Here is a 212,887-nt window from a genome sequence, read left to right on the forward strand (position 1 = left end):
AGCTTTTAACTGTCATGAGAGGGACATCACACATCACAAGAAGGGATGAAATAGTGTTTCTTATGCTAAGTGTTGCTGCTGGTCATCCAGCAACCTGAACTGAAGCTTTCTTTGGAGTTTGCGATGTGCTGGAATTACTTGTTCAAAGCCAGAGCTGGGAACCACTGCTCTGTTGATTTGGTGACGCATTCAGTGTTTTACTAGTGTTGGATGCTAACAAGTGAGGTACAAACATCAAGGTATTGTAGAACTGAGTCAATCTTATTCCATTTCTGTTGCTATGTCAACAATTGTTAAAAAAAACGCTTTGCGTCACTTCATTCCTGCTCAGAGTACCCCAGCTGAGCTTGGTGAGCGTCGTCTTCTGGGTTTCTGTTCTCACTGCAGTAAGTAGCACTCAGCAGAAGAGAGCAACAGGAAGCAGAGGACACCAATATCTTCACCTCTGCTTTGGCTTCTCCTTTTTTATTTTGGGCTCCTCTGCTTTTGACTGGTCCTGATGTCATTGCTGCACGAAGGGGAGGGAAGGGCCTGGCCTGGTTTGCCATGGGCCAAGAGCTCTGACCTGGTTCAGTGCCCTTCCTGGGAACGAGGAGGGTGAAGTGGAAGGAACAAGTAATGAACTGTCTCATATTTCTCCAGTGCGAGGCAGCTGGGAGCTGCAGCACAATCATTGCTGAACACCACAGCCAGATTTATTGACTGTCCCACATAAATACATAATCACGGGAACAATGAACACAGCATGATGACGATGCAGCGGTGCTGCAGAAAAGAACTGGAGGTTATTGTGAATGACAAATTGAACTCAAGTCCACAATGTCATCCTGTTGCGAAAAAAACTAACATTGCTAGGGTGTATAAACAGGAATGTCACGTGTAGGACATGTGAAGAAATTCTCCTGCCCCCCCTTCAGCACTGGTTAGGCCTCCAGTCTCGCACACTGTGTTCCCGGAGGCGAGTGGATCAGCTGGAGGAGATCCAGCGGGAAGCAAAAGAAAGCTCTAGAAGTACAACCTATGGGAAAACAATTGATCTCAGTCCTCTCATTTGACAGAACAGGTGCCTGTTAACAACCTGCAAGCTTGTTAATAGAGGGATGTCTTGATAACTCGCAAACTTGTAAAAAGCTGCTGTCAAGAGGAGGGGAATATTTTGTTCTCCACAAAAAATTTAATGAAATATAACAAGGGAAAGTGCAGAGTCTTGCATCTGGGTAGGAACAACCCCAGTTTCCAGTATAGATTGGGGAATGACCTATTAGAGAGCAATGTAGGGGACAGGGACCTGGGGGTCCTGGGGACAGCAGGGTGACCATGAGCCAGCACTGGGCCCTTGTGGCCAGGAAGGGCAATGGGACCTGGGGGGGATTAGAAGGGGGTGGTCAGTAGGTCAGAGAGGTTCTCCTGCCCCTCTGCTCTGCCCTGGGGAGACCTCATCTGGAATATTGTGTCCAGTTCTGGGCCCCTCAGTTCCAGAAGGACAGGGAACTGCTGGAGAGAGTCCAGCGCAGGGCAACAAAGACGATTGAGGGAGTGGAGCATCTCCCTTATGAGGAAAGGCTGAGGGAGCTGGGGCTCTTTAGTTTGGAGGAGACTGAGGGGTGAGCTCATCAATGTTTATAAATATATAAAGGGTGGGTGTCACGAGGATGGAGCCAGGCTCTTCTTGGTGACAACCAACAGTAAGACAAGGGGTAATGGGTTCAAGCTGGAACACAAGAGGTTCCACTTAAATTTGAGAAGAAACTTCTTCCCAGTGAGGGTAACAGAACACTGGCCCAGGCTGCCCAGGGAGGCTGTGGAGTCTCCTTCTCTGCAGACGTTCAAACCCGCCTGGACGCCTTCCTGTGTAACCTCATCTGGGTGTTCCTGCTCCGGCGGGGGATTGCACTGGATGAGCTTTCGAGGTCCCTTCCAATCTCTGGCATTCTGTGATTCTGTGATTCTGTGATCTGCTGTTGGCATGGTCAGGAAGCAGTGAGCTTAGCTTGAAGCAAAAGGGATGTGATTTAGGGACCCTCCAAAAAAAGGTAATACACATACATGGGCTCAACCACTTTGTAAGGAGATGAGCAGTTGTTGCTAGAGCAGACTGGTTGGGCAGAGGGTGGGTCTCCATCACCGGGGATCAAATTCAGCCATGAAAAGGGCTGGTCTGGCTGGTATGAGAGAGGCCGGTGCCTCGTGCTGCCCACTCTGCTCAGTGCAAGCTCATGGCATTGGCTTGCCCCGCGAAGCCCCCATGCCCCTTTCCGTCCCATCCCCATCGGCTGGTCGCTGTCCCTGTGGCTTCAAGGCCACAGGGGACAAGCTGCCTTAACACAGCATGCAACAGCTCGAGCCTCTGAAGTCATAACTCAAAGACAGGGCATGCACTTACATCATGTTTACCTGCATGTAAGCAAAATGCAAGGCTGGAAAAGGTGTTTCTCTCCACTATGCCTGTACTCAGGGGCCACTAAAGGTCACACTTTGTGGAGCATTCCCCATAGCAGCTGTAACAGGGCCTGCAAGTCTTTTGTTGTGGCTGTTTGGCCTGGAGCTCAACAGTGCTTCCAACTACCCACAAACCTGGAGAGCACTGTGTGTCTCTCAGCATGTTTGCAGGAGACCTGGTGCCCAGGCTGAGCGTGCAAGGGCCATCACAGCTGCTGGAATGGTCCATGGCAGGGGCGAGCAATCTGGATTGCCCAGCACAGCTGGTATCAGGCTGCAGCACTGCATTTGCAGACGTGGGTATCATGGGCAGCCCACAAGATGCCATGGTCATGAAAGCATTTGGGTTTTATGTTCCCTAGTTTTCTTGACAGAGGGAAAATGCAATTGTAGGAGATAGTGCTCATTAAGGCAGGTTATTAATGCAGCTGTTCTCAGCCTGGCCCAGGGCCTGCAGAAGAGAGCTCTGCCAGAAGCCTGGACAGCATCTCTGTCCCTACCACAGTGCCCTGCATCCCAGCACGGGGTGACCCACCTTGTCCCGCTTTGAGCTGATTTTCTGCTGTGACTGTGCAAAGAGATCACAGATGCTATCCTCCATTTCAGGTGAATGCTGGGCAATTGAGATTGCTGGAGGCACAGCCACCACCATGGTTTGATCAGACACTCGTGCAGATATATGTAGGTTTGGCACAGCAGCCCTGTCTGCACTGCAATGCAGGTTTAACTGTGGGTATGTGCATTTTCAGAGTGCTCATGTGAGCTGACCAGTAACAGACAAGGCTTGTCCCCTGCATTTCAGGAAACCTGCTGCAGTGTTATAAATATGCTGTGGGAACTGCTAAACAGTCTCAAAATTCGTAAGAGCCAAGGAGGCTTCATGGCTGTCTGCTCATCTGAATGAGAGATTAACAATGAATTGACTTAAAAAAAAAAAAAAAAGGAAAATCACATATTTGGTCATTAAAAGCTGATTCAACTGGAAATGCAGAGACCAAATAGAGATTAGGCTACATGCATATTTGTGGATACCAGCCCTGTACTGGTTGGGGCTGTATTCGTGTCAGAAAGGAGCAGAGAGAAATTGGTGAAAATAAAAGCAAGATGTGAGGAGGTAACTAATAAAGTGATTTGTTATTGACCCTGGTGGATTTTTGTGCAGAGTACCAGTTGGGTGTCTGTCCCTGGAGCAGTGCACCCAGCATGGGGGTGCAGGGTGCATGGACAGAACTCCACCAGTGCTTGTCCTGCCTGCGGCCTGAGACACAGGTTTGTCAGTGTAGCGGTGCTTGAGCCTGTGCTCCACTCAAGCAGCCGTTTGTCAGCCCTGCCTTGTGACTGTGGCTGGTCCTGGAAGAGGGGACTGCTTCCTCTTGCTGGCTTGGCCTCTGTTCACAGAAATGAGACTCTGGGCAGTCCTAGTACCATAGGAAGGCAGTACCGAAAAAACATTGAAGCCATCACCAGTTTCTCCTTTCACTGGGAGGAGACAAAAATCAATTGCTCAAGCTACACAAGAGAGAGGGAGCTGAAGAGGTATGCAACACGATGTTTAACATCTTCGTAAGTGATCTCGGTGATGGGATCAAGTGTACCCTGATGATGTCTGCTGACAACACCAAAGTGAGTGGACGCTTTGGAAGGGAGAGCTACCCTGCAGGATGACCTGCACAGGCTGGAAGAGTGGGCTGACAAGAACCTTATGAAGTTCAACAAGGACAAGTGTCAGGTCTTGCACTTTGGAAAACATAATCCTGAAGTGTGGCACAGACCAGGATCTGCCTGTCTGGGGAGCAGCTCTGTGGAAGAGGACCTGGGGGTTCTGGTGGACAAAAAGCTCAATACGAGTGACCAGTGGCTGCTGTGGCAAAGGCAGCTGACGGGATGCTGGCCTGCATCAGCCAGGGCATCAGCAGCAGAGACAAAGGTCATTATCACTCTACTCAGTGCTTGTCAGGCCATACCTGGAATACTGTGTTCAGTTTTGGTCCCCGCTATACAAAAAATATGTGGACAGGCTGGAGAGGGTGCAGAGAAGGGCCACCAAGATGATCAAAGGACTGGGACGTTGCCATATGAGGAAAGGCTGAAAGAACTGGGCTTTTTTAGCCTTGAGAAAAGAAGGTTTAGGGGAGACCTCATCACCACGCTCCAGTATTTAAAGAGTGGCTACAAAGAAGATGGAGACTCCTTTTTTACAAGGAGACACGTGGAAAAGATGAGGGGTACTGGGTACAAGTTACTCCTGGGGAGACTCCGGTTGGACAAAAGAGGGAAATTTTTCGTGATGAGAACAATCAGCCATTGGAATAATCTCCCCAGGGAAGTGGTGGATTCCCCTACATTGGACACTTTTAAGATTTAGCTGGTCAGGGTGCTGGGCCAGCTCGTTTGGACCACATGATCCTTGTGGTCTGTTCCAACCCTGGTTCTAAGATACCTGTGGGAGAGAACTGCTGAGATGCAGGGGCAAACTGCAGGAGGGACACTCGTCAGGGCTGGTGGGGCACAGGGGTCCTGAGCCAGGACAGCCCGCTGCCTTGCTGGCAGAACTGCCTCCTGCAGGGTAGGGCCACCTCTGTCACCGCCCCGTACAAGGGGTGGCCTGGCCGTATTTATGGAATGTGAAGTGCTGAGCTATGTGCTCATGTTTCAGCCCTGGGAGGGTCTGTGCACCACAAGGTGGGGTGCTGCAGATGCCATGTGAGAGCACCCAGAGAAGGACTGGAGTCATGCCAAGAGAGGAGAAAGGCATAGTAAAGCAGGAGAAAGCCACTGACCTTGTCAGACACTACTGTCCTCCGTTCGCTTCTGTCTAGCTTCTCAGCCTTATGTAACTGTGTCTGCCTATGTCTCCAGAGCCACATTTTTTTCTCTTGGCAGCGGCTCCCACCATGCCCTCCCCTGAACCCCACTGCTGTGCGCAGTATTATGGGTAGAGCTCTGGTTGCATCATCTTCAGGGCTGTTGCTAGACAGAACATGCAGCATCGTCCTTGAGGCCTCCCAATGCCACATTAACCCTGGCAGGGCTGCTGTGTGGCAGGAGATGGTCCCAGCTGGGGGAAGTGAGAAAATAACCCAAAGGTACTTGGAGAGGCACTGCATTAACTTCTGAAGGTTGCTCATGTCAGGCTTCACTGAAAAGAAGAAAGAAAATAGTCTGGAAACGTGCAGCTCTCAGCAGAAGAGAGTTCAAGCAGCTTCAATACAAGATGTTTCTCTGTGAAGTGTTTTTGAAAGGTGCTGCTCCTTGTCCAAAGTCCCCGGGGGGTGGGTGCTGTGGGCCTGGGGACCCTGGCCGGACCCACTGGCTGCACCGACTCCCTCCCAGCCCCTCTCTCCAGCTCCCAGTCCCTGGCCCCATAGTGGCCTCTGCCGTGCCCATCGCAGCACTGTGGTCAACACCAGCTCATGACTTCAGCAGCATCACCCCAGCCCCAGTGCTGAGGACAGGGCTGCTGCTTGCCCTGGGGAGGGGCAGCCTCATTGCTGGCAGCGTTGTGAGCATGGATTGACCATAAGTGGCCCTTTCTCCTCTCATGCGGGAGTGGGTGTAAACGGACAAAATTCACAGTGACCACTGGCCTCTGCAATGAAGGTGTCAGTAGTTTGTTTGCAGGAAGATTAGCAGGATCCCTCCTGTCCCTGAGCAACTCTGATCTCCGGCCATTTGCTGCCAAGGCAGTAAGGGAAGACATGGAGCAGCCCTTGGAAGAGAGGGAGGGTGCAGATGCCTCTCTTGTTTATCCCAGGCCTGCAGGAGCCAAGGGACAGGAAGGCATAGATTTCACATCACTTAGCATCACAGAGCCTTCTGGGAATGGTGTCATTTGTACTTTGCAGTACCGTCACAGAGGGAGGAATTGCATCATTTCTGTTTGCTGCCAAAACTATGAGTTTGCTTGGGCCTTGCAGCAATCAAGAAAAAAAAAGAAAAAAACCCAGACCCATGGCAACTTGAGCTTCCTTTAACCCTTCAGGTCCTGGTGCCTCCAACACACCACCTGGGGAAGTGCTTGCCTCCCTTCAGCCTGCAGAGGAACATGTCTCAGATTGTTGTGATGCCAAAAATGGTCCTTTCTGAGCTGGTGCACTGTGAGCCCAGAGCCTTTGAGATCAGGACAGACTGATGCATTCTGCAGGCTTTGCGGTCCATCAATCCACTCTTGGTGTGTTGTAAGGTGCTAGGGCTGGTCTCTGCGCAGATTTCCCCCTCCCAGTCCTTGAGGACTGAGGGAAGCGGTGCAAAAGGATGTCAGCCCAGGACCGCTGGGAAGCCAAGCTGTGTCCCTCTGCGGGCTGCCCCCAGAAAGAGTTAATGGGCAGGAATGTTCCAGGTGTTTGAAGTGAACACAGTTGCAATGAGGAGGAGAGGATAGTTTTGGGTGGGGAGAGCAGCCCTCTCTGTGAGCCAATGGCTAAACGATTCAGTCCCAACGCCCAGTTTTGGGGCTTATTTCATGAGCAAGATTTGGCAGGAACTTCTTCGCAAGTGGATTTGTCCTGGATGAAAAGTAGGGACTGGGCCGCCAAGCTTGTTGGTGTTTCCCTCTCTGTGCTGTAGAAGGTAAAGTACTATGCTCTGGTACCTGGCTTCTTTTAGGGGGAGAAGTAGAGAGGTCTTCCTGGACTGCTACATTGAAGGCATCCATTGTGGCTGGGTCTGCTTCTCCCCTGTGCATGAGAACTGTATTGCAGGGTGGTGGGAAGGTGATAGAAAGGAAACCCAGAAAGTATTAGCAGCAGAGAAGATGAAGTCTTGCTTTGTGACCCCCTTAGATCAGCCTGAGTTGCTTTAAATAGGTTAATGAGGTACTGCTGGCAGAGTAACTGCAGCAGCATGGGGCATCTCTAGGTGCAAACTTCAGTGAAGCAGTGAGAGATTTGTTCGGATGGGAAATCCTGCCTGATCCGTGCAATGTGACAACCCTTGCAGTTCAGTCACTGCAGCAAGGAACGAGTAGCTGTGTTGTGATCATCTGCAAACACAGGGCTAAGTAACTACCATAAGAAAAGGCCACTGTTCACTGAATTGCCTTTCAGTGGAGCAGAGAAATAGGGCAGGACGGAAAGCGTAAGCAGTTTATGGCAGGATTACATGATAGTGTGCCAGTATCAGCAAGAATGGGCTTGGTGGCTCAGGAGGTCTCTGCCTGCCGTGTCTCTAACCTTCTGCAGGTGGAGAGCCGAGTCAGCAGCAGTTCGTAAGTCAGGCCTTTGCTGGCTGGGCCTGGCTTGTGCTTTGGCTATACGTGCTGGTGTGTGTAAGTCACTTTTTTGCATGCTTTGGGGACTAGAAGGCAGCTGTTGCTCTGCCTTGCCTTGCTTGTTACCCAGCCTTGGGTAGGACTGCAGGCCCTTTGCCTGGGGCACTGCGACCTCCCTGATTTCCCTCGTGGCCATACCAGCCTGGCTCCATTTTCTAAGCACTGCCTTTTAATCTAGGCCAGCAGATGTGTTGCTCTGCTGACAGAGGCAAGAGTCTGTAACCTATACCCTGCCACTGCCCAGCGCGTCCTGATAACGTTGGACCAGAACTACCTTTTTAGCATTTAGATTTGATTTAAACTGTGCTGCATTTCTGTCTGCAGACTGAGGGGACGTTCCAGATGTGAACACACATAGTGGGCTGATCCTTGTGGTTGCAGCTTGAGGTGTGCAAGTTGAGAGGTGGTGGGGAGGAGGAGGTGACAGAAGTCAGTGGAAGACTGAATCTGCAGTCCAGCAGTGACTACAACAGCCTGCTGGCTTTAGCAGGGCTGCTCCTCCTCAGCGCAGCAAGTCCATGCTAGGCAGTGGTGCAGCTAGCACAGAGGTGTCTTTATCTTTCTCACTTACGTGTGGAGTTTCACTTCATCCTGGGCCTGAATATGTCCTTAGTTGCTTCTGCTGACTGGGTTGTCCTTTAGGCAGTAGGTAGGGTCTGTAGCTTTTGGAAGTTTTACTTTTGGAGAGTTATAGGCTGTGTCCCCAAATGGGCAGAACCCTTGTTTGTCATGCGTTAACTAAGCCCAGGAAATCCACCTCACACTGACAGCTCTCAGGATGGACTCATACCTGATCCAAGTGGATGGCCATGGAGATCATGCCCCTGTGCTGGATGTTCATCTCAAGACCAATGGGAACAGCATATCACTGGGGAAGGTGAAGGGCCGGAAGCCAAGATGGGCTGTCAGGGCTTCTGAAACGTCAAAGAAGACTTTCAATCCTGTCCGAGCCATCGTAGACACCATGAAGGTGGAGCCCAACCCAAAGAAAGCTATGATCTCCTTGTCCTTAGGTGAGCATAGTGCTGTGGCTGAAGCCTCCAGGCAGTGGGGTCGACTGTGTGGCTGGCAGATTGCAGGGCTCTGAAGCACAAAGCTTGTGCAAACACCCAGGGATAGGCCAGACAACCACACAGCTCTGTGCCTGTCACAGATCAGTGAGAACTTTACTATTTTTCAATCTTTGAAAAGGAGACCCGACGGTCTTTGGAAACCTTCCCACAAATGATGAGGTCACACGGGCTGTGAAGGAGGTTTTGGACTCGGGACGTTACAATGGCTATGCTCCATCTGTTGGTAAGTTGACAAAGCTTTCCTGAGAGAATAGGATGAAGGCGTGTGCCAGCTCCTACAGCACCGCAGGTATACGGAGCCTACGGTCATCTTTCCTGCAGCTGCCCTCACCAATAGTCCCGTGAGCACACAAGCATGTGCATCCTCCATGTAGACCTGAGTGCCCTTTCTGCATGATCTGTTTGAGGTCCAGAGCCTCCTGCAGAAGCCATGTTCACCTCCCAGCGGCCACTAGAGCAGGCAGGGTTTCAGGCACCCAGATGGGCTCAGGATTGTGTATCCCTGCCATGGGTTCCAGCCAAGTTCCTTTCTGGTTTGCTTTGACCAGGATTCCCCTTGGGCTTCCTGACTTCACAGACAATATGAGCCTGGTTTGCAGTTGGTGCAAAAAGCAGGTACTGACCGTAGCTCACACCCACCTCACAGTGCACTCCCCGTGGTGACAGGGAGGGCTGCTCCTGTGCCATCACTGGACGCTGAAGGCTGTGTGAGAGCACTTGGCTTCCTGCAGGGTCAGAGCAGCTCCCTGGCGACCCCATGTCCTGCTCCTGTCAATTCTGTGCCCAGGACATGCTGGGGCTGGAGCCCGCCGCCCTGCCCAGGGCCTACCCCTGCACTTGGCCCGCCTGGCCCAGCCTCGGGCATGCACAGCGCTTGGCCTGAGGCAGGACCGCCACGCTGGGACTGTGTCACTGTCAAATGCGCTTCCCCTGGCTGGGTGGCAGCTGTGAGCCTTGTGCTGCCAAGAAAAGAGAAACAGTCTGTAAAAAACCTCCCTTGCATGTTTGGCTCCTCTTTCCCCAGGCTACCAGTCGTGCCGGGAAGCGGTGGCCACCCACTACAGCTGCCCAGAGGCACCACTGGAGGCCCAGGTACCGGTGCCCAGCACAGGCCCTCCCATGGCAGCGCAGCGGTGCTGCTGCCCCCTGCCACGCCACACCTGCCCCGGCTCCCTCCCCTGCCTGGCTGTGGGACGTGGGCTGTGGACAGTCCATGGCCTTGTCCCTCAGCGGCCTCCTGCTGCTCTCATCCCCTGCCCCAAGCCCTTCTCCTGCACCCTCCTCAGGAGGAGGCTGAGCTCCCCAGCTGTTGGAGGTTTAACATCTTCAGTCAGGCTCTGCATTTCTCTTTCTGGCTGAGAAGCTCTTACCTGGCAGAGCCTGGGCATTATGTCACTCCCATGTGGCTGGGGCACCTCAGAGTGCCTGTGCTTTCTGCTGACTCCCATGTGCTCTTTGCAGGATGTCATCTTAACAAGTGGCTGCAGCCAGGCCATAGAGCTTGCCTTGGCAGTGCTGGCCAACCCTGGCCAGAACATCCTGGTGCCACGGCCCGGCTTCTCCCTCTACAAGACTCTGGCATTGTCTATGGGGATTGAGGTCAAACTCTACAACCTCTTGGTAAGTGATGGCAGGCCTGGAAGCAGCAGCTCTGACATTTCTGCTTCTCAGAAATACCCTGGCCCTGCCTGGGAAGTGGGTGAAGATGACCTGAGCAACCCTGGGCACCCTGTCACACCCCACCCTGTGTGGCAAGCCCAGTTCATCAGGTGTTACTTCCTCTTCTCTTCACTAGCCAGAAAAGTCCTGGGAAATTGATTTGGAGCACTTGGAGTCTCTGGTGGATGAGAAGACAGCTTGCCTCATTGTGAACAACCCATCGAACCCCTGTGGCTCTGTGTTCAGCAAGAGCCACCTCCAGAAGATCCTGGCAGGTAAGCCCACCCGTGTGCATCTGTGGCATGGTTGCAGTCTAGTGTCTGACCATATTTCCAATGTCTCTATCACTGCAGCACCACAGCCCAGGGCTTTGCTTCTCTTCTCATGGCTGACTCCAGCCCAGGAAGCAGGGCTTGCTCAGTGTGAAGGTATTGCCTTATGTGGGCAAGTATATGCAGAGCATGTGTCTTGCTCTTCCCCAAATGCTCTGTGTGCCTTGGACTGCTTATTTCTCCACTCTTGCTCTGTAGAGGGAGAGTGTTCACAGTGAGTCCCGTGCTTCCTGAGCCCTGGCCTGTCAGTGGGAGGGCTGTGCTGCCTGCCCACACAAGTGAGAGCAGAACCAGGCTCAGCCAGGGCAGGGATCTCCAGTGACTGAGCTCTCTGAATGAACAGCCTGTAGGAGGAAGACAGGGACTCTCTACCCTGGGACAGTGCTTCCCTCAGAGCCTGGCCAAGCCCTGCAGCAAAGGGCAAGTCTGCTTGCATGGCAGATGCAGGCTGGCCAGGCTGAATGCCTTCTCTCCCACAGTGGCGTCTAGACAGTGCGTGCCCATCCTTGCTGATGAGATCTACGGAGACATGGTGAGTGTCAGTTGCAGTTCTTTGCACGCCTGTGCTGTCTGTCCTTTCTGATGCACTTGCCCTTTGGCCATGGCAGCAGGGTCACCAACAGCTCCACTCCTGTACTGTGCCTGGGTCCATGTCTGGAGCTCCCAGTCCTCTGGTGTGCAGTCCTGGGGGTACCTCTCATGTCCAACTCCTTTCTTATTCCCAACAGCTCGCTTTCATGTGAGTGCACTTAACCATGTTCATACCTTGAAGCTGGGAGCTTTCACCATCAATTTCCTATCACTTCCCTGCCTCCCTTCTTCTTGTGCCTCATGCACACTACCACAGTTCTCACAATAAGAGTCAGGGACAGCCCTAACACTGCCTTCTGTCACAGGTGTTTGCTGACTGCAAATACGAACCCATTGCAACTCTCAGCACCAACGTGCCAATCTTGTCCTGTGGTGGCTTGGCAAAGCGGTGGCTAGTCCCTGGCTGGCGGATGGGCTGGATCCTAATTCATGACAGGAGAGACATCTTTGGTAATGAGGTGAGAACTGTTGAGTGTTACTGTCATGGCAACAGACCTGCAGTGTCTCAGTGTGTAGATCACTAGGGCTTTAACTGATACAGGCATGTACTGCTTTTTGCTGTCATATGGGTGTCAACCAATTGCTTACATCCATTTCTGCACCTCTAGGATTTTAATGTCCCTTCCTTACTCCATCTACCCCTATACATGGCTGCCTACCCACATCTACACTGTAACACACTCCTTGTCCCGCTGCTCATTCATATATTTCTTGTCCTTTTTGTGTATTTATAATTCCTTCTCTTCTCAAATAGCTCCAGTGTGCACTGAAAGTATTGCATGGCTTATCCAGCATGTGGAGTCCATGTGTGGTCTCCATGTGTTCTTATATGGCTTTGCTTTAAAGTAAGTACAAAGCACCTTGCAGTGCTGCAAGTGCTTTACCTGGCTGTTCAGCTATGCTAACAAGAACAACCATCTACTGCAGTGACCTTTCCACCTAGAGGGCTTTCTGCAGACGAAGGAGACCTCGTCTCTTTAGCGGAAGAGCTAATGTTGATTGTCCCTACCTGGCTTTGAAAGTGTTGATTGTGGGCCCAAACCTAAGGGAAATGCGAAGCAGTATTTGGAACAGCTTTGGCTTTATTTGTGTTAGCTATATTCCAGCCTGGTTTGAGGCAGACTGGGAAGCTCCAAAGGCTGTCTCTGTTGGCATTACAATCTGCAACTGAGGAACAGAGAATGGCACTGTAAATAGTCTGCAAATACCTGGCATACAGTGAAGCAAACGTTCACTGTTACTCTACATGCTCACTGAAGGGAGGGGTGCAAACAGCTGTAGAAATAAAGTAGGCCTTGGAGCTGTCCCTTCCTGCAGGGAAGCACAGTCTGACCTGCAAATATCGCCATGTTTTTTCAGATCAGGGATGGCCTTGTAAGACTGAGTCAAAGGATCCTAGGACCCTGTACCATTGTCCAAGGAGCACTGGAACGTATTTTGCACCGAACACCCCCTGAGTTCTACCACAACACCCTCAGTATCCTCAAGGTAAACAGGCTGTAACAGGTCAGCACAGTGTTCTTCATTGATTGTTTGGAGGGAGTCGTATCTCTCTAGCTCGTCATCCCTCCCCACCCTGCTTCAAGGTGCAGTTCTGTCTGTGATGAGGAGAGCCCAACAAATCCAGTTCCAGCAGAAGTCTTGGTAACTGGGGCAGAAATATTGGCTGTGATAGGTTTCAGGCAGCCCAGCCCTGCAGCTGGAGCTGGTGACCCTGGGTCGGGATGTTTGGCACTGACTTGCTGAACTCAGCTCAGTCACACTGCTGTACTCAAGGCCATGATCACCCATTCTGTTTGCATTCATCGTCCCTTTATTTGCAGTGGGCAAACCTGTTTATAGTCTGGTCCAGAGCTTGGCTTCCATTCACTGAGCCACTTCCTGGAATTTCTCCTGTTTTGAAACTTTTCCTTTCTGCTTTTCAGTCCAATGCTGACCTTTGTTATGCTGCTTTATCAGCTATCCCTGGCCTCCAGCCTGTCCGTCCTGCTGGAGCCATGTACCTCATGGTAAGTGTGGAGAGAGACACGCCATTTCTAGATCATCGACACTCACAGCAGGTCTTGTTGCCAGTGCTTGTCAATGGTTTCAGATTGGCGCTTGGCACCAGGTCTCAGTGACCATGCATTTCCACAGTGCCCGGTGTGCAAGCTGCATCCTTTGGTCACTTTAGAAAGCCAGAATGTGTTGTGCACTTCTCACGTGGCAGAGGCTGGTACATTTCACCCACTTGCTCCTGCACAGTACTTAATGACTCGTACTTTGCAAGACAATGTTGTTTTACCTGGATTTTAGCCTGCTGGCAATGGGAAGTCCCCCACACCACAAGTCAGATTATCATACCTCCTGCTGAAGATACAGCCTTCTTCCTACTAGCATGTCTGTCTTCTGCCTATGCTGTTGCCTCTTTTTCTGCCTTCTCCCATAGCTGTTGTTTTTTTAACTTTTTATGATGTGGTGAAATTTCCTTTTTAATTTCAACAAGCTCAAGTGAGACATCTAAGTCTCTTAAGTTTAACACATTTTTAATCTTTTTTTTTTTTGTCTCATACTGTCTCCAGTTTTTCTTCAGCTTTTAAAAATGTGCACCCACAACTGGAGAAAATGGCAATATCGATCTCGTTCATGTTCTATAGATAATTCTTTATCAGTTGACCCTGTTTCCAATCTTACCCAGAGGTACAAAAGTCATTCTGCTTATGCTCTTTGTGTAGAGGCACAGCTTTCACACCTATTGTATTTCTGCAGTATCTGAGCACTTACTTCAAATTAAATCATCTGGTAAAACTTTTCTACCACTGGATCTTTCACAGCTTCTGCATGCAAACTATCTCTCCCCTGGCTTAAGGATAGTTTCATGAGATGCTTAAAATAATCTTTGGTTCTAAACAAATGGCCAGGATATCACTGTCCTTATGTGATAAAGGGACAGCCTCCTTCTTTCCAAATACAGACCAGAAACATTTATTGAACGTTTCAGCATTTCCATGTCATTTTACCAATTATATCATCCTAGAATGGTTTATTTTGTTTGTGATATTCTAGACCTTGCATTTTTTTTTTAAATCAAAACATCAGTTTGTCGTTTTCTTACTGTATGGATTTCTTGCATGACATAATTATTAATGCATATGGACTAGAGTTCTCTCTCGACCTATTTTTCAATATCTTATTTATTCCTTTTCACTTCTAATTAGTTACTGTATCTTTGTCATCAGCTTTTTTACTAAACTAAAATTCCAGCTTTAGGTAGTCAACGAATACTTCTTAAAGAAGCCCCAGTTTTCATGTATATGTTTCCGTTTGTGTCTTACATTCCAGTCAGCCCAAATCGTGAGCAAAAATTGAGGGTAGACAGCTGCATGTGGATAAGCAGGGCCACTGCAGATAATTTTGGTGCCCTTGGTTGCCATGTTACATCCCTCCATTGCAGGTTGAGATCGAGATGGAGCATTTCCCCGAGTTTGAAAATGATGTGGAGTTCACTGAGCGACTCATCTCGGAGCAGTCTGTGTTCTGCTTGCCAGCCACGGTGAGCCTGGCACCGGGAGCCGTGGAGCCAAAGCACCGGGAGGGAAGCACAGGGGTTTGGAGCCAAAGCACCGGGAGGGAAGCACAGGGGTTTGGAGCCAAAGCACCGGGAGGGAAGCACAGGGGTTTGGAGCCAAAGCACCGGGAGGGAAGCACAGGGGTTTGGAGCCTTTAGCTCTGGTTACCTGCTGGGAGTTGTGTGTGCAGTGTCCATGGACCTTGGATACTCTCCAGCCCTCTCCTAGCTCCCTACAGCCCATTCCCTGGGTTCTGTGTAGTCAGTACAGAGTCCTGTCACCCTTTGTAAGGGTCTACAGAGATGGAGACGAGACATTTGCTTGGAACAGAAAAACAATCTAAGGGAGCAAGAGCCCAGCCCTGCTGTCCTCCAGTCTGTCCTACCCTGGCCATCTTCACTTGCTGACACAACATGTGACCCCAGGGCAGGGCTGTGAAACTACAGCACTTGTCCTAGGTAATGTCAGCTTCATCCTTTCTCCTTTCAGTGCTTTGAGTACCCAAACTTTTTCCGTGTGGTGATCACTGTGCCTGAGGAGATGATCTTGGAGGCCTGCAGCCGCATTCAGGAGTTCTGTGAGATGCACTATCAGGGTGCTGAGGGGGCCCAGGATCTGGAGTGTGACAAGTAGCCACAGCTAGCCTCCTGCCTCTGCCAGGCTAGACCTCGTGTGAGGCAGCAGCCAGCCAGGCGGGTCTGCTTCTAGCCAGCCCCACAGCCCCTGCCTGCAAGCAGCTGCTGTCCTGCTGCATCCCTCTTTGTGCACCATAGGCCCCTCAGCACTCTGGGAAGAAGCAGCCACTTCTCTCTCCTCCTCCACTGCAGCTTGCACACCCTCTGGCATCCAGTGCCTGTGGTCTCCGTGTGCTCTGCATTTGCACCCTGTGTTGGTCCCCACTGCCTGTGACCCAGCTGCAGGCAGGGGCACATGCTGCTCCTGTGCCAGGCCCCATGGGGCCAGCAGCTCCTGTGCAGGCTGCGCATCCCCCTGGGGACAGGAGAAGGCCGCTGTCTCGGAGGACAAGAGAAAAGTACCCACCTCTCACTGACCTGTGTTACCTTAGGAGGCCAGAACTCTTTATACCAAACCCTTTGTGTGACAAAGGGACTAAGTTATTGTGACTTTTTTTTTATTAATAAACATTCTGACATGTTGAGTGTCTGCACTGTGTTCCTGTTGCAGCTGGTCTGGCGTGGTCACTCTGCGGGTCACTGTTGCTCAGCGCACGGTGCTGCAGTGGCCCAGGCTTGCTCTGCCTTCAGCTGGCTGCCCGGGGCCTGCCCTGTCCCTGCGGGACAGGGTGCTGGTGCCTCCCAGCCCCAAAGGTACCCGCCAGGCCCTGAGGGCAGGATGGGCCCGGCACAGACCGGAGCTGGTCGCTCCTGCCCTGCTGATGCCCCAGGAGTCTCGTTGCGCTGGCCCGGCCCTTCTTCTGGCTGCAGATGCCCCTTGGCCTTCACAGGACCCCCAGCCCCTGGCAGAGCAGCGGGTGCTGTGCCCACTGCTGTGGGCAGGCGCTGCCCCTGCTCCCGAGCCAGCCGTGCCTGGTTCTGGTGCTCAGGCTGGGGCAGTAGCTGTTTCCTGGTGCAGCAGTGAGGAAGGGAGTGGCACCCCATGAAATGCTTGCTGTGTGGGGTGTTTGTGACATGTCAGAAGTGGCAAGGTTACTGATAAAGCTCCGTGAGTAATAAGAAACTGGTGGCCTGGTGTCTGCTCATTTTGTGGAAAGAGGAGTGCCTGTGCAGTCACGAGGAGATAGTGCCCATTGGAGCACCTGTTCTGGTGAGCTGCTCAAGGAGCCATTTCTACAGCTGACAGTGGGGCGACTTACGGAGTGCCCTGCATCGTCACCTGCAACTCTCTTCACCTGTCCTCCTGCAGAATCGGGATCCACAGGTAACCCTGCCTCCCCACTCACAGGAAAAGTGAGCTAGCTCTAGATGACGCCCTCTTAGATGCCTTGCTGGGTTCTGTAAACATCTCATTGCCTCCCTTTCCCCTGCCCAGAACAAAGTCTGGGTACCAGTACTCCATTAGAGGAAAGTTATCTATATGAGAAAGCAGTGTATGAAAAGGCTGTGAACACATCGGCTGAGTGTCCCTGCTACATCCTTTCCCCTTAAAGAAAACAATCCCAGGGCAAAAAGAAAGATGGAGAAGCTGGGGCTATGGGTGAATGGTAGATGGCTTCAGAGATTTTATGCCATTAGACTTCCAAATAGAGCTAAATAACCTGAGCTGCTTTAGATAAAACATTGACAAATAATAAGTAGGGTGGTGTGTGAGGGGTCTGTTGGGCCAGGAGATCTTTACAGCATGACATTGATGCATTGTTACACTATCTTGCATCTACTACAGCTGTGGAGTTTCATCTGTCTCCTTGAACTCTTCTCCCAGTGTCTTGTGTTCTGTGGCTTTAATTCCCATTACTAATTAATAGTTCCTGGTTTTAGAGAAAGCTCCTGGTTTCAGATGACTCTCCCTTCATGGACCCTTCCTTTCAGACTTCCGTCAGAAATGTCTGTTAACATACAAATATTCTGCAATGATTAACAGCGTTCTGTTTCTTCTTAGGCCACCAGCATTTGGCCAGGGACACTAAGAGAGCCAGAGATATAAGCATATATATAGTTAATAAACCTCAAGATATTTAGATTTCTCAAGGCCACATCCTCTATTGCCGTCTTTTGCCAACATAATACTGCGTTTTGACCACACCTAGCTTTTCCCTGCTGCAATAGCAAAGTAGCTATTGCATGAACTATGAACGTGCTAACATAATTTTTCAGGTGTTGTACTAACAGATGCTCGGCGTCACAGTGTGGGTGTAGCCCAGAGAACCCTGGCAGCCATACAAACTAGCCTAAGCTGGTGTTCGGAGGTTCTCTGTGCCAAAGAAAGCCCCTTCAGCACAGACCAGGGAAGAAGCCAAGACACAGGTCTGGAGCTGCTCTTCCTCAGATGTTCCGACAAGGTTTGCAGTGGTCTGGCAGAACCCCTATAGTGCCTTTATGGCTGATCTGCAGCCATCCTCCCTGTTTCAGCTGGGGAGCTCCAGCTGCATACCCTGAATCACAGAATCACAGAATGTTAGGGATTGGAAGGGACCTCGAAGCAGGCTTGCAGTGTGCTTCTCCTCTTCCCTGCACTGTCTGGACTGGCCGTGTTTAGGAGTGGGGTGACCTACCCCAGACGAGGGCACCTAGGCAGTGAGGCAACCTCCTGCCTAGTGCTTTCCTTGGGAAAGGAATTTCTCAGCTCACAGGCAAATGCAGGTGAAACGCACAACTCCTCACCCTCCAAAGGGGCTGGCAACAGGGCCCAACCCAGCAGGGCAAACTGAGGCGCTGTGGGCAGGCTGGGCCAGGCCACACCTGCCAGCAGCGAGGCCACCAGGTGCCTCAGGAGCCTGGGGGCAGCTCTGGCCCTGGCCTCGCCCGCTCTCTCCCGGCAGCCTCGACTCCCCCGAAGGGCTGCAGCCTAGAACAGTCCCTGGATGTCTTCCTGCCGTGGGGCTGTGGCTCTTGGCCTTGAGACCCTGTCTGAGCCTGCCCGCTCTCCACTAGCACGTAGCCAGAGGGTGGCAGGAAGGCGGTCTGGATGGTCAGGGAAGCCCAGCCTGCCAGGGACCTCAGGTGAGACTCGATCATCGCTTGGGAGCGGGCGGAGGGCCCCAGGGAAAGCTGTCTGTGCAAAGCTGCTTTGTAGGTGAGGGCTGGCACCTAACCTCGCTTTCCAGGGACATGCAGGCCTGCCAGAGGCCAGATGAGTTGACCTTCGCTGGTGGCATTATCCATGAGGGCTGGAGGAAGGAAATACTTGGTGCATGGCAAAGGGAGGCATGGATAGGCTCGTACGAGGAGGAGAAGTGGCCAGGGAGATACTGTGGGTGGAAGAAGAGGAGGCAGCAGTGGGCTGGAACAAAATACCTTCTTGAGGTGAGTGGGAGGGATTTTTTTCAAACCAGACTGTGAAAGGGTAGAGGAGCTCTGGAGAAGAAGGAAGGCTCAGCACGGGCAAAGTCTTGCTGTTGACAGGACAGCCTCAGCAGAGTTCCAGTAGCTGGAAGGCACCTAAAAGCTGGCATGTATTGTCTTCCATTAGCTTATGTGACTTGGGTCAGCGTTCCCTGAAGCCTTGCCAGAGCTAACAGGTGCTGTAAATAGGTCTGAATGATTCATCTCCCAGATGACTGACAGAAGTAGTTGCTGCTAGCATGGAGTCACCTATGCTCTAGTACATTGTGTGGACTGTGCCAGCTTCGGTTCATACTTAGCGCTGCTGTTCCTCTGGTTGGTTGTTTTTTGTTGTGGTTTGTTGTTTGGTTGTTTGGTTTGTTTTGTGTTTGTTGTTGTTGTGGCTTTTTTCTTCTTCTTTTTCGTTGTTTGAGGGTTTTTTGGTTTTTATTTGCTTGTTTTTCTCCTTTTCCACAGTGAAAGTGGAAAAAATAGCTTCGTCTGAAGAATATTTTAAACCTATTGCTATGCATAACCTCAGATTTTGTTTCCACACATGTAAAGGTTTTCACATGCAGATTCAGTTGCCCAGTTTATAACATGTTTTGCAAATTTGCAGTTTCTAGATATTGCCTTTATACATTAATCACACTCTCTTCTTTGCTGTTGGTCTTACCAACCTCTCTGGTCCAGTGTGTTTCATAGAGCATTTTCTGAATGACAACAGAAAAATTCCTTGCTTGTAAGGGTAACTTAGCTCTTTTGTAGAACTATTTACAGAGATACTGCAGCTGCAACCAGGGTGGCAGAGGGAGGGAGTCAGCCACCATCCTCACACTTGGCTGCTGCAACTTTGGGTCCTCCTGTGCCAGTTTAGACAAGTCTATTTACCTCAGACTGCTTCTAAATCAAAATAATAACTATAAAATTTATCTCAAACACAATGGAAAGGCCATAGCAACACGAGTGCAGGAGCACACTAGCCTGCCCTTGGAAAGATGTCTCACATAGACATCACATCATCTTTCCTTGTTCTGGAAGCCACAGGGGGCAAGTTTCGCTCTGGCTCAGGAGGAAGTTGCTCTAACTGGAATTTAGCATACACATTACACCTCTGCTCCTACGGCTTCTGGTGCTTGCCTGACTGTTGCATTTCCTTTCCATCCTCTACAAATGATATTTTCTAAAGCGACCAGAGTGACTGTATACAGCATCCCTGCCAGAAAAGCTCTTTCCAAAAGTCAGAGTTCCGCTCTGTTCCCTTCATCCCTTCGAAAGTGATGAGCCACTGACATACAGGTGACTTTTTTTTTTTTATGATTACTGTTAAGTTTCTTTGCTGCAAGGAACAGGGTTTTCCCTGTGCGTTTCAAAATGCAAAAATGCAGCAGTACTTAAAATCAGGTGATCAGTACAGTAGATCATGCATGGACCTTATGTGAGTAGCCACACTGTAGGTTCCTGTCACACTCAATCTTGCAGAGCCATAAACTTCCATTTTTCCTTTACAGTTTCAGTGGTGCCAGCTGGAAAACACATAAACTTTCTCTGCTTTGAAAAGGAGATTTCTTTCTGTGGCAAGGATTCACCAGGGCACAGTCACCGCATTGACTTTTATGGCAGCTCCCTGATGTCATAACTTTGGGGTGCAGGAAATGTGAGCCATCCCATCATGTGCCTCTTTCAGGTGAATTGCGACACGAGGAACTAACTGATCCCTCTAAATAAATATTTACAGACACATGAGAGAGACTTATAGTCTTCTAAATCTGCCTTTCTCCCAGGAAGGCAAGAAAGACTGGCAGCGTATCGGTTTTTGTGTTTGAGAGTCCAAATGCTTTTCCAAGGTCAAAGCTGTGATCTGAGCCAAACAGGACATTACAAGGTAGCAAACTTGCCTTCAAATTTTAGAAGACAATGCCCCCTCTCATCTCTGCCTGGAATCCTGTCAGTGAATAAACATTGCCGTCTCCAAAGGAGGGTGTTCCCAATGGCAGGGCTTATGAGACAGACGAGTTGAAGTACTGAAAAACAGCAGGGATGCAGAACGTGTGAAGGGCTTTGATCAGTCGGAGTCCCGCTGTACGTCGCACAGGGTTGTGATCTATCTTTCACGTGACAGATGGCTCCAGGGTTCATATTCCTCCTCTGACTTAGTGGTGCGGGGTCCTTCTGCAATCAGTGGAAAGAGAGAGAGATTCCGCAGCGCGATTCCCATGAGCTGCTTCAGATATCAGCCCAGCGTAGGACGAATTGTATTCTGCACGGCATACAAGAGCAGATGCTAAAATCCTGTATGGCTTAGACTGTGAATAGGGAGAAATTACTCATTGTCTCTTTTGGTAAAAAATGGTGGTATTACTAAATACGGGTTTTATATGCCAGTTCAAAACAGGTGGAAGTAATTCTCAAAACATGCAGCCAAACATATTCTCATTGCCAGGCAATACTTTTGATGCCAAAAGTATCTGTGAGTTTAAAACATGATTGGACAAGTGAATAGAAAAAAATCTAGGTGCTGTGAAATGTGAAGACAAGCTTGATCTCAACTGATTTCAGACAGCTTCAGACTCTCAAACATCACCACCCGCTTGCCACAGCAAAGAGAAAGAAACAGGAACTTCTAGGGCATCACTCACTAGCTTATTTTGGACGCCTGCATTCAGAGAGGTGAATCATGTGCTGCAGAGCCCGCTGCAGGCAAGGGAAGCACCTAGGGAGGAAAATGTCCCTCTCGTTCGCTTCCCTGGGCCCCTGTTCTAGATGATGGCAGAAGACGGGGCAGGGGGTTGGTCAAATCTTTCCGCTGAGCAGGTTCCACTGCTCTAGGCTTGCCTGTTCTCTCATCAGAATGTCAGACGCTCCCTCAGGGAGGTAGTCTTCTCCAGCGTCAGCACTGAGGAGTCACCTCTAGTGCGTTCCTCTGACGCTAGTGCTGCTGCTGTGCTGGGGCAGGCGTGCTCTGAGCACAGCACACATTGCTTGCTTCTGCAGGGCATGAGAAATGGAAAGTCTGGCTGTGTGGGCCGTTCACAGGGTTCACTAGTCCCCGGTCCCCAGAAAAGATCTTTAATCATGGAAGGAGGGCAGAAAGCAGAAATGTGATCAGCCATCGTGTGAGGCGGAGGCAAGGTGTACAAGGCCAGGTGATACGTGGGTGACAGACATGGAGCACAGGCTGACTGCCATATGCTTCATAAAGCTGATGAGTCAGACATACAGGGTGAATGATGCCCTTTGTTCAGGAGGCAGAGGATTCCTCCTTCACTTTCCACAATGTGCAGGTCCCAAGAAATGCATTGTGTCCTCCCAAGCCTCATCTCCAAAGAAGGGTACGTTCTCCTCCCAGTGCAACTACTCGTGCCACAGAGGCTGCCTTCTGGAAAGCTCAGAACTTGGGAACTGTGCAACTGAAAAAAATTGCTCAGGCCTGTGACTAGAGGACTGTACAGCAGCATTCAACGCTGTCATGAAGCCGGTGCCAAAGGACCAGCATGTCTTGGGCAAAGTGCATACAGGTGGAACAGTGGTTTTGATACGTTTCTGTTCGTGCCTCTGTTGGTAAGGGAGGAATAGGGCTTCAGGAAGAGAGCTGCTCAAGTGGTGTGACCTTTACAAATTAGCTTTGTAATACTTAGTGACATACAGGTAATCCTTCCTGCAAAGGGCATCAGTGCAAGGCATAGGAACATGTAGCTGAAATCCAGGTTGCACAGAACATTGCATGGTTCTCTTTGCAGGGCCCTGCTGGGACCACTGCCAGCTTCTCACCTTGTTTCCCAGCCCAGGGTTACCAGGGCTTGACCCTCTGTTTGCAATGCAACAAGTGAAAAGGAACGTGACCTGCCCATTCAGGTTGTCCCTCCTGCTGGAAGGACCAGCCTTGCCCAGATTTTTTGCTTCTGCTCTCTCCTATGCTCCACTTGTCCTCAGAGCAGCTCAGTTTGATCCTTGGGGACAGGGGACACCATCAAGAGAAGGTCTATACCTCTCTAGCTGGTGTGACAGGCATGATGAGACCTGGAATAGGAATGATCCAAAGCGATTGTCTCTGCACAGTTGCAGGGCGCCGTGCTTTTCTCTTGAGCCCAGTGCTGCTCTGCTTCACTGCCTTACCTGGCACGGCCCCACTGAGCTCCAGCACCCTCGTGAATCATTAACAGGCCAAGTCCAGCTGCTCCTTTCACAGCTTCTCCTTTCATACAGTTTTCTTTCCCAGCCCCTAAATGTTTAACTCAAGCAAGGCAGATACAGAAAAGAGTCAAAAAGACTTAATGTGAATCTGCATCTGCTCACAACACAGCAACCAGCCAGAGCAATGGTAGGTGAATACGCACCATCTCTGCACTCCTGGTGGGCAAGGTGGTCCCCTTGCAACAAGGGTTCCTGTTCGTCCTTTGCTTGGACAGTCCATAGACATCCCTGTTCATCCTTTTATGGAGAGCAATCTCTGTGGGACCTTGCAATGGGACTTATAATGAAAGCAACTCTAAGCCTCCTTCATGAACTTCCTGGCCCAGCTCCTTCACTAACAGTGTTTGACCATTTGTGCCACTGCAAGAAACTGCCATTCCTGTGCTTTGCTGCCTAGTGCAGGGTGGAGTTCTCTAGTTTAAGGCCGGTCAAAGTAGGCGGGCACTGCAGAGTAGTCAATCTTAGAGCCGGGACATACACAAATGAAGGGGAGAGGAGGGGGCAGGCACGGGTATAGGTAAGAGCAGGGTATATCTGTCTATGAGAGGGTGGAGTGCCAGTGTGTGAACGCACAGCTGTTTGCGTGGCTGCCCGGAGGAGCGTACAACACAGCAGTGTACACGTGTGAGGGCAGCTTTGCTTGAACTAGGTCTGATGGTGCTTCAAGAGACCTTGTTAAGGTGAGATTTTTCAACCATTTATTGGTATCTGGTGTGGATGCTCTGGAGCCCAGAACTGTATTCACTGCTTGTGCTCAGGAGCCTGAACTGGGAGATAATTTTTATAAAATATTGTAAACATTTGGGTGTCAGGTAATTGCTACACGATTCCTTCTGCAGGCAGAAGCTGTTGGTCTGGCTTAGGTGGTAGGTCCTAATTCTCCAGAGTGTCTTCTCAGTGCTCCTTCTCTGTACTTCCTGCTAATGACAATCACCCCATCTGTTCTCCTCTGAATGGGCAGATGCTGCTTCTAATTCTGCAGAAGCTGATCAAGCCAAATTGAAAAAGAGTTTGATAAAACTATGGGCAACCATCAGTGCCATGGAAGACCAGTGTCTGGTGCTTCTGTGGCACCAGATCCTCTTTGCTACACTTCTGCCACCACAGCAGTGAGGGATCTTTGCAGCTCTGGAGAGCTTCCCTGGACTTGCAGAGCACTCAGCCTGTGCAGCATGAGGTATTTTGGGCTGTACTGTCCCCCACTCCTCAGACACATGCAGGTTCAACAGCCCTGTACCTGGGGACATCCCACCCATGCTCAGCATGTGTCAGGTGGGTATGTCTCCCTGGGGCTGCTTACTGCTTTCTGTAATGCTCTTTCTTTGCCAGGATCAAGTTTTTCTAAGACCCCTACGTGTTTCTGGAAAAGCGTAAAACTCTGCTCATGTTTTTGGAGACCCTAGCTGCTCAGACAGGCAGATCCCAATCTTTGCATTCTTGCAGGTGTGCTGTGGGAGACTCTAACGTGGTGGCACTGGACTGTCGTATTTTCCAGTAGTTTCTCTTCTTCATCCTTAGTGCCTTGAGATTGTCCGTGTTCGTTCTGCTCTCAGCCAAATCCTGGCTCATCTCTGTGCCAGCAGACAGTAACTGTGCGCCTTTTTTATTCCACAGCTGAGTTTGTCTCAGTCATTCTGGGCTGATCTCTACTCTGCAGCTCTGTGAGGGCTCATGTTTCACTTTTGCTGTATGAAATGAACTGAATCACTTGTGATTCTTGATGTTTGAAGTAGGGAAAATATGGTTAAGCATAAGACCTTATCCCAGCTGCCATGATCGAGAGATACAGTGGTGAAAAATAAGGTTATGTAATTAGTATTTCTTTCATACTAGGAAATCTCTGATAGAACCTCTACCTCTGCTGCCCCTCTGTTCCACCTCACCAGACACACACAACTAATTTCAGTCCTCCTCTCCCTGTGGGACAGGCTGGTCAGGGCGACAACCGTCACTACTTCTTGTGTAAGAGTGAAGAAGCTGTTGAGGCTGCGGCCTCACGTGAGGCCATTTCTCAGGAAAACACCGAGATCAGTCACAAGGATGGTCTGCATACCCTGTGACACGTCTTAAACATCCAGCCGTCCCACCCTGGTTTGATTCAAGATAAAAGCACACACTTTCTTCCCAAAACCCCTGAATCCATTCTCTTTGACTCAGAGTATTCACAAACAGATTTCTAGAGAAATAATAATTTATGTGGTTTTATATCTGCCTAGGTATCTTAGTGCCAGTGTTCGTGTCTGCTAAACAGAGTTTTTCTCAAGTGAGAGCTTCTGGCTACAGTCCAGGAACTCTGTTGGGAGTTATAATAATGATATTAATGGTGCTGGATAGATGTGATATTATCTAAGTTCATTTGGAAGCCAGGACTTTTGGTAAACACTGCTGTATTCATTTTCAAGGAGGAAGCTGATATATGACATTTTTACAACAGTCTTTGCAGCTCTTCCTAGGCTTGGTGCAAATGTTGACCCGAATCCTCATCAGACCTGAACGCTACAGTCCATTTGTATAATCAAAAAAATCAGTGGGCTTCTTGTCCAGGAGACCAGAAGCATGTGGTCCCTCACTAAATGCACAGCTCCATCCTTGCAAGACGTTACTAAAATAAAAATCATATTGTGGTAGCAACAACCAGGCTTCTCTGTTGGGCTGGGCATTTTCCTGGCTCTGAGAAATTATAGTTGCTGCCTTATAAACCCTAAGCTAAAAACAACTGCCCAGCAGGTAGATTAGATAAATAAGCCAATGTATGCGTATGTGCTGGAAGGAAAGATGAGTACCATTCCTAGTTGGTTAGCAGCAGTGACTGTACCTGGAAATCTAAACATCAGTGCTACAGGAACTGAAACCATGGGAGGAGGCACCTCCTTGTAAATTAGTCTGAAAGCTTCGCTGCAGAGGGAAATTGGGACAGGACCTAAGGAGGTTGGGGGAACCTTGACTGGTAACATTCATGCATTGCCATGGACCCAGAAGATAACATGGCAAGCGCAGAAGCGGTGTCTGGGCTGTGGCCAGTTTGGCGCACTTGGTACCTCTGCTGCCTGACCAGAGAGGCAGCTGCTCTGTGTGGGCACGGCCGCCTGAATTCAGCGCAGTCGTGGGCTGCACAAAAGCAGCATACAAAGCTGTAGAGACCTGGGCCTCTGCTGCTCTGTCCAGAACTTCCAGCCTGCCCTGGCGGCCCTGCGCTCCGTCCTGTTTGGCTGTGGAAGCACCTGTAAGGATTGACTGCGACTGAGAACCAGTGAGGTGTTTTCATTTCAGTGCACCCGGTGACACGTGAAGGAGTCGTGCTGGCCAGAGCCACCTGTGTCACTGCACGGCGGAACCCCATCCTGGCGGCGGTGGCGGGGAACGCCCCGCGCCCTGCGGGGCCTGCGCCGCCCCGGGAGCCGGCCCCAGGGGCAGCCCTGGTCAGGGCACGGCCGGGGAGGAGAGGAGGGCGCACAGAGAGCAGCAGTTCGCAGAACATACTTTAACGTACTTTTAAAAGTCAAGGGAATCCTTTCTGCCTCAGATCCCATCCCTGACACGTACTTCCCGCAGATTTCTGTGCCAGCTGGTGCTCAGGCTATGAATTGTCCTCAGGCAGCACAATGGACAATTTCCAATAGCGAAGTCATCCTCAACAGGCACAATAGAGGTTTAGAGCGAGAAACAATGAGCAGGCTTTGGGCAGACCTTTGAGCTGGACTAACACATGTTGTGCCTCTTCTCATAAAAGGCCTACATGATGAGTGTGGTTGGAGGGAGGAGAGTCTTTAAAAAGGAATTAAGCTAAGAAAGCGGTTAGTTTTAGTTAAGCCTGCCTGCCCAAAGATGGAGGAGATAAACCCTCATGGGCCTTTCTACTAAAATTGCCTCTGATGTTCTGATGGTGGAGGAGATATTGTTGTCCTTTGATTTATTACAGTGCCAAATGACTTCCTTTTGTGTTTGAGTTTTTGCCTGGAATGACAAAAAATGTTTCCTGAAATTCCAAAAAGAGTATAAGCAAAAGAAATGGAAACCTACGTTGTATTTTTACAGCATTCTGGCATAAAAATAATTGTAAACAGTGGTCAAAACAGGAGCTTAAAAGTAATGATGTGGAACTGTTGAATTCTCCACAAAACCTGTTCCATCTTTCCTCCATAAAAATTGCCAGAATAATGTCTGCAGGGATTTTGTACACTGAGTACGTGTTTGTGTGCACTGACTTATTTCAATACACTGAACTAACTCTTAAAACTTTGATAAAAGTGCAGACAAGCTTTTGAGTGATCTTCTAGGACTACGTTAGAATGGCTTACTGACAAACAGTGCTTTTGTCCCAGAAAACTTTCAGCCCTGTGGTGTTTACGTCCTTTCTAAAGACACCTTGGGCTGTGGTTGTCACAATATCACCAGTAGTGAGGCAGCTTTCCAAAACCCTTAGTGTGCGGGGGGGAATGGCAGGAGCCTGATTCACCACATTCTGCTTTCTTCATGGTGCTGTGATGCTGAACTTCCCCTGTCTCTGCAGGTCCCTTGCAACCATGGTGAAGTCTAGAAGGGTGCGGGTGCTTCTGATCCTGGTGGTTCTGTTCTTCCTTCTGATCTACTTTCTACCCTGCAGCAACGATGCCCTCACGGAAGAAAAACCTTCTCCAGTCCACATCCTCATTCTCTCCTCCTGGCGGTCAGGATCTTCCTTCACTGGACAAATCTTCAGCCAGCACCCCAGCGTCTTCTACCTGATGGAGCCTGCGTGGCACGTGTGGGTTAAGATGTACCAGAACAGTGCCGAAGTCTTACGCATGGCGGTGCGGGACCTGGTCCGGTCGGTGTTTCTCTGTGACATGTCTGTATTTGATGCTTACATGTCTAGCCAGAAGAAGAAGTCTGATTTATTTCAGTGGGAGTCAAGCCGAGCATTGTGCTCCCCCCCAGCCTGTGACTTGTTCAGTCGCAGTGACATAATCACTGCAGGCAACTGCAGAATAATCTGTGGTGAGTACCCATTCAGCAAGGTGGAGGAAGCCTGTAAAACCTACAGCCATGTTGTCATCAAGGAGGTTCGGTTCTTTGACCTGAAAGTTCTCTACCCTCTTCTCACTGATCCGTCCCTGAACCTCAAAATCATTCACTTGGTACGCGATCCTCGGGCTGTGTTCAGGTCCCGAGAGAATACAGTGGCAAACCTGAAACGTGACAGTAACATTGTTGTGGGGTCCCAGGGCACAAAGGGAGAAATGGGGCCCTACAACACAATGGAAGTGATCTGCAAAAGCCACGCTGAGATTTACAAGGCAGGCAGCCAAGCCATTCCCAGCTTCCTGAAAGATCGCTACCTGCTGGTTCGCTATGAAGACATAGTCAGAGACCCGCTAGCAAGGGTTGCTCAGATGTACAGGTTTGCAGAACTCCATTTCACACCTGAACTTCAGAAGTGGGTGCACAACATCACCCATGGCAAGGGACAGGGAGCACAGGCCTTTGATATTGGGTCCAGAGATGCGCTGAGAGTATCCCAGGCCTGGAGGAAGGCCCTTCCCTTCCAGAAAATAGAGAAAGTGCAGAATTTGTGCAAGGATGCGATGGACTTGCTGGGCTACAGGCTCGTTCAGTCTGAAGAAGAGCAAAAAAATATGTCGCTGGATCTTTTGTTTGCCCAGAACTCCTCTGAGTAACAAATTCTCAAGGCTGAAAAGCTGCTGTCTGCACCTACTCTCTGAAAGCTGCAAAGTGGAGAGCTGTTTACTAAAGCAAAGGAGGACAGAGGTGCATGCATATGTGTGTAAGAGTGTGTGTACAAATGTGCTGTTCAAGGACAAGTAACACAGCAACCCCGACTCATAAGAGCTTTCTTGGCAGCACAGGGTCACTCTCCAAGGCTCCTGGAAGCTTTCTGGAAAGATCCTTTTTTTGTAATGGTTGAGTTTTCAAGCCCAGGTTTGTTTTTTGTTTTGTTTTGTTTTGTTTTGTTTTGTTTTCCTCCATTCTTGTGCCTGGGCATCCAGCCTTGGTGGCAATGTTGGGAAAATGTTTGTGTTCATTTACTATATAACGGAAAAACAGGATAAACCAGCTATAGTTGAAAATAAAAGCTCCTAGGTTTGCATATGGGGATCCATTTCTGGGACTATGCGAGTTCATTTATTTTTCAGCTGAAATAATTCTGTCTTCTGGCTTTCCAAAACAAGAATAGTTGTTCTCCTGGGAGTTCTCACAGTCCACATGTGTTACTGAGAAGGATTCATGTTAAGGTTGAGACTGTAAAGACAAGATAAGGACACAGATTGCATTGGTGTAAGTACTGGAACCGGGAAGATAGGTTAATGGCAGTGGACTCAAGAAGCTGAGAGGATTAATACCAATGAAGTGTAAGATGGAGAAGTCACCAATCAAAGGGACATTTAAAAAATGACTCTGGTATTCCTGTCCGTTGCTTTTCAGCCTGGTGCATGCAATCGGTTCTTCACTGGTAACTTTAGTTATGAAAGGCTAGAATTCATCAATTTCCATGTCTGCTGCCTAACTTGAAAAACAAATGGGAAACACCCAAATTCCAGATAAGAGTTTGCAGACCCAGTATTTCTGCCTCTGGAATTGTCTTTAACTCAAAGCTCTGGCATGCATGTTGCCACATCCTTCCAGGTTTACAAATACTGCTGCTCCAGGCAAAGCTGCGGAAAGGGTGCTCCTGATGCTCCCCGATAGTACAGGAACCTGCTATGAATATGAGAAGCCAAACTGTCTCCAGCGTTTCGGAGGGAATGTAACTATGTCTTTGGTAAGACAAAGTAGAGAAAACAAGTATTTTTATTGGAGGAGAAGGCAGAGCCAGAATGCCCCGAAGCAGAAGTGTATGATATAGTGACATCTCCAGGTCCTGTAAATGGAAAAGTGGACTGAGGAGACCTAGAACCATGTGCCTGCACAAGCAGGAGTGTGGACAGCAGTGCCATTCAGTTCAGAACAGACCAAAGAGGACAACCTTGAGTAAGCTGTGCTCTTTGTGTCATAGTGCCTGTGTGTACTGCGTGAAACAAGCGCACATGGAAAGGGTCTCAGTGTTACACATGTGCTTGCATGGTTCCGCAAAAGTAAAAGCACTGTATGCAGATTCAGAAATTTGTACTGCATGTCTGACTAATTGCTCTGAAAAAGACAAACTCACTCTTAGTGTCACTTAAAATTATAAAAATACCTGATCTTTTTATATTGCAGCCATTTAATGTGTTCTGCCTCTCACTTTGAATTCTAGAGCAGTTTTGGTTAAACAAGACGACACTGAATTGTGAGGTGCTGGTGCTGCTGAGGCACGACCACCACCCAAGCTAGAACAGGAGTTTCTGGCTGCAGGAGGTGACGGGTCTCCTGCTCATGAACCTGGTCATCAGCAGTCCTTGGATTTCAAACCCAACTGGTAAATTTTCTAATTTCTAAAAAAATCCTGCTACTTTATTTGCCATGTTGTCTTGTGCTCTCTCGTTAAGTGCTTCTCTGGTCTTCCACAGAAGTCTCAAGTAACCAGTGTGAGCAGCACGAATGTACCCAATAACTCTCACTTTTTCAGCAGGAATGACCTGTCCAGTGAAACACAGGGTAGTTGAGAGTTTTGGCATTTATTTGGTTACATTGGTTAACTCCCCAGATAATCAGTTGGTGTTTCAGGACAGCAGTTTTCTAAAGTAGCAGTCTCACTGTATCAGGTTATCATTGACTTTCAATAGAATTTGAATTTGGCTTGACATTGGCAATTTCCTGTGTCACCTTATTTTTTTTTGAGTGCCACAGTGCAATAAGGAAAAATCTCAAAATATAATAAAAAAAAAAATTCAAACTTTGGTTTTACGGGCCCATTCTATTTCATTGAAAGAATGAATTCTAGATTTACAGGACTGACTTCAAATAATATTAAAATAGTGGCAATGACTAATAATTTCAGGCTGAAAGATGGGAGTTTTTCAGATTGTGACTGCATACTAGCCATGGTGTTCTCTCAGACATGACTTGGGTGATAGATACCTAAATAAGCTCCGAGCACTCTTTCTTTATCTCCTACTTGAACTATTGCATGTGGCCCCCAAAGCCAGTCTGCTTTTCCCAACTAGACTATATGGTCTGGGGCAAGTGTCGCTTTGTGTGGATTGAGGCTGGGACTCCTCCACCTGTAGACATGCGAGCTGGGGCAGATATTGGTTTTGAAATCAGGAAGCAAGATGTTACTAAACAAACCTTGCAATATTAGCACAGGAGAACATGTGGTGGAAGTGATAATAAAAGTTGAGATGACTCTACGGGCCTGAGGTTTTAACTTACAGATCTTTGTAAATGAGATTGAGTATTACATTGTCACAGTGACCCTTTTTGCCCATTCCCAGTACACAGGGCCACTCTGAGACATCTCACCATTTATTTATGAGACCAAGTGCTTCATCTTCTGGCATGACTGTTACATTCTCACTGTTATCACCTCTGAATGTCTGCTGCTATCCAAAGTTTATTAACAACCACCACAAAAAAGGTAATGACAACTGGCAGACCAGGTTATTAAATGATCATCCTCAACAGTTTGAAGTACGACACATGACAGAGAGCAGGCTGCTACTGTGCACTAATAATGCATTACAAGTTAGAGCATTTAATATGATTCAGTTGGATTTTAGTGCCAACCCTATTCAAAATCCTTTGCACGCAGCGACATACAGGTAGGACTGTCAGCTGGTTTATATCGTAGACACACACTTTAAAGCAAATGTTCAGTGCAAACTTGGTATTGTATAGAACCCTTCTCTTCAACATTTTCTACTTTTAAATGTTTAGTGTACTCAGTATTACCAAAAAAAAAAAATCAAATACAAGCCTTTCATAGAAAAAATATTTTAAAGCATTTCTGAAACTTTAGAATGTTGCATCGTTTTCTATCACATTTGCATTTCTGAAATGACTTTTGTTTTTTTAAATTCTTGCCACAGTCCTAGATCAATCATTCCCCTCTGCTTTGCTAACTTTTCCTAAATGCTACCCGCTTTGCTACATTTTCAGCTCCAAATTTTGCTATCAATTTATTTCTTACACGTTCATCATCTTTTTGCAATTCCAAATCATCCTCTCTGCTCCATATAGGGTACCCATCCAAGCGCTGCCCTGTCTGCAGAAAGTATGAGGTAGTTTCCACTTCACCAGTATTTTTCAGAAAGGCCTGTGTAACAGTGAGCAGGTCCATGCCGAACTTTTCCATGAAGTGCTGCATAGTTTTTACTACTTCTCCCACCACATTAGAAGAAGAGCAAGTGCTTGTTGGTCTTTCTTCCTTTTGTAACTGAGTGTCAGGGAGAGCAAAGTCCTCCGGTCCAGTTTTCAAAACAGAGGCTGCTTCTCCTGGGGACTTTCCATCTCCATCTTGTGTAGAAAGTTCTTCTGAAATGTCTGAAGTGTCACTTCCTGACTAAAAGTAAGAGAAGAGGAGTCATCAATTAGACACGGTATTTTCTGGCAAGCTTCTTTTATTACTGCTACCCAACCACCTTCCACTGTGAGTCTGCAGTACACAAAACCCGCAGAAATTAATAGACATCGTAAAATTCAGTAACTGAAGTGAAGCTGTATGTTAACGAGGGTATACAATATCACGGAGAGGCATAAAATACAAGGGAGAATCTGGACAAACTAGGTATAAAAGGTAAACGTTAATGCAACTACAGGAACATTTTATGCCTGAGTTGATGGGATGATTTCCATTGGCCAATACAGCTTGTGGTGGGACAGTGCTGTCACATTAATTTCCTCAAGTTAATTGGGCAGGGAACCAAACTAAGAAAATATGCAGCAGCAAGGCACCATTTGTCGTAAAACACGTAACTCTTGACTTACATGGAGCTCCCACCCGGCCATAACAGAAGGGATGTTATGGTGTGGAGTCGCTAGAGAAGAACTGAGTCACTGTCGGGCCGTTTTGTGACAAGCAGGGAGGCCTCACCCCGAGCAGGGTCCCCGACACTCACCTCGGCGCTCTCGAACTCCCGGTTCGCTGCCTCGAACAGCCCCGTGCTCTGCGCGGGCTCCTCCGGCCGCGGCGGCTCTGCGGGAACACGCGGGCATCGGCTGCGGGCCGCGCCGGGGCCCGGCGGCCGCGCCGCCCTGCCCGCAGCCCGGCCGCCCCGCAGCCGCGCTGTGCTCGGCTCACCCCCGAGCGGCGGCCGCAGGCTCCGCAGGTAGCGGTCGCGCATGGCCTGCCAGCTGTGCCGCGTCAGCCCGGCCCGCTCCAGCTCCTTCCACAGCGCCCGGCCGCCGGCCCTGGCCGCGCTCCCCCCCCGCACCGCCCGCAGCAGCGCCGCGTCCTCCGCCTCCGTGAAGGCGAGGCGGCCCCGCGGGGAGCCGGCGGCCGAGGCGGGCGGCGCGGCGGGCAGCCGGAAGGGCTCCAGCGGCAGCCGCTGGTTGCGCTCCACGCACTCCGTCACGTACTCGGTGGAGACAGCCCCGCCGGGCGCCGCCTCGCCGGGCTGCGCCAGGAGCACGGCCCCCGGCTCCTGCACGCGGCACAGCCGCCCGCCGCCCGCCAGCACCAGCGGCGCCAGGCGCAGCTTGGCCAGCCCGGGCCGCACGTAGAACCGCATCGGGCTCCCGTCGTCCCACAGGAACAGCGACCGCGACGGCGCCATGGCCGCGCGCCCCCGTCCCGCCGGCGCCGCGCCGGGCGCGCAGGCGCGGCCGCGCCGGAAGGGCGGCTGGAGCTGGAGCCGGGAAGATGGAGGCCGCGGCAGAGCGCGCCGGCGGGGCGGCGGAGACCGAGTCGCGCCTCAGCAAAAAGTGAGGGAGGGTGGGCGGGCAGGCAGGTGGAGCCGCGCCGGGCTGGGGAGGCCAGGCCAGGCGAAGCGGAGCGGAGCCCAGCCGGCGTCCGGCCGACCCGCCGCGTGTGTCCGCCCGGTGACGCCGCGCGCCATGCTGAGCGCCGCCGCCGCGCGGCTCCTCGGCGGGGTCAGCCGGGCCGCGCCCGCGCCGCGGTGGCGCCGGGCGCTCCATGACCAACGCAGGTCGGTGCTTCGCGCTCTGGCTGCGCCCGCCTCTGCTGCTCGTGCAGTCCCGGCCGCGTCGGGAGCCGCGGGAAGCGCCGCGCCGGGCCCGGCCGCCGAGGCCGCCCCGGGCCGCGCCGGGCGTGATTCAGTGCAGGTTGCCTCGTGTCGTGATGTGCTCCGTGGGGCTGCGCGTGTATGGGGCGTGTGTATCAGATGGCCTGCGAAAGGTCCCCGGGCACGTAGGCACTTGTACTCAAGGTCTGTTTATATAATGCTTAATTCAGTTTTAACTTGGGGAATTTGTATCTCGTAGGAGATAAATTAAAAGAGTTAAAAGAAGAAAATGCTTAACATGCTAAAGTATTTCATTAGCTTTCGGGCAGGGTAAGAGAAGTGACAGGGTTATTTGTACAGTGAGCTTTTGGCAGAATCCTGTTGCGTTTCCCTGTAGAAGTATCAAAATAGCTGCTGCATTTGGTTTCCTTCTCTTTTGCAGTGAGCTGAAGAGACGCTTAAAGGCTGAGAGAAAAATAGCCGAAAAAGAGGCCAAGCAGAAAGAGCAAAGTGAAAAACACTCAAATAAGCCTGCCTTGACTTCTGACTCTGAGAATAACGTTGGTGCTGATGAGGAAAGCTTGGATCCAAATGTGAGCATCTGGCTTCATGCTTATTACTGTTCTGAGAATAAATGATTTTTTTATTCAAGGGGAACTACATGGCTAAAGAGGAGAGACTTACGTATTCCTGCATAAGGGCAGCTGTGTTTTATTTTGCAGCCTGTAAAATATTTTCAGTTCCTAACAAAATCGTTTGTTTTTGATTGTTTCCGGTGACAGCAATACTTCAAGATCCGCAGCCATGCAGTCCAGCAGCTGAAGGGCATCAATGAAAACCCCTATCCCCACAAGTTCCATGTCGACTTATCTCTCTCGGATTTTATAGAGAACTACAGTCACCTGCAGCCAGGAGATCACCTGACAGATGTTACAGTGAGAGTAGCAGGTAAGGGCTTATCTGGGATACAGAAATATAGTCTCTTGCTTTGCTAAACCAAGTCTTAGCTGCTTTCAGCGGTGGGGTGGTCTGTTTTCAAATTTTGCTGATCGGCTGTTGCTCGGTCATGAAGTCTGTAGCACTGTTTATTCAGGAAACACCCGTTCAGACTGAGTGGTCCTGTGCAACATCCCTTATAACTACAAGATCAAATTGTGATAAAAATTCCAGGACCCCAAACTCAAATGGTCTTTTGTGCACTGGTATTAATTTTGAGACTTAACTGCTTCTCTTTCACAGTTAGTGATCAAGTTCAGAGCTGATGATCCTTTGTCCGAGTGATGATACTGTGGCTTTTGCCCCTGTATCCTCTGCTAGGGACTCTTTTCCTGATGTCCTGCATGCTTTGATATTTAGGTCGAATCCACGCAAAGCGTGCCTCTGGAGGGAAGCTGATTTTCTATGATCTTCGTGGCGAAGGAGTTAAATTGCAGGTCATGGCAAATTCCAGGTAAGCAGAGGTATTCCCAGTAGCATTCTAAACTGAACTGCAGTCTGGGGCCTAGAGATCTGCATCTGGGCGTTCTATTCCTTCATCTTCTTAGGCTTTTTGTCTATGGGTTGGCTTAGGCAGCCAGGTGATGTTTTGCTTAGGATGTTGTGGTTGGCTTCCCTGCTAGAAGAATCCTCGTTCTAAAGGATTTGGTCTGGGGAGAGACTTGCAGGACAGTTTGGAATGTTGAATTTTAAACAAAACTGCTTACCTGGTTTTTGTAATTACAGGCTCTACAAATCTGAAGAAGAGTATTTCCGTATCAACAACAAGCTGCGTCGTGGGGACATTATTGGTGTAGAGGGGAATCCTGGAAAAACAAAGAAAGGGGAACTAAGTATTATTCCTTATGAAATAACTCTGTTGTCTCCATGCCTGCACATGTTGCCTCATCTTCATTTTGGCCTCAAAGATAAGGTACTTGTCATGACCTTTTATATCCGCTGATGATATCAGTCAACAAAAGAACATTGGTTTTGGTTTGGTATTTTTTTCCTTTGGCAGCACATTTTGTCTAGCTGGTTCTAAAGATATTTGTTCTTTTCAGGAAACTAGGTATCGTCAGAGATACTTGGATTTAATTCTTAATGATTACGTGAGGCAGAAATTTATAACCCGTGCAAAGATCATTACATATATTCGGAGCTTTCTAGATGAGTTGGGCTTCCTTGAGGTGAGACTTCAGCGTTTGTTTCTCTCTGCATACTGAATGTGTTTAGAGCTTTTCGGCTCCAAGAGTGCTTTATATTCAGGCTCTCATGAAAAATATTTACGGAAGTGAAAATAATTACCTCAGCATGGTGTGTTTTATCAGTTTAAAGCCATTTCTTTCCTCTCTTTTTAAAATTAAGACTATTCCTCGGGAAATTTCTATCCAGGTAGTAGTTCAAACTACTGCTGTCCTTTCCACGTTTCAGTAAATCAAGGTGGAAATAACATATTTGAAATGGTGTTTTGCCTCTGGATGTAAATGCAGGTTTTACTTCCTGTAAGTAAAGTTGGTTTTATCATAAGATCTATTGCAGAGTAGCATATGGGAAAATAATACTAGCTCTGCTCTCTGCTGCGTCCAGATTCTTGGTTGTACTTTACAATCAGCAAAATGATTAGAACTTAATGTATCTTATTTACGAGTATTTATCAACTGAATCTGCAAAAGCTGCCAGTGAGAGTTTTTTGAGAGCAGTGGGAATCCGAACCTGTGCTTTGTCGTCTCTCTTGTATGTGTAATTGCTTTAATGTCTTTCTTTGATTTGTATTTGGAAAAAAACCAAAACAAACCAAACCCAAATAATTCTTAATCTAGTACTTACAGATTTTACCGTTCTGATAACTTAATAAAAAAGGACTGTAAGAGTCCTTCTCAATTTATATGAAGTTTTGTTTTGTTATTGGAATAATGGAGTAAGTTAGTTAGGCTTGGTAAGAATGCTGGGAATAAAATAAAAGGCAGAGAAGTCAGCCTACTATATGATAGGGTGCAATCTGAGCAGTGCTCAGTCATACCAGTACTCCATATGGCACAGTGTAGTGTCATGCCAAGAACAGATAATAGCTAATTTTGAGAAAAATTAGCCGAATTGCCATTGTCACTTCCAGGGATGGGGCATCCACAGCTTCTCTGGGCAGCCTGTTCCAGTATCTCACCACACTCATCATGAAATATTTCTTCCTTAGGTCTGGTCTAAACCTGCCTTCTTTCAGTTTAAAAACTTTTGCCCCTTGTCCTGTCACTACAGGCCTTGGTAAAAAGCTTCTCTGTGCCTTTCTTATAAGCCCCCTTTACATATTGAAAGGCTGCAAGAAGGTCATCCCAGAACCTTCTCCTCTGCAGGCCGAACACCCCAGCCGTCCCAGCCTGTCCTCCCAGCAGAGCTGTTCCAGCCACCTGATGGTTTCTGTGGCTCCTCTGGACCTGCCCCAGCACATCCCCCTCTTCCCTGTGCTGGGGACCCCGGAGCTGGATGCGCCGTTCCCGGCGAGGCCTCACCGGAGCGGAGCAGAGGGGGACCCCCTCCTGGACCTGCTGCCGCCCAGGGCACAGTTGGCTTTCTGGCCTGCAGGCGCACTTTGCCGGGTCACGTCCGGTTTTTCTTGCACCAGCAGCCCTAAGCTGTTCTCCGCAGGGCTGCTCCCAACCCCTTCGTTCCCCAGGCTGTACTGACACCGGGGGTGCCCCAGCCCAGCTGCAGGAGCTTGCATTTGGCCTTGTTGAACTTCATTTTCTGCAATGTAGAGATGATTTTGTGACAATGACACAGCCCGCTTCCTGGCTTTGGTAACATGAACTCAGCAGGTTCACATTTATACCAAATACGAATGATTCTTAACGGCAACAAATAGTTGAAGTTATTTGTCTTTAGTGACTGCATGGGGAAAGTGATCTTTAGTTCAGATTTGTTTGCATACAGTGGAATGTCAATAAATGAAATACTGAGGTTTTTTTTATCAAAGATAGCCGTGGTTGGTTGGTTTGTTTGATCTACAGAGTTCTGCTTTGGAAACAGATGAGATGAAAACAGGGCATTGAGGTAGGAGCCTATAAATACTTATGCTACTGTTAAATTATTTTTGTTGTTGTTATTTACAGATTGAAACTCCTATGATGAATGTAATTCCAGGTGGAGCTGTGGCAAAACCTTTTATCACATACCACAATGAACTGGATATGAATTTATATATGAGAATTGCTCCAGAGCTCTACCATAAGGTAAAAATACAAGCCTCTCGTGGCTAAGCCTATATTCTTCAGACTCTTGTGATCTTATTCTAGAAAAATAAATGTAGCTAAAATAAGGATTATTCTTGGAGAAAGGTGGACTCATTGGATTGGAGAAAATGGAATGTATCTTGAACAATATTTGTAAGGTTGCATTGCAGTTGTCTGTGTTTGAGCTCTCTTTAGTTGTTTTTTAAAAGTATGTTTACTGGAATTTCGTTTTGTTTAGATGTTGGTGGTTGGAGGCTTGGACAGAGTATATGAAATTGGACGTCAGTTCCGGAATGAAGGAATTGATTTGACTCACAACCCTGAGTTCACAACTTGTGAATTCTATATGGCTTATGCAGACTACCACGACTTGATGGAAATTACAGAGAAGTTGCTTTCAGGTGACGTCTGCAGTATTAATTTAAAAAGAGTAAGAATCTCTGGAAGAATTGCATATTATGTGGCATACTTTTCTAAACTTCAGATTCCTTTTGTAGGGATGGTGAAACATATTACTGGAGGTTACAAGATCACTTATCATCCAGATGGTCAAGATGGACAGGCCTATGAGATAGATTTTACCCCTCCCTTCCGGCGAATTAGCATGGTGTATGATCTGGAAAAGGTCCTGGGAGTGAAATTTCCGTCAGCTGAGTACTTTGAAACCGAAGGTTAGCTGCTGAGTGTGGATGTACTGTAATTCTTCCTTAACAGAAAGACGGCAAATCGTCTCGAGTTCTGAGCCTGCAGTCTGTCAGCTGCTCCTCTGAGGTGGTACTGGCACTCGGGGTTGCTTTGCTCTGGTTTGTCTGTCACCCAAGACTCCAGAAAGAAGCCTTCGTGCCTTGCGGTCTGTGGCAGGATCTGACTCTTTTGCCTCTTCCTTCGTTTAGTGTATGTGATGCTGTGTGCTCAAGAGGCATCATCTGTGGAGTTCTTGATCTGTTGAAGAGATCCAGCCTTTTATTTCCTATTTTTTCTGTCTTTTCTGCAGTTGACTCTCCATGCCTATGATCATAAGTTAGGAGTATGATTATTTTGGGGGTGTGTGCTGTTTTATTCCTGGAATCCAGAGCTTTAATGAAACAAGTTCATACACTTTTCAGTGATTACCACCCTACCTCCCTCCCCCAAATAATCATGTCCAGCAGTCGTTTGGGATTGTGCCTAACTGCTGTCAAGCTTCTCAAATATAAGATGGCTTACATTGTAGCGTAAACCGAATAAAAGCAAACACTATTTTTGCTCATGTTTTCCACAATGGATGCCATTAAGATCTTATCAATCACTCTGATGCATGTTAAAGGATGCAGAAAGGAAAAAAAAAGTGGTTGCCTTGGTGGCTTTTCTAATTTTTGTCTACAACAATTTCAGAGACTCGCAGATTCTTTGATGACCTTTGTACAGAGAGAAATGTTGAGTGTCCACCTCCCAGGACAACAGCCAGGCTTCTTGACAGAGTAAGTAAAGGTGGCGTTGGTATCATCCTAATGTCTTTGAAGGTCTACCTGTATCAACAGAAGTCTCTTTATAGCAAAAGTTAGCTGCATCTGAGAAAACAAGCTAAAATGCACTTCAGCTATTTCTGTATCACAGCGAGAAAACTTGCTCTGTCAAAGTCTTTTTTTGTGTTGTCTACACCAAAATGCAGTTTACTGATTCCTGATTAATGTAAGTGCTAGAGGATTTTAATTTGATAACTGGTCTCTTGTGCTTAAAGCAGGTCGGCTTTATCTTATGTCAGTTTTGTCTGCGAGATCTGTGCATTTGTATGTACCCTACCAAACTGGCAGGCTTATCATGTAGTTCTTCTATCAACTGTATTGTCTTTTCATTAGTACCCAAAATACTGCCTGATAACTGTTTTTCTGCTGCTTTTCCTATTTGCCGTTGTTGTAATGTCCAAGTTGAATTATGTTATTATGTTTTATACAGGTTTTGCTGTGTCATTTTTTTTATCCAACTAGAACATACGCTCTCTGTTAATGAAGACATTACCGTGATCAGGAATTATTAGTTGAGAAACTTTTCAGTTTTATGGTACCTTATTCAGTAGTGAAGAGAGGGAAGTAGGATGTTTGGGGAGGGCAGTGCTAGGGAAGTGGTGTTGTACTCTATGTAATTGTTTTGCTTTCCGTTTCCCAGTTAGTTGGTGAATTCCTGGAAGTCACTTGTATCAACCCTACATTCATCTGTGATCACCCACAGGTCATGAGTCCTCTAGCAAAATGGTGAGACCACGAGACGCCGTCGCTGTGTAACTCTTTTAAACCCTCTACTCCTATTTTATTAAAAAAGGAAAAAAAAAAATCACATGTGAAAACAGAGATTTTGATGTTGTATGCCAGTTTGTGAATTCTGATACTAGCCAAGACAGACATTGGTTCCTGAGCCGTGAATTCCGTTGTCCAGGGAAGAGGGGCTGGTGCTGCAGCTGTTGCTGCAGAGTGTGGGCAATCCTCCCGAAGTAACGTACGTGCTCTTTGCTTCCATAGAGATGCTTATTGTAAGGCGTGATTGTTTTGTCGTCTCATAGGCATCGCTCTCATCAGGGACTAACGGAACGCTTTGAACTCTTTGTAATGAAGAAAGAAGTGTGCAATGCATACACAGAACTTAATGATCCTTTCCGGCAGCGGCAGCTTTTTGAGGATCAGGCCAAGGTATGGTGTCTTGCTGATAGTGAATCAATGATACAGGCATGTAAGGAACTAATCTTTTCTATGTCTATTCCAAATCTGTCATTAGCCCTTGCTGCTGAATAGGGTTGCTGCTACTTTGAGCGAGTGCTTCTCGCTCAAGTGAAAGCCCGTCATTAAAACCTAATTCCTTTTAAAGATATCTTGCTCTCTAAGAGAGATTCCTTCATCTGTTTCTCACGCAGCTGTCAATACCCCCTTTTCTGGCAGAGGTTAGCAGGAGTGGTACTATGTACCTCTGTATAACCCTCCTTTTACTATTAATTTGCTTGTTTAGGCAAAAGCTGCAGGTGACGATGAAGCCATGTTTATTGATGAAAATTTCTGTACCGCACTGGAGTATGGCCTTCCTCCTACAGCGGGCTGGGGCATGGGAATCGATCGCTTCGCCATGCTCCTTACGGATTCCAATAACATCAAGGTAAATGTTGGAAATGGCAGTGCCTACTGCTAGCTCTGTCAAGAGCAGGGGACGGGGTCCTGCTCAGCGGGCCGTCTCTTCCAGAACAAGTTACGGGCCTGGGGCTGCTCTGGCCGGACGTGCCCGTGGGGTCTCACTCCCCAGGCCACGGCGGCCCTGGCGCCCGCTGACACTGTCCCTGTTCGCAGGAGGTGCTTCTGTTCCCCGCCATGAAGCCGGAAGACAACAAGAAGGAGGAGGCGCAGCCCGGCGCTCCGCCCGAAGGCAGCTCGGTGTGAGCAGCTCGCTGTGAGCGCGGGCCTCAATAAACGCACTGACCGGCGCCTCGTGTCTGCTCTGTGCGCCTGCGCGGGGGGCGGGCGCCTGCGCGGGGGGGGGGCGCCTGCGCGGGAGTGGGCGTGGCCGAGCCGGGCGTCCGCGCCGCGTGTCCGCGCCGCTGCTGCCGCGGGCGCGGGGGGCGCGGCGGTTCTGCCGGGCGGCGGCTCCTCCGTGGCCGCGGCCGCGGCGCCCAGGGCGGTGTGGCGGGCGCCTGAGCACTGCAGCAGCTCGTCCGGGGCGCCGGCAGCCCGGGCTGCGGAGCTGTGCGCGCCCCGGCCGCGGTGGCGGGGAGGCCCGGAGGTCTCGGCATGAGCGCGGCGGCCGCAGGTGCGGGGCAGGGCCCGCACGGGCCGGGGCGCGGTGGGCGCGGTAGCGCTGCGGAGCGTAGCTCGGCAGCCTCACCTGCTGCTGCAGCTGTACGGGCTCCAGCATCGGTGCTTAGTGCGAGTGATCTTGAAAACATCTTATAAATAATCCTGAAAGGGCCGTGGGTACTGGAATCCGGTGCAGGAGGGTGTTGTGCAGAGCAAGGCCGTAGGGTGTGGAGGGACGGGGTGGTTAATCTCTTGTGATGGAATCTAATTCTGTTTAGAATCTGCGATTGCACCAGGAGCCATATGGACAGCTGATGAAATTGCTGAGCTGTGTTACGTGCATTATAAGACCAGACTCCCTAAGCAGGGGAAACCAGATCCAAACAGGGAATGGACTTCACTGGCCGCTGTTGTCAAAGTAGAGTCTGCAACCCAAAGAGAGGGTCTTACTTGCCCAGGAAATCTTCCGGGTAAGAATGAGTTGTGAGGATTGGGGTGGGAGGGGCAAAGAGGAAAGGACGTCAGTCCTCGATGCCTTTTTTTTTTTTTCCCCGCCCCCAAGATACTTTTAAAAATAAAGAACATACACCTCTTCCTGTTCCATTTCTGTCTCCACCCAAGTTTTTTTTGTGATTGTAAAAGCTTTTAGAGTTCCTGTCTAGAAAGAGATGGTTATAGTGAAATGCTGTTCTTCCCAGGCTATAACTAAGAAGGTGAAAACCTGGATTTGGCTGTTCAATAAGTGCTGAAAGTCTAGACAGGACCTGAATTCCTAATGTAAACCCTTGCAAAAGTGTGCTTGGCTACTATTCGAGACAATCCCAGAAAGGTCTCTGTTCACTCTCCTTTAACAGACTGCATTATTACATTGTACGTTTGTGTTAGTTCACCATCATCTTCTTTTCCCTTAGTGGCACTTCCATGTTGTCAGGCAGATTGTGTCCCATGCTTCTTTCTACTGTGTTTGAGGAATCCTACGCCAGTGTCCACTGTGTGCTGCCTGGCCTGGGTTAGCAGTCCTGCTATGGGATCATAGACTTTTCTTAGCACCAGTGCTTCTGCCTGTTAAGTTCAGTTTTCCAGCTGGTAGTGTTTCCTTTCTGGAACGCCACATGCCTTCTTCCCTGTACCTTTCCTTCTACACAATGTTCTGTGTGTTGTTTTACCAGAATGACTGTATGAGAGCAGTGCCTCTGGGGATAGTTTGTTCAGTTAATGTTGTTTCTTTTTTTTAGTAAGGAAGGAAGTTGTTGCTATGGGAACTGGAACAAAATGTATTGGCCAAAACAAAATGAGGAAAAACGGTAAGTAAAATTCAAGAGTAGGCTACCTATGCTACCTTCTTTCTTGCTAGTATTATAAAATCAATGAAAATGTCCAAGGCATTGAGCTCAGACTTGTGGATTGAAGCCAGAAGTGCAAGGCAGACCTCACCTTGTCAAGAAGACAGGCACTTAGGCAGCCAGGGCGGCTGCCCAGGATGTTTGACACACATACTGCCTTGAAGGTGAATAAAGTTTTTATATGTGGAAATGTGTATTTCAGGCTATGAATTTGCATGCCCAAAGAGTTCGTAACTAAAAGCAAAACAAAACATGAACAAAGTAATTATGCTTCAGTCACCTGTTAGAGTCTGGTTTTATTGTGGTCTGATGCAGAAGATTGCTGCTGCTGAGTGAGAGTGGGGCTGACACCAGAAAGGCACTAACAGGCTTTTTCTCCCATACTGTATATTCTGCAGCTAGATAGTTCTAAGTGTTTACAATAAATGCACGGGATAGGTACGTGACTTTAGCTACCATTTATTACCATTTGTCGTAGGAGTTTCCTTGCTCTGCTTGTCTGTTTTCCTATTCAGAATGTATTTCTCTCCTAGGAGAGGGCAGAAGGCACAGTAATTAATGCTGAAAAGTGACTGAGGAGGAAAAGTGTTTGTGAATATGTAGGTACAGGGCTTTCTGCTGCCTTTAGAGTTCAGACAAGGGACAGAGCAAGATAGGAGAAGCAGTTTTGCGTGCATCAGTTTTAGGCTGTTTCATGTTCTGTATAACATCCTTCATATTTAAATGAATTAATGGAGCAAAAGAGAAGAAACTAATTTCTGTATCTTAGATTTTTGTGGATGCTTGTGACAGCCATCTTAGAAGAGTATTAGTATAGACTTTTCTGATTGATGTACAAAAACAGTGATTAAACTGTTGTGCTACTTACAACCTAGGTATTAAGAGTCAAAGTAGAAATTCGACTAGAAAGAAGTAGAGCTAGTTCTTCTCTGTTTGTCTTCAGTGATCTTATGAGAATGTTCATTTATTTTTAAATTAACTTGGCTGGTAAGTCATGTTAATGGTTATCTGTTAGAGAACTTTTAAACTTCTAGAGCTGTTAAAGAAGACTTTTGTCACCTGGTCGTTTATTCCTGAAATAAAAGCTGATCTACAGATCCTGTTCCTTTAGGTGCTGCAACAGGCAGACACTGCAGGAAATTTGAAGATGAGGTGTGTAAATGTGGTAAATATCAGAATTATTTAGAAGAAAAGTAATTTAAATTGTAGGACATAGTGCAACAAGGAACTTGAACCAAAAGCTTAACAAACACTTGAAATTTCCTGGATTTTATGCTTAATCTGAGAATAAAAAGATTTATTGTTAAGAGCAAATGTCAGGAAGGTTTTGAAGGCAGGCAGTGTTTTTCAGCTCAAAGGATTTTAGATACAAGAAGAGTTACAATTTGGTATTTATAATAAATCTCCGACTTGCTGAGGAGTGAAGATTTTTATTTGTGTAGGCTATTGACATCCTTTTGTAGTGACTGGAAGTTTAATCTTGGACTAACCTAATGTCAATGTTAAACCTTCAAATGCTAACAAATCTGGAGAACTGTGATCTGTCAAATCCTGTTTGCTTTGTTCATCTCCTTTTCAGTAACAATGTGTGTTCTCATTTGGTTGTTGCTTTAGGAGACATTCTGAATGACAGTCATGCCGAAATTGTGGCTAAAAGGAGCTTCCAGAGGTGAGGCATGAAGTTCACGTGCTGTTATTCAGTGACACTTGAGGTGGTTTGTTGCAATACAAATGGTTTTGACCTACAGCTGAAATAGCCAGATATTACAGCTTCAGGGATGAGAATGTAGTGAAAGAGACAGTATTACTTCAGTGTAGGCAATGCTTTTTTTCCCTTTGTTAGCAGGAGTTTAACCTCATTTTTACACTTCTAGATGGTGTTAAGGTCCTCTCACAAAAGTTTGTTTCTTCCTCATTCTTGTGGAGCCTCTGTAGGAAGAAGTAGGATCTGATTTCATGTGATGTCAATGCTGCTCTGATGACCAGCTGTCAAGGGCAGCCTTTTTGCCGTTTCCCACATACCACTCCTCTTACTCTCGTGGGATAAGCTGGTTCAAGGAACTGAGCCAGGAAAATTGTAATGCTGCAGGAACGAGGATGTTTCCTGTGGTTCGATGCCACTAACGCGGCTCTTACACAGTCGGATGAGTTGCAGTGCTGGTACAAATACGGAGTGGGAGGAGGGGAACTTAGATGTATGATTTGAGGAGGTAGTTAACGCCACTGAATCCAACACTTTGAGGTTCCAGTGATGTGTTTGTGTTTAGGGAGTATGTTGGATGCCATCTATCTGTGGAAGCATAGCTGATTGGTTCCTCACAGACTTCGTCAGGAAAGAACAGGCACCAGTGGGCATCTAATTTTTGTTGTTTTCCCATGCATCAAAAATGAAATATATGTTTCATGAAAACTTTCTGCCTAACAGGTACCTTCTCCACCAGGTGCAGCTGGCAGCTTCCCATCAGCAATGCAATATCTTTATTCCGGGAACTGAAACTGGGAAATGGAAACTCAAACCAGATATCATGTTTATTTTCTTCTCCAGTCATACCCCATGTGAGTATGCTGGAGTGAACCAATGTCATGGCTCCCGCTTGTAGAATCTTTTCTGCCCCTTGCCTTTCTTAGGTCTCTCTTTGGTCTGGAGTGACAGTGGGGCAATAACTCATGTTACCAGTATGTGCCCTAAGATGTATTGACTGGTCCTCCACAGATACATTTGGCATTTTTAATCTCGCTGGATATGATTAATTAGAACTCAGTAAATCTGATATACTGCTTATTATATAGTGGGATGTTTCTCTTTAAACAATAAAGGCTACTATTTACTCTTCCAGAAACTAACACTTGTCAGAGGTGCTGTCATATCACCTGGTTGCTTTGCTCTATAGGTTGTCTCCTTGGATGCAATTTTTAATAAAAATATTGACATTTACCACAGTTCCTAAAACAAAAACACGCAACCACACAAAAAAAAACCAAACCACAAAACAAGCAAAACCAAAAAAATGAACAAACCAGACAAAAAACCAAATCAGAACAAACAACAACAAAAAGAACCAATACCAAACTCCCCCAAAACAACAAAAAAAGCCTCACTCACAAACCACCACCCCAGCCCAACCCAAAACTTCTTATGGTATGGAATGCAACTTTTCATTTGTCACAGAAAATGCTCTTTGTGTGTTTTTAAAAAAACAGCACCACAAAGATGAGTATCGGCAAAAAGCAGGAATGCATCCTCTTGGTCTACCAGCTTATCAGATGTCTCCGTGTTACCACACTCTTACCAGTGTGGTCTTCAACTCTAAGTTTGTTACCGAGGAAGTCTAAGCACTCTCAAAATATACTTCGTCAGTATCTTGCATAGTGAATTAATTGCTCATACATTTTCGTTATTTTGACGGCATTGCTGAAATATGTTATGATGGTTTTCTCTGTTAATGCAATATGCAAACAGAATCTGCATCTTCAAAGCTAACAGCAAGAATAGCGCCTTGCCTGTGTTTTCCTCATGTGCCTGTCAGGCTTTGTTTGTTTTGAACTGAGCTTCAGAATTTTGGTTTTGAGCTTGTTTTAGTGATACAGATTAAAATTTCCATCCTTATTTAATACGTTATTCTTTAATGATTCTTTTGAGGTTCGTGTGGTTTAGTTAGATCAGACTGGTTTTCTTGCGAGTCTTCAGCTCTGCTTGTAGTCTGTCAAGTGCCTTTGACACCTTTTGCTTTATAATTTTTGTTTTAAATTTTGCTTTTTTGATTATTTCTTGGGTAGAATACAAAACTCTAAATATATATTGGCTCAAATGTCAGTGAAGTCTGATTAATCATTGTACAGGGCGACCTTGTTTGAAAAGTTTGTTCTCATAGTTAAATTTTCCTGATTGCAAATCTATGAAAGCTAATAGTAGCTGTAATATTATTGGTGTGATGTGTTCCAGTCATGAGAGATGTGGGTTTGGCCAATATTGATGTTACTACTTTTGTTCTAGGTGGAGATGCTTCTATTATTCCAATTAGTGAACCAGAGAACCAGCTTTCTAAGCCAGGTGATGCAGCTGTACAATCAGCAGAGCAAAGAAGTAACCGTGATCATTTGGATCCAGAAGATGATAGGAAATCTGAGAACACAGCAAGTAATCATGCAGTCAAGAGAACGAAAACTGATGATGGTTATTTTTCCGTAATCACTGAAGACCTGGCTGTTCAGCAGGTATCTGTGAAACGAGAAGACAACATAGATCCAAAGAGTTACGACTGTTCTGCAGAGGCGCAAACAGCTGATCAGGATGCTGCCGCAGGGAGACCGAAGGTGGTAGATGTTTATAGAACTGGAGCAAAATGTGTCCCCGGAGAGCTGGCTGATGCCCGAGTGCCTGGGCTGGGCTATCACTGTGTGGGGTTATTGCGAGTGAAGCCAGGTCGTGGGGACAGAACGTGCTCCATGTCCTGCAGCGATAAACTGGCTCGCTGGAATGTGTTAGGGTGTCAAGGAGCTCTTCTGATGCATTTCCTGCAGTATCCAGTGTATCTGTCAGCAATTATAGTGGGGAAGTGTCCGTATAGCCAGGAAGCCATGCGGAGAGCAATTATTGAAAGGTAAGTACTCTCCTTTGGGAATCAGATAGCTTGCATGGAGTCAGTGAGTTATGGAAGGCGTCACATCACGCAAATATTGGGACTTTGCACCAAAGGCATTTGCAGAAAATGTGACTTTCTGCAAACTTACATTTTCAGAAAGTAGCCTTGTGTAGTATGGAGAAAAGGTGACTACGGCTGATAGATCGGATGAAGATTCACAAAGAATTTCCGTTAGATTCGGGATCCCCTTGGTTGTCCGTTCACAGAACAATGAGAAGCTATAAGCCAGCCGACTTTTTCTAGAGACCTTCCAGCAGAAAAAGCAGCTGGAAGGACGCAAACTCAGCATAGTGAAGCTTTTTAGTGTAGTGAAGTTGAACTTTTCTTGCCCTCTTCCTGATTTTATTTCCTCAAGCAGGGTCTAGAGAAGTTTTAATTTATTCAGTTATCCATATTCCACAGTGTCATTCTAAGTTCCCTTTTATAGAATTGTGTTGGTGAGCAAAAGCAGCTTTTATTTCTTGCAGGACCGTTCCTAAAATTAAATTTAAAAGCCCCTGTCCATCCTAAAGGCAATCTGACAGAAGTGACTCCAAATGAATGCACAGGTAGTCTTTTGCACTGTGGGAGGGATGTCCTTCTGCTTGTCCTCACAAGCCTTTTTATAACGTAGCATTAAATGAACTTCTTAATTCTTCTGAAGCTTTTGCTGATTTTAGACACGCTGCTTTCAGACTTACTTTCCAGCAAGTAAAAGATGCAGTATTTTAAACTTGCTTTGAAGGGAGTTGTAGTAAAACCAGTTTACTTTCCACTGTCTTCCTAAGCTTGGATCCAAACTTAAACTTTTCCAGGAGGTTAATATTCCATTCAGTGAGTAATGGTAATTTAGGGTAACCACTGTGAGATTATACATGGAACTGTAAGTCTATTTTATATCTTTCTAATATTTGATTATGAACCCTTAGGTTCATAAAACAGTTGTTAATGTAATACGGTTGACCGTGTAAATATTTTAAGATTGTTTTTCATTGTGGTTGCAGAAGTATATTGCAGTTTTTATCCTGTATGCCTTATCTATATTGATAATGCTAGCTTTTAACTAGACCTTTTAAAATCAGTTCATCGTAGTTTTTCTAGGATGGACAAGGTCTTAATAAACTGCGGCTTTTTTTTTAACAAATACTTTTTGGAAGGGAAGAATGCTCCCAAACCTCCTTGTCTCTCTTCTGAAACTCATGTTCAATTCAGTTTTAATGTAAAAGTAACATGCTTTAGATCACAAAGGGAAATTGCAGAAAATCGGCTTGTTTGGGAAGACCAGACTTAAAATTGCTTGCATTTTTCCATGTTTGCTTTAGGTGTCAGCACATCTCATTTTTACCAGATGGTTTTCTCGCTCAGGAGGTTCAGCTGTTGCAGTCGGGTCTTCGATTTGAACACAACCGGCAGGCAATTCAGGAAGTTCAAACTCACAACAAAACAAAACTTGTTCCTTGCAGTGCTGGTGAGTTAACTTGGGCTGGTTGCATAACTGCATGCAAAAGTCCAGATAGAAATTAGGTGGTTTGGGTGGTTTCCTAAAATGGAACATAATTCATTGCCAGTGCTAGAGGCAAAGCGTGGCTTAGAGCACAACTTTAATTTCAGGCCAGAACTTAATTGTTAATAATATTCAGCTCAGCCTCTAGTTCCCTGCAGGGAGTTTTCAGGCTGAATAAACACTTGGTTGATGCCATTAAGAATTTATAATCTAAACAAAGTTGGAAAATAACCAGAGAAAGCAAAGTTCTGAGGGCAATAAGGAGACAAAAATATCAAAAGACTTCTTGTTTCAGTTAGTTTTGCATTCTCTTTGGTAATGAACAGAAGACTTGCCATGCTGAGTTATGCTTGTAATTGCTCCAGAAATCTGTAAATGTAGAAAGAATACAGAGTAGTATAGTGTAAAAGTTTTCATTGATAGAGGTTTTGGACATTGCATTTTTTTGTCATGGCGATGAATGAATATGCAAGTCATGTTGTGATGTGGCAACACGGTCTCATTTGGGGAAAAAAAACCCCAATGGAACTGCCGCAGTGTGTGTGTAGTTAAGCAGTTTCTGTAAACTGAGACGCGCCTGCCTTCTGCTGCTCTGTGCTCCTCTGTCAACTGGAAACAGAACTTACTCTGCTACCATAGAGCTGATGATAAAATAGAGTGGAAACAAAGGGTTCCTTAACGGAATTCAGATTAATTAAATTGGAGTTATTTACAGGTGCCAGGAAAGATTTTGATTCTGTGAGATAGGAAACAAAAGCCATCATTGAAAAATGGTGCTAATTCACTTAGCAAAAAAGATCTGAAGCCAGCTGTGACTAAAGTCCTGTGTATGCGTTTCTTTCTGTACAGTTACTCAGGTGATTCTGTTAAATAAAGATGAGTGATGCTTTATCACACTTTTTTGCATGTATGAATTATGGAAGTTGATTTTTTTCTTGAGGGGGTGAAAAACAGAATAAACTCTGAATTCAGGACTGTTACACTAGGTATAGAAATTTGTTTGATAAGAACATTTCATCTGGCACTTTTGAAAAGAAAAATGTGTTCTGTTTAAGATTTTGAAGATTGCAATAACTGTGACTAAATGAAAGAATAGAAAATGATTTCATTTTTGAGTAAATTTTTACCTGCTTGTCAGAATCTGATATCCTCTGACCAGGTGGTTTCAGATACTTTACGTTTGGAGGGTTTAATGTTTAATACCAGTTGTATGTATTTAACGTTATTTGACTTTACACACAATTTTAATATAGTAGAGTGATACAGCATTGTACCTAAATCACAGTGCAAGTACAGTTTACACTTATGTATGGCAATTGCAGCATACAGTCGAATCAATACAAGTGTTATTAACATAACCAGTCTCCATAATATGGTGTATTTTTTGAGCATCTTGAACAGCAAGATAGCGTCATGAAGGAGGGAAGCTGTGAACATTGTCTTTAGAGTTAATGCACATGCAACTGCTTTGCCTGTTAGGAACGTAGAAATGGGAGAACTTGCGGAACAAAAATTGCCTCAAGGCAGAAGGAGTTAAAGGAACTCTTGGTGAGGCTGTGGGGGACAGATTGGGCATGTCAATCAGTTTTGTGTCTGTTAATATGCTACCTTTTCCAGACAGGATGCACAAAAGAAAGTAGAATCCCCCTAAAAAGGGGAGAATAAGAAAGCTGGAGGCCAAATATTTAGAGGCATGGATTCTTGAAGGACCTGATTAAGATGAAAGTTCTCTATGTGTGTATGTGTATATATATAACTTTTTATTAAACAGAATTTACCAGTTCTTTTAGATACTAGAGTACTGGCCCTAGAGAAACATGGTCCTCTGTATAGTTTGAATTATTTCGGGAAGCAGCATGGTATCCTGCGAGCATATAGAATGAGAGGAACTGTGAAGTTCTGCATTTGTGATGAGAGCACCTCCCTTGTTCCTCAGCTATCAGTTGGAGCGCGGTCCCTGAGCAGCCTCTGGATGTCACTTCGGATGGCGTCCGGCAGGGAACGACAAAGAAGAGGATTGGGAGCCGCCAGAGCAGGTGTGAGAGCGCTGCGATATCTGGATGCATATACCGAATTTGGTAGCATACACGCCTCTGTTAGCTCATGTGATGTGCAGTGCATTGTCAGAGCAGAAAGAAAGCCACGGAGTGGGGAAAAACGGGAAAGGCAGGGAGCGGAGGAAGAGTCAGTGTAAGGACATGTTGGAATGACTGAAGTTGAATTAGGATTAACAAGTTTATCCTATTCTTTGTCACTTTTGATTAAAGAGACCAATGTATATAATGGTGGTGGGGGACTATGATAAATTTTTATTAGAAGACAGCTGATTTACTGATGAAGTTAATAGAACTTCTGCTTTGTATCTTTTGGGTTGGTGGCTATGAAGGAGATGTGTGTGTGTGTTACAGGTCTGGCCAGCTGGTCCGGATGTGTGATTGTTGAGTGTTGCTCTGAAATGTTGACTTTCTGCCTTGAGGTTTGAAAATGTTATGAAATGCTTGCAGCAGATTCCTAACGCAAAACATGTCACTTTTCCAGTTGTTCTCTTGACACCGTGCTCTTTAAGAAACATCATAACCTTCTATCCACTGTTAATGTTTAAAGAAACAGTTACGTATTTTTCTTGTGGTTGAGAGGAATTACTTGTAAACTTCTGCAGACAAATGTCTCCATCTCTCTACACTTTCCTCAGTGTAGGTGAGGTGACCAAAATTATCACTGGTCTGTGGAAGTTCAGCTTGGGGGTTGGGGCCATGTTTTGGTGGTTGGCTGCTTGTATTACCAATTTACCTGTGCCCATATTGTTCATCTTTCCCAGGCTTTCTGGGAGAAAGAATATAATCCTGACATTTTGTTAGCACAGGTGACCTGGGTGACTTAGTGTGTCTTCTGCGACAGGCTTTATGTGCACTGTAGAATATTAGTTTCCGATATGTGGTGTGTAACGTATTCCAGAAAACATGTGAAAGATGAAACAAGCCAACCAACTCCATTTCCTCAGTAGGTTCACACTTGTTACGTAGCAGTATTAAAACTGTAGAGCCATCAGCTAGCTGCCAGTTTGCACAAAACTGTAGGAACTGAATTACTCTTGAGAGATCCTTCTCTGTTTTTACATGTGCTTGATACTCGCTAAAACATTCAAAAATTATTACAGAGCCTACAGGACTGTGTGATTGCAAAGGACTGTTTTCCTTAGGAAATCAGGATTGAAACTACGTCAAGGAATAAGTAAACTGTTTACGCTTTTGTGATAAACAGTTACAAAAGGAGCTTTTATAATGAAAATAAGGAATGTAAAGCCTTTTTGGGAGGGGTGTTTAATAATAAGCAAGACTTGTGTTTCTGCCCTGTTTGTTTTGTCCCCTCGAGGAATCTCAGGGTGATTGGTGGGGGCTGTTGTTTAGGGTTTTTTCCCTCTCAGTATGCTAGATAACAGTAAATATGAAGGAAGGTAAAGCTGACTGACTAAAAGGAATTTGTAAGTAGATGTTTGGTATGTGCTTTTGTTAATGCTTTATTAACTAAAACACCAAAACCTACAATATAAACCCTTGGCAGATTAACATGAGATTTTAGAGCATCTTTGAATGCCAGTTTTGGGGTTCTTAAAGAATGTGCTAGGAAAATAGGAAGGGGTTTTTTAATTCCCCCCCCGCCCAATGCTTCTGGAGAATCAGCTTGGACATGTTGGAGACCTGAACCAGTTGTGAAGACAAGTGTATAAAAATAATTTAATTAAGTAGAGAATATAGCTGGGGCTTTCAAATACAAACTATGCTTTATAAGCAGTTCACCTTGTTGCCTTCTCTTTGAGGAAAGAAAAGGGCTTAAAGCCAACAGAGATGCATATGATACCTTCAAAACACCTTTCAGACTTTGATTCATTATATTTTGTTACGACTCTCTTTGTGTTTAACTGCCCTGCAGCTGTTGATGAATGTGTCCTCGTCACCATTGTGAAAAGGGCAACATCATTCCAGATATTTCTTCTGGTTCTTTTATTTGTTCTGAATAATACAAAGTTAGTTTGTTTGAACGAGCTTTTGAGGTCTTTCTGTGCTTGTTTGATCAGTTCTGGGACTGGTCCTGGCTGAACCTTGCCGTGGTTCTGAGCTGACAGGACAGTGCGCTCTCACACAGGTAACGGCGTGGCGATGTCTAAGTGTTCTCTGCAAACTGACAGTGCTGGCTGGGACAGGGCGGCAGTGCAGCTCTTCGTCAATATGACATTTAAAACAAAAGGAAAAGGCAGCTGGGCAGCTCAGATGGGGTGGGGAAAGATAAATCGTGGAGAACTTTTACACTCTTTGAGAAGTGAACATAATTCTTTTATCAGAAATGTTCAGCTGGGATGTACTGCTGTGAGCTGTAAGAGGCAGTGCATTTCTGATTTCTTTTTTCTGTCAGAATTTGATTTCTTTTTCTTTCTTTCTTTTTTTTTTTTTCCCCATCAGATCCAAGATCTGTAAAGTGGAACTCTTCCATACATTCAAAAAACTGGTGGCAAGTATTTCACAAGAGGATCTACCAGACACTCTCCGGTAAAGACATTTTTGTTATATTTAGAAGACTGATTTGTATCTTAATGAAACTCAAGAATGTTGTGATGATACCAGAATCTGCTCATGAATCTCACCTTAGATGAGTTCATTGTTAAAATTTGATACTTGAAAAATATGGCATGTGCTTGATGGGTTAGGAAGACTCTCTTTTTGGTCTTTTTAATCACCTTCTTGGAGAAATAGCTATCGCATCTCATGCATTAATGATGGGCAGAAGAAATTTCAGGTGGATTGTTTGTGTGGAGTTAAGGTAAGAATTTGTGGCAGCTCATCTCTTCTGAAGGCTTACTGCTTTTCAAAAGGGTAAACACTGTTCCTGACCCAAGGGAGCCTCGTCCCTCTCTTGCACTGGATCTGGTGTCTGTTAGGCACCTCTAAGCCTCTTCAACTTGCCGTCTTGGCAGAAAACTACTTTTTTTTCTTTTTTTCCCCCTCTGAGTTAAAGTGGCAGTGGACAGCTGGGAAGAAGGAGCGCAGAGGGAGATGAGGAGGTAGTGTTTTTTTGAAAACGTGAGCTGTTTATATCAGCTGCCTGCAGCACTGTACCCTTGGTAGTGTTCAAACCCTCCATCCCAAAATTGTCATAGGGTTATTGATATCTGGTTGGTGTTTAATAATTCAATCAAATGCCACTTCACAGAATCACAGAATGGCTGGAGTTGGAAGGAACCTCTGGAGATCATCCAGTCCAACCCACCTTATTTCACAGCAAGGAAGAGTTCAAGGTTAAAAAAAAAAAAAGTATATTTTTTTAGAGAAGTCAAGGCTAAATTTTTTTTTCATCTGAGCGTATGATGGAGTAAGAGCTACTGAGTGAGACTGTGTCGGCTCTTTCTGCAATGCAGATGTTACATAGGTGGAGACTGCCTGGAAAGAGCAGAAAGAAGCTTTTGTCTGAGGAAGCCATACTTGGAGGTTTCTGTTACATTATTAGAAACAAGTTTGGTTTATCAGGCTGAAGTTTCTTGTGGTAATCGTCCAGTCTGGCATTGCATTACATGCATTACGCATTTGTTGGTATTCCAGCCCAAATAGCTACCGTAGAGTGGGGCATAGTTTCATATGTACAGCAACTTATCTCTCACTTTGGTGTAGAGATTGTGAGAAATGTAGAAGGTTCCAAATCCATTGCTTTGCAAGGTTTATTTTCTTTTGGACTCATTTCCAGGTATGGCTTCGCCAGCTCTGGGATGCAATTATACCAGTTGTCAAGCTAATTTAGCTGCTTGTAGCTGCTGATGGGGATGGTCTCTGCTGCTGTTACTGTAGATTGCTGTTTTCTCCCTTTTATCAGTAGCACTTCTCCAACCTCACGGTGAGCCAGTTCAACTAGCTAAGGTGGCAGAAAAGAATTTCCTTGCCTTCTGTGTTTTCTGTTGGACTAATAAGCTGAATTCGCTCATGGAAAGCTAAAACAGATAATAAAACCCGGACAAAGCAAGTAGGAGGGATGTGTGACTGGAAGCAGGGGAGACAGGCCATTTCTGTCTTTCATGGGCCCAAGACATTAAATGAGATTAACTTAGCCGAAGTAAGTGTATCCTGGGTCTTTAATTATTTGTTCTCTCTTGCTTTTGAGTTTTGTGAATTAAAGATTGCAGTTACCTTCTGTGTCTATAGAAGTGTCTCATAACTATTTTGAAGCTCTGATGCCAACATGAGCCATGCTATTGCTGAAATGGTTTCAGCTGGTTCTATAAATAAAGGTGCACTTTCTCCTTAATTCAGTTTTAAATATAAAATTATTAACCTCTTTTGGGTGGGAGTTTGTTCTCTCTTGTTTAGCCATCGTAATTTCCGCAGGATAGAGTGTGAGCTGGTACATTATTGGGTAGGTGACTCATTGTGCTGATCATGTGCTGCTTACATAAAGTCACTTCACCTCAGGGCTTTTCTAGACTCCAGTGGCTTTGTAATTTCCTTTGACTTTTTTGTCCTCTACCGTTTTTCTGTCTGGGCTTCAGCTGACGAGGTCCAGCTGATTCGCAGATGTAGCATCATATCTAGGCTGCACAAACTCTGCTTATACAGTAGAGGTGCTAGCTCACCAGTCAGCTTGTGCAGTTGCTTTCCTTTTGAAGTCTTTACTTTTCCTACTCTTCGCTTAAAAAGCAAAATTAAAAAATGTCTTTGCATTGCTGTTTCCTTCTTCCCTTTCCTTTTTTATAAAATATTGATGTGTGTTCTTCCTTTTTCTTCCTTGCCTCCTTGTAGTCTGGATTTGAGTGGACTTCAGATAAGAAATCACACACCCTCAAATTGTTTCCTCTAAACTCCTGTGTATTTAACTGTTAACCCAGTTTTGTATTTTCTTCACATTCAAATGTATCTTGTTATCTCCTCCCACAAAGGGCCAGCTCTAGTGCTGTGCTGTCACCCAGGTTCCTTTTCCCACTTCGCCCCTAAGTTGCTGCCCTGCCTCTTCTAGTCCATTTTGTGGTCTCTTGCCTCCCATCCTTTCTGCTCCGTCAAGGGCATCTAGTTCTGTAGTCCTTTAAACTTTGCTGAACAACTTGTCGTGGTAGTTGTAGAGTATATTAGGACAAGGGTCATTTGTCACTTAACCCGTCATCTACTGTTGCCCCCTGTCAGACCTGGGATACTGGGGCAGTTAAAGCTTTACGTGGAGCTGGTATACTGATTCTGATGTTCTTTTGTTTTCCTCTTTCCTATGTCTAAAGCTACTTCTCTTGCTTTTTGTGCCTTCCTTTCTCTTTCGTTCATCACTCCTCTCCAGAGAGTCACTGCGGGCAGGGTTAACTTTGCTGGCTCTCCTACAAGGCCAGTTTAGGAATTTGCAGTGGTGTAGCTTAGCTAAGGTGCTAAGCATAACATTCAGCAGTTGCTTTTGTCAGGACTGCGTTCATTTGCTTTCAGCTGAGACTGTGAGAATGAAGTGGTGTTTGGCTGGCATTAGCTACATCTTCACAAAGAACAAGATAGTGCTGTATTGTGCTGTCCCAGTTTCTTTTCTGATAATTCTATGATCTCTGTCTTCTATACCTTACTTAAATTCTCACTCATATCTCTAGCTAGACTATCTAAAATTTTATTTGCTTTTTAATAACCTCTTACCTGCAATACTTCATTCTCTTCTGTTGACTCCCTCTCACATGTTGTTTCATGTTAATGTTTCGAAATTACTGGTACATAAATCCATCTTTTTTTTCTTTTCATGTTTTCTGTGCTCACTGTCAAAAGAATGGTGATGCACTGTTGGTGGTAGTATGGCAAAGGAGGTTTTTTGCATTGTTGCGTGGTTTTTTTTTTCCTTCCCTTCTTGTAGAAAAAAAAGTGCCTCGTTCATCACCTGAGGAAGTGAAAGCTTTCTTTTGCCATATAGTGGTGTGCACCATGCGGGGTCACCAGGCATTGCTGTTTGTGCAAGGTGTGGCTGGCTGTGCAGCCCTTCGTCTGAATCTAAGGGAGAATTTGTAACATAAACCTGCCCTGAGTTTCTTGCTGAGCTCATTAAATGGATGACTGATCTCTGTTATCTTAAATTGCAGTCAGGAGCCATCACAATTGAGATTGTGCTTTCCTTCTCCTTCCCATTCAGTCTGCAGCATGGACGGTTCCCGGGGCACCGAGCTGAGGGGTGGGCTGTTGCACGAGGCCTGTCAGGTGGCTTTAACGTTTAAATATCTAGACTAAAGTATAGGACCTTCACTTGGGCTTCATGTTTAAGATTTTTTTGCCAGTGTTCATTTGTGGAAAACAAAAGGATTCTGCCAGATGACTGCTCAGCATTTCCTGCTGGAATGACTGTGGGTGGTTGTGAGGAAGCGTCAGCCTAATGAAAGCAGCTGTCATGGGACAGGTGCAGTTTCGCTGTTACTGCTGTTCTCCAGTTAAAACAAACCAACCAAACAAACACATTTGCAAAGAATTTTGTTGCAATTTCCTGCTACCTTTTGAATTTTCTTTTTAAAGCTTGTACATTAAACAGTTCCTGTGATAGCCCTACCCCTGCGTAAAGGCCCGCAGGACAGTTAGGTCCTCTGATCTAAAACAACCTTTTCTATATGGCACATCACAGGTGCTTGTTAGGTCGTTGCCAGATTGAAGAGCCTTTTATTAAGTAGTATTTTCTGCCCCATGAAAATACTTATCCAGCATAATTATTTCAAGACTTGATCCTTTTTTTTTTTTCCTAATTACTCTATTGAGCTTCTGTGTGTGTTTGTTTATCTGTTTGTTCTATCTAGCTCTGTGCGACTAGTTTTTTCCACATCTCCGATGACACTGGAAAAAGCCACAAGGCTCAATTTCCAATATTTCAGTAATGTTTTGAAAATCTTGTCTCCCAAGCTAGACATAGCAATATAGTAACAATCTTCCAAACCCTGCAAAACCTTACATTACTGTTAAAGCTTGCTGTATTAGAGTGGAACTCATTGAGTTACCTCACTCTTGTGACTTCGTTCTGTATCTTCTTAACAATTGGCGTCAGTTACAAAGTTCGCCTGTGATGACTGCGTTTTATGTGAAGCATTGAAGAAGATACTAATAGAATCAGGCCAAGCGTGTCTTCCTGGCCCCCTATCACTATGGATTCACAACGTATTTTTATATATTGAAGATCTGTGAGCTTTTGTCCTCTTAGATGCCATTCATTAGTTTTTGTATATGAGTAATGTTTTGGTTGATACCTTGTGCTTATGTCAACGTTCTTCACGTGCAATATGTCTGTAATCTCAAAAGTGCATTATGAGTGGAATGTAAATGTTTGAATATGGGGTTAAAGGCAGATTTGTTGCTGAGAAGAAAGTATTGCTTTTCTTTGCAGGCTGCCTTGCTTGTGAGCCCATTTCTGCTCAGCCTTCTGACCACATGAATGTTTTCAAGCATAATGGTGATTAGTGTAAAGCTTTTTCCAAGAGTGTGATACCTTTCAGAATGAAATCTCTGGATCACCTCTCATGTCTCTAAAATGAGAGTGATTTAAAGACTCACACAGTCTTTAAAATCACTGTCACACAGAGAGTGTGGGGGCAAGATTAAAATAGTAAAGGGAAACACAAAAGGAATGTAGTCAGGCAGACCTGGATAGGTTGGAGATTGTATGATTGTACTGAACTCTGCCTGGGTCAGCAAACTAGTGTTCATTTCTGCCAAAAAAACGTCACAGGTTCTTCATTAATGCTCAGAGCCTTAATGGCCCAACCAAAGCCGAGATACAGTCAAATCATGTCAGGTTTTCAGGCAGATGTACTTTGAATTTGAAGTTATTTTTCTGGTATATGTGTTGAAAATGTCTTAGAAGCTTAATGTGGAAGTTGAGCATGAATTAAATAAATCTGTTTGATTTTGGCAGCTCTTTGAGGAAGCTGTTTAAAATGCAGATTTCTGTTGCATCCACTGTTAAATCCTGTAGTGATGTCTGGTTGGAGAATGAGACCCCAAGAGGCTGCAGTCATGTCTGCTCTTGTAGCTGCTACAGTGGGGTGAAAATACTGAGCTGCTCCTCACTGTCTATCCTGCTTTTGTGCTAGCTGTGCTTTCCCTTACTGTCTGCTGTCACAGTTTCTAAACAAAGGTCTGTTGCAATAATCTAGTTTAGAAAAATCCCATATGTGTTTTAGTTAAATTGAATCAGACTGCCAGATATGAGTTGAAGAGCAGTTGATTTGCTGGCAGATTCAGGAAAAAGAGCAACATTTAGCAAGGAAGAAATGAACAAGCAGGCATTGGAGTCTTTCTCTTGGCTTAGTGGCAGGTGGAATCTATCTATCTGTCTATCTCTCTGGATCTGTATCTATTTATGTGCATCCACAGCAAATGAAAGGAAAGTGGCCGTTTCACCTTTAACAAGATCGAGCCAGTCTAAACATCTGTGTTGTGTAATTATTTTTTGATCTTTGACCATAGAATCATTTAGGTTGGAAAAGACCTTTAAGATCATCAAGTCCAACCATTAACCCAACACTGCCAAGTCCACCACTACCCCATGTCCCTGAGCACTACATCTACGTGTCTTCTAAACCCCTCCAGGGATGGTGACTCCACCACTGCCCTGGGCAGCCTGTTCAATGTCCCACAGCCCCTTCCAGGAAGAAATTTTTCCTACTTTCCAATCTAAACCTCTCCTGGTGCAACTTGAGGCTGTTACCTCTCATCCTATCACTTGTTACTTGGGAAAAGAGACCAACACCAGCCTCACTACAACCTCCTTTCAGGCAGTTCAGAGATCAGAAGGTCTCCCCTCAGCTCCTGTTCTCCAGGCTGAACCCCCCAGGTCCTTCAGCCGCTCCCATCACACTCGTGCTCCAGCCCCTTCCCCACCTCCGTTCCCTTCTCTCAACTCGCTCCAGAACCTCAAAGTCTTTCCTGTTGCAAGGGGCCCAAAACTGCCCCCAGGATTCGAGGTTTGGCCTCCCCAGAGCACAGCACAGGACAGTCACTGCCCTGGGCCTGCTGGCCACACCAGTGCTGGTCCCAGCCAGGATCCTGTGGCCTCTTGGCCACCTGAGCACACGCTGACTCATGTTCAGCCGCTGTCACCAACACCCCCAGGGCCTTTTCTGCCGGGCACTTTCCAGCCGCTCTTCCCCGAGCCTGGAGCATTCATGGGGTTGTGACCCAGGTGCAGGACCTGGGGAGAGGAGGCCTTATCACTCTATATAACTACATCTGCATAAAATCCTAAGTGTGATCTTCTAAGTAAAAGTAGCTGTTTTTTAAAGATGTAAACAGCACCTGATATTAGCTGTTCTATGATAAAAGACAAATGTAAATCATTAGATGCATTTATAATGATGAAGGGCAGGGTCAAAATCTTCAACAAATACATCAGATGCACTTTAAGTGCAAGAAACATGCTAGCATAATAGAGTTTCTTCCCAAAGAATGATTTGGTCGTTATGCTTGAGCATAAGCATGCATATTGCTCCCCAGAGACTCATTTTGAGGTGGAGCAGAAGGTGCAGGTGGTTTGTACCATGTCTTGAAGTACATGTTGAAGTTCCTGGGGTAGAAACAGCTTGCCCATGTTGAGGATTTGGAGCTGGTTGTGGTGGGTTGACCGTCGCACTTTTTGGACCCATGTTGTTTCCCGAATGCTGCTTATGCAAATAATTGCTGGTCTTTTGCCTGTTCAGTGATGCTCCTAAGCCATGATCCACCACTGATAACAGGGTCCTGTGACTGTTCCAACTGGCCAGGTAAAGGAGAGTTGCGGTGGGCCCTTATCTCCCATGTTCAGCAGTGGCATGGACAGGTTCTCCACTCTTGTACCTGCTCAACCTAAGGACTGCAAGATATGTAATATCTCACAGCTTGCTGTGCACGTCACAGTATTCTAGAAATACATTTAGTAGAAGAAGGCTGAATGCCTGAAATACAGCTTCTGATGTTTTTTTTGTGTTTGTTGGGGTTTTTTTGAGAGTGGGGCTGTTGGTGATGATCAGTATTGCCTTTGAGCATGAAATCCTGTTCTGGAAGTTAGCGTGGTGGTTCTCAGGCTTTTTCGGTTATTTGGGTTTTTGGGGTTTTTTTTTTAGATTAGGGTTCCTGTAGTAGTTTGGCTCTTCTTTCTTGATGAAGGTCACATTGCCAGTGATCTTCCCTTCATATTGGGTCGAATGTATAAACATTACGTGCCGCATGTGGCTGACAGACTTTGGCAAAGGGAGATGAAAGAGGCTGGGAAAGGAAAAAAATCTTTATGAAATTGTCTTAGAGGCACTTGTTTTCAGCTACACTAGATCTGAATTTCCCTATTTTGAAAATCGATGGTATAATGCACTCAGCAGAGTGACCAATGGTTCTGCTGAGATTGTGGGGAGCAGGTGCTACATGAGGAAGGGGAACAGAGCACCAAAACTGCTGAGTTCCTTTTGCTTTAGGAAGAAAAAAAAAATTCTCCTTTGTCTGACTTTTTCCCATTATTTTGTGTTGGAAAAGAAAAACTGTCCTGTTCGTCCTTGTCCCTTTGCAGTCAGCGATCTTATCCATTCTTCTAGCAAAATAAGGCTACTTGCACCTAATTCAAAGTTCCTTTCTCTAGCCACCTTTTCCGCTTTGCTTCAACATTTTTTGCTGTCATGGAATCTTTCTGTAACCTGATGTCACACAGTCAAACAGTGACACTTCTGTTGCTGGGGAGTGTGTACAAAGCATGGTACAGGGGTTGCTCTGTTTCCTTTTGTAGGACTGCTGACAGTGTCTAGATAGAGCAGCTCCAGGGCCTGGGCCTCTCCAAGTCTCCCTGGAAGCACAAGAAAATTTCACTTAGTAGCATGAAAGAGCTCATAGGGCATTATCATATTCTTAGATATTTGACTGTTTTTTTCATTTTTTTGATGTTAGATCCAATAAGATAATAGAAATGTTTTCGTTGTTGTACGTTTTCTGTCAGGATGAAGACTCTAGAAACCTACTGGGACTACAAGGAAGCTGCATTAAATTATCAAGAAGCCTGGAAAGTGTTGCGTAGCCAAGCCCTGTCAGGTTGGGTCAAGAATGCCAAGGAATACATGCAGTTCACATGAGAATACGTGCAGCCGTGTAAATCCAGCAGTAAGCCCAGGTGCACAGCAGATATCTCTGCAATTCAAAGGCCAGGAAAAGAAGTCCTCCAGTTCCAGTGCTGTAAGGAGGCAGGAGTGAAAAGGAAAGCAGTTTAGAGAAGTTTTTATTTTGGTTAAGTTGAAGCTCACTTTTTATTGAGATGTAGAAAAGGATCATTGCAGACTTAAAGTCCTGAGCAGCATGAAACAGTATGCCTCTGAAAGAAAGGAAGCAGTGATGTGCTGTCCCCTGTTACCTGAAGATTTGATCTATCTGCCATAGCAATGGAAGTAGTGTCAACCGAAACTGAAGCTATGCTATGGAAGAAAAGCTGTCATTGTAAAATTTTAGTGCTGCTTTTTTCTTCCACTCTTCATAATGTTATGGTTGGTTTTGCATTGCTGGGACAACCCTAATATATAGTAAGTAATATTTTTATAACTCTTGGCTCTCCTTGTCTGGTACCTGGAAGAATTTTCTGTGTCCCCCAGGCCCATTGCTTCTAACTGGAAATACTAGTTCTGTTAAAGGTTTTGTTTTGTTTGTTCGTTTTTTTTTCTGGGAGTCCTTCTTATAAGCTTCTATTTAGTAAATATAGCCACAGTAGAAGCAAAAGAGTGCTGGGCAGAAGGCTGTGTCAAATAATATCCCTTATGATATCCTGTGCATCTCTCTTAATTTCAGGACTTTGTTTCTGTGGGTAGGAAAGAAACCTCCTGAATTACTTGGTTCAAACCTGTCAGTCCTGTGTAATTCCAGGCAAACATTTACCTACTTTGCGGTGTTTTAAGCATTATCCATCCCTCTGTCTCCCCATGATACACAGTTAATTAAAAGCAGAGGTGCCTTAGCCTTTTATGTCACTGTTTCCTGGCAAGTATTTATTAATAGCCTGGCAAAAGTGGAGATGCTTTGGGGGGACTGGCAGTCGTCACTGGCAGTCTTTGCCTTTATGCTTTATTACCAAATAACAGCTGCATGGCGAAAGAGTCAACATTGCCAGCTGGAGGGAAGCAGCAGGTAATCCTCCTTAAACTTTCTGTCCCGATTATTGCTTTCTGTGAGCAAGTTCAGGACTATGTAACTGCTATTGAGCACACTCCCCTTTTGTACTTTTCCTGTTGTAAACTACAATTCATAAAATATTTGGACAAGGCAATGACAGAATGAAAGATGTGGATAATACAGAACTTTAGAATTCTTTAGTGATTTGAGATTTCTGTTCTTCGGTGTCTTACTAGAGTTTTGGATTTGAAAAATGGGCACAGCAGTTCTCCAAACAGCCTTCGCAGTCAACCTGCTGAGCTCCACATGGGACTGAACAGGACGTATCACATTACAGTCTGAGAATTTATTACATCAAATCCTTTTACTTCACACTTGGGTTGATTTGTCAAATAACAGTAGTTCTCTCTTGTTGAAGAAACAACGAAGAACTTGAATAGTGTGTATAAGCCTGTCCTCTCAAATCCAGTACTAACATGCGGAAAGACCAGTTGTATTGGTGAGCAGGGAGTTGTTCTATGTGTTTGTGGAGGGCAGGGGATTATGGAGTACAGTGACTTGCATTAATTGTCAGAGGATGAAAAATGGACAGATGCCATTGCAGACGGGCTACAGGGTGAAGTGCCGAAGAGAAATGGTGGTGGTTATTGTAACTCAGTAAATAGCATTCCAAAGGCAGAGTCCTGTAGCGTACCTAAACAGATACCCAGTGGATTTCCAGGCTCCTGCAATTTGCCTTTGTCCTTCCCTGAAATCTTGCAGAAGCTATACTTTACACATACCTAGTTCTCCTTTGTTAATCAGCAAGGCCTGTGGTGAATCTGCTGACCAGACTGGAATGTTCCCATTTCCTATCCAGCTGCAATATTAAAATGGGTTACATAAGGCTAGTTGTTCTGTAGTCCTGGCATCAGACTGGTTTTCAGATAAGCAGTCATATGATGTAAATTCTTTTAACTCTTTCCTAAAATTTGAGCCTGACTTTTAGGAGAGATTGTTCCTGGTCACATATTCCCATGCATTTGTAAAATACTTGTGAACCATAGACTGCTGCTTTCTGCTACTTGTCAGGTTTAAAAGTAGTTTTAGAGGTACTGAACACTGATACTAACCTCATGTTTTGGATGGAGCTGAGGATATATTTAAGCCTAGAGTGAGTCGATGAATGTTTGAAGAGAGAGAAGGAGCTTTTAGCAAAGCAGTGTTTAAAAGGCTGAGGGGCTAAGCCTGCAGGATCTTATACTCAACTGGATGGCATTTCTGGCATTGAAAATAGGTATTTAAATGCTGCATCCGTTTAATTCCAAAATGCCATGAAATGCTGTAGGCAATACTGAGAAACAGTTCTAAAAATCAGAAGGAAAAAAAGCAGAGGAGAGAACACGATCTCTGCTTTTGGAAGAGGTAGCAAAGCAAACTTCCATCGTTGTCAGCAGACCTTTGGAAGAATTGCCTCTGGAAGGCAGCAGCTGATGTGTTCCAAGCTTGTATCACTCCTTCGTGCTGGAATAGCTGGCACACTGAAAAACAGAGATGGGCAAAGTGTAGGGCGTACGGTAGAATGCAGAGACTGCCACAGGAGAGCAGAGATCAGGGGAGGCGAAGTAGGGAGAATGAAGCGCCCACAGTTATGGTTAATGAGGACAATTAAACAAATGGTAATGGGAGCAGCACCAAGATTTCCAGGGCATGTGTAAAATGCTTTACAGAGCATATTTGTGTTACCCAGATAGGGCCTTGACTTTCCCAGACTCATATGGCGACCCATGGTCCCTATTTGCCAGAACAAAGAAACTGTAATCCTTATTTTGAGGGGGGTGTCTTTAACAGCTTCACAGGAGAAATCATCCTGTTTTCAATCACAGTAGGAAGGCAGAGCATGCTGCCTGGTGTCTTTAAGGAAGTCAAAACCAGGGCGTGGAAACAAGTGTTTTTGTCCAAGTGTAGAAGTAAACAATCTGAGCTGGAGGGTGCAGTTCCATGAGACACCATGCCAGCACCCCACGACCTTTCAAAAAGCGAGGGTTTGATCTTTGCAGTGTGTTGGCACTGCTCACTGATCTCAGTACGTTCAGAGTAAATTGAAGACTATTCAAATTACTGTCTTTGTAGAAAAACAAACAGGCGCCCAAAACAAGGTCCAGCTTTTCACTGGGAGTTAAATCAGCTTTGCAATAAGCCCTGTAAGCACTGGAGGAGGAAGAGCCAGGGCTGTGCTGCTGAGGGCAGGAGGAGACTGAGCCAGGCTTCCTTTGCTTGTTACACACTATTATAATAGCTGGTTATGAAACCGCACCTGGAGAAAATGCGTGAGGTGTGAGTATGGAAATAAAGTGTGAGTTACTTCTGGGAAGCTACTGTTGCTAAGGAGAAAAGAAAGGTGGTGGAGTAAAATGTGGAGCCAAATGCAGTTGAAGGGCCTAGGAGTTCTTTCTCTCAAAGCACAACCATCCCAAGTCTGATAGTGTGATTATGAGAGAGTTGCAGCAGTGGTTTACAGGCGGAAGCAAGATAATTTTGAAGGGACGACCACCTAAATTCATCTAGTACTGATTTAGTTATGTCAGAGATGACATTTCAAATTAGCTTAAAGGTAGGTGATGTACAACTGTTCCTATAGGAACAGTGAATATTTCTTCATTTTCTGTTCGGAGTATAAATTGAAATGCCTTGAAATGTCCTGAAGAGTTAATAGAATGTCAAGATTATATGGGATCCAAATGCTTTTAATAATTTTACAAGAGTGACTGTTCTGTCTAAAGGGATGCATTTCATCTGTGCATTTCAAAAGGACACCTCTTGATGTTTTATTGCCATTTTAAGTGCATCTGCAGATGAAAAGTAAAGTTACTGCTGCGAAACATCGATCCTTGCATTATCTGAAGTTACTTGTATACCTGGGCTCTTAAATCTAAACTAGTAATTGCAGAGATGTTAAAGAGAGTAGTTTGGGGGGCGGAGGTTTAGAGGCTTATGAAGGGTATTTCAAAAGTCACCTCAGTCATAACACTGGGAATAAAACTTCTTCCTCTGTATTGTTTAGATATATCTATGTGCTAGCATGTAAGTAGCTTTATCTGGCAGTTTTAAGTTACATTTCTTACTCTCTTTTTAACTGCTAGCAAAAAATGTTACTTGATAACCATAGATAAACTCTGAAGTTTCCGATTAAAGGAAATGGAATATTTTCCAGTAATAACAGGTAATTAAAAAAATCACAGATGAGACCAGTTTTCTTCATTCTGAATCAAAACTTGTTAAGAATAAACATTAATACTAAATACATGGAAAAGGGGTGGGATGGAAGGAATTAATGACAGAACCAATGACAGAATGTTTGCCAGAGCAGTGCTGTACATTGCAGTGCTATTCCGGACAATGAAAGGATTACTGAACTCAGCAGCACGTGCTCGGAGCAGTAAGCACATGCAGCACTTACTGTGATAAGCCTCAATAGCAGAGTAGTGTCAACATTTCACGAGCTCCTACCTTCTCATTTTGGAGTCCTGCCAGTACCTGTGAATAACTGTACAGCCACACATAATTCTAGGCATAAGGTGACTCCATGGGAATTTCAGTTACTATGAATTTGATTTAAGCTTGGGAAATGATAATTTTCCACTGTGACTGGAAATGTTTTAAAAAAACTAAACCCTGCTGCACCATGTAGTGTGAAATTGAAGTAAAACTTTTATTAGGAATCTAAACTGTAATTAGTGTTTCCTTGCTGGCTTACAAAATTCAAAATGATACTACTTTTCCAGCCCCGTGTTATTTAATATTAAAGCATGAATTCCTGCACTGTGCGATTAGGTGCTTTTTCTGCAGCCCACCCCCCTCATCGTTCAGAGCCTCAGGTTTGCCTCTTTGCCTGCAAGCAGAAGTAGCTGTGTAACTATGGCAAACCCGTTTGGAGGGAAGTTGAGACCCTCACAAACAACAACTCTATTTGGTTTTGTGGCAAAGCCTCTTTATGTTTGCTGTGCTGCTTACATGCTGTGGCAATAATGCTCATAAACGAGAGGAACTGGTCTTGAGTTATTTATCTTGCCTGCATCATTTCTAATTCTAGTCGTCCGCCTCAATTAAGTAGAAGCATAGAACAGTTTGAGTTGGAAGAGACCTTTAAAGTCATCTAGTCCAACTGTCCTGCAGTGAACAGAGACTTCTTCAGCTAGATCAGGTTGCTCAAAGCCCTGTCCAGCCTGGCCTTTAATGTTAACAGGGATGGTGCATCTACAACCTCTCTGGGAAACCTGTTCGTGTTTCACCACTCACTGTAAAAAAAAAAAAAAAAAAATTAGTCTAAATCTACACTCGTTTCAGTTTAAAACGATTAGAAAGTCTGTCTCCATCTTTCTCATATGCCTCTTTTAAGTACGGAAGGGCTGCAATAAGGTCTCCCTTCTCCAGCTCATGTCCAGCTTGTCATCCACTGGTGCCCCCAAGTCCTTCTCTGCAGGGCTGCTCTCAAACCAGGCTGTACTGATCCTGGGGTTGCCCCAGCCCAGGTGCAGGACCTTGCACTTGGCCTTGTTCAACCTCATGACATTTGCATGGGCCCACTTCTCAAGCTTGTTTCAGTCCCTCAGGCGTGTCAGCCGCATCTCTCAGCTGTATAGTTAAGCTGTTCTTCCACATACTTGGTTCTGTTATGTCCTTACAATATCTACAAAATGTTTACTTGGAAAAGACACGCATATTCTGGATGTCATCTCCAAGCATGTGGAGGAAAAGGCGGTTATCAGGAGTAGTCAACATGGATTCCCAAGGGCAAAGCATGCTTGACTGATCTGAAAGCTTTCTATGATGGCACGACTGGCTGGGTAGATGAAGAGAGAGAAGTACATACTGCCCGCCTTGACTTCAGCAAGGATTTTGATGCTGTCTCCCCCGACATCCTCACAGGTAAGCTCAGGAAGTGTGAGTTAGGTGAGTGGACAGTGGGATGGATTGGGAACTGGCTGAATGGCAGAGTCAGAGGGTTGTGATCAGCAGTGCAGTCCGGCTGGAGGCCTGCAGCGAGTGGTGTTCCCCAGGGGTCCGTACTGGGTCCAGTACTCTGACGCTTTTGGTTTTGTAACCTTCAGAGACCTCATCCCTTCCTTGTATCGTCATCCACATACTAAAGGCTGAGAAGCTGTACAGTATGTAGTAAACAATATAAGCGGCTGTATAGTGTCTAGTAAATGTGATGTATAACTTTCTGGTCAAAATGAAGGTAAAGAGATGACAGCACTGCCTGTTTGAGACAGCAATTTTTATTGTACTTGTTTGTTAATTGAGAAAGAGGAACATATTAGCTCAATTCAACACAATCAGCATCTTCCTTCTGCTTAGGATAAGCTAGCAAATCCAGTGTTCCAAATACTAATTTAATGATTTTATTTTTCTTATACACCTCAAAACAGAATAAAAGTGTATTCTTCTTTTCGTGTTTCAGTAGCCCAAGTACTTTATTATTTAATCAATGTCATCAAATGTATCCCTAACACCCCCAAAGGAGTGAGGCTCTGGGAATTCATAGCCATGAGAAAAAAAAATGCACAAAACCCAAACTCTTTTTGATAATTTAACAGTCTAATAAAACAAAAACTATCAATATATTAAGAAACAAATCCAGTTACAAATGCATGTATGTAGAAGGAACTTCTGTGGATATCAGAACAGAAAATGATCAGCTATTTACAAGATACACAGCAGGATGGTATAGTAGGCAAGATCCACCATTCAGAAACCAAATGTGTTCTCTCCACTGTAGGCAACATACAAGAATCCATCCTCATCCTTTTCCTTCTCATAAAGTTGTCCCATAGTTAAGCTTGAAGGAGAAAGAAGAAAAAAATAAGAGAGAAACTGTTTGCTTGGATAATGACAACTGCAGATGGTAACAGAACCTCCCATACACAAAGATTAATAAAAGCTAAAACTTTCAAGTCTGTGTGTAAACTGCAATACAAAAATGATTATAAATGAAGAGCAGCTGACTCCTGAGTTAGCAAAATGATCCTGGGCTCTCTGCAGTGTCTAGGTTTTTGTTACTTTTTCACAAATGCATTTGTCAGAATGTTTCCTTGTTTTATTGAAAGTCACTGAATGTATTTCAGGTTCTGGATCATCCATTATTGATGCTGTGACTAATACCAGGATCAACAGTCTGACACCACTTCCCTTAAATGTAGCTGCATTAACGTCTTGCTTCTTGTGTGAGCAACCTCATTTCTCCCTCCACCTGGTGTAGATGTGAAAGTTCACCTGGTCTCAAGTCTATCAAACTTGTGCTTTTTGGACTGTTTCTTGGAGGTCCAGGTTGTTTTGCAGAGTAAAAGCTTTGTTTTCTGCATTGTTAAAAAGTGATGACTTAACATCCTGCTAGTACCAAAATGCGTGGGCAATAGATTACAAGTTATCCAGAAACTAGTGCTTTTTCAACTGATAAGGTTTTGAATGTTTGATAAAATGAAAATTTTCTTAAACTGAAAAGGCATGTGGCCCTTCAAGTCTTAAGTAGTTGCGGTCTTTAGGGAAATGTCTGTATTTTGAAAACAAAGAGTAACCCAATCAATTACTTGGCCAGTACAACTGCTCCAACCATCTGTCTACAGATGAAACAGGCAGTTGACATCAGTCAGTTGCATAAATGACGCCTCCTCAGCTCACCTTTCTCTGACTCCCCGAGACTGAGAAAAGGCAAGTGAACTGAAAGATGCAGACTGAACATGAGTGACAGAGAAAACGTCTTGGCCTTTTACCCGAGAGAGGAGCTGGGAAGAGTTACAGGCAGTACTTAAAATGGAAGAGAATTGGTGAGAAGTAGATAAACTTCTGGATGAGGAGAGAAGGATGTCATTCGTTAGTGGTCTGTGTAATAAACTCTGCCTACAAGAGGAGCAGAGCCATTAACAGATTTTTGCTCACCTGTTGACAAGTTACCATTTTTGCATTAATATTGAAGGTTCAAAGCCCTATTTTTCCAGGAGAGATGTGACAGCTCATCATGAACATGTGAGATGAGACAATGTGCCCTTTTTTTTTTTCTTTTACTGTTCCTTGCAGTTCTACGGCACTCTTAAGATGATGACATATAGGCATTCCTAGTACTCTTAGAAAAAAGCAAGCAGAAAAAGATGGCTCTCACAGGTCCCTATTGTGTATCACGAAGTAAATAAAAATATTTCTAATTAGTCTGGACAGCTTACCTGGAGAGACTATTACTGCTACACAGGTAAGGATTAAAAAGAATAGTATTGCATCTAAACTGCATAACATCTTGATGTGCTATTTCCTCAAATACTATTGAAGTATATCATATAGAAAGCAGCTGTAGTAGCTGCTTCTGCTGTACATTATTCTGTATGTAACAGACAACAGTGAAACTTATTCCTATATAAAAGCAATGTGAAGAACCTTTGTATAGTCATTTTGTGTTTTGTGTTTATAGAATAATTTTTAAAATAAGTAACAGCAACTACTCCGTAACATCATAATTTCTTTGTGAACTGACAAATATTTTTTCAGAATAATTTACGCTGTTTGCTTTTGACTATTTAACATGGAACTTTTTTTCTACCTTGAAAATGATTATTTTTTTGCCATTCATGATGTAAATGTTCTTGCAGTCAACCAAAGAGATCATAACTCCAAAGCTAACTCTCTTGCCATGGAAGTAAATCAGGATATATTTTGCAGTCACCTTTCATTTCAGCCTAGCTCAACAAATAAGACATTTGTCAAACACATGAGAAAAGAACTTACCATGGTGAGACTAAGATGTAACCAAACACCTCCAAGCACCTCACTAAATAAGCCTCAAAGAGCGGAGTTACTGTCCCTCTGATACGCACAGGCTTGCTGAAATGATTCTGAATAACAAGGGATTATCCCCTCACCTGGACTGTGGGACAGTCTTGTCTACAAAGAGGAATATTGCTTTCTCAGAAGGCAGCTGAATCCTCTTCCTGATGATCCACATGAACTGGGCCACGGTGATGTCAGATGGAACCAAGTACTTCCTCTTGTCAATATCAACAATCTGAGATCCTGAGACCTTCTCCACTATGACCTGTAAAGTGCAGATGTGAAGGTCAGGTTTTTGAATCCTGACCCCAGGATTCAAGGTTCGGCCTCACCAGCGCCGCGTACAGTGGCACAATCACTTCTCTAGTCCTGCTGGCCACACTGTTCCTGATACAAGCCAGGATGCTCTTGGCCTTTTTGGCCACCTGGGCACACGCTGGCTCATGTTCAGTCACTGTCACCAACACCCCCAGGTCCTTTTCCCCCAGGCACTTTCCAGCCGCTCTTCCCCGAGCCTGGAGTGTTCATGGGGTTGTGACCCAAGTGCAGGACCTGGCACTTGGCCTTGTTGAACCTCAGACAACTGGCCTCAGCCCAATGATCCAGCCAGTCCAGATCCCTCTGTATGGCCTTCCCACCCTCCAGCAGATCAACACTCCCACCCAGTTTGGTGTCATCTGCAAACTAAGGGTCCGCTCAATCCCCTCATCCAGATCATTGATAAAGAGATTAAACAGAACTGGCCCCAATACTGAGCCCTGGGGAACACCACTTGTGACTGGCCGCCAACTGGATTTGTCTCCATTCACCACAACTCTTTGGGCCTGCCCCTCAAGCCAGTTCTTTATCCATCACAGATACACCCATCCAGGCCATGAGCTGCAGCTTCTCCAGGAGAATGCCATGGGATACCGTGTCAAAGACTTTACTGAAGTCTAAGTACACGATATGCACAGCCTTTCCCTCATCTACTAGTTGGGTCACCTTGTCATAGAAGGCGATCGAGTTGGTCAAACAGGACCTGCCATTCATAAACCCATGCTGACTGGGCCTGATCACATGGTTCTCTTGTATGCGCTGTGTGATGTTACTCAAGATGATCTGCTCCATGACCTTCCCCTACACCAAGGTTAGACTGACAGGTCTGTAGTTCCCTGGATCCTCCTTCCAGCCCTTCTTGTTGATGTGCGTCATGTTTGCCAACTTTCAGTCAACTATGACCTCCCCAGTTAGCCAAGATTGCTGATAGATTGCTGGGATATAATTGCCATTAGAAGAAAGCAGGACACTGACAACCATAAACATGCCTAGAAAGTGTTTAGATAGTCAGGCACTCTTGTCAATATGCACTGGGGCAGAAGGAGGAATGTTGGATTAGTTAGATGTGTTTGGGCCTCTTCAAAACACCTAAGGCTACAGAAGAGAAGCTGAATTTACTTAGTAGGATCTGATCAAAGAACGGAGGGCAGGATGGAAAACAGCTTATTCACTTTTGCTCTAAGTACTTGGATGAAGCTGGCGCGGTTACTCACCGGGACACGATCAGGGTATTTGGCTCGGATTTTTGCCGACTCGACACATCTGTGCTCTGTGAACAAAACTCGTAATTAGTCGCTGCACAGTAATAGTATCGCCAGCGTCCCAGGCAGAGAGGGCAGTGCCCGCAGGGATCGCGACCGCCTCTCACCGCGCCAGGGGTCTCCGGCCGTTCGGCGAGGCCCTCCCGGGCACCGCGCCACCCTTCGGCCGGGGCCGCGGCCGGCTGTCCGCCCGGACACAGACGAGCGGCTCGGCGAGGCCCCGGGGCAGCGGGGAGGGCAGCGCCCGGCCCGGGCCCACCCTTACCCAGCGCATGGTCCTCCTTGAACATCCACTTCATGGTGCGGGCGGGCGGGAAGCGGAGCCGGCGGCGGCGGGGCCCGGGGGCGCGCGGGGGCTCGTGCCGGGCCTGTCGCTGTCACGGTCCCTGTCACAACAACAACAGCCGCGGCTCGGCAGGCGGGACTTCCGGCTCGTCAGTTCCCTAGCAACCGCCCGAAAGACAGCGGGGCGGGGCTGGAGCATCCGGGCACTCGGTCCCCTGGCGGGTGCGAGGCCACGCGTCGGCCCCGCCCGGGGCGTTCCACGTTGCACCCTGGGCTGCGCCGCCGCGGCGGGGGCCTCTTCTCCGTCCCGCTGCCGTTCTCGGGCGCTGTCCCGCCTCACCGCAGCCGTCGGTCCCGGAATGCAGCGGTACATTCTCATTGGCTGGCGCTCCCGTTCCCCTCCGGCGCCTCGACGTGCTGATAGGCGCGGCGTCCCGTCAGTCTGGCGCCGCGCCGTTGCCGCGGTGAGGGCGGCTGGCGATGGCGGGCGCGGAGCTGTTCTCGCATCCCGCGCTCCGCACGCGCTACCGGGCTGGGCTCTGCTCCGCCGCGGCGCTGGCGCTGCTGCTCATCGCGGTGCTCACGTACGTGCCGCCGCTGCTGCTGGCCTACCGGAGCCACGGTGAGCGCCACCGGCCCCGCGCGGCGCGGCCCGGCCCGGCGCGGTCCTGAGGCTTCGCGCTGTGTCTGCCCGCAGGTTTCTGGCTGAAGCAGAGCGCGTACCGGGAGCAGCCCGCGGTGCGGTTCCGGTACGAGGTGCTCTTCGTGGCCACCCTCGGCCCGGGCCCGGGCAGCGTCTTGGCGTGGAGCACCTTCCCAGCGTTCAACAGGCTCCAGCAGGACCGGCTGCGGGTCCCGCTGCTGTCGGTACGGCTGCCCGAGGCGGCGCGGCGGCGGCGAGACGGCGGGTGGGGGGGCCGGGGGCATGGGGCCGGAGGATGGGGCCGGCAGGGCCTGCGAGCAGGCGGCCTGTCCTGCACTGCTGCCTCGCCTCGTGTCACAGCAACGTTTCCTTGGGACGAGTGATTTTTAACCAGTGCAGTTTTACCCCCACTCAGTGTTACAGAATCATTTAGACTGGAAGACACCGACAAGATCGAGTCAAGCCATTAACCTCACACTACCAAGTCTGCCGCTAAACTGTGTCTCTAAGCACCACTGGTGGTTTGCATGAGCACATCAGTTTACTTTCCTCAAACTAGTTGTCGTCCTGTCCCCCCCGCCATATGGCTCATCATATCTGAATTTTGCAGGGGTTTGTCAGTATCCCCTGGTTTTGAAAGCAGGTGTGTGCGTTCTAAAGCACATAGCCTCTGCGCTGCAGCCCTTGCTCCTTCCAAGATTTCACAGTGGCAGTTATTTTTCTGCATTACCTCTGTTACGAATCCTGTTAATGCTCACAAATAGCTGAAGTACTGGGCGTTTGTGGCATGAAGCGTAGGAAGCCTTGGCTCACAACCACCAACTGGCATACAGAGGCCATTAAGAGGCAGGCTGCAATAGCAAGAGGCAAAAGCCTGACCATCAATCATACATTTGCACAGGATATGGCAGAAGATCCAGCACTAAGGCATGTTTTGTAGCATGCAGGGGAGGTGGTTGGAAGGGCATAGAGCAAAAGAGACCTTGAAGCATCTGATGAGTTTTCCCTCCCTGGGGGGCATATGGGGCATTGTATAACAGACAAAGTTGCAGTCTTCTTGCTTGTGTCTAGTCCTGTGTCTATAAAGTCAAGCAGCTTTTTATTGCTTTCCTGACTATGCAGTTTGTTTGCTTCATTAGTATGTACATACTGCGGTTGTGGATATCCCCTTGGGTTTTACCTCTTTTGTTTTTCTAACAGAAGTTCACATCTTTAAAAAAAATCTTATTCTTTTAGACTAGAGAAGAAGACAAAAATCAAGATGGCAAAATGGATCAGTTGCATTTTAAATTGGAACTTCCACTACAACCTACAGAGCATGTAGTTGGTGTTCAGCTGATTCTACTCTTTTCCTACCAGCTTTATGTGAGCATTTTTAGTTTTGTTTGTTGTGACATATAGACCCACTGTAATATTCCAGTAGTGGTTATGCAAAGGATCGAAGAACCTTTCCACATTTGAAATTCCTATCTAAAATATTTATTTTACTAACAAATATTTAATTTTCTCCTTTTCTGCTGGGTCATTCCTAGTCTAGCTCTGTTGCATATTTTGGTATGTTAGGGGTTTTTTTTTTGAAGCTGTGTATTCCCGTGGGCTATAGAGCAGCATGGAGAGGACAGAAATCCACAACAGTGGATGTCAGTGTGAGTGGCATCAGTAAATAACTGAGAGTCTTGTAGAAGGCAGAAAGATGTGCATCGTTAAATACTGCTGTGTCTTGACATAACCAGATAGTTCTCTGAGGTGGAGGGACAGGCTGTTTCAACAACCTAAAACTCCATAGATTTTGCTTACTTAACTCTTGAAACAATGGTAATCATAAGTTGGGATCTTCTGTATGTTGTAACTGGGAGGGGGAAGAAAGTGTTATAGGGAGAAAAGAAAATTAAATTCTGCTGCCATTGTATCTCAGGTGGCAGTGCAATTAATACCTGAAGCAGTGAGTAAAACACTAGAGCCCACACATGCATCTGAAAGGAGCAGTAGCATAGAGCTGTGTTGGATGCAGCCACACAGAGAAGTTTTACTAGGGAGGTGAAGCTTAATTTATCCAAGAGAGTCTTGCTGATTGCAGATGGACAAGCATAGCAAGTATAACTGTGTGGTGTAGAAAACATTCTTAAACTTATGAAACCCAGAGTAAATACATGGCAGTCCTAAATTTGTGCTGAAGTATTAGGTCAGTGATTAATATCACAGAGTTGCAGTATTTGTAACACCTTTGTTTTACATAAATGTGAAAATTTTTCATTTAGGTGGAGTGCTTGATAAGGGCTAAGGAACTTCCTTGTTTGATCCTTGTTACAGAGCAGGAGTCCTTAGCTGGCTTTGCCTGCTGTTCTAAAGTGTGTCTCCAATGAACGCGTTTGGTCATCTTGCTGCTTTTCACGTGTCATGGCAAGTCAGTTCTTTCTGTCATTAGCCACAGGCTGTTGGACTTCACTGAATTTCCTGTGGAACTTTGTTTGGTTTATAAAGTTAGTTAACTAACAACTAAGGTAGTTCACTTTTTAAAAAAAAATAATTTGCATTTCTTATTTGGTGTTCCCTTGTTTAGACTAATGTGAAAATATGAAACTCATGAGTCAGAAAAAAAAAAAATCCATGCAGAAAATCTGTAGATACAAAGAGGTAGAAAAATTTGTTGTGTTCCCCCCTCCTTAAGTTATTTTTTCTTGTGTTCACCATTTCAGAGAATGTCAACATTTGTGATGCAGAGCATGGCTTTTCTTCAGTTTTTTTCTCCAGTGCCAGGGTCTCAGCTCTTTATGAATGGAGACCTGAAATTGAACCAGAGGCAATTACTTCACCATTGTGGACTGGATACCAGATACAATGTGAGGAAATTTTTTTTCTTTCCCATCAATTTCCCCTTCTCATTGTCCTCCTAGTACCATAGGTGACACCATAATTATTTGTACTTACGCACAGAGTGGACTGTAGAACTTTGGAACTGGTATTTTCTTGTTAGGCTCAAAGGTGGAAGAGGTTATTCTGCCAAGATGGTCAGTCTGATGTTTATGTGCATTCCTTCAAGGGCATGGTTACTTTGCATGGGAAACTCAGCAGAATTACTTTCTTGAAGAGTGGACAAGTAACTCAAGTATCTCCTTGTTCTAATAGGTGTCTGTGGTCAATGGCACAAGTCCTTTTGCGAGTGACTATGATCTAACAAACATAATTGCAGCATATTGGGATAGAAATGGTAAGCCTGAACGTGTAGCTGTGAATCACAGGACAGCAGTAGTTAGCGTATCGGCAGCTGTTCTGTGAGGATTTGAGTTCTGTATGAACACTGAAAAGCCCTTTAACCTGGATGTTTCCTTTCCCCATTTTAGTGACAACAGTCTTTTCAGATCCCAACCCTGTGTGGATGACTGGAAGAGCAACAGATGCACCATTTATCATTAACGCCACTATTCGTTACCCAGTGGAAGTTATCTTATATCCTTTGAAAACTGCATAAACTGTGACATAACTGGGTTGCATTATTTGGCCCTTAACAGTTTTCGTTTGGCCGGTATGTGTTCTTCTAGACTTGCTGCTAAACTTTTCCTTTGTTAGCTAAACAAATGCTATAGGTCTATTTGCCCGTTCCTCCAGTCAGTTCTACTCGCATGACCACTTTTTGTCTTTCTCTAGTGGGAGTCTGTGTTGCTTCTCAGCTGTACTAAACTGGCCTTTGAGACAGTTTCTTAGTGATTCACAGTGAATATCTTTACTAAGTCTTGCTTTGCCTGCTGTCCCAGTCTGTCGTAGATGCCACTAGCAATGTGTGATAACATATTCTATGACCTAAAGCAAATCATTAGAAATCTGTATGCAAGGTAAGGTCACCAAATAATAATCCCCACAGTGGATGTGGCAAATCTATTACAAGCGCAGACAGACATGAAGTTTTTGTTTTCTACAAAATAATTCTTTGTTGTGTTCTTTACTCATTTTCTCAGGCAAGAACAAGCCTGTGTTTAAAACAATCTCTGTGGAGCACATTTCTTACAAAATTTGTTTACTGGCCTGAGTATTACCAATAACTACTTCCTGGTGAGTCGGGGCAAAATAGGCACTCTCCACGTAGCTGGTTGAAATGTATTCTAGGACAGACATTATCTGCAGCCTCTGTTATATGCTACAGTGAAAGGCTTTCAGGGGTTTCTGTGGCTCAAAGGCTTTGTATTTGCTACACAAACTGATATCTTAATGAGTTTTGTGCCTTTCCACCTCCAAGTTTCTTTGCTTCGTTATTGCAGTGATAGTATCAGAAGCTTCTTTGTTAACACACCTTGACTTTCTTTAAATATCAGCCAGGATTTTGGGAAATGATTAAATTTGCCTGGATCCAGTATGTCAGCATTCTCCTTGTCTTTCTTTGGGTGTTTGGTAGGATTAAAATGTTTGTATTCCAGAACCAGGTGTTGACTACAACTCCAATATCGCCAGTTCTGCCGATGTCTCCGGTACTGTCCTACAAACAGCACCAGTCCTGAGGAGATGCCTGAGAACACTTTAAAATAAATGCAGTTCAAAACCAGATACCTGCTTTTATTCTGTAAACACTTTTTACTTCAGAAGAACAGAACTTTGTAAGTATATTCCAAGTATGTTCCGTACATGCTTCCTTTTTAAAATACATGTTCATTCATCTATTTTTTCTGGGAACACTGCTTTGGGACTGAAAATTTTAATGTTTTTGACAGTTTTAAAGAACCACCTAGGTTTTTTTTTTTTTCTGCAACTGAAACACGCTTCAAAAAACAGTAGAAAGCAATAAGGCTGCTTTTTGCATTATCTTAGTTTTGCTAAACATTGAAGACCGGAAATAATATGCTAACAGTAATGATGTAAGCCATTTTTACTGTATTGTAAATTATTTCACTGCTGAGCTAGAGTTCTGTCAAGAGCTTTTTGTTTATGCATTTATGGGCATTATGAAAGGAAAAAAAAAGGCAATGTGAAAAAATGTGTGGATAAGTTAGTGTCAGAGCCACACTTCTGTGACTATTCATGCTCATTGATTCAGTTATTAAATAGGATGATGGATAAATTCAAGGTTGGTGTGAGAAACTGGGTTGTGGGTGATACTGTCTGCAAGGTTTGCACAATCATTTGCTACTGTAGCACGAGACCATTGACTGTGAGTTTGGAATAGTAAAACAGGGAAGCCTAGTATTTGTTTAGAGAAAATGAACAAAAACAACTACCAGAGAAGCTTCAGAGGTCCAAAGCAAGTGAATAATTACTTTTGGAATTTAAATGATAATTTAGAACAGATAAAAATTAAGTCAATTATACCCACCTGGTGAGCACTGAAAGGCTATGTCCCTTAATCTTGATGGGGGGTGGTGGCAGGGAAGATTATTTAATTTTATTTTCTCTTTCTGGGTTTACTTTTAATGCCTGATAAGCTTAAAAGGGAAAACAACTAAGTTTCAGTTGTTTTAAGTTTTGTCGTTAAGATTTCATTCTAACAAAGCAGCGTTACGGCAGGAGAGTCTAAAACAGTTCTAGATGCTAGTTAACAAAATTCTGAGTGTCTTAGTTCTCTTGAACTGTTAGGACATGGTGCAGCTATGAAATGTGAAAAAGCAACTTGTACAGAAGTACCCCATCTTTTGTCCATTGTCCTCTAGAATTCAACATTCTGGCAGTTTGGAGGTCTGCCTATTCCTTTTTCTTTTCTCCTTCTCAAAATGGCCAGCTTCATATTGAACTTCTGTTTAAGCTTATTTTAAACTTTGTAGTCTTGCAGCTTGGATTTCTCCTAATTTATATGTGCTGGGTGGACTCCAGCCTATTCTTGAGTGAAAGTGAAACACTAATGTGGGGAGCCATGTCTTGGTTAGTCAACACATTCTTGTGCTTGTGAAACTTATTTACTTACATGTGAGTTGTAAATTATTGCAAGGAGCATTTGCTGTATACACATACATATATTTTTGTTGTTGTTTCAAGTCTCAAGTTTGTTCTTTGATCTCCAAAGTCTGTACCTGGCAGCCTAGGATTGTATCAGGGTGCACAGAGTCAAAACAACTGTCTACTGCTTTTTAGTGTTTCTAGGCACTACACAGGGTGAATGAAGGGGCTGTGAGCTTGTTTCCCCACTATCTCAAGCTGATGTAGAGCTGGTCTGTTGTAGTCCCAGCTCTTCTCCCTTGCAGTGCTTATAGTGCTTGTGTGACTGTGTGAGTTACTTCAGGGAGTTCACTATGGTGAAGATAATCTTTACCAAATATACTGACTTTTCCAGACAAGTCAGTTTCCTGAATTAATTTGGTGTGTGTCTGCACAAGCATTAGGGTGGGCATAAGAGAGAGAACTCTCTGGGCAGACCACAGAAGCCTATTTTAAGGGTTTGAGCTATTGTACTCACACAAAAAATGGAACGCCTAACAGACCTGCAAGCTGAACAGAAGGCTGTTTAAGGTAGCAACTGGAACATGAAAGAAAATAATGCCAGAAAACAACAATAATACTGGGAGACTCCATTATCTCTATCTCACTTTTCTTTCCTGTTGTATCCTTCCACATTGTTAAAACAAATGACACTGTTCAGAGCAGCAGTTCAGTGAATGCATGTGAGAAAAGAAATGATGAAAGGGTCAGAAAATGCAGAGGAAAATATCCCTATGTTTAACTTTCCTTTAGAATGAAAAAGCTGGAAAAAATCCTCAGCAGTAATTTAAGAGAACTATTCAAGTTAAAAGGTGGAAATCAAAAAGTTAATTGCCTCCATTTCTTTTGAAAGACGTGTATTTCGCAACTGGGATGAGTGCAGTGTTAAAAAAAGCAGTAAAGGCAGATATTATTACAGCAGGGAAAAAACCCTGTTTGTGATACCTCTGCTGTGGTTAACTTACTGGATCACTTTTATATTGACCATGGCTCTTGGTTCATAGTTCTGACTCCTTTTTCAAGCTTGGAGAGGCATGCTACTTCTGTAAATAACCAAGCAATTAAAAAAAAAAAAGGTAAGATTTTACGGCTGGAGCAATAAACTGGAGTACAAGGAAAAAAATACCCAAGAATCCACTGTAACTAGCATTAAAGGCTCTCTATAAGGACTTTTCCTTCAGCAGCAGAAAATGATGTAAAAATACCACTGCAGTCCACTGTGCTGCTACTACACACATCTGTGTACAGATACACCAGAGAGCGACCTAAATGCTGTTCATTGAGGAAGGACGGAGGCAAGTTAACCTGATTTCTCTAAGTGGCTCTGTAAGAGGAAGAAATTACGTAGCTGTTTGAAAGTCCTGTGCCGAAATAAAAGCGGGGGTGCGGACGCCTAAGAGCCATGCTTCAGGCGTTTTTAGGGGTGATGCTCGGGTGAAAGGAACCACCTCAGTGCTTATTTCTGAACTAGCGCAGCAGCTTGCGGGGGGTGGGCAGGACCTTTCGGTTCTCCTCGCCCGACGCGGACAGGATGCGGGGGGGCCGGGCCGGGGGGCCGGCCGGAGGGCGGCGGCGGCTGGCGGTCGTGCCAGGCGGGACCGGGGGGCTGAGGAGGCGCCGCGGAGCGGCCTTGGCCACGGGCCGGACGGCGCAGCCCGCTGGGAGAGGCAGCGGCCCGGCGGCGCTGCACCGGGACAGCCCCGGTGAGGCCGCCGCGGGCGGGGCGGCCTCTGCCGAGCTGCGGCTTTGCCCGGGGATGCTCCGGCTGCGGGGCGGATCGGCTCCTTCCGCGGCTCCTCCCGCGGCTCCTCCCGCGGCTCCTCCCGCTGCTCCGGCGCCTCAGCCACGTCTGAAAGCGGCTCATTGTCTCTCTGGGCAGCTCGGATCCGCGGCCGTGCCGGGAGGCGGCGGGAAGGTACGGGCCGGCCGGGGGGGAGGGTAGTCCCGCAGGGCTCCTGGTCCCTGTCGACGAGGCACGCGATGACAGACCTTTTTTTCGGTATCTAACAACGGTGTTTACAACCGTTTGCAGTACGTTTCAGGGGATGTTTTTAAGCCGTTCGCCTGCGCCCCTGCTCGTGCTGCGGCGGCCGTACGTGCAGCGGCAGCGGCCGTACCTGCTGCTGCGGCCGTACCTGCTGCTGCTGCGGTACCTGCTGCTGCTGCGGCCGTACCTGCTGCTGCTGCGGTACCTGCTGCTGCTGCGGCCGTACCTGCTGCTGCGGCCACACCTGCTGCTGCTGCGGTACCTGCTGCTGCTGCGGCCGTACCTGCTGCTGCTGCGGTACCTGCTGCTGCTGCGGTACCTGCTGCGGCCGTACCTGCTGCTGCTGCGGCCATACCTGCCATACCTGCTGCTGCGGTACCTGCTGCTGCTGCGGTACCTGCTGCTGCGGTACGTGCTGCTGCAGTACGTGCTGCTGCGGCCGTACCTGCTGCTGCGGCCGTACCTGCTGCTGCGGTACCTGCTGCTGCGGTACCTGCTGCTGCGGCCGCCGCAGAGCTGGTGTCGCTCAGTCCCGAGCCGGGCGTTGCTTGACGGGTAGTCAACTGTTGACAGAGGTAAAGCTCGTGAAAAACAGCCTTTTTTCGTCCCTTCTCCCCTCCCGCCCCCGAGAACTTGGCCGATCCGGGTTAAGCTGGATTTGTTTGCTGGAGCTGGTGAAATGGGGTGCTTTGGGTAACATTTCCCGTCATTCTGGGAAAGCTTTTCATTTTTCTGCTACTGTGTTTAACCTGTGTTTTTAGGTGGGAGTGACATACTGGACAAAGAATTTGTCGTTAGTTGCAGCAGTTGCCTCGGTGGGTCACACAGGGCACACCTCAAGCCGTTCGTCCTCAGGCCGTTTGAATTTGGGGACACTATTGTACCAGTGCAGGTGAAGTCTCAAATAAGTGAATAGCATACAGTCACTGTCAGTGTCTCTTTGTCACTCCAGTTTTGCCATCCTTAAAAATAGTAAAAGTTCCTAACAAAAACTGTAACACAGCAGACCTCATTTCTTGAACAGTGGTAATTCTGGTAGATGAAGACATTTTGTGATCTTCAGCTGCATTGCATGGAGAAATAGGTGGTGTAGAGCTATGCCTGAACACTATTATCTAACTCCAAACAATATTAAGGGAAAAAAAAAAGCCCAGTACCTTTTTTTAAAAAATATTTTTTCTGGTCAGATAATGAAATCTATGGTATGTTTAATTGTATTATAAAGTATTTAAGCCTGATGATTACCTGGAAGCAACTCCTCCAGTCTCATTTTCCACTAGATTGTAAAAGGAAGTACATTTTCAAAAGCTGGATTAACGCTATCAGCTGAAATGCTAATATAATGTCAGAATTCAGAATTGCAGAATGGTTGAGGTTGGAAGGGACCTCTGGAGATCATCTAGTCCAGCCCCCCTGCTCACGCAGGGTCACAGAGCAGATCGCACAGGATCCCAGGGGGTTTGAATGTCTCAGAGAAGGAGACTCCACACCCGCTCTGGGCAGCCTGCTCCAGGCTCTGGCACCTCCCAGCAAACAAGTTTCTCCTCCTGTTCACATGGACCCTCCTGTGTTTCAGTCTGTGCCCGTTGCCCCTCACCCTGGCGCTGGGCACCACTGAACAGAGTCTGGTCCATCCTCTTGACATCTACCCTTGAGATATTTGTAAGCGTTGATAAGATCCCCTCTCAGCTTCTCCAGCTGAACAGCCTCAGCTCTCTCAGCCTTTCCTCATAAGATGCTGTAGATCCCTCAGCATCTTTGTAGCTCTTGCTGGACTCCCTCCAGTAATTCCTTGTCCTTCTTAAACTGGGAAGCCCAGAACTGGGCCCAGTGCTGCGGATGTGGCCTCATCAGGCAGAGCAGGGGGGGAAGGCGACCTCTGATGATGTCTGATTACAGTACATGTACTGTACTTTGTACATGTACTGTACTTTTTATTATTTCGGTTGCAGTTTCACTGTTGTATTAAAAAAATTAAGCAGGCCTATTAACTCTTTCAACTCGTTAGCAATGATCAGCTCCTGGAAAGACTTAACTCTTTTTGAAGTACCAGTGGCTATATAGAAGGCACCATCCAAACTGTCTTTTTCTTCCCCAAAGACCAATCTGTCTATTGTTGGTGATACAGTAAGCTTCGCCTTGTTGAAGATGTGTCATTTCTAGCTGTGGAAGAACACTAGAAGGCGACATTTTGTCAGCTGGGTGATTTATAGCAGGAATTACTGGCAATATTGTGCATCTTTCTTGGACCAGCTTTGTCATGTTCCTGCATTTCACTTTTTTGAGCAGCAAACTGTGTTTCTAACGTTAGCTCATAGAAGCCATTCTAGTAGTGGCTGCATTGGTGCGATGTCTTGTAGGTGAACTATGTAGTGAATAAACTTCTCGATAAGGTGTAGTAAACCTTCAGGTGATCTTTGTGTATCATGCTGTGCACAAACATTTTTCTGTTATTTCTATAAAATGCACAATGACATTTACAATTACCATTCTTTTCAGAGTCAGTACTGAGGTGCTTCGTTTTTTTAAATACACAAATGATACTTAAATTCAGCTCATACGATTGCTCTGGAAGTCAGCATTTAGAGTATAACAAGTGTACAGGACAAAGTCATTTTTGGCTAGCAAAAGTTTGAGCACATAATATAGTTGAAGTGATTTCTGTGTCATCTATAGACTTTGGCTTTAAAAGTGCTGCATAACCTGTTTTAAATGGAAGCGTGCTGGAAATCTTCTCAGACGCAAAATGACTGGGGAAGTCTGTGATAAAGACCACTAAGATTCAGTTGCTCAGAAGTCCTTTTAGGGGAGCAGGTACTTGTAATTCTTCTCTCGGTTGTTTTGCGTTATTCCAGCCAGATTTTTCAGTGTTCCTGCAACAGACCCAGACCTGTTTGTTCCGAGGGAGTCTTTCATCCCAGCCCTCTGTCCCAAGCTCAAAAGTGCCCATGTTTCTTTACAGCTCTAATGTGAGGCACTCTCTTTCTACAGCCTTGTTGGCATCCCGGAAAAGAATGAGCAGCTAATAGGAGGGTCTTAGGGTATGTGTGTGGGGGAGTTGTTTGTTTCATTTTGGTTTTTGTGGGTTTGTTTGTTTGGTTTGGCTTGGGTTTTTAGCTATGAAGTAGTAGTAGTAGTAGTAGTAGTAGTAGTAGTAGTAGTAGTAGTAGTAGTAGTAATTATTATTATTATTATTATTATTATTATTATTATTATTATTATTATTATTATTATTATTATTATTATTATTATTTACTAGGTCAGTTCAGGTTGAATTCTGTACTGAAAGGAAGTTCAGTGCTAACCTGCAAAGATCTGGTTACTTGATTCCAATATTACTTGTCTTATGGGACAAATGAAAGTCCCTGAAAAGCAAGAGCTAAATGATCATCTGCTGAACAGTTTATGTCTTTCCTCCTGCATTCTTTTCTACCATTCTGGGTCTGAAAAATGCTCTGTTCAGAAAACAAACTTTCTGGGGTCAATACTACCGCTCACTGTATTTTTACCCTGCCTGGTAAATGGGATAGCTTTCTGTAATGTATCTGGTCTCTTGGCAAGCAATGGCAGACGGTAGTTACCCCCTGCAGCTCAGTATTCTATCAGAGACAGTTTAAGTGATGAAGAAAATCATTGCTCTGTTGGCCAGTTTGTGTAACTAATTTCGTTTGCACAATATGTAAGAATAGTTATTCTGGGGCAGACTCAGGTTCATCTAGTCCAGGATCTTGTTTCCGTTGGTAGACGTTAGCAAACCAGGCCAGTGACACAGCTTGAGTCAGGACTGTCAACTAAACCGTATGTGCAGATGCTTTTCAGATCACATTTGAACATTTGTATTGGCTTGTGAAGAGATGATTCTGTCTCAATAGTTTGTTAGGATTAGACTTGATTATTCTGCTATTAGCAGAGCTCTCCCTGAAGAAATAGTATCACAAAAGCAGCAATACTACTATCACAGAAAAGGAGTGTCATTGTAACTGTTATTAAAATAATTTATGCTTAGCAATATTCATTATGTACAAAAGCATGTATTGTGATACCACTAAATATTGCAGTACTTCAGGCGTCTCAGCTGGGAGGTGTGGAGGGCGCTGGGGTGCTCTGTGCTGCGACTCCGTGTCCCTCACGGGACGTTTTCTGCGTCTCGTGGCTTCCTCGCCACGTCTGGTCTGTGGCTTCCCGGGGAGGTGAGGAGGTGCTTGCTGGAGGGTTTGTCACGGACATGGCAGCTGAAGCGGCAGCAGCGCCAGGACATCGTCCCGTCCGCGTTGCAGCCGGCAGGCCCGCCCGGGGCGCGCGGTGCGGCCGCCGCGGTGGGCGGGGCGGGGCGGGCCCGGCCGCGCGGGGAGCGAGGCTGGAGCCGGGGGCTGTGCGGGGGCGGGGCTGTGCGGGGGCGGGGCTGTGCGGGGCAGGGCTGTGCGGGGCAGGGCGGCGCGGGGGCAGGGCGGCGCGGGGCCAGGGCTGTGCGGGGGCAGGGCTGTGCGGGGGCAGGGCTGTGCGGGGGCAGGGCGGCGCGGGGCCAGGGCTGTGCGGGGGCAGGGCTGTGCGGGGCAGGGCGGCGCGGGGCCAGGGCTGTGCGGGGCAGGGCGGCGCGGGGCCAGGGCTGTGCGGGGGCAGGGCTGTGCGGGGGCAGGGCGGCGCGGGGGCAGGGCTGTGCGGGGGCAGGGCTGTGCGGGGCAGGGCTGTGCGGGGCAGGGCGGCGCGGGGGCAGGGCTGTGCGGGGGCAGGGCTGTGCGGGGCAGGGCTGTGCGGGGCCAGGGCGGCGCGGCCAGCGGTGCAGCTGGGGCTGGTGGAGGTTCGGCCTGCTGCCTCTCTGCGCTGGAGGAGCTGCCGACAGCACCCTCTGGTGGGTCCCGCGGTGGGAAAAAGAGATCAGAAGGAGTAGCCTGGATCGCGAGGTCCTGTCCCTCACCCTTAAGGCAGTAGATTTACAAATATCTATATGTATATAATATTCAGCAGCTTTATGAGAAGGTGATTCTTCAGGGTGTTCAAAACCTGCTTCTACCTCAGCTGACATTTATCGAAAATCGTGAAAGGGCTTGGTGGGTTTTGCACATTAAAGGGGTCTAAGTTAACTGCAGAATGCAGTTGCAAATGGTAAAATGGTATTTACATGGAAATAGAATTACATGTGCCCGATGTGAGAAATGCAGAAATAAAAGGCACCGTTTACAGAGAAAATCCAGTGAACTGGACATGTATTTGGTCTCACGCACTGAAAACTGCACAAGAGAATATTCTTACAGATGCTGCGTTTTTTGGTGTAATTATTCGTTTCTTTTTGGTGTCTACGTGCGTGCATATTCCTTAGAAACATCCCAACTTTTCCAAAAGAGTAGAAGATTAAATACTGAAAATTTGTATCTACTTAGTGCTTTACTTTGATATTGCATTTTTTCTTGTGCTTTATATCATACTGAAGGGTAGACAAATGCTTTAGCTACGGTTATTTTACGTATTATTTGTAGTGCTTATGGTGGACAGACTAGTTCAGACACAAATTAAGGACTAATACTCACGTTAGCTGGTTTTTCGTTGGCACACTATTGTCTGCAACAGTACTTGGGTGGGAATCAGAGCAAGGAGAGGCCCAAGAGGCAGTCCTGGCAGACATGAATTTTAAAAACTGGCTTTTCTTTTGGCATCTACATGTTTTTATTCCTCACTCCCCCGCCCCTCACCAATAAGGTGTGAAGAACGGTTGGCGCTTGCATTTCTGCAGTGATCTTGATTAGAGTGGAGCAGCAGTTCTGCATAGCTAGAGTAGAAACATGTCATTTAAAAACAGTTGTTGGGTCTCTAAAAACTATGTAATGGGTTAGACCGTGAGGGGCTGCAGAATGCAATCTTCATGCAGAAAATGGCTAATGTTTGGCAGACAATAAAAATATCTGAGGTAGTTATGGCTGGCTGGCTTTCAGGCATAGAATCTGTTTCAGGAAAAAGCCTTGAACTAGCAAATGCAACTGCTTTTCCACTTTCGTTTAGATTCTTTCATCACCTCTGTTTGGAGAGGTGTCAGTGCAGCCTGCTGGATTGCTGATAATCCTCACATCGGAGAAACTCATGGATGCTTCTGGTGACGTAATATGCAAAAATTCAGTATTTGAATGAGGCAAATTTTATCTATGAAGAATGGCCATGCTGAATTAAATGAAAGGTTTATCTATCTGTGTGCTGGTTTGACTGAAAGTGAGTTCATTGTCTTCATGCAGTTATAAACTCTTCTTTTTTGCAGCTAGCATGGTTGTTGTTTAGATGTAGTTCAAGAACAATAAGTTAACACCCTGGGGCAAAATTAATATTTTTCTTCAAGTAACTTTCCAGTGGTTTTGAGTTGGAACAAAGAGGATGTCAGAGCTTACTGTTATTGTAGTTGTTGTCTGGGAACCATGGTCTTTCTGAGCTCTCTATCTGCAGGTGTGAGACAGCTGGGAAGAAAGGGGCCATAGATGGGGCAGAGCTTGACTGACATCCAGACTGATCAATGAGAATATTCCATGCCATTAGCATCATGCTTCCTATTTGAGGAGAGTTGAGTTTTCCAGCTGGGGAGACCTGTTGCAGTTCTGCTCCATTTCGATTTGAGTTCCTTTGGCATTTGGCTGTTCTACCGTTTTGCAGTGGGCCTCTGGGCCTTTCTGCCTTCTTGGCTTTTTCTCTCTCTTTCCCCAGGGGACCAGGGGAACCTGTTTGGGACCAGGGTCTCTCTCTGTTCCCAGGACTGGCTGCTCAGTGTGGACAGAGTTCGCAAGGAATTGTATTGAGTATCTTCTATTTCATATTCTCTTCCATTTTATATATATTAGTAGTAGTAGTGACATATTAATCTTATTTTGATATTTTATTAAACTGTGTTTATCTCAGTCCACGAGTTTCTCCCTTCCCTTTCGATTCTCTCCCCTATTTGGGGGGCGAGGGAGGGGGGCGGGCAGTGAGTGAGTGGCTGTCGTGGTTTTGATTGCTAGCTCAGGATAAACCGTAGCAATCTGCCCTTGTGCCTGACAGTAGCAAGTGGTGGATTACTGGGCAAAAACTTAAATAATACAGGAAATGTGATTTCTCCTAGTTTATCTACCAAGTGCAGGTAGATACCTTGAGCCACGTATAGTTTAGGGAATTGCTAGGCCACTGGCTGTAGCCTCATCTTTGAGACTCTTCTTCCATTAATTACTTTCAATTGATATAATAATTTGTTGAACCCTTGTATACGCTTGCTGCCACAGCATTTTGAGGCAGAGTTTCAAATTTTTGTGATGCAGTGTACGAAAAGGTTTTGTCGTAAGTGATCACTTAACTGAATTCTCCTAATTTTCCTGTTTTGAGAAGTTGTGAGAGAGTGTTTTTGCAGTTGCTCTTTCCAGGCCACTTGTTATTTCCCTGTAATGTGAATAGTGACCCAGTAGGCTTAAGAGACTGATGGTAGAGGAGGCCTAGCATAAGTCCACCTGAAAAATCCATGTAAGTGATTTTGTTACATGATTATGCAGTAGATGGTCAAAAGGTATAATAATGATTAAGTTGAAGACCTGCGTGCATAGCCGAAGCTGCATTCTGTTGGCAACTGTGGTCTGGGGCTCCTCCACTCTCTTTCCGTTCTATGCCTTTTTATTCCATACCTTCTTCCAGCTCCAGTGCTGGTCTGTGCTTTGCTGAGTTGTCTCAATGCTAAAAAGCTAGATCAAGAAAAACAAGCAGGTAGCTTTCTTCCAAGCTAGTGGACTGAAACGGCTTGGCAGAGCGTCTAATAAACATTGGGACTATATAAGAGACCCTTAGGGGGCCACGGGTTTCATCCTAGGTGGTGCTATTGCTGTCATACGTCATGGATATTTGCGCAGAGTTAATGAGAATGTGGAACCACTGGAGAAAAGTGCCTTACATCAGTGGGAGCACAACCATAGTTTTAGAGATAAATAGATGCTGTTGCTAAGCTGGAGAAACAGGTTGTATGTTAGAAGTAGGGAACATAAAAAACAGTAAAAAGGCATTTTTAGCTGAGTGGTTATGAACTAGAGTGGATGTAAAGAGTATACAGAACTTTGTGTCCAAAGAAGAGCAACGGAGCTGGGGAAGGGGCTGGAGCACGAGTGTGATGGCAGCGGCTGAGGGAGCTGGGGGTTCAGCTGGAGAACAGGAGCTGAGGGGAGACCTTCTGATCTCTGACCTGCCCGAAAGGAGCTTGGAGCCAGGGGGGGTCGGGCTCTGCTCCCCAGGAACAAGCGCCAGGACCAGAGGAAACAGCCTCAAGTTGCGCCAGGGGAGGTTTAGATTGGAAAGTAGGAAAAATTTCTTCCTGGAAGGGGCTGTGGGACATTGAACAGGCTGCCCAGGGCAGTGCTGGAGTCACCATCCCTGGAGGGGTTTAGAAGACACGTAGATGTAGTGCTCAGGGACATGGGGTAGTGGTGGACTTGGCAGTGTTGGGTTAATGGTTGGACTTGATAATCTTAAAGGTCTTTTCCAACCTAAATGATTCCATGACTCTATATCTTACAAGTGAGAGATGGTACTTTGGGAGAATAACTTCCACCATCAGGTTAGTACCTTACTCATTTGCCTTGCTCTATTTACAACATACTGCATGATACCAAAGATAGATGCTTTTATTGACTCCTTTTCATACTCAGCTCATGGTCTAGTGTTTTTCTTGTCTTACATACAAAGGTTAGTAGCAAAATTGCATTAATTTAATATAGAACACATTTATTTATATCGTGAAGAGAGATCCAGGCAGTGAAAGGAGCCAAAACTGTCCATTTTTACTATCTCTTTCATTTGACCATTTGTTTCAGCTTTTGGTACTAATTAATAGTCTCTTTTCATGTTGCATTAGACTGGCATTAAGACCTTAATGCATTTATTATGTCAAATGAATGTGCATCTGTGTTTGCTATTCTGCATGGTTTACTTTCAAGAGTCCGGAGTGTGTTGATATATGTACCTTTCACTGTAACAAGAAAAAAAATGTCTAAATGTAGCTAGATAGCAAATGCTTATATGTAAAACTCTCAAGGTGATCTTCATACACAAGGATTCTTATTTTCCTAATGCCATGCCTGCTAACATATACTGACTGCTTACAAGTAGAATCTGCAAAAGTGAGAGCACAAAGGGGTAGATGCCAAAAACCTCTCATAAAAAGTTGTGCGGAGTGCCTGTTCCTTGAACTTTGACTTCAAAACAAAACAGAAGTCCATTTGGGGTTGGCATGTCTAAAATTTCCCAAGAGTTACATGCAGACTGATTCTAACTCACAAACAGGTAATTCCTTAAATGCAAACTCAGAGTCTTAAGTCATGGAGTGAATGCGCTCCAGCCCAAAGACACGTCAGCTGCTTTTTCACTTTAACATCTGTAGCCAGATGCGGCTTCAGGTTGTGAATTTTCACCCATCTTCTGCAATTTGGAAAATACAGGGTTGTGCACACGCATCAATCAGAGTAGCGCCCTACTGCCGCCACAGGGTAGAATGCTCACATTAGATAAGAAGATTATTTTTATTTTCGTAGCCACAGTTATTGATGTTCCTATCTACTCTGTTTAAGGGATAGGAGCCCTTGTAATGTCATACTGAAATGGAAATACAGTGGAGCGATTCCGAAAGGTTTTTTCCCTTTGGCAGTATTTACCAGAATTCAAGGTGAGGGCTTTGTATATTTTTTAGATTTTTTTTTTTTCTCCAGCAGTTGACCTACATCAACCCAGGGTTTCCTTCAGCATCAAACATTTGCTCCAAACTTATTTCCTTTGTGATCTTGCCGTCACACATTACTTTCTTTCAGTTTGCAACACCTGTCACCTGCAGATGACCATCTCCCAGTGCCACTGATTAAGGAAGTAAATAGTTCCAAATACATACATGCATATTTTAAGAAAGGTTTTGCTAATGCAAGAGTTTGTGTGGTGTAAATTTTATCATTATTGTGCCATAGGGGCAGTGGTTCACCAGCATTTTCCTTCTCTTTTTCAGCTTCTTTTGTCATTTTTCGTCGATGAGAATGGCAAGGATTCGGATTCCTAGCACAGTCATTATACTTTTTGTTACGGTTCAGACTGGATTCTTACTCTTCATGTATGCCCGGTACAGTAGCTTCATGCCTCAGCCTGAGGAGAAACCATCTCAAGTCCACATCCTCATTCTCTCCTCCTGGCGCTCTGGATCTTCTTTTGTCGGTCAACTTTTCAGCCAGCACCCCAGCGTCTTCTACCTGATGGAGCCTGCGTGGCACGTGTGGGTTACGATGTACCAGAACAGTGCCAAGGTCTTGCACATGGCGGTGCGGGACCTAGTCCGGTCGGTGTTTCTGTGTGACATGTCTGTATTTGATGCTTACATGCCTTGGAAAAGAAACTTATCAGATCTTTTCCAGTGGGCAGTGAGTCGGGCTCTGTGTTCAGCTCCTGCTTGTGACTCCTTTCAGCGTACTGACATAACCAGTGAAATGGCATGCAAGACTCTTTGTGGACGGTACCCGTTCAGCAAGGTGGAGGAAGCCTGTAAAACCTACAGCCATGTTGTCATCAAGGAGGTTCGGTTCTTTGACCTGAAGGTCCTCTACCCACTTCTCACTGATCCATCCCTGAATCTCAAAATTATTCACTTGGTCCGTGACCCCAGGGCAGTCGTCAAGTCACGGGAACAATCTGTCAAAGCATTAGCCCGTGACAATGGGATTGTTCTGAGTACCAATGGCACTAAAGTGGAAGACAGCAAGTACAAAGTAATGCAAGAGATTTGTAGAAGTCATGTCCAGATTTATGAAACAGCTACTCTAAAACCACCTGGTTTCCTTAAAGATCGCTATTTAATGATCCGTTTTGAAGATCTGGTCAGAGATCCATTATCAGAAATCTCAGAAATGTATAAGTTTGCAGATCTTAGTTTGACCCCCACGCTCAAAAGCTGGATCTATAACATCACACATGGACAGGGACCAGGAAAAAAAAAAGAAGCCTTCAAAATCACATCTCGAGATGCGGTTAGTGTTTCACAGGCCTGGAGAAATATTCTTTCCTTCCAAAAAATTAAGAAAATACAGGAAGTTTGTAAAGGTGCTATAAACATGCTTGGCTATCAGCTGGTGGATTCAGAAAAAGAGCAAAGAGATTTGTCATTGGATTTAGTGTTGCCAAGACGACAAAATCAATTCAGTTGGTCATCATTTGATCCAAAGCACTGAGACATTATTTTTGAGAGATCTAGGATGGGGGGAGAGGGTGCAGATGGTTGAGTGTTTGTCTACTGTGCAGCATATGGGTAACTTGAAAATCCTTGGCTGGTGAGTTTAACTATCTTTCTGTCTGTTGGTTTTCTGTAATGGAAGGAGTTTGTTTATTTTTTTTTTTCCTGGAGTTTCCTACACGGCAAAAAGAAACAAACAAAATGCATGAGAAATGCCACAAGATACTTGTCAGGTTGCAAATTTACAGCTGAGCTGTGCTGTTGTCAGCATTGTTTTAAAAACGTAATTTAAGAACTTTCTATTAAAAAATGAATTGTCAAATATGTCTTCATTCATTGATAACAGCTTCTGTTTTCATGCTTTAAATGTTTAACAATTTCAGTTCTTAATTAATATAAATGCAGCAAAGTAGAAACTAACTTTCTTCCACAATCGCTTGACTGTCTTCTTTTGATTTAAAGTTGTTATGCAGTTGTGTATTTTTTTTAGACTTCTCTTGATGTTTAGAATTTTAATATAAAAGTTCTCCAGAAGCTGGGGCAACTGCAGCAGTTCTGTTGTAAAAGGCTTAAGCAGGAGCTTCATTTATTGATAGGTTTCTTAGTGCTTTCCCTGGAACAGCAAAGTTTGCAATCAGATACTTGAATGTGGTGTTGGCACGGAGTGCAAAACAAGATGAAGAAACTTTGAGTGGAGTCACTGTGGAAATAGCTTCTTAATGCCATCCCAGTCGTGCGTTCTAACGCTGCAACACAGAGTAGGCACACGCTGGCTCCTGCAGCATGATCCGTACCTCTCTCTTCAGAACTTCAAGTTGTTAATGAAGATCACTAAGAAATTCAAAGTGCCTTGGAAATCTGCATATTGATTATACTGCTGTATGGAAGTGATCAATTCGAACAACTTTGATTGCAGATATTGACACTTGTGTATGATGTTTTTGTCTGTTGTTGGTTTTTGTTGTTGTTGTTCTTGGTGGTTGGTTGGTTGGTTGGTTGGTTGGGTGGTTGGGTTTTTTTAATACAGCATGTCCCAGGATGGACGGTACATGTTTGATTGATTCCAGATAATCCTGTTAGAGCTAACTGAAGAATATCAGTAGGTGATTGCTTGGGACTCTGAAAGGTCTTAGCTTTCCTTCTCTTGCCTATGTTGAATGAGAAAGTGGATAGGTGAGAGGGCTGTGTGCTCGTCCTTTCTATGTTACATGTTTTTTCATGCCAAGTAAGACAAACAAACACTTCTAACATTGCAGTGTCTGTCTGTGCTGCAGTTTCGCTGAAGTATACCACCTGCCAAAGGCTCCAGACAGCCAAGTGCCTGAGCAGTTAAGTAGCTTGGACTAGCAATGCTCACAATGTGGTTAACAGGCTAAAAACATGTCTAGTTTACATCATAAATATTTCCCTGTCTGTAGTGTTTTGCCCTTGTTCTAGACACTCTGTATGCCATGCTCTGGATAGCCTGGATAACACAAACGCTTGTTGGTACTGCAGTTGGATTAGTGCTCACAGTGTGGCAGGTAGGTTCAGTCGAACTGCAGCTTAGTACAATTCCATGTATCACCTCTTGCATATGGTCACATCTGAATGGTGTCTAAAACCAAGCTTATAAACAGCAACTGTAAAGCGTTGGTGGCGTATCTTACAGTTCTGCTGCACTCGCAAATGAAAGGCAAGTGTTTTAAGCTGTGGACAGAAATTCCTTGGTTTCTCTGTATTGTTTTCTTGCTCATATGTGCTTTGCTTTTTCTTGCATAAAACTGAAGGTTTGGAGGTTGCCTTGTGCAGTTTTTTGTTTAGAATTGCTTGTTGAAGATTTCTCACTCAGGTGTTGTGGTTTATTTGTTAATTTTGTGGGACTCGGTATTTATCAGTAAGGATTTACAGTTTACACATTTACTGCTCAGGGCATAGATTTTAAAATCTAACCTAAGCCATAAGTTGTAAAGCCCCAACAACCATCTGGGTTCTGAGATTTGCAGGTTTTCAGCTGGAGTTCAGGGTTTACAGCTTGTTGTTAAATAAGCACGTCTAAATCCTGAGATAATAAACTTTGGGCTATTGATCCCAGAGAGAAAGGCACTCACACTCCACAAGGTATTGATTAAAATGCCGTTTATCGAACTTAAAGCTAGAAGGAAAAAGAGGTTAGTATAGGTAGTTCTGTGCACTTCAGATGCTGGGAACTCTGATTTGCACAGAACAAGAGGGACCTTGAAAAAAGACACGGCATATTGTGCAGGATCTTCTTAGAATAAAATAATTCTATTCATAAGTTCTGTCGTCTAACAAAAGGATATTCACACGGGAACCTGCTGCTTCACTTTACGATAAAGACATTCAGATGCCATAATCACCAGGGCCAAGTGGAAGCTGCCTGCAGGCTCCTTTGTTACTGTTAGCCAACCAAGTTTATTTTGTTAGCATGGGATATGAACAGCACAACACAGGCTAGAAGGTGAAGCTCTACGTGCAGCATAGTACAGCTCAGGCCTGTACCTCTCAGGTTAATTGTTACGTGGATCACTAGATCCTTGATCACACAAGAGTGTTCTGGTCAGAATCGCTACAGTAACCTTCCAACCACCCAGCGTTCAGCTCTGCTCTCTGATCCAGGATCTCAGTTTGATACGATCCAGACACAACATGCTGGGTCAGACTGCTGAGGTGGTGGGCAACTGGAAAGCCGTGCAAGTTTCCTGCAGAGTCCTAGTGAAGAGGTAGGGGAGAGGAACAAACTGGTGGGGTCACGGGTCTTCTCAAATACCAGAGCTGAATCCTGTCCCCAAAGGAAAAAGCGGGCAGGGGGCTCACAGCTGCTCTGTGACTTGTCTCAGCAAGGCCTGCAGGAGGAGCTGACCCTTCTCCACCAGACTGATGAATGCTGCTCCAGCAATGACTGTGAAGGGGCCACGGGAAGGGTGAGCCCACTGGCATCAAGCACTTCGGCAGACTCACTCCCAGGTATTAGGTGCATCAACTAATTAATAATTGCTTTATTCTTTACACACAGCTATGGGTCCTGTAGTCCTTTTACATTCAGTAAGATGTGCCTGAGGATGATACCTAATTGCTTCTGAGTGGGAGCTGGTCCCAAGGTCTCTTAGACTGGTTTTGGGTCACTGGCCCCAGAGAGCTCCAGAACTGTTCATAGGGGATTTATGGCCACTCCAGGCTGTTGGTGGCGTTTCCCGTTATCCCAGGGGCAGCCAGGTCCCTCCCAGGGCTGCGTGAGGTCCCCAGGCTGCTCCCAGCCTTGCCTGCAGCACCCTGAGATGCCCCTGGTGTGACCGGGGCCTGTGTGCATGGGGCCGGATGACAGGGATTCTGTGTGCCCTATGCCTTCTGCTGTTGATTGGCCGTGCCTCCCAGAGTCATCAGCTTGCCCTGTCATCCTCTGGGCTTTCATTGCCCCTAACAGTTCTCAGTTTGTCCTTTTCCCCTTAAAACTCATTGTTTTTCATTTTTTTGCACCCCACTTCTTCAGCAAGCTGCTCTCAGGAGCCAGGGCACACTCTACTACCCTGGTAGCCCCAGCTGTCCCTGATGGGGCTGGTGGTGATGGTTCCCGTTCCTGACCAGCTACAGATGTGAGTTGGGATGCTGGGGACAGAAAACTCCAAGTGCTGCTAGTGGAACTAACAATCATGGCCCCTCTACATCCAATGTGCTGTAGTTTACAGGGACTGTGCAGCTCAAGGTGGGTGCGCTTGGGTATATTTGGAACAATGGAGCCGCTGCCAGGCATCGCCTGCTGGGACCGGGACTGACTGCAGAGAAGGCGATGTGGGACTGGAGGTTGGTGCTCAGGGCTGATGGAGTCCCTGCAACTGGAAACGTTCTGGGCAATGTGAAACAAGCGGTGGGGAGGCCAGCACACTGTGAGAGAGGGTGCCAAGGGGACGGTGGTGCTCTGTGGATCACCTGTGACTGACTGGTTCAGCTCCTACTCTATGCCAGCCACCCCTTCCCTGCAGCTCTCCAGCGTGATCCTGAGCTGCAAGATGCTTTCTAGTGTCAGCGGGAGTGTTTCCTTTTATACTGAGTGTGTCCAAAGCAGTGTCAGTTTGTCTTAATGTAGTCTCGAATTGCTCAAATCGCTCTGGCTTTTAAAGGATGCCTTGTGTTTCAAGGTGGCCCGTTTCCCCCAAATCCTCCGTTAGCTCAGTTGCTCTCCTGTCCTTTATTCTAACTGAATTCTTCTGCTTTCTTCTGCACTATTTTTTTCAGATGCTGAACTCTAATTTGGAATTTTTGTTTTTCAGAGGGGGAGCTGTGAACGCCTGATGCCCCCTTCTGGGGCTGCGCACAGAGAGCGTGACCCGCCACAGCAGCTGAGAAACACACCGAACACCCTGAGTCTGCATGTGCAATGGGGAAAATAATAAGAAAAAGAAGAATTTTAGGCCCTGGGGAAAGCGAACTCTCCCTGGATGCGCGCAGCTGGAAAGCAAAACGAACCGTATTTTCGTGCATTGAACCAAAAGCATGTTGTGAAAAAGTGCCAAAACCTCTCAAAATTAGGCATTTTGGAAGAGTTTAAGAAAAAAAAAAAAAAACACTTGTCTTACGGACAGGCACACTGCCCCCCTTTTTGGGGCAAATACGGAGTGAAACGCCAGCAGTTGCAGGGGCATTGCTGGGGATGATCCGGTGTGGAGTCTCTGTCGTGGGTCGGTTCTTCAGAGCGAATTCTCCTTTGCGGGTTGTCCCAGGTGAGTCGTCTGCTGTGGGTGGTCCCAGGTGGACCCCCCAGGTGCAGGTCACCCCCACACACGTCCCGTGCCCCCCCCCCCCCGCCCCGCGCACCTTTCTACTCGCACTGCCTCCCGCGTGTCTCTGCCCCTCCCCAAACGATTTCTCTCCAAACGTGCCCCGCGGGCATTTTTTCCCCCGTGAGACGTGTCCCCGCTCCCTCCTCTCTCCTCTCCGGCCCCCCCGTTCCACACTGCCCCCCCGTCGCCCCTTTGCTCGCGGACCCCCGGGGCGCCTGCGCTGCCCCAAAGCGCCCGTTGTCTCCCCCCGTAGCTCTGTCCTCCCCACCCACTCGCTGCTCTGCAGCCCAGCCCCATGGCGGTTGTTTTCCCTGGGAAGCTATATTTCTATTTCTAGTCATACATATTTATGCATATATACACACACACATATGAAATTATTTTTAAGTTTCTATAGATGATATATAGAGAGATACATATATGTATATTTTATATATGTGTGTATATATATATATATATATGCAGATGGAGCATCCGAGGGCTCTAACGGACCGAGAAAAAACTGGAAATGGAAACAGAGATTAAATAGAAGGGAAAGCCGCGCCGGCTGTGCAAATCGCCTGGAGGTTCCAGCGAGTGGGTGGAGAGAACGCGAAGGGCGGTGCAGAGCGGGCCAATCAGGACGCGCGAGAAAGCTGGAGGGGCGGAGCCGAGCGCCGCGCGGGGCAAACGGGGAGGGGTGATGATAGGCGGGGAGAATGGAAATTGACGTGCATAGGCAGCCAATCGGGTTGCGGAAAGGGAGGCGAAGGGGCGGGCAGGAGGGGGCGTGTCCCGCGGGCTTCCCGATGCGCATGCGCAAAGATGGCCGCTGGCAAGCGCGGGCGGCGCTCTCGGCGGCCGTGTGCGCGCCCCGCTCGAGCCCGGAGCGGTCCCGCCGCGCCGCCGTTCGTCGCCGTTTCTGCGCGGCCCCGGTGAGTGCCCGGCCCGGCCGGCTCCGCTGCGGCTCCGCCGCCCCGGAGAGTCGGCTCTGGGAGCCGTGCTTGTGGGGAAAACGGGCCCCAATGGCGCGGTCCTCGCGCGGCTGCGCCCCGAGGAGGGTTCGTGGGGGCGGAACACGGGGAGGAGCAGCCAATGGGACGGCGCGGTGGCGTGGAAAGCAGCCAATCAGAAAAAATGCCGAAAAGGAGCCCGCTAGGGTGTATTTTAGCTCACCGGGAGGATTGGGGGGCCACCTGGGGATAACGTGAATAGAGAAACCTCGATGACATGTAATGGTCAGTGGCAGAAGTTGATTGACGGGAACCTGAGGAATCCAGCCGAGCAGATCCACCGGTCCTAGTAAAGCCAGGGAAACACAGAAAAGAAATGGAGTTTTTAATTGATACTGGAGTATCTTGTTCTATTTTGAACCAGGAAACGATACCCTCAGATAAAGATTTTGTAACTGTAGTGGGAGCTACTGGCCAACAAAAGAAAGCTTTATTTTTACGGCCAATCAAATGTAAGTTAGGAAAACCAGTCGGAATGTATAAGTTCTTCTATATGCCTAGGTCACCAAAACTGTTACTAAGACGAGACCTGTGAAAACAATTGAAAGCAATCATGACATTCAAACGGGGGAAAGTGAGATTCAAGTTAAAAGAGCCGGGATTTTAATTGGCAATGATTCAAACTGACAAGCAAAGCCAAATAGCTCGGGAAATATTGGATCAAGTATTTGCAGGGGTATGGGCTTCGGCAGTTCCTGGTAAATCAAAGAATGCAGAACCAGTGAAAATTAATTTGAAAGCTGGAGCCGGACCAGTCAGAACTAGACCATATCCTCTGAAATTAGAGCATAGAGAAGGGGTAAAAGAAATGACCGGTAACTTTTTGCAGTTTAGGCTGCTGATAGAATGTGAGTCAGAAGCGAACACTTCAATCCGGCCTGTAAAGAAACCAGACAGTAAAAGCTATAGGTTAGTGCAAGATTGGAGAGCAATAAACAAAATTACGGCAGATTGACACCCGGTAGTAGCTAACCCTTACACATTGTTAGATAAATGGCGAGATAATCACAAATGGTCTACCGTGTTGGATTTCAAAGATGCCTTTTTCTGTCTTGCATTAGCCAAAGAGAGTCAGAAGCTTTTTGCTTTTGAGTGGGAAAATCCCTTTAGTGGGAGAAAGACCCAATTAACCTGGGTCGTGTCACCCCGGGGATTCAGGAGCAGCCCTGTGATTTTCGGAAACCAGTTAGCATGAGAACGTGACGCCTGGGAAGCTCTTCCGGGCAATGGGACTTTGTTGTCTCCTTATAGGCACGAAACCCGAAGAGGGTTGTGTGCAATGGACTGTAAGCTGACTGATTTTCTGCGATTAAGTGAGCATGGGGTTTCCCAACAGAAGGCCCGGCTGATGCGGCACCGAGTGACTTATCTGGGATTGGAGATCTGCGGAGGACGGCGAGAGCTGGGGACAGAGCGGAAAGAACCTGTTTGCCGGACGCCGGAACCGGCGACGGTGAAAGGGCTGCAGACGTTTCTTGAAAGGACAGGTTGGTGCGGGCTTTGGATTTGTAATGATGGACTCTCAGTAAAGCCTTTGTACGAACTGTTAAAAGAAAACAGCTCCGAGTTGAATTGGACGGGAGAAGCCGGGAGGGCTTTTTCGCAACTGAAAAAGGAACTGGCGAGGGCTCCGGCCCTGGTCCTCCCAGGTGTCACCAAACCGTTTTGGTTGTACTCACACGAAAGGCAAAATATTGCTTTGGGTGTTCCGGCACAGCAGTTAAGATCTCCTAAGCGAGCCGTGGTCTGCTTCCCTAAGCAACCAGACGAAGCGAGCAAAGGCCGGCCTGGCTGTCTTTGAGCCGTGGCAGCTGTCGCGCTCGATGTGCGGGAAGCTCGTAAGCTCACTGTGGGACAGCAAATGACTGTATTAGCGTCCCCTGAAATACCAGGCCGTGTGGGTGGAACAAGATGATGGAAATATTGCTACTACTGACATTGTCAATCCAGCTTCTCTCCTCAGTGGATCTGTTTCGGAGCCTGTGGTGTCCGGTTGCTTGGAAACAACAGAAGCTGTTTACTCCAGCGGACCGGATCTAAAGGACCAGCCAGCCACTGGAGGATGCTGAAGGCTCCTGGTTCACCGTCGGAAGCAGCTCTGCGTAAAGCAAGGAGTACGTCAAGCCGGGTATGCGGTGACAACTACCCACAAGGTAATCGAAACTAAACCTTTACCTGCAGAGACCTCTGCCCAGAAGGCTGCGCTCACACGAGCTTTAGAATTATCCAAAGAGAAGGAGGTTAATATTTGCACTGTTTCAAAGTATGTTTTTAGAATGGTGCGCGCCATTTGAAAAGAACAAAGTTTATTAACAGCAGAAGGAAGACAGATTAAATATGATACTCCAATTGTTGGGAGCTGTGCCGTTGCTAGAAAAGTTGCCATCGTGCGTTGCAAAGGGCGTCGAAAGGGAGCAGCGATCGGGAAATTGGAACTAAATTGGCAGATCGCAGATTATACTGCTAGACAAGCAGTGTCACGGCCCCCCTGCCCTGCCTGGCCTCGCTGGCTTTTCTGTTGTTCCGTCGCGGTCCTTCTCCCACCCTTTCTAACTGCTTTCCCCTCCCTCCCCCAGCCAGCCATCCCCTCTTTCTTTTCTCTCTTCCTGGGTGTTTTTTTCTTTCTGCGTATCTCTCTCCAGCGGCCCAGCGCCGTTGGTTTGGTTTGGTTTTTTCCGCTCCGGCGCCGTCCCGCTCTCTGTGCCTCTTTCCCCTGGCTGTCATTCTGTGGTGCTCCTCGTGTCTGTGTTCTTGCAATTCCTCCGTCTCTGTCCTGCAGCCCATGCTATTGTCCTGCTCCCTGTCGTCGTTTCTCTCCCTGCATTCTGCCCCCGTCCTTTTTTCCCTTCCTCGCTCCATCTCTCGGTCCTGCTCCCTGCCCGCCCCCGTTCCTGTTTCTCTGCCCTTCTCCTGGTCTTTCCCCTCGTTTCTCTGTCCCGTTGCCTCTTTGTTTTTGTTTCCATGACGGTCTGCCCCGCTCCCTGTCCCGCGGCCCGGCGCCCGTTTCTCCTTGGTCTGTCTCTTCCGCTGCCCGTTCTAGGAGTTTTCCCCACCGTCTCTGTCCTGCTGCTTGTCTCTGATCTTGGCCTCTCCTTCCCTTTGCCCTGCCTCCCTGTCCCTTTTGCCTCTCTCTCTGTGTCGCCTTGTCTTGCTCGCTGTCCCTGTCTTTCTCTGACAAGCTGACCTGCTCCTTGCCCTCCTTTTTCGTGGAATCACAGGCTCATTCTGCTTGGAAAAGACACGTGCAATTTTATAATCTCTCGACTGTTTAGAGAAACTGCCTGGAAGAGATCATTCCTTTTCTTGTTTTCTTTTCTTTTTTTTTTTTTTTTCTTTTCTGTTCGTTTGTTTGCAGCGAGGCAGCTCATGAGGACAGGTGAGCTGCTGGACTCTTGAACAAAAACGTTGAGGGCGAGGAAGGGAATCCTGGCTACGCTTAGGCTCGGGGAAATGTACGTCGGTATGCGTGTCTGTCATCCGCGCGGCTCTGGGAAAGCGCGTTCCAGGGCAGCTGAAGCTGCCCGCGGGTCAAGAAGAAGGGCCGGGGGTCTGAAAAGAAGCGGGCGCGCTGCGGCGGCGCGGGGGGCGCGGCGCGCCCGCGCTCGGTGCTGCCGTCTGGTGGCCACGGGCCGGTACTGCAGCTGGGAAGCGGCGCCCTGTGCCCGTGCCGGGGCGGGGCCGAGGGGGGCGCTGCCGCTGCGGGCGGGGCCGTGGCCGTCAGAAAGCGGGGGGCAGCGGTCGGACCGGCCGCCGGGAAAAAAAAAGAGGCCCCCGGCTCTCGTGGGGCAGCCCCGCTGCGAGGGGGCACGGGCGAGGCGGCAGCAGGAGGCGGCAGTCTTCTCGGTCCCGGGCAGAGGGGGGAGAAACCTGCCGGCCGGCGCTCCTTAGGGTTGAGCGTTTCTCTTGTCTTTGTTCACAGTGAATTTATGGGCACACTGGAAATAGCCTTGAATGTTTAAACGTAGAACTGAATTTTTAGTGAGAAGTGGCATGGGTATAGTTAATTTTGGAGCACCTGGGTGCCAGTTGAAATGTAAGGAATGAAACGGGATGGAAACTAGTAATCGAACCTGGGGTTTACTTGTGGGTTTTTTTCCTTGTTAATATGTCGATGGCATGTTGTCCTGCGGCTCGATCCCCGTTCTGTTTAGTGGAGTCTTCAATTGAGGACATTCAGGTAAAAAAATGTGTCCTTCCAGAAAAGGACTAATCGTTTGTAGGGCTGAGAGAGGCTTTTAAGTACGTGATCCGAATTGAAGCTGAATACTACTTTACGATGCTGCTGTTGGTCTTCGCTTTCGTTTGTTTCCCCACCGCTCCCTAATGTTTGGGAGCTCCAAGTTGGATTTTATTTTTTTCAATGACTAAGACGTGTTTTTCCCCCAGGAGGGGCTGAGCTTCAAAATGAATGTGTTTGCTCACAAATGTGCGAGTCCGTTGGTGTAAGACAAACAGAAACCCACCGTAGTCAAGTTCGAAGCGTGTGTCTGGGAGATGGATGGTTTAATTTTACGAGTCCACACCTATGCAATTTTAGTGCCGGAGGAAAATGAAAGCTAAGGGCTTTTTGTGGTGTGGGTAGGCATCCGCACACCTTTTTAGGATAAGCGAATGACCGCGGTTTGTTCTTTACTTTTCAGTTTCCATCTTTGAAGCTGCACGGCCAAATGCGCTCGGGGTCCCCGCAGGGCGGCGAGCAGGCGAGTGAGGATGCAGAGCGGGCCAATCAGACGGCGCGAGCAAGGTTGAGGGGCGGAGCGCTGATAGGCGGAGAGAATGGCGATTGACGTGCGTAGGCAGCCAATGAGGTTGGCGAGGGGGCGGTGCTTGTGAAGTCCCTACTGCGCATGCCCAAATGGGCGCAGTCCTCAGTCAGGTCCGGCGCCGGCGCGGGCTTGTGGGGGCGGAGCGCGGGAAGGAGCATCCAATAGGAGGACAGCGCGGTGGGGTGGAAAGCAGCCAATGAGAGCGCGCCGACTCAATCCAGTTGGAATAGCTAGCTCCCTGGCAAGCGTGTCCGTGGTGTCTCGGGGGGGTACCGGGAATGAACGGGACGGGCGTCGGGGCGAGGGCCGGGAGGCTGCGGAGCTCTCGCTGCGGCCGGCTCCCGGGGATCTGGAGGCAGCCGGTTCAGGGCAGGGCAGTCCTTGGTGAGGTCCCCGGAGCCGGCAGAGGGGCGTGAGGTGACAGGCGGGAACCTCCCGCCGGGTGTCGGTGCCCGCTGAGCGCGGCGGGACGGTGGGAGGGAGCGAGGGGAAGGGAGCGGCGAAATAGGCGGCATGTGAGTGCGGGCGTGGCGAGGGTGACCGTGACGTTGGAACAGGAGGAACGGGATGGGCCAGTGCGGTGGGGAGGTGTTTAGTTAGGTTTCCCCCTCCTGCCCTCATGGCCGAGCTCGCGAAGCTGATGAGAGGCGTGTGACTCTTAGGGCAGGCGTGTGACTCTTAGGGCAGGCGTGTGACTCTTAGGGCAGGTGGGCTAAAGGTCTGTGGCCTGGAGCCGTGTCTCCGGTGCAGCGCCCATTCCCGGTATTGCAGTCTCTCCGGGAGCGGCGCAGCCCCCTTTTGTCAGGGGGATGTTTAAAAACAGAGCTAAGGTGCGGTTGCAGGCTCGGCGGCGTGGCGAGTGGGGTGCCGCTTTGGCGGAAGTGCGGGAGCTCAGGGCGAGGCCCGGCGGGTTCTGTGTCTGTACGTGCGATTGGGTGTGTCCACCCACGCCAGGCTCAGGGTCCTTCCCGGCCCGAGCGCCCTCCCCGTGGAGAGGAGCCCCGTGGAGCCGTGGCACCCACGCGCTCAGCTTCCCCTTTCTGGACAACGTGGCACAAGAGAAAGAAAAAGAAAACGCACACACAAAAAGACAGCGCAAGACCTCGCGCCCAATATGCACGTGGCTTTGCGCTTCGGGCGGGGAGGCGATGGGCGGAGGGAATGGCAATTCAAGTGCAGCGCGGGCCGATCGCTTGCTTGCGTGCTGCCGCGGGCCGGGGACAGCTGGGGTCGGGACTCAGAGGCGCTGCCTCCGGGTGCCGTCGGCCAGCAGAGCAAGCCGGGCGCGTTAGCCTTCCGGCACCGGGCTGGCGGGCGGCGGTGTTCATTTTCGGGACTTGCGGCCGTCCCTGCGACAAGGAGGCTTTCCTGCCGCGGCTCTCTGGTTTTTTTGTTTTGGTTTGGTTTGGGTTTTTTTGCGGGATTCCCGCGGGACGCGGCACGCCTGCTGGCCCGGGGCTGCCGCGCCGGGTCTCAGTGCTGCCGTCCTGTGGGCAAAGCGCGGTACTGCAGGCGGCCGCCCCAATGCGGTGCCGCGGCGCGCCTCAGTGCTGCCGTCGTGTGGCGAAACTCGGGTACTGCAGCGCACGGCCAGCAAGCGCTGCCGCTGGGCGATGGCGCAGGCGCCCGTGCCAAAGGAAATGCCAAAGGAAAATGAAGGAGAAGGGTTTTTTCTGGTGTAGGTAACCATCCGCACGCCTTTTTAGTATAAAGTGAATGACCGCGGTTGGTTCTTTACTTTTTAGTGTCACTCTCTGGAGCTGCACGCTTTCAGCTTTACTGACTGAGCCAGACGCGTAGCAGCAGCAGCAGCAGCAGCAGTAGCAGCAGCGTCGCGAGGGCCGGAGCTGTGGCGGCGGATCCGTGAGCACAGATCCCGCTGGCGGCGCGAGCCCGTCCCGCGGCCTCGCTGGGGTTGTCTCCTGCGGCGGTGCCGGAGGGAAGGGGCGAGACGCTTTGTAGCGTCAGCGAGAGCGTTTCCTTGTCCGCTGAGCGTGTCCCAAATGGTGTCAGTTTGTCTTAATGTTGTCTCGAATTGCTCAAATCGCTCTGGCTTTTAAAAGATGCCTTGTGTTTCAAGGTGGCCCATTTCCCCCAAATCCTCCGTTAGCTCAGCTGCTCTCCTATCCCTTATTCCGACTGAATTCCTCTGCTTTCTTCTGCGTTATTTTTTTTCAGACGCTGAACTCTAATTTGGAATTTTTGTTTTTCAGAGGGGGAGCTGTGAACGCCTGATGCCCCCTTCTGGGGCTGCGCACACAGAGCATGAACCGCCACAGCAGCTGAGAAACACGCCGAACACCCTGAGTCTGCATGTGCAATGGGGAAAATAATAAGAAAAAGAACAATTTTAGGCCCTGGGGAAAGCGAACTCTCCCTGGATGCGCGCAGCTGGAAAGCAAAATGAACCATATTTTCGTGCGTTAAACCAAAAGCATGTTGTGAAAAAGTGCCAAAACCTCTCAAAATTAGACATTTTTGAAAAGTTTAAGAAAAAAAAAAATAACCTGTCTTATGGACAGGCACACTGCCCCCCTTTTGGGGCAGATACGGAGTGAAACGCCAGCAGTTGCAGGGGCATTGCTGGAGATGATCCGGTGTGGAGTCTCTGTCGTGGGTCGGTTCTTCAGAGCGAATTCTCCTTTGCGGGTTGTCCCAGGTGAGTCGTCTGCTGTGGGTGGTCCCGGGTGGACCCCCCAGGTGCAGGTCACCCCCACACACGTCCCGTGCCCCCCCCACCCCGTGCACCTTTCTACTTGCACTGCCTCCCGCGTGTCTCTGCCCCTCCCCAAACGATTTCTCTCCAAACGTGCCCTGCGGGCATTTTTTCCCCCGTGAGACGTGTCCCGGCTCCCTCCTCTCTCCTCTCCGGCCCCCCCGTTCCACACTGCCCCCCCCGTCGCCCCTTTGCTCGCGGACCCCCGGGGCGCCTGCGCTGCCCCAAAGCGCCCCTTGTCTCCCCCCGTAGCTCTGTCCTCCCCACCCACTCGCTGCTCTGCAGCCCAGCCCCATGGCAGTTGTTTTCCCTGGGAAGCTATATTTCTATTTCTAGTCGTATATATTTATGCATGTATATATATACCCACATATGAAATTATTTTTAAGTTTCTATAGATGATATATAGAGAGATACCTATATGTATATTTTATATATGTGTGTGTATATATATATGTATATGCAGATGGAGCATCCGAGGGCTCTAACGGACCGAGAAAGAACTAGAAATGGAAACAGAAATGAAATAGAAGGGAAAGCCGCGCCGGCTATGCAAATCGCCTGGAGGTTCCAGCGAGTGGGTGGAGAGAACGCGAAGGGCGGTGCAGAGCGGGCCAATCAGGACGCGCGAGAAAGCTGGAGGGGTTCGTGGGGGCGGAACACGGGGAGGAGCAGCCAATGGGACGGCGCCGTGGCGTGGAAAGCAGCCAATCAGAAAAAATGCCGAAAAGGAGCCCGCTAGGGTGTATTTTAGCTCACCGGGAGGATTGGGGGGCCACCTGGGGATAACGTGAATAGAGAAACCTCGATGACATGTAATGGTCAGTGGCAGAAGTTGATTGACGGGAACCTGAGGAATCCAGCCGAGCAGATCCACCGGTCCTAGTAAAGCCAGGGAAACACAGAAAAGGAACGGAGTTTTTAATTGATACTGGAGTATCTTGTTCTATTTTGAACCAGGAAACGATACCCTCAGATAAAGATTTTGTAACTGTAGTGGGAGCTACTGGCCAACAAGAGAAAGCTTTATTTTTACGGCCAATCAAATATAAGTTAGGAAAACCAATCGGAATGTATAAGTTCTTATATACGCCTAGGTCTCCAAAACTGTTACTAAGACGAGACCTATGAAAACAATTGAAAGCAATCATAACATTCAAACGGGGGAAAGTGAGATTCAAGATAAAAGAGCTGAGTTTTTAATTGGCAATGATTCAAACTGACAAGCAAAGCCAAATAGCTCGGGAAATATTGGATCGAGTATTTGCAGGGGTATGGGCTTCGGCAGTTCCCGGTAAATCAAAGAATGCAGAACCAGTGAAAATCAATTTGAAAGCTGGAGCTGGACCGGTCAGAACTAGACAATATCCTCTGAAATTAGAGGATAGAGAAGGGGTAAAAGAAATGACCGGTAACTTTTTGCAGTTTAGGCTGCTGATAGAATGTGAGTCAGAAGCGAACACTTCAATCCGGCCTGTAAAGAAACCAGACAGTAGAAGCTATAGGTTAGTGCAAGATTGGAGAGCAATAAACAAAATTACTGCAGATTTACACCCGGTAGTAGCTAACCCTTACACATTGTTAGATAAATGGCGAGATAATCACAAATGGTCTACTGTGTTGGATTTCAAAGATGCCTTTTTCTGTCTTGCATTAGCCAAAGAGAGTCAGAAGCTTTTTGCTTTTGAGTGGGAAAATCCCTTTAGTGGGAGAAAGACCCAATTAGCCTGGGTCGTGTCACCCCGGGGATTCAGGAGCAGCCCTGTGATTTTCGGAAACCAGTTAGCATGAGAACGTGACGCCTGGGAAGCTCTTCCGGGCAATGGGACTTTGTTGTCTCCTTATAGGCACAAAACCCAAAGAGGGTTGTGTGCAATGGACTGTAAGCTGACTGATTTTCTGCGATTAAGTGAGCATGGGGTTTCCCAACAGAAGGCCCGGCCGATGCAGCACCGAGTGACTTATCTGGCATTGGAGATCTCCGGAGGACGGCGAGAGCTGGGGACAGAGCGGAAAGAACCTGTTTGCCGGACGCCGGAATCGGCGACGGTAAAAGGGCTGCGGACGTTTCTTGAAAGGACAGGTTGGTGCGGGCTTTGGATTTATAATGATGGACTCTCAGTAAAGCCTTTGTACGAACTGTTAAAAGAAAACAGCTCCGAGTTGAATTGGACGGGAGAAGCCGGGAGGGCTTTTTCGCAACTGAAAAAGGAACTGGCGAGGGCTCCGGCCCTGGTCCTCCCAGGTGTCACCAAACCGTTTTGGTTGTACTCACACGAAAGGCAAAGTATTGCTTTGGGTGTTCCGGCACAGCAGTTAAGATCTCCTAAGCGAGCCGTGGTCTGCTTCCCTAAGCAACCAGACGAAGCGAGCAAAGGCCGGCCTGGCTGTCTTTGAGCCGTGGCAGCTGTCGCGCTCGATGTGCGGGAAGCTCGTAAGCTCACTGTGGGACAGCAAATGACTGTATTAGCGTCCCCTGAAATACCAGGCCGTGTGGGTGGAACAAGATGATGGAAATATTGCTACTACTGACATTGTCAATCCAGCTTCTCTCCTCAGTGGATCTGTTTCGGAGCCTGTGGTGTCCGGTTGCTCGGAAACAACAGAAGCTGTTTACTCCAGCGGACCGGATCTAAAGGACCAGCCAGCCACTGGAGGATGCTGAAGGCTCCTGGTTCACCGTCGGAAGCAGCTCTGCGTAAAGCAAGGAGTACGTCAAGCCGGGTATGCGGTGACAACTACCCACAAGGTAATCGAAACTAAACCTTTACCTGCAGAGACCTCTGCCCAGAAAGCTGCGCTCACACGAGCTTTAGAATTATCCAAAGAGAAGAAGGTTAATATTTGCACTGTTTCAAAGTACGTTTTTAGAATGGTGCGCGCCATTTGAAAAGAACAAAGTTTATTAACAGCAGAAGGAAGACAGATTAAATATGATACTCCAATTGTTGGGAGCTGTGCCGTTGCTAGAAAAGTTGCCATCGTGCGTTGCAAAGGGCGTCGAAAGGGAGCAGCGATCGGGAAATTGGAACTAAATTGGCAGATCGCAGATTATACTGCTAGACAAGCAGTGTCACGGCCCCCCTGCCCTGCCTGGCCTCGCTGGCTTTTCTGTTGTTCCGTGGCGGTCCTTCTCCCACCCTTTCTAACTGCTTTCCCCTCCCTCCCCCAGCCAGCCATCCCCTCTTTCTTTTCTCTCTTCCTGGGTGTTTTTTTCTTTCTGCGTATCTCTCTCCAGCGGCCCAGCGCCGTTGGTTTGGTTTGGTTTTTTCCGCTCCGGCGCCGTCCCGCTCTCTGTGCCTCTTTCCCCTGGCTGTCATTCTGTGGTGCTCCTCGTGTCTGTGTTCTTGCAATTCCTCCGTCTCTGTCCTGCAGCCCATGCTATTGTCCTGCTCCCTGTCGTCGTTTCTCTCCCTGCATTCTGCCCCCGTCCTTTTTTCCCTTCCTCGCTCCATCTCTCGGTCCTGCTCCCTGCCCGCCCCCGTTCCTGTTTCTCTGCCCTTCTCCTGGTCTTTCCCCTCGTTTCTCTGTCCCGTTGCCTCTTTGTTTTTGTTTCCGTGACGGTCTGCCCCGCTCCCTGTCCCGCGGCCCGGCGCCCGTTTCTCCTTGGTCTGTCTCTCCCGCTGCCCGTTCTAGGAGTTTTCCCCACCGTCTCTGTCCTGCTGCTTGTCTCTGATCTTGGCCTCTCCTTCCCTTTGCCCTGCCTCCCTGTCCCTTTTGCCTCTCTCTCTGTGTCGCCTTGTCTTGCTCGCTGTCCCTGTCTTTCTCTGACAAGCTGACCTGCTCCTTGCCCTCCTTTTTCGTGGAATCACAGGCTCATTCTGCTTGGAAAAGACACGTGCAATTTTGTAATCTCTCGACTGTTTAGAGAAACTGCCTGGAAGAGATCATTCCTTTTCTTGTTTTCTTTTCTTTTTTTTTTTTTTTTTCTTTTCTGTTCGTTTGTTTGCAGCGAGGCAGCTCATGAGGACAGGTGAGCTGCTGGACTCTTGAACAAAAACGTTGAGGGCGAGGAAGGGAATCCTGGCTACGCTTAGGCTCGGGGAAATGTACGTCGGTATGCGTGTCTGTCATCCGCGCGGCTCTGGGAAAGCGCGTTCCAGGGCAGCTGAAGCTGCCCGCGGGTCAAGAAGAAGGGCCGGGGGTCTGAAAAGAAGCGGGCGCGCTGCGGCGGCGCGGGGGGCGTGGCGCGCCCGCGCTCGGTGCTGCCGTCTGGTGGCCACGGGCCGGTACTGCAGCTGGGAAGCGGCGCCCTGTGCCCGTGCCGGGGCGGGGCCGAGGGGGGCGCTGCCGCTGCGGGCGGGGCCGTGGCCGTCAGAAAGCGGGGGGCAGCGGTCGGACCGGCCGCCGGGAAAAAAAAAGAGGCCCCCGGCTCTCGTGGGGCAGCCCCGCTGCGAGGGGGCACGGGCGAGGTGGCAGCAGGAGGCGGCAGTCTTCTCGGTCCCGGGCAGAGGGGGGAGAAACCTGCCGGCCGGCGCTCCTTAGGGTTGAGCGTTTCTCTTGTCTTTGTTCACAGTGAATTTATGGGCACACTGGAAATAGCCTTGAATGTTTAAACGTAGAACTGAATTTTTAGTGAGAAGTGGCATGGGTATAGTTAATTTTGGAGCACCTGGGTGCCAGTTGAAATGTAAGGAATGAAACGGGATGGAAACTAGTAATCGAACCTGGGGTTTACTTGTGGGTTTTTTTCCTTGTTAATATGTCGATGGCATGTTGTCCTGCGGCTCGATCCCCGTTCTGTTTAGTGGAGTCTTCAATTGAGGACATTCAGGTAAAAAAATGTGTCCTTCCAGAAAAGGACTAATCGTTTGTAGGGCTGAGAGAGGCTTTTAAGTACGTGATCCGAATTGAAGCTGAATACTACTTTACGATGCTGCTGTTGGTCTTCGCTTTCGTTTGTTTCCCCACCGCTCCCTAATGTTTGGGAGCTCCAAGTCGGATTTTATTTTTTTCAATGACTAAGACGTGTTTTTCCCCCAGGAGGGGCTGAGCTTCAAAATGAATGTGTTTGCTCACAAATGTGCGAGTCCGTTGGTGTAAGACAAACAGAAACCCACCGTAGTCAAGTTCGAAGCGTGTGTCTGGGAGATGGATGGTTTAATTTTACGAGTCCACACCTATGCAATTTTAGTGCCGGAGGAAAATGAAAGCTAAGGGCTTTTTGTGGTGTGGGTAGGCATCCGCACACCTTTTTAGGATAAGCGAATGACCGCGGTTTGTTCTTTACTTTTCAGTTTCCATCTTTGAAGCTGCACGGCCAAATGCGCTCGGGGTCCCCGCAGGGCGGCGAGCAGGCGAGTGAGGATGCAGAGCGGGCCAATCAGACGGCGCGAGCAAGGTTGAGGGGCGGAGCGCTGATAGGCGGAGAGAATGGCGATTGACGTGCGTAGGCAGCCAATGAGGTTGGCGAGGGGGCGGTGCTTGTGAAGTCCCTACTGCGCATGCCCAAATGGGCGCAGTCCTCAGTCAGGTCCGGCGCCGGCGCGGGCTTGTGGGGGCGGAGCGCGGGAAGGAGCATCCAATAGGAGGACAGCGCGGTGGGGTGGAAAGCAGCCAATGAGAGCGCGCCGACTCAATCCAGTTGGAATAGCTAGCTCCCTGGCAAGCGTGTCCGTGGTGTCTCGGGGGGGTACCGGGAATGAACGGGACGGGCGTCGGGGCGAGGGCCGGGAGGCTGCGGAGCTCTCGCTGCGGCCGGCTCCCGGGGATCTGGAGGCAGCCGGTTCAGGGCAGGGCAGTCCTTGGTGAGGTCCCCGGAGCCGGCAGAGGGGCGTGAGGTGACAGGCGGGAACCTCCCGCCGGGTGTCGGTGCCCGCTGAGCGCGGCGGGACGGTGGGAGGGAGCGAGGGGAAGGGAGCGGCGAAATAGGCGGCAGGTGAGTGCGGGCGTGGCGAGGGTGACCGTGACGTTGGAACAGGAGGAACGGGATGGGCCAGTGCGGTGGGGAGGTGTTTAGTTAGGTTTCCCCCTCCTGCCCTCATGGCCGAGCTCGCGAAGCTGATGAGAGGCGTGTGACTCTTAGGGCAGGCGTGTGACTCTTAGGGCAGGCGTGTGACTCTTAGGGCAGGCGTGTGACTCTTAGGGCAGGTGGGCTAAAGGTCTGTGGCCTGGAGCCGTGTCTCCGGTGCAGCGCCCATTCCCGGTATTGCAGTCTCTCCGGGAGCGGCGCAGCCCCCTTTTGTCAGGGGGATGTTTAAAAACAGAGCTAAGGTGCGGTTGCAGGCTCGGCGGCATGGCGAGTGGGGTGCCGCTTTGGCGGAAGTGCGGGAGCTCAGGGCGAGGCCCGGCGGGTTCTGTGTCTGTACGTGCGATTGGGTGTGTCCACCCACGCCAGGCTCAGGGTCCTTCCCGGCCCGAGCGCCCTCCCCGTGGAGAGGAGCCCCGTGGAGCCATGGCACCCACGCGCTCAGCTTCCCCTTTCTGGACAACGTGGCACAAGAGAAAGAAAAAGAAAACGCACACACAAAAAGACAGCGCAAGACCTCGCGCCCAATATGCACGTGGCTTTGCGCTTCGGGCGGGGAGGCGATGGGCGGAGGGAATGGCAATTCAAGTGCAGCGCGGGCCGATCGCTTGCTTGCGTGCTGCCGCGGGCCGGGGACAGCTGGGGTCGGGACTCAGAGGCGCTGCCTCCGGGTGCCGTCGGCCAGCAGAGCAAGCCGGGCGCGTTAGCCTTCCGGCACCGGGCTGGCGGGCGGCGGTGTTCGTTTTCGGGACTTGCGGCCGTCCCTGCGACAGGGAGGCTTTCCTGCCGCGGCTCTCTGGTTTTTTTGTTTTGGTTTGGTTTGGGTTTTTTTGCGGGATTCCCGCGGGACGCGGCACGCCTGCTCGCCCGGGGCTGCCGCGGCGCGCCTCAGTGCTGCCGTCGTGTGGCGAAACTCGGGTACTGCAGCGCACGGCCAGCAAGCGCTGCCGCTGGGCGATGGCGCAGGCGCCCGTGCCAAAGGAAATGCCAAAGGAAAATGAAGGAGAAGGGTTTTTTCTGGTGTAGGTAACCATCCGCACGCCTTTTTAGTATAAAGTGAATGACCGCGGTTGGTTCTTTACTTTTTAGTGTCACTCTCTGGAGCTGCACGCTTTCAGCTTTACTGACTGAGCCAGACGCGTAGCAGCAGCAGCAGCAGCAGCAGTAGCAGCAGCGTCGCGAGGGCCGGAGCTGTGGCGGCGGATCCGTGAGCACAGATCCCGCTGGCGGCGCGAGCCCGTCCCGCGGCCTCGCTGGGGTTGTCTCCTGCGGCGGTGCCGGAGGGAAGGGGCGAGACGCTTTGTAGCGTCAGCGAGAGCGTTTCCTTGTCCGCTGAGCGTGTCCCAAATGGTGTCAGTTTGTCTTAATGTTGTCTCGAATTGCTCAAATCGCTCTGGCTTTTAAAAGATGCCTTGTGTTTCAAGGTGGCCCATTTCCCCCAAATCCTCCGTTAGCTCAGCTGCTCTCCTATCCCTTATTCCGACTGAATTCCTCTGCTTTCTTCTGCGTTATTTTTTTTCAGACGCTGAACTCTAATTTGGAATTTTTGTTTTTCAGAGGGGGAGCTGTGAACGCCTGATGCCCCCTTCTGGGGCTGCGCACACAGAGCATGAACCGCCACAGCAGCTGAGAAACACGCCGAACACCCTGAGTCTGCATGTGCAATGGGGAAAATAATAAGAAAAAGAACAATTTTAGGCCCTGGGGAAAGCGAACTCTCCCTGGATGCGCGCAGCTGGAAAGCAAAATGAACCATATTTTCGTGCGTTAAACCAAAAGCATGTTGTGAAAAAGTGCCAAAACCTCTCAAAATTAGACATTTTTGAAAAGTTTAAGAAAAAAAAAAATAACCTGTCTTATGGACAGGCACACTGCCCCCCTTTTGGGGCAGATACGGAGTGAAACGCCAGCAGTTGCAGGGGCATTGCTGGAGATGATCCGGTGTGGAGTCTCTGTCGTGGGTCGGTTCTTCAGAGCGAATTCTCCTTTGCGGGTTGTCCCAGGTGAGTCGTCTGCTGTGGGTGGTCCCGGGTGGACCCCCCAGGTGCAGGTCACCCCCACACACGTCCCGTGCCCCCCCCACCCCGTGCACCTTTCTACTTGCACTGCCTCCCGCGTGTCTCTGCCCCTCCCCAAACGATTTCTCTCCAAACGTGCCCTGCGGGCATTTTTTCCCCCGTGAGACGTGTCCCGGCTCCCTCCTCTCTCCTCTCCGGCCCCCCCGTTCCACACTGCCCCCCCCGTCGCCCCTTTGCTCGCGGACCCCCGGGGCGCCTGCGCTGCCCCAAAGCGCCCCTTGTCTCCCCCCGTAGCTCTGTCCTCCCCACCCACTCGCTGCTCTGCAGCCCAGCCCCATGGCAGTTGTTTTCCCTGGGAAGCTATATTTCTATTTCTAGTCGTATATATTTATGCATGTATATATATACCCACATATGAAATTATTTTTAAGTTTCTATAGATGATATATAGAGAGATACCTATATGTATATTTTATATATGTGTGTGTATATATATATGTATATGCAGATGGAGCATCCGAGGGCTCTAACGGACCGAGAAAGAACTAGAAATGGAAACAGAAATGAAATAGAAGGGAAAGCCGCGCCGGCTATGCAAATCGCCTGGAGGTTCCAGCGAGTGGGTGGAGAGAACGCGAAGGGCGGTGCAGAGCGGGCCAATCAGGACGCGCGAGAAAGCTGGAGGGGTTCGTGGGGGCGGAACACGGGGAGGAGCAGCCAATGGGACGGCGCCGTGGCGTGGAAAGCAGCCAATCAGAAAAAATGCCGAAAAGGAGCCCGCTAGGGTGTATTTTAGCTCACCGGGAGGATTGGGGGGCCACCTGGGGATAACGTGAATAGAGAAACCTCGATGACATGTAATGGTCAGTGGCAGAAGTTGATTGACGGGAACCTGAGGAATCCAGCCGAGCAGATCCACCGGTCCTAGTAAAGCCAGGGAAACACAGAAAAGGAACGGAGTTTTTAATTGATACTGGAGTATCTTGTTCTATTTTGAACCAGGAAACGATACCCTCAGATAAAGATTTTGTAACTGTAGTGGGAGCTACTGGCCAACAAGAGAAAGCTTTATTTTTACGGCCAATCAAATATAAGTTAGGAAAACCAATCGGAATGTATAAGTTCTTATATACGCCTAGGTCTCCAAAACTGTTACTAAGACGAGACCTATGAAAACAATTGAAAGCAATCATAACATTCAAACGGGGGAAAGTGAGATTCAAGATAAAAGAGCTGAGTTTTTAATTGGCAATGATTCAAACTGACAAGCAAAGCCAAATAGCTCGGGAAATATTGGATCGAGTATTTGCAGGGGTATGGGCTTCGGCAGTTCCCGGTAAATCAAAGAATGCAGAACCAGTGAAAATCAATTTGAAAGCTGGAGCTGGACCGGTCAGAACTAGACAATATCCTCTGAAATTAGAGGATAGAGAAGGGGTAAAAGAAATGACCGGTAACTTTTTGCAGTTTAGGCTGCTGATAGAATGTGAGTCAGAAGCGAACACTTCAATCCGGCCTGTAAAGAAACCAGACAGTAGAAGCTATAGGTTAGTGCAAGATTGGAGAGCAATAAACAAAATTACTGCAGATTTACACCCGGTAGTAGCTAACCCTTACACATTGTTAGATAAATGGCGAGATAATCACAAATGGTCTACTGTGTTGGATTTCAAAGATGCCTTTTTCTGTCTTGCATTAGCCAAAGAGAGTCAGAAGCTTTTTGCTTTTGAGTGGGAAAATCCCTTTAGTGGGAGAAAGACCCAATTAGCCTGGGTCGTGTCACCCCGGGGATTCAGGAGCAGCCCTGTGATTTTCGGAAACCAGTTAGCATGAGAACGTGACGCCTGGGAAGCTCTTCCGGGCAATGGGACTTTGTTGTCTCCTTATAGGCACAAAACCCAAAGAGGGTTGTGTGCAATGGACTGTAAGCTGACTGATTTTCTGCGATTAAGTGAGCATGGGGTTTCCCAACAGAAGGCCCGGCCGATGCAGCACCGAGTGACTTATCTGGCATTGGAGATCTCCGGAGGACGGCGAGAGCTGGGGACAGAGCGGAAAGAACCTGTTTGCCGGACGCCGGAATCGGCGACGGTAAAAGGGCTGCGGACGTTTCTTGAAAGGACAGGTTGGTGCGGGCTTTGGATTTATAATGATGGACTCTCAGTAAAGCCTTTGTACGAACTGTTAAAAGAAAACAGCTCCGAGTTGAATTGGACGGGAGAAGCCGGGAGGGCTTTTTCGCAACTGAAAAAGGAACTGGCGAGGGCTCCGGCCCTGGTCCTCCCAGGTGTCACCAAACCGTTTTGGTTGTACTCACACGAAAGGCAAAGTATTGCTTTGGGTGTTCCGGCACAGCAGTTAAGATCTCCTAAGCGAGCCGTGGTCTGCTTCCCTAAGCAACCAGACGAAGCGAGCAAAGGCCGGCCTGGCTGTCTTTGAGCCGTGGCAGCTGTCGCGCTCGATGTGCGGGAAGCTCGTAAGCTCACTGTGGGACAGCAAATGACTGTATTAGCGTCCCCTGAAATACCAGGCCGTGTGGGTGGAACAAGATGATGGAAATATTGCTACTACTGACATTGTCAATCCAGCTTCTCTCCTCAGTGGATCTGTTTCGGAGCCTGTGGTGTCCGGTTGCTCGGAAACAACAGAAGCTGTTTACTCCAGCGGACCGGATCTAAAGGACCAGCCAGCCACTGGAGGATGCTGAAGGCTCCTGGTTCACCGTCGGAAGCAGCTCTGCGTAAAGCAAGGAGTACGTCAAGCCGGGTATGCGGTGACAACTACCCACAAGGTAATCGAAACTAAACCTTTACCTGCAGAGACCTCTGCCCAGAAAGCTGCGCTCACACGAGCTTTAGAATTATCCAAAGAGAAGAAGGTTAATATTTGCACTGTTTCAAAGTACGTTTTTAGAATGGTGCGCGCCATTTGAAAAGAACAAAGTTTATTAACAGCAGAAGGAAGACAGATTAAATATGATACTCCAATTGTTGGGAGCTGTGCCGTTGCTAGAAAAGTTGCCATCGTGCGTTGCAAAGGGCGTCGAAAGGGAGCAGCGATCGGGAAATTGGAACTAAATTGGCAGATCGCAGATTATACTGCTAGACAAGCAGTGTCACGGCCCCCCTGCCCTGCCTGGCCTCGCTGGCTTTTCTGTTGTTCCGTGGCGGTCCTTCTCCCACCCTTTCTAACTGCTTTCCCCTCCCTCCCCCAGCCAGCCATCCCCTCTTTCTTTTCTCTCTTCCTGGGTGTTTTTTTCTTTCTGCGTATCTCTCTCCAGCGGCCCAGCGCCGTTGGTTTGGTTTGGTTTTTTCCGCTCCGGCGCCGTCCCGCTCTCTGTGCCTCTTTCCCCTGGCTGTCATTCTGTGGTGCTCCTCGTGTCTGTGTTCTTGCAATTCCTCCGTCTCTGTCCTGCAGCCCATGCTATTGTCCTGCTCCCTGTCGTCGTTTCTCTCCCTGCATTCTGCCCCCGTCCTTTTTTCCCTTCCTCGCTCCATCTCTCGGTCCTGCTCCCTGCCCGCCCCCGTTCCTGTTTCTCTGCCCTTCTCCTGGTCTTTCCCCTCGTTTCTCTGTCCCGTTGCCTCTTTGTTTTTGTTTCCGTGACGGTCTGCCCCGCTCCCTGTCCCGCGGCCCGGCGCCCGTTTCTCCTTGGTCTGTCTCTCCCGCTGCCCGTTCTAGGAGTTTTCCCCACCGTCTCTGTCCTGCTGCTTGTCTCTGATCTTGGCCTCTCCTTCCCTTTGCCCTGCCTCCCTGTCCCTTTTGCCTCTCTCTCTGTGTCGCCTTGTCTTGCTCGCTGTCCCTGTCTTTCTCTGACAAGCTGACCTGCTCCTTGCCCTCCTTTTTCGTGGAATCACAGGCTCATTCTGCTTGGAAAAGACACGTGCAATTTTGTAATCTCTCGACTGTTTAGAGAAACTGCCTGGAAGAGATCATTCCTTTTCTTGTTTTCTTTTCTTTTTTTTTTTTTTTTTCTTTTCTGTTCGTTTGTTTGCAGCGAGGCAGCTCATGAGGACAGGTGAGCTGCTGGACTCTTGAACAAAAACGTTGAGGGCGAGGAAGGGAATCCTGGCTACGCTTAGGCTCGGGGAAATGTACGTCGGTATGCGTGTCTGTCATCCGCGCGGCTCTGGGAAAGCGCGTTCCAGGGCAGCTGAAGCTGCCCGCGGGTCAAGAAGAAGGGCCGGGGGTCTGAAAAGAAGCGGGCGCGCTGCGGCGGCGCGGGGGGCGTGGCGCGCCCGCGCTCGGTGCTGCCGTCTGGTGGCCACGGGCCGGTACTGCAGCTGGGAAGCGGCGCCCTGTGCCCGTGCCGGGGCGGGGCCGAGGGGGGCGCTGCCGCTGCGGGCGGGGCCGTGGCCGTCAGAAAGCGGGGGGCAGCGGTCGGACCGGCCGCCGGGAAAAAAAAAGAGGCCCCCGGCTCTCGTGGGGCAGCCCCGCTGCGAGGGGGCACGGGCGAGGTGGCAGCAGGAGGCGGCAGTCTTCTCGGTCCCGGGCAGAGGGGGGAGAAACCTGCCGGCCGGCGCTCCTTAGGGTTGAGCGTTTCTCTTGTCTTTGTTCACAGTGAATTTATGGGCACACTGGAAATAGCCTTGAATGTTTAAACGTAGAACTGAATTTTTAGTGAGAAGTGGCATGGGTATAGTTAATTTTGGAGCACCTGGGTGCCAGTTGAAATGTAAGGAATGAAACGGGATGGAAACTAGTAATCGAACCTGGGGTTTACTTGTGGGTTTTTTTCCTTGTTAATATGTCGATGGCATGTTGTCCTGCGGCTCGATCCCCGTTCTGTTTAGTGGAGTCTTCAATTGAGGACATTCAGGTAAAAAAATGTGTCCTTCCAGAAAAGGACTAATCGTTTGTAGGGCTGAGAGAGGCTTTTAAGTACGTGATCCGAATTGAAGCTGAATACTACTTTACGATGCTGCTGTTGGTCTTCGCTTTCGTTTGTTTCCCCACCGCTCCCTAATGTTTGGGAGCTCCAAGTCGGATTTTATTTTTTTCAATGACTAAGACGTGTTTTTCCCCCAGGAGGGGCTGAGCTTCAAAATGAATGTGTTTGCTCACAAATGTGCGAGTCCGTTGGTGTAAGACAAACAGAAACCCACCGTAGTCAAGTTCGAAGCGTGTGTCTGGGAGATGGATGGTTTAATTTTACGAGTCCACACCTATGCAATTTTAGTGCCGGAGGAAAATGAAAGCTAAGGGCTTTTTGTGGTGTGGGTAGGCATCCGCACACCTTTTTAGGATAAGCGAATGACCGCGGTTTGTTCTTTACTTTTCAGTTTCCATCTTTGAAGCTGCACGGCCAAATGCGCTCGGGGTCCCCGCAGGGCGGCGAGCAGGCGAGTGAGGATGCAGAGCGGGCCAATCAGACGGCGCGAGCAAGGTTGAGGGGCGGAGCGCTGATAGGCGGAGAGAATGGCGATTGACGTGCGTAGGCAGCCAATGAGGTTGGCGAGGGGGCGGTGCTTGTGAAGTCCCTACTGCGCATGCCCAAATGGGCGCAGTCCTCAGTCAGGTCCGGCGCCGGCGCGGGCTTGTGGGGGCGGAGCGCGGGAAGGAGCATCCAATAGGAGGACAGCGCGGTGGGGTGGAAAGCAGCCAATGAGAGCGCGCCGACTCAATCCAGTTGGAATAGCTAGCTCCCTGGCAAGCGTGTCCGTGGTGTCTCGGGGGGGTACCGGGAATGAACGGGACGGGCGTCGGGGCGAGGGCCGGGAGGCTGCGGAGCTCTCGCTGCGGCCGGCTCCCGGGGATCTGGAGGCAGCCGGTTCAGGGCAGGGCAGTCCTTGGTGAGGTCCCCGGAGCCGGCAGAGGGGCGTGAGGTGACAGGCGGGAACCTCCCGCCGGGTGTCGGTGCCCGCTGAGCGCGGCGGGACGGTGGGAGGGAGCGAGGGGAAGGGAGCGGCGAAATAGGCGGCAGGTGAGTGCGGGCGTGGCGAGGGTGACCGTGACGTTGGAACAGGAGGAACGGGATGGGCCAGTGCGGTGGGGAGGTGTTTAGTTAGGTTTCCCCCTCCTGCCCTCATGGCCGAGCTCGCGAAGCTGATGAGAGGCGTGTGACTCTTAGGGCAGGCGTGTGACTCTTAGGGCAGGTGGGCTAAAGGTCTGTGGCCTGGAGCCGTGTCTCCGGTGCAGCGCCCATTCCCGGTATTGCAGTCTCTCCGGGAGCGGCGCAGCCCCCTTTTGTCAGGGGGATGTTTAAAAACAGAGCTAAGGTGCGGTTGCAGGCTCGGCGGCGTGGCGAGTGGGGTGCCGCTTTGGCGGAAGTGCGGGAGCTCAGGGCGAGGCCCGGCGGGTTCTGTGTCTGTACGTGCGATTGGGTGTGTCCACCCACGCCAGGCTCAGGGTCCTTCCCGGCCCGAGCGCCCTCCCCGTGGAGAGGAGCCCCGTGGAGCCGTGGCACCCACGCGCTCAGCTTCCCCTTTCTGGACAACGTGGCACAAGAGAAAGAAAAAGAAAACGCACACACAAAAAGACAGCGCAAGACCTTGCGCCCAATATGCACGTGGCTTTGCGCTTCGGGCGGGGAGGCGATGGGCGGAGGGAATGGCAAGTCAAGTGCAGCGCGGGCCGATCGCTTGCTTGCGTGCTGCCGCGGGCCGGGGACAGCTGGGGTCGGGACTCAGAGGCGCTGCCTCCGGGTGCCGTCGGCCAGCAGAGCAAGCCGGGCGCGTTAGCCTTCCGGCACCGGGCTGGCGGGCGGCGGTGTTCGTTTTCGGGACTTGCGGCCGTCCCTGCGACAGGGAGGCTTTCCTGCCGCGGCTCTCTGGTTTTTTTGTTTTGGTTTGGTTTGGGTTTTTTTGCGGGATTCCCGCGGGACGCGGCACGCCTGCTCGCCCGGGGCTGCCGCGGCGCGCCTCAGTGCTGCCGTCGTGTGGCGAAACTCGGGTACTGCAGCGCACGGCCAGCAAGCGCTGCCGCTGGGCGATGGCGCAGGCGCCCGTGCCAAAGGAAATGCCAAAGGAAAATGAAGGAGAAGGGTTTTTTCTGGTGTAGGTAACCATCCGCACGCCTTTTTAGTATAAAGTGAATGACCGCGGTTGGTTCTTTACTTTTTAGTGTCACTCTCTGGAGCTGCACGCTTTCAGCTTTACTGACTGAGCCAGACGCGTAGCAGCAGCAGCAGTAGCAGCAGCGTCGCGAGGGCCGGAGCTGTGGCGGCGGATCCGTGAGCACAGATCCCGCTGGCGGCGTGAGCCCGTCCCGCGGCCTCGCTGGGGTTGTCTCCTGCGGCGGTGCCGGAGGGAAGGGGCGAGACGCTTTGTAGCGTCAGCGAGAGCGTTTCCTTGTCCGCTGAGCGTGTCCCAAATGGTGTCAGTTTGTCTTAATGTTGTCTCGAATTGCTCAAATCGCTCTGGCTTTTAAAAGATGCCTTGTGTTTCAAGGTGGCCCATTTCCCCCAAATCCTCCGTTAGCTCAGCTGCTCTCCTATCCCTTATTCCGACTGAATTCCTCTGCTTTCTTCTGCGTTATTTTTTTTCAGACGCTGAACTCTAATTTGGAATTTTTGTTTTTCAGAGGGGGAGCTGTGAACGCCTGATGCCCCCTTCTGGGGCTGCGCACACAGAGCATGAACCGCCACAGCAGCTGAGAAACACGCCGAACACCCTGAGTCTGCATGTGCAATGGGGAAAATAATAAGAAAAAGAACAATTTTAGGCCCTGGGGAAAGCGAACTCTCCCTGGATGCGCGCAGCTGGAAAGCAAAATGAACCATATTTTCGTGCGTTAAACCAAAAGCATGTTGTGAAAAAGTGCCAAAACCTCTCAAAATTAGGCATTTTTGAAAAGTTTAAGAAAAAAAAAATAACCTGTCTTATGGACAGGCACACTGCCCCCCTTTTGGGGCAAATACGGAGTGAAACGCCAGCAGTTGCAGGGGCATTGCTGGGGATGATCCGGTGTGGAGTCTCTGTCGTGGGTCGGTTCTTCAGAGCGAATTCTCCTTTGCGGGTTGTCCCAGGTGAGTCGTCTGCTGTGGGTGGTCCCGGGTGGACCCCCCAGGTGCAGGTCACCCCCACACACGTCCCGTGCCCCCCCCGCCCCGTGCACCTTTCTACTTGCACTGCCTCCCGCGTGTCTCTGCCCCTCCCCAAACGATTTCTCTCCAAACGTGCCCTGCGGGCATTTTTTCCCCCGTGAGACGTGTCCCCGCTCCCTCCTCTCTCCTCTCCGGCCCCCCCGTTCCACACTGCCCCCCCCGTCGCCCCTTTGCTCGCGGACCCCCGGGGCGCCTGCGCTGCCCCAAAGCGCCCCTTGTCTCCCCCCGTAGCTCTGTCCTCCCCACCCACTCGCTGCTCTGCAGCCCAGCCCCATGGCAGTTGTTTTCCCTGGGAAGCTATATTTCTATTTCTAGTCGTATATATTTATGCATGTATATATATACCCACATATGAAATTATTTTTAAGTTTCTATAGATGATATATAGAGAGATACCTATATGTATACTTTATATATGTGTGTGTATATATATATGTATATGCAGATGGAGCATCGGAGGGCTCTAACGGACCGAGAAAGAACTAGAAATGGAAACAGAAATGAAATAGAAGGGAAAGCCGCGCCGGCTATGCAAATCGCCTGGAGGTTCCAGCGAGTGGGTGGAGAGAACGCGAAGGGCGGTGCAGAGCGGGCCAATCAGGACGCGCGAGAAAGCTGGAGGGGTTCGTGGGGGCGGAACACGGGGAGGAGCAGCCAATGGGACGGCGCGGTGGCGTGGAAAGCAGCCAATCAGAAAAAATGCCGAAAAGGAGCCCGCTAGGGTGTATTTTAGCTCACCGGGAGGATTGGGGGGCCACCTGGGGATAACGTGAATAGAGAAACCTCGATGACATGTAATGGTCAGTGGCAGAAGTTGATTGACGGGAACCTGAGGAATCCAGCCGAGCAGATCCACCGGTCCTAGTAAAGCCAGGGAAACACAGAAAAGGAACGGAGTTTTTAATTGATACTGGAGTATCTTGTTCTATTTTGAACCAGGAAACGATACCCTCAGATAAAGATTTTGTAACTGTAGTGGGAGCTACTGGCCAACAAGAGAAAGCTTTATTTTTACGGCCAATCAAATATAAGTTAGGAAAACCAATCGGAATGTATAAGTTCTTATATACGCCTAGGTCTCCAAAACTGTTACTAAGACGAGACCTATGAAAACAATTGAAAGCAATCATAACATTCAAACGGGGGAAAGTGAGATTCAAGATAAAAGAGCTGAGTTTTTAATTGGCAATGATTCAAACTGACAAGCAAAGCCAAATAGCTCGGGAAATATTGGATCGAGTATTTGCAGGGGTATGGGCTTCGGCAGTTCCCGGTAAATCAAAGAATGCAGAACCAGTGAAAATCAATTTGAAAGCTGGAGCTGGACCGGTCAGAACTAGACAATATCCTCTGAAATTAGAGGATAGAGAAGGGGTAAAAGAAATGACCGGTAACTTTTTGCAGTTTAGGCTGCTGATAGAATGTGAGTCAGAAGCGAACACTTCAATCCGGCCTGTAAAGAAACCAGACAGTAGAAGCTATAGGTTAGTGCAAGATTGGAGAGCAGTAAACAAAATTACTGCAGATTTACACCCGGTAGTAGCTAACCCTTACACATTGTTAGATAAATGGCGAGATAATCACAAATGGTCTACTGTGTTGGATTTCAAAGATGCCTTTTTCTGTCTTGCATTAGCCAAAGAGAGTCAGAAGCTTTTTGCTTTTGAGTGGGAAAATCCCTTTAGTGGGAGAAAGACCCAATTAGCCTGGGTCGTGTCACCCCGGGGATTCAGGAGCAGCCCTGTGATTTTCGGAAACCAGTTAGCATGAGAACGTGACGCCTGGGAAGCTCTTCCGGGCAATGGGACTTTGTTGTCTCCTTATAGGCACAAAACCCAAAGAGGGTTGTGTGCAATGGACTGTAAGCTGACTGATTTTCTGCGATTAAGTGAGCATGGGGTTTCCCAACAGAAGGCCCGGCCGATGCGGCACCGAGTGACTTATCTGGCATTGGAGATCTCCGGAGGACGGCGAGAGCTGGGGACAGAGCGGAAAGAACCTGTTTGCCGGACGCCGGAACCGGCGACGGTAAAAGGGCTGCGGACGTTTCTTGAAAGGACAGGTTGGTGCGGGCTTTGGATTTATAATGATGGACTCTCAGTAAAGCCGTTGTACGAACTGTTAAAAGAAAACAGCTCCGAGTTGAATTGGACGGGAGAAGCCGGGAGGGCTTTTTCGCAACTGAAAAAGGAACTGGCGAGGGCTCCGGCCCTGGTCCTCCCAGGTGTCACCAAACCGTTTTGGTTGTACTCACACGAAAGGCAAAATATTGCTTTGGGTGTTCCGGCACAGCAGTTAAGATCTCCTAAGCGAGCCGTGGTCTGCTTCCCTAAGCAACCAGACGAAGCGAGCAAAGGCCGGCCTGGCTGTCTTTGAGCCGTGGCAGCTGTCGCGCTCGATGTGCGGGAAGCTCGTAAGCTCACTGTGGGACAGCAAATGACTGTATTAGCGTCCCCTGAAATACCAGGCCGTGTGGGTGGAACAAGATGATGGAAATATTGCTACTACTGACATTGTCAATCCAGCTTCTCTCCTCAGTGGATCTGTTTCGGAGCCTGTGGTGTCCGGTTGCTCGGAAACAACAGAAGCTGTTTACTCCAGCGGACCGGATCTAAAGGACCAGCCAGCCACTGGAGGATGCTGAAGGCTCCTGGTTCACCGTCGGAAGCAGCTCTGCGTAAAGCAAGGAGTACGTCAAGCCGGGTATGCGGTGACAACTACCCACAAGGTAATCGAAACTAAACCTTTACCTGCAGAGACCTCTGCCCAGAAAGCTGCGCTCACACGAGCTTTAGAATTATCCAAAGAGAAGAAGGTTAATATTTGCACTGTTTCAAAGTACGTTTTTAGAATGGTGCGCGCCATTTGAAAAGAACAAAGTTTATTAACAGCAGAAGGAAGACAGATTAAATATGATACTCCAATTGTTGGGAGCTGTGCCATTGCTAGAAAAGTTGCCATCGTGCGTTGCAAAGGGCGTCGAAAGGGAGCAGCGATCGGGAAATTGGAACTAAATTGGCAGATCGCAGATTATACTGCTAGACAAGCAGTGTCACGGCCCCCCTGCCCTGCCTGGCCTCGCTGGCTTTTCTGTTGTTCCGTCGCGGTCCTTCTCCCACCCTTTCTAACTGCTTTCCCCTCCCTCCCCCAGCCAGCCATCCCCTCTTTCTTTTCTCTCTTCCTGGGTGTTTTTTTCTTTCTGCGTATCTCTCTCCAGCGGCCCAGCGCCGTTGGTTTGGTTTGGTTTTTTCCGCTCCGGCGCCGTCCCGCTCTCTGTGCCTCTTTCCCCTGGCTGTCATTCTGTGGTGCTCCTCGTGTCTGTGTTCTTGCAATTCCTCCGTCTCTGTCCTGCAGCCCATGCTATTGTCCTGCTCCCTGTCGTCGTTTCTCTCCCTGCATTCTGCCCCCGTCCTTTTTTCCCTTCCTCGCTCCATCTCTCGGTCCTGCTCCCTGCCCGCCCCCGTTCCTGTTTCTCTGCCCTTCTCCTGGTCTTTCCCCTCGTTTCTCTGTCCCGTTGCCTCTTTGTTTTTGTTTCCGTGACGGTCTGCCCCGCTCCCTGTCCCGCGGCCCGGCGCCCGTTTCTCCTTGGTCTGTCTCTCCCGCTGCCCGTTCTAGGAGTTTTCCCCACCGTCTCTGTCCTGCTGCTTGTCTCTGATCTTGGCCTCTCCTTCCCTTTGCCCTGCCTCCCTGTCCCTTTTGCCTCTCTCTCTGTGTCGCCTTGTCTTGCTCGCTGTCCCTGTCTTTCTCTGACAAGCTGACCTGCTCCTTGCCCTCCTTTTTCGTGGAATCACAGGCTCATTCTGCTTGGAAAAGACACGTGCAATTTTATAATCTCTCGACTGTTTAGAGAAACTGCCTGGAAGAGATCATTCCTTTTCTTGTTTTCTTTTCTTTTTTTTTTTTTTTTTCTTTTCTGTTCGTTTGTTTGCAGCGAGGCAGCTCATGAGGACAGGTGAGCTGCTGGACTCTTGAACAAAAACGTTGAGGGCGAGGAAGGGAATCCTGGCTACGCTTAGGCTCGGGGAAATGTACGTCGGTATGCGTGTCTGTCATCCGCGCGGCTCTGGGAAAGCGCGTTCCAGGGCAGCTGAAGCTGCCCGCGGGTCAAGAAGAAGGGCCGGGGGTCTGAAAAGAAGCGGGCGCGCTGCGGCGGCGCGGGGGGCGCGGCGCGCCCGCGCTCGGTGCTGCCGTCTGGTGGCCACGGGCCGGTACTGCAGCTGGGAAGCGGCGCCCTGTGCCCGTGCCGGGGCGGGGCCGAGGGGGGCGCTGCCGCTGCGGGCGGGGCCGTGGCCGTCAGAAAGCGGGGGGCAGCGGTCGGACCGGCCGCCGGGAAAAAAAAAGAGGCCCCCGGCTCTCGTGGGGCAGCCCCGCTGCGAGGGGGCACGGGCGAGGTGGCAGCAGGAGGCGGCAGTCTTCTCGGTCCCGGGCAGAGGGGGGAGAAACCTGCTGGCCGGCGCTCCTTAGGGTTGAGCGTTTCTCTTGTCTTTGTTCACAGTGAATTTATGGGCACACTGGAAATAGCCTTGAATGTTTAAACGTAGAACTGAATTTTTAGTGAGAAGTGGCATGGGTATAGTTAATTTTGGAGCACCTGGGTGCCAGTTGAAATGTAAGGAATGAAACGGGATGGAAACTAGTAATCGAACCTGGGGTTTACTTGTGGGTTTTTTTCCTTGTTAATATGTCGATGGCATGTTGTCCTGCGGCTCGATCCCCGTTCTGTTTAGTGGAGTCTTCAATTGAGGACATTCAGGTAAAAAAATGTGTCCTTCCAGAAAAGGACTAATCGTTTGTAGGGCTGAGAGAGGCTTTTAAGTACGTGATCCGAATTGAAGCTGAATACTACTTTACGATGCTGCTGTTGGTCTTCGCTTTCGTTTGTTTCCCCACCGCTCCCTAATGTTTGGGAGCTCCAAGTCGGATTTTATTTTTTTCAATGACTAAGACGTGTTTTTCCCCCAGGAGGGGCTGAGCTTCAAAATGAATGTGTTTGCTCACAAATGTGCGAGTCCGTTGGTGTAAGACAAACAGAAACCCACCGTAGTCAAGTTCGAAGCGTGTGTCTGGGAGATGGATGGTTTAATTTTACGAGTCCACACCTATGCAATTTTAGTGCCGGAGGAAAATGAAAGCTAAGGGCTTTTTGTGGTGTGGGTAGGCATCCGCACACCTTTTTAGGATAAGCGAATGACCGCGGTTTGTTCTTTACTTTTCAGTTTCCATCTTTGAAGCTGCACGGCCAAATGCGCTCGGGGTCCCCGCAGGGCGGCGAGCAGGCGAGTGAGGATGCAGAGCGGGCCAATCAGACGGCGCGAGCAAGGTTGAGGGGCGGAGCGCTGATAGGCGGAGAGAATGGCGATTGACGTGCGTAGGCAGCCAATGAGGTTGGCGAGGGGGCGGTGCTTGTGAAGTCCCTACTGCGCATGCCCAAATGGGCGCAGTCCTCAGTCAGGTCCGGCGCCGGCGCGGGCTTGTGGGGGCGGAGCGCGGGAAGGAGCATCCAATAGGAGGACAGCGCGGTGGGGTGGAAAGCAGCCAATGAGAGCGCGCCGACTCAATCCAGTTGGAATAGCTAGCTCCCTGGCAAGCGTGTCCGTGGTGTCTCGGGGGGGTACCGGGAATGAACGGGACGGGCGTCGGGGCGAGGGCCGGGAGGCTGCGGAGCTCTCGCTGCGGCCGGCTCCCGGGGATCTGGAGGCAGCCGGTTCAGGGCAGGGCAGTCCTTGGTGAGGTCCCCGGAGCCGGCAGAGGGGCGTGAGGTGACAGGCGGGAACCTCCCGCCGGGTGTCGGTGCCCGCTGAGCGCGGCGGGACGGTGGGAGGGAGCGAGGGGAAGGGAGCGGCGAAATAGGCGGCAGGTGAGTGCGGGCGTGGCGAGGGTGACCGTGACGTTGGAACAGGAGGAACGGGATGGGCCAGTGCGGTGGGGAGGTGTTTAGTTAGGTTTCCCCCTCCTGCCCTCATGGCCGAGCTCGCGAAGCTGATGAGAGGCGTGTGACTCTTAGGGCAGGCGTGTGACTCTTAGGGCAGGCGTGTGACTCTTAGGGCAGGCGTGTGACTCTTAGGGCAGGTGGGCTAAAGGTCTGTGGCCTGGAGCCGTGTCTCCGGTGCAGCGCCCATTCCCGGTATTGCAGTCTCTCCGGGAGCGGCGCAGCCCCCTTTTGTCAGGGGGATGTTTAAAAACAGAGCTAAGGTGCGGTTGCAGGCTCGGCGGCATGGCGAGTGGGGTGCCGCTTTGGCGGAAGTGCGGGAGCTCAGGGCGAGGCCCGGCGGGTTCTGTGTCTGTACGTGCGATTGGGTGTGTCCACCCACGCCAGGCTCAGGGTCCTTCCCGGCCCGAGCGCCCTCCCCGTGGAGAGGAGCCCCGTGGAGCCATGGCACCCACGCGCTCAGCTTCCCCTTTCTGGACAACGTGGCACAAGAGAAAGAAAAAGAAAACGCACACACAAAAAGACAGCGCAAGACCTCGCGCCCAATATGCACGTGGCTTTGCGCTTCGGGCGGGGAGGCGATGGGCGGAGGGAATGGCAATTCAAGTGCAGCGCGGGCCGATCGCTTGCTTGCGTGCTGCCGCGGGCCGGGGACAGCTGGGGTCGGGACTCAGAGGCGCTGCCTCCGGGTGCCGTCGGCCAGCAGAGCAAGCCGGGCGCGTTAGCCTTCCGGCACCGGGCTGGCGGGCGGCGGTGTTCGTTTTCGGGACTTGCGGCCGTCCCTGCGACAGGGAGGCTTTCCTGCCGCGGCTCTCTGGTTTTTTTGTTTTGGTTTGGTTTGGGTTTTTTTGCGGGATTCCCGCGGGACGCGGCACGCCTGCTCGCCCGGGGCTGCCGCGGCGCGCCTCAGTGCTGCCGTCGTGTGGCGAAACTCGGGTACTGCAGCGCACGGCCAGCAAGCGCTGCCGCTGGGCGATGGCGCAGGCGCCCGTGCCAAAGGAAATGCCAAAGGAAAATGAAGGAGAAGGGTTTTTTCTGGTGTAGGTAACCATCCGCACGCCTTTTTAGTATAAAGTGAATGACCGCGGTTGGTTCTTTACTTTTTAGTGTCACTCTCTGGAGCTGCACGCTTTCAGCTTTACTGACTGAGCCAGACGCGTAGCAGCAGCAGCAGCAGCAGCAGCAGCAGCAGCAGCGTCGCGAGGGCCGGAGCTGTGGCGGCGGATCCGTGAGCACAGATCCCGCTGGCGGCGCGAGCCCGTCCCGCGGCCTCGCTGGGGTTGTCTCCTGCGGCGGTGCCGGAGGGAAGGGGCGAGACGCTTTGTAGCGTCAGCGAGAGCGTTTCCTTGTCCGCTGAGCGTGTCCCAAATGGTGTCAGTTTGTCTTAATGTTGTCTCGAATTGCTCAAATCGCTCTGGCTTTTAAAAGATGCCTTGTGTTTCAAGGTGGCCCATTTCCCCCAAATCCTCCGTTAGCTCAGCTGCTCTCCTATCCCTTATTCTGACTGAATTCCTCTGCTTTCTTCTGCGTTATTTTTTTTCAGACGCTGAACTCTAATTTGGAATTTTTGTTTTTCAGAGGGGGAGCTGTGAACGCCTGATGCCCCCTTCTGGGGCTGCGCACACAGAGCATGAACCGCCACAGCAGCTGAGAAACACGCCGAACACCCTGAGTCTGCATGTGCAATGGGGAAAATAATAAGAAAAAGAACAATTTTAGGCCCTGGGGAAAGCGAACTCTCCCTGGATGCGCGCAGCTGGAAAGCAAAATGAACCATATTTTCGTGCGTTAAACCAAAAGCATGTTGTGAAAAAGTGCCAAAACCTCTCAAAATTAGGCATTTTTGAAAAGTTTAAGAAAAAAAAAAATAACCTGTCTTATGGACAGGCACACTGCCCCCCTTTTGGGGCAAATACGGAGTGAAACGCCAGCAGTTGCAGGGGCATTGCTGGGGATGATCCGGTGTGGAGTCTCTGTCGTGGGTCGGTTCTTCAGAGCGAATTCTCCTTTGCGGGTTGTCCCAGGTGAGTCGTCTGCTGTGGGTGGTCCCGGGTGGACCCCCCAGGTGCAGGTCACCCCCACACACGTCCCGTGCCCCCCCCGCCCCGTGCACCTTTCTACTTGCACTGCCTCCCGCGTGTCTCTGCCCCTCCCCAAACGATTTCTCTCCAAACGTGCCCTGCGGGCATTTTTTCCCCCGTGAGACGTGTCCCCGCTCCCTCCTCTCTCCTCTCCGGCCCCCCCGTTCCACACTGCCCCCCCCGTCGCCCCTTTGCTCGCGGACCCCCGGGGCGCCTGCGCTGCCCCAAAGCGCCCCTTGTCTCCCCCCGTAGCTCTGTCCTCCCCACCCACTCGCTGCTCTGCAGCCCAGCCCCATGGCAGTTGTTTTCCCTGGGAAGCTATATTTCTATTTCTAGTCGTATATATTTATGCATGTATATATATACCCACATATGAAATTATTTTTAAGTTTCTATAGATGATATATAGAGAGATACCTATATGTATACTTTATATATGTGTGTGTATATATATATGTATATGCAGATGGAGCATCCGAGGGCTCTAACGGACCGAGAAAGAACTAGAAATGGAAACAGAAATGAAATAGAAGGGAAAGCCGCGCCGGCTATGCAAATCGCCTGGAGGTTCCAGCGAGTGGGTGGAGAGAACGCGAAGGGCGGTGCAGAGCGGGCCAATCAGGACGCGCGAGAAAGCTGGAGGGGTTCGTGGGGGCGGAACACGGGGAGGAGCAGCCAATGGGACAGCGCAGTGGCGTGGAAAGCAGCCAATCAGAAAAAATGCCGAAAAGGAGCCCGCTAGGGTGTATTTTAGCTCACCGGGAGGATTGGGGGGCCACCTGGGGATAACGTGAATAGAGAAACCTCGATGACATGTAATGGTCAGTGGCAGAAGTTGATTGACGGGAACCTGAGGAATCCAGCCGAGCAGATCCACCGGTCCTAGTAAAGCCAGGGAAACACAGAAAAGGAACGGAGTTTTTAATTGATACTGGAGTATCTTGTTCTATTTTGAACCAGGAAACGATACCCTCAGATAAAGATTTTGTAACTGTAGTGGGAGCTACTGGCCAACAAGAGAAAGCTTTATTTTTACGGCCAATCAAATATAAGTTAGGAAAACCAATCGGAATGTATAAGTTCTTATATACGCCTAGGTCTCCAAAACTGTTACTAAGACGAGACCTATGAAAACAATTGAAAGCAATCATAACATTCAAACGGGGGAAAGTGAGATTCAAGATAAAAGAGCTGAGTTTTTAATTGGCAATGATTCAAACTGACAAGCAAAGCCAAATAGCTCGGGAAATATTGGATCGAGTATTTGCAGGGGTATGGGCTTCGGCAGTTCCCGGTAAATCAAAGAATGCAGAACCAGTGAAAATCAATTTGAAAGCTGGAGCTGGACCGGTCAGAACTAGAAAATATCCTCTGAAATTAGAGGATAGAGAAGGGGTAAAAGAAATGACCGGTAACTTTTTGCAGTTTAGGCTGCTGATAGAATGTGAGTCAGAAGCGAACACTTCAATCCGGCCTGTAAAGAAACCAGACAGTAGAAGCTATAGGTTAGTGCAAGATTGGAGAGCAGTAAACAAAATTACTGCAGATTTACACCCGGTAGTAGCTAACCCTTACACATTGTTAGATAAATGGCGAGATAATCACAAATGGTCTACTGTGTTGGATTTCAAAGATGCCTTTTTCTGTCTTGCATTAGCCAAAGAGAGTCAGAAGCTTTTTGCTTTTGAGTGGGAAAATCCCTTTAGTGGGAGAAAGACCCAATTAGCCTGGGTCGTGTCACCCCGGGGATTCAGGAGCAGCCCTGTGATTTTCGGAAACCAGTTAGCATGAGAACGTGACGCCTGGGAAGCTCTTCCGGGCAATGGGACTTTGTTGTCTCCTTATAGGCACAAAACCCAAAGAGGGTTGTGTGCAATGGACTGTAAGCTGACTGATTTTCTGCGATTAAGTGAGCATGGGGTTTCCCAACAGAAGGCCCGGCCGATGCGGCACCGAGTGACTTATCTGGCATTGGAGATCTCCGGAGGACGGCGAGAGCTGGGGACAGAGCGGAAAGAACCTGTTTGCCGGACGCCGGAATCGGCGACGGTAAAAGGGCTGCGGACGTTTCTTGAAAGGACAGGTTGGTGCGGGCTTTGGATTTATAATGATGGACTCTCAGTAAAGCCGTTGTACGAACTGTTAAAAGAAAACAGCTCCGAGTTGAATTGGACGGGAGAAGCCGGGAGGGCTTTTTCGCAACTGAAAAAGGAACTGGCGAGGGCTCCGGCCCTGGTCCTCCCAGGTGTCACCAAACCGTTTTGGTTGTACTCACACGAAAGGCAAAGTATTGCTTTGGGTGTTCCGGCACAGCAGTTAAGATCTCCTAAGCGAGCCGTGGTCTGCTTCCCTAAGCAACCAGACGAAGCGAGCAAAGGCCGGCCTGGCTGTCTTTGAGCCGTGGCAGCTGTCGCGCTCGATGTGCGGGAAGCTCGTAAGCTCACTGTGGGACAGCAAATGACTGTATTAGCGTCCCCTGAAATACCAGGCCGTGTGGGTGGAACAAGATGATGGAAATATTGCTACTACTGACATTGTCAATCCAGCTTCTCTCCTCAGTGGATCTGTTTCGGAGCCTGTGGTGTCCGGTTGCTCGGAAACAACAGAAGCTGTTTACTCCAGCGGACCGGATCTAAAGGACCAGCCAGCCACTGGAGGATGCTGAAGGCTCCTGGTTCACCGTCGGAAGCAGCTCTGCGTAAAGCAAGGAGTACGTCAAGCCGGGTATGCGGTGACAACTACCCACAAGGTAATCGAAACTAAACCTTTACCTGCAGAGACCTCTGCCCAGAAAGCTGCGCTCACACGAGCTTTAGAATTATCCAAAGAGAAGAAGGTTAATATTTGCACTGTTTCAAAGTACGTTTTTAGAATGGTGCGCGCCATTTGAAAAGAACAAAGTTTATTAACAGCAGAAGGAAGACAGATTAAATATGATACTCCAATTGTTGGGAGCTGTGCCGTTGCTAGAAAAGTTGCCATCGTGCGTTGCAAAGGGCGTCGAAAGGGAGCAGCGATCGGGAAATTGGAACTAAATTGGCAGATCGCAGATTATACTGCTAGACAAGCAGTGTCACGGCCCCCCTGCCCTGCCTGGCCTCGCTGGCTTTTCTGTTGTTCCGTGGCGGTCCTTCTCCCACCCTTTCTAACTGCTTTCCCCTCCCTCCCCCAGCCAGCCATCCCCTCTTTCTTTTCTCTCTTCCTGGGTGTTTTTTTCTTTCTGCGTATCTCTCTCCAGCGGCCCAGCGCCGTTGGTTTGGTTTGGTTTTTTCCGCTCCGGCGCCGTCCCGCTCTCTGTGCCTCTTTCCCCTGGCTGTCATTCTGTGGTGCTCCTCGTGTCTGTGTTCTTGCAATTCCTCTGTCTCTGTCCTGCAGCCCATGCTATTGTCCTGCTCCCTGTCGTCGTTTCTCTCCCTGCATTCTGCCCCCGTCCTTTTTTCCCTTCCTCGCTCCATCTCTCGGTCCTGCTCCCTGCCCGCCCCCGTTCCTGTTTCTCTGCCCTTCTCCTGGTCTTTCCCCTCGTTTCTCTGTCCCGTTGCCTCTTTGTTTTTGTTTCCGTGACGGTCTGCCCCGCTCCCTGTCCCGCGGCCCGGCGCCCGTTTCTCCTTGGTCTGTCTCTCCCGCTGCCCGTTCTAGGAGTTTTCCCCACCGTCTCTGTCCTGCTGCTTGTCTCTGATCTTGGCCTCTCCTTCCCTTTGCCCTGCCTCCCTGTCCCTTTTGCCTCTCTCTCTGTGTCGCCTTGTCTTGCTCGCTGTCCCTGTCTTTCTCTGACAAGCTGACCTGCTCCTTGCCCTCCTTTTTCGTGGAATCACAGGCTCATTCTGCTTGGAAAAGACACGTGCAATTTTATAATCTCTCGACTGTTTAGAGAAACTGCCTGGAAGAGATCATTCCTTTTCTTGTTTTCTTTTCTTTTTTTTTTTTTTTTTTCTTTTCTGTTCGTTTGTTTGCAGCGAGGCAGCTCATGAGGACAGGTGAGCTGCTGGACTCTTGAACAAAAACGTTGAGGGCGAGGAAGGGAATCCTGGCTACGCTTAGGCTCGGGGAAATGTACGTCGGTATGCGTGTCTGTCATCCGCGCGGCTCTGGGAAAGCGCGTTCCAGGGCAGCTGAAGCTGCCCGCGGGTCAAGAAGAAGGGCCGGGGGTCTGAAAAGAAGCGGGCGCGCTGCGGCGGCGCGGGGGGCGCGGCGCGCCCGCGCTCGGTGCTGCCGTCTGGTGGCCACGGGCCGGTACTGCAGCTGGGAAGCGGCGCCCTGTGCCCGTGCCGGGGCGGGGCCGAGGGGGGCGCTGCCGCTGCGGGCGGGGCCGTGGCCGTCAGAAAGCGGGGGGCAGCGGTCGGACCGGCCGCCGGGAAAAAAAAAGAGGCCCCCGGCTCTCGTGGGGCAGCCCCGCTGCGAGGGGGCACGGGCGAGGCGGCAGCAGGAGGCGGCAGTCTTCTCGGTCCCGGGCAGAGGGGGGAGAAACCTGCCGGCCGGCGCTCCTTAGGGTTGAGCGTTTCTCTTGTCTTTGTTCACAGTGAATTTATGGGCACACTGGAAATAGCCTTGAATGTTTAAACGTAGAACTGAATTTTTAGTGAGAAGTGGCATGGGTATAGTTAATTTTGGAGCACCTGGGTGCCAGTTGAAATGTAAGGAATGAAACGGGATGGAAACTAGTAATCGAACCTGGGGTTTACTTGTGGGTTTTTTTCCTTGTTAATATGTCGATGGCATGTTGTCCTGCGGCTCGATCCCCGTTCTGTTTAGTGGAGTCTTCAATTGAGGACATTCAGGTAAAAAAATGTGTCCTTCCAGAAAAGGACTAATCGTTTGTAGGGCTGAGAGAGGCTTTTAAGTACGTGATCCGAATTGAAGCTGAATACTACTTTACGATGCTGCTGTTGGTCTTCGCTTTCGTTTGTTTCCCCACCGCTCCCTAATGTTTGGGAGCTCCAAGTCGGATTTTATTTTTTTCAATGACTAAGACGTGTTTTTCCCCCAGGAGGGGCTGAGCTTCAAAATGAATGTGTTTGCTCACAAATGTGCGAGTCCGTTGGTGTAAGACAAACAGAAACCCACCGTAGTCAAGTTCGAAGCGTGTGTCTGGGAGATGGATGGTTTAATTTTACGAGTCCACACCTATGCAATTTTAGTGCCGGAGGAAAATGAAAGCTAAGGGCTTTTTGTGGTGTGGGTAGGCATCCGCACACCTTTTTAGGATAAGCGAATGACCGCGGTTTGTTCTTTACTTTTCAGTTTCCATCTTTGAAGCTGCACGGCCAAATGCGCTCGGGGTCCCCGCAGGGCGGCGAGCAGGCGAGTGAGGATGCAGAGCGGGCCAATCAGACGGCGCGAGCAAGGTTGAGGGGCGGAGCGCTGATAGGCGGAGAGAATGGCGATTGACGTGCGTAGGCAGCCAATGAGGTTGGCGAGGGGGCGGTGCTTGTGAAGTCCCTACTGCGCATGCCCAAATGGGCGCAGTCCTCAGTCAGGTCCGGCGCCGGCGCGGGCTTGTGGGGGCGGAGCGCGGGAAGGAGCATCCAATAGGAGGACAGCGCGGTGGGGTGGAAAGCAGCCAATGAGAGCGCGCCGACTCAATCCAGTTGGAATAGCTAGCTCCCTGGCAAGCGTGTGCGTGGTGTCTCGGGGGGGTACCGGGAATGAACGGGACGGGCGTCGGGGCGAGGGCCGGGAGGCTGCGGAGCTCTCGCTGCGGCCGGCTCCCGGGGATCTGGAGGCAGCCGGTTCAGGGCAGGGCAGTCCTTGGTGAGGTCCCCGGAGCCGGCAGAGGGGCGTGAGGTGACAGGCGGGAACCTCCCGCCGGGTGTCGGTGCCCGCTGAGCGCGGCGGGACGGTGGGAGGGAGCGAGGGGAAGGGAGCGGCGAAATAGGCGGCAGGTGAGTGCGGGCGTGGCGAGGGTGACCGTGACGTTGGAACAGGAGGAACGGGATGGGCCAGTGCGGTGGGGAGGTGTTTAGTTAGGTTTCCCCCTCCTGCCCTCATGGCCGAGCTCGCGAAGCTGATGAGAGGCGTGTGACTCTTAGGGCAGGCGTGTGACTCTTAGGGTAGGTGGGCTAAAGGTCTGTGGCCTGGAGCCGTGTCTCCGGTGCAGCGCCCATTCCCGGTATTGCAGTCTCTCCGGGAGCGGCGCAGCCCCCTTTTGTCAGGGGGATGTTTAAAAACAGAGCTAAGGTGCGGTTGCAGGCTCGGCGGCGTGGCGAGTGGGGTGCCGCTTTGGCGGAAGTGCGGGAGCTCAGGGCGAGGCCCGGCGGGTTCTGTGTCTGTACGTGCGATTGGGTGTGTCCACCCACGCCAGGCTCAGGGTCCTTCCCGGCCCGAGCGCCCTCCCCGTGGAGAGGAGCCCCGTGGAGCCGTGGCACCCACGCGCTCAGCTTCCCCTTTCTGGACAACGTGGCACAAGAGAAAGAAAAAGAAAACGCACACACAAAAAGACAGCGCAAGACCTCGCGCCCAATATGCACGTGGCTTTGCGCTTCGGGCGGGGAGGCGATGGGCGGAGGGAATGGCAATTCAAGTGCAGCGCGGGCCGATCGCTTGCTTGCGTGCTGCCGCGGGCCGGGGACAGCTGGGGTCGGGACTCAGAGGCGCTGCCTCCGGGTGCCGTCGGCCAGCAGAGCAAGCCGGGCGCGTTAGCCTTCCGGCACCGGGCTGGCGGGCGGCGGTGTTCGTTTTCGGGACTTGCGGCCGTCCCTGCGACAGGGAGGCTTTCCTGCCGCGGCTCTCTGGTTTTTTTGTTTTGGTTTGGTTTGGGTTTTTTTGCGGGATTCCCGCGGGACGCGGCACGCCTGCTCGCCCGGGGCTGCCGCGGCGCGCCTCAGTGCTGCCGTCGTGTGGCGAAACTCGGGTACTGCAGCGCACGGCCAGCAAGCGCTGCCGCTGGGCGATGGCGCAGGCGCCCGTGCCAAAGGAAATGCCAAAGGAAAATGAAGGAGAAGGGTTTTTTCTGGTGTAGGTAACCATCCGCACGCCTTTTTAGTATAAAGTGAATGACCGCGGTTGGTTCTTTACTTTTTAGTGTCACTCTCTGGAGCTGCACGCTTTCAGCTTTACTGACTGAGCCAGACGCGTAGCAGCAGCAGCAGCAGCAGCAGCGGCAGCAGCGTCGCGAGGGCCAGAGCTGTGGCGGCGGATCCGTGAGCACAGATCCCGCTGGCGGCGCGAGCCCGTCCCGCGGCCTCGCTGGGGTTGTCTCCTGCGGCGGTGCCAGAGGGAAGGGGCGAGACGCTTTGTAGCGTCAGCGAGAGCGTTTCCTTGTCCGCTGAGCGTGTCCCAAATGGTGTCAGTTTGTCTTAACGTTGTCTCGAATTGCTCAAATCGCTCTGGCTTTTAAAAGATGCCTTGTGTTTCAAGGTGGCCCATTTCCCCCAAATCCTCCGTTAGCTCAGCTGCTTTCCTATCCCTTATTCCGACTGAATTCCTCTGCTTTCTTCTGCGTTATTTTTTTTCAGACGCTGAACTGTAATTTGGAATTTTTGTTTTTCAGAGGGGGAGCTGTGAACGCCTGATGCCCCCTTCTGGGGCTGCGCACACAGAGCATGAACCGCCACAGCAGCTGAGAAACACGCCGAACACCCTGAGTCTGCATGTGCAATGGGGAAAATAATAAGAAAAAGAACAATTTTAGGCCCTGGGGAAAGCGAACTCTCCCTGGATGCGCGCAGCTGGAAAGCAAAATGAACCATATTTTCGTGCGTTAAACCAAAAGCATGTTGTGAAAAAGTGCCAAAACCTCTCAAAATTAGGCATTTTTGAAAAGTTTAAGAAAAAAAAAAATAACCTGTCTTATGGACAGGCACACTGCCCCCCTTTTGGGGCAAATACGGAGTGAAACGCCAGCAGTTGCAGGGGCATTGCTGGGGATGATCCGGTGTGGAGTCTCTGTCGTGGGTCGGTTCTTCAGAGCGAATTCTCCTTTGCGGGTTGTCCCAGGTGAGTCGTCTGCTGTGGGTGGTCCCGGGTGGACCCCCCAGGTGCAGGTCACCCCCACACACGTCCCGTGCCCCCCCCGCCCCGTGCACCTTTCTACTTGCACTGCCTCCCGCGTGTCTCTGCCCCTCCCCAAACGATTTCTCTCCAAACGTGCCCCGCGGGCATTTTTTCCCCCGTGAGACGTGTCCCCGCTCCCTCCTCTCTCCTCTCCGGCCCCCCCGTTCCACACTGCCCCCCCCGTCGCCCCTTTGCTCGCGGACCCCCGGGGCGCCTGCGCTGCCCCAAAGCGCCCCTTGTCTCCCCCCGTAGCTCTGTCCTCCCCACCCACTCGCTGCTCTGCAGCCCAGCCCCATGGCAGTTGTTTTCCCTGGGAAGCTATATTTCTATTTCTAGTCGTATATATTTATGCATGTATATATATACCCACATATGAAATTATTTTTAAGTTTCTATAGATGATATATAGAGAGATACCTATATGTATATTTTATATATGTGTGTGTATATATATATGTATATGCAGATGGAGCATCCGAGGACTCTAACGGACCGAGAAAGAACTAGAAATGGAAACAGAAATGAAATAGAAGGGAAAGCCGCGCCGGCTATGCAAATCGCCTGGAGGTTCCAGCGAGTGGGTGGAGAGAACGCGAAGGGCGGTGCAGAGCGGGCCAATCAGGACGCGTGAGAAAGCTGGAGGGGTTCGTGGGGGCGGAACACGGGGAGGAGCAGCCAATGGGACGGCGCGGTGGCGTGGAAAGCAGCCAATCAGAAAAAATGCCGAAAAGGAGCCCGCTAGGGTGTATTTTAGCTCACCGGGAGGATTGGGGGGCCACCTGGGGATAACGTGAATAGAGAAACCTCGATGACATGTAATGGTCAGTGGCAGAAGTTGATTGACGGGAACCTGAGGAATCCAGCCGAGCAGATCCACCGGTCCTAGTAAAGCCAGGGAAACACAGAAAAGGAACGGAGTTTTTAATTGATACTGGAGTATCTTGTTCTATTTTGAACCAGGAAACGATACCCTCAGATAAAGATTTTGTAACTGTAGTGGGAGCTACTGGCCAACAAGAGAAAGCTTTATTTTTACGGCCAATCAAATATAAGTTAGGAAAACCAATCGGAATGTATAAGTTCTTATATACGCCTAGGTCTCCAAAACTGTTACTAAGACGAGACCTATGAAAACAATTGAAAGCAATCATAACATTCAAACGGGGGAAAGTGAGATTCAAGATAAAAGAGCTGAGTTTTTAATTGGCAATGATTCAAACTGACAAGCAAAGCCAAATAGCTTGGGAAATATTGGATCGAGTATTTGCAGGGGTATGGGCTTCGGCAGTTCCCGGTAAATCAAAGAATGCAGAACCAGTGAAAATCAATTTGAAAGCTGGAGCTGGACCGGTCAGAACTAGACAATATCCTCTGAAATTAGAGGATAGAGAAGGGGTAAAAGAAATGACCGGTAACTTTTTGCAGTTTAGGCTGCTGATAGAATGTGAGTCAGAAGCGAACACTTCAATCCGGCCTGTAAAGAAACCAGACAGTAGAAGCTATAGGTTAGTGCAAGATTGGAGAGCAGTAAACAAAATTACTGCAGATTTACACCCGGTAGTAGCTAACCCTTACACATTGTTAGATAAATGGCGAGATAATCACAAATGGTCTACTGTGTTGGATTTCAAAGATGCCTTTTTCTGTCTTGCATTAGCCAAAGAGAGTCAGAAGCTTTTTGCTTTTGAGTGGGAAAATCCCTTTAGTGGGAGAAAGACGCAATTAGCCTGGGTCGTGTCACCCCGGGGATTCAGGAGCAGCCCTGTGATTTTCGGAAACCAGTTAGCATGAGAACGTGACGCCTGGGAAGCTCTTCCGGGCAATGGGACTTTGTTGTCTCCTTATAGGCACAAAACCCAAAGAGGGTTGTGTGCAATGGACTGTAAGCTGACTGATTTTCTGCGATTAAGTGAGCATGGGGTTTCCCAACAGAAGGCCCGGCCGATGCGGCACCGAGTGACTTATCTGGCATTGGAGATCTCCGGAGGACGGCGAGAGCTGGGGACAGAGCGGAAAGAACCTGTTTGCCGGACGCCGGAACCGGCGACGGTAAAAGGGCTGCGGACGTTTCTTGAAAGGACAGGTTGGTGCGGGCTTTGGATTTATAATGATGGACTCTCAGTAAAGCCTTTGTACGAACTGTTAAAAGAAAACAGCTCCGAGTTGAATTGGACGGGAGAAGCCGGGAGGGCTTTTTCGCAACTGAAAAAGGAACTGGCGAGGGCTCCGGCCCTGGTCCTCCCAGGTGTCACCAAACCGTTTTGGTTGTACTCACACGAAAGGCAAAGTATTGCTTTGGGTGTTCCGGCACAGCAGTTAAGATCTCCTAAGCGAGCCGTGGTCTGCTTCCCTAAGCAACCAGACGAAGCGAGCAAAGGCCGGCCTGGCTGTCTTTGAGCCGTGGCAGCTGTCGCGCTCGATGTGCGGGAAGCTCGTAAGCTCACTGTGGGACAGCAAATGACTGTATTAGCGTCCCCTGAAATACCAGGCCGTGTGGGTGGAACAAGATGATGGAAATATTGCTACTACTGACATTGTCAATCCAGCTTCTCTCCTCAGTGGATCTGTTTCGGAGCCTGTGGTGTCCGGTTGCTCGGAAACAACAGAAGCTGTTTACTCCAGCGGACCGGATCTAAAGGACCAGCCAGCCACTGGAGGATGCTGAAGGCTCCTGGTTCACCGTCGGAAGCAGCTCTGCGTAAAGCAAGGAGTACGTCAAGCCGGGTATGCGGTGACAACTACCCACAAGGTAATCGAAACTAAACCTTTACCTGCAGAGACCTCTGCCCAGAAAGCTGCGCTCACACGAGCTTTAGAATTATCCAAAGAGAAGAAGGTTAATATTTGCACTGTTTCAAAGTACGTTTTTAGAATGGTGCGCGCCATTTGAAAAGAACAAAGTTTATTAACAGCAGAAGGAAGACAGATTAAATATGATACTCCAATTGTTGGGAGCTGTGCCATTGCTAGAAAAGTTGCCATCGTGCATTGCAAAGGGCGTCGAAAGGGAGCAGCGATCGGGAAATTGGAACTAAATTGGCAGATCGCAGATTATACTGCTAGACAAGCAGTGTCACGGCCCCCCTGCCCTGCCTGGCCTCGCTGGCTTTTCTGTTGTTCCGTGGCGGTCCTTCTCCCACCCTTTCTAACTGCTTTCCCCTCCCTCCCCCAGCCAGCCATCCCCTCTTTCTTTTCTCTCTTCCTGGGTGTTTTTTTCTTTCTGCGTATCTCTCTCCAGCGGCCCAGCGCCGTTGGTTTGGTTTGGTTTTTTCCGCTCCGGCGCCGTCCCGCTCTCTGTGCCTCTTTCCCCTGGCTGTCATTCTGTGGTGCTCCTCATGTCTGTGTTCTTGCAATTCCTCCGTCTCTGTCCTGCAGCCCATGCTATTGTCCTGCTCCCTGTCGTCGTTTCTCTCCCTGCATTCTGCCCCCGTCCTTTTTTCCCTTCCTCGCTCCATCTCTCGGTCCTGCTCCCTGCCCGCCCCCGTTCCTGTTTCTCTGCCCTTCTCCTGGTCTTTCCCCTCGTTTCTCTGTCCCGTTGCCTCTTTGTTTTTGTTTCCGTGACGGTCTGCCCCGCTCCCTGTCCCGCGGCCCGGCGCCCGTTTCTCCTTGGTCTGTCTCTCCCGCTGCCCGTTCTAGGAGTTTTCCCCACCGTCTCTGTCCTGCTGCTTGTCTCTGATCTTGGCCTCTCCTTCCCTTTGCCCTGCCTCCCTGTCCCTTTTGCCTCTCTCTCTGTGTCGCCTTGTCTTGCTCGCTGTCCCTGTCTTTCTCTGACAAGCTGACCTGCTCCTTGCCCTCCTTTTTCGTGGAATCACAGGCTCATTCTGCTTGGAAAAGACACGTGCAATTTTGTAATCTCTCGACTGTTTAGAGAAACTACCTGGAAGAGATCATTCCTTTTCTTGTTTTCTTTTCTTTTTTTTTTTTTTTTTTTCTTTTCTGTTCGTTTGTTTGCAGCGAGGCAGCTCATGAGGACAGGTGAGCTGCTGGACTCTTGAACAAAAACGTTGAGGGCGAGGAAGGGAATCCTGGCTACGCTTAGGCTAGGGGAAATGTACGTCGGTATGCGTGTCTGTCATCTGCGCGGCTCTGGGAAAGCGCGTTCCAGGGCAGCTGAAGCTGCCCGCGGGTCAAGAAGAAGGGCCGGGGGTCTGAAAAGAAGCGGGCGCGCTGCGGCGGCGCGGGGGGCGCGGCGCGCCCGCGCTCGGTGCTGCCGTCTGGTGGCCACGGGCCGGTACTGCAGCTGGGAAGCGGCGCCCTGTGCCCGTGCCGGGGCGGGGCCGAGGGGGGCGCTGCCGCTGCGGGCGGGGCCGTGGCCGTCAGAAAGCGGGGGGCAGCGGTCGGACCGGCCGCCGGGAAAAAAAAAGAGGCCCCCGGCTCTCGTGGGGCAGCCCCGCTGCGAGGGGGCACGGGCGAGGCGGCAGCAGGAGGCGGCAGTCTTCTCGGTCCCGGGCAGAGGGGGGAGAAACCTGCCGGCCGGCGCTCCTTAGGGTTGAGCGTTTCTCTTGTCTTTGTTCACAGTGAATTTATGGGCACACTGGAAATAGCCTTGAATGTTTAAACGTAGAACTGAATTTTTAGTGAGAAGTGGCATGGGTATAGTTAATTTTGGAGCACCTGGGTGCCAGTTGAAATGTAAGGAATGAAACGGGATGGAAACTAGTAATCGAACCTGGGGTTTACTTGTGGGTTTTTTTCCTTGTTAATATGTCGATGGCATGTTGTCCTGCGGCTCGATCCCCGTTCTGTTTAGTGGAGTCTTCAATTGAGGACATTCAGGTAAAAAAATGTGTCCTTCCAGAAAAGGACTAATCGTTTGTAGGGCTGAGAGAGGCTTTTAAGTACGTGATCCGAATTGAAGCTGAATACTACTTTACGATGCTGCTGTTGGTCTTCGCTTTCGTTTGTTTCCCCACCGCTCCCTAATGTTTGGGAGCTCCAAGTCGGATTTTATTTTTTTCAATGACTAAGACGTGTTTTTCCCCCAGGAGGGGCTGAGCTTCAAAATGAATGTGTTTGCTCACAAATGTGCGAGTCCGTTGGTGTAAGACAAACAGAAACCCACCGTAGTCAAGTTCGAAGCGTGTGTCTGGGAGATGGATGGTTTAATTTTACGAGTCCACACCTATGCAATTTTAGTGCCGGAGGAAAATGAAAGCTAAGGGCTTTTTGTGGTGTGGGTAGGCATCCGCACACCTTTTTAGGATAAGCGAATGACCGCGGTTTGTTCTTTACTTTTCAGTTTCCATCTTTGAAGCTGCACGGCCAAATGCGCTCGGGGTCCCCGCAGGGCGGCGAGCAGGCGAGTGAGGATGCAGAGCGGGCCAATCAGACGGCGCGAGCAAGGTTGAGGGGCGGAGCGCTGATAGGCGGAGAGAATGGCGATTGACGTGCGTAGGCAGCCAATGAGGTTGGCGAGGGGGCGGTGCTTGTGAAGTCCCTACTGCGCATGCCCAAATGGGCGCAGTCCTCAGTCAGGTCCGGCGCCGGCGCGGGCTTGTGGGGGCGGAGCGCGGGAAGGAGCATCCAATAGGAGGACAGCGCGGTGGGGTGGAAAGCAGCCAATGAGAGCGCGCCGACTCAATCCAGTTGGAATAGCTAGCTCCCTGGCAAGCGTGTCCGTGGTGTCTCGGGGGGGTACCGGGAATGAACGGGACGGGCGTCGGGGCGAGGGCCGGGAGGCTGCGGAGCTCTCGCTGCGGCCGGCTCCCGGGGATCTGGAGGCAGCCGGTTCAGGGCAGGGCAGTCCTTGGTGAGGTCCCCGGAGCCGGCAGAGGGGCGTGAGGTGACAGGCGGGAACCTCCCGCCGGGTGTCGGTGCCCGCTGAGCGCGGCGGGACGGTGGGAGGGAGCGAGGGGAAGGGAGCGGCGAAATAGGCGGCAGGTGAGTGCGGGCGTGGCGAGGGTGACCGTGACGTTGGAACAGGAGGAACGGGATGGGCCAGTGCGGTGGGGAGGTGTTTAGTTAGGTTTCCCCCTCCTGCCCTCATGGCCGAGCTCGCGAAGCTGATGAGAGGCGTGTGACTCTTAGGGCAGGCGTGTGACTCTTAGGGCAGGCGTGTGACTCTTAGGGCAGGTGGGCTAAAGGTCTGTGGCCTGGAGCCGTGTCTCCGGTGCAGCGCCCATTCCCGGTATTGCAGTCTCTCCGGGAGCGGCGCAGCCCCCTTTTGTCAGGGGGATGTTTAAAAACAGAGCTAAGGTGCGGTTGCAGGCTCGGCGGCATGGCGAGTGGGGTGCCGCTTTGGCGGAAGTGCGGGAGCTCAGGGCGAGGCCCGGCGGGTTCTGTGTCTGTACGTGCGATTGGGTGTGTCCACCCACGCCAGGCTCAGGGTCCTTCCCGGCCCGAGCGCCCTCCCCGTGGAGAGGAGCCCCGTGGAGCCATGGCACCCACGCGCTCAGCTTCCCCTTTCTGGACAACGTGGCACAAGAGAAAGAAAAAGAAAACGCACACACAAAAAGACAGCGCAAGACCTCGCGCCCAATATGCACGTGGCTTTGCGCTTCGGGCGGGGAGGCGATGGGCGGAGGGAATGGCAATTCAAGTGCAGCGCGGGCCGATCGCTTGCTTGCGTGCTGCCGCGGGCCGGGGACAGCTGGGGTCGGGACTCAGAGGCGCTGCCTCCGGGTGCCGTCGGCCAGCAGAGCAAGCCGGGCGCGTTAGCCTTCCGGCACCGGGCTGGCGGGCGGCGGTGTTCGTTTTCGGGACTTGCGGCCGTCCCTGCGACAGGGAGGCTTTCCTGCCGCGGCTCTCTGGTTTTTTTGTTTTGGTTTGGTTTGGGTTTTTTTGCGGGATTCCCGCGGGACGCGGCACGCCTGCTCGCCCGGGGCTGCCGCGGCGCGCCTCAGTGCTGCCGTCGTGTGGCGAAACTCGGGTACTGCAGCGCACGGCCAGCAAGCGCTGCCGCTGGGCGATGGCGCAGGCGCCCGTGCCAAAGGAAATGCCAAAGGAAAATGAAGGAGAAGGGTTTTTTCTGGTGTAGGTAACCATCCGCACGCCTTTTTAGTATAAAGTGAATGACCGCGGTTGGTTCTTTACTTTTTAGTGTCACTCTCTGGAGCTGCACGCTTTCAGCTTTACTGACTGAGCCAGACGCGTAGCAGCAGCAGCAGCAGCAGCAGCAGCAGCAGCAGCGTCGCGAGGGCCGGAGCTGTGGCGGCGGATCCGTGAGCACAGATCCCGCTGGCGGCGCGAGCCCGTCCCGCGGCCTCGCTGGGGTTGTCTCCTGCGGCGGTGCCGGAGGGAAGGGGCGAGACGCTTTGTAGCGTCAGCGAGAGCGTTTCCTTGTCCGCTGAGCGTGTCCCAAATGGTGTCAGTTTGTCTTAATGTTGTCTCGAATTGCTCAAATCGCTCTGGCTTTTAAAAGATGCCTTGTGTTTCAAGGTGGCCCATTTCCCCCAAATCCTCCGTTAGCTCAGCTGCTCTCCTATCCCTTATTCTGACTGAATTCCTCTGCTTTCTTCTGCGTTATTTTTTTTCAGACGCTGAACTCTAATTTGGAATTTTTGTTTTTCAGAGGGGGAGCTGTGAACGCCTGATGCCCCCTTCTGGGGCTGCGCACACAGAGCATGAACCGCCACAGCAGCTGAGAAACACGCCGAACACCCTGAGTCTGCATGTGCAATGGGGAAAATAATAAGAAAAAGAACAATTTTAGGCCCTGGGGAAAGCGAACTCTCCCTGGATGCGCGCAGCTGGAAAGCAAAATGAACCATATTTTCGTGCGTTAAACCAAAAGCATGTTGTGAAAAAGTGCCAAAACCTCTCAAAATTAGGCATTTTTGAAAAGTTTAAGAAAAAAAAAAATAACCTGTCTTATGGACAGGCACACTGCCCCCCTTTTGGGGCAAATACGGAGTGAAACGCCAGCAGTTGCAGGGGCATTGCTGGGGATGATCCGGTGTGGAGTCTCTGTCGTGGGTCGGTTCTTCAGAGCGAATTCTCCTTTGCGGGTTGTCCCAGGTGAGTCGTCTGCTGTGGGTGGTCCCGGGTGGACCCCCCAGGTGCAGGTCACCCCCACACACGTCCCGTGCCCCCCCCGCCCCGTGCACCTTTCTACTTGCACTGCCTCCCGCGTGTCTCTGCCCCTCCCCAAACGATTTCTCTCCAAACGTGCCCTGCGGGCATTTTTTCCCCCGTGAGACGTGTCCCCGCTCCCTCCTCTCTCCTCTCCGGCCCCCCCGTTCCACACTGCCCCCCCCGTCGCCCCTTTGCTCGCGGACCCCCGGGGCGCCTGCGCTGCCCCAAAGCGCCCCTTGTCTCCCCCCGTAGCTCTGTCCTCCCCACCCACTCGCTGCTCTGCAGCCCAGCCCCATGGCAGTTGTTTTCCCTGGGAAGCTATATTTCTATTTCTAGTCGTATATATTTATGCATGTATATATATACCCACATATGAAATTATTTTTAAGTTTCTATAGATGATATATAGAGAGATACCTATATGTATACTTTATATATGTGTGTGTATATATATATGTATATGCAGATGGAGCATCCGAGGGCTCTAACGGACCGAGAAAGAACTAGAAATGGAAACAGAAATGAAATAGAAGGGAAAGCCGCGCCGGCTATGCAAATCGCCTGGAGGTTCCAGCGAGTGGGTGGAGAGAACGCGAAGGGCGGTGCAGAGCGGGCCAATCAGGACGCGCGAGAAAGCTGGAGGGGTTCGTGGGGGCGGAACACGGGGAGGAGCAGCCAATGGGACAGCGCGGTGGCGTGGAAAGCAGCCAATCAGAAAAAATGCCGAAAAGGAGCCCGCTAGGGTGTATTTTAGCTCACCGGGAGGATTGGGGGGCCACCTGGGGATAACGTGAATAGAGAAACCTCGATGACATGTAATGGTCAGTGGCAGAAGTTGATTGACGGGAACCTGAGGAATCCAGCCGAGCAGATCCACCGGTCCTAGTAAAGCCAGGGAAACACAGAAAAGGAACGGAGTTTTTAATTGATACTGGAGTATCTTGTTCTATTTTGAACCAGGAAACGATACCCTCAGATAAAGATTTTGTAACTGTAGTGGGAGCTACTGGCCAACAAGAGAAAGCTTTATTTTTACGGCCAATCAAATATAAGTTAGGAAAACCAATCGGAATGTATAAGTTCTTATATACGCCTAGGTCTCCAAAACTGTTACTAAGACGAGACCTATGAAAACAATTGAAAGCAATCATAACATTCAAACGGGGGAAAGTGAGATTCAAGATAAAAGAGCTGAGTTTTTAATTGGCAATGATTCAAACTGACAAGCAAAGCCAAATAGCTCGGGAAATATTGGATCGAGTATTTGCAGGGGTATGGGCTTCGGCAGTTCCCGGTAAATCAAAGAATGCAGAACCAGTGAAAATCAATTTGAAAGCTGGAGCTGGACCGGTCAGAACTAGAAAATATCCTCTGAAATTAGAGGATAGAGAAGGGGTAAAAGAAATGACCGGTAACTTTTTGCAGTTTAGGCTGCTGATAGAATGTGAGTCAGAAGCGAACACTTCAATCCGGCCTGTAAAGAAACCAGACAGTAGAAGCTATAGGTTAGTGCAAGATTGGAGAGCAGTAAACAAAATTACTGCAGATTTACACCCGGTAGTAGCTAACCCTTACACATTGTTAGATAAATGGCGAGATAATCACAAATGGTCTACTGTGTTGGATTTCAAAGATGCCTTTTTCTGTCTTGCATTAGCCAAAGAGAGTCAGAAGCTTTTTGCTTTTGAGTGGGAAAATCCCTTTAGTGGGAGAAAGACCCAATTAGCCTGGGTCGTGTCACCCCGGGGATTCAGGAGCAGCCCTGTGATTTTCGGAAACCAGTTAGCATGAGAACGTGACGCCTGGGAAGCTCTTCCGGGCAATGGGACTTTGTTGTCTCCTTATAGGCACAAAACCCAAAGAGGGTTGTGTGCAATGGACTGTAAGCTGACTGATTTTCTGCGATTAAGTGAGCATGGGGTTTCCCAACAGAAGGCCCGGCCGATGCGGCACCGAGTGACTTATCTGGCATTGGAGATCTCCGGAGGACGGCGAGAGCTGGGGACAGAGCGGAAAGAACCTGTTTGCCGGACGCCGGAATCGGCGACGGTAAAAGGGCTGCGGACGTTTCTTGAAAGGACAGGTTGGTGCGGGCTTTGGATTTATAATGATGGACTCTCAGTAAAGCCGTTGTACGAACTGTTAAAAGAAAACAGCTCCGAGTTGAATTGGACGGGAGAAGCCGGGAGGGCTTTTTCGCAACTGAAAAAGGAACTGGCGAGGGCTCCGGCCCTGGTCCTCCCAGGTGTCACCAAACCGTTTTGGTTGTACTCACACGAAAGGCAAAGTATTGCTTTGGGTGTTCCGGCACAGCAGTTAAGATCTCCTAAGCGAGCCGTGGTCTGCTTCCCTAAGCAACCAGACGAAGCGAGCAAAGGCCGGCCTGGCTGTCTTTGAGCCGTGGCAGCTGTCGCGCTCGATGTGCGGGAAGCTCGTAAGCTCACTGTGGGACAGCAAATGACTGTATTAGCGTCCCCTGAAATACCAGGCCGTGTGGGTGGAACAAGATGATGGAAATATTGCTACTACTGACATTGTCAATCCAGCTTCTCTCCTCAGTGGATCTGTTTCGGAGCCTGTGGTGTCCGGTTGCTCGGAAACAACAGAAGCTGTTTACTCCAGCGGACCGGATCTAAAGGACCAGCCAGCCACTGGAGGATGCTGAAGGCTCCTGGTTCACCGTCGGAAGCAGCTCTGCGTAAAGCAAGGAGTACGTCAAGCCGGGTATGCGGTGACAACTACCCACAAGGTAATCGAAACTAAACCTTTACCTGCAGAGACCTCTGCCCAGAAAGCTGCGCTCACACGAGCTTTAGAATTATCCAAAGAGAAGAAGGTTAATATTTGCACTGTTTCAAAGTACGTTTTTAGAATGGTGCGCGCCATTTGAAAAGAACAAAGTTTATTAACAGCAGAAGGAAGACAGATTAAATATGATACTCCAATTGTTGGGAGCTGTGCCGTTGCTAGAAAAGTTGCCATCGTGCGTTGCAAAGGGCGTCGAAAGGGAGCAGCGATCGGGAAATTGGAACTAAATTGGCAGATCGCAGATTATACTGCTAGACAAGCAGTGTCACGGCCCCCCTGCCCTGCCTGGCCTCGCTGGCTTTTCTGTTGTTCCGTGGCGGTCCTTCTCCCACCCTTTCTAACTGCTTTCCCCTCCCTCCCCCAGCCAGCCATCCCCTCTTTCTTTTCTCTCTTCCTGGGTGTTTTTTTCTTTCTGCGTATCTCTCTCCAGCGGCCCAGCGCCGTTGGTTTGGTTTGGTTTTTTCCGCTCCGGCGCCGTCCCGCTCTCTGTGCCTCTTTCCCCTGGCTGTCATTCTGTGGTGCTCCTCGTGTCTGTGTTCTTGCAATTCCTCTGTCTCTGTCCTGCAGCCCATGCTATTGTCCTGCTCCCTGTCGTCGTTTCTCTCCCTGCATTCTGCCCCCGTCCTTTTTTCCCTTCCTCGCTCCATCTCTCGGTCCTGCTCCCTGCCCGCCCCCGTTCCTGTTTCTCTGCCCTTCTCCTGGTCTTTCCCCTCGTTTCTCTGTCCCGTTGCCTCTTTGTTTTTGTTTCCGTGACGGTCTGCCCCGCTCCCTGTCCCGCGGCCCGGCGCCCGTTTCTCCTTGGTCTGTCTCTCCCGCTGCCCGTTCTAGGAGTTTTCCCCACCGTCTCTGTCCTGCTGCTTGTCTCTGATCTTGGCCTCTCCTTCCCTTTGCCCTGCCTCCCTGTCCCTTTTGCCTCTCTCTCTGTGTCGCCTTGTCTTGCTCGCTGTCCCTGTCTTTCTCTGACAAGCTGACCTGCTCCTTGCCCTCCTTTTTCGTGGAATCACAGGCTCATTCTGCTTGGAAAAGACACGTGCAATTTTATAATCTCTCGACTGTTTAGAGAAACTGCCTGGAAGAGATCATTCCTTTTCTTGTTTTCTTTTCTTTTTTTTTTTTTTTTTTCTTTTCTGTTCGTTTGTTTGCAGCGAGGCAGCTCATGAGGACAGGTGAGCTGCTGGACTCTTGAACAAAAACGTTGAGGGCGAGGAAGGGAATCCTGGCTACGCTTAGGCTCGGGGAAATGTACGTCGGTATGCGTGTCTGTCATCCGCGCGGCTCTGGGAAAGCGCGTTCCAGGGCAGCTGAAGCTGCCCGCGGGTCAAGAAGAAGGGCCGGGGGTCTGAAAAGAAGCGGGCGCGCTGCGGCGGCGCGGGGGGCGCGGCGCGCCCGCGCTCGGTGCTGCCGTCTGGTGGCCACGGGCCGGTACTGCAGCTGGGAAGCGGCGCCCTGTGCCCGTGCCGGGGCGGGGCCGAGGGGGGCGCTGCCGCTGCGGGCGGGGCCGTGGCCGTCAGAAAGCGGGGGGCAGCGGTCGGACCGGCCGCCGGGAAAAAAAAAGAGGCCCCCGGCTCTCGTGGGGCAGCCCCGCTGCGAGGGGGCACGGGCGAGGCGGCAGCAGGAGGCGGCAGTCTTCTCGGTCCCGGGCAGAGGGGGGAGAAACCTGCCGGCCGGCGCTCCTTAGGGTTGAGCGTTTCTCTTGTCTTTGTTCACAGTGAATTTATGGGCACACTGGAAATAGCCTTGAATGTTTAAACGTAGAACTGAATTTTTAGTGAGAAGTGGCATGGGTATAGTTAATTTTGGAGCACCTGGGTGCCAGTTGAAATGTAAGGAATGAAACGGGATGGAAACTAGTAATCGAACCTGGGGTTTACTTGTGGGTTTTTTTCCTTGTTAATATGTCGATGGCATGTTGTCCTGCGGCTCGATCCCCGTTCTGTTTAGTGGAGTCTTCAATTGAGGACATTCAGGTAAAAAAATGTGTCCTTCCAGAAAAGGACTAATCGTTTGTAGGGCTGAGAGAGGCTTTTAAGTACGTGATCCGAATTGAAGCTGAATACTACTTTACGATGCTGCTGTTGGTCTTCGCTTTCGTTTGTTTCCCCACCGCTCCCTAATGTTTGGGAGCTCCAAGTCGGATTTTATTTTTTTCAATGACTAAGACGTGTTTTTCCCCCAGGAGGGGCTGAGCTTCAAAATGAATGTGTTTGCTCACAAATGTGCGAGTCCGTTGGTGTAAGACAAACAGAAACCCACCGTAGTCAAGTTCGAAGCGTGTGTCTGGGAGATGGATGGTTTAATTTTACGAGTCCACACCTATGCAATTTTAGTGCCGGAGGAAAATGAAAGCTAAGGGCTTTTTGTGGTGTGGGTAGGCATCCGCACACCTTTTTAGGATAAGCGAATGACCGCGGTTTGTTCTTTACTTTTCAGTTTCCATCTTTGAAGCTGCACGGCCAAATGCGCTCGGGGTCCCCGCAGGGCGGCGAGCAGGCGAGTGAGGATGCAGAGCGGGCCAATCAGACGGCGCGAGCAAGGTTGAGGGGCGGAGCGCTGATAGGCGGAGAGAATGGCGATTGACGTGCGTAGGCAGCCAATGAGGTTGGCGAGGGGGCGGTGCTTGTGAAGTCCCTACTGCGCATGCCCAAATGGGCGCAGTCCTCAGTCAGGTCCGGCGCCGGCGCGGGCTTGTGGGGGCGGAGCGCGGGAAGGAGCATCCAATAGGAGGACAGCGCGGTGGGGTGGAAAGCAGCCAATGAGAGCGCGCCGACTCAATCCAGTTGGAATAGCTAGCTCCCTGGCAAGCGTGTCCGTGGTGTCTCGGGGGGGTACCGGGAATGAACGGGACGGGCGTCGGGGCGAGGGCCGGGAGGCTGCGGAGCTCTCGCTGCGGCCGGCTCCCGGGGATCTGGAGGCAGCCGGTTCAGGGCAGGGCAGTCCTTGGTGAGGTCCCCGGAGCCGGCAGAGGGGCGTGAGGTGACAGGCGGGAACCTCCCGCCGGGTGTCGGTGCCCGCTGAGCGCGGCGGGACGGTGGGAGGGAGCGAGGGGAAGGGAGCGGCGAAATAGGCGGCAGGTGAGTGCGGGCGTGGCGAGGGTGACCGTGACGTTGGAACAGGAGGAACGGGATGGGCCAGTGCGGTGGGGAGGTGTTTAGTTAGGTTTCCCCCTCCTGCCCTCATGGCCGAGCTCGCGAAGCTGATGAGAGGCGTGTGACTCTTAGGGCAGGCGTGTGACTCTTAGGGTAGGTGGGCTAAAGGTCTGTGGCCTGGAGCCGTGTCTCCGGTGCAGCGCCCATTCCCGGTATTGCAGTCTCTCCGGGAGCGGCGCAGCCCCCTTTTGTCAGGGGGATGTTTAAAAACAGAGCTAAGGTGCGGTTGCAGGCTCGGCGGCGTGGCGAGTGGGGTGCCGCTTTGGCGGAAGTGCGGGAGCTCAGGGCGAGGCCCGGCGGGTTCTGTGTCTGTACGTGCGATTGGGTGTGTCCACCCACGCCAGGCTCAGGGTCCTTCCCGGCCCGAGCGCCCTCCCCGTGGAGAGGAGCCCCGTGGAGCCGTGGCACCCACGCGCTCAGCTTCCCCTTTCTGGACAACGTGGCACAAGAGAAAGAAAAAGAAAACGCACACACAAAAAGACAGCGCAAGACCTCGCGCCCAATATGCACGTGGCTTTGCGCTTCGGGCGGGGAGGCGATGGGCGGAGGGAATGGCAATTCAAGTGCAGCGCGGGCCGATCGCTTGCTTGCGTGCTGCCGCGGGCCGGGGACAGCTGGGGTCGGGACTCAGAGGCGCTGCCTCCGGGTGCCGTCGGCCAGCAGAGCAAGCCGGGCGCGTTAGCCTTCCGGCACCGGGCTGGCGGGCGGCGGTGTTCGTTTTCGGGACTTGCGGCCGTCCCTGCGACAGGGAGGCTTTCCTGCCGCGGCTCTCTGGTTTTTTTGTTTTGGTTTGGTTTGGGTTTTTTTGCGGGATTCCCGCGGGACGCGGCACGCCTGCTCGCCCGGGGCTGCCGCGGCGCGCCTCAGTGCTGCCGTCGTGTGGCGAAACTCGGGTACTGCAGCGCACGGCCAGCAAGCGCTGCCGCTGGGCGATGGCGCAGGCGCCCGTGCCAAAGGAAATGCCAAAGGAAAATGAAGGAGAAGGGTTTTTTCTGGTGTAGGTAACCATCCGCACGCCTTTTTAGTATAAAGTGAATGACCGCGGTTGGTTCTTTACTTTTTAGTGTCACTCTCTGGAGCTGCACGCTTTCAGCTTTACTGACTGAGCCAGACGCGTAGCAGCAGCAGCAGCAGCAGCAGCGGCAGCAGCGTCGCGAGGGCCAGAGCTGTGGCGGCGGATCCGTGAGCACAGATCCCGCTGGCGGCGCGAGCCCGTCCCGCGGCCTCGCTGGGGTTGTCTCCTGCGGCGGTGCCAGAGGGAAGGGGCGAGACGCTTTGTAGCGTCAGCGAGAGCGTTTCCTTGTCCGCTGAGCGTGTCCCAAATGGTGTCAGTTTGTCTTAACGTTGTCTCGAATTGCTCAAATCGCTCTGGCTTTTAAAAGATGCCTTGTGTTTCAAGGTGGCCCATTTCCCCCAAATCCTCCGTTAGCTCAGCTGCTTTCCTATCCCTTATTCCGACTGAATTCCTCTGCTTTCTTCTGCGTTATTTTTTTTCAGACGCTGAACTGTAATTTGGAATTTTTGTTTTTCAGAGGGGGAGCTGTGAACGCCTGATGCCCCCTTCTGGGGCTGCGCACACAGAGCATGAACCGCCACAGCAGCTGAGAAACACGCCGAACACCCTGAGTCTGCATGTGCAATGGGGAAAATAATAAGAAAAAGAACAATTTTAGGCCCTGGGGAAAGCGAACTCTCCCTGGATGCGCGCAGCTGGAAAGCAAAATGAACCATATTTTCGTGCGTTAAACCAAAAGCATGTTGTGAAAAAGTGCCAAAACCTCTCAAAATTAGGCATTTTTGAAAAGTTTAAGAAAAAAAAAAATAACCTGTCTTATGGACAGGCACACTGCCCCCCTTTTGGGGCAAATACGGAGTGAAACGCCAGCAGTTGCAGGGGCATTGCTGGGGATGATCCGGTGTGGAGTCTCTGTCGTGGGTCGGTTCTTCAGAGCGAATTCTCCTTTGCGGGTTGTCCCAGGTGAGTCGTCTGCTGTGGGTGGTCCCGGGTGGACCCCCCAGGTGCAGGTCACCCCCACACACGTCCCGTGCCCCCCCCGCCCCGTGCACCTTTCTACTTGCACTGCCTCCCGCGTGTCTCTGCCCCTCCCCAAACGATTTCTCTCCAAACGTGCCCCGCGGGCATTTTTTCCCCCGTGAGACGTGTCCCCGCTCCCTCCTCTCTCCTCTCCGGCCCCCCCGTTCCACACTGCCCCCCCCGTCGCCCCTTTGCTCGCGGACCCCCGGGGCGCCTGCGCTGCCCCAAAGCGCCCCTTGTCTCCCCCCGTAGCTCTGTCCTCCCCACCCACTCGCTGCTCTGCAGCCCAGCCCCATGGCAGTTGTTTTCCCTGGGAAGCTATATTTCTATTTCTAGTCGTATATATTTATGCATGTATATATATACCCACATATGAAATTATTTTTAAGTTTCTATAGATGATATATAGAGAGATACCTATATGTATATTTTATATATGTGTGTGTATATATATATGTATATGCAGATGGAGCATCCGAGGACTCTAACGGACCGAGAAAGAACTAGAAATGGAAACAGAAATGAAATAGAAGGGAAAGCCGCGCCGGCTATGCAAATCGCCTGGAGGTTCCAGCGAGTGGGTGGAGAGAACGCGAAGGGCGGTGCAGAGCGGGCCAATCAGGACGCGCGAGAAAGCTGGAGGGGTTCGTGGGGGCGGAACACGGGGAGGAGCAGCCAATGGGACGGCGCGGTGGCGTGGAAAGCAGCCAATCAGAAAAAATGCCGAAAAGGAGCCCGCTAGGGTGTATTTTAGCTCACCGGGAGGATTGGGGGGCCACCTGGGGATAACGTGAATAGAGAAACCTCGATGACATGTAATGGTCAGTGGCAGAAGTTGATTGACGGGAACCTGAGGAATCCAGCCGAGCAGATCCACCGGTCCTAGTAAAGCCAGGGAAACACAGAAAAGGAACGGAGTTTTTAATTGATACTGGAGTATCTTGTTCTATTTTGAACCAGGAAACGATACCCTCAGATAAAGATTTTGTAACTGTAGTGGGAGCTACTGGCCAACAAGAGAAAGCTTTATTTTTACGGCCAATCAAATATAAGTTAGGAAAACCAATCAGAATGTATAAGTTCTTATATACGCCTAGGTCTCCAAAACTGTTACTAAGACGAGACCTATGAAAACAATTGAAAGCAATCATAACATTCAAACGGGGGAAAGTGAGATTCAAGATAAAAGAGCTGAGTTTTTAATTGGCAATGATTCAAACTGACAAGCAAAGCCAAATAGCTTGGGAAATATTGGATCGAGTATTTGCAGGGGTATGGGCTTCGGCAGTTCCCGGTAAATCAAAGAATGCAGAACCAGTGAAAATCAATTTGAAAGCTGGAGCTGGACCGGTCAGAACTAGACAATATCCTCTGAAATTAGAGGATAGAGAAGGGGTAAAAGAAATGACCGGTAACTTTTTGCAGTTTAGGCTGCTGATAGAATGTGAGTCAGAAGCGAACACTTCAATCCGGCCTGTAAAGAAACCAGACAGTAGAAGCTATAGGTTAGTGCAAGATTGGAGAGCAGTAAACAAAATTACTGCAGATTTACACCCGGTAGTAGCTAACCCTTACACATTGTTAGATAAATGGCGAGATAATCACAAATGGTCTACTGTGTTGGATTTCAAAGATGCCTTTTTCTGTCTTGCATTAGCCAAAGAGAGTCAGAAGCTTTTTGCTTTTGAGTGGGAAAATCCCTTTAGTGGGAGAAAGACGCAATTAGCCTGGGTCGTGTCACCCCGGGGATTCAGGAGCAGCCCTGTGATTTTCGGAAACCAGTTAGCATGAGAACGTGACGCCTGGGAAGCTCTTCTGGGCAATGGGACTTTGTTGTCTCCTTATAGGCACAAAACCCAAAGAGGGTTGTGTGCAATGGACTGTAAGCTGACTGATTTTCTGCGATTAAGTGAGCATGGGGTTTCCCAACAGAAGGCCCGGCCGATGCGGCACCGAGTGACTTATCTGGCATTGGAGATCTCCGGAGGACGGCGAGAGCTGGGGACAGAGCGGAAAGAACCTGTTTGCCGGACGCCGGAACCGGCGACGGTAAAAGGGCTGCGGACGTTTCTTGAAAGGACAGGTTGGTGCGGGCTTTGGATTTATAATGATGGACTCTCAGTAAAGCCTTTGTACGAACTGTTAAAAGAAAACAGCTCCGAGTTGAATTGGACGGGAGAAGCCGGGAGGGCTTTTTCGCAACTGAAAAAGGAACTGGCGAGGGCTCCGGCCCTGGTCCTCCCAGGTGTCACCAAACCGTTTTGGTTGTACTCACACGAAAGGCAAAGTATTGCTTTGGGTGTTCCGGCACAGCAGTTAAGATCTCCTAAGCGAGCCGTGGTCTGCTTCCCTAAGCAACCAGACGAAGCGAGCAAAGGCCGGCCTGGCTGTCTTTGAGCCGTGGCAGCTGTCGCGCTCGATGTGCGGGAAGCTCGTAAGCTCACTGTGGGACAGCAAATGACTGTATTAGCGTCCCCTGAAATACCAGGCCGTGTGGGTGGAACAAGATGATGGAAATATTGCTACTACTGACATTGTCAATCCAGCTTCTCTCCTCAGTGGATCTGTTTCGGAGCCTGTGGTGTCCGGTTGCTCGGAAACAACAGAAGCTGTTTACTCCAGCGGACCGGATCTAAAGGACCAGCCAGCCACTGGAGGATGCTGAAGGCTCCTGGTTCACCGTCGGAAGCAGCTCTGCGTAAAGCAAGGAGTACGTCAAGCCGGGTATGCGGTGACAACTACCCACAAGGTAATCGAAACTAAACCTTTACCTGCAGAGACCTCTGCCCAGAAAGCTGCGCTCACACGAGCTTTAGAATTATCCAAAGAGAAGAAGGTTAATATTTGCACTGTTTCAAAGTACGTTTTTAGAATGGTGCGCGCCATTTGAAAAGAACAAAGTTTATTAACAGCAGAAGGAAGACAGATTAAATATGATACTCCAATTGTTGGGAGCTGTGCCATTGCTAGAAAAGTTGCCATCGTGCATTGCAAAGGGCGTCGAAAGGGAGCAGCGATCGGGAAATTGGAACTAAATTGGCAGATCGCAGATTATACTGCTAGACAAGCAGTGTCACGGCCCCCCTGCCCTGCCTGGCCTCGCTGGCTTTTCTGTTGTTCCGTGGCGGTCCTTCTCCCACCCTTTCTAACTGCTTTCCCCTCCCTCCCCCAGCCAGCCATCCCCTCTTTCTTTTCTCTCTTCCTGGGTGTTTTTTTCTTTCTGCGTATCTCTCTCCAGCGGCCCAGCGCCGTTGGTTTGGTTTGGTTTTTTCCGCTCCGGCGCCGTCCCGCTCTCTGTGCCTCTTTCCCCTGGCTGTCATTCTGTGGTGCTCCTCATGTCTGTGTTCTTGCAATTCCTCCGTCTCTGTCCTGCAGCCCATGCTATTGTCCTGCTCCCTGTCGTCGTTTCTCTCCCTGCATTCTGCCCCCGTCCTTTTTTCCCTTCCTCGCTCCATCTCTCGGTCCTGCTCCCTGCCCGCCCCCGTTCCTGTTTCTCTGCCCTTCTCCTGGTCTTTCCCCTCGTTTCTCTGTCCCGTTGCCTCTTTGTTTTTGTTTCCGTGACGGTCTGCCCCGCTCCCTGTCCCGCGGCCCGGCGCCCGTTTCTCCTTGGTCTGTCTCTCCCGCTGCCCGTTCTAGGAGTTTTCCCCACCGTCTCTGTCCTGCTGCTTGTCTCTGATCTTGGCCTCTCCTTCCCTTTGCCCTGCCTCCCTGTCCCTTTTGCCTCTCTCTCTGTGTCGCCTTGTCTTGCTCGCTGTCCCTGTCTTTCTCTGACAAGCTGACCTGCTCCTTGCCCTCCTTTTTCGTGGAATCACAGGCTCATTCTGCTTGGAAAAGACACGTGCAATTTTGTAATCTCTCGACTGTTTAGAGAAACTACCTGGAAGAGATCATTCCTTTTCTTGTTTTCTTTTCTTTTTTTTTTTTTTTTTTTCTTTTCTGTTCGTTTGTTTGCAGCGAGGCAGCTCATGAGGACAGGTGAGCTGCTGGACTCTTGAACAAAAACGTTGAGGGCGAGGAAGGGAATCCTGGCTACGCTTAGGCTAGGGGAAATGTACGTCGGTATGCGTGTCTGTCATCTGCGCGGCTCTGGGAAAGCGCGTTCCAGGGCAGCTGAAGCTGCCCGCGGGTCAAGAAGAAGGGCCGGGGGTCTGAAAAGAAGCGGGCGCGCTGCGGCGGCGCGGGGGGCGCGGCGCGCCCGCGCTCGGTGCTGCCGTCTGGTGGCCACGGGCCGGTACTGCAGCTGGGAAGCGGCGCCCTGTGCCCGTGCCGGGGCGGGGCCGAGGGGGGCGCTGCCGCTGCGGGCGGGGCCGTGGCCGTCAGAAAGCGGGGGGCAGCGGTCGGACCGGCCGCCGGGAAAAAAAAAGAGGCCCCCGGCTCTCGTGGGGCAGCCCCGCTGCGAGGGGGCACGGGCGAGGCGGCAGCAGGAGGCGGCAGTCTTCTCGGTCCCGGGCAGAGGGGGGAGAAACCTGCCGGCCGGCGCTCCTTAGGGTTGAGCGTTTCTCTTGTCTTTGTTCACAGTGAATTTATGGGCACACTGGAAATAGCCTTGAATGTTTAAACGTAGAACTGAATTTTTAGTGAGAAGTGGCATGGGTATAGTTAATTTTGGAGCACCTGGGTGCCAGTTGAAATGTAAGGAATGAAACGGGATGGAAACTAGTAATCGAACCTGGGGTTTACTTGTGGGTTTTTTTCCTTGTTAATATGTCGATGGCATGTTGTCCTGCGGCTCGATCCCCGTTCTGTTTAGTGGAGTCTTCAATTGAGGACATTCAGGTAAAAAAATGTGTCCTTCCAGAAAAGGACTAATCGTTTGTAGGGCTGAGAGAGGCTTTTAAGTACGTGATCCGAATTGAAGCTGAATACTACTTTACGATGCTGCTGTTGGTCTTCGCTTTCGCTTGTTTCCCCACCGCTCCCTAATGTTTGGGAGCTCCAAGTCGGATTTTATTTTTTTCAATGACTAAGACGTGTTTTTCCCCCAGGAGGGGCTGAGCTTCAAAATGAATGTGTTTGCTCACAAATGTGCGAGTCCGTTGGTGTAAGACAAACAGAAACCCACCGTAGTCAAGTTCGAAGCGTGTGTCTGGGAGATGGATGGTTTAATTTTACGAGTCCACACCTATGCAATTTTAGTGCCGGAGGAAAATGAAAGCTAAGGGCTTTTTGTGGTGTGGGTAGGCATCCGCACACCTTTTTAGGATAAGCGAATGACCGCGGTTTGTTCTTTACTTTTCAGTTTCCATCTTTGAAGCTGCACGGCCAAATGCGCTCGGGGTCTCCGCAGGGCGGCGAGCAGGCGAGTGAGGATGCAGAGCGGGCCAATCAGACGGCGCGAGCAAGGTTGAGGGGCGGAGCGCTGATAGGCGGAGAGAATGGCGATTGACGTGCGTAGGCAGCCAATGAGGTTGGCGAGGGGGCGGTGCTTGTGAAGTCCCTACTGCGCATGCCCAAATGGGCGCAGTCCTCAGTCAGGTCCGGCGCCGGCGCGGGCTTGTGGGGGCGGAGCGCGGGAAGGAGCATCCAATAGGAGGACAGCGCGGTGGGGTGGAAAGCAGCCAATGAGAGCGCGCCGACTCAATCCAGTTGGAATAGCTAGCTCCCTGGCAAGCGTGTCCGTGGTGTCTCGGGGGGGTACCGGGAATGAACGGGACGGGCGTCGGGGCGAGGGCCGGGAGGCTGCGGAGCTCTCGCTGCGGCCGGCTCCCGGGGATCTGGAGGCAGCCGGTTCAGGGCAGGGCAGTCCTTGGTGAGGTCCCCGGAGCCGGCAGAGGGGCGTGAGGTGACAGGCGGGAACCTCCCGCCGGGTGTCGGTGCCCGCTGAGCGCGGCGGGACGGTGGGAGGGAGCGAGGGGAAGGGAGCGGCGAAATAGGCGGCAGGTGAGTGCGGGCGTGGCGAGGGTGACCGTGACGTTGGAACAGGAGGAACGGGATGGGCCAGTGTGGTGGGGAGGTGTTTAGTTAGGTTTCCCCCTCCTGCCCTCATGGCCGAGCTCGCGAAGCTGATGAGAGGCGTGTGACTCTTAGGGCAGGCGTGTGACTCTTAGGGCAGGTGGGCTAAAGGTCTGTGGCCTGGAGCCGTGTCTCCGGTGCAGCGCCCATTCCCGGTATTGCAGTCTCTCCGGGAGCGGCGCAGCCCCCTTTTGTCAGGGGGATGTTTAAAAACAGAGCTAAGGTGCGGTTGCAGGCTCGGCGGCGTGGCGAGTGGGGTGCCGCTTTGGCGGAAGTGCGGGAGCTCAGGGCGAGGCCCGGCGGGTTCTGTGTCTGTACGTGCGATTGGGTGTGTCCACCCACGCCAGGCTCAGGGTCCTTCCCGGCCCGAGCGCCCTCCCCGTGGAGAGGAGCCCCGTGGAGCCGTGGCACCCACGCGCTCAGCTTCCCCTTTCTGGACAACGTGGCACAAGAGAAAGAAAAAGAAAACGCACACACAAAAAGACAGCGCAAGACCTCGCGCCCAATATGCACGTGGCTTTGCGCTTCGGGCGGGGAGGCGATGGGCGGAGGGAATGGCAATTCAAGTGCAGCGCGGGCCGATCGCTTGCTTGCGTGCTGCCGCGGGCCGGGGACAGCTGGGGTCGGGACTCAGAGGCACTGCCTCCGGGTGCCGTCGGCCAGCAGAGCAAGCCGGGCGCGTTAGCCTTCCGGCACCGGGCTGGCGGGCGGCGGTGTTCGTTTTCGGGACTTGCGGCCGTCCCTGCGACAGGGAGGCTTTCCTGCCGCGGCTCTCTGGTTTTTTTGTTTTGGTTTGGTTTGGGTTTTTTTGCGGGATTCCCGCGGGACGCGGCACGCCTGCTCGCCTGGGGCTGCCGCGGCGCGCCTCAGTGCTGCCGTCGTGTGGCGAAACTCGGGTACTGCAGCGCACGGCCAGCAAGCGCTGCCGCTGGGCGATGGCGCAGGCGCCCGTGCCAAAGGAAATGCCAAAGGAAAATGAAGGAGAAGGGTTTTTTCTGGTGTAGGTAACCATCCGCACGCCTTTTTAGTATAAAGTGAATGACCGCGGTTGGTTCTTTACTTTTTAGTGTCACTCTCTGGAGCTGCACGCTTTCAGCTTTACTGACTGAGCCAGACGCGTAGCAGCAGCAGCAGCAGCAGCAGCAGCAGCAGCGTCGTGAGGGCCGGAGCTGTGGCGGCGGATCCGTGAGCACAGATCCCGCTGGCGGCGCGAGCCCGTCCCGCGGCCTCGCTGGGGTTGTCTCCTGCGGCGGTGCCGGAGGGAAGGGGCGAGACGCTTTGTAGCGTCAGCGAGAGCGTTTCCTTGTCCGCTGAGCGTGTCCCAAATGGTGTCAGTTTGTCTTAATGTTGTCTCGAATTGCTCAAATCGCTCTGGCTTTTAAAAGATGCCTTGTGTTTCAAGGTGGCCCATTTCCCCCAAATCCTCCGTTAGCTCAGCTGCTCTCCTATCCCTTATTCCGACTGAATTCCTCTGCTTTCTTCTGCGTTATTTTTTTTCAGACGCTGAACTCTAATTTGGAATTTTTGTTTTTCAGAGGGGGAGCTGTGAACGCCTGATGCCCCCTTCTGGGGCTGCGCACACAGAGCATGAACCGCCACAGCAGCTGAGAAACACGCCGAACACCCTGAGTCTGCATGTGCAATGGGGAAAATAATAAGAAAAAGAACAATTTTAGGCCCTGGGGAAAGCGAACTCTCCCTGGATGCGCGCAGCTGGAAAGCAAAATGAACCATATTTTCGTGCGTTAAACCAAAAGCATGTTGTGAAAAAGTGCCAAAACCTCTCAAAATTAGGCATTTTTGAAAAGTTTAAGAAAAAAAAAAATAACCTGTCTTATGGACAGGCACACTGCCCCCCTTTTGGGGCAAATACGGAGTGAAACGCCAGCAGTTGCAGGGGCATTGCTGGGGATGATCCGGTGTGGAGTCTCTGTCGTGGGTCGGTTCTTCAGAGCGAATTCTCCTTTGCGGGTTGTCCCAGGTGAGTCGTCTGCTGTGGGTGGTCCCGGGTGGACCCCCCAGGTGCAGGTCACCCCCACACACGTCCCGTGCCCCCCCCGCCCCGTGCACCTTTCTACTTGCACTGCCTCCCGCGTGTCTCTGCCCCTCCCCAAACGATTTCTCTCCAAACGTGCCCTGCGGGCATTTTTTCCCCCGTGAGACGTGTCCCCGCTCCCTCCTCTCTCCTCTCCGGCCCCCCCGTTCCACACTGCCCCCCCCGTCGCCCCTTTGCTCGCGGACCCCCGGGGCGCCTGCGCTGCCCCAAAGCGCCCCTTGTCTCCCCCCGTAGCTCTGTCCTCCCCACCCACTCGCTGCTCTGCAGCCCAGCCCCATGGCAGTTGTTTTCCCTGGGAAGCTATATTTCTATTTCTAGTCGTATATATTTATGCATGTATATATATACCCACATATGAAATTATTTTTAAGTTTCTATAGATGATATATAGAGAGATACCTATATGTATACTTTATATATGTGTGTGTATATATATATGTATATGCAGATGGAGCATCCGAGGGCTCTAACGGACCGAGAAAGAACTAGAAATGGAAACAGAAATGAAATAGAAGGGAAAGCCGCGCCGGCTATGCAAATCGCCTGGAGGTTCCAGCGAGTGGGTGGAGAGAACGCGAAGGGCGGTGCAGAGCGGGCCAATCAGGACGCGCGAGAAAGCTGGAGGGGTTCGTGGGGGCGGAACACGGGGAGGAGCAGCCAATGGGACAGCGCGGTGGCGTGGAAAGCAGCCAATCAGAAAAAATGCCGAAAAGGAGCCCGCTAGGGTGTATTTTAGCTCACCGGGAGGATTGGGGGGCCACCTGGGGATAACGTGAATAGAGAAACCTCGATGACATGTAATGGTCAGTGGCAGAAGTTGATTGACGGGAACCTGAGGAATCCAGCCGAGCAGATCCACCGGTCCTAGTAAAGCCAGGGAAACACAGAAAAGGAACGGAGTTTTTAATTGATACTGGAGTATCTTGTTCTATTTTGAACCAGGAAACGATACCCTCAGATAAAGATTTTGTAACTGTAGTGGGAGCTACTGGCCAACAAGAGAAAGCTTTATTTTTACGGCCAATCAAATATAAGTTAGGAAAACCAATCGGAATGTATAAGTTCTTATATACGCCTAGGTCTCCAAAACTGTTACTAAGACGAGACCTATGAAAACAATTGAAAGCAATCATAACATTCAAACGGGGGAAAGTGAGATTCAAGATAAAAGAGCTGAGTTTTTAATTGGCAATGATTCAAACTGACAAGCAAAGCCAAATAGCTCGGGAAATATTGGATCGAGTATTTGCAGGGGTATGGGCTTCGGCAGTTCCCGGTAAATCAAAGAATGCAGAACCAGTGAAAATCAATTTGAAAGCTGGAGCTGGACCGGTCAGAACTAGAAAATATCCTCTGAAATTAGAGGATAGAGAAGGGGTAAAAGAAATGACCGGTAACTTTTTGCAGTTTAGGCTGCTGATAGAATGTGAGTCAGAAGCGAACACTTCAATCCGGCCTGTAAAGAAACCAGACAGTAGAAGCTATAGGTTAGTGCAAGATTGGAGAGCAGTAAACAAAATTACTGCAGATTTACACCCGGTAGTAGCTAACCCTTACACATTGTTAGATAAATGGCGAGATAATCACAAATGGTCTACTGTGTTGGATTTCAAAGATGCCTTTTTCTGTCTTGCATTAGCCAAAGAGAGTCAGAAGCTTTTTGCTTTTGAGTGGGAAAATCCCTTTAGTGGGAGAAAGACCCAATTAGCCTGGGTCGTGTCACCCCGGGGATTCAGGAGCAGCCCTGTGATTTTCGGAAACCAGTTAGCATGAGAACGTGACGCCTGGGAAGCTCTTCCGGGCAATGGGACTTTGTTGTCTCCTTATAGGCACAAAACCCAAAGAGGGTTGTGTGCAATGGACTGTAAGCTGACTGATTTTCTGCGATTAAGTGAGCATGGGGTTTCCCAACAGAAGGCCCGGCCGATGCGGCACCGAGTGACTTATCTGGCATTGGAGATCTCCGGAGGACGGCGAGAGCTGGGGACAGAGCGGAAAGAACCTGTTTGCCGGACGCCGGAATCGGCGACGGTAAAAGGGCTGCGGACGTTTCTTGAAAGGACAGGTTGGTGCGGGCTTTGGATTTATAATGATGGACTCTCAGTAAAGCCTTTGTACGAACTGTTAAAAGAAAACAGCTCCGAGTTGAATTGGACGGGAGAAGCCGGGAGGGCTTTTTCGCAACTGAAAAAGGAACTGGCGAGGGCTCCGGCCCTGGTCCTCCCAGGTGTCACCAAACCGTTTTGGTTGTACTCACACGAAAGGCAAAATATTGCTTTGGGTGTTCCGGCACAGCAGTTAAGATCTCCTAAGCGAGCCGTGGTCTGCTTCCCTAAGCAACCAGACGAAGCGAGCAAAGGCCGGCCTGGCTGTCTTTGAGCCGTGGCAGCTGTCGCGCTCGATGTGCGGGAAGCTCGTAAGCTCACTGTGGGACAGCAAATGACTGTATTAGCGTCCCCTGAAATACCAGGCCGTGTGGGTGGAACAAGATGATGGAAATATTGCTACTACTGACATTGTCAATCCAGCTTCTCTCCTCAGTGGATCTGTTTCGGAGCCTGTGGTGTCCGGTTGCTCGGAAACAACAGAAGCTGTTTACTCCAGCGGACCGGATCTAAAGGACCAGCCAGCCACTGGAGGATGCTGAAGGCTCCTGGTTCACCGTCGGAAGCAGCTCTGCGTAAAGCAAGGAGTACGTCAAGCCGGGTATGCGGTGACAACTACCCACAAGGTAATCGAAACTAAACCTTTACCTGCAGAGACCTCTGCCCAGAAAGCTGCGCTCACACGAGCTTTAGAATTATCCAAAGAGAAGAAGGTTAATATTTGCACTGTTTCAAAGTACGTTTTTAGAATGGTGCGCGCCATTTGAAAAGAACAAAGTTTATTAACAGCAGAAGGAAGACAGATTAAATATGATACTCCAATTGTTGGGAGCTGTGCCGTTGCTAGAAAAGTTGCCATCGTGCGTTGCAAAGGGCGTCGAAAGGGAGCAGCGATCGGGAAATTGGAACTAAATTGGCAGATCGCAGATTATACTGCTAGACAAGCAGTGTCACGGCCCCCCTGCCCTGCCTGGCCTCGCTGGCTTTTCTGTTGTTCCGTGGCGGTCCTTCTCCCACCCTTTCTAACTGCTTTCCCCTCCCTCCCCCAGCCAGCCATCCCCTCTTTCTTTTCTCTCTTCCTGGGTGTTTTTTTCTTTCTGCGTATCTCTCTCCAGCGGCCCAGCGCCGTTGGTTTGGTTTGGTTTTTTCCGCTCCGGCGCCGTCCCGCTCTCTGTGCCTCTTTCCCCTGGCTGTCATTCTGTGGTGCTCCTCGTGTCTGTGTTCTTGCAATTCCTCTGTCTCTGTCCTGCAGCCCATGCTATTGTCCTGCTCCCTGTCGTCGTTTCTCTCCCTGCATTCTGCCCCCGTCCTTTTTTCCCTTCCTCGCTCCATCTCTCGGTCCTGCTCCCTGCCCGCCCCCGTTCCTGTTTCTCTGCCCTTCTCCTGGTCTTTCCCCTCGTTTCTCTGTCCCGTTGCCTCTTTGTTTTTGTTTCCGTGACGGTCTGCCCCGCTCCCTGTCCCGCGGCCCGGCGCCCGTTTCTCCTTGGTCTGTCTCTCCCGCTGCCCGTTCTAGGAGTTTTCCCCACCGTCTCTGTCCTGCTGCTTGTCTCTGATCTTGGCCTCTCCTTCCCTTTGCCCTGCCTCCCTGTCCCTTTTGCCTCTCTCTCTGTGTCGCCTTGTCTTGCTCGCTGTCCCTGTCTTTCTCTGACAAGCTGACCTGCTCCTTGCCCTCCTTTTTCGTGGAATCACAGGCTCATTCTGCTTGGAAAAGACACGTGCAATTTTATAATCTCTCGACTGTTTAGAGAAACTGCCTGGAAGAGATCATTCCTTTTCTTGTTTTCTTTTCTTTTTTTTTTTTTTTTTTCTTTTCTGTTCGTTTGTTTGCAGCGAGGCAGCTCATGAGGACAGGTGAGCTGCTGGACTCTTGAACAAAAACGTTGAGGGCGAGGAAGGGAATCCTGGCTACGCTTAGGCTCGGGGAAATGTACGTCGGTATGCGTGTCTGTCATCCGCGCGGCTCTGGGAAAGCGCGTTCCAGGGCAGCTGAAGCTGCCCGCGGGTCAAGAAGAAGGGCCGGGGGTCTGAAAAGAAGCGGGCGCGCTGCGGCGGCGCGGGGGGCGCGGCGCGCCCGCGCTCGGTGCTGCCGTCTGGTGGCCACGGGCCGGTACTGCAGCTGGGAAGCGGCGCCCTGTGCCCGTGCCGGGGCGGGGCCGAGGGGGGCGCTGCCGCTGCGGGCGGGGCCGTGGCCGTCAGAAAGCGGGGGGCAGCGGTCGGACCGGCCGCCGGGAAAAAAAAAGAGGCCCCCGGCTCTCGTGGGGCAGCCCCGCTGCGAGGGGGCACGGGCGAGGCGGCAGCAGGAGGCGGCAGTCTTCTCGGTCCCGGGCAGAGGGGGGAGAAACCTGCCGGCCGGCGCTCCTTAGGGTTGAGCGTTTCTCTTGTCTTTGTTCACAGTGAATTTATGGGCACACTGGAAATAGCCTTGAATGTTTAAACGTAGAACTGAATTTTTAGTGAGAAGTGGCATGGGTATAGTTAATTTTGGAGCACCTGGGTGCCAGTTGAAATGTAAGGAATGAAACGGGATGGAAACTAGTAATCGAACCTGGGGTTTACTTGTGGGTTTTTTTCCTTGTTAATATGTCGATGGCATGTTGTCCTGCGGCTCGATCCCCGTTCTGTTTAGTGGAGTCTTCAATTGAGGACATTCAGGTAAAAAAATGTGTCCTTCCAGAAAAGGACTAATCGTTTGTAGGGCTGAGAGAGGCTTTTAAGTACGTGATCCGAATTGAAGCTGAATACTACTTTACGATGCTGCTGTTGGTCTTCGCTTTCGTTTGTTTCCCCACCGCTCCCTAATGTTTGGGAGCTCCAAGTCGGATTTTATTTTTTTCAATGACTAAGACGTGTTTTTCCCCCAGGAGGGGCTGAGCTTCAAAATGAATGTGTTTGCTCACAAATGTGCGAGTCCGTTGGTGTAAGACAAACAGAAACCCACCGTAGTCAAGTTCGAAGCGTGTGTCTGGGAGATGGATGGTTTAATTTTACGAGTCCACACCTATGCAATTTTAGTGCCGGAGGAAAATGAAAGCTAAGGGCTTTTTGTGGTGTGGGTAGGCATCCACACACCTTTTTAGGATAAGCGAATGACCGCGGTTTGTTCTTTACTTTTCAGTTTCCATCTTTGAAGCTGCACGGCCAAATGCGCTCGGGGTCTCCGCAGGGCGGCGAGCAGGCGAGTGAGGATGCAGAGCGGGCCAATCAGACGGCGCGAGCAAGGTTGAGGGGCGGAGCGCTGATAGGCGGAGAGAATGGCGATTGACGTGCGTAGGCAGCCAATGAGGTTGGCGAGGGGGCGGTGCTTGTGAAGTCCCTACTGCGCATGCCCAAATGGGCGCAGTCCTCAGTCAGGTCCGGCGCCGGCGCGGGCTTGTGGGGGCGGAGCGCGGGAAGGAGCATCCAATAGGAGGACAGCGCGGTGGGGTGGAAAGCAGCCAATGAGAGCGCGCCGACTCAATCCAGTTGGAATAGCTAGCTCCCTGGCAAGCGTGTCCGTGGTGTCTCGGGGGGGTACCGGGAATGAACGGGACGGGCGTCGGGGCGAGGGCCGGGAGGCTGCGGAGCTCTCGCTGCGGCCGGCTCCCGGGGATCTGGAGGCAGCCGGTTCAGGGCAGGGCAGTCCTTGGTGAGGTCCCCGGAGCCGGCAGAGGGGCGTGAGGTGACAGGCGGGAACCTCCCGCCGGGTGTCGGTGCCCGCTGAGCGCGGCGGGACGGTGGGAGGGAGCGAGGGGAAGGGAGCGGCGAAATAGGCGGCAGGTGAGTGCGGGCGTGGCGAGGGTGACCGTGACGTTGGAACAGGAGGAACGGGATGGGCCAGTGCGGTGGGGAGGTGTTTAGTTAGGTTTCCCCCTCCTGCCCTCATGGCCGAGCTCGCGAAGCTGATGAGAGGCGTGTGACTCTTAGGGCAGGCGTGTGACTCTTAGGGTAGGTGGGCTAAAGGTCTGTGGCCTGGAGCCGTGTCTCCGGTGCAGCGCCCATTCCCGGTATTGCAGTCTCTCCGGGAGCGGCGCAGCCCCCTTTTGTCAGGGGGATGTTTAAAAACAGAGCTAAGGTGCGGTTGCAGGCTCGGCGGCGTGGCGAGTGGGGTGCCGCTTTGGCGGAAGTGCGGGAGCTCAGGGCGAGGCCCGGCGGGTTCTGTGTCTGTACGTGCGATTGGGTGTGTCCACCCACGCCAGGCTCAGGGTCCTTCCCGGCCCGAGCGCCCTCCCCGTGGAGAGGAGCCCCGTGGAGCCGTGGCACCCACGCGCTCAGCTTCCCCTTTCTGGACAACGTGGCACAAGAGAAAGAAAAAGAAAACGCACACACAAAAAGACAGCGCAAGACCTCGCGCCCAATATGCACGTGGCTTTGCGCTTCGGGCGGGGAGGCGATGGGCGGAGGGAATGGCAATTCAAGTGCAGCGCGGGCCGATCGCTTGCTTGCGTGCTGCCGCGGGCCGGGGACAGCTGGGGTCGGGACTCAGAGGCGCTGCCTCCGGGTGCCGTCGGCCAGCAGAGCAAGCCGGGCGCGTTAGCCTTCCGGCACCGGGCTGGCGGGCGGCGGTGTTCGTTTTCGGGACTTGCGGCCGTCCCTGCGACAGGGAGGCTTTCCTGCCGCGGCTCTCTGGTTTTTTTGTTTTGGTTTGGTTTGGGTTTTTTTGCGGGATTCCCGCGGGACGCGGCACGCCTGCTCGCCCGGGGCTGCCGCGGCGCGCCTCAGTGCTGCCGTCGTGTGGCGAAACTCGGGTACTGCAGCGCACGGCCAGCAAGCGCTGCCGCTGGGCGATGGCGCAGGCGCCCGTGCCAAAGGAAATGCCAAAGGAAAATGAAGGAGAAGGGTTTTTTCTGGTGTAGGTAACCATCCGCACGCCTTTTTAGTATAAAGTGAATGACCGCGGTTGGTTCTTTACTTTTTAGTGTCACTCTCTGGAGCTGCACGCTTTCAGCTTTACTGACTGAGCCAGACGCGTAGCAGCAGCAGCAGCAGCAGCAGCGGCAGCAGCGTCGCGAGGGCCAGAGCTGTGGCGGCGGATCCGTGAGCACAGATCCCGCTGGCGGCGCGAGCCCGTCCCGCGGCCTCGCTGGGGTTGTCTCCTGCGGCGGTGCCAGAGGGAAGGGGCGAGACGCTTTGTAGCGTCAGCGAGAGCGTTTCCTTGTCCGCTGAGCGTGTCCCAAATGGTGTCAGTTTGTCTTAACGTTGTCTCGAATTGCTCAAATCGCTCTGGCTTTTAAAAGATGCCTTGTGTTTCAAGGTGGCCCATTTCCCCCAAATCCTCCGTTAGCTCAGCTGCTTTCCTATCCCTTATTCCGACTGAATTCCTCTGCTTTCTTCTGCGTTATTTTTTTTCAGACGCTGAACTGTAATTTGGAATTTTTGTTTTTCAGAGGGGGAGCTGTGAACGCCTGATGCCCCCTTCTGGGGCTGCGCACACAGAGCATGAACCGCCACAGCAGCTGAGAAACACGCCGAACACCCTGAGTCTGCATGTGCAATGGGGAAAATAATAAGAAAAAGAACAATTTTAGGCCCTGGGGAAAGCGAACTCTCCCTGGATGCGCGCAGCTGGAAAGCAAAATGAACCATATTTTCGTGCGTTAAACCAAAAGCATGTTGTGAAAAAGTGCCAAAACCTCTCAAAATTAGGCATTTTTGAAAAGTTTAAGAAAAAAAAAAATAACCTGTCTTATGGACAGGCACACTGCCCCCCTTTTGGGGCAAATACGGAGTGAAACGCCAGCAGTTGCAGGGGCATTGCTGGGGATGATCCGGTGTGGAGTCTCTGTCGTGGGTCGGTTCTTCAGAGCGAATTCTCCTTTGCGGGTTGTCCCAGGTGAGTCGTCTGCTGTGGGTGGTCCCGGGTGGACCCCCCAGGTGCAGGTCACCCCCACACACGTCCCGTGCCCCCCCCGCCCCGTGCACCTTTCTACTTGCACTGCCTCCCGCGTGTCTCTGCCCCTCCCCAAACGATTTCTCTCCAAACGTGCCCCGCGGGCATTTTTTCCCCCGTGAGACGTGTCCCCGCTCCCTCCTCTCTCCTCTCCGGCCCCCCCGTTCCACACTGCCCCCCCCGTCGCCCCTTTGCTCGCGGACCCCCGGGGCGCCTGCGCTGCCCCAAAGCGCCCCTTGTCTCCCCCCGTAGCTCTGTCCTCCCCACCCACTCGCTGCTCTGCAGCCCAGCCCCATGGCAGTTGTTTTCCCTGGGAAGCTATATTTCTATTTCTAGTCGTATATATTTATGCATGTATATATATACCCACATATGAAATTATTTTTAAGTTTCTATAGATGATATATAGAGAGATACCTATATGTATATTTTATATATGTGTGTGTATATATATATGTATATGCAGATGGAGCATCCGAGGACTCTAACGGACCGAGAAAGAACTAGAAATGGAAACAGAAATGAAATAGAAGGGAAAGCCGCGCCGGCTATGCAAATCGCCTGGAGGTTCCAGCGAGTGGGTGGAGAGAACGCGAAGGGCGGTGCAGAGCGGGCCAATCAGGACGCGCGAGAAAGCTGGAGGGGTTCGTGGGGGCGGAACACGGGGAGGAGCAGCCAATGGGACGGCGCGGTGGCGTGGAAAGCAGCCAATCAGAAAAAATGCCGAAAAGGAGCCCGCTAGGGTGTATTTTAGCTCACCGGGAGGATTGGGGGGCCACCTGGGGATAACGTGAATAGAGAAACCTCGATGACATGTAATGGTCAGTGGCAGAAGTTGATTGACGGGAACCTGAGGAATCCAGCCGAGCAGATCCACCGGTCCTAGTAAAGCCAGGGAAACACAGAAAAGGAACGGAGTTTTTAATTGATACTGGAGTATCTTGTTCTATTTTGAACCAGGAAACGATACCCTCAGATAAAGATTTTGTAACTGTAGTGGGAGCTACTGGCCAACAAGAGAAAGCTTTATTTTTACGGCCAATCAAATATAAGTTAGGAAAACCAATCGGAATGTATAAGTTCTTATATACGCCTAGGTCTCCAAAACTGTTACTAAGACGAGACCTATGAAAACAATTGAAAGCAATCATAACATTCAAACGGGGGAAAGTGAGATTCAAGATAAAAGAGCTGAGTTTTTAATTGGCAATGATTCAAACTGACAAGCAAAGCCAAATAGCTTGGGAAATATTGGATCGAGTATTTGCAGGGGTATGGGCTTCGGCAGTTCCCGGTAAATCAAAGAATGCAGAACCAGTGAAAATCAATTTGAAAGCTGGAGCTGGACCGGTCAGAACTAGACAATATCCTCTGAAATTAGAGGATAGAGAAGGGGTAAAAGAAATGACCGGTAACTTTTTGCAGTTTAGGCTGCTGATAGAATGTGAGTCAGAAGCGAACACTTCAATCCGGCCTGTAAAGAAACCAGACAGTAGAAGCTATAGGTTAGTGCAAGATTGGAGAGCAGTAAACAAAATTACTGCAGATTTACACCCGGTAGTAGCTAACCCTTACACATTGTTAGATAAATGGCGAGATAATCACAAATGGTCTACTGTGTTGGATTTCAAAGATGCCTTTTTCTGTCTTGCATTAGCCAAAGAGAGTCAGAAGCTTTTTGCTTTTGAGTGGGAAAATCCCTTTAGTGGGAGAAAGACGCAATTAGCCTGGGTCGTGTCACCCCGGGGATTCAGGAGCAGCCCTGTGATTTTCGGAAACCAGTTAGCATGAGAACGTGACGCCTGGGAAGCTCTTCCGGGCAATGGGACTTTGTTGTCTCCTTATAGGCACAAAACCCAAAGAGGGTTGTGTGCAATGGACTGTAAGCTGACTGATTTTCTGCGATTAAGTGAGCATGGGGTTTCCCAACAGAAGGCCCGGCCGATGCGGCACCGAGTGACTTATCTGGCATTGGAGATCTCCGGAGGACGGCGAGAGCTGGGGACAGAGCGGAAAGAACCTGTTTGCCGGACGCCGGAACCGGCGACGGTAAAAGGGCTGCGGACGTTTCTTGAAAGGACAGGTTGGTGCGGGCTTTGGATTTATAATGATGGACTCTCAGTAAAGCCTTTGTACGAACTGTTAAAAGAAAACAGCTCCGAGTTGAATTGGACGGGAGAAGCCGGGAGGGCTTTTTCGCAACTGAAAAAGGAACTGGCGAGGGCTCCGGCCCTGGTCCTCCCAGGTGTCACCAAACCGTTTTGGTTGTACTCACACGAAAGGCAAAGTATTGCTTTGGGTGTTCCGGCACAGCAGTTAAGATCTCCTAAGCGAGCCGTGGTCTGCTTCCCTAAGCAACCAGACGAAGCGAGCAAAGGCCGGCCTGGCTGTCTTTGAGCCGTGGCAGCTGTCGCGCTCGATGTGCGGGAAGCTCGTAAGCTCACTGTGGGACAGCAAATGACTGTATTAGCGTCCCCTGAAATACCAGGCCGTGTGGGTGGAACAAGATGATGGAAATATTGCTACTACTGACATTGTCAATCCAGCTTCTCTCCTCAGTGGATCTGTTTCGGAGCCTGTGGTGTCCGGTTGCTCGGAAACAACAGAAGCTGTTTACTCCAGCGGACCGGATCTAAAGGACCAGCCAGCCACTGGAGGATGCTGAAGGCTCCTGGTTCACCGTCGGAAGCAGCTCTGCGTAAAGCAAGGAGTACGTCAAGCCGGGTATGCGGTGACAACTACCCACAAGGTAATCGAAACTAAACCTTTACCTGCAGAGACCTCTGCCCAGAAAGCTGCGCTCACACGAGCTTTAGAATTATCCAAAGAGAAGAAGGTTAATATTTGCACTGTTTCAAAGTACGTTTTTAGAATGGTGCGCGCCATTTGAAAAGAACAAAGTTTATTAACAGCAGAAGGAAGACAGATTAAATATGATACTCCAATTGTTGGGAGCTGTGCCATTGCTAGAAAAGTTGCCATCGTGCATTGCAAAGGGCGTCGAAAGGGAGCAGCGATCGGGAAATTGGAACTAAATTGGCAGATCGCAGATTATACTGCTAGACAAGCAGTGTCACGGCCCCCCTGCCCTGCCTGGCCTCGCTGGCTTTTCTGTTGTTCCGTGGCGGTCCTTCTCCCACCCTTTCTAACTGCTTTCCCCTCCCTCCCCCAGCCAGCCATCCCCTCTTTCTTTTCTCTCTTCCTGGGTGTTTTTTTCTTTCTGCGTATCTCTCTCCAGCGGCCCAGCGCCGTTGGTTTGGTTTGGTTTTTTCCGCTCCGGCGCCGTCCCGCTCTCTGTGCCTCTTTCCCCTGGCTGTCATTCTGTGGTGCTCCTCATGTCTGTGTTCTTGCAATTCCTCCGTCTCTGTCCTGCAGCCCATGCTATTGTCCTGCTCCCTGTCGTCGTTTCTCTCCCTGCATTCTGCCCCCGTCCTTTTTTCCCTTCCTCGCTCCATCTCTCGGTCCTGCTCCCTGCCCGCCCCCGTTCCTGTTTCTCTGCCCTTCTCCTGGTCTTTCCCCTCGTTTCTCTGTCCCGTTGCCTCTTTGTTTTTGTTTCCGTGACGGTCTGCCCCGCTCCCTGTCCCGCGGCCCGGCGCCCGTTTCTCCTTGGTCTGTCTCTCCCGCTGCCCGTTCTAGGAGTTTTCCCCACCGTCTCTGTCCTGCTGCTTGTCTCTGATCTTGGCCTCTCCTTCCCTTTGCCCTGCCTCCCTGTCCCTTTTGCCTCTCTCTCTGTGTCGCCTTGTCTTGCTCGCTGTCCCTGTCTTTCTCTGACAAGCTGACCTGCTCCTTGCCCTCCTTTTTCGTGGAATCACAGGCTCATTCTGCTTGGAAAAGACACGTGCAATTTTGTAATCTCTCGACTGTTTAGAGAAACTACCTGGAAGAGATCATTCCTTTTCTTGTTTTCTTTTCTTTTTTTTTTTTTTTTTTTCTTTTCTGTTCGTTTGTTTGCAGCGAGGCAGCTCATGAGGACAGGTGAGCTGCTGGACTCTTGAACAAAAACGTTGAGGGCGAGGAAGGGAATCCTGGCTACGCTTAGGCTAGGGGAAATGTACGTCGGTATGCGTGTCTGTCATCTGCGCGGCTCTGGGAAAGCGCGTTCCAGGGCAGCTGAAGCTGCCCGCGGGTCAAGAAGAAGGGCCGGGGGTCTGAAAAGAAGCGGGCGCGCTGCGGCGGCGCGGGGGGCGCGGCGCGCCCGCGCTCGGTGCTGCCGTCTGGTGGCCACGGGCCGGTACTGCAGCTGGGAAGCGGCGCCCTGTGCCCGTGCCGGGGCGGGGCCGAGGGGGGCGCTGCCGCTGCGGGCGGGGCCGTGGCCGTCAGAAAGCGGGGGGCAGCGGTCGGACCGGCCGCCGGGAAAAAAAAAGAGGCCCCCGGCTCTCGTGGGGCAGCCCCGCTGCGAGGGGGCACGGGCGAGGCGGCAGCAGGAGGCGGCAGTCTTCTCGGTCCCGGGCAGAGGGGGGAGAAACCTGCCGGCCGGCGCTCCTTAGGGTTGAGCGTTTCTCTTGTCTTTGTTCACAGTGAATTTATGGGCACACTGGAAATAGCCTTGAATGTTTAAACGTAGAACTGAATTTTTAGTGAGAAGTGGCATGGGTATAGTTAATTTTGGAGCACCTGGGTGCCAGTTGAAATGTAAGGAATGAAACGGGATGGAAACTAGTAATCGAACCTGGGGTTTACTTGTGGGTTTTTTTCCTTGTTAATATGTCGATGGCATGTTGTCCTGCGGCTCGATCCCCGTTCTGTTTAGTGGAGTCTTCAATTGAGGACATTCAGGTAAAAAAATGTGTCCTTCCAGAAAAGGACTAATCGTTTGTAGGGCTGAGAGAGGCTTTTAAGTACGTGATCCGAATTGAAGCTGAATACTACTTTACGATGCTGCTGTTGGTCTTCGCTTTCGCTTGTTTCCCCACCGCTCCCTAATGTTTGGGAGCTCCAAGTCGGATTTTATTTTTTTCAATGACTAAGACGTGTTTTTCCCCCAGGAGGGGCTGAGCTTCAAAATGAATGTGTTTGCTCACAAATGTGCGAGTCCGTTGGTGTAAGACAAACAGAAACCCACCGTAGTCAAGTTCGAAGCGTGTGTCTGGGAGATGGATGGTTTAATTTTACGAGTCCACACCTATGCAATTTTAGTGCCGGAGGAAAATGAAAGCTAAGGGCTTTTTGTGGTGTGGGTAGGCATCCGCACACCTTTTTAGGATAAGCGAATGACCGCGGTTTGTTCTTTACTTTTCAGTTTCCATCTTTGAAGCTGCACGGCCAAATGCGCTCGGGGTCTCCGCAGGGCGGCGAGCAGGCGAGTGAGGATGCAGAGCGGGCCAATCAGACGGCGCGAGCAAGGTTGAGGGGCGGAGCGCTGATAGGCGGAGAGAATGGCGATTGACGTGCGTAGGCAGCCAATGAGGTTGGCGAGGGGGCGGTGCTTGTGAAGTCCCTACTGCGCATGCCCAAATGGGCGCAGTCCTCAGTCAGGTCCGGCGCCGGCGCGGGCTTGTGGGGGCGGAGCGCGGGAAGGAGCATCCAATAGGAGGACAGCGCGGTGGGGTGGAAAGCAGCCAATGAGAGCGCGCCGACTCAATCCAGTTGGAATAGCTAGCTCCCTGGCAAGCGTGTCCGTGGTGTCTCGGGGGGGTACCGGGAATGAACGGGACGGGCGTCGGGGCGAGGGCCGGGAGGCTGCGGAGCTCTCGCTGCGGCCGGCTCCCGGGGATCTGGAGGCAGCCGGTTCAGGGCAGGGCAGTCCTTGGTGAGGTCCCCGGAGCCGGCAGAGGGGCGTGAGGTGACAGGCGGGAACCTCCCGCCGGGTGTCGGTGCCCGCTGAGCGCGGCGGGACGGTGGGAGGGAGCGAGGGGAAGGGAGCGGCGAAATAGGCGGCAGGTGAGTGCGGGCGTGGCGAGGGTGACCGTGACGTTGGAACAGGAGGAACGGGATGGGCCAGTGTGGTGGGGAGGTGTTTAGTTAGGTTTCCCCCTCCTGCCCTCATGGCCGAGCTCGCGAAGCTGATGAGAGGCGTGTGACTCTTAGGGCAGGCGTGTGACTCTTAGGGCAGGTGGGCTAAAGGTCTGTGGCCTGGAGCCGTGTCTCCGGTGCAGCGCCCATTCCCGGTATTGCAGTCTCTCCGGGAGCGGCGCAGCCCCCTTTTGTCAGGGGGATGTTTAAAAACAGAGCTAAGGTGCGGTTGCAGGCTCGGCGGCGTGGCGAGTGGGGTGCCGCTTTGGCGGAAGTGCGGGAGCTCAGGGCGAGGCCCGGCGGGTTCTGTGTCTGTACGTGCGATTGGGTGTGTCCACCCACGCCAGGCTCAGGGTCCTTCCCGGCCCGAGCGCCCTCCCCGTGGAGAGGAGCCCCGTGGAGCCGTGGCACCCACGCGCTCAGCTTCCCCTTTCTGGACAACGTGGCACAAGAGAAAGAAAAAGAAAACGCACACACAAAAAGACAGCGCAAGACCTCGCGCCCAATATGCACGTGGCTTTGCGCTTCGGGCGGGGAGGCGATGGGCGGAGGGAATGGCAATTCAAGTGCAGCGCGGGCCGATCGCTTGCTTGCGTGCTGCCGCGGGCCGGGGACAGCTGGGGTCGGGACTCAGAGGCACTGCCTCCGGGTGCCGTCGGCCAGCAGAGCAAGCCGGGCGCGTTAGCCTTCCGGCACCGGGCTGGCGGGCGGCGGTGTTCGTTTTCGGGACTTGCGGCCGTCCCTGCGACAGGGAGGCTTTCCTGCCGCGGCTCTCTGGTTTTTTTGTTTTGGTTTGGTTTGGGTTTTTTTGCGGGATTCCCGCGGGACGCGGCACGCCTGCTCGCCTGGGGCTGCCGCGGCGCGCCTCAGTGCTGCCGTCGTGTGGCGAAACTCGGGTACTGCAGCGCACGGCCAGCAAGCGCTGCCGCTGGGCGATGGCGCAGGCGCCCGTGCCAAAGGAAATGCCAAAGGAAAATGAAGGAGAAGGGTTTTTTCTGGTGTAGGTAACCATCCGCACGCCTTTTTAGTATAAAGTGAATGACCGCGGTTGGTTCTTTACTTTTTAGTGTCACTCTCTGGAGCTGCACGCTTTCAGCTTTACTGACTGAGCCAGACGCGTAGCAGCAGCAGCAGCAGCAGCAGCAGCAGCAGCGTCGTGAGGGCCGGAGCTGTGGCGGCGGATCCGTGAGCACAGATCCCGCTGGCGGCGCGAGCCCGTCCCGCGGCCTCGCTGGGGTTGTCTCCTGCGGCGGTGCCGGAGGGAAGGGGCGAGACGCTTTGTAGCGTCAGCGAGAGCGTTTCCTTGTCCGCTGAGCGTGTCCCAAATGGTGTCAGTTTGTCTTAATGTTGTCTCGAATTGCTCAAATCGCTCTGGCTTTTAAAAGATGCCTTGTGTTTCAAGGTGGCCCATTTCCCCCAAATCCTCCGTTAGCTCAGCTGCTCTCCTATCCCTTATTCCGACTGAATTCCTCTGCTTTCTTCTGCGTTATTTTTTTTCAGACGCTGAACTCTAATTTGGAATTTTTGTTTTTCAGAGGGGGAGCTGTGAACGCCTGATGCCCCCTTCTGGGGCTGCGCACACAGAGCATGAACCGCCACAGCAGCTGAGAAACACGCCGAACACCCTGAGTCTGCATGTGCAATGGGGAAAATAATAAGAAAAAGAACAATTTTAGGCCCTGGGGAAAGCGAACTCTCCCTGGATGCGCGCAGCTGGAAAGCAAAATGAACCATATTTTCGTGCGTTAAACCAAAAGCATGTTGTGAAAAAGTGCCAAAACCTCTCAAAATTAGGCATTTTTGAAAAGTTTAAGAAAAAAAAAAATAACCTGTCTTATGGACAGGCACACTGCCCCCCTTTTGGGGCAAATACGGAGTGAAACGCCAGCAGTTGCAGGGGCATTGCTGGGGATGATCCGGTGTGGAGTCTCTGTCGTGGGTCGGTTCTTCAGAGCGAATTCTCCTTTGCGGGTTGTCCCAGGTGAGTCGTCTGCTGTGGGTGGTCCCGGGTGGACCCCCCAGGTGCAGGTCACCCCCACACACGTCCCGTGCCCCCCCCGCCCCGTGCACCTTTCTACTTGCACTGCCTCCCGCGTGTCTCTGCCCCTCCCCAAACGATTTCTCTCCAAACGTGCCCCGCGGGCATTTTTTCCCCCGTGAGACGTGTCCCCGCTCCCTCCTCTCTCCTCTCCGGCCCCCCCGTTCCACACTGCCCCCCCCGTCGCCCCTTTGCTCGCGGACCCCCGGGGCGCCTGCGCTGCCCCAAAGCGCCCCTTGTCTCCCCCCGTAGCTCTGTCCTCCCCACCCACTCGCTGCTCTGCAGCCCAGCCCCATGGCAGTTGTTTTCCCTGGGAAGCTATATTTCTATTTCTAGTCGTATATATTTATGCATGTATATATATACCCACATATGAAATTATTTTTAAGTTTCTATAGATGATATATAGAGAGATACCTATATGTATATTTTATATATGTGTGTGTATATATATATGTATATGCAGATGGAGCATCCGAGGGCTCTAACGGACCGAGAAAGAACTAGAAATGGAAACAGAAATGAAATAGAAGGGAAAGCCGCGCCGGCTATCCAAATCGCCTGGAGGTTCCAGCGAGTGGGTGGAGAGAACGCGAAGGGCGGTGCAGAGCGGGCCAATCAGGACGCGCGAGAAAGCTGGAGGGGTTCGTGGGGGCGGAACACGGGGAGGAGCAGCCAATGGGACGGCGCGGTGGCGTGGAAAGCAGCCAATCAGAAAAAATGCCGAAAAGGAGCCCGCTAGGGTGTATTTTAGCTCACCGGGAGGATTGGGGGGCCACCTGGGGATAACGTGAATAGAGAAACCTCGATGACATGTAATGGTCAGTGGCAGAAGTTGATTGACGGGAACCTGAGGAATCCAGCCGAGCAGATCCACCGGTCCTAGTAAAGCCAGGGAAACACAGAAAAGGAACGGAGTTTTTAATTGATACTGGAGTATCTTGTTCTATTTTGAACCAGGAAACGATACCCTCAGATAAAGATTTTGTAACTGTAGTGGGAGCTACTGGCCAACAAGAGAAAGCTTTATTTTTACGGCCAATCAAATATAAGTTAGGAAAACCAATCGGAATGTATAAGTTCTTATATACGCCTAGGTCTCCAAAACTGTTACTAAGACGAGACCTATGAAAACAATTGAAAGCAATCATAACATTCAAACGGGGGAAAGTGAGATTCAAGATAAAAGAGCTGAGTTTTTAATTGGCAATGATTCAAACTGACAAGCAAAGCCAAATAGCTTGGGAAATATTGGATCGAGTATTTGCAGGGGTATGGGCTTCGGCAGTTCCCGGTAAATCAAAGAATGCAGAACCAGTGAAAATCAATTTGAAAGCTGGAGCTGGACCGGTCAGAACTAGACAATATCCTCTGAAATTAGAGGATAGAGAAGGGGTAAAAGAAATGACCGGTAACTTTTTGCAGTTTAGGCTGCTGATAGAATGTGAGTCAGAAGCGAACACTTCAATCCGGCCTGTAAAGAAACCAGACAGTAGAAGCTATAGGTTAGTGCAAGATTGGAGAGCAGTAAACAAAATTACTGCAGATTTACACCCGGTAGTAGCTAACCCTTACACATTGTTAGATAAATGGCGAGATAATCACAAATGGTCTACTGTGTTGGATTTCAAAGATGCCTTTTTCTGTCTTGCATTAGCCAAAGAGAGTCAGAAGCTTTTTGCTTTTGAGTGGGAAAATCCCTTTAGTGGGAGAAAGACGCAATTAGCCTGGGTCGTGTCACCCCGGGGATTCAGGAGCAGCCCTGTGATTTTCGGAAACCAGTTAGCATGAGAACGTGACGCCTGGGAAGCTCTTCCGGGCAATGGGACTTTGTTGTCTCCTTATAGGCACAAAACCCAAAGAGGGTTGTGTGCAATGGACTGTAAGCTGACTGATTTTCTGCGATTAAGTGAGCATGGGGTTTCCCAACAGAAGGCCCGGCCGATGCGGCACCGAGTGACTTATCTGGCATTGGAGATCTCCGGAGGACGGCGAGAGCTGGGGACAGAGCGGAAAGAACCTGTTTGCCGGACGCCGGAACCGGCGACGGTAAAAGGGCTGCGGACGTTTCTTGAAAGGACAGGTTGGTGCGGGCTTTGGATTTATAATGATGGACTCTCAGTAAAGCCTTTGTACGAACTGTTAAAAGAAAACAGCTCCGAGTTGAATTGGACGGGAGAAGCCGGGAGGGCTTTTTCGCAACTGAAAAAGGAACTGGCGAGGGCTCCGGCCCTGGTCCTCCCAGGTGTCACCAAACCGTTTTGGTTGTACTCACACGAAAGGCAAAGTATTGCTTTGGGTGTTCCGGCACAGCAGTTAAGATCTCCTAAGCGAGCCGTGGTCTGCTTCCCTAAGCAACCAGACGAAGCGAGCAAAGGCCGGCCTGGCTGTCTTTGAGCCGTGGCAGCTGTCGCGCTCGATGTGCGGGAAGCTCGTAAGCTCACTGTGGGACAGCAAATGACTGTATTAGCGTCCCCTGAAATACCAGGCCGTGTGGGTGGAACAAGATGATGGAAATATTGCTACTACTGACATTGTCAATCCAGCTTCTCTCCTCAGTGGATCTGTTTCGGAGCCTGTGGTGTCCGGTTGCTCGGAAACAACAGAAGCTGTTTACTCCAGCGGACCGGATCTAAAGGACCAGCCAGCCACTGGAGGATGCTGAAGGCTCCTGGTTCACCGTCGGAAGCAGCTCTGCGTAAAGCAAGGAGTACGTCAAGCCGGGTATGCGGTGACAACTACCCACAAGGTAATCGAAACTAAACCTTTACCTGCAGAGACCTCTGCCCAGAAAGCTGCGCTCACACGAGCTTTAGAATTATCCAAAGAGAAGAAGGTTAATATTTGCACTGTTTCAAAGTACGTTTTTAGAATGGTGCGCGCCATTTGAAAAGAACAAAGTTTATTAACAGCAGAAGGAAGACAGATTAAATATGATACTCCAATTGTTGGGAGCTGTGCCATTGCTAGAAAAGTTGCCATCGTGCATTGCAAAGGGCGTCGAAAGGGAGCAGCGATCGGGAAATTGGAACTAAATTGGCAGATCGCAGATTATACTGCTAGACAAGCAGTGTCACGGCCCCCCTGCCCTGCCTGGCCTCGCTGGCTTTTCTGTTGTTCCGTGGCGGTCCTTCTCCCACCCTTTCTAACTGCTTTCCCCTCCCTCCCCCAGCCAGCCATCCCCTCTTTCTTTTCTCTCTTCCTGGGTGTTTTTTTCTTTCTGCGTATCTCTCTCCAGCGGCCCAGCGCCGTTGGTTTGGTTTGGTTTTTTCCGCTCCGGCGCCGTCCCGCTCTCTGTGCCTCTTTCCCCTGGCTGTCATTCTGTGGTGCTCCTCGTGTCTGTGTTCTTGCAATTCCTCTGTCTCTGTCCTGCAGCCCATGCTATTGTCCTGCTCCCTGTCGTCGTTTCTCTCCCTGCATTCTGCCCCCGTCCTTTTTTCCCTTCCTCGCTCCATCTCTCGGTCCTGCTCCCTGCCCGCCCCCGTTCCTGTTTCTCTGCCCTTCTCCTGGTCTTTCCCCTCGTTTCTCTGTCCCGTTGCCTCTTTGTTTTTGTTTCCGTGACGGTCTGCCCCGCTCCCTGTCCCGCGGCCCGGCGCCCGTTTCTCCTTGGTCTGTCTCTCCCGCTGCCCGTTCTAGGAGTTTTCCCCACCGTCTCTGTCCTGCTGCTTGTCTCTGATCTTGGCCTCTCCTTCCCTTTGCCCTGCCTCCCTGTCCCTTTTGCCTCTCTCTCTGTGTCGCCTTGTCTTGCTCGCTGTCCCTGTCTTTCTCTGACAAGCTGACCTGCTCCTTGCCCTCCTTTTTCGTGGAATCACAGGCTCATTCTGCTTGGAAAAGACACGTGCAATTTTGTAATCTCTCGACTGTTTAGAGAAACTGCCTGGAAGAGATCATTCCTTTTCTTGTTTTCTTTTCTTTTTTTTTTTTTTTTTTTCTTTTCTGTTCGTTTGTTTGCAGCGAGGCAGCTCATGAGGACAGGTGAGCTGCTGGACTCTTGAACAAAAACGTTGAGGGCGAGGAAGGGAATCCTGGCTACGCTTAGGCTAGGGGAAATGTACGTCGGTATGCGTGTCTGTCATCTGCGCGGCTCTGGGAAAGCGCGTTCCAGGGCAGCTGAAGCTGCCCGCGGGTCAAGAAGAAGGGCCGGGGGTCTGAAAAGAAGCGGGCGCGCTGCGGCGGCGCGGGGGGCGCGGCGCGCCCGCGCTCGGTGCTGCCGTCTGGTGGCCACGGGCCGGTACTGCAGCTGGGAAGCGGCGCCCTGTGCCCGTGCCGGGGCGGGGCCGAGGGGGGCGCTGCCGCTGCGGGCGGGGCCGTGGCCGTCAGAAAGCGGGGGGCAGCGGTCGGACCGGCCGCCGGGAAAAAAAAAGAGGCCCCCGGCTCTCGTGGGGCAGCCCCGCTGCGAGGGGGCACGGGCGAGGCGGCAGCAGGAGGCGGCAGTCTTCTCGGTCCCGGGCAGAGGGGGGAGAAACCTGCCGGCCGGCGCTCCTTAGGGTTGAGCGTTTCTCTTGTCTTTGTTCACAGTGAATTTATGGGCACACTGGAAATAGCCTTGAATGTTTAAACGTAGAACTGAATTTTTAGTGAGAAGTGGCATGGGTATAGTTAATTTTGGAGCACCTGGGTGCCAGTTGAAATGTAAGGAATGAAACGGGATGGAAACTAGTAATCGAACCTGGGGTTTACTTGTGGGTTTTTTTCCTTGTTAATATGTCGATGGCATGTTGTCCTGCGGCTCGATCCCCGTTCTGTTTAGTGGAGTCTTCAATTGAGGACATTCAGGTAAAAAAATGTGTCCTTCCAGAAAAGGACTAATCGTTTGTAGGGCTGAGAGAGGCTTTTAAGTACGTGATCCGAATTGAAGCTGAATACTACTTTACGATGCTGCTGTTGGTCTTCGCTTTCGCTTGTTTCCCCACCGCTCCCTAATGTTTGGGAGCTCCAAGTCGGATTTTATTTTTTTCAATGACTAAGACGTGTTTTTCCCCCAGGAGGGGCTGAGCTTCAAAATGAATGTGTTTGCTCACAAATGTGCGAGTCCGTTGGTGTAAGACAAACAGAAACCCACCGTAGTCAAGTTCGAAGCGTGTGTCTGGGAGATGGATGGTTTAATTTTACGAGTCCACACCTATGCAATTTTAGTGCCGGAGGAAAATGAAAGCTAAGGGCTTTTTGTGGTGTGGGTAGGCATCCGCACACCTTTTTAGGATAAGCGAATGACCGCGGTTTGTTCTTTACTTTTCAGTTTCCATCTTTGAAGCTGCACGGCCAAATGCGCTCGGGGTCTCCGCAGGGCGGCGAGCAGGCGAGTGAGGATGCAGAGCGGGCCAATCAGACGGCGCGAGCAAGGTTGAGGGGCGGAGCGCTGATAGGCGGAGAGAATGGCGATTGACGTGCGTAGGCAGCCAATGAGGTTGGTGAGGGGGCGGTGCTTGTGAAGTCCCTACTGCGCATGCCCAAATGGGCGCAGTCCTCAGTCAGGTCCGGCGCCGGCGCGGGCTTGTGGGGGCGGAGCGCGGGAAGGAGCATCCAATAGGAGGACAGCGCGGTGGGGTGGAAAGCAGCCAATGAGAGCGCGCCGACTCAATCCAGTTGGAATAGCTAGCTCCCTGGCAAGCGTGTCCGTGGTGTCTCGGGGGGGTACCGGGAATGAACGGGACGGGCGTCGGGGCGAGGGCCGGGAGGCTGCGGAGCTCTCGCTGCGGCCGGCTCCCGGGGATCTGGAGGCAGCCGGTTCAGGGCAGGGCAGTCCTTGGTGAGGTCCCCGGAGCCGGCAGAGGGGCGTGAGGTGACAGGCGGGAACCTCCCGCCGGGTGTCGGTGCCCGCTGAGCGCGGCGGGACGGTGGGAGGGAGCGAGGGGAAGGGAGCGGCGAAATAGGCGGCAGGTGAGTGCGGGCGTGGCGAGGGTGACCGTGACGTTGGAACAGGAGGAACGGGATGGGCCAGTGCGGTGGGGAGGTGTTTAGTTAGGTTTCCCCCTCCTGCCCTCATGGCCGAGCTCGCGAAGCTGATGAGAGGCGTGTGACTCTTAGGGCAGGCGTGTGACTCTTAGGGCAGGCGTGTGACTCTTAGGGCAGGCGTGTGACTCTTAGGGCAGGTGGGCTAAAGGTCTGTGGCCTGGAGCCGTGTCTCCGGTGCAGCGCCCATTCCCGGTATTGCAGTCTCTCCGGGAGCGGCGCAGCCCCCTTTTGTCAGGGGGATGTTTAAAAACAGAGCTAAGGTGCGGTTGCAGGCTCGGCGGCGTGGCGAGTGGGGTGCCGCTTTGGCGGAAGTGCGGGAGCTCAGGGCGAGGCCCGGCGGGTTCTGTGTCTGTACGTGCGATTGGGTGTGTCCACCCACGCCAGGCTCAGGGTCCTTCCCGGCCCGAGCGCCCTCCCCGTGGAGAGGAGCCCCGTGGAGCCGTGGCACCCACGCGCTCAGCTTCCCCTTTCTGGACAACGTGGCACAAGAGAAAGAAAAAGAAAACGCACACACAAAAAGACAGCGCAAGACCTCGCGCCCAATATGCACGTGGCTTTGCGCTTCGGGCGGGGAGGCGATGGGCGGAGGGAATGGCAATTCAAGTGCAGCGCGGGCCGATCGCTTGCTTGCGTGCTGCCGCGGGCCGGGGACAGCTGGGGTCGGGACTCAGAGGCACTGCCTCCGGGTGCCGTCGGCCAGCAGAGCAAGCCGGGCGCGTTAGCCTTCCGGCACCGGGCTGGCGGGCGGCGGTGTTCGTTTTCGGGACTTGCGGCCGTCCCTGCGACAGGGAGGCTTTCCTGCCGCGGCTCTCTGGTTTTTTTGTTTTGGTTTGGTTTGGGTTTTTTTGCGGGATTCCCGCGGGACGCGGCACGCCTGCTCGCCTGGGGCTGCCGCGGCGCGCCTCAGTGCTGCCGTCGTGTGGCGAAACTCGGGTACTGCAGCGCACGGCCAGCAAGCGCTGCCGCTGGGCGATGGCGCAGGCGCCCGTGCCAAAGGAAATGCCAAAGGAAAATGAAGGAGAAGGGTTTTTTCTGGTGTAGGTAACCATCCGCACGCCTTTTTAGTATAAAGTGAATGACCGCGGTTGGTTCTTTACTTTTTAGTGTCACTCTCTGGAGCTGCACGCTTTCAGCTTTACTGACTGAGCCAGACGCGTAGCAGCAGCAGCAGCAGCAGCAGCAGCAGCAGCGTCGTGAGGGCCGGAGCTGTGGCGGCGGATCCGTGAGCACAGATCCCGCTGGCGGCGCGAGCCCGTCCCGCGGCCTCGCTGGGGTTGTCTCCTGCGGCGGTGCCGGAGGGAAGGGGCGAGACGCTTTGTAGCGTCAGCGAGAGCGTTTCCTTGTCCGCTGAGCGTGTCCCAAATGGTGTCAGTTTGTCTTAATGTTGTCTCGAATTGCTCAAATCGCTCTGGCTTTTAAAAGATGCCTTGTGTTTCAAGGTGGCCCATTTCCCCCAAATCCTCCGTTAGCTCAGCTGCTCTCCTATCCCTTATTCCGACTGAATTCCTCTGCTTTCTTCTGCGTTATTTTTTTTCAGACGCTGAACTCTAATTTGGAATTTTTGTTTTTCAGAGGGGGAGCTGTGAACGCCTGATGCCCCCTTCTGGGGCTGCGCACACAGAGCATGAACCGCCACAGCAGCTGAGAAACACGCCGAACAGCCTGAGTCTGCATGTGCAATGGGGAAAATAATAAGAAAAAGAACAATTTTAGGCCCTGGGGAAAGCGAACTCTCCCTGGATGCGCGCAGCTGGAAAGCAAAATGAACCATATTTTCGTGCGTTAAACCAAAAGCATGTTGTGAAAAAGTGCCAAAACCTCTCAAAATTAGGCATTTTTGAAAAGTTTAAGAAAAAAAAAAATAACCTGTCTTATGGACAGGCACACTGCCCCCCTTTTGGGGCAAATACGGAGTGAAACGCCAGCAGTTGCAGGGGCATTGCTGGGGATGATCCGGTGTGGAGTCTCTGTCGTGGGTCGGTTCTTCAGAGCGAATTCTCCTTTGCGGGTTGTCCCAGGTGAGTCGTCTGCTGTGGGTGGTCCCGGGTGGACCCCCCAGGTGCAGGTCACCCCCACACACGTCCCGTGCCCCCCCCGCCCCGTGCACCTTTCTACTTGCACTGCCTCCCGCGTGTCTCTGCCCCTCCCCAAACGATTTCTCTCCAAACGTGCCCCGCGGGCATTTTTTCCCCCGTGAGACGTGTCCCCGCTCCCTCCTCTCTCCTCTCCGGCCCCCCCGTTCCACACTGCCCCCCCCGTCGCCCCTTTGCTCGCGGACCCCCGGGGCGCCTGCGCTGCCCCAAAGCGCCCCTTGTCTCCCCCCGTAGCTCTGTCCTCCCCACCCACTCGCTGCTCTGCAGCCCAGCCCCATGGCAGTTGTTTTCCCTGGGAAGCTATATTTCTATTTCTAGTCGTATATATTTATGCATGTATATATATACCCACATATGAAATTATTTTTAAGTTTCTATAGATGATATATAGAGAGATACCTATATGTATATTTTATATATGTGTGTGTATATATATATGTATATGCAGATGGAGCATCCGAGGGCTCTAACGGACCGAGAAAGAACTAGAAATGGAAACAGAAATGAAATAGAAGGGAAAGCCGCGCCGGCTATCCAAATCGCCTGGAGGTTCCAGCGAGTGGGTGGAGAGAACGCGAAGGGCGGTGCAGAGCGGGCCAATCAGGACGCGCGAGAAAGCTGGAGGGGTTCGTGGGGGCGGAACACGGGGAGGAGCAGCCAATGGGACGGCGCGGTGGCGTGGAAAGCAGCCAATCAGAAAAAATGCCGAAAAGGAGCCCGCTAGGGTGTATTTTAGCTCACCGGGAGGATTGGGGGGCCACCTGGGGATAACGTGAATAGAGAAACCTCGATGACATGTAATGGTCAGTGGCAGAAGTTGATTGACGGGAACCTGAGGAATCCAGCCGAGCAGATCCACCGGTCCTAGTAAAGCCAGGGAAACACAGAAAAGGAACGGAGTTTTTAATTGATACTGGAGTATCTTGTTCTATTTTGAACCAGGAAACGATACCCTCAGATAAAGATTTTGTAACTGTAGTGGGAGCTACTGGCCAACAAGAGAAAGCTTTATTTTTACGGCCAATCAAATATAAGTTAGGAAAACCAATCGGAATGTATAAGTTCTTATATACGCCTAGGTCTCCAAAACTGTTACTAAGACGAGACCTATGAAAACAATTGAAAGCAATCATAACATTCAAACGGGGGAAAGTGAGATTCAAGATAAAAGAGCTGAGTTTTTAATTGGCAATGATTCAAACTGACAAGCAAAGCCAAATAGCTCGGGAAATATTGGATCGAGTATTTGCAGGGGTATGGGCTTCGGCAGTTCCCGGTAAATCAAAGAATGCAGAACCAGTGAAAATCAATTTGAAAGCTGGAGCTGGACCGGTCAGAACTAGACAATATCCTCTGAAATTAGAGGATAGAGAAGGGGTAAAAGAAATGACCGGTAACTTTTTGCAGTTTAGGCTGCTGATAGAATGTGAGTCAGAAGCGAACACTTCAATCCGGCCTGTAAAGAAACCAGACAGTAGAAGCTATAGGTTAGTGCAAGATTGGAGAGCAATAAACAAAATTACTGCAGATTTACACCCGGTAGTAGCTAACCCTTACACATTGTTAGATAAATGGCGAGATAATCACAAATGGTCTACTGTGTTGGATTTCAAAGATGCCTTTTTCTGTCTTGCATTAGCCAAAGAGAGTCAGAAGCTTTTTGCTTTTGAGTGGGAAAATCCCTTTAGTGGGAGAAAGACCCAATTAGCCTGGGTCGTGTCACCCCGGGGATTCAGGAGCAGCCCTGTGATTTTCGGAAACCAGTTAGCATGAGAACGTGACGCCTGGGAAGCTCTTCCGGGCAATGGGACTTTGTTGTCTCCTTATAGGCACAAAACCCAAAGAGGGTTGTGTGCAATGGACTGTAAGCTGACTGATTTTCTGCGATTAAGTGAGCATGGGGTTTCCCAACAGAAGGCCCGGCCGATGCGGCACCGAGTGACTTATCTGGCATTGGAGATCTCCGGAGGACGGCGAGAGCTGGGGACAGAGCGGAAAGAACCTGTTTGCCGGACGCCGGAACCGGCGACGGTAAAAGGGCTGCGGACGTTTCTTGAAAGGACAGGTTGGTGCGGGCTTTGGATTTATAATGATGGACTCTCAGTAAAGCCTTTGTACGAACTGTTAAAAGAAAACAGCTCCGAGTTGAATTGGACGGGAGAAGCCGGGAGGGCTTTTTCGCAACTGAAAAAGGAACTGGCGAGGGCTCCGGCCCTGGTCCTCCCAGGTGTCACCAAACCGTTTTGGTTGTACTCACACGAAAGGCAAAGTATTGCTTTGGGTGTTCCGGCACAGCAGTTAAGATCTCCTAAGCGAGCCGTGGTCTGCTTCCCTAAGCAACCAGACGAAGTGAGCAAAGGCCGGCCTGGCTGTCTTTGAGCCGTGGCAGCTGTCGCGCTCGATGTGCGGGAAGCTCGTAAGCTCACTGTGGGACAGCAAATGACTGTATTAGCGTCCCCTGAAATACCAGGCCGTGTGGGTGGAACAAGATGATGGAAATATTGCTACTACTGACATTGTCAATCCAGCTTCTCTCCTCAGTGGATCTGTTTCGGAGCCTGTGGTGTCCGATTGCTCGGAAACAACAGAAGCTGTTTACTCCAGCGGACCGGATCTAAAGGACCAGCCAGCCACTGGAGGATGCTGAAGGCTCCTGGTTCACCGTCGGAAGCAGCTCTGCGTAAAGCAAGGAGTACGTCAAGCCGGGTATGCGGTGACAACTACCCACAAGGTAATCGAAACTAAACCTTTACCTGCAGAGACCTCTGCCCAGAAAGCTGCGCTCACACGAGCTTTAGAATTATCCAAAGAGAAGAAGGTTAATATTTGCACTGTTTCAAAGTACGTTTTTAGAATGGTGCGCGCCATTTGAAAAGAACAAAGTTTATTAACAGCAGAAGGAAGACAGATTAAATATGATACTCCAATTGTTGGGAGCTGTGCCGTTGCTAGAAAAGTTGCCATCGTGCGTTGCAAAGGGCGTCGAAAGGGAGCAGCGATCGGGAAATTGGAACTAAATTGGCAGATCGCAGATTATACTGCTAGACAAGCAGTGTCACGGCCCCCCTGCCCTGCCTGGCCTCGCTGGCTTTTCTGTTGTTCCGTCGCGGTCCTTCTCCCACCCTTTCTAACTGCTTTCCCCTCCCTCCCCCAGCCAGCCATCCCCTCTTTCTTTTCTCTCTTCCTGGGTGTTTTTTTCTTTCTGCGTATCTCTCTCCAGCGGCCCAGCGCCGTTGGTTTGGTTTGGTTTTTTCCGCTCCGGCGCCGTCCCGCTCTCTGTGCCTCTTTCCCCTGGCTGTCATTCTGTGGTGCTCCTCGTGTCTGTGTTCTTGCAATTCCTCCGTCTCTGTCCTGCAGCCCATGCTATTGTCCTGCTCCCTGTCGTCGTTTCTCTCCCTGCATTCTGCCCCCGTCCTTTTTTCCCTTCCTCGCTCCATCTCTCGGTCCTGCTCCCTGCCCGCCCCCGTTCCTGTTTCTCTGCCCTTCTCCTGGTCTTTCCCCTCGTTTCTCTGTCCCGTTGCCTCTTTGTTTTTGTTTCCGTGACGGTCTGCCCCGCTCCCTGTCCCGCGGCCCGGCGCCCGTTTCTCCTTGGTCTGTCTCTCCCGCTGCCCGTTCTAGGAGTTTTCCCCACCGTCTCTGTCCTGCTGCTTGTCTCTGATCTTGGCCTCTCCTTCCCTTTGCCCTGCCTCCCTGTCCCTTTTGCCTCTCTCTCTGTGTCGCCTTGTCTTGCTCGCTGTCCCTGTCTTTCTCTGACAAGCTGACCTGCTCCTTGCCCTCCTTTTTCATGGAATCACAGGCTCATTCTGCTTGGAAAAGACACGTGCAATTTTATAATCTCTCGACTGTTTAGAGAAACTGCCTGGAAGAGATCATTCCTTTTCTTGTTTTCTTTTCTTTTTTTTTTTTTTCTTTTCTGCAGCGCACGGCCAACAAGCGCTGCCGCTGGGCGATCCCTTATTCTGACTAATTCCTCTGCTTCTTTCTGTGGTATTTTCTTAAGATGCTGAACTCTAATTTTGAATTTTTGTTTTTCATAGGGGGAGCTATGAACACCTAATGGTCAGCAGATCCCGCAGCCCAGGCGGGGAACAGAACGTGGGGGAGCAGAGCCCAAGCGGGAGACGTGGCAACATCTTCCCTCCCCACCGTGCCATGGGGCAGCTGCCGGCCTGTGGGATGGGGGCTGCGACTGTTTGGGGCACTGCCCCCTGTTTTGAAGAGTTGTGGTATGTACATATGTAAATGGCATTATCCGAGCAAGGAGCTGCCTGTGGGGTCTATTTCCCTTTTCTACCTTTTTTTGGAGAGAAAAGAAGGGGGGATTTGGGGGGGTGATGATGATGTTACTGGGGGGTGTGCTGATGGTACTGGAGGAGCAGGCCAGTGAGAGATGGGGGGGTTACAGCCCCAAAATGCCTGAAGGATCATGGGTGGGGTGTTTAGTGGTACTGTGGGGAAGAGAAATTTCTCCCTGTCCTCTGCAGGGAAAACAAAATAAAACAATCCTACATCAAAGCTGTCCTGGAGAAGTACTTGCTGTTTGTCATTCAGGTTCTAGAACTGCCGGATGTCCTGTTAAAGGTTGTGGTGGTGCAGGTCAGGGATCCCCAGGCTGTGCCGAGACCACAGCACGGCTGCTGGTGGAACAAAAGTCAAGGAGAACTTCTCAGAGGTAAGAACCTTTCGATTTGCTCTCCTCAGGACACATCCATTTGCCTCTGGGCCTCTCACAGGCTTACTCGCCACCTTGTTCCCTCAGAAACCCGTTTCCTTCCAGTTCCTCTGTGATTGCCCCGCCTGCCTTTGCATGCCCACAGGCTCTTTGGTGGCATCAAGGTGCCCGTTTGACCTTTGGCTTCATTAAATTCCCCTCTTTTTCTCTCTTCCCCTCAAAACTTCCCCATTTGCTTTTGGCACATCCCAGAGGCCTCATTTTTCCCTCTTGTACCCTCTCAAGACCGCTCTGTTTGCCCCTCCGCTCCCTTTAGAACTCCTCTGATTTCCACCTGCTCCTCTCAGGACAGCTGAGCTTGTCTTTTGGTTACCTGAGAGCCCCCATTTACCTTCCTTGTAGCCGCCCCCCGTGTTCTTGTTGCCTGGGGACCTGTTTGTGTATTTTGCAGCCCAGAGGCCTCTGTTTGCCTTTCTTCTGAGCCAGAGCCCTTCACGTGGCCTCCAGTTGCTGAGGGACCTCTCCTTTGGGCAGCGTGCCCTGGAGCCATCGCAGGCACCCCCATCAGCTCCCCACATCCCTCCGTACCCTTCGTGTGCCCCTTGTCCCCTCATGTCTCCTCCATTGTCCTTCCAGGCACCAGAATCAATGTGTGTGGCAAGTGGCCTCGTCAAACCACGTCCCTTCCAAGTGCCTCTGTCCCCCACATGGTCCTCTCGGGAGGAGGGCTTTAGTATCGCTCTCTGTGGACTCGTTCCTCTTTCTTTAGACCTCTCCCGAAGGGTTTTGTCATTTATTTTCGTTTGAGATGCTTAAGTGTTACTTAAGGTGCTTGGTACTGTTTCTGCCATGTGGGGTTTGTTGTTGTTTCCAGCCTATCCTGGTGTTTTCTGTCCTTTTGGATTTATTTATTACTGTTGTGAGAGTCAGAGAGAAAACGAGGAGTCTCTGAGACTTAAAACTATTGTTGATCTGCAGTGTTTTAGAGAAGGATTCTTACAGGATGTATTTCTCCCCAGAATGCAGCGCTGGTACAAGTTCACCAGCACACGTATGTCCAGCAGGTCTGTCGGGCTGTGCAGGCGGTGAATGGACACGCTGGCAGCGGCTGCTGAACCAGCCGGGGTTTGTTTGACTGTGTCCAGCCTCGTACGTGTGGTTTGTTTTCACTTGCGGGTTGAAACAGCCGTTTCCTTAATTAAAAATACCCCAACATGGCCCCCGGCTGTTTATAAATGGAGGTATTAAAAAACCTCCCAGGTAGTAATGATTCCCAACATAACATTAAAAGATTTAGATGCAAAATAAAATTAGAAAACAGTGAGTCATGACTGTCTATATTTAAACACAGCTTTTTTAGGAGGTGTGTGAAAACATCACAGGTATTAATTACCTCTAAGTAGAGTCAAAATAAAAAGACAGCAAACTACATCTGATTAACAACAGTTAATTTAAATTTTTCACTGTGATATCCAGTCTGGGCTTCTCCTGCAGGGGCGTGTCCTCGAGAGGTCACGCCCCCAACTCCATCCCCTTTAAAGCTCCGCCCCTGCCAGTGTGTGCCCTCCCCAAGGGGCGTGTCCCATGCAGGCCCCTCCCCTTTCACCACATCGCCCGAGGAGCATGACGCACTGAGGCCACGCCCCCTCAGAGCATGTACTTTAAAGGCTCCACCCCCTCCAAAGCTCCTCCCTTGCTAAGCCACGCCCCCTTGGGGCACATCCCCTGCTGACCCCACCCCCGAGTGGGCTGTCCAAGGGGTGACGCCTGCACAGGCTCCACCCCCGGGCTCCTCCCACAGGGCGTGACACACGGAGGCTCCACCCCCTTCCCCAGGTGGGGCTCCCCGTGGGCACGTCCTCTCATAGTCCCCGCCCCTCCGCACTGACCCCACCTCCTGCATGCGGTGCCACCCCCAGCTGTCTCCCCATCCTGTGCCCCCCCATCTGTGCCCCATAAGTAACCCCATAGCAGCCCCACAGATACCGCTATAGCAGCCCTGTACCTGCCCCTAAGTGCTCCAGACACGCCTCTGAAGAGCCCCTATAGCAGCCCCACAAGTGCCCCACAGGTACCGCCACAGCCGCCTCATCCCGCCCCGCGGCCGCTGCTGCGGGACCGCCGGAGCCCCCGGCCCCACACCCGCCCCGCTGGCTGCGGCCGGAGGAGCCGCCGCTTTTCCCCCCCACACATCCCAGATCGCCGTTGCTGCTGCGGCCGGAGGAGCCGCCGCTTTTCGCCCCCCCACATCCCCCGATCGCCGTTGCTGCTGCGGCCGGAGGAGCCGCCGCTTTTCGCCCCCCCACATCCCCCGATCGCCGTTGCTGCTGCGGCCGGAGGAGCCGCCGCTTTTCGCCCCCCCACATCCCCCGATCGCCGTTGCTGCTGCGGCCGGAGGAGCCGCCGCTTTTCGCCCCCCCACATCCCCCGATCGCCGTTGCTGCTGCGGCCGGAGGAGCCGCCGCTTTTCGCCCCCCCCCCACATCCCCCCGATCGCCATTGCTGCTGCTGCCGCCGCTGCCTCAGGAGCTACCGCTTTTCCGCCCAGCCCCGACTCCCCCCCCCGCCTAAATCGCCGCCGCCGGACGAGCAACCGCTTCCTGCTTCTTCCGCCATCTTGTCTCCCCCCTCCTTTTCGCCGCCGCTATTTTATAGTGAGGTAGGAGGGGGCGCCCGCTGATTGGCTGCCGGCGCCCGGCGCGAAAGCCGCCCATTGGCTCATCCCCGCGCGGGCTTCTCTGAGGGGGTGGGAGAAAGGTGCTGATTGGTGATCGTATCGCTGGTCACTGCCTTCCCGCCGAGGTTCGCCCAGCCCGTGCCAGGCGCTGATTCGCTAGTGCCTCTGAGGTAAAAAAGGCGCTGATTGGTCGCCGTCTTCCCGTCGACGTTCTTCCACAGTAACGAGGCGCTGATTGGCCAGCGCGGCTGAGGCGGGCGTCTCGTCCATTGGCTGGAGGGCGGGCGGAGGGCGGGACCGGGCGGGACAGCGAGGTCATAAAGGACGTGGCGGCGGCGGCCGCGCGTGCTTCTCGGGGCTGCCGAACCGGCTGATCCGCGCCCCCCCCCCCCCCCCCCCCCCCCGCCTCCCCCGCGGGACCCGAGGGACCGAGAGCAGCGGGAGCGGCGGCTGGAACCGATTAACGGGCGGGTCAGGGCGTCAATTATCGTGCGGGTGTTAATTGGGGCTCGGCGGGGTGACGAGTGCCCGGCGGGCTTGGGTGTATTTGGGGCTTTGATCGAAACTGGGGGTTTAAAAACCGCGGGTTTGTGGCTGTTGGGGTGGGGGCTGAGGCTCCCGCAGCCGCTTTAACTGTTCGAATCGTTGTGTTCAAAGCGGGAGGAGCCGGTTTGGGGCTTTTCTGGGGAGTCCGGGGAGGTTTGGGTCTAGTTCGGCTTCTAGAAGTTTTTTTTTACATATTTTAGGGGGGTTTTGGGTGCCGATTTGTGCTAAAAGGCACCTTTAAAATCTCTTTATTGTCATTTTATCAGGAGAATTAATGTTTAAAGCTCGGGGGGAGGTTTGGGGCTTTTTCCCAGGAGTTTGAGTCCAGATTAGGGGTTTTTTTTTTAATGTTATTTTTTTTAATATGTTTAAAGGTTTATTTGAGGTTTTATTTGGAACATTTTGGGCGGGTTTGAGGCTCCTAAAATTTAATTGTTCGATTTATTAAAGTTAATGTCGAAATTATTGTATTTAAAGTCGGGAGGGGCCATTTGGGTCGAAATCGCATTTTAAACGTATTTAAAGTTGCGGATCCCACTTTGGGGCTGATTCGTGACTTTAAAGCTTTTAAAACTGTTTATTTGAACCAGTTTATGGAGCAGTTCAAACCGGGGATTCGGGTTTTCCGGGTTTGGAGCCGAATTGGGGTTTTTACCAACCGGCCGATTTATTTGGGCTCTTGCACTTCAATGGGTTTTGCGGTTTTATTTCACCGGGTTTGGGCGGTTCGAGGCTCCTGGAGCCGCTGAATTGTTTTAATTATTTAAAGCTGCGAGGAGCCGTTTTGGGGCTGTTTGGGTCTAAATCGGCTTTTTAAAGGTTTATTTAACGCTTCTAAAGCTCGAGGGGCAGATTTGGGGCTTTAAAGCTTTTAGAATCTATTTACTGATAACGAATTTATTCAGTAGGTTAATATTTAAAGCGCAGGGGGAGATTTGGGGCTGTTTCCCAGGATTACGAGTCCAAATTCGGCTTTTTATTTTATCTGCTTATTAATTTAAATTATTATATTTAAACGGGGCTTTATGAGGTTTTTTTTTAATTGAGGTTTTTAGGGTTTTTTTTAGCTTTTTGGGCGGTTGTGAGGCTCCTAAAGCCGCTTAATTGTTGAAATAATTTAAATGTTTAACTAATTGTGTAAATCATTGTATTTAAAGTCGGGAGGGGCATTTTGTTGCTTTTTGAGGCGATTTGGGGGCTGAATTCACTTTACCGAACATATCTAAAGTTCGGGGTCCCAGATCTGGTGCTTTTAAAATCTATTTATCGATAATTTACTAAATTAATATTTAAGCGGGAACAAACTCGGCTTTTTTAACCCGCCGCCATTTTGTCTCCCCCCTCACCCTGAGCGGGGCGAGGAGACGCCCGCTGATTGGCCGGTGCCGTCTGGTGGGGAAGCCTCCCATTGGCTCAGCCCCGCGCAGCTGTCTCCCAGGGGAGGAAGGCGCTGATTGGTCGTCGCCTCCCTAAACCCGCTTAATTCTTTAAATTGTATTATTTAAGTATTACTATATTATTTAATATGGTAATATATGAAATTAAAAAATATAGATCTATAAAATTAACATATTAGTGTATTAACAATATAATATAAATTATATAATAATATGATGAATAATAAAAATGTATCTTGTATTATATACTAACCATCAATTACTATTATTAATTAATATATAATAACATAATATAATAATGTGATGTATAATGTATTATAACAATATTTATGATATGTTAATATTCATTAATATTAATATCTGTATTGATATAGTAATATATAATTACTATATAATATATCTAATACATTAATATAGATCTTATTCTATTATATAAAGCTGGGAGGGACCATATTTGGGTGGGTTTTTGATATTTTTGGGCTGTTTTTAGGATAAGTTGTGCTCCAAGAAGCTTTTAAGATCTTTTTTTTTTTGGCAATCAATTTGCTCACTAAGTTAATAGTTAAGCAGGGCGGGGTTGGGGCTATTTCCCAGGATTTTGAAGCAAATAACGCCTTTTTTTTTTCTTTTTTTTTTTTACAACTGCAGCTCCTGCTCAGAGAACACTGAAGGCAGCCTGGCCACGCCCCCCATCTGCTCCACCCTGGCCACGCCCCCCATCTGCTCCACCCTGGCCACGCCCCCCTCCAGCCGGCCACGCCTCCACTGCCCACTATGGGGGGAGTCACAAGGGTCTATGGGGCGGTTGTGGGGGGTCACAGGGGTGTGGGGTCAATGAGGCTGTTGTGGGGTGAAACACCCCACAAGAGGCTGAACCCCCTGCAGGTGAGTGACCTACACACTGACCCACACCCTGTAGTTCTTCCACTCTGCCCCATAGATTCACAGCACCTCATAGCTCCTCTACTCTGCCCCATAGACCCACAGCACCCCATAGCTCTTCCACTCTCCCCCATAGATCCACACCAGTGCCCCACAGTAACTCATACCTCTCCCACTCTGCCCCATAGACCCACAGTGCTGCCCCACAGCACCCTAGAGCTCCTGCACTCTAACCCATAGACCCACAGCGCCCTGTAGTTCTCCCCCTCTGCCCCATAGATCCACAGCACTGCCCCACAGCACCCCATGGCTCCTGCACTCTGACCCATAGACCCACAGTGCAGCTCCACAGCATCCCGTATCTTGTTCACTCTGCCCCATAGACCCAGAGCATGTCATTGCTCCTCCAGTCTGCCCCATAGATCCACAGTGCTGCCCCACAGCGCCCCATAGCTTCTGCACTCTGCCCCTTAGGCCCACAGTGCTGCCCTGTAGCACCCTTTAGCTGCTGCACCCTGCCCTATACATACATAGCACCTCATGGCTTCTACATTTTCCCCCACAGATCCATGTTTCTGCCCCACAGCACCCCACACCTCTGTCCACATCACCACCCTTTCTGACCACGCTTCCACTGCCCACTGTGGGGGGGGGGCACAAGCGTCTATGGGGTGGGTGTGGGGAGTCATGGGGGCTGTAGGGTCAATGGGGCTGTTGTGGGGCGAAACACCCCAGAAGAGGCTCAACCCCCAGCAGGTGAGTGACCCACACACTGAATCACAGTGACCCATAGCACCCCATAGCCCCTCTACTCTGCCCCATAGGTCAACAGCACCCTGTAGCTGCTCTCACTCTGCCCCATAGATGGACAGCACTGCCACACAGCACCCCATAGAATCTTCACTCTGCCCCATAGATGGACAGCACTGCCTCACAGCACCCCATAGAATCTTCACTCTGCCCCATAGATGGCAAAGCACTGCCCCACAGCACCCCATGGCTCCTGCACTCTGACCCATAGACCCACAGCAGTGCTGCACAGCACCCCATAGCTCATCCACTCTGCCCCATAGATCCACTGCAGTGCCCCGCAGCACCCTGCTTCCTCTGCCCTATACATACATAGCACTGCCCCACAATGTCATGGCTCCTCCACTCTGCCTCGAACATTCACACCAGTGCCCTCAGTAGCTCATACATCTTCCACTCTGCCCCATAGATGCACAGTGCTGCCCCATAACACCCTAGAGCAGCTCCACTCTGGCCTCGAGACCCGCAGTGCTGCCCCACAGCACCCCATACCTCCTCCAATCTGCCCCATAGATCCACAGCACTGCCCTACAGCACCCCATGGCTCCTGCACGCTGCCCCACAGCAGCCCATAGCTCCTCTACTCTGCCCCATAGTCCCACAGCACCCCATAGCCCCACAGCACCCCATAGCTCTTCCTCTCTGCCCCATAGATCCACACCAGTGCCCCACAGTACCTCATACCTCTTCCACTCTGGCCCATAGCCCCACAGTGTTGACCCACAGCACCCTAGACCTCCTCCACTCTGCCCCATAGACCCACAGCACCCTGTAGTTCCCCCCTCTGCCCCATATATCCACAGGACTGCCCCACAGCACCGCATAGCTCTTCTGCTCTGCCCCATAGACCCACAGTGCTGACCCACAACACCCTAGAGCTCCTCCACTCTGCCCCATAGACCCACAGTGCCCTGTATTTCCCCCCCTCCGCACCATGGATCCACAGCACTGCCCCACAGCACCCCATGGCTCCTGCACTCTGACCCATAGACCCACAGTGCTGCTCCACAGCACCCCGTATCTTGTTCACTCTTGCCTCATAGAACTGCAGCACCCCATAGCTCCTCCACTCTGCCCCCTAGATCCAAAGCACCCCATAGCCCCTCCACTCTGCCCCATAGGTCAACAGCACCCTGTAGTTGCTCTCACTCTGCCTCATAGATGGACAGCACTGCTGTGTAGCACCCCATAGAATCTTCACTCTGCCCCACAGATGGCACAGCACTGCCCCACAGCACCCCCTTGCTCCTGGACTCTGACCCATAGACTCACACTGTTGCCCCACAGCACCCCATATCTTGTTCCCTCTGCCTCACAGACCCACAGCACTGCTGCACAGCACCCCATAGCTCATCCACTCTGCCCCACAGATCCACTGCACTGCCCCGCAGCACCCGTGCTTCCTCCACTCTGCTCCATGCATGCATAGCACTGCCCCATACCCTCATAGCTCCTCCGCTCTGCCCCATACATTCACACCAGTGCCCCCAGTACCTCATACATCTTCCACTCTGCGCCATGGATACACAGTGCTGCCCCATAACACCCTAGAGCTCCTCCACTCTGCCCTCAAGACCCACAGTGCTGCCCCACAGCACCCCAGAGCTCTTCTACTCTGCCCAATAGATGCACAGCGCTGCCCTACAGCACCCCATACATCCTCCACTGTCCCGTACATCTACAGCAGTGGCCTACTGCACCCCATGGCTGCCGCGCTCTGCCCCATAGTCCCACAGTGCTGCCCCACAGCACCACGTGGCTCCTCTACTCTGCCCCTTATAGCCACAGTGCTGCCCTACAACACCCTTTAGCTGCTGCACTCTACCCTAGAGATGCGTACCACCCCATAGCTTCTGCATTCTGCCCCATAGATCCAGGTGTCTGCCCCACAGCACCCCACACCTCTGTCCACATCACCACCCTTCCCTCCTGACCACGCCTCCACTGCCCACTATGGGGCGGTCACAAGGGTCTATGGGGCGGTTGTGGGGGGTCCCGGGGTCTGCGGAGTCAATGGGGTTGTTCCCGGGTTAGGGGGTAGGGTCATGAGGGTTAGGGAACATGGGGACACAGAGACGCCCATGGGGTGAATGTGGACATGGGGACACTGAGACCCCTGTGGAGAGAGTGGGGACACTGGAGACCCCCCTGCAGTGAGGGGGGGGGGGGCATGGGGGACCCCGACCCCCGTTCCCCCCTGCCCGGGTGTCAGCTCTGCGGGTTCTGCCACCAATGCGCGTCCCTGACGTGGCACATGCTGCGCCATGCGGGGGGCAGGGGCCATCCCTGCCCTGCCCCCGCTGCTTCTGGACCCCCCAGCGCCTCAAGTTCCAGGCAATCAAGAGCCTCCATGAGCTCCCCCGAACCACCCCTGTGGCACCCTGGGGACCCCTGACCCCCCCGGCACCCTGTGCTTGGTGACCCCCAACCCCCTGCGCCCCTTTGCCCTTGGGCCCCTCCTCTGTTATTTATTTACTGTTGGCCCCCCGGGGTGTGTGGGACTGGGGGGACCGTGGGGCCCACGGTTTTATCTTGGGGGAGGGGTCACCCTTGGGCCCCCCATTCCATTAAAGTGATGGATTTTGCTGCTGTCGTTGCTCTCTGGGGGGGGGCGGGGCGCCATTTGGGGACACAGCTCCACCCCCAGTGCTGAACGTGGGGGATCGGGGGGGCTATGGGAAGAGTCTATAGGGGCAGCGGGACACCCCGAGGATGTCGTGGGGACCCCCCTCCATGGCAGCCAAGGACACAGCGGGGACCCCTTGGGGCCACGGGGACACTGAGGGGACCCCCAGGGATCTTCCCCCAGGACCCCGAGGTGACCCACCTGGGAATCACGAAGGCGCCTGGGTCCCAGTGGGGGTGTCACCTCCAGCGCCCCCCAAATGCTGTGGGCACCCCCGTGGCCCCTTCCCCAGTACCCAGGAGCTGCCCTGCCCCCCGCAAGGAGCCCCAACGCCCCCCGGCTGGTGTCAGACCATCACCTGCCCCCCCTTTTTGTGCACCCCCAAATGGGAGTAAGTGGGTTCCCCCCTCCCATCCCCCAAGGGTTGTCCTGGTCCCTGGAGCTGGGGGGGCGCTAGGACCCAGGGGGGAACCCGGACCGAGCCCCGGCTTGGCGGCCACGCCCCCGGGCCCGACAGAAACCGGCAGAGCACGACAGAGCCCGATAAGGGCCGACGGAGCCTCACAGGGCCCGACAAAACTTGAAAGAGCACGATAGAGCCCCACAGAACCTGACCGAAGTCAACAGACCCTGACAGCGCCCGATAAAGCCCGACAGAGCCCAACAAAGTCCGATAGAGCTTGACAGAGTCTGTCAAATCCTGACAAAATCTGACAGAGCCCGAGAAAGTCCAACAGAGCCTGACAGAGCCCGTCAAAGCCCGATAAAGACCGACAGAGGTCAACAGAGCCCGGCAGGGCCTGACAGATCCCAACAAGGCGTGACAGGGCCTGACAAAGCCCGACCGATCTTGACACAGCCCAAGAAACCTGAGAGAGCCCGACAGAGCCCAAGAAAGCACCACAGGGCCTGACAAAGCCCGACAAAGAGTGACGGAGCCTGCCAAGGCCTCACACAGCCCAACGGAGCCTTAAAGGGCCTGGCAGGGCCTGGCAGGGTTCGACAGGGCCTGACAGCGCCCGACCAAATCTGAGAGAGTCTGACGGAGGCCTGTAGGGGAGCCCTGGGGAGGAATGGGGAGCCCTGAGGAACCAAGACACATTTTGGGGAGCCCTGGGGAGGAATGGGGAGCCCTGAGGAACCAAGACACATTTTGGGGAGTCCTCGGGAGGAATATGGAGCCCTGAGGAACCAAGACACATTTTGGGGAGCCCTGAGGAACCAAGGCGAGCCCTGGGGAGAACTTGGCAGCCTCGGGGAATCGATGCGAACCCTGGGGAGGACGGTGGATCTCAGAGGAGCCCCAGGGAGACGAGGCGATAGCTGGGGAGGGTCCGGGGAGCCCTGGAGGATGAGGGGGGTCCTGGGGAGACCTTTGGCGTCCCGGGGAGGCAAAGAAAGCCCTGGGTTACTTTTTAGAAGAGATTCTCGTAGAATCTATTTATTACCATATTAAATATTGACCCTGCCCCTTCCCCAGGTGGTTTGGTCAGGGTGGTGGGCGGGGCCCGGGCCGATTGACCCCTCCCCTTCCCCAGGCGATTGTGGGAGGGGGGGTGGGCGGGGCCCGGGGTATTTGAGCCCCAGCCCCTGGGCAGGGAGCTCATTCTACTCCAGGGCTGCTTTGGTGCTGGTTCTCTGCTGCTCCTTCAGCAGTGGGCAGCTTTTGAGCTGTTTAGTCAGCATGGACAGACCTGTTTGGAGAAGTGGAGGTGTCTGCTAGAGGTAAGAGCTTCAGGAGCAGCGAAGGTTCAACAGCAGCTGTAGCAGAAAGTATGTTTGTAACTATGTTTAATTGACTAAATCAATTTCAGGTGCTTCACGTTTTCCCAGAACTCCTGACTGCAATGAAAATGGAACATTGTTTTTTTGGTTTTTACTGCTGTATACCAAGCTGCTGGTATAATCTTTTCTCCTAGGACTGATGCTCAGGTTATCTAGCAGGGGTTAGAGTGAGCGTCTTGTATCTGTAGATGGAGTTCTAGCACTTATGCAGGAAGCAGCGGGGCCATAAGGCAGAGTGTCTTTCTGGCTATGGGGTGGCTCATCGCCTCCCTGATCACCCACAGAACACGGTGTTGTCCCCAGAACCCTTGCAGCGGGCGGTGGCCCCTGGTGGATCATTCAAATGTCCTTCCCAGAACTCAGCCAAGGTGAGCAGTGGCTATTAGACTAGTACTGGTAAATATTACCCTGGTGCTCAATAGTGTGCGTCTGTTTTCTTTTCTTATTGCAGGTGATGAAGGGGAAACTGGCAACTGCAGGAAGATCCCCGGGAGCCCATGTGGTGTTTACCTCTGTTGGATGGATCCAGTCCCTTGGCCCTCTGAAAGCTAAGTGGAGGCATGGGGGCTGGGGAGGTGCTGGGAATTGCAGGGGGGCTAAAGTTCTCAGAGGGGAAAGGGCTGTCCAGGACCAGTCCCCTTTGGGTGGGTAAAGGGTACAGGGAACCTTACAGTGCGATGCCAGCTTGGGCAGGGCAGCTCCAGCCTGTGTCTGCGTTGTCGTGTACTTCGGGAAGCCTGCCTTGCGCCGTTCAGACGATCCTGGGGGTCTTGTCGTGCCCGAGGGGCACGACAGGCATCTCAGGCGCCGTCCCGGGGTCTGGAATGCCGGTGCCGATTGGCCTAGTGCCAATTGGGTGCCAGTTTTCTTGTATCAGCAGCCGAAAGCGTGGATGGTTCTTGCGCCTCGGACGTTTCTGGTCAGTTGTTTTATGGTGTAGTTCTGGGCTGCGTGGGCAGCTCTGCTCTCTACCCATCCAGTCTAAGGGACTGGCACTTCAGGATGCTGGGAAGAAGTTCTTAGGTCTTGCGGGAGCGTTTTGCCAGTGCCGCCGTCTCGGTCGGTTGGTTTGTTTGTGCCAGTGCCGCCGTCTCGGTTGGTTGGTTTGTTTGTGCCAGTGCCGCCGTCTCGTAAGGGGCCGTGACGTTCGGCTCCTTTTTGTTTTGGGGTTGCAGTAGAGGCTTCTCGCCTCTCTTCTGCCTCCCCACAGGTTCTTTTGATTGATGCAGTCTCTGGTCTTGGAGTCATTCTCATTGTTGTGCGTTTTTGGTGCTGTTGCAGTCGTGCTGTTTGTAGCGTTCTGTGGAGCGTCAGTCTTCGCATGTGCGCGTTTGGCTTGGAGCTGCTTTGCCCGGAGGCGTAGAGTCATGGGTGGGTGGACTGAGCCCTAGGGGTCCATGGTTAATCTCTTGATGTATCTAATAGCGTGGGCAAAGGTTGTACAGTCATCTAGGATGGAGCAGCTGTGGGCAGGGGCAGTGGGCAGTCCCTTCACCAGTAATTTACGGGCTCGATTAGAGCTTCTGGTGTTATTTATGAATAGAAAGCAGACCTGTGGAATGGTCAAGCTGTTGATCAGCATCTGGGTGACCTGTTGAATACCTTGATTTCAGATGCAGAGGGAAAACTTGGCCTAAAAGAGCGACGGAAGAGGCAAGCCAAGCGCCATAAGCAGGTGGGCCGGTGCGAGGTCTCAGAGGAAAGGTGTGCCGTGTGCCTCTATGTAAGTTTGGTTGTTTCTTTATTTTATAGGTGTGAAGCGAGGAGGAAAGCCGGATATCGGCACCGCAGCTCCTCGGGCAAGGTGAGCAAGGAGCGCTGGGCTGAAGCAGCGTCTCATTTCAGGTCTTGTGTTTCTGCTGCAGGTACAAGCATCCTTTGCTTGTGTTTTACAGGTGGTAGCTGGGCCTCAACGTGGTCAACAGCGTGGCAGGTGAAGGTGACGGAGGCCAGGTGGGCGAGCAGCCCAGGTAAAGGAGTGGGAGATGGGACCATCTGCGGGCAGGCTGTGCTTTTGGGCAGCACCTGAGCATGCGCCTTTGTTTTAGCAGGCGCTACAGGCAAGCTCGGAGGGGCGAAGCCGCACGCCGACCAGCAGCCAAGAAGGTGAGGAGGTGGCTGGTGTTCAGGAGCACAGTATTGCCTGCCGACTCGGTTCAGCATTTCCTTCTTGTTTTGCAGGGGCTTTGTGGACCCCTTTGGACTCAGAGGACCGTTTGCAGTGAGCAGGGGTAGGGGTGAGGAGGAGTGTGGGGCTGGGGACTTGTCCCAAGCACTAGAGCTGTTTTGTTTCCTGCTGTCCTAGGTGCCACGAGTGATGAGGGTTTCTGCCTGCGCCCATGGCACGAGAGGCTGAATGGAACGCCTGGGAACTTAAGAGGAGGTGGGTGCTGTGGATGTCGTCTGTGTTGAGGCACATGATATTTAGTGCTGGCACTGCTTAGTGAGCGTGTGTTAACTTGTGTTGTTGCAGATGTTGAAGAGGAACCCGGCAATGGACGAAGATCCCCGTGAGCCCATGCGGTGTTTTCCTCCGTGGATGGATCCAGTCCCTTGGCCCTCTGAAAGCTAAGTGGAGCCACGGGGGCTGGGGAGGTGCTGGGAACTGCAGGGGCGGGGGGCTAAAGGTCTCAGAGGGGAAAGGGCCGTGCAGGAACAGTCCCCTTTGGGTGGGTAAAGGGTGCAGGGAACCTTACAGTGCGATGCCAGCTTGGGCAGGGCAGCTCCAGCCTGTGTCAGCGTTGTCGTGTACTTCGGGAAGCCTGCCTTGCGCCGTTCAGACGATCCCGGGGGTCTCGTCGTGCCCGAGGGGCACGACAGGCATCTCAGGCGCCGTCCCGGGGTCTGGAATGCCGGTGCCGATTGGCCTAGTGCCAACTGGGTGCTGCTTTTCTTGTATCAGCAGCCGAAAGCGTGGATGGTTCTGGCGCCTCGGACGTTTCTGGTCAGTTGTTTTATGGTGTAGTTCTGGGCTGCGTGGGCAGCTCTGCTCTCTACCCATCCAGTCTAAGGGACTGGCACTTCAGGATGCTGGGAAGAATTTCTTAGGTCTTGCAGGACCTTCTTGTGCCAGTGCCGCCGTCTCGTAAGGGGCTGTGATGTTCGGCCCCTTTTGTTTTGGGGTTGCAGTACAGGCTCCTGGCCTCATCACTGCCTCCCCACAGGTTCTTTTGATCGATGCAGTCTCTGTTGGAGTCGTTTTCATTGTTTAGCGTTTTTGGTGCTGTTGCAGGCGTGCTGTTTGTAGTGTTCTGTGGAACATCAGTGTGCGCGTTTGGCTTGGAGCTGCTCTGCCCGCAGGCGTAGAGTCAGGGGTGGGTGGACTGAGCTCTAGGAATCCACGGTTAATCTGTTGAGATGTTAAATAGTGTAGGCAAAGGTTGTACAGTCATCTGGGACTGAGTAGCTGTGGGCAGGGGAATGGACAGTCCCCCCACCAGTGTTTTAGGGACTCGATTAGAGCTTCTGGTGTTATTTGTGAATAGAAAGCAGACCTGTAGAATGCTCAAGCTGTTGATCAGCATCTGAGTGACTTGTTGAATAACTTAATTTCAGATGCAGAGGGAAAACTTGGCTCACAAGAGCGACGGAAGAGGCAAGCCGAGCGCCGTGAGCAGGTGGGCCGGTGCGAGGTCTCGGAGGGATGGTGTGCCGTGTGCCTCTACGTAAGTTTGGTTGTTTCTCTATTTTATAGGTGTGAAGCCAAGTGGAAAGCCGGGTATCGGCACCACAGCTCCTCGGGCAAGGTGAGCAAGGAGCGCTGGGCTGAAGCAGCGTCTCATTTCAGGTCTTGTGTTTCTGGTGCAGGTACAAGCATCCTTTGCTTGTGTTTTACAGGTGGTAGCTGGGCCTCAATGTGGTCAACAGCGTGGCAGGTGAAGGTGACGGAGGCCAGGTGGGTGAGCAGCCAAGGTAAAGGAGGGGGAGATGGGACTGTCTGCGGGCAGGCTGTGCTTCTGGGCAGCATCTGAGCATGCGCCTTTGTTTTAGCAGGTGCTACAGGCAAGCTCGGAGGGGGGAAGCTGCACGCCGACCAGCAGCCAAGCAGGTGAGGCGGTGGTTGGTGTTCAGGAGCACAGTATTGCCCGGTGACCTGGTTCAGCGTTTCCTTCTTGTTTTGCAGGGGCTTTGTGGACCCCATGGCACAAGCAGCTGAATGGAATGCCTGGGAACTTAAGAGGAGGTGGGTGCTGTGGAAGGGGTCAGCGTTGACCTCCCAATACTTCGTGCTGGCACTGCTTAGTGAGCGTGTGTTAACTTGTGTTGTTGCAGATGTTGAAGAGGAACCCGGCAATGGACGAAGATCCCCATGAGCCCATGCGGTGTTTTCCTCTGTGGATGGATCCAGTCCCTCGGCCCTTTGAAAGCTAAGTGGAGGCATGGGGGCCTGGGGAGGGGCTGGGAACTGCAGGGGCGGGGGGCTAAAGGTCTCCGAGGGGAAAGTACCATCCAGGAACAGTCCCCTTTGGGTGGGTAAAGGGTGCAGGGAACCTTACAGTGCGATGCCAGCTCGGGCAGGGCAGCTCCAGCCTGTGTCGGCGTTGTCGTGTACTTCGGGAAGCCCGCCTTGCGCCGTTCAGACGATCCTGGGGGTCTCGTCGTGCCCGAGGGGCACGACAGGCATCTCAGGCGCCGTCCCGGGGTCTGGAATGCCGGTGCCGATTGGCCTAGTGTCAACTGGGTGCTGCTTTTCTTGTATCAGCAGCCGAAAGCGTGGATGGTTCTTGCGCCTCGGACGTTTCTGGTCAGTTGTTTTATGGTGTAGTTCTGGGCTGCGTGGGCAGCTCTGCTCTCTACCCATCCAGTCTAAGGGACTGGCACTTCTTCCCAGTATCCTGAAGTCTTTAGGTTTTGCAGGAGTTACTTGCACTTGCGCCGTCTCTGTTTGTTTGTGCCAGTGCCGCCGTCTCTGTTTGTTTGTGCCAGTGCCGCCGTCTTGTAAGGAGCCGTGATGTTCGGCTCTTTTTTTTTTTTTTTGGAGTTGCAGTAGAGGCTCCTCGCCTCACCACTGACTCCCTGTAGTTTGTTTTGGTGCCGTCTCTGTTGTTGGAGTTGTTCGCATTGTTGAACGTTTTTGGTGCTGTTGGAGTGGTGGTGTTTGTAGCGTTCTGTGCAGCGTCAGTCTGCACATGTGCGTGTTTGTCTTGGAGCTGCTCTGCCTGGAGGCATGGAGTCAGGTGTGGGTGGACCGAGCCCCAGGCGTCCATGGTTAATCTATTGACATATTCAAGGCTGTAGGCAAAATTTGTACCATCATCCAGGATAGAGTATCCACGGGCAGGGGGAGTGGCCAGTCTCTTTACTTGTGTTTTACAGTCGATACCAAACATCATTTTTGATTAGCATGCTGTTATTTCACAGACAGTGTCTTAACTAATTTTTTTTCTTTGTAGGTGACCACGTTGTCATTATGAGTCTTTTTAGCCTAAGAAAATGCCTCTTAAGAGTATATCACTTGTCATTACAACCTTTGCTTCATGGCAACAAAAGCAGCTACAGACTACGATCGCCACCTGTGAGATCAGGCCCGCATTGCACTTCTTTGAACAAATAGGATTCATTCAGAGAAAACACTACATTCAAGGCTGGCATGAAGTGCCCGTGGACTGTAAACCGTATCTACAGCTGCACAAAGCAAAGGCCTGTCTGAGGTCAGTGCAAAGGATCCACTAAGAAGCAAGAAGACTCCAGACTCAACTGTTGCTATTGGATTGAATCATGGTGTGAAGGGTGGGTAAATAGTCTGTAAGGGTATAAATACCCAGGAATTTCTACACTCGGGTGGGACCTCAGCAAAGGCAGCAGTTCAAGTCAGCCCTCGTGCCGTAACACTCTGTTCGGTTACTTATTTTCATGGACTTTGCCTGAGAGTTTGCCTCAAGAGACCAAGGATCCAGACCGCAATCCACCAGACCCCAGGCCCCTGAAGGGGAGGTAAGGACGTTGAGGTGTAGAATGATGAAACTCTGAAATCCCAGCTAAGTGATATAAGGGATTGAGTGAGCACACGCAATCCTTTGGCCATATATAAATATAATCCCCTAGGTGTTTCCCCTATGCTCTGTGTCTCTTAGACATGAGCTGTAGATCCATCCGGGGCTAAGTTTGGATCCAGCCGCACCTAGACTCTTCTCCGAGGAAGAGTTTAGAAAGCAAGGGGGTCCATTCCGAACCTCACGACAGACACAAACCGTAGATCCAGCCTGGGGCTAAGTTTGGACCCTGCTGCACTTAGACTCCTCTATGAGCAGGAGTGTAGTAAGCGAGGGGGTCCATTCCGAACTTTGACTCGACAGGAGGGCTTCCCTTTAGCCTTCGGCATTTCCCGTCCAGGTAGAGATCGCTCTGAATCGCGTCTCACCTGAATATGCCTGGCATATTTTGTCAAAGCAGTAATAGTCACCCTTGCCATCACTCTAACGTCACACGGTAAGCGATCTAAAACGGCTCTCGGCCAGCGGCGCCCCGAGTCACTCACCCGACACCGACCGATGTCGGCAGGATGGCAGGCGCCGTCGCCGATTACTTACGGAGGCTCAGAGTGAGTTAGAGTTCCAGATTCTCAGAGGAATGAGCCTGTGGTAATTGCCACGATTGGAAAGCTGTGGAAGAAGAGCTCACCATGCTCAAGAGCCATAGGAAGGATGGAAAGAATTAATAGCAAAATGTTAAGTACCTGACCGCAACCCACCTGTCAGGAGAGGAAAATCCTCAACGGAGAAAAGCAAAATCCAAGGGAGGAGATAGGCACAAAATCTGCTGCACTATTGTTAATGTCAATGAAAATTGAGCTGCTGCAGAAACCTTTACAGGAAGAAAAGAAGAAACAAAAGTTAGAGGAAAGCACGAAGTAATACTTATGCAGACTTGTCGTCCTCCTGCCATGCTACCCATTAGGAAACCAGTCGCATCCCCTGAAGGATGGGACAGAAATATATGGGGTCACCTCGCGAGAGCGAACCAGGGAAGGACGAGTTGTCGTATTTATCAGAATATCTCGAACACGCAGCCAGACCGATCGTTTAAACAGAACAGCCTCGAGGACCTCCGCGTGACGCCACCACGCGATACCGTAAGGGCATCGCTTCCGGGGATCTCCCAGAATGGAGAATTTATCTGGAAAATACAGCAGAAAACCAGGCGAAACTGAAAAATTTGCAAGAATGATACAGGAGAAGACCAGGTGAAATGGAAACGAAGTATTTGCAGCCGGTCTCTCTAAGCAGTAGCAATCAAGTATCGCTCACCGCAAGGGAAGCAAGTGGCTTTTGGGGTGCAGGAGTTCTTAAACTTAGGACTCGGCCCAGCCGATGACCACCAGTCTATCACAGGCCAAGTAGTTTATAGGTTCTGTGGAGTAGCAGCCGTGGAACAGAGCAAACCCTCAAGGATCTCCATAAGATCTATTGAAGAGCTTCATCCAGCTGTTGGAAAAGCTGCCGGCATTAAAGCAACACATCAAAGAGCACACACTGATAATCTGACACACTTGATTCAATGTAGCAGCACCAAAGCCACCGAGAAGAGGAGCGAGGTCTGTCGGAGCGCAAAAACCGAGGGAAAGGAGCGGCACTTGTAGCGAAGCATCCTCCTTTTATTTTTTGTCGGCGTGAAGCCCAAGGTTTTCAAAGGGGACGGAGCGGCGACGTCACGAGGCGCGCAGTTGGGCAGTTCCAGGGGCGGCCGTGGAATAGGGGCGATCTCTGTCCAGGCGGTTGGGTGGTTAAATAACAGTGGTGTAAGTGAGGGTTGGAGTAGAGTGGACGGTGAATGACTGGTAGTCTCAGAATGTGCCAGAACTTGAGTAGGAGCCGCTTGTTTTTATCCACAGTTTGTATGAAATGCTGACATAGCAGAAATTTTTTTTTTAAGGTAGAGTAACAAAAAGCTCAGCCAGGGAAAGGTTTATTTCAGCACAGCCGGTTGTTTTTATTCCCCGGTCCCAGCCACTCTGCCGGACAACATTCATCACTGTTTGTTTGGTGGTCAGCGTCGGGCAGGGTTTTTGCAGACAGGGTGATGTTTGTGAACCTCAGGAGCAGCAATTCCACGAGCGCCCAGGGACCCATCGCGGGGGCGGGCGACGGAGCGGCCGTGCCGGGAGCGTGGCGGGGGTCGGTACGGGAGCAGACGAGCGGCATGTTTGGACAGTGTGAAGCGTGGAGTGAATGTGGTTTGGGGTTGTGTGTATTTGTCTTTGCAGGTTAATGTGGTAGGTAGTTTGAAATATTAAAAAGAATTTTTTAAAAGCCAGCTGGGGATTTTTTTTCTCTAATTTCCCCCAGTTGGGTGTTTTTGTTGTTTTTTTTCCCCAGTCCCAGCTGCTCTGCAAGGTGACGTTTGTCACCCATGTTGGGACAGAGGAAGGGCCGGGACCGGGGTTTCTGCCGGCGGGGTGAGTTTAGAGGCTCCTGAGAACAGCATCCCCAAGGGGTGATGGCCGAACGGGGAGGCAGCACGGGGGGAAGAGCGGCAGCAGCGTGAGGGTGTGGTGGTTTTGGTACAGGAGCAGTGGTATGTTTTTAGCTGTGTGATGTGGTATGAATGTGGTTTGGGGTTGTAGGTATTTGTCCTTGCAATTTAATAGCCTCTCCTTTTTTCAGGTACATTTCAAATTTGAAACAGAAAAAAAAAAAAAAACCCCAGCCGGGGGATTTTTTTTTTTCCCTTCCCCCGGCTGGGTTGTTTTTTCCCCGGTCCCGGCCGCTCTGCGAGGCGACTTTCATCGCCATTGTTGGGACGCAGGTCGTGCTCGGGCCGGGGTTTTCGCAGGCGGGGTGTATTTTATTTCATTTTTGGAGGCCCCCGGGAGCAGCGTTCCCGAGGGGCGGCAGCGCAGCGGGGAGGATGGCAGCAGCGTGAGGGTGTGGAGGTTTAGGTAGGTGAAGGAGTGGTGTGTTTTAGCTGTGTGATGTAGTATGAACGTGGTTTGGGGTTGTGGGTATTTGTCCTTGCAATTTAATAGTTTTTCCTTTTTCAGGTACATTTCAAATTTGAAACCAAAAAAAAACCACAAACCCCAGCCGGGGGATTTTTTTTTCCCTTCCCCCGGCTGGGTTTTTTTTTCCCCCGGTCCCGGCCGCTCTGCGAGGCGATGTTCATCGCCATTGTTGGGACGCAGGTCGTGCTCGGGCCGGGGTTTTCGCAGGCAGGGTGTATTTTAATTTATTTTTGGAGGCCCCCGGGAGCAGCGTTCCCGAGGGGCGGCAGCGCAGCGGGGAGGATGGCAGCAGCGTGAGGGTGGGGAGGTTTAGGTAGGTGAAGGAGTGGTGTGTTTTAGCCGTGAGATGTGGTATGAACGTGGTTTGGGGTTGTGGGTATTTGTCCTTGCAATCTAATAGTTTTTCCTTTTTCAGGTACATTTCAAATTTGAAACAAAAAAAAAAAAAAAAAAAACCCCAGCCGGGGGATTTTTTTTTCCCTTCCCCCGGCTGGGTTTTTTTTTCCCTGGTCCCGGCCGCTCTGCGAGGCGATGTTCATCGCCATTGTTGGGACGCAGGTCGTGCTCGGGCCGGGGTTTTTGCAGGCAGGGTCATTTTTAGAGGCCACTGGGAACAGGTTCTGGCGAAAGCTATTTTGTATTGTGGCAATGCGAGTCCTTGTGAGGAGGTCCGTTTAGTGAATAGTCCTGGGAAGATAAATCTGAATGTGGTTGTTGAAGGGTAGGAGTAGTTTGACTACATGGCCTGTGAGTAGGACAGGGTTGTGATAGAGAGGATAACTCACTCCTAATGTGATGCTGTGATAGCTGTAATAAAGATGAGGTGGTTCTGTGTTTTGTGATGTAATAAAGGAGAGTGTTTGTTTGGCCTGCTGTTTATAAAGAAATGATGTGAAGGAGCTGCAGTGAAGTAGGAATTTGTTCTGTAGTGCAGTGAAGGCAATGGTGAAATAAAGAATGAGTCAAATGTCTGCTGTCATGTAAGAAATGCTGTAATAAAAATGTAGTAAAGGTGATGTAGTTCTATTCAGCCTGACGTGCTGCCACAAATTAAATAGAAAAGCTGTAATAAAGAGGAGATTGTGATAAGGGAACATTGCGGGCAGAAAAGGAACTGGTTTTTATCACAGAGTTGAAATAAAAGCAGTTGAAGTTTCTAAAACTTTTCATTTGCTGGTTGCACTAAAGTCAGAGCTGTAATGAAGCTAGTAAAGCAGACTACCATTTTGTGGTCTAGTGTCATTTTTGGTTTGAGAGGTCTGTAGTCTGACATCAGGAGGTGGTGTGTGCGTGTTGGACTTGTCTTTGGCTGCGAGAGCTGGACTTGTCTTTGGCATTTGTGTGTTAGAGTTTGTCTGGAAGTGTGTTGGTGAAGCCTAAGAGCACTGTCCAAGTGGGTTTGGAATTTGAGTGGTCTGTGGGTCTTGAGTGTTGGAGTAGTGTGAGACTTCAGACTGAGTTTGCAGTTATAGTAGGGTTTGTGTTGAATGGTATGCAGACATATTGGTTTAAATTAAAATTCAGGTTTATTAGAGGAATTTAAGCAGTAGAAAAGGACATGCTCTAGGGGAGTAATTATAAAAACAAAAAATTTAAAATAAAAACCCTAATTACTCCCCTAGAGCATCCAAATCCCTGCAGCCACACTGGACATTATAGTTTTTATTATTTTTCTAGTTATAAATAAAACCAGACCACACCCGTTCTGGAATCCACCAAGGAGACACTCAGTACAGGTACAGGTGGGTGAGAGGGGTTGGACTGAGGGTGTTGGGGTGACGGTGAGGTCATTAGGGTGGGGTTAGGGTTTAGGCTTGAGGTTGGGGTTAGGCTTAGGGGTTGGGGTTGGGGTTAGGGCCATTAGGGTTAGGGCCGTTAGGGTTAGGCTTAGGGTTAGGCTTAGGGTTAGGGTTAGGGTTAGGGTTAGGGTTAGGGTTAGGGTTAGGGTTAGGGTTAGGGTTAGGGTTAGGGTTAGGGTTAGGGTTAGGGTTAGGGTTAGGGTTAGGGTTAGGGTTAGGGTTAGGGTTAGGGTTAGGGTTAGGGTTAGGGTTAGGGTTAGGGTTAGGGTTAGGGTTAGGGTTAGGGTTAGGGTTAGGGTTAGGGTTAGGGTTAGGGTTAGGGTTAGGTTAGGGTTAGGGTTAGGGTTAGGGTTAGGGTTAGGGTTAGGGTTAGGGTTAGGGTTAGGGTTAGGGTTAGGGTTAGGGTTAGGGTTAGGTTAGGGTTAGGGTTAGGGTTAGGGTTAGGGTTAGGGTTAGGGTTAGGGTTA

At 50.6% G+C, this 212,887-nt stretch overlaps 7 protein-coding genes and 3 long non-coding RNA genes across 50 annotated transcripts; 9 read left to right on the forward strand and 1 right to left on the reverse strand.

The window, feature by feature from the left end:
• The first annotated feature begins 8,481 nt into the window (after window positions 1–8,481).
• On the forward strand, window positions 8,482–15,997 carry TAT (tyrosine aminotransferase). The gene is made up of 11 exons (XM_065641302.1): window positions 8,482–8,721; window positions 8,900–9,004; window positions 9,806–9,873; window positions 10,243–10,401; window positions 10,577–10,715; window positions 11,252–11,304; window positions 11,669–11,821; window positions 12,723–12,851; window positions 13,289–13,372; window positions 14,797–14,895; window positions 15,401–15,997. The coding sequence occupies exons 1-11, from the start codon at window positions 8,487–8,489 to the stop codon at window positions 15,542–15,544; spliced, it is 1,368 nt and encodes a 455-aa protein (XP_065497374.1). The 5' UTR covers window positions 8,482–8,486; the 3' UTR covers window positions 15,545–15,997.
• CHST4 (carbohydrate sulfotransferase 4) lies at window positions 12,779–28,721 on the forward strand. Of its 2 annotated transcripts, none has more exons than XM_065641304.1 (2): window positions 12,779–12,851; window positions 27,575–28,721. In XM_065641304.1, exon 2 carries the CDS (start codon window positions 27,588–27,590, stop codon window positions 28,719–28,721), a length of 1,134 nt encoding a protein of 377 aa, XP_065497376.1. In that variant the 5' UTR covers window positions 12,779–12,851; window positions 27,575–27,587. The 2 variants fall into 2 exon arrangements, with proteins under 2 accessions (XP_065497376.1, XP_065497375.1); XM_065641303.1 differs by lacking the exon at window positions 12,779–12,851 and adding an exon at window positions 23,704–23,744.
• A 4,536-nt stretch (window positions 28,722–33,257) lies between these two features.
• KARS1 (lysyl-tRNA synthetase 1) lies at window positions 33,258–41,750 on the forward strand. Of its 3 annotated transcripts, none has more exons than XM_065640845.1 (14): window positions 33,258–33,641; window positions 34,549–34,699; window positions 34,889–35,054; window positions 35,463–35,556; window positions 35,829–36,015; window positions 36,146–36,271; window positions 38,189–38,308; window positions 38,547–38,709; window positions 38,806–38,979; window positions 39,683–39,768; window positions 40,454–40,539; window positions 40,845–40,971; window positions 41,285–41,428; window positions 41,617–41,750. In XM_065640845.1, exons 1-14 carry the CDS (start codon window positions 33,265–33,267, stop codon window positions 41,704–41,706), a joined length of 2,091 nt encoding a protein of 696 aa, XP_065496917.1. In that variant the 5' UTR covers window positions 33,258–33,264; the 3' UTR covers window positions 41,707–41,750. The 3 variants fall into 3 exon arrangements, with proteins under 3 accessions (XP_065496917.1, XP_065496916.1, XP_065496915.1); XM_065640844.1 differs by lacking the exon at window positions 33,258–33,641 and adding an exon at window positions 33,716–33,846; XM_065640843.1 differs by lacking the exon at window positions 33,258–33,641 and adding an exon at window positions 33,869–34,070.
• Window positions 41,751–41,903: 153 nt separating this feature from the next.
• ADAT1 (adenosine deaminase tRNA specific 1) lies at window positions 41,904–69,346 on the forward strand. Of its 3 annotated transcripts, none has more exons than XM_065640846.1 (10): window positions 41,904–42,073; window positions 42,339–42,530; window positions 43,296–43,364; window positions 45,018–45,072; window positions 45,829–45,959; window positions 47,398–48,004; window positions 49,348–49,493; window positions 51,466–51,565; window positions 53,987–54,073; window positions 62,454–69,346. In XM_065640846.1, the coding sequence occupies exons 1-10, from the start codon at window positions 42,055–42,057 to the stop codon at window positions 62,584–62,586; spliced, it is 1,539 nt and encodes a 512-aa protein (XP_065496918.1). In that variant the 5' UTR covers window positions 41,904–42,054; the 3' UTR covers window positions 62,587–69,346. The 3 variants fall into 3 exon arrangements, with proteins under 3 accessions (XP_065496918.1, XP_065496919.1, XP_065496920.1); XM_065640847.1 differs by having other exon boundaries at window positions 49,391–49,493; window positions 62,454–62,540; XM_065640848.1 differs by lacking the exon at window positions 42,339–42,530.
• On the reverse strand, window positions 68,856–73,427 carry GABARAPL2 (GABA type A receptor associated protein like 2). The gene is made up of 4 exons (XM_065640852.1): window positions 73,253–73,427; window positions 72,940–72,995; window positions 71,500–71,672; window positions 68,856–69,431 (listed from the first exon to the last, which is right to left on the reverse strand). Exons 1-4 carry the CDS (start codon window positions 73,284–73,286, stop codon window positions 69,341–69,343), a joined length of 354 nt encoding a protein of 117 aa, XP_065496924.1. The 5' UTR covers window positions 73,287–73,427; the 3' UTR covers window positions 68,856–69,340.
• Window positions 73,428–73,552: 125 nt separating this feature from the next.
• On the forward strand, window positions 73,553–78,451 carry TMEM231 (transmembrane protein 231). The gene is made up of 7 exons (XM_065640851.1): window positions 73,553–73,894; window positions 73,970–74,139; window positions 75,152–75,280; window positions 76,612–76,755; window positions 77,042–77,123; window positions 77,257–77,362; window positions 78,216–78,451. Exons 1-7 carry the CDS (start codon window positions 73,753–73,755, stop codon window positions 78,403–78,405), a joined length of 963 nt encoding a protein of 320 aa, XP_065496923.1. The 5' UTR covers window positions 73,553–73,752; the 3' UTR covers window positions 78,406–78,451.
• Window positions 78,452–81,608: 3,157 nt separating this feature from the next.
• Window positions 81,609–93,307, forward strand: LOC135991963 (carbohydrate sulfotransferase 5-like). 2 transcript variants are annotated; one of them, XM_065640849.1, is made up of 2 exons: window positions 81,609–81,725; window positions 91,777–93,307. In XM_065640849.1, the coding sequence occupies exon 2, from the start codon at window positions 91,799–91,801 to the stop codon at window positions 92,984–92,986; it is 1,188 nt and encodes a 395-aa protein (XP_065496921.1). In that variant the 5' UTR covers window positions 81,609–81,725; window positions 91,777–91,798; the 3' UTR covers window positions 92,987–93,307. The 2 variants fall into 2 exon arrangements, with proteins under 2 accessions (XP_065496921.1, XP_065496922.1); XM_065640850.1 differs by lacking the exon at window positions 81,609–81,725 and adding an exon at window positions 82,617–82,689.
• A 4,261-nt stretch (window positions 93,308–97,568) lies between these two features.
• Window positions 97,569–106,867, forward strand: LOC135991879 (uncharacterized). Its single transcript, XR_010606664.1, has 5 exons — window positions 97,569–97,706; window positions 100,095–100,245; window positions 100,709–100,911; window positions 105,738–106,183; window positions 106,707–106,867. It is a non-coding gene; the product is annotated as an uncharacterized LOC135991879 (long non-coding RNA).
• A 1,332-nt stretch (window positions 106,868–108,199) lies between these two features.
• On the forward strand, window positions 108,200–114,899 carry LOC135991878 (uncharacterized). Its single transcript, XR_010606663.1, has 3 exons — window positions 108,200–108,989; window positions 113,766–114,211; window positions 114,735–114,899. It is a non-coding gene; the product is annotated as an uncharacterized LOC135991878 (long non-coding RNA).
• Window positions 114,900–116,227: 1,328 nt separating this feature from the next.
• On the forward strand, window positions 116,228–192,356 carry LOC135991876 (uncharacterized). Of its 35 annotated transcripts, none has more exons than XR_010606646.1 (38): window positions 116,228–116,351; window positions 116,815–117,017; window positions 121,745–122,189; window positions 124,179–124,329; window positions 124,793–124,995; window positions 129,775–130,220; window positions 130,744–130,921; window positions 132,210–132,360; window positions 132,824–133,026; window positions 137,764–138,209; window positions 138,733–138,910; window positions 140,199–140,349; window positions 140,813–141,015; window positions 145,777–146,222; window positions 146,746–146,923; window positions 148,212–148,362; window positions 148,826–149,028; window positions 153,766–154,211; window positions 154,735–154,912; window positions 156,201–156,351; window positions 156,815–157,017; window positions 161,756–162,201; window positions 162,725–162,902; window positions 164,191–165,007; window positions 169,745–170,190; window positions 170,714–170,891; window positions 172,180–172,330; window positions 172,794–172,996; window positions 177,735–178,180; window positions 178,704–178,881; window positions 180,170–180,320; window positions 180,784–180,986; window positions 185,765–186,210; window positions 186,734–186,911; window positions 188,200–188,350; window positions 188,814–189,016; window positions 190,323–190,511; window positions 190,837–191,967. It is a non-coding gene; the product is annotated as an uncharacterized LOC135991876 (long non-coding RNA). The 35 variants fall into 35 exon arrangements; XR_010606647.1 differs by having other exon boundaries at window positions 116,828–117,017; XR_010606645.1 differs by having other exon boundaries at window positions 116,228–117,017.
• Window positions 192,357–212,887: the final 20,531 nt, after the last annotated feature.

The sequence above is a fragment of the Caloenas nicobarica genome, chromosome 9 (assembly GCF_036013445.1).
Source record: "Caloenas nicobarica isolate bCalNic1 chromosome 9, bCalNic1.hap1, whole genome shotgun sequence".
Lineage (NCBI taxonomy): Eukaryota > Metazoa > Chordata > Aves > Columbiformes > Columbidae > Caloenas > Caloenas nicobarica.

Coding starts and splice junctions, on each gene's coding strand:
- TAT (XM_065641302.1), top strand. CDS start 8,487: ATGGACTCATACCTGATCCAAGTGGATGGCCATGGAGATCATGCCCCT. Junction 8,722..8,899: donor TATGATCTCCTTGTCCTTAG/GTGAGCATAGTG, acceptor ATCTTTGAAAAG/GAGACCCGACGGTCTTTGGA. Junction 11,305..11,668: donor ATGAGATCTACGGAGACATG/GTGAGTGTCAGT, acceptor CTTCTGTCACAG/GTGTTTGCTGACTGCAAATA.
- CHST4 (XM_065641303.1), top strand. CDS start 23,719: ATGGTGCTTCAAGAGACCTTGTTAAG. Junction 23,745..27,574: donor CTTCAAGAGACCTTGTTAAG/GTGAGATTTTTC, acceptor CTGTCTCTGCAG/GTCCCTTGCAACCATGGTGA.
- KARS1 (XM_065640845.1), top strand. CDS start 33,265: ATGGCCTGCCAGCTGTGCCGCGTCAGCCCGGCCCGCTCCAGCTCCTTC. Junction 38,309..38,546: donor CTCCAGAGCTCTACCATAAG/GTAAAAATACAA, acceptor CGTTTTGTTTAG/ATGTTGGTGGTTGGAGGCTT. Junction 41,429..41,616: donor CGGATTCCAATAACATCAAG/GTAAATGTTGGA, acceptor CCCTGTTCGCAG/GAGGTGCTTCTGTTCCCCGC.
- ADAT1 (XM_065640846.1), top strand. Junction 43,365..45,017: donor AAACAAAATGAGGAAAAACG/GTAAGTAAAATT, acceptor TTGTTGCTTTAG/GAGACATTCTGAATGACAGT. Junction 54,074..62,453: donor GATCTACCAGACACTCTCCG/GTAAAGACATTT, acceptor GTTTTCTGTCAG/GATGAAGACTCTAGAAACCT.
- GABARAPL2 (XM_065640852.1), bottom strand. CDS start 73,286: ATGAAGTGGATGTTCAAGGAGGACCATGCGCTGG. Junction 72,996..73,252: donor CAAGGAGGACCATGCGCTGG/GTAAGGGTGGGC, acceptor TTTTGTTCACAG/AGCACAGATGTGTCGAGTCG. Junction 69,432..71,499: donor AAGACTGTCCCACAGTCCAG/GTGAGGGGATAA, acceptor TTCTCCTTCAAG/CTTAACTATGGGACAACTTT.
- TMEM231 (XM_065640851.1), top strand. CDS start 73,753: ATGGCGGGCGCGGAGCTGTTCTCGCATCCCGCGCTCCGCACGCGCTAC. Junction 74,140..75,151: donor TGCGGGTCCCGCTGCTGTCG/GTACGGCTGCCC, acceptor TTATTCTTTTAG/ACTAGAGAAGAAGACAAAAA. Junction 75,281..76,611: donor TCTTTTCCTACCAGCTTTAT/GTGAGCATTTTT, acceptor TCACCATTTCAG/AGAATGTCAACATTTGTGAT.
- LOC135991963 (XM_065640849.1), top strand. CDS start 91,799: ATGAGAATGGCAAGGATTCGGATTCCTAGCACAGTCATTATACTTTTT.